General features: G+C 45.5%; 1 protein-coding gene and 1 long non-coding RNA gene across 2 annotated transcripts; both read left to right on the forward strand.

The window, feature by feature from the left end:
- Positions 1–142,144: 142,144 nt before the first annotated feature.
- LOC149393458 (S-adenosyl-L-methionine-dependent methyltransferases superfamily protein) lies at positions 142,145–146,374 on the forward strand. The gene is made up of 8 exons (XM_089616915.1): positions 142,145–142,297; positions 143,207–143,669; positions 143,764–143,928; positions 144,028–144,210; positions 144,370–144,964; positions 145,368–145,480; positions 145,597–145,817; positions 145,911–146,374. The coding sequence occupies exons 2-8, from the start codon at positions 143,397–143,399 to the stop codon at positions 146,209–146,211; spliced, it is 1,851 nt and encodes a 616-aa protein (XP_089473041.1). The 5' UTR covers positions 142,145–142,297; positions 143,207–143,396; the 3' UTR covers positions 146,212–146,374.
- Positions 146,375–173,412: 27,038 nt separating this feature from the next.
- Positions 173,413–174,598, forward strand: LOC149393459 (uncharacterized). Its single transcript, XR_016299817.1, has 2 exons — positions 173,413–173,829; positions 173,996–174,598. It is a non-coding gene; the product is annotated as an uncharacterized LOC149393459 (long non-coding RNA).
- Positions 174,599–288,358: the final 113,760 nt, after the last annotated feature.

Consider the following 288,358-nt stretch of genomic DNA (forward strand, 5'->3'; position numbering starts at 1 on the left):
AGGACAGTGATTTGACTCGAGGAGCGAAGCTCGACTTGAGGATGATGACTCGACTCGAGGAGCGGAGCTCGACTCGAGGAGAACGACTCGACTCAAGGAGCGAAGCTCGACTCGGGGAGAATGACTCGACTCAAGGAGCGAAGCTCCACTCGAGGAGAACGACTCGATTCGAGGAGCAAAGCTCGACTTGAGGAGAATAACTCGACTCAAGGAGTGAAGCTCGACTCGAGGAGAATGACTCATCTCGAGGAGCAAGGCTCGACTCGAGGACAGTGATTGGACTCGAGGAGCGAAGCTCGACTTGAGGAGTATGACTCGACTCAAAGAGCGGAGCTCGACTCGAGGAGAATGACTCGACTCAAGGAGCGAAGCTCGACTCGGGGAGAATGACTCGACTCAAGGAGCAAAGCTCCACTCGAGGAGAACGACTCGATTCGAGGAGCGAAGCTCGACTTGAGGAGAATGACTCGACTCAAGGAGTGAAGCTCGACTCGAGGAGAATGACTCATCTCGAGGAGCAAGGCTCGACTCGAGGACAGTGATTGGACTCGAGGAGCGGAGCTCGACTTGAGGAGTATAACTCGACTCGAAGAGCAAGGCTCGACTCGAGGAGGATGACTCGACTTGAAAAGCGAAGCTCGACTCGAGGAGGTTTAGGTGCGCCTTGTGGCGGCTTCAAGCGCATTGCGATTTAGTCATCACATGCAACACCTTGTGGCGACTCGGAGCGCATCGTTTAGCCGTCTAGGCAAGTCGCGAAGGATGGCCTAGATATGCCATGTAGGCTTCTTAAGCGTGCCATGTAGGCATCTTAGGTGCGTCGCGAGGGACGACTTGGTTGCCCCATGTGGGCATCTTAAGCGCGCCATGTAGGCGTCTTAGGTGCGCCATGTAGGCGCCTTAGGTGCGTCGCGAGTGACGACTTGGTTGCGCCATGTAGGCGTCTTACGTGTGCCATGTAGGCGTCCTAAGTACGCCATGTAGGTGTCCTAGGTTGCGCCATGTAGGCGTCTTATAGGTTGCGCCTTTACGCGTCTTACGTGCGCCATGTGGGCGTCTTAGGTTGCGCCATGTAGGCGTCTTAAGTGCGCCATGTAGGCGTCTTAGGTGCGCCATGTAGGCGTCTTAGGTTGCGCCATGTAGGCGTCTTACGGGTTGCGCCTTTACGCGTCTTACGTGCGCCATGTAGGCGTCTTAGGTTGCGCCATGTAGGCGTCTTACGTGCGCCATGTAGGCGTCTTAAGTGCGCCATGTAGGCATCTTAGGTGCGCCATGTAGGCGTTTTAGGTTGCGCCATGTAGGCGTCTTACGGGTGCGCCATGTAGGCGTCTTAGGTGCGTCGCGAGGGACGACTTGGGTGCGCCATGTAGGCGTCTTAAGTGCGCCATGTAGGCGTCTTAGCCTGCATCTCTGGGATAGCTTATGGCGCGCCGCGGAGGCGTCTTAGCCTGCATCTCTGGGATGGCTTGTGGCGCGCCGCGGAGGCGTCTTAGCCTGCACCTATGGGATGGCTTGTGGCGCACCGCGGAGGCGTCTTAGCTTGCATCTCTGGGATGGCTTGTGGCGCGCCGCGGAGGCGTCTTAGCCGGCATCTCTGGGATGGCTTATGGCGCGCCGCGGAGGCGTCTTAGCCTGCATCTCTGGGATGGCTTATGGCGCGCCGCGGAGGCGTCTTTAGCCTGCATCTCGGGGATGGCTTACGGTGCGCCGCGGAGGCGTCTTAGCCGGCATCTCTGGGATGGCTTATGGAGCGCCGCGGAGGCGTCTTAGCCTGCATCTCTGGGATGGCTTATGGCGCGCCGCGGAGGCGTCTTTAGCCTGCATCTCGGGGATGGCTTACGGCGCGCCGCGGAGGCGTCTTTAGCCTGCATCTCGGGGATGGCTTATGGCGCGCCGCGGAGGCGTCTTTGGCCTGCATCTCGGGGATGTCTTACGGCGCGCCACGGAGGCGTCTTACGTGCACGCTTGTTCCCATTTTATGTTCGGGTGTTTTGTTTGGATGGAGCGTGCTTTCTTTTTGTGGAGCGTACTTTCTTGAGGATTTTGAGCGTACTTACCATTGCCTATGGCACTAGCCCCCCGAGTTTTGGGTTTACAAGTGTAATCTTTGATGATTGAAAATCTTTGATAAAGCGGATTTTGAAAGAAAAACATCGAACTTTATTAATATTGCAAAAAATTTGAAATCTTAAAACGTTGGCTCGTATGCCTTATTGAATGTTTAGAAAGCAAAGAAATAAAATGGGGGGAGCGCTGGCTAGTGGTAGTACTCTCTTCAAGTGTTCCGCATTCCACAGGCGAAAGATCGGTGTCTCGTCCATGTATGACCTGGTAGTCTCCGTGGGGTCCCTAATGAGGACGTCGTTACCTTGCACTTGGGTGTCATGCAGGTGTCTTCATGGACTTCGCGGAGGACCTTGGTCGACTCGACGCTATCTCTGAGCTGGGAGATTGTGTTAACCGTCTTTCTAGCGGTTTTCCCATCGATTCCTTGGATGTAGCATATTCTGGCTTGGGATTGATCTCCAGCCATGGTGCCGATTCCATCCTCGGTGGGGAACTTCACCAGTAGGTGGTATGTTGAAGTAATGGCCCTTAGTCGGTTCAGCGTGGGTCGCCCAATGATTACATTGTAGGGCGACTCTTGATCGACCACTAGGAATAGGACCATGTGAACGACTTCAATGCCTCCGGGAGTTCCGAAGGTGACCGGCAAATCGATGATGCCTTCGGTCATGACTCTCTCCCCAGTGAGCGTTTGGGTCGGAGTTGGACGTAGCCCCCCGAGCTTCATGCGCTCTAAGGTGGACTTGAATATTATGTCGGCAGCACTGCCGTTGTCGATGAGAACTCTTTTCACCAAGTTATTAGCTACTTGGGCTTTGAGCACTATTGCTTCATTGTGCGGATACACAACTCGCTTGGCCTCTTCGTTCGTGAAGTACATCGTCTCGTGAGGCACGGACGGAGGTTCTTCATAGGTGAGGTTGACGTGCATAGCAGCGTCTTCTTGAGCCACGACCCTTAGGAATCTTTTCCGTTGTCGGGCTGAATCTCCATCTTGTGGGCCACCTAGTATGGTGGTTACAATGTGGAGTTGTGGATTGGCATTGGCAGTAGCCGTGGTTCGGTCGGCAGAAGCGGCTGTTCCTCCTCCCTTGCCAGACTGTGGTCTGTTCGAGGTGGGGCCCGCAGCGCTAATCATGCGTAACACGAACTCTTTTAGCTCACCCCGTTGGATCAATGCCTCGATCTGCCTTTTGAGACTGTGGCACTCGAAGGTCAGGTGACCGTATTCCTGATGGAACTCGCAATATCTAGACCGGTCGCGAGTCGCCGGGGTCTTTGCTCATTGGAGCCGGGGGAGTGAACTTGTCACGCACCAAAGCCAGGATTTGATCCGGCGTCGTGTTCAACGGTGTGAACGACGAGTAGCCCTTAAAGTCTTCTGCAAGTCGCGGCTTCTGGGGCATCGGAGGTCGGCTATTAAAAGTCTGACCTCCTCTGTTTCGCCTTTTACGGGAGCTGCCTTGCTCGTTGCTAGGCTCGTCTCGGTGGTGAGGGCTTTGATCATTGCCCTTGCGACCATCGAGGTAATCTTCGACTCCCATGAAGGTCTTGGCTCGAGTCATTAACTCGGCCATGGTAGAAGGGACACGGCCGACGATGGACTTAAGGAAGTCACTTGTGCGCAAGCCTTCAGTGATGGCAGTGATTGCGTCTTTGTCGTCAAAGCGGTCGACCTTGTTCGATTCTTCAGTGAATCGAGCGAGGTATCGTCTAAGAGACTCGCCATTCTCTTGCCTGATTGACCAAAAGTACAGCTTGGTCTTCTTTTGGACCATAGATGTGGCGAAGCGTGCTAGGAACATGTCATTCAGGTCTTTGAACGATCGGATGCTTCCCGGCCTTCCCTCTTGAGAAGCAGCCGGCGCATCGCCTGTCCGGGGTAGGGGATTCGATGGACCGGCTTCAAACACGGCGGGGAGTTCCCCGTCCTTTGTGAGAGAAGTCTCGATATCCTCCGACTCACCAGTACCCTCGTAATCAGGGTCGCGGTCGTGGCTTTCCTCGTTGAGGTTCTCAGGATCCCCGTTGGGGATTATCGTGTCACGCACAGGTTGCTTCGCAGCCAGTCGGTTGTGGTACCTTGCGTTCCTCGCCTTTAGTTGGCGAATACTCTCCTCTAACTCCATGATGCGGGTGTCCCTGCCATCAGGAGATGGAGATGGTGAGCGGGTCGAGCTCTCTTCGTGGAGCGACTCTTCGTCACCATGTGCTCGGGAGCGCAAGAAGTATTTCCTGGTCCCAGTGACGTTTTTAGGGTTGTTCACGCCCTACGAACGTATGGGTGGTTGGCTACTCATCGTTTCTCAAGTTCGAGAAAGTTGAGTTCGCAGAAGAAAAGAAGAAGATGAACAGAAGGGATTTCGGGCTGAATAGGTCGGGAAGTCCCCTCCTTCTAGTGCGAAAATGTTGTCGCACGAAAATGAACAACTATTTAAAACCTCGGGCGGTTCGATCCAAGGCCGGACCAAGTGATCGCACCCAGGCCAAGAGTGTGAACTCGATAGTCTCGAGCTAGGGCTTTCTCCGATCAACCCGCCTCTCGGAAGAGGTAGGGGGTGAGGAGGAGGAGTGACCGTGCCTTGGTTGTCGGCTGCCTACGTACCCGTGCGTGGGATCAGGTCAGAACGTAGTTCAAGCATATGTAACGCAGTGTGAGGCGCGGAGCCTTGGTGGAGAGGCGTGCTCAACGAAGGAGACGAGGCGCGGAGGAGTCCTCGGCGACGTCTCAGAACTTCGGAGATCGCGTATGGGAGAGAGAATGTGTGTTTTCTCTCTTTTGGAGACGTGGAAGACTCTAAGTCAAGAGTTCCTTGTTGTGGCGGAGATTCCGGACGCGTAGGCGATTCCTAGTTGGAAATGCCGGACGCGTAGGCGATTTCTTGTCAGAAATGGTGGACGCGTCTAGGGTGCTAGACGCGTAGGCGATTTTCAGTCGAAAACCGTTAGAGCGCTCGTGGGCTCAAGATTAATCGTTCGATCAAGAGAGGCGGCACTCGGGAGTCCCCGGAAAGCGCTTCAGAATCTCTGAGAACGAGAAATCGTGGAGAATCTGCTTCAGGCCAAGGATGGCATTCAGAGAAGTAGAGAGAAGTCTCAAGTCCCTTGAGAATGAATGGGATGGCTTTCCCCTCAATGAGAGGGGGTATGTATAGGTGTTTGGGGGCCTTAGAAGGCTTCTTTTTCGTCCATGTGGGACTAGGAACGCGCACGCCATCAAGTGGAGGCGCACGGCGCGCGCGGCGCACAAAGAGCGGCGCGCGGCGCAGGGGGCGCGGCGCGCGGGTCACTGGACGCGGCGCAGGATGCGCGGCGCATGGAGCGCGCGGCGCGGGCGCGTCTTGGCGCGGCGCGCGCCTGCCTGGCGCGGCGCGCTGCCTTGATGACGCAGCGCGCTGCTTGCTGCGCGGCTGGCCGGCGTAGCGTGTTGTGGGCGCGGCGAATGGCTCGTCTTGCCGGACTCTTGTGGGCCTTTAGGGGTCTTCGAATACCATTCTTGCCACGTGAAATATGATGGTTTCCACTTGAGGAGAACGACTCGACTCGACTCGAGGAGCGAAGCTCGACTCGAGGAGACTGACTCAAGGCTCGACTCGAGGAGCGAAGCTCGACTCGAGGAGACTGACTCAAGGCTAAACTCGAGGAGCGCAGCTCGACTCGAGGAGACTGAATGAAGTCTCAACTTGAGGAGCGAGGCTCAACTCGGGGAGCCGACTCAAGTCTCGACTCGAGGGGCTAGGCTCGACTCAAGGAGTCAAGAGTTTGGACGAGGGCTTGAAGACTTGCCGCTCTTCAGGACCTCTGGCCTGACCATCGGCCCTTTGAGCGACGTGCCTTCTTGGCGTCTCGGGTTTTCCAAAACGACCGACAGCACGCGGCTTCTCCTAGATCCTTCATATCGAATTGCTTTGCCAGCCAGACCTTAACCTCAAATAACTTACCAACATCATTACCTATGAGTAATATACCATCGAGATATAGTACCAGAAACACAACTTTACCTTCGTGTATTATCTTGTAAACACACGACTAATCTATTGACTGCTCAAAGTCGAAGCTCTTCACAGTTTCATCGAATCGAATATTCCATGACCTAGATGCTTGCTTTAATCCATAAATGGACTTATGCAACTCATAAACCTTGGTCTCTTGACCTTCTTCCACGAAACCGTCTGGTTGAGCCATATAAATGCGCTCGCCAAGATTGCCATTCAGGAACGCAGTCTTGACATCCATTTGCTAGATCCCATAGTCGATAGCTGCACCTATGGATAGAAGTATGCGGATGGATTTAAGCATTGCGACTGGCGAGAAGGTTTCTTCATAGTCAATCCCTTCTTGTTGGGTATAACCCTTAGCCACAAGTCGTGCTTTGAACGTCTCGACATTTCCATCTGGACCATTTTTCTTCTTGTATATCAACTTTCACAGTATGGGTTTAATCCCTTCAGGAAGGTCTACAAGTTTACAGACATTGTTGACATACATCGAGTGCATTTCAAATTTCATGGCGTCAAGCCAAAGGTTTGATTCAGAACAAGCCATCGCTTGGCTATAGGAAACAGGATCATCCATGTCAGAGATGGCTACGAGAGAGTCTCCATAAGACATGTACCTGTCAGGCTTTTGAGTAGCCCTCCCACTACGTCGAAGTACTACTTGACGAGATTCTGATGAGTTAAGTACCTGTTTCAGCTGGGGTAAGAACAGTTCTTACAGATGAGGAAAAAGCTTCATTTCCCAACTTTTCTTCAAACACAATTTTGCTTCTAGGTTTTAGATCTCTCATAAAGTCCTCCTCAAGGAAACGAGCATTCGTGATAACAAAAGTCTTATCGTCCTCGGGACTTTAGAATGTGAATTCTTTGGTTTCCTTTGGATATCCAATGAACAGACACAATTCTGACCTACTAGCCAACTTGCTAGTCTTTTGCCTCAGCACGTGTGCAGGGCAACCCCAAATTTTGATGCGGCCAAGATTTACTTTATGGCCACTCAATCTTTCATAAGGAGTACCAGGACCCATTTTAAACGGAACTTGGTTTAGAATGTAACCGACTGTTTCGAGGGCATATCCCCAAAAGGAAAGAGGGAGTGATGAGTAACTCTTCATTGATCTAACCATCTCCATAAGAGTTCGGTTTCTTATCTCTGACACTCCGTTTTGTTGAGGTGTGTCATGTGCGGTAAGATGAGAAGCGATACCTTCTTCTTTAAGAAAATCATCAAACTCTCCAGAAATATACTCACCTCCTCTATAAGATCGAAGGGTTTTGATCACTTTGCCAGTTTGCTTTTCCACTAAAGCCCTAAAGACCTTAAATACGTTAAAGGTCTCGGATTTGTGTTTGAGCAAATAGACAAAACCGTATCTTGAGTAATCATTATTGAAGGTAACGAAGTATTCGTATCCTCCACGTGCCTGCTGACTGAGTGGACCACATACATCAGAATATACTAGTTCCAGCAACTCAGTGGCTCTTCGACCATTATCGGAGTAAGGTCGCTTAGTCATTTTTTGTTCTATGCAAGATTGACAAGTAGGTAGTGAAACTATTGCAGAGGCTTGGAGTGGACCGTCCCTTACAAGTCTCTTAATCATGTCTAGGCTGATGTGACCAAGTCTGAAGTGCCATAGATATGTTGAGTTTGTTAGATCGAAAGGATCCGAAAGTTTTATCCTTTTTGGCTCCCTAACTAGATCTATATCTAATTCAGTGTCTGTTCTCGCTCGTTTTCAGACAACTATTTAGAAGCCCCAAATGGTTGGACCCAAGGCCGGACCAAGTGGTCGCGTTCGGGCTCGAGCGTGTCAGACTTGGTATCCCAAGTCGTCCCTTAGCTGTAGATGAAGCTCACCTCGTCTCGATACCTAAAAAACAGTAGAGAGGACGTGAACTACAAAGGGGAAACAGAGGGGTTGCCTCTGTTTACCTCTCCGACGCTCAACATCAGTAGGGTTGAGGTAGAACGTAGAGGGTTTAAGTATTTAGAGGCTGAGACTTGAGAGAAACGAGCGAGTTATGAGTTCGACAGCGTTTCAGTACACAAATTCGGATTACCTGGACCAGGGGAGGGACCCCGGTATATAAAGGCGACCAAAGGGCGTTTTGGGCAACCCCTTGGCGGAGTGGGTGCATTAGGCTCGGCCATTGGCCGAGGATGGCCTTTGGGCCGGCCAATGGCCGGAGATAACTTGGGCTCGGCCATTGGCCGAGGCTGGCCCTTGAGTCGGCCAATGGCCGAGGATAGCTTAGGCTCGGCCATTGGCCGAGGCTGGCCCTTGGGCCGGCCAATGGCCGAGGATAGCTTAGGCTCGGTCATTGGCCGAGGCTGGCCCTTGGGCCGGCCAATGGTCGAGGATAGCTTAGGCCCGGCCATTCGCCGAAGCTGGCCCTTGGGCAGGCCAACGTCCAAGGATAGCTTAAAATTGGCCATTGGCCGAGGCTGGCCCTTGGGCCGGCCAATGGCCGAGGATAGCTTAGACTCGGCCATTGGCCGAGGCTGGCCCTTGGGCCGGCCAATGGCAGAGGATATTGGGCCGGCCATTGGTCGAGGATGGCCTTAGGGCCGGTCAATGGCCGGAGCAAGCCGCCGGGGCGCGTTTTACCGTCGTTTCGCCTTTGATCGGCCGCGATCGGGGTCGGGCCGATAACATTAGCCCCCCGAGTTTATCGCCGAGTGAAACTCGTGCGGTAAACTCAAGATTCTTCCCGCCGTCGGCCCACCGGAGCAACCCATCGTGAAAAAGTTTGACTCGAACCTTTTAAATTATTGTTTTTCTTTAGGTCGCATCATTTTCTGTACGTCTCGTATCATTGCACGTGTCAATGGACCCTACCAACCATCTATCGGGGTGTGGGTCCATCGAAGATGACCTCTTCCCTTTGCTCGGGAATCAAGACGTGAACTTAGATGATTTTTGGGCGCAATTCTCATCCCCTTTGGTTACCCACAACGTGCCGCCTTTACGTTCTTCGAGCAACCAAGTGGCAGAGATGACCGGGGGCGATTTTCACTCGGTGGAAGCATGGCTGGCCGACGAGGAGGGAGACACACGCACCGGGGACGGCCCCTGCCGTCAGGGGGACGCCGGCCCAGGAGCCCCGGGCGCCGAGGAGAGCTGGGTCGGTCAGTGTGGAGGCGCGCTTGGTGAGGCGGGCTTAGGCGAAGGTGCGCCGGCCCTCGTCGGCTTCGTCTGAACCGAAGGTGTCGCCGGAGGGGACCCAGACGGCGCTGGGGATGCGCGCGGCCTGGGTGGAGGCGCGCTCGGCGAGGCGGGCTTGGGCGAAGGTGCGCCGGCCCTCATCGGCTTCGTCTGCGCCGGAGGCGTCGCCGGAGGAGACGCAGACGGCGCTGGGGACGCGCGCGGCCTGGGTGGAGGCGCGCTTGGCGAGCCGAGCCCGGGCGATAGTGCGCCGGCCCTCGTCGGTGCTGTCTGCGCTGGAGGTGTCGCCAGAGGAGATCCAAGCAGCGCTGGTGGGAGGTCGTTGGAGGCGGGCGGCGCCGCTGGGGGCGGCGCCTGCGCCGGAGACGAGGAAAGCCGGCCGGACAGCGCCGGCTGGGGGGCGGCGGCCGAGGCGCTGGTTGCCCTAGCCCTAGGGGCCGGTGGGCTAGGTCCGCACTAAAACACCCCACCTGGCGGGTCGGGCTGCGCTGCCGGGCCAGGTGTGAGCGTCAATGGGCCGGGCGAGAGCCCAAAGGGCCCGGGCGATCTGGGCACGCGAGGGGACTTCCCCCCTGGGCTGGGTGCTGGCGAGGCCGGCCCAATGGCTCTGGGTGCCCGGCACGGGGGACTGGACGCGCGAACGGGGTTCTTACCTGGGCCGGGAGCTGGCGAGGCCGGCCTATTGGTCTTGGGCGCCCATCGCGGGGGCCTGGATGGGACGGCCCTTGCCGAGGATTGCCCGCCGGGTTTAGGGCCAAGCGCCGACGATGGGCCCACTGCCGGGCCGACCACGGGGGAGACAAGGCCCGCCGAGCCGGGCACACGCGGCAGGGACCTGCCGGCCGGCTCGGGCGAATCGTCGAATCGTCGCGCCACATCGATCGCCACCGTCTCCCTAACTGTGCAAGAGGAATCGCGAGCCTTGGCTTTCCCGGTCGAGGGATCTGCAATCCGAGGCGACCTGGACTGCTCGAGCGTCGGTATCCCTAGCTCGCTCTCGCTTGCCAGTTTCTTGAGTTTGAGGAAGCGCTTCGACATCCCGTCATCCATATCGATCATGCGACCATTGCCCAGCGATCTCCCGACTCGCCCACGAAAGGGGTATGCCGCCATTCATGAGGCCAGCCTCCGCGGAGGGCTACGGTTACCCTTTCAGCCAGTGATCCAGGAGCTGTTGATCCGATTGGGAGTGCACGCGTCACAGATGTCTCCGTCCTTCTACCGGGTGGTTGCGGCGTGCCATATGATGCTCTATCGAGCAAAGAGGAGGGCGATCACTGCAGGTGACATTCAAGGCCTCGTGGTCGTCCGAGGGGTTCCGGGGAAATCGGGCTTCTACTATGCGTGCCCTCGAAAGCGCGTCTCCATCCTTACCAAGGTTACCACGAAGCATCGGTACCCTTGGGTGAGGGTGTCCGAATCGGCTTTCGGGGCAGCACCTCTAACGTTTGGGCCCGTGACCGACTTTCCCTCCGTCAGGGATGCCGAGGACTCCGAACTCGTAGTTGTAATCAAGGCGATCCCGGATTCGAGGCGGCAGGGGTCCTTGTTCGAGTCCCAGGACCTAATGGCGAGGACTGGGTGGTTCGTGCCTGGCGATGACGCTCCTCCATGCTTTGGTCTCGGTGCGGAGGTTGCATAGGATCCTGAATCCGAGGCGGGGGTTTCATCTGCCCCTTCCCCCGACGCGGGGGGTACTAGCCGTGCATATGCTTTCGCGTTATCGCACTTTTCGTTGTATTATGCTTATTGTTGTGTTCTAACCGACTAACGTCCTTTCTCTTTTGCAGATACCATGACCCGACATCGATCGCACGCACGGGTGCCGAGAGTGGCGCCTACCGTCGAAGCTACAACCGCGGCTCACCCCCGAGCTGAGGCTCGCCGCGGGGGGTCGCCATCACGGGCGAGGAATGAGGCGATCTCCTCCAACAAGCGACCATTGTCATCGACCTCCTTCGGGTCACCCTCCGGCCACAAGCGTGCCCACACATCGGCGGTGCGGGATAGCATGGACTCGATACTACTCGCGGAGGCGGCGGAGCTGAGGGACCAGTGCTCCCGAGGGATCCTTGAAACCTCTCTGCGGGATTTCAAGGGTCTGCTGACGACGAGCGACCTTGAGCATTTCCAAAATGGGATCGGCGACGCCCGAAAGGTATGATTCGTTTGCTCCTCTTATGCGTGATCATTATGCTCATTCCGATTATGCGTACATCACTTATTCCTGCAGATGCTCGCACGCCAAGAGCGAAGTGAATGCATTCTCCGGGACCTGCTGCGGCGCATGAAGATTATGGAGAAGGACAAGTAGAGCGCGACGGCCACCCACGCTGCTGCTCTAGCGGGGGTCCGTACCGCCCGAGAGTTTCAAGCGCTCGAGGAGGAGCTAGAGCGAGTTCGCGGAGAATCGGCGGCCGAGAAATCGCTTCGCATGGCCGAGCAGGTGTCCAGGGAGAAGGCGGAGCAGGCGGCCGACACCTTCTTGGGGGAGACGAAGAAACTCCAGGCGGCACTCTCGAACCGGGATGAGGAGCTGAGCATCGTCCATGCTCGACTATCGGCGAGTGAGATCGCCCGGGTCACGGCCGAGAGGGAGAGGGATACTTTGCGGGCGGAGGTTCAGACCCTCGTTGAGGAGAAAGAGGACGCCGTGCGGTCCAAGACGGACTTGGAGGAGAAAGTTGCAACGCTCGTCTCCCCTCGCAGCACGTCTCTCTTTCTTTCCTCGGCACCTCGAGCAACCACGAAAGTTTCTATCACTAAATCACTCGAAATAATGGAATTAGTGAGTGGGCACTTTTAAACACTACGACTTAAGAACGAGTCTTGAAGTCGCAGAGCTAAACACTAGGTCGAATGAGGACCTAGGTGCCAAAACAAAAAAATCGAAAATAAACTAGAGAGAGAGAGGAATGGGCGGCCAAAGTTCTAGAGAGAGAGTCTCTCAAATCTCTTAACCTTGGATGAATGAAATGTGAGGAAATGATGCTCCTATTTATAGGAGAGGTCTCACCTTCTGTAAGGTAGTTTCCTCTTCTATAGAATATCACATATTCATGAGCTAATTTCCCTTTTTCCTTTATTGAGTCACACGGCCAAACTAGGCTTCAATAAGCCTTGGATTTGTTTCCTATTTTGTTCCATGCCTTTGACTTTCTCTTGGCCGAAATTCCGAATGCATGCATATGCAAATTTGTTTCCTCTTTTTCTTTTGGCAAGTATCTTGATACATTTATGCACAAAATAATCTCTCCTATTTCTCTATAGGGTAGGCGCCCAAGTCTCTCTAGAAGGAGCTTCTAGAAGCTTCTTCATTTGTTCATGACAACATGAGAAAGGCCCATTAAGAATTTTCAATAAAACTCTTATGAAATGAAATTAACTCACAAGGCCCAATGATCAAGTCATGGCCGAGTGACATTAAGTCATCAAATGAACTTGTCAAAAAATTTATTGACATTCATTTCATCCTATGTCTCAAAAGACAAAAATACCATTTTGACAATTTTCGTTCTTGTTTTGACTTAGCTTCCAGTTTAACTATTCCTATCGATGTGATTCGTGACAGTGACCTCATGGACCCAAATGAACAAAGCTTGAGCTAAACACTTGGACTCAAAAGTTCACAAACCTTTTCCAAGTTTAGCTTAATGCCAACTGACTCCACTAAAGAGTTGACACTGAAAATCTCTCGGTTCAAATGAATTTCTTTTCTACACAAGAATTCGACCTAATTATGATGAGCGGATCCACTGAATATTATCTATGTTTACCCTTCATGAATGTCATCAGCTAGTCGGGATTTACTAAATTACCATTTTACCCTTCTAGCTGTTATTTCCTCAACTCCTTTGTCGCTTGTGAATAAGTTAGAAACAATGTATTGACGAGGAGCTTACAAGTCACATTGTTTTATCCAAAAGAGTCAGGACTCAATTTGGACACTGGCCAGTTCATTTATTCACACTCCAAGGAACAAAGCATTAGGTGACATACATTGCATTTCAGCAATCTTGTACATGAATTCCATATCTATGAGAACTTCACAAAGTTACTCATGACATTCTCACAACTTAGTACTTCACCAATAGGCCCTGTTCGGAATCACATAGTGAGTCCGAACTCTGACTTTCTCAAATGAGAATACTAAGCTGTGATATGGCATGTCTCATTTCAGGATTAAGGTAAGCATGATGCAATTCATACATAGTGACTTCGAGACATAAGAGGTTAAATGGTTTGTTCTTATCTTGTCTCTAGAAGTGCACTGGTCAATTCAGTACCTTCGGAAGATACCTAGAAGAACTATAGAGTCCCCAACTCTCAATGCCTCATAACCAGACATCATAGATTCTTCTAACAATCATACTGAGGTCAATAGTCCTTTGACCCTAAGATTGCGAATATATCGTTTTAAGCAAACTACGAAGAGTTTGTTCATGCAAATCTACATTTGTCTCTTCGTAAGTTGTTAAGTTTGTTTATGGACTAAAAGACTAAGGTTTTATCATAAAGCTTCAAACAAAGAAAGAATGAATGAACGTTTCAACTTTATATTAATGAATAAGCAATTACAAGCAAGAGTCTTCGTAAGACTATATGACATCAAATGTACATAAATAGACACTTCTACTCTTCTTGTGGGCACCATTGACAACACTTTCCTCCTCTCTTGGCTTCGAGACATAAGAGGTTAAATGGTTCGTTCTTATCTTGTGTCTAGAAGTGCACTGGTCAATTCAGTACCTTCGAAAGTGTTGGAATCGATCTAGGGTTTAAGAAAAAGTTTAACGCTTCGTTAAGCGGCGGAATTTTAAAAATTTTCTTTTTAAGTAAAACTAGTTTTTACTAACCTAGACAAGAGCATGTACATGTAAATAAAAACTAATATGAGCTATAAAAGTTACTAACCTTTCTTGAAGCTTGAACCTTGTAGAAGCTTTTGGAAAGTTGCAACGCTCGTCTCCCCTCGCAGCACGTCTCTCTTTCTTTCCTCGGCACCTCGACCAACCACGAAAGTTTCTATCACTAAATCACTCGAAAAGAAGGAATCAGTGAGTGGGCACTTTTAAACACTACGACTTGAGAACGAGTCTCGAAGTCGCAGAGCTAAAGACTAGGTCGAGTGAGGACCTAGGTGCCAAGACAAGAGAAAACCGAAAATAAACTAGAGAGAGAGAGAAGAGGACTTCGGCCAAAGTTCTAGAGAGAGAGTCTCTCAAATCTCTTAAACTTGGATGAATGAATTGTGAGGAAATGAGGCTCCTATTTATAGGAGAGGCTTTACCTTCAACAAGGTAGTTTCCTCTTCTATAGAATATCACATATTCATGAGCAAATATTGCCTCTTTCCCACTTGAGAAACTCGGCCAAACAAGGCTTCTAGAAGCCTTGATTTGTTTCCAATTTTGTTCAAGGCCTTGCCTTGTCTCTCACTTGGCCGATTACCCTAAGGCATCCTCATGCAAATTTGTTTCCTCTTTTTCTTTTGGCAAGTATCTTGATACATTTATGCACAAAATATTCTCTCTTGGTTGGGTATGTTGGGCGCCCAAGGCCTTCTAGAAAAGACTTCTAGAAGCTTTTCCATTTGTTCATGACAACATGAAAAAGGCCCAATAAGAATTTTCAATAAAATTCTTATGAAATGAAATTAATTCACAAGGCCCAATGATCAAGTCATGGCCGAGTGAAACATGTCACAAAATGACCTTGTCAAACAATTTATTGACATTCATTTCATCCTTTGTCTCAAAAGACAAAAATACCCTTTTAACTATTTTCGTTCTTGTTTTGGCTTAGCTTCCAGTTTAACTATTCCTATCGATGTGATTCGTGACAGTGACCTCATGGACCCAAATGAACAAAGCTTTAGCTAAACACTTGGACTCAAAAGTTCACAAACCTTTTCCAAGTTTAGCTTAATGCCAACTGACTCCACTAAAGAGCTGACACTGAAAATCTCTCGGTTCAAATGAATTTATTTTCTACTCAAGAATTCGACCTAATTATGATGAGCGGATCCACTGAATATTATCTATGTTTACCCTTCATGAATGTCATCAGCTAGTCGGGATTTACTAAATTACCATTTTACCCTTCTAGCTGTTATTTCCTCAACTCCTTTGTCGCTTGTGAATAAGTTAGAAACAATGTATTGACGAGGAGCTAACAAGTCACATTGTTTCATCCAAAAGAGTCAAGACTCAATTTGGACACTGGCCAGTTCATTTATTCACACTCCAAGGAACAAAGCATGAGGTGACATACATTGCATTTCAGCAATCTTGTACATGAATTCCATATCTATGAGAACTTCACAAAGTTACTCATGACAGACTCACAACTTAGTACTTCACCAATAGGCCTTGTTCGGAATCACATAGTGAGTCCGAACTTTGACTTTCTCAAATGAGAATACTAAGGTGTGAAATGGCATGTCTCATTTCAGGATTAAGGTAAGCATGATGCAATTCATACATAGTGACTTCGAGACATAAGAGGTTAAATGGTTTGTTCTTATCTTGTCTCTAGAAGTGCACTGGTCAATTCAGTATCTTCGGAAGATACCTAGAAGAACTATAGAGTCCCAAACTCTCAATGCCTCATAACCAGACATCATAGATTCTTCTAACAATCATACTGAGGTCAATAGTCCTTTGACCCTAAGATTGCGAATATATCGTTTTAAGCAAACTACGAAGAGTTTGTTCATGCAAATCTACATTTGTCTCTTCGTAAGTTGTTAAGTTTGTTTATGGACTAAAAGACTATGGTTTTATCATAAAGCTTCAGACAAGGAAGATTGAATGAACGTTTCAACTTTATTAATGAATGAATAAGCAATTACAAGCAAGAGTCTTCGTAAGACTATATGACATCAGATGTACATAAATAGACACTACTACTCTTCTTGTGGGCACCATTGACAACAAACTCCCACTTGACTCAAAGAAGATGTGAGTAGTCCTACATGCCTAATCCCTCTCGAAGTTGGTCGAAGACCTTGTTCGCTAGGGCCTTGGTGAATAGATCTGCCAGAGATCTACTTCACCTCCACGTCTCCGCGTTGCGCGATCTCTCGAATCAAATGGTATTTCCTCTCAATATGTGTAGAGCGCTTATGGCTTCGAGGTTCCTTTGAGTTAGCGACAGCCCCACTATTATCACAATAAAGGGTCATGGGCTCGTCGACGTTCGGAACAACTTCCAAATACTTAAGGAATTTTCTAAGCCATACAGCCTCCTTGGATGCTTCACAAGCAGCCACATATTCTGCTTCCATTGTGGAGTCAGCAATGCAAGATTGCTTAATACTTCTTCACACAACAGCTCCACCATTAAGGATGAACACAGATCCCGAAGTGGATTTCCTGGAATCCTTATCCGCTTGAAAATCGGAGTCGGTATATCCCGTCATAGTCAGGTCAGTACCTGAGTATGTAAGCATCAAGTTCCTAGTTCTTCGAAGATACTTAAGAACATGCTTAACAGCAATCCAGTGCTCGGGTCCAGGGTTGGATTGGAAACGGCTAACTACGCCAACAGCGAAACAGATGTCAGGTCTAGTGCAAAGCATGGCATACATGAGACTTCCCACGGCAGAGGCGTAAGGAATCTTTCTCATGTCTTCAATCTCTTGTGCAGTCTTGGGAGACTGGTCCTTAGAGAGTGAAACTCCATGCCTAAAGGGTGTTTGACCCCTCTTGCAGTCTTGCATCGAGAAGCGATCCATCACCTTATCAATATAAGATGCTTGAGAGAGCGACAGGGTCCGGTTTTTCCTATCTCGAAAGATTTGGATTCCCAGAATGTACGCGGCTTCTCCTAGATCCTTCATATCGAATTGCTTTGCTAGCCAGACCTTAACCTCAGATAACTTACCCACGTCATTACCAATGAGTAGTATATCATCGACATATAGTACCAGAAACACAACTTTGCCTTCGTGTATTAACTTGTAAACACAAGGCTCATCTATTGACTGTTCAAAGCCGAAGCTCTTTACAGTTTCATCGAATCTAATATTCCATGACCTAGATGCTTGCTTTAGTCCATAAATGGATTTAAGCAACTCACAAAACTTGGTCTCTTGATCTTTATCCACGAAACCGTCTGGTTGAGCCATGTAAATGCGCTCGTCAAGATTGCCATTCAGAAAGGCTGTCCTGACATCCATTTGCCAGATCTCATAGTCGAGAGCTGCAGCTATGGATAGGAGTATGCGGATGGATTTAAGCATCGCGACTGGCGAGAAGGTTTCTTCATAGTCAATCCCTTCTTGTTGGGTATAACCCTTCGCCACAAGTCGTGCTTTGAACGTCTCAACGTTCCCATCAGGACCCCTTTTCTTCTTGTATATCCACTTACACCCTACGGGTTTAATCCCTTCAGGAAGGTCTACAAGTTTCCAGACTTTGTTGACATACATCGAGTGCATCTCAACTTTCATGGCGTCAAGCCAAAGGTTTGATTCAGAACAAGCCATTGCTTGGCTATAGGAAACAGGGTCATCCATGTCGGAGACGGCTACAAGAGAGTCTCCATAAGACATGTACCTGTCAGGCTTTTGAGTAGCCCTCCCACTACGTCTAAGTACTACTTGACGAGATTCTGATGAGTTAGGTTGTGTTTCAGTTGGGGTAAGAACAGTTCTTACAGATGAGGTAGAAGCTTCCTCACCCAACTTTTCTTCAAGCACAATTTTGCTTCTAGGTTTCGCATCCTTCATAAAGTCCTCCTCAAGGAAACGAGCATTCGTGCTAACGAAAGTCTTATCGTCCTCGGGACTATAGAAAGTAAAACCTTTGGTTTCCTTCGGATATCCTACAAACAGGCACAATTCTGACCTACTAGCCAACTTGCTAGTCTTTTGCCTCAGCACGTGTGCAGGGCAACCCCAAATTCGGATGCGGCCAAGATTCACTTTACGGCCAGTCCATCGTTCATAAGGAGTACCAGGAACCGTTTTGGACGGAACTTGGTTCAGAATGTAGGCGGCTGTTTCGAGGGCATATCCCCAAAAGGAAAGCGGTAGTGATGAGTAACTCATCATTGATCTAACCATCTCCATAAGAGTTCGGTTTCTTCTCTCTGACACTCCGTTTTGTTGAGGTGTGCCAGGCGCGGTAAGCTGAGAAGCGATACCTTCTTCTTTAAGAAAGTCATCGAACTCTCCAGACATATACTCACCACCTCGATCAGATCGAAGGGTTTTGATCACTTTGCCAGTTTGCTTTTCCACTAAAGCCCTAAAGACCTTAAATACGTTAAAGGTCTCGGATTTGTGTTTAAGCAAATAGACAAACCCATATCTTGAGTAGTCATCAGTGAAGGTAACGAAGTATTCGTATCCTCCACGTGCCTGTTGGTTGAGCGGACCACATACATCAGAATGTATTAGTTCCAGCAACTCAGTGGCTCTTCGACCCTTATCGGAGAAAGGTCGCTTAGTCATTTTTCCTTCTATGCAGGATTCACAAGTAGGTAGTGAACCTATTGCAGAGGCTTGGAGTGGACCATCCCTCACAAGTCTCTTAATCCTATCTAGACTGATATGACCAAGTCTTAAGTGCCAGAGGTATGTTGATTTTGTTAGATCGGAGGATTCAGAAAGTTTGATCCTCTTTGGCTCCCTAATTAGATCGTTATCTATTTCGGTGTCTAAAAGAGAAGGTTGAGTGGGATAGATGTAAAAAAGACCATTCTTCATACATGCATCAGTGACGAAAGAATTAGAAAAAGAAATACGAATTCCATTCTTTATAAACTTTAAATAATAATCTTGCTCGAAAAGTTGAGCAACAGATACTAGGTTTTTCCCAAAGGAAGGAACATAATAAACATTATTCAAATTTAAAGTTCGATCTTCAAAAGATAGCGTCACGGATCCCACAGCCTTCGCAGACACCACGCTCTCATCACCCCACTTGAAGCAGAAGTCGCCATCCTCTAAGCTTTTGCTTTTCCTAAAACCAGTCAAGGAGCAGCAAATATGGTTAGTAGCAGCGGAGTCAATAATCCACGATGATACATTATCAGCTACTAAACAGGCTTCAGTAACAAGTACAATACCTTTAGCTTTGGTTTTGAGGTAGGCGGGACAGTTCCTACGCCAGTGACCAGGCTCATTGCAGTGGTGGCACTTGTCTTTAGACTTGTCCACCTTTGGAGCCTTTGGCGCCTTCTTCTTCGTTTGAACCTTAGGTTGGTTCTTCTTCTCGGCATTGCGAGGTCTCTTCTTAGATCCAGAGGTGGAGGCAGTAGCATGTACTTCTCCTTGAGCCCTCTTTTTCTTAGTGAGTGCCTCAGCGGTTTGAAGTTCCTTCATGAGCTTGGTAACAGTGTACTCCAGCTTGTTCATGGAATAGTTCAACTTGAAGGTATCAAAGGTTTCGGGGAGAGTTTCCAAGATCATATCTATTTTAGTCTCCCCATCAATCTCAGATCCAAGAATCTCCATTTCGTTTACATAGCTAATGATCAGCATCATATGATCTCTAACGGGAGTTCCAGCCTTCATACGACAGTTCATGAATTGTCGGACCGCTTGTTGCCTAGCTTGACGTCCTTGCCCTCCAAACATCTCATGGAGATTGTAGAGCATATCGGTGGCAGTTTCATAATCACGATGTTGTTGTTGCAACACATTGTTCATCGATGCCAAAATATAGCACCTCGCAATCTCATCGGATCGAAGCCAGGCCGCCAAGACGTCTTTCTCCTCTTGCGTCGAATCTTCATTCGTTTGAGGACAGGGGGTGGTGAGAACCCATTTGTGCTTGTCGACAGTAAGGACTATGTCGAGGTTACGTTTCCAGTCGACGTAATTGTCGCCTTCGAGTTTATTCGAGGAAAGAATTGTAGAGAGAGGGTTGAGAGACATATTGCCTATAAAAGTTGAAACAAGTTTATGATTAGTCTTTGGTTTAGGATTTAAGTTTCATTAAGACTTTTGTAAAACCCAAAGGTTTTATAAACCAAACGATAATTTACTCCCTCAAGAGAAGGCCGCCGCAAAAAATCTCCATTTATAAGTAAATGACACATCATTAATGCTAAGCCAAGATGTCAATACATCTATTTTGACTAGCCACCTTGTAAATTGGTTTGATCACTCACATCCTTTCGCAGAGCCTTAAGGAAGGATACTAGGGATTGAGCATAAGTGTGCAACCATACACTTAGTCCAAAAGATCAGCTTTGAAAAACAATCCCCCAAGGGGAGGCCTTGCCATCATTGCATCACTCTCGGACGTAGCTCATTGAGCAATGATCGAAGCAATAACGCCTTGGAGTACTCACATTTAAGTGAGGGTCGCAAGAGCGGCTCTTAGTCCCACGTTATTGCATCTTTCACTAGTGTTGGGGATCGCGGGTTACAAACAACGAATATAACCCTCCCACTTAGTTTTTGGAGTTGGTTCATCGACTCTTATAAGTTCGGAAACAAATTTCCTAGTTAGAGAGCGACAAAGCGGACAACTAGAAGAGAATCCTAGATCGACATGTTCAGAGCAGTATTAGTGCATAAAGGCACAAGGGACATACTCGATCTTTTCCTATTTTCTATTTCGGGAAAGTGCGTGAGGGAAGTGTGAACTTCAACTCACTCGAACACTTGAAAGTTTGAGATTACACATCTTTTTATTTTTCGGTTATGTCTACAAAGAGACCTCCCACTCAAAATTTCAAGAGCATATAGATTTTGAACATATGTGATATAGATATAGTTTTGAAAACATTTTGAAAACTTATTTGATTTGGATGACAAAATATTTTCAAGTTTGAAAGTGAAAACGGTTTTTCAAAATTCAAACTAGTTTTGTAAAAATTCAATTTCAATTAAACTTTCAAAAATCAAAACATTTTAATCTTACACATCATGTTTATAATCATATGAAAAACATTTTTGCTCAAGAAAGTTTTCTCATTAGAGTTCTATAACTCATGGTAGTGGGGTTTGAAAATCCGGATTTCTAAAAGACTGGAGTTTCAGACAGCCGCACACCTCGGAGTAAAATCGCCATAACTGGATGCTCCGATGTCCTTTTGATCCGAAACCGGTGGCATTGGACTGAGGACAGACAGATCTTTAATTTGATTCAAGAATCATTAAATTTCGATTTCTGAGCAGAGAGTTATGCCGCTTTTAATGCGGGTTTACATTCCAGCTCGAAGAAAAAGAAATAAATTAAAGCTTTGTCCTTTTAGGTGCGAAAAAGAATCGAGTGTAACGGAACGTTTTATGAAGTTGTTTAAAGCTTTTATTTGTGTTTTATTAGCAGGGTAATAACATAGAATAAAAGAAATAACAACATGCATAAAACGATTCAAGTAAATAAACGAAACTAGAAAGAAAATAAAACTAGTCACAAAATTTACTCGAAAAATCTCAAACCTTTAAAACACGTTTTTCAATATAAAAAATTAAAAACTTTTAGAACTGATTCTAATGTGTTTTAACATCATCCCAAACTCATAGAAAATCAACATGGTTTTTAATTTAAAGGCATGAGCAATAAATTAAAAAAAATCTAAGATTACAATTCTAACTTGTCACAAAATTAGTAAACTTTCGAAAACGATTTTCAAGCTCATAATTTAAAAAACATGCACATGCATTCCTTTGACCATAGCTCTGATACCATTTGTTGGAATCGATCTAGGGTTTAAGAAAAAGTTTAACGCTTCGTTAAGCGGCGGAATTTTAAAAATTTTCTTTTTAAGTAAAACTAGTTTTTACTAACCTAGACAAGAGCATGTACATGTAAATAAAAACTAATATGAGCTATAAAAGTTACTAACCTTTCTTGAAGCTTGAACCTTGTAGAAGCTTTTGGAAAGTTGCAACGCTCGTCTCCCCTCGCAGCACGTCTCTCTTTCTTTCCTCGGCACCTCGACCAACCACGAAAGTTTCTATCACTAAATCACTCGAAAAGAAGGAATCAGTGAGTGGGCACTTTTAAACACTACGACTTGAGAACGAGTCTCGAAGTCGCAGAGCTAAAGACTAGGTCGAGTGAGGACCTAGGTGCCAAGACAAGAGAAAACCGAAAATAAACTAGAGAGAGAGAGAAGAGGACTTCGGCCAAAGTTCTAGAGAGAGAGTCTCTCAAATCTCTTAAACTTGGATGAATGAATTGTGAGGAAATGAGGCTCCTATTTATAGGAGAGGCTTTACCTTCAACAAGGTAGTTTCCTCTTCTATAGAATATCACATATTCATGAGCAAATATTGCCTCTTTCCCACTTGAGAAACTCGGCCAAACAAGGCTTCTAGAAGCCTTGATTTGTTTCCAATTTTGTTCAAGGCCTTGCCTTGTCTCTCACTTGGCCGATTACCCTAAAGCATCCTCATGCAAATTTGTTTCCTCTTTTTCTTTTGGCAAGTATCTTGATACATTTATGCACAAAATATTCTCTCTTGGTTGGGTATGTTGGGCGCCCAAGGCCTTCTAGAAAAGACTTCTAGAAGCTTTTCCATTTGTTCATGACAACATGAAAAAGGCCCAATAAGAATTTTCAATAAAATTCTTATGAAATGAAATTAATTCACAAGGCCCAATGATCAAGTCATGGCCGAGTGAAACATGTCACAAAATGACCTTGTCAAAAAATTTATTGACATTCATTTCATCCTTTGTCTCAAAAGACAAAAATACCCTTTTAACTATTTTCGTTCTTGTTTTGGCTTAGCTTCCAGTTTAACTATTCCTATCGATGTGATTCGTGACAGTGACCTCATGGACCCAAATGAACAAAGCTTTAGCTAAACACTTGGACTCAAAAGTTCACAAACCTTTTCCAAGTTTAGCTTAATGCCAACTGACTCCACTAAAGAGCTGACACTGAAAATCTCTCGGTTCAAATGAATTTATTTTCTACTCAAGAATTCGACCTAATTATGATGAGCGGATCCACTGAATATTATCTATGTTTACCCTTCATGAATGTCATCAGCTAGTCGGGATTTACTAAATTACCATTTTACCCTTCTAGCTGTTATTTCCTCAACTCCTTTGTCGCTTGTGAATAAGTTAGAAACAATGTATTGACGAGGAGCTAACAAGTCACATTGTTTCATCCAAAAGAGTCAAGACTCAATTTGGACACTGGCCAGTTCATTTATTCACACTCCAAGGAACAAAGCATGAGGTGACATACATTGCATTTCAGCAATCTTGTACATGAATTCCATATCTATGAGAACTTCACAAAGTTACTCATGACAGACTCACAACTTAGTACTTCACCAATAGGCCTTGTTCGGAATCACATAGTGAGTCCGAACTTTGACTTTCTCAAATGAGAATACTAAGGTGTGAAATGGCATGTCTCATTTCAGGATTAAGGTAAGCATGATGCAATTCATACATAGTGACTTCGAGACATAAGAGGTTAAATGGTTTGTTCTTATCTTGTCTCTAGAAGTGCACTGGTCAATTCAGTATCTTCGGAAGATACCTAGAAGAACTATAGAGTCCCAAACTCTCAATGCCTCATAACCAGACATCATAGATTCTTCTAACAATCATACTGAGGTCAATAGTCCTTTGACCCTAAGATTGCGAATATATCGTTTTAAGCAAACTACGAAGAGTTTGTTCATGCAAATCTACATTTGTCTCTTCGTAAGTTGTTAAGTTTGTTTATGGACTAAAAGACTATGGTTTTATCATAAAGCTTCAGACAAGGAAGATTGAATGAACGTTTCAACTTTATTAATGAATGAATAAGCAATTACAAGCAAGAGTCTTCGTAAGACTATATGACATCAGATGTACATAAATAGACACTACTACTCTTCTTGTGGGCACCATTGACAACAGAAAGATACCTAGAAGAACTATAGAGTCTCCAACTCTCAATGCCTCATAACCAGACATCATAGATTCTTCTAACCATCGTACTGAGGTCAATAGTCCATTGACCCTAAGATTGTGAATATATCGTTTTAAGCAAACTACGAAGAGTTTGTTCATGCAAATCTACATTTGTCTCTTCGTAAGTTGTTAAGTTTGTTTATGGACTAAAAGGCTAAGGTTTTATCATAAAGCTTCAAACAAAGAAAGAATGAATGAATGTTTCAACTTTATTAATGAATGAATAGGCAATTACAAGCAAGAGTCTTCATGAGACTTTATTACATCAAATGTACAAAATAAAGCTTACAACTCTTCTTGTGGGCACCATTGACAACAAACTCCCACTTGACTCAAAGAAGATGTGTGTAGTCTTTCATGCCTAATCCGTCACGATGTTGGTCGAAGACCTTGTTCGCTAGGGCCTTGGTGAATGGATCTGCGAGATTGTCCAACTTTGAGATCTTCTTCACTTCCACGTCTCCGCGCTGCACGATCTCTCTAACCAAATGGTATTTCCTCTCAATATGCTTAGAGCGCTTATGGCTTCTAGGTTCCTTTGAGTTAGCGACAGCCCCACTATTATCACAATAAAGGGTCATGGGCTCGTCGACGTTTGGAACAACTTCCAAATACTTAAGGAATTTTCTAAGCCATACAGCCTCTTTGGATGCTTCACAAGCAGCCACATATTCTGCTTCCATTGTGGAGTCAGCAATGCAAGATTGCTTAATACTTCTCCACACAACAGCTCCACCATTAAGGATGAACACAGATCCCAAAGTGGATTTCCTGGAATCCTTATGCGCTTGAAAATCAGAGTCGGTATATCCCGTCATAGTCAGGTCAGTACCTGAGTCTGTAAGCATCAAGTTCCTAGTTCTTCGAAGATACTTAAGAACATGCTTAACAGCAATCCAGTGCTCGGGTCCAGGGTTCGATTGGAAACGGCTAACTACGCCAACGGCGAAACATATATCAGGTCTAGTGCAAAGCATAGCATACATGAGGCTTCCTACGGCAGAGGCGTAAGGAATTTTCCTCATGTCTTCAATCTCTTGTGCAGTCTTGGGAGACTGGTCCTTAGAGAGTGAAACTCCATGCCTAAAGGGTGTTCGGCCCTTCTTGGAGTCTTGCATCGAGAAGCGATCCATTATCTTATCAATATAAGATGCTTGAGAGAGCGACAGGGTCCGGTTTTTCCTATCTCGAAAGATTTGGATCCCCAGAATGTACGCGGCTTCTCCTAGATCCTTCATATCGAATTCCTTTGCCAGCCAGACCTTAACCTCAGATAACTTACCCACGTCATTACCAATGAGTAGTATATCATCGACATATAGTACCAGAAACACAACTTTACCTTCGTGTATTAACTTGTAAACACAAGGCTCATCTATTGACTGTTCAAAGCCAAAGCTCTTTACAGTTTCATCGAATCTAATATTCCATGACCTAGATGCTTGCTTTAATCCATAAATGGACTTAAGCAACTCACAAACCTTGGTATCTTGACCTTCTTCCACGAAACCGTCTGGTTGAGCCATGTAAATGCGCTCGTCAAGATTGCCATTCAGAAAGGCTGTCTTGACATCCATTTGCCAGATCTCATAGTCGAGAGCTGCAGCTATAGATAGGAGTATGCGGATGGATTTAAGCATCGCGACTGGCGAGAAGGTTTCTTCATAGTCAATCCCTTCTTGTTGGGTATAACCCTTCGCCACAAGTCCTGCTTTGAACGTCTCGACGTTCCCATCAGGACCCCTTTTCTTCTTGTATATCCACTTACACCCTACGGGTTTAATCCCTTCAGGAAGGTCTACAAGTTTCCAGACATTGTTGACATACATCGAGTGCATTTCAACTTTCATGGCGTCAAGCCAAAGGTTTGATTCAGAACAAGCCATCGCTTGGCTATAGGAAACAGGATCATCCATGTCAGAGACGGCTACAAGAGAGTCTCCATAAGACATGTACCTGTCAGGCTTTTGAGTAGCCCTCCCACTACGTCTAAGTACTACTTGACGAGATTCTGATGAGTTAGGTTGTGTTTCAGTTGGGGTAAGAACAGTTCTTACAGATGAGGTAGAAGCTTCCTCACCCAACTTTTCTTCAAGAACAATTTTGCTTCTAGGTTTTGCATCTTTCATAAAGTCCTCCTCAAGGAAACGAGCATTCGTGCTAACGGAAGTCTTATCGTCCTCGGGACTATAGAAAGTAAAACCTTTGGTTTCCTTTGGATATCCCACAACCAGGCACAATTCTGACCTACTAGCCAACTTGCTAGTCTTTTGCCTCAGCACGTGTGCAGGGCAACCCCAAATTCGGATGCGGCCAAGATTCACTTTACGGCCAGTCCATCGTTCATAAGGAGTACCAGGAACCGTTTTGGACGGAACTTGGTTCAGAATATAGGCGGCTGTTTCAAGGGCATATCCCCAAAAGGAAAGAGGGAGTGATGAGTAACTCATCATTGATCTAACCATCTCCATAAGAGTTCGGTTTCTTCTCTCTGACACTCCATTTTGTTGAGGCGTGCCAGGTGCGGTAAGCTGAGAAGCGATACCTTCTTCTTTAAGAAAGTCATCGAACTCTCCAGACATATACTCACCACCTCGATCAGATCGAAGGGTTTTGATCACTTTGCCAGTTTGCTTTTCCACTAAAGCCCTAAAGACCTTAAATACGTTAAAGGTCTCGGATTTGTGTTTGAGCAAATAGACAAAACCATATCGCGAGTAATCATCGGTGAAGGTAACGAAGTATTCGTATCCTCCACGTGCCTGTTCGTTTAGCGGACCATATACATCAGAATATACTAGTTCCAGCAACTCAGTGGCTCTTCGACCCTTATCGGAGAAAGGTCGCTTAGTCATTTTTCCTTCTATGAAGGATTCACATGTAGGCAGTGAACGTATTGCAGAGGCTTGGAGTGGACCGTCCCTCACAAGTGTCTTAATCCTAGAGGTATGTTGATTTTGTTAGATCGGAGGATTCAGAAAGTTTGATCCTCTTTGGCTCCCTAATTAGATCGTTATCTATTTCGGTGTCTAAAAGAGAAGGTTGAGTGGGATAGATGTAGAAAAGAGCATTCTTCATACATGCATCAGTGACAAAAGAATTATTAGGAAACAAAATACGAATTCCATTCTTAATGAACTTTAAACAATAATCTTGCTCACGAAGACGAGCAACGGATATTAAGTTCTTCCTAAAGGTAGGAACAAAATAAACATTATTCAAGTTTAAAGTGCGGTCTTCAAAAGACAGCGTCACGGATCCCACAGCCTTTGCAGACACCAGGCTCCCATCACCCTATTTGAAATAGAACTCGCCTTCCTCTAAGCTCTTGGTTTTCTTGAAACTATTCAAGGAACAACAAATATGGTTAGTAGCAGCGGAGTCAAGAGTCCACGTTGATACATTATCAGCTATTAAGCATGCTTCGGTAACTAGTACAATATTATGTTCCTTTGCTTTGAGATTGGCAGGACAGTTCTTTTTATCGGCCTTGTGAGGTCTTTTCACAGTTCCAGAGGCGGAGGCTTTTTGCTCAGTAGCATGTGCCTCTCCTTGATTCCTCTTTCTCTTAGTGAGACCTACAGCAGTGTGAACTTCCTTCATAAGCTTGGTAACAGTGTACTCTAGCTTGTTTATGAAGTAGTTCATCTTGGAGGTGTCAAGAGATGCGGGGAGAGTTTCTAAGATCATATCTATGACATTCTTCCCATCAGTCTCAGATCCTAGGATTTCCATTTTATTTAGAAAACTAATGATCAGTATCATAAAGTCTCTAACAGGAGTCCTAGCCTTCATATGACAGTTCATAAACTGTCGGACTGCTTTTTGCCTTGCTTGACGCCTTTGCCCTCCAAATATCTCAAGGAGATTGTAGAGCATTTTGGCGGCATTCTCGATGTCGCGATGTTTCTCTTTCAGCATATTGTTCATAGATGCCAAGATATAGCACCTCCCAATCTCATCGGATCGAAGCCAGGCCGTTAAGGCGTCATTGTCCTCTTGAGTCGAATCATCATTCGTCAGAGGAGGACACGGGGTGGTGAGTACCCATTTGTGCTTGGTAAGGATTATGTCGAGGTTATGTTTCGAATCTACGTAGTTTTCGTTTTCGAGTTTGTTCGAGGAAAGGATGAAAGAGAGAGAGTTGGGAGACATATTGCCTATAAAAGTTGAAACAAGTTTATGATTAGTCTTTGGTTTAGGATTTAAGTTTTATTAAGACTTTTATAAAATCCAAAGGTGTTATAAACCAAACGATAATTTACTCCCTCAAGAGAAGGCCGCAAAAAATCTCCTTTTATAAGTAAATGACACATCATTAATGCTAAGCCAAGATGTCAATACATCTATTTTGACTAGCCACCTATTAAATTGGTTTGATCACTCACATCCTTTCGCAGAGCCTCAAGGGATGATTACTAAGGATTGAGCCTAAGTGTGCAACCAACCACTTAGTCCAAAAGGTCAATTTTGAAAAACAATCCCCCAAGGGGAGGCCTTGCCATCATCGTCTCACTCTCGGACGTAGCTCATTGAGTAATGATCGAAGAAATAACGCCTTGGAGTACTCCCATTTAAGTGAGGGTCGCAAGAGCGGCTCTTAGTCCCACGTTAATTGCTTCTTTCATTAGTGTTGGGGATCGTGGGTTACAAACAACAAGTATAACCCTCCCACTTAGTTTTTAGAGTTGGTACATCGGCTCTTATCAGTTCGGAAACAGATTTCCTAGTTAGAGAGCGACAGAGCGGACAACTAGAAGAGAATCCTAGATCGTCATGTTCAGAGCAGTATTAGTGCATAAAGGCACAAGGTACATACTCGATCTTTTCCTATTTTCTATTTCGGGAAAGTGCATGAGGGAAGTGTGAACTTCAACTCACTCGACCACTTGAAAGTTTGAGAATACACATCTTTTTATTTTTCGGCTTGTCTACAAGGAGACCTCCCACTCAAATTTTTCAAGAGCATATAGATTTTGAACATATGTGATATAGATATAGTTTTGAAAACATTTTGAAAACATATTTGATTTGGATGACAAAATATTTTCAAGTTTGAAAGTGAAAACGGTTTTTCAAAATTCAAACTAGTTTTGTAAAAACTCAATTTCAATTAATCAAAACTTTTTAATCTTACACATCATGTTTATAATCTTATAAAAAACATTTTTGCTCAAGAAATTTATCTCATTAGAGTTCTATAACTCATGGTAGTGGGGCTGAAAATCCGGAATTCTAAAAAACTGGAGTTTCGGAACAGCCGCGCACCTCGGAGTAAAATCGCGATAACTGGCGGCTCCGATGTCCTTTTGACCTGAAACCGGTGGCATTGGACAGAAGACAGACAGAGCTTTAATTTGAGGCAAGAATAATTAAATTTCGATTTCTGAGCAGAGAGTTATGCCACTTTTAATGCGGGTTTACTCCAGCTCGAAGAAAAAGAAATAATTAAAGCTTGGTCCTTTTTAGGTGCGAAAAAGAATCGAGTGTAACGGAACGTTTTATGAAGGTTGTTAAAGCTTTTATTTTTGTTTTATTAGCAAGGTAATAACAAGGCATAAAAGAAATAACAACAAGCATAAAACGATTCAAGTAAAATAAGAAACTAGTAAGACAAGAAAACTAGTCACAAAATTTTACTCGAAATTTCTCAAACCTTTAAAACACGTTTTTCAATATAAAAAAAGTAAAAACTTTTAGAACTGATTCTAATGTATTTTAAAAACATCCCAAACTCATAGAAAATCAACATGATATTTAATTTAAAGGCAAGAGCAATAAATTAAAAAAAAATCTAAGATAACAATTCTAACTTGTCACAAAATTAGTAAACTTTCGAAAACGATTTTCAAGCTCATATTTTTAAATACATGTACATGCTAATCTTTGACCATAGCTCTGATACCATTTGTTGGAATTGATCTAGGGTTTAAGAAAAAGTTTAACGCTTCGCAAAGCGGCGGAATTTTAAAAAATTTTCTTTTCAAGTAAAAACAGTTTTTTACTAACCTAGACCAAGAGCAAGTACATGTAATTAAAAACTATTATGAGTATAGAAGTTTACAAACCTTTCTTGAAGCTTGAACTTTGAAGAAGCTTTTGGAAAGTTTGCAACGCTCGTCTCCCCTCGCAGCACGTCTCTCTTTCTTTCCTCGGCACCTCGAGCAACCACGAAAGTTTCTATCACTAAATCACTCGAAATAATGGAATTAGTGAGTGGGCACTTTTAAACACTATGACTTAAGAACGAGTCTTGAAGTCGCAGAGCTAAACACTAGGTCGAATGACGACCTAGGTGCCAAAACAAAAAAGTCGAAAATAAACTAGAGAGAGAGAGGAAGGGGCGGCCAAAGTTCTAGAGAGAGAGTCTCTCAAATCTCTTAAACTTGGATGAATGAAATGTGAGGAAATGATGCTCCTATTTATAGGAGAGGTCTCACCTTCTATAAGGTAGTTTCCTCTTCTATAGAATATCACATATTCATGAGCTAATTTCCCTATTTCCTTTATTGAGTCACACGGCCAAACTAGGCTTCAATAAGCCTTGGATTTGTTTCCTATTTTGTTCCATGCCTTTGACTCTCTCTTGGCCGATATTCCTAATGCATGCATATGCAAATTTGTTTCCTCTTTTTCTTTTGGCAAGTATCTTGATACATTTATGCACAAAATAATCTCTCCTATTTCTCTATAGGGTAGGCGCCCAAGTCTCTCTAGAAGGAGCTTCTAGAAGCTTCTTCATTTGTTCATGACAACATGAGAAAGGCCCATTAAGAATTTTCAATAAAACTCTTATGAAATGAAATTAACTCACAAGGCCCAATGATCAAGTCATGGCCGAGTGACATTAAGTCATCAAATGAACTGGTCAAAAAATTTATTGACATTCATTTCATCCTATGTCTCAAAAGACAAAAATACCCTTTTGAAAATTTTCGTTCTTGTTTTGACTTAGCTTCCAGTTTAACTATTCCTATCGATGTGATTCGTGACAGTGACCTCATGGACCCAAATGAACAAAGCTTGAGCTAAACACTTGGACTCAAAAGTTCACAAACCTTTTCCAAGTTTAGCTTAATGCCAACTGACTCCACTAAAGAGTTGACACTGAAAATCTATCGGTTCAAATGAATTTATTTTCTACTCAAGAATTCGACCTAATTATGATGAGCGGATCCACTGAATATTATCTATGTTTACCCTTCATGAATGTCATCAGCTAGTCGGGATTTACTAAATTACCATTTTACCCTTCTAGCTGTTATTTCCTCAACTCCTTTGTCGCTTGTGAATAAGTTAGAAACAATGTATTCACGAGGAGCTAACAAGTCACATTGTTTCATCCAAAAGAGTCAGGACTCAATTTGGACACTGGCCAGTTCATTTATTCACACTCCAAGGAACAAAGCATTAGGTGACATACATTGCATTTCAGCAATCTTGTACATGAATTCCATATCTATGAGAACTTCACAAAGTTACTCATGACATTCTCACAACTTAGTACTTCACCAATAGGCCCTGTTCAGAATCACATAGTGAGTCCGAACTCTGACTTTCTCAAATGAGAATACTAACCTGTGAAATGGCATGTCTCATTTCAGGATTAAGGTAAGCATGATGCAATTCATACATAGTGACTTCGAGACATAAGAGGTTAAATGGTTTGTTCTTATCTTGTCTCTAGAAGTGCACTGGTCAATTCAGTACCTTCGAAAGATACCTAGAAGAACTATAGAGTCTCCAACTCTCAATGCCTCATAACCAGACATCATAGATTCTTCTAACAATCGTACTGAGGTCAATAGTCCTTTGACCCTAAGATTGTGAATATATCGTTTTAAGCAAACTACGAATAGTTTGTTCATGCAAATCTACATTTGTCTCTTCGTAAGTTGTTAAGTTTGTTTATGGACTAAAAGACTAAGGTTTTATCATAAAGCTTCAAACAAAGAAAGAATGAATGAACGTTTCAACTTTATTAATGAATGAATAGGCAATTACAAGCAAGAGTCTTCATGAGACTTTATTACATCAAATGTACAAAATAAAGATTACAACTCTTCTTGTGGGCACCATTGACAACAGTTCCCTCCACTAGATTACGAGCCACCGGTGGACGACCCACGCTCCCATGTTCCCGTGGAGGCGGATCAATCGACGAACCATCTGATTGACGGAGAGGCGACCGACGGGTCAGGAGCCTCCCTCCCCGAGGACGATGAGGAGCAGATCGACTTCGGCTCAGAGTAGCCAATTTTTCCTTGGTTTTTTCGCGCACCTATTTAGCGCTTGCATTGTGTTTTCTTCCGGATATTTGTTCTGGTTTCTTTCTCTTGACATTCGGTGTGTTTCTCTCGTTGGGCTGTTTATGTGACATTGCTTGCTTTGGTTAAAGATTTTCTTATCTATTATGCGTCTTATTTTCTCGACTTGTTGTGCTTAGCGTAATCGATTTGCGCAATCCGTTTAGTGCGTGTCTTATGAACCCGGCTTACTGTATCTAGCGTAACCGGCTCGCACGGCTTACTGCCACACCTGGCGGTGAAGTTTCCTGCGGACGCTGGCTAGACCAGTTTCGCCCGGCGGGCGTGACTCTTTGCCATCCATTCGTGACTCGCTGCCTATCGGCGTGCGCGAGCTGGGTGGCCGTTGCGCCCATCTTTCGGTGAGTACGCTACCTATCGGTGTGCGCATTACGCGTCGGGACGAGCTTGTTGTAAACGCAGTTCCCAGTGAGCGTGGTACCTGTCGGTACGCGTGCCACGTTTTGGGTTTTGACTACCGGGATCGGCGGTCCGGTGCGCGGATGCGATCGGCCGACGGCCAACTACCTATCAGTACGTGGGGCATCGAATTGTGCGAGAGCGTCGCGCGATGGTCGGAGGTCCGGTGCGCGGATCCGATTTGTTGACGTTTCGCTACCCTTCGGCGCGTGAAACATGGAGTCGTGCGAGTGCGTTGCGCGAAAAATGTGCTTGTTATCCTTATTAGCCCCCCGAGTTTCTTGTGTACTCGTAGAGGAGACTAGAAATTATAATGCAATTGGGTAAAAGTTTCGAAGTGAAATGTAATTCAATTATTATGTCGAAATAGTTAAACATTACATTCCCAGGTAGTTGGCCGTACTTGAAATTTAAAATTGTCTTTTGCTAAAGTCGAAAATGAGATAAAAATAACAAAACATAGGGCAAGCGAGAACGGGCTTGTATTGGTAGTATTGCCGTAGGTGCTCCGCGTTCCACGGATGCGTAAATACGAGTCCCTCTAAGTTCTCGAGCTCGTACGTGCCGTTGTGGATGGCTCGGCGCACACGGTATGGGCCTTCCCAGGTGGGGCCCAGAACTCCCGCACCTTGCACCTTGGTGTTTTGGAACACCCTTCTAAGGACGAGGCTTCCGTCGGCGAACTTCCGCAGCTTGACCTTGGAGTTGTAGTACTTCTCCACCTTCCTCTTTTGTGCAGCGAGTCGGGAGAGTGCGTCCGCCCTCTTCTCATCTATGAGGTCCAATACGAGCCTGATTGCATCGTCGTTGGCGGCTTCTTCGTACTCCTCGATGCGCAAGGTTGGCAGCTTGGTCTCGACAAGTACCGCGGCCTCAACGCCGAACGCGAGAGCGAAAGGAGTTTCGCCGGTCGCATTTCGCGCGGTGGTTCGGTAGGCCCATAAGACCATGGGAAGCTCGTCGGCCCAAGCCCCATTTCTTTCTTCCAGCTTCTTCTTCAAGTTTTCTTTTATCATTTTGTTGATCGTCTCGACCTGGCCGTTGGCTTGTGGATGGCGGGGAGAAGAGAAAGTCTTGCTAATGCCCAATTGTTTGCATATGTCTCGGAGGCGCGCGTTGTCAAATTGCTTTCCGTTGTCGGTCACAATTTATGCGGGGATCCTGAAGCGGCAGACAATGTTCTTCCAGATGAAGCTCGTCGTGTTCGCCTCGGTGATCTTCGCTAGCGGTTCGGCCTCTACCCACTTTGTGAAGTAGTCGATTGCCACGATCGCATGCTTGTATTGCCTCGGGGCCATGGGTAGCTCACCGATGAGGTCGATTCCCCACTTCACGAAGGGTCGCGGCACGACGATCGGGCATAACGAGGCCGGCGCCTGGCGCGGGATGTGGGCGAACCTTTGACATTTGTCACATTTTTTGGCCCACTCGTGGGAGTCCTTTTTCAAGGTAGGCCAAAAATATCCGAGCCTCAGTAGCTTTAGTGCCAAAGATTGTCCGGCGGCATGGTTCCCGCACACCCCTTCGTGCACCTCCCAGAGCGCTTTCTTCGCCTTGACTTCGGTCAAGCAGCGGAGAAGGGGCATGGAGTAGCCTCTCTTGAACAGGTTGTCCTCCCTCCTTGTCTTCCACGTTCTTGTTGCCTTTGTCTCCCTCGTCAGTTGAGGGTGCACTCGTGAATTCGGCTATGAAGTCGGCGAGGGCTTGGCCCTTGATGGCGGTTCTCGGTTGCAACTCGACCCCGTACTCACCCAATTCCTGGGACCATATGGCCATTCGAGAGGAGGTTCCTTTTTGTAGGGCCTTCTCGATGGGATGTCCCGTGCGCACCACGATGGGGTGCGCTTGGAAGTAGGGTCGAAGCTTTCTCGCGCTCATGACAAGGGCGAGGGACAATCTCTCGATTTCCGGGTATCGGGTCTCGGCGTCGAGGAGCTCCTTGCTAACGTAATAGACCGGCCATTGTACCTTGTCTTCTTCGCGTACGAGAATCGCGCTCACGGCCCTATCGGACACCACGAGGTAAATGTACAAGGTCTCGCCATCCTTCGGCTTCGCGAGGAATGGAGGGGAGGTGAAATAGGCTTTCATTTCACGGAACGCTTCCTCGCACTCCTCCGTCCATACAAACCCGTCGGTCTTCTTCAGTGCCTTGAAAAACGGTTGGCACCTATCGGTGGCCTTGGAAACGAATCTCGTCAGGGCGGCGATCCTTCTCGTCAAACTCTGAACTTCTTTCACTTTTTGCGGCGACCTCATCTCTAAGATCGCCCTAATCTTCTCAGGGTTAGCCTCGATCCCGCGGCGGCTAACCATGTAGCCCAAAAAAATTTCGGACTCGACCCCAAAAGCACACTTGTTGGGGTTGAGCTTCATCCTGTAACGTTGTAGGATCATGAACATCTCTCTAAGGTCTCGAACGTGGTCGTGGGCCTTGAGGCTTTTGACAAGCATATCGTCCACGTAGACCTCCATAGTTTTGCCAATTTGATTGGCGAACATTCGGTTCACCAGCCTTTGATACGTTGCTCCCGCATTTTTGAGGCCAAAGGGCATGACCTTGTAGCAGTAGAGTCTGCGGTTTGTAACAAAGGTGGTCTTGATCTGATCCGGCTCGTGCATGCGGATCTGATTGTAGCCTGAGTAGGCGTCCATGAAGCTCAACAACTCGTGGCCCGCCGTGGCGTCCACAAGTTGCTCGATCCTCGGGAGAGGGAAGCTGTCTTTCGGGCAGGCTTTGTTGAGATCTTTGTAGTCGATATAGATCCGCCACTTCCCGTTTGGCTTCTTGACCATCACCACGTTGGACACCCACTTGGGGTGTTCCGCCTCCCTGATGAAGTCGGCGGCGAGAAGTTTGTCAACCTCTTCACCAATGGCCTGGTACCTCTCTCCGCTGAACGCCCGTCGCGATTGAACGCGCTCAGTCACCCTCTTATCGTCGTTGAGACGGTGAACCATTATCTCGGGGTCGATCCCCGGCATGTCGGCGCGTTTCCACGCAAAGACATCTTTGAACTCGCGGAGGAAGGTGGCGAGCTGGGTTCGGACCTCGAACGGGAGTTGGGCGCCCACCTTGACTACTTGGTCAGTCTTGGCGTCGTCCAACACGACGGGAACGAGGTCGTCCGGTGTCTCCACCTTTCGACGCTTGACATCATCCCTTTGGTCCAATTCTCCGAAGGTGCCTCCTTCCTCTATCTTGCATGGGAGCTTGTCCCCGAGCTGGAAGTTGGTGCTCACCATCTTTCCCTTTTCTTTCCCGTCCACGTCTTGAATGTAGCACATTTTTGCAATCGATTGGTCTCCCAACATCATGGCTATTCCCTTTTCAGTCGGGAATTTCATCATCAGGTGGTAAGTGGACGTAATGGCCTTCAATCGGTTGAGGGTCGGGCGGCCGATTATGATGTTGTAAGCCGAGGGCTGGTCCACGACCAGGAACGACACGATGTGGGTGACCTCGAGCCCCCCTGGTGTCCCGAAGGTTACCGGGAGGTCGATGGTTCCCTCTGTCATGACCCTCTCCCCGGAGAAGCCGAAGAGTGGAGTCGAGATCGGGGTCGGTCTCATTCCAGATAGCTTCATCCTGTCCAGCGCCGATTTGAAGATTATATCAGCGGAGCTTCCATTGTCGATTAGGATTCTCCGGACTAGGTTGTTGGCGACCGGGGCCGAGACGGCTATCGCGTCGTTGTGGGGGTGGAGGACTCGCGCCGCCTCTTGGCCAATGAAGAACATGGACTCGAATGGGGTCGGAGGAGGAGCCTCGTACGTGTGGTTGATGTAGTGCGCTATTTTCCCTTGGGAAACTTCACGCACGTACTTCTTCCTTTGTGTGGCCGAGTCTCCGAACTCCGGGCCGCCCATGATTGAGCCAACAACGTGCAGTTGCGAGCTCTCCGGCTCTTCGATTGCCGCTCGATCTGTGACGGTCACCGTCGCCGGGCCCTTCCTTTCTTGCCGCGGGCGTTCTCCGTGCGCCGCGGCCGTCCTTATCGTTCTCAGGACATATTCTTTCAATTTCCCATCTTGTATCAGGGCCTCGATCTGACGCATGAGTTGGTAACATTCGGACGTCAGATGCCCGTGATCTTGGTGGTACTCACAGAACTTGCTTCGATCTCTCTTCGCAGGATCTTTCGTGAGAGGAGTTGGACTTCCTAGCTTTTCACGGTGCAGAGCCAGGATCCGCTCTTGCGGAGTATTCAGGGGGTGAATGTCGAGAACTTTCGGAAGCTATCGACATGCGATGGTTTCGGCCCGGGGAGGGAGCGACCGTTAGGGGCCTGGCCTCCCTTGTTCCTCCTCTTTCGAGGGTCGGGGCGATCTCCATCTTGGTCGTCGCGGCGGCGACTACCCTCCCCCCCTGACTTCCGGTCATCTCGACCATCGAGATAGTCCTCGATCCCATATATGTGCGGGCTCTCGACATTAGCTCCGCCATGTTCCGTGGGACTTTTCCGACAATAGACTTGAGGAAGTCGCTCGTGCGAACTCCCTCGGTGATTGCCGTGATGGCATCCTTATCATCGAAACCTTCGACCTTGTGAGATTCCTCGGTGAAGCGAGCGAGGTATTGTATCAACGTCTCGTCTCTCCCTTGCCGGATGGAGAGGAGGTGGGTCTTTGATTTCTTTTGCGCCACGAGAGTGGCGAATCGCGCAAGGAAAGCCTCGTGTAGAGCTCGGAAGGACGAGATGCTCCCCAGTCTCAAGCTTCGGAACCACTCAAATCCCAACCCCGTAAGGGTCAGGCTGAAGGCTTGACAGAAGGTCGAGTCCGAGTGTCCTTGCATCGTCATCCATGTCTAGTAGTGTTGGATGCGGAAGTTTGGGTCCGTCCGCCCGTCGTAAGGGGGAATGGACGGCAGTTTGAAGTTCCCCACGCAAGGCTGCGCGAGGATTTGAGCGGTGAAGGGAGAGTATGACTCCTCGATCCCTCTGTAAGGCCTTTGCCTCCCTGATTCCCTCATCTCGATGATTTGGTTTTGGAGGCTTTGAATCATCGTGACCATGTCGAGCCCGTTAGTCACCTGTTGGGCTGGCCGCCGGGACCGCGTGAGTCACCTGTTGGCGCTCGGTAGACGCTTAGTCTCCGGCGTTGGCCTGAGGTCGGCCGAGAGTCACGGCGGGGAGAGCGTCCCTCCGAGAATTGAGCCTTTGGTGGAGATCCTCCCCTCGGGAGTTTCTCTGCGCCGTCAGGCGCTCTCTAAGGTCAACACTCGGCGCGTGGCGGGGCGAGGTCGCCGTTGCTCGAACCGTTCGGCGGGCGCTTCGGCTATCGGCCCCATCGTCCACCAGAGTCGCTCTCTCCTCGGCGAGGGGCCATGTCCGGCCGCCTCTTGGAACCGAAGGGGCGAGTCCCCGGGAATATGAGCGTGCCTGCTGCCGCGCCGGTCCGGCCAAGTCGCCGCTCGCCCTCTCGGACCGCGACGGGGCGAGGCTTGGCATTGCCTCATCGGTCCTTGACTCCCCCACATAGTCAGGGTCGGAGTCATGTCGGGCGGACCTATCCTCGACGTCATAGCCGAGGAGATTAGCGATGAGCGAGCCGTCGACGCCGGGATGGTCTAGAAGCTCCGCGAGCCGCCGGGCCGTGTCCTCTCGGAGCGCGGCCTCGGGGTCGTTCGCCGGGTCTAGGGGTTGGCTCTCGTTATCACGAGGTTGCCCTTCAAGACGGTGAGCGAGGCTTCGGAGACCGTACCTCAAGCTCGTCGCTCGAGTGCCAACGGAGGTCGTGGGAATGTGACTCATCTTTCGAGAGTCGTAGACGTAGTGAGAGTGAGGAATGGAAGGGAGAGCGTGCTAAGGTCGGTGGTCCCCTCCTTCTAGCCCCAAAATGTTGTCGCTCGTTTTCGGACAACTATTTAGAAGCCCCAAACGGTTCGACCCAAGGCCGGACCAAGTGGTCGCGTTCGGGCTCGAGCGTGTCGGACTTGGTATCCCAAGTCATCCCTTAGCTGGAGATGAAGCCCACCTCGTCTCGATATCTGAAAAGCAGTAGAGAGCACGTGGACTACAAAGGGGAAACAGAGGGGTTGCCTCTGTTTACCTCTCCGGCGCTCAACATTAGTAGGGTTGAGGTAGAATGTAGAGGGTTTAAGTGTTTAGAGGCCGAGACTTGAGAGAAATGAGCGAGTTACGAGTTTGACAGCGTTTCAGTACTCAAATTCAGATTACCTGGACCAGGGGAGGGACCCCGGTATTTAAATGCGACCAAGGGGCGTTTTGGGCAACCCCTTGGCGGAGTGGGTGCATTAGGCTCGGCCATTGGCCGAGGATGGCCTTTGGGCCGGCCAATGGCCGGAGATAACTTGGGCTCGGCCATTGGCCGAGGCTGGCCCTTGGGCCGGCCAATGGCCGAGGATAGCTTAGGCTCGGCCATTGGCCGAGGCTAGCCCTTGGGCCGACCAATGGCCGAGGATAGCTTAGGCTCGGTCATTGGCCGAGGCTAGCCCTTGGGCCGGCCAATGGCCAAGGATAGCTTAGGCCCGGCCATTGGCCGAGGCTGGCCCTTGGGCCGGCCATTGGCCGAGGCTGGCCCTTGGGCTGGCCAACGGCCGAGGATAGCTTAAACATGCCATTGGCCGAGGCTGGCCCTTGGGCCGGCCAATGGCCAAGGATAACTTAGACTTGGCCATTGGCTGAGGCTGGCCCTTGGGCCGGCCAATGGCCGAGGATATTGGGCCTGCCATTGGCCGAGGATGGCCTTAGGGCCGGCCAATGGCCGGAGCAAGCCGTCGGGGCGCGTTTTACCGTCTTTTCGCCTTTGATCGGCCGCGATGGGGGTCGGGCAGATAACAGTGTCTAAAAGAGAAGGATGAGTGGGATATATGTAAAAAAGAGCCTTCTCCATACATGCATCAGTGACAAAAGAAATATCAGGAAACGAAATACGAAGTCCATTCTTAATGAACACTAAACAATAATCTTATTCAACAAGACGAGCAACAGATATTAAGTTCTTTCCAAAGGAAGGAACGAAATAAACATTATTCAAGTTTAAAGTGCGGTCTTCAAAAGATAGTGTCACGGATCCCATAGCCTTCTTTGATATGAAATAATATGGTTAGTAGCAGCGGAGTCAAGAATCCACGTTGATACATTATCAGCTACTAAGCATGCTTCGATAATAAGTACAATACTATGTTCCTTTGCTTTGAGATAGCCTTCGCAGACACCAGGCTCCAATCACCCCATTTGAAACAGAAGTCGCCTTCCTCTAAGCTTTTGGTTTTCTTGAAACCAGTCAAGGAACAACAAATATGGAGAGTAGCAGCGGAGTCAAGAATCCACGTTGATACATTGTCAGCTACTAAGCTGTTGGAATTGATCTAGGATTAAGAAAAAGTTTAACGCTTCGAGCAAGCGGCGGAAATTAAAAATTTTCTTTTAAATAAGTAAAACAATTTTACTAACCTAGACAAAGAGCAAGTACATGGGATGAGAAGCTCTCAATCTCTAACTTATATGGGATGAGAAACAATGAGAATGAGGTGGGGTATTTATAGGAGGAAGATTACCTTCGAAACGTAGTTTCCTCTTTTCTATAGAATATCCCATATTCATGAGAAAATGTTTATTTCCTCTTTTCCCACTATGTTGCACGTCCAAGATGGTAGTCATGACACCTTGGATTTGTTTTCTCATTTGTTTGCTCCTTAATTGGCCGAAAATTAGCTTTCCTTCTAGAGGAAATTTATTTCCTCTTTTTCTTTTGGCAAGTATCTTTATACATTAATCACAAAATAATTTCCTCTTTCTCTCTATGGTATGCACGAAATTTTGAGTCTAGATATGCTTCTAGATGTTTCTTTATTTGTTCATGACAATATAAGAAAAGCCCATTAAGAATTTTCACATAAAATTCCACGAAATGAAATAAATCCTCAAGGCCCAAGTTCTTTAAGTTGGCCGTGTGATTTAAATTTCATTTGTCATCATATGACAATGTCAAAAAATTTATTGACATTCATTTCGTCCTATGTCGAAAAAGATAAAAACAAACCCCTTTAGACAATTTTCGTAAAACTTGTCTCGTTCTTGTTTTGACTTAGCTTCTAGTTTAACTATTCCTACTCGATATGATTTGTGACAGTGACCTCATGGATCCAAATGAACAAATCTTTAGCTAAAATACTTGGACTCAAAAGTTCAAAAACCTTTTTCAAGTTTAGCTTAATGTCAACTGACTCCAATAAAGAGTTGACACTGAGAATCTCTCGGTTCAAATGAATTTATTTTCTACTCAAGAATTCAACCTAATTGTGATTAGTGGATCCATTGAATATGATCTATGTTTACCCTTCATGAATATCATCAGCTAGTCGGGATTTACAAAGTTACCATTTTACCCTTCTAGCTGTTATTTCCCCATCTCCTTTGTCGCTTGTGAATAAGTTAGAAACAATCTATTGACGAGGAGCTAACAAGTCACATTGTTTCATCCAAAATTCCACGAAATGAAATAAATCCTCAAGACCCAAGTTCTTTAAGTTGGCCGTGTGATTTAAATTTCATTTGTCATCATATGACAATGTCAAAAAATTTATTGACATTCATTTCGTCCTATGTCTCAAAAGACAAAAAAAAATCCTTTAGACAATTTTCGTAAAACTTATCTCGTTCTTGTTTTGACTTAGCTTCTAGTTTAACTATTCCTACTCGATATGATTTGTGACAGTGACCTCATGGATCCAAATGAACAAAGCTTTAGCTAAAATACTTGGACTCAAAAGTTCACAAACCTTTTCCAAGTTTAGCTTAATGTCAACTGACTCCACTAAAGAGTTGACACTGAGAATCTCTCGGCAATGAATTTATTTTCTACTCTAGAATTCAACCTAATTGTGATTAATGGATCCATTGAATATTATCTATGTTTACCCTTCATGCATATCATCAGGTAGTCGGGATTTACAAAATTACCATTTTACCCTTCTAGCTGTTATTTCCTCAACTCATTTGTCGCTTGTGAATAAGTTAGAAACAATGTATTGACGAGTAGCTAACAAGTCACATTGTTTCATCCAAAAGAGTCAAGACTCAATTTGGACACTGGCCAGTTCATTTATTCACATTCCAAGGAACAAAGCATGAGGTGATATATGTTGCATTTCAGCAATCTTGTACATGAACTCCATATCTATGAGAACTTCACAAAGTTACTCATGACATCATCACAACTTAGTATTTCACCAATAGGTCCTGTTTAGAATCACATAGTGAGTCCGAAATCTGACTTTCTCAAATGATAATACGTACGCTGTAAAATGGCATGTCTCATTTTAGGATTAAGGTAAGCATGATGCAATTCATACGTAGTGACTTCGAGACATAAGAGGTTAAATGATTTGTTCTTATCTTGTCTCTAGAAGTGCACTGGTCAATTCAGTACCTCTGGAAGATACCTAGAAGAACTATAGAGTATCCAACTCTCAATGTCCCATAACCAGACATCATAGATTCTCCTAACAATCGTACTGAGGTCAATAGTCCTTTGACCCTTAGATTGCGAATATATCGTTTTAATCCAACCATGAAGAGTTGGTTCATGCAAATCTACATTTGTCTCTTCATGTGTTGTTAGGTTTGTTTATGGACTAAAGACTAAGATTTTATCATGAAGCTTCACACAAGGAATAATGAATGAACGTTTCAACTTTTTATTAATGAATAAGCATTACAAGCAAGAGCCTTTGTGAGACTTTATTACATCAAATGTACAAAAGTAAAGACTACAACTCTTCTTGTGGGCACCATTGACAACATAAGCATGCTTCGGTAATTAGTACAATACTATGTTCCTTTGCTTTGAGATAGGCAGGAAAGTTCTTCTTCTCGGCCTTGTGAGGTCTCTTCTTAGATCCAGACGCGGAGGCTTTGTGCTTAGTAGCCTATGCCTCTCCTTGGTTCCTCTTTCTCTTAGTGAGACCTTCAGCATTGTGAAGCTCCTTCATTAGCTCGGTAACACTGTACTATATCTTATTCATGGAGTAGTTCAGCTTGAAGGTATCGAAAGATTTGGGGAGAGTTTCCAAGATCATATATATATTGGTCTCCCCATCAATTTCGGATCCTAGGATTTCCATCTCACTAATGATCAAAATCATATGGTCCCTGACAGCAGTCCCAGCCTTCATGCGACAGTTCATAAACTGTCTGACTGCTTGTTGTCCGACCAGATGCCCTTGCCCTCCAAACATCTCATGGAGATTGTAGACCATGTCGGAGGTAGTCTCGATAACATGATGTTGTTGTTGTAACACATTGTTCATCGATGCTAAGATATAGCACCTCACAATCTCATCGGATCAGAGCCAGGCCGCCAAGGCGTCTTTTTCCTCTTGTGTTGAATCCTCATTCGTTTAAGGACAGGGGGTGGTGAGTACCCATTTTTTCTTGTTAACGGTAAGGACGATGTCGATGTTACGTTTCGAATCTATGTAGTTTTTGTTTTTGAGTTTGTTCGAGGAACGGATGGTTGAGAGATGGTTGAGAGACATTTTGCTGAAGTTGAAACAAGTTTATGATTAGTCTTTTGGTTTAGGATTTAAGTTGTTAACATTTGATAAAATCCAAAGGTGTTACATACAAAATGATAATCTACTCCCTCAAGAGAAGGCCGCAAAAAATCTCCATTTATAAGTAAATGACACATCATTAATGCTTAGCCAAGATGTCAATACACCAACTTTGACTAGCCACTTTTTAAATTGGTTTGATCACTCACATCCTTTCGCAGAGCCTCAAGGGAGGACTACTAGGGATTGAGTCTAAGTGTGCAACCTACCACTTAGTCCAAAAGGTCAACTTTGAAAAAACAATCCCCCAAGAGAAGGCCTTGTCTTCATCGTCTCACTCTCGAACGTAGCTCATTGAGCAATGATCGAAGCAAAAACGCCATAGAGTACTCTCATTAAAGGGAGGGCCATAAGAGTGACTCTTAGTCTCACGTTAATTGCTTCTTTCATTAGTGTTGGAGATCGTGGGTTACAAACAACAAGTATCACCCTCCTACATAGTTTTTGGAGTTGGCACATCGTCTCTTATAAGTTCGGAAACAAATTTCCTAGTTATAGAGCGATAGAGTGGACTTTTAGAAAGGAATCCTAGATCTTCATGTTCAAGGAAGAGCAGTGTTAGTGCATAAAGGCACAAGGTACATACTCCGACATTTTCCTATTTTCTATTCGAGGAAGTGCATGAAGGAAGTGTGAACTTCAACTCACTCGTGTTAGGAATATTGCCCACTTGAAGATAATGAATAAATGATTACTAAATTCGATAATAAGATTACTTTATTAGCATTATATGATTAGTGGGTTGAGTTCTAAATAATTAGAATCAATAACAAATATCTTCCATAGCCTCCGTATTAAACTGAGTCACGTGTTGGGCACCTGAGTTCGGGCGGTGTGCTAAAACATGGTCGATGACTGATATACGCCTGGAAAGCTATATCTAAAGTCATATATGTGGAACACATAGGTGAAGGCTGATCACTATGTGGGAGCATTCTACACTTGTGGTAAGTGTACGACTTGGACAAGTCTTGGTGTAGATGTGTCGTTTAAGGACCGTTACGACACACTAACCGAGGTCACTATGATGGTCACAGTGAGACTTGATCTAAATCCTGAAGTGATCATGGACACTGGGTTATGTTACTGGGCTCTTTGACTCATTCGCTAAAAGGCTATTCATGCTAATCACAGCTTATGTCTTGGGAGTTTTCTCAGAGCATGATTCGAGTGGGAAGTGATTTACAGATACGGAATCCAGCCTTCCTGAAAGAAGGTTAATGTTCACTCACCTAAGGGTTGATTCCAGAACCGATGGATTGCTAGCACTTTCGAAGTAAGTAGAGTTCGAAAGAATCTTTCGCTGGGGAAGCAACAATGCTTAGGGCTGATATGTATCAAGAGAAGTATAACGGATAAATTGACTTCTCTCGATACGGGTTGAACCTGGAGGATCTTGATCACGAACTGACTATATCAGTGGACACTCGTCACGATGAGTAAATATAATTCTAGTATAAAGGAGAGTTCAGTCTTGGCTTACAAGGTGGAGTATTTGACCAAGATTAGCCGAATCGATGGACAAAAGAGAAAGGACTATTTTGTCTTTTTCATCGGATTTGTTAAGCTCCTATTACTAGGTCCATAGTCCCCGATTCGGCTCTGATAAAGGCGGATAAGAACTTTCTTATAATAATGTTTATCATTATTAATCTCACTTGCTGTAATTGTGATTGACAGCATTAATTCTGGAAAACGGGTATTCGCAGAATTAAATAAATATTTATGGTAGAATTGTTTATTTATTGTTTGATCAAGTAAATAAACAATTGTTAATTATTTGTTTATTGTTGGACCAAGTAAATAAATAATTAATTGGGTTTTAAGCAATTGGGCCTTGCACAAATATGAAAGTCGGATTTAGGGTTTTGGCACTAGGGTTTGCGCAAATCCCCTTGGCCGTGTCCCTAAAAACCGATTTTTATAATATTGGTATTTACCAATATTTTCTCTTTAGTTGTTTAAATAAAGGAGAGAGAATAATATAAGATATTTTCCTATATTTTCTCCTTATTTAAAGGAGAGTATTTAGGAGAATATTTAGGAGAATATTTAGGAGAAAATTTAGGAGAATAATATATTCTCCTTTATTATCTCACTAAATAAATTATTCTCTATTTAAATATCCCATAGATATTGATCTGATGGATGAGAGAAAAAGTAGGATTCACTTGTTTAGATCCAAGGGCCTAGATTAAATCCATTAGTGTGAACACAATAAAAGGAAATAAAATATTCTGGAAGATTCCATGAATATCTCATTTTTACTACTATAAATAGGGGTTCATGAGAAGGCAAAAATTAAGGATTTTGACCTAGAAATTTCGTGGCCCTCCCTCTTGGCCGTGCGAAATTTGCTGCTTCTCCCCCTCGGAAATTTGTTTCCATTCTTAGTAAAATAAGAGAGAGATCTCGAAACACCTAGTTTCGTGATCTAGTGAGATAAAGACTGTGCCCACTCATCTTTCTTATTCGCCTCGAAGATTACGTTTCGGAAGACTAAGGTGTCATCCTCGAGTCCTTCATCAAGACGTTCAAGACGAAGACGGATTGTGAAAGCTTTCAGTACGTGAGCCAAAAACTGTAAGTATTCGTTTTCGCTCTATATCGGTTGCTTGACTTATATGCTCTCGTGAATTAAATTAATTAAACATAACTAGATCTTGTTAATTATAACCATAATTTAATTAGCTTATGATCAGCGTAATTAATTATTTTTCCGCATTAATATGGTTATATGGTGGAATCGTCTCAAAAGTGGCTCGTCGGAGCGATCGTTCGTGTCCGATGCGCGCTCGATCCACCAACAAGTGGTATCAGAGCGATTGTTCGTGTCTGATACCCACTTGATTCCCCAACAAGTGGTATCAGAGCTAGTTGTTATGATTAATTAATCGATTCGTTCTTGTAATTAATTTAAATATGGTTTGAATGAAATTATATGTGGATGTGAATTTCATGCAATTCAATATATGATATGTGAATTGTGATTCGTGGTTTGATCGTAGAATATTTGATTCTCGCTTTTCTAGATTTTTTGTAAACCCGAAATTCAAAGGGTATAGGTTTTATGTAATTATTATTATTATTGTTGTAATCCGATGGTGCGACGTTCTTGATCACGACGATCGGCGAGAGACGGACACAAAACGAAGAAGCATGACGGACGAAGAAAGCCTCCACGACTACGCCACAAGAAAACTTGTCACAAAATTTTGTGACAAGTTTCGGCCGTCCTTTTAGTGCCGGGCCGCGCCCTCGTGGCGGCGGCGGTCCGGTACAGCCTCAAGTCTAATCTTGACCTAGGTCAAGATTAGAGGATTCGTCCGGGCCTCAGCCCGGAAACCCTAGTGGGCCCACGGGCCCACTCATTTAAAAAAAAAAAATTACCGAAAAAAAAAAAAAATTTAAGTTTTTTAAATGTTTTATTTAAATAATTGTATGGGCTGAGCCCTAATGATTTTTTATTTAAAACATTACAAAATAAATGATTATGATATCGATTTATTTTAAATGGGACATTGGAATGTGCCCTTACTTAATTAATTTTTTCGATAAAAAAAAAAAATTAGAAAAATTAAATAATTTGATATTGATTTATTTTTCTAAGGGACATAAGAATGGGCCCAATTGAATCCATGGGACAATATGATTGGGCTCATCTTGATTTACTTTATAGAATCAAATAGGAAACGATCAATCCGAATCAAACCATTCTTGCATGCTCTTGCTTGTTTATTTAATTACTATGCCATGCTTGTATGCTATAACTTAGATCATGTATCGTATGTTAATGGTTGTCATGGGCTTTCATTCATTAAAATTGTCTAATTGGATTAGGATAGTTAATTAATGAATGAGTTGAACGGATCGGAGAGCTCTGTAACCAAGCCGATAAGAGGCTAAGCTGAGAGGTACTTAAGAAGACCTAGTGTCTCACCTTCTCTACTGGGAGCTTTTCCGTGATGGAATACTTTTAGGATAATCAAGACTAGATGTCCCGAATTCCTAATCACTAAGCTATATCGAAACATCTGTTTTTAATGGTAGCTTAGAAACACTCGAGTTTTTAATATGACTTAGTTAACTCGAGTGGATCACCTAGATTAAAGTTAATGCTAGGAAAATTAAAATACTGAAAGTATATTGAGTCGTAGGTCTCCAACATTGACACAACACCGTGAGGATGAAAGATCCCCTCGTGACCGGCGGTTTTCTAAACATGGTGGTCAGTTCCATTTGGAAGGGCTTTTCTGATTCCAATACCAAGGTTGTGTCTCTGACGATAGGTGGGAGGGTTGATCTCTGCGTGTACTAGTTACGCTAGTGCGTATGAGCTAGATTTCTTTCACTGAAATGTTGGGTTGACTCATGCATGAACCAACCGGTGGTTGCTCATGTGGCCAAAGATTCCTATAAAATTGGTAGTTAGTGAGCATAGTTATGAAGGTGAATGTACTATGATTGCTCACTAATCTGAGATGGTTCTCATTTTCACTAGGTGCACTCCGTTACGTCACCAGAGTGAAACGGACTGTGGCTATTAGTCGAATTACCTTGGAATATAAAAACTGGGTTCTTTTGTTTAGTATTTTATCCCGTGCATGTTTGCATTATAGTTTTTATTTCCTAAATTATATTGATGGTTGTTTCTTATCATATTGTTAATAAATGTACTTTTATGTTTTTAGTAATCATGTCGAACCCTATTATGGCCCTGTTGTCAAAAGAGTCCTGACTGGAGATAACTTCCCTAAGTGGAAGTCGAATCTCAACATTGTGCTTGTGAGTGAAAGCATTCGCTTTATCCTCACTGAAGATAGACCTCCTCTTCCTGCTCATGGTGCCTCCAAGAACTTGAGGGAGGACTATGACAAGTGGACTACTGCCAATAACAAGGCGGTGGCCTACATGCTCGCAAGCATATCTGATGCGTTGCGAACTAAGATGGAAGGGAAGGAGACCGCTGTGGAGATCCTTGACTCGTTGCAACAAATGTTTGGGATGCAAAGCGAGCGAGCCCGCATTGAGCTCACCCGTAAGTGCACTAGCACTAGGATGACTGCGGGAACTCCGGTGAGGGATCATGTCATGAAGATGACTAACTACTTCACCGAAGCTGAACTCCATGGGGCACAGATGGATGAGGTTACTCAGGTGGGAATAATCCTGAATTCCCTTTCGAGTGACTTTATACAGTTTACATCAAACTACATCATGAACAAGTTGACGTATGGACTGTCTCAGCTGTTGAATGAACTATAGACTTTCGAGTCTATCACTCGACATGGGAAGAACAAAGGGTCAGCTCTCTATGCTGACAAGAGTTTTTCGCCTAAAACCAAGAAGATGTTGACTTCTGGTGCTGAGTCATCTAAGGCACGTCCGAATACTTCAAAGGGGAAAGGTCCCGCTAAGAAGGAAAGGAAGAACTTCAAGAGAAGTGGAAAAGGAAAAGAAAAGAAGCGAGAAAGCATTGGTAAATGCAACCACTGCAACACTGAAGGCCATTGGAAGAGGCATTGTCCTTTGTACTTGGCCGAGCTTGAGAAAAATAAGAAGAATACTGGTATTGTACCTTAAAATTCATGAATAAAGATATCCTAAAAATGTTTTGAGGATAATTATTCATGAGCATACTTCTTTTCTTGTTGCAGAGCAGATCTGATGGAGCACACGTGTGTAGACGAGCTTGCTGAACAATGTCGGATTCAAGCCCGAATTGTAGAGAAGCTCATGCTCCGTTTGAAGATCTAATTTCCCGCTAGTTTTATTACTTTCATTTTTGGATTTATTTTTTGAACATGGGATGTGTCATTTAATAATCCGAGGTTTTCTGGACTGTAGCCTTTATGGTTATTCCAGAAAGGATGAATCTTTCTTTCTTTATGTTTTATTACATTATTTATGAACACATGGTTGTGTCCTTAAATATTTCCTTCTATAATTGAATGCCTTGATTGCTTTTATGATATTTGAATATGCATGAATGCTTATGTCCTTATGAAAAAGATATAGAATATGAAGGTCACGTTTTTTCCGTTCATATTCTATATAGAAGCACAATAAATAAATATAAATATTTTCTAAGTTATTATCTCTGTTAGAATTTAATTAGCTTTTATTGCTTCATTAAATTCTTATGTTGAATATGTTTTATTATTTAAGAACTATTTAGAGCTTTGAAAGCGTCTAAATAAATATTACCATTATTCGACAACGACTTATGCGAATAATAAGTAATAAAGGAGACACAACTAAAAGTTAGTGTTGATGATGAATTAAATTAGTGGGAGCTTCCTTAATTGGAACCTAGTCACTAATATTCGTATTGATTAAGTGGGAGCATCCTTGAATGGAACCTAGTCACTCTAGAGTGGGAGCATCCTTAGCTGGAACCTAGCTACTCTTATTCATTGACATAGTGGGAGCATCCATAAATGGAACCTAGCCACTAAATAACCAATATTATTGAGTGGGAGCATCCTTAATTGAATTCTAGTCACTATTGTTCAATAAAAGAGTTGGAGCTTTCTTTAATGAAATCTAGCTACTTGTTGTTCAATAAATAGCAACATCCTTCACAGGATTAAACCCATCATTGAAGATGGCATCCTTAACCGGAATGTACATGCTATTATTTAATAATTAAAGTGGAAGAGTAATCAATCATTACCTTGCCACATAAATCAATGAATTAAAAGGAAGGATAATTTTGAATTATCTTGTCGTTAAAATCAATAACCTAGTGGGAGCATCCTAGAATGGATCCTTGTCACTCTCATCAACAATAAGCTTTCCTTAAATGGAAAGACATGATCTTGAGATATCACTCTCGATCATACTAACTTGTCTGAAAGTTATTAGCCCATGTTTAATAGATCTACCTGTTAAGCTATTAGCTTAAAGGAATAGAGAGATCTATAAAAGGATTAATGAAATGGTTTAAGCTTTATAAGCTATAAGGTAAGGGATTGAGCCCTTAAGGAGAGACATTATCATCAATGATACTCTTCTTTCTGATACCACGAACCACTTCATTAGGGATCTTCAAAATTGAAGATGAACTGTCCTTTGAGGATGAAGTTCCAATAACATAAAGACATGGATCGAAGTAGTTATACTACTAAACCTTTTGAAATATGAAAGGTAGATCCTAAGTACTTAACAAACTAGTCATGATTGTACATGGATGTTTGTTATAATCGATATTTTGAGAATGATCGATAAGTATAGCTCCTAAACAAGTGTCATGAATAAAGTCATTACTATTTTAGTTCTAGACCTCATTATGACACAAGTAAATTGACTGAGCTAACTGTTTCTAAAATTAAATTTAGAAACGACATGCTCGTTCCATTATGTCTCAAACATACTTATTGATATAAGGTATGAGCTCAATGTTGAGGCTATTGACATTGTCTTTAAAAGGACTAATATTTAGACCTTAGACAATGTCGTATTTCCGAGAATAACTACATGTGTTGTAAACATTGTAATTTCTGGAAATAGTGAGATACTTAGTTATTTAAATATAGTAGATCCTTAAAGTCCTGTGTATATATTGAATATGAACACAACAAACAAGGATGAACTATAAATAACCAAGTAATGGAAATAGGTCAATAAAGTTCTTATTTAAACACGTTCAAATAAATCACACTATAGTAAGTGGTGATGAGATCAAACCATGCAATGGTGCAACCTGTTTTGGCACCAAAGGGATGTACACCTTGATAGGGAGACTTGTTATCTTTAGATTTAAAGTCTGGTGTATAATCTAAAGGTATGCGAAGTGTTAATTTGTTCTAAAGTAAATTTATTTACTGTGAACAATTTGACTTGACCTCAAATGGTAAGTCAAAGCTCACTTGCAAAAATGCATGAACTAGAATGATATGAAAATGGGACATATGTCAGATCGACATAAATGATAGAGTATAGATAAAAGTGGGAATCCATATGATGGGAATCTCAATCCTGGGTCAAGGTCTAAACCATCTATAATGATGGCAAAGAATTAAATTGGCTGAAGGAAACTTATCTTCTCTGGTCAAAGTCGGAGATTGTTAGGAATATTGCCCACTTGAAGATAATGAATAAATGATTACTAAATTCGATAATAAGATTACTTTATTAGCATTATATGGTTAGTGGGTTGAGTTCTAAATAATTAGAATCAATAACAACTATCTTCCATAGCCTCCGTATTAAACTGAGTCACGTGCTGGGCACCTGAGTTCGGGCGGTGTGCTAAAACATGGTCGATGACTGATATACGCTTGGAAAGCTATATCTAAAGTCATATATGTGGAACACATAGGTGAAGGCTGATCACTATGTGGGAGCATTCTACACTTGTGGTAAGTGTACGACTTGGACAAGTCTTGGTGTAGATGTGTCGTTTAAGGACCGTTACGACACAGTAACCGAGGTCACTATGATGGTCACAGTGAGACTTGATCTAAATCCTAAAGTGATCATGGACACTGGGTTATGTTACTGGGCTCTTTGACTCATTCGCTAAAAGGCTATTCATGCTAATCACAGCTTATGTCTTGGGAGTTTTCTCAGAGCATGATTCGAGTGGGAAGTGATTTACAGATACGGAATCCAGCCTTCCTGAAAGAAGGTTAATGTTCACTCACCTAAGGGTTGATTCCAGAACCGATGGATTGCTAGCACTTTCGAAGTAACGTTCGAAAGAATCTTTCGCTGGGGAAGCAACAATGCTTAGGGCTAATATGTATCAAGAGAAGTATAACGGATAAATTGACTTCTCTCGATACGGGTTGAACCTGGAGGATCTTGATCACGAACTGACTATATCAGTGGACACTCGTCACGATGAGTAAATATAATTCTAGTATAAAGGAGAGTTCAGTCTTGGCTTACAAGGTGGAGTATTTGACCAAGATTAGACGAATCGATGGACAAAAGAGAAAGGACTATTTCGTCTTTTTCATCGGATTTGTTAAGCTCCTATTACTAGGTCCATAGTCCCCGATTCGGCTCTGATAAGGGCGGATAAGAACTTTCTTATAATAATGTTTATCATTATTAATCTCACTTGCTGTAATTGTGATTGACAGCATTAATTCTGGAAAACGGATATTCGCAGAATTAAATAAATATTTATGGTAGAATTGTTTATTTATTGTTTGATCAAGTAAATAAACAATTGTTAATTATTTGTTTATTGTTGGACCAAGTAAATAAATAATTAATTGGGTTTTAAGCAATTGGGCCTTGCACAAATATGAAAGTCGGATTTAGGGTTTTGGCACTAGGGTTTGCGCAAATCCCCTTGGCCGTGTGCCTAAAAACCGATTTTTATAATATTGGTATTTACCAATATTTTCTCTTTAGTTGTTTAAATAAAGGAGAGAGAATAATATAAGATATTTTCCTATATTTTCTCCTTATTTAAAGGAGAGTATTTAGGAGAATATTTAGGAGAAAATTTAGGAGAATAATATATTCTCCTTTATTATCTCACTAAATAAATTATTCTCTATTTAAATATCCCATAGATATTGATCTGATGGATGAGAGAAAAAGTAGGATTCACTTGTTGAGATCCAAGGGCCTAGATTAAATCCATTAGTGTGAACACAATAAAAGGAAATAAAATATTCTGGAAGATTCCATGAATATCTCTTTTTTACTATTATAAATAGGGGTTCATGAGAAGGCAAAAATTAAGGATTTTGACCTAGAAATTTCGTGGCCCTCCCTCTTGGCCGTGCGAAATTTGCTGCTTCTCCCCCTCGGAAATTTGTTTCCATTCTTAGTAAAATAAGAGAGAGATCTCGAAACACCTAGTTTCGTGATCTAGTGAGATAAAGACTGTGCCCACTCATCTTTCTTATTCGCCTCGGAGATTACGTTTCGGAAGACTAAGGTGTCATCCTCGAGTCCTTCATCAAGACGTTCAAGACGAAGACGGATTGTGAAAGCTTTCAGTACGTGAGACAAAAACTGTAAGTATTCGTTTTCGCTCTATATCGGTTGCTTGACTTATATGCTCTCGTGAATTAAATTAATTAAACATAACTAGATCTTGTTAATTATAACCATAATTTAATTAGCTTATGATCAGCGTAATTAATTATTTTTCCGCATTAATATGGTTATATGGTGGAATCATCTCAAAAGAGGCGCGTCGGAGCGATCGTTCGTGTCCGATGCGCGCTCGATCCACCAACAAGTGGTATCAGAGCGATTGTTCGTGTCTGATACCCACTTGCTTCCCCAACAACTCGAACACTTGAAAGTTTGCGATTACAAATCTTTTATTTTTCGGCTTGTCTACGAGGAGACCTCCCACTCAAATTTTCAAGAGCATATAGATTTTGAACATATGTGATATAGATATAGTTTTGAAAACATTTTGAAAACTTATTTGATTTGGATGACAAAATATTTTCAAGTTTGAAAGCGAAAACGGTTTTTCAAAATTCAAACTAGTTTTGTAAAAATTCAATTTCAATTAAACTTTCAAAAATCAAAACATTTTAATCTTTCACATTATGTTTAGTATCTTATAAAAAAACAATTTTGCTCAAGGAAATTTTCTCATTAGAGTTCTATAACTCATGGAGTGGGGCTCCTAAATTCGGAATTCAATAATTCTAAAAACTGGACATTTGGAACAGCCGCGCATCTCGGAGTAAAATCGCCATAACTGGCGGCTCTGATGTCCTTTTGACCTAAAACATTGCATTGGAAAGAGGACAAATAAACCTTTAATTTGATTTAAGAATCATTAAATTTCGAATTCTAAGCTGAGAGTTATGCCACTTTTACTGCGGGTTTTCTCGAGCTCGAAGAAAACTGGAAATAATTAAAGTTCAGACTTTGAGTGTGAAAAATAATCGAGTGTAACGGAACATTTTAGGAAGTTGTTAAAGCTTTTATATGTGTTTTATGAACATGGTATAAAATAAAATAACAACAAACATAAAACGAAACGAGTAAATAAACGAAACTAGCAAGACAATATAACTAGTCACAAAATTACTCTAAATTTTCTCAAACTTGAAAACACGTTTTTCATTATAAAAAAAAAAAAAAAAATTAGAACTGATTCTAATGTGTTTTAATATCATCCCAAACTCATAGAATATAAACATGATTTTTAATTTAAAGGCATGAGCAATAAATTAAAAAAATCTATGAAAACAGTTCTAACTTGTCACAAAACTAGTAAACTTTTGAAAACGATTTTCAAGCTCATAGTTTTAATTACATGTACATTCATATCTTTGACCATAGCTCTGATACCATTTGTTGGAATTGATCTAGGGTTAATAAAATATTTAAAGCTTCGAGCAAGCGGAGGAATTTAAAAAATTTCTTCAAAACAAGTAAAACGATTTTACTAACCTAGTCAAAGAGAAAGTACATATAAATTAAAACTATTAAAGAGCATTATTTATATACAAACCTTTGTAAAGCTTGAACGTTGAGAAGCCTTTGGAAGGTTGAAACGTTTGTCTCCGACTGAGCTCGTCTTTCTTCTTTCCTCGGGAACTCGAGCAACCACGAAAGTTTATATCACAAGAATCACTCGAGAAAGAAAGGACTTAGTGTGTGGGCACTTTTACACACGACGACTCAAGAACAAATCTTAAAGTCGAAGGGCTAAAACACTAGGTCAAATGTGGACCTAGGTGCCAAAACAAAAACGAAAGAAAACTAGAGAGAGAGGGAGAGGGGGCGGCCACAATGTCTACAGAGAGAAACTCTCAATCTCTAACTTATGTGGAATGAATAAAATGAGACGAATGAGGGCTCTATTTATAGGAGAGGAATTATCTTCAACAAGGTAGTTTCCTCTTCTATAGAATATCACATAGTCATGAGCAAATATTTGCCTTCTCTTTCTCTATTATGGACGTCCAAGACATGTCACCCAAGTCCTTGGATTTGTTTCCTTATTTGTTCTCTCTTAGTTGGCCGCCCAAATATATGCTCCATGGAGCAAATTTGTTTCCTCTTTTTTTCTTTTGGAAAGTATCTTCATACATCTATGCACAAAATAATTTCCTCTTTCTCTCTATGGTATGCACGAAATTTTGAGTCTAGAACATGCTTCTAGATGTTTCTTTATTTGTTCATGACAATATAAGAAAAGCCCATTAAGAATTTTCACATAAAATTCCATGAAATAAAATTAATCCTCAAGGCCCTAATTCTTTAAGTTGGCCGTGTGATTTAAATTTCATTTGTCATCATATGACAATGTCAAAAAATTTATTAACATTCATTTCGTCCTATGTCCAAAAAGACAAAAATACCCTTTAGACAATTTTCGTAAAACTTGTCTCGTTCTTGTTTTAACTTAGCTTCTAATTTAACTATTCATACTCGATATGATTTGTGATATTGACCTCATGGATCCAAATGAACAAAGCTTGAGCTAAAATACTTGTACTCAAAATTTCACAAACCGTTTCCAAGTTTAGCTTAATGTCAAATGACTCCACTAAAGAGTTGACACTGAGAATCTCTCGATTCAAATGAATATATTTTCTACTCAATAATTCAACTAAATTGTGATGAGTGGATCCAATGAATATTATCTATGTTCGCCCTTCATGAATATCATCAGCTAGTCGGGATTTACAAAATTACCATTTTACCCTTCTAGTTGTTATTTCCTCAACTCCTTTGTCGCTTGTGAATAAGTCAGAAACAATGTATTGAAGAGGAGCTAACAAGTCACATTGTTTCATCCAAAAGAGTCATGACTCAATTTGGACACTGGTAAGTTAATTTACTCACATTCCAAGGAACAAAGCATGAGGTGATATACATTGCATTTCAGCAATCTTGTACATGAATTCCATATCTATGAGATCTTCACAAAGTTGTTCATGACATCTTCATAACTTAGTACTTCACCAATAGGTCTTGTCTATATCACATAGTGAATCTAGAACTCTGACTTTCTCAAATGAGAATACGTAAGCTATGAAATGACATGTCTCATTTCAGGAGTGAGGTTAGCATGATGCAATTCATACATAGTGACACTGAGACAGAAGAGGTTAAATGGTTTGTTCTTACAATGTCTCTAATAGTGTACCGGTCAATTCAATGTCTTTAGAAGATACCTAGGAAGAACTATCTATGCCTCATAACCAGGACATCATAGATTCTCTTAACAATCATATTGAGATCAATATCCCTTTGATCCTTAGATTGTGAATATACTGATTAAGAAAACCATGAAAAGTTTGTTCATACAAATCTATATTTGACTCTTCATTTGTTGTTAGGTTTGTTTAAGGACCATAGACTATAGTTTATCATAAAGCTTCAAACAGACAAGGAAGAATGAATAAACGTGTCAACTTTTAGTAATTATTTAGCTGGTACAAGCACGAGTCTTCGTGAGACTTTATTACATCAAATGTACATAAGTAATGACTACTACTCTTCTTGTGGGCACCATTGACAACAACAACGACAAACTATTCGACAACGCGCGTATTCGCGACATGTCCGAACAATTGAAGATCAGCAAGACGTTCTCCTCCCCTCTGCATCAATAAGCAAACGGGTAAGTAGAGGTGGTCAACGAGACTGTAAAGGAGAACTTGAAGAAGAAGTTAGAGGAGAGGAAGGGAGAAGGGACGACGAGCTTCCAATGGTTCTGTGGGCATACCGGACGACCATACGGAATGCGACTGGCGAAACCCCTTTCGCCCATCGAGGCCGTGGTCCCCGTCGAAAACAAGCTCCACTCCACGTCAAAGAATTCGAGGAGGTCGCCAATGACGAAGTAGTGAAGCTCGAGCTCGACCTTATAGACGAAAGAAGGACGAACGCACTCACTCGCTTCGTCTCACAAAAAAGAAAGGTCGAGAGGTTCTACAATTCAAAAGTCAAGTTCCGGAAGTTTGTTGACGGAAGTATCATCCTTAGAAGGGTGTTCCAAAACACCAAGGTGAAAGGAGCGGGAGTCTTGGGTCCCACCTGGGAAGATGCATATCGGGTACGCAGAGCATACACAGTGGCACCTACGAACTTGAGAACATGGAAGGACTCATGTTTACGCATCCATGGAATGCCGAGCATTTGATACAATACTATCAATGAAGCTCGCCACCGCTTTTTCATTTTAATGTCATTTCTAATTGTGTAACAAGCCCAACAGCCATGAAATATGTAACTTTGTTTCTCTTTTGAGCAATATAAAACTTTCGATTGCACTCCATTTTGTTTCGCCTCTCATGACTACAATTTCTAGGCCCTTCCACGAGTACCCAAGAAACTCGAGGGGCTAACAGGGAAAAGATATCCACGATGAAAAGTTTCCATCCACACGACACACTCGCATGGAATAAAGGCAGTCTAAATGACTCAAAAACAAAAGTGACTCGCACGCCGACTTGCGTCGCATCTGCACACCGGAGGCGAGTCCCAGCGATGACCAAAGGTTCGAGAACAAAAAACCAATAGAAGTCGCAAGTGCTAAACAATGGTGCTAAAACAAAAAAGATGTGACATAACTATCTAACAAACGACGTAGAATAAAGTCGGGAAAGTTGTTAGAAGCTACTGGGAGCCATAATCAATCTCCTCTGCCCCGTCACCAACTGCACGGTCGTCCGATTGGCCGGCTTCACTACCCCCGTGAGCGTGGCGAGTCGACTGAAGAACTTCACCGGCAAGCATTGTCGGAGAGACTTTGTCGGAACCCACAACCCCATCGAAAAAGTGAAAAGTGGTCTTTCCAATGATAGTTCTCCTTCGCAGTCGCATCCCGACATCGGACGGCGGCATTGTATTGTGACTCCTCAAGGGCGACCTGCCATTTGTCCTCCAAGTCCTTCTTCTCCCTCTGGATTTCAGCTTTTACCCTTATGGCGATGGCCAGTTCCTCAATAAGGGACTTGTTGTCATGGTCCGCTTGGACGCGCACAGTCTCGCTTTCCGATTACTGCCTCTGAATGATCTCCAGTTCCACACGGCTGTTGGAATTGATCTAGGGTTAAGAAAAGATTTAACGCTTCTAGCAAGCGACGGAAAATAAAAATTTTCTTTGTACAAGTAAACTGATTTTACTAGCCTAGACAAAGAGCAATCACATGTTATTATTAAAACTATCTAAAAGCGATTACACGTTTTCTAACATTTATGAAGCTTGATCGTTGAGAAGTTTGTGGAGGTTGAATCGCTCGTCTCCCTACACAGCTCGTGTTTCTTCGTTCTTCGGGAACTCCAGTAACAACGAAAGTTTCTATCACATAAATCACTCAAGGTACGAAAGAATTAGTGTGTTGGAACTTTTAAACACGACGAATCAAGAATAAGTCTTAGAATCTAAGAGCTAAAACAAACGCTAGGTCAAATGTGGACTAGGTGTCAAAACAAAAATGAAAGGAGTTAGAGCGAGAGAGAGAGAGAGAGAGAGAGATAGAGAGAATTGGGCGGCCAAGTGCTCTAGAGAGAGAAGCTCTCAATCTCTAAAACTTTGGGATGCGAAACAATGAGAATGAGGGCTCTATTTATAGGAGAAGGATTGCCTTCAAAAAGGTAGTTTCCTCTTCTATAGAATATCACATATTCATGAGCAAATATTCCCTCTTTCTCTCTTATGTCACATGGCCAAGGCTTGCTATGCAAGTCCTTGGATTTGTTTTCTTTTTTGTTTTTTTCTCTCTCTTTGCCTTGTGTTGCTGCCTATCCTCTTGCCTTTTAGAGGAGATTTGTTTCCTCTTTTTCTTTTCGCAAGTATCTTGATACATCAATGCACAAAATACTTCTAGCTGTCATTTCCTCAACTCTTTTGTCGCTTGCGAATAAGTTAGAAACAATGTATTGACGATGAGCTAACAAGTTACATTGATTCATCCAAAAGAGTCATGACTCAATTTGGACACTGGCCAGTTCATTTATTCACATTCTAAGGAACAAAGCATGAGGTGATATACATTGCATTTCAGCAATCCTGTACATGAATTCCTTATCTATGAGATCTTCACAAAGTTATTCATGTCATCTTCATAACTTAGTACTTCACCAATAGGTCATGTTAAGAATCACATAGTGAATCCGAACACTGACTTTCTCAAATGAGAATACGTAAGCTATGATATGATATGTGTCATTGCAGGATTGAGGTAAGCATGATGCAATTCATACGTAGTGACTTCGGAACATATGAGGTTAAATAGTTTGTTCTTTTTCTGTCTCTAGAAGTGCACTGGTCAATTCAGTACCTTGAGATGATACCTAGAAGAACTATAGAGTTTTCAACTCTGAATGTCCCATAACCAGAAATCATAGATTCTCCTAACAATCATATTGGGATCAATAGCCCTTTGACCCTTAGATTGCGAATATACTGTTTAAGAAAACCATGAAGAGTTTGTTCATGCAAATCTATATTTGACTCTTCATTTGTTGTTAGGTTTGTTTAAGGACTAAAGACTATAGTTTATCATGAAGCTTCAAACAGACAAGGAAGAATGAATGAACGTTTCAACTTTTATCAATGACTCAGCAGTTACAAGCAATAGTCTTCGTGAGACTATATTACATCAAATCTACATAAATAAAGAAAGACTACTACTCTTCTTGTGGGCACCATTGACAACGAACTCCCACTTGACTCAAAGAATACGTGATCAGTCCGTCATGCCTAATCCCTCCCAATGTTGGTCGAAGACCTTGTTCGCTAGGGCCTTAGTGAATGGATCTGCCAGGTTGTCCACCTATGAGATCTTCTTCACATCCACATCTCTGCGCTGCACGATCTCTCTAATCAAATGGTATTTTCTCTCAATATGTTTAGAGCGCTTATGGCTTCGAGGTTCCTTTGAGTTAGCGACAGCCCCACTATTATCACAATAAAGGGTCATGGGCTGGCCGACGTTTGGAATGACTTTCAAATACTTAAGGAATTTTCTAAGCCATACAGCATCTTTGGATGCTTCACAAGCAGCCACATATTTTGCTTCCATTGTGGAGTCAGCAATGCAAAATTGCTTAATACTCCTCCACACAACAGCTTCACCATTAAGGATGAACACATATCCCGAAGTGGATTTCCAGGAATCCTTATCCGCTTGAAAATCGGAGTCGGTATATCCCGTCATAGTCAGGTTAGTACGTGAATATGTAAGCATCAAGTTCCTAGTTCTCCGAAGATACTTAAGAACATGCTTAACAGCAATCCAGTGCTCGGGTCCAAGGTTGGATTGAGAATGGCTAACTATGCCAACTGCTAAGCGGGTATCTGGCCTAGTGCAAATCATAGCATACATTAGACTTCCTACGGTTGAGGCGTAAAGGATTTTTCTCATGTCCTCAATCTCTGTGCAGTTTTGGGAGACTGATCCTTAGAGAGTGAGACTCCATGTCTAAAGGGTGGTTAGCCCTTCTTGGAGTCTTGCACCGAGAAACGATCCATCACCTTATCAATATAAGATGCTTGAGAGAGCGACAAAGTCCAGTTCTTCCGATCTCGAAAGATTTGGATCCCCAGAATGTACGCGGCTTCTCCTAGATCCTTCATTTCGTATTGTTTTGCTAGCCAGATCTTAACCTCAGATAACTTACCTACATCATTACCTATGAGTAATATATCATCGACATATAGAACCGGAAACATAACTTTGCCTTCGTGTATTAACTTGTAAATACACGGCTCATCTATTGACTGCTCAAAATTGAAGCTCTTAACGGTTTCATCGAATCTAATATTTCATGACCTAGATGCTTGCTATAATCCATAAATGGACTTAAGCAACTCACAAACCTTGGTCTCTTGACCTTCTTCCACGAAACCGTCTGGTTGAGCCATATAAGTGAACACGTCAAGATTGCCATTCAGGAAGGCAGTCTTGACATCCATTTGTCAGATCTTGTTACCGGTCATTTTTGGGACACCGGAAATTCAAAAACAATTCAAGGCCGGCCGGAAGCCCAACGGGCCCCGGCCTAGCAGGCCCGAGCGCCCCGAAGCACCCGCGGCCCGGCACGGCCGGTGCGCGCGCACCTACGCCCCCGGCCCTGAGGCCCCCGGCCCAATGGGGCTCAGCGCGCCCTATCGCGCCTGGCTCGCATGCACTCTGCCCCCCGGCCTCCCGGCCCGCGCGCGCACTCCTGCGCCCCGACCTCCCGGCCCGCGCGCACCTCCGCACCCCGGCCGAGCGCCCCTGCTGCCTCAGCCGGGTGTCCCTGCCACCTCGGCCACCTCGGTCGAGCGCCTTCGCCAGCTCGGCCACCTCGGTCGAGCACCTTCGCCACATCGGCCAAGCGCCTTCGCCAACTCGGCCACCTCGGTCAAGCGCCTTCGCCAGCTCGGCCACCTCGGCCGAGCGTCTTCGTCAGCTCGGCCACCTCGGTCGAGCGTCTTCGTCAGCTCGGCCACCCCGGTCGAGTGTCTTTGCCACCTCGGCCGGGCACGCCCGCTGCCGGGCACGCCGCGCCCGGCCAAGTCCCGCGCCTGGCACGCCCTGCGCCCGTCCAGGCGACATGTCCCACGCGCCCTGCGCCCTCTTAAGCGTGAGGCCTCACGCACCTCGCTCCCGGCCACCCGGTGGGCCTCGAGGGGCCGGCCCAAGGCCTCCCCTCAAACACTATAAATACCCCCCCTCCCTAGGGAAGAAAAAAAAAGACGCTTATTCAGCCTAGGGAAATCGATACATTTCGAGAACAATACTTCCCTTCTCTGAAGAACTCTCTCGTGCTCTTGTGACATTCCAAGAACGCGCACTCCTCCTCCCTCGGCTCAAAAAGTCAAGGACCCCCCTCCACGAGAGGGAGCGCGCTCCTCTTCTGCGACCCGAGCCTCTGCAGTACATATTGCCCTACTGCTTCTTGGCCCTTGAGCTAGAACTCCAAGCTACGAGCACGCGGCCCCTCTAAAGCCTTCACTAGAAGCTACAAGCCGGGTCCTACTCTAAAGTCTTGGATTCACAAAGCCTCCGAGCCCAAGATAGCCTCCCCACACATATTGAACTACGTTCTGACCTGATCCCTACTAAAGGGTACGTAGGCAGCCAACCTTTGGCACGGTCACACCCCCCAAAACACACCTCAGGGTTTGGAGGGTGCAGCTCGGTCTACGAGCTCCCGTTTTTGGCCCGGGCGCGATCACTTGGTCCGGCCTTGGATCGAACCGCCCGAGGTATTTAATCGTTGTTCATTTTCGTGCGACAACATTTTGGCGCTAGAAGGAGGGGACTTCCCGACTTACATAGCCCGAAATCCCTTCTACAGCTCGACCCCATTCTTCTCGACTCAAGAAAGACATGAGTGGTCAACCACCCGTTCGTTCTGAGGGCGTGAACAACCCCGAAAACGCAACCGCGGTGAAGAAATACTTCCTGCGCTCCCGGGCGCAAGGCGACGAGGAGTCTCTCAACGACGAGAGCCACACTCCCTTGCCCCCTCCTCTTCAGGACAGTCGGGACGACCGCATCCTTGAAATGGAGGAGAAAATCCGCCAGCTAAAGATAGCCAATGCAAGGTACCATCGCCAACTGGCGGGCAAGGCTCCTGCACGCGGCGCCCCCCACGGGGAATCTGAGGACCTCATGGACGAGGGACATGATTATGACCCCGACTGTGAAGGCTTGGAAATTTCGGCGGACGTCGAGACTTCTCTCACTAAGGACGGGGAACTCCCTGCTAGGATCGAAGTCGGTCCATCGAAAACGAAAGCAATACCGGTCTCCTCTGAAGAAGAGACCTCCCGACGTTCAGCCCATGACCGACTCGGTCAAAGAGGCAATGTCAGGGAAGGTACAACGACTCGGCGAGTAAGGCGCGTGGCTCGAAGCTCACACCCCCATACCGCCGGGCCGGATCTTAGAGATCGACTTACCGCCCAACGGAACAACCGTGGCGAGGACCTCCGGGAGAGGTTGAGCGCTCGTAAGGGTCACAACCCTATGGCCCCAATCAATGGGGACCCTCGCACGGCTCAAGGGTCGAACGAAAGGCGACAGGTGACTCCTCCTGAACAAGGAGCGACCCCCAACACTGGCCTCGACGACGTCACCATGATTCATAATCTTCGTAACGAGGTGCGTGACCTGCGTGAAGGCGGCTTGGCCGGTGATACATACGGGGTCGTGGAAGAACATTCCTCTCCCTTCACCGCCCAAATCCTTGCTGAGGTGTGCACGGGAAACTTCAAACTCCCGAATCTCCCTCCATACAATGGGAAATCTGATCCAACGTATCACATCCAACATTACGAGACTTGGATGACGATGCAGGGCGTCTCACCTGGGGCTCTATGCCAAGCTTTTAGTCTTACCCTCACCGGACCCGGTTTCGAGTGGTTTAAGAATCTAAGACCAGGGAGCGTCCAATCGTTCAAAGACCTGAAGGACATGTCCCTGGCACGATTTGCTACATCCATGGTCCAAAAGAAGACCAAGATGTACTTATGGTCAATCAGGCAAGAGAATAACGAGTCCTTGAGACAGTATCTCACTCGATTCACCACAGAATCGAACAAGGTCGACCGCTTTGACGACAGTGACGCAATTACAGCCATCATCGAGGGCTTGCGCATTGGAGACTTCCTAAAGTCCGTCGTCGGCAGAGTCCCTTCTACGATGGCCGAGTTAATGAACCGAGCCAAAACCTTTATCGGGGTAGAAGATTACCTCGACGGCCGCAGGAGCAGCAGCCAAAGCTCCCGCCGTCGGGACGAGTCTGGCAACGAGCCTGGCAATCCCCGTAAGAGGATAAGCAAAGGAGGTCAAGCTTCCGATAGCCGACCCCCTACGTCTCAAAAGCCGCGTCTTGCGAGCAATTTTAGAGACTACTCGGGTTACACTCTCTTGAACGCCCCGGTAGAGCAAATCTACGCTGTGGCGTGTGACAAGTTCGTCGCTCCGGCTCCAATAAGAGGCAACCCCGCGTCTCGCGACCGGTCCCGCTATTGCGAGTTTCACCGGGATTACGGTCACACGACCGCTCAGTGCTTCCATCTTAGGAAACAAATTGAGACGTTAATCCAGAAGGGAGAACTCAAAGAGTTTGTTCTTCGCTTGGTAGGAGCGGCAGCCCCCACCGACAATAGGTCACAGCCTGAAAAAGGTGGAGGGACCAACCCAAACACCGACCGCACGGCGGTCACAGCTACGGCTAATGCGCAACTCCACGTCGTCACCACCATACTAGGTGGCTTGCAAGACAGGGACTCGGCCCGACAAAGGAAAAAGCTCCTCAGAGCTGCCTCCCATGAAGGTCTTGCCGGGCAGGCTAACCTCACCTACGAGGAACCTCCGTCCGTACCTTACGAGACGATACAATTCACCAATGAAGAGGCCAAGCGAGTTGTGCACCCGCACAATGACGCTATAGTCCTTAAGGCCCAGGTGGCCAACAACTTGGTAAAAAGAGTTCTTATTGATAACGGCAGCGCAGCCGATATAATCTTTAAAACCACCCTCGAGCGCATGAAGCTCGGGGGGCTCCGCCCTGTCCCGACTCAAACCCCTTTGTTTGGGTTCACGGGAGAAAAAGTCGTGACTGAAGGAATCATTGATTTACCGGTCACCTTCGGAACTACCGGAGGCATCGAAGTCGTTCACATGGTCCCCTTTCTTGTGGTCGACCAGGAGTCGCCCTACAATGTTATCATTGGGCGACCCACGTTGAACAGACTAAGGGCTATCACGTCCACTTATCACCTACTAGTGAAATTCCCCACCGAAGAGGGAATTGGAGTCATGGCCGGTGATCAGACCCAGGCGAGGATATGCTACGTCCAAGGCGTGGACGGCAAGCCCGCTGAAAAAAGGGTTAACACGATCTACCAACTGGAAGACGACTACCCGTGTGATCAAAAAGACGCACGGCAGCTCGGGGAATTAGACCCCCGCGACGATATCGAGAGGTTGAAGGTTGACACCCCCGATGATCTCACTTCGATCGTTGTCGACGAAGCTAAACCTGACTAGGTAGTAAAGATCGGTGCACAACTCCCTCTCGCCATCAAAACTCAACTCGCGTCCTTCCTTCGGGAGTTTAAGGATGTCTTTGCATGGACACATGCAGACATGCCCGGCATAGACCCCGATGTGATTGTGCACCGATTGAATGACGATAAAACCATCGCCGAAAAGGTACAAGCTAGACGTGCGTTCAACCCCGAACGGTACCTAGCAATAAACGAGGAAGTCGAAAAACTTCTCTCCGCTGGTTTCATCCGAGAAGCCAAGTACCCAAAGTTGGTGGCCAATGTGGTCATGGTCAAAAAGCCCAACGGGAAGTGGCGCATTTGCATAGATTACAAAGATTTTAACAAAGCTTGCTCGAAAGATTGCTTTCCACTCCCACCATCGAGCAACTGGTCGACGCCACGGCAGGACATCAGCTCCTAAGTTTCATGGATGCCTACTCGGGCTATAACCAGATACGAATGCACGAGCCCGATCAGATCAAGACAACCTTTGTCACTGATCGCGGCCTCTACTGCTACAAGGTCATGCCTTTCGGCCTTAAGAACGCAGGAGCTACTTACCAACGTTTGGTAAACCGGATCTTTGCCGACCTAATCGGCAAGACCATGGAAGTATACGTGGACGACATGCTCGTTAAAAGCCTGTTGGCTACCAACCACGTAGACAACCTGAGGGAGATGTTCTTAATCCTCCGCCGGTACAAAATGAAGCTCAACCCCAACAAATGTGTGCGGGGTCGAGTCCGGGAAGTTCCTAGGCTACATAGTTAGTCGTCGAGGTATCGAAGCGAACCCCGAGAAAATCAAGGCACTCCTTGACATGAAGTCCCCGCGACGTGTCAAGGAAGTCCAAAGTTTGATCGGTCGGATTGCCGCCCTAGCGCGTTTTGTGGCCAAAGCAACCGACAAGTGTCAACCGTTCTTCAAAGCAATTAAGAAGACGGACGGCTTTGAATGGACGGACGAGTGCGAAAAGGCCTTTCAAGAAATGAAGGCCTACTTCGGGAAACCTCCGTTCCTCTCCAAGCCAAAAGAAGGCGAGACGCTTTACATCTACCTCGCCGTCTCCGAACGAGCTGTGAGCGCTGTGCTGATCCGTGAAGAAGATAGGGCTCAATGGCCCATCTTCTACATAAGCAAAGCCCTACTTGACGCCGAAACGCGTTATACAGAGATAGAGAAGCTCTCTCTTGCTCTCCTCGTAGCCGCCAAAAAGCTACGCCCATACTTCCAGGCTCACCCAATCGTTGTCCGGACCGGACACCCAATCGGTAAGGCTCTTCAAAGGGGAACATCGACTCGCATGGCGATCTGGTCCCAAGAATTGAGCGAGTACGGGATTGAGTTTCATCCGCGGCCGGCAATAAAGGCTCAAGCCATAGCTGATTTCGTGGCAGAATTCTCCTACACTCTCGACATGGGAAGAGCAGAAGACGGCTCGACCATTGACTTGTCGGTTCGAAAGAGAAAGGTCGACCCTACGGGTCCCATCTGGGAACTACACGTAGACGGAGCATCCAATGCCCAAGGAGCAGGCGCCGGCGTGATTCTAACAAACCCCGACCGGGAAAAGTTACGCTACGCCCTCCACTACGGATTCCAGGCCTCCAACAATGAGGCCGAGTACGAAGCCCTCATCGTAGGTCTAGAGCTCGCTCAGAAGCTCGACGTACAGAATTTACGAATACACTATGACTCGCAGTTAATCGTAAATCAGGTTAAAGGTGACTACGTTGCCAAAGAACATAACATGATCGCCTACTTGGCAAAGGCAAATGCCAAGCTAGATGCCTTCTCCTGGTTCGAGATCGTCCAGATCCCACGAGAAGAGAACTCCGAGGCTGACGCCTTAGCTCGCCTCGGATCCGGTATCGCCGAAGACGGGTTAGGAACCATCCCAATCGAGTCTCTCTCGCGACCATCCATCTCACGTGACGAGGTGGGAACGATTGAGAGCGCTGCTCATCCAACTTGGATGACCCCGCTTACGGACTTCTTGCGAAGAGGGGTACTTCCCGAAGATCGCAAAGAAGCCGAAAGGCTAAAAGCCCTCGCATCCAAATACGTGTTGAGAGGCGAAGCCTTATACAAGCGCGGGTATTCAACCCCGCTGCTCCGATGTCTCAACAGCGTCGAGTCGACCAAGGTCCTCCTCGAGATCCACGAAGGCCTCTACGGAAACCACGCCGCTGGAAGGTCCCTCGCGCTCAAAGCGCTTAGACAAGGCTATTTCTGGCAAACGATGAAAAAAGACGCCTACGACTGGGCGAGGAAGTACGACAAGTGTCAACGTTTCTCCAACGTTCCACGACAGCTGCCATCTCCCCTAAGTAGCATCGTTGTTCCACGCCCCTTCGCAAAATGGGGCGTAGATATTATCGGCAAGCTTCCCAAAGCCCCTTCTCCCTACCTTTTGGGGTTGAAGCGGTGGTCCCCGTGGAATTAGAAGTCCCCACCTATCGGGTTGACACTTTCGACGAAAAAGAAAATGAGGAAGCCATGCGCCTCGAACTGGATCTAATCGACGAGAAAAGATCCGAGGCTCTCACCAGACTCGCTGCACAAAAACGAAAGGTCGAGAGATACTACAACGCCAAAGTCAAAAGGCGGATCTTCACCGTCGGCAGCCTTGTACTCAGACGCGTGTTCCAGAACACCCAAGTGCAAGGCGCCGGAGTCCTAGGCCCAAATTGGGAAGGACCGTATAGAGTCCGACAATTCATACACGACGGGACCTACTACATCGAGCACACGGACAGAACTCCAATCCGGTACCCGTGGAACGCCGAACACTTGAGGCAGTACCACCAATGATCAAGTCCCCCCATTATTGCTCTGATTTCCCTTATTCAATAAAGGCCTATGTGCCACTGTTCAAGGATGTTACCTGTTAGCAAAAATCAATAAAAAATAAAGTTTGCGGTCTCTTTTACCCACTTAAAAAAAAAAGTTTTTAGTCATCATGGCACGGCCTGTAAACTAAAAACTTGGGGTCTAAGGGGTCCTGCGACATACAAGAATTCACGGCCAAAAAAAAAAAAAAAAAAAAAAAAAGAGGTAAAAACCTTAAGTTCCCCACTTCCGGGATGAGGCTTAGGTCGACCTAACTCGGCGAGCTCGGTCGCTCACCAGAGCAAGCTCAACGAGGCCGGCATCGAGTCGAGCTCGATCCTCGAGCCCAGTTCGCTCCTCAAGTCGAGTTCGCTCCTAAGGTCGAGCTCAAGTTCGCTCCTCAAGTCGAGTTCGCTCTTTGGGTCGAGCTCAAGTTCGCTCTTCGAGTCGAGCTCGCTCTTCCAGTCGAGCTTGCTCCTCGAGCATAGTTCGCTCCTCAAGTCGAGCTAGCTCCTTGAGTTGAGCTCAAGTTCGCTCCTCAAGTCGAGTTCGCTCCTTGAGTCGAGCTCAAGTTCGCTCCTCAAGTCGAGTTCGCTCCTTGAGTCGAGCTCAAGTTCGCTCTTCGAGTCGAGCTCGCTCCTCCAGTCGAGCTCGCTCCTCGAGCCCAGTTCGCTCCTCAAGTCGAGTTCGCTCCTTGAGTCGAGCTCAATTTCGCTCTTCGAGTCGAGCTCGCTCCTCGAGCTGAAGTTCGCTCTTCGAGTCGAGCTCGCTCTTCCAGTCGAGCTCGCTCCTCGAGCATAGTTCGCTCCTCAAGTCGAGCTCGCTCCTTGAGTCGAACTCAAGTTCGCTCCTCAAGTCGAGTTCGCTCCTTGAGTCGAGCTCAAGTTCGCTCTTCGAGTCGAGCTCGCTCCTCCAGTCGAGCTCGCTCCTCAAGCGCAATTCGCTCCTCAAGTCGAGTTCGCTCCTTGAAGTCGAGCACAAGTTCGCTCTTCGAGTCGAGCTCGCTCCTCCAGTCGAGCTCGCTCCTCGAGCCCAGTTCGCTCCTCAAGTCGAGTTCGCTCCTTGGGTCGAGCTCAAGTTCGTTCTTCGAGTCGAGCTCGCTCCTCCAGTCGAGCTCGCTCCTCGAGCGCAGTTCGCTCCTCAAGTCGAGTTCGCTCCTTGAGTCGAGCTCAAGTTCGCTCTTCGAGTCGAGCTCGCTCCTCCAGTCGAGCTCGCTCCTCAAGCGCAATTCGCTCCTCAAGTCGAGTTCGCTCCTTGAAGTCGAGCACAAGTTCGCTCTTCGAGTCGAGCTCGCTCCTCCAGTCGAGCTCGCTCCTCGAGCCCAATTCGCTCCTCAAGTCGAGTTCGCTCCTTGGGTCGAGCTCAAGTTCGTTCTTCGAGTCGAGCTCGCTCCTCCAGTCGAGCTCGCTCCTCGAGCGCAGTTCGCTCCTCAAGTCGAGTTCGCTCCTTGAGTCGAGCTCAAGTTCGCTCCTCAAGTCGAGTTCGCTCCTTGAGTCGAGCTCAAGTTCGCTCCTCAAGTCGAGTTCGCTCCTTGAGTCGAGCTCAAGTTCGCTCTTCGAGTCGAGCTCGCTCCTCCAGTCGAGCTCGCTCCTCGAGCCCAGTTTGCTCCTCAAGTCGAGTTCGCTCCTTGAGTCGAGCTCAAGTTCGCTCATCGAGTCGAGCTCGCTCCTCGAGCTCAAGTTCGCTCTTTGAGACGAGCTCGATCCTCCAGTCGAGCTTGCTCCTCGAGCTCAAGTTCGCTCCTCAAGTCGAGTTCGCTCCTTGAGTCGAGCTCAAGTTCGCTCTTCGAGTCGAGCTCGCTCCTCCAGTCGAGCGCCCTCCTCGAGCCCAGTTCGCTCCTCAAGTCGAGTTCGCTCCTTGAGTCGAGCTCAAGTTCGCTCTTCGAGTCGAGCTCGCTCCTCCAGTCGAGCTCGCTCCTCGAGCTCAAGTTCGCTCTTCGAGACGAGCTCGCTCCTCCAGTCGAGCTCGCTCCTCGTGCTCAAGTTCGCTCCTCAAGTCGAGTTCGCTCCTTGAGTTGAGCTCAAGTTCGCTCTTCTAGTCGAGCTCGCTCCTCTAGTCGAGCTCGCTCCTCGAGCTCAAGTTTGGTCCTCAAGTCGAGTTCGCTCTTCGAGTTGAGCTCGCTCCTCCAGTCGAGCTCGCTCCTCGAGCTCAAGTTCGCTCCTCAAATCGAGTTCGCTCCTTGTGTTGAGCTCAAGTTCGCTCTTCGAGTCTCAAGTCGAGTTCGCTCCTTGAAGTCGAGCACAAGTTCGCTCTACGAGTCGAGCTCGCTCCTCCAGTCGAGCTCGCTCCTCGAGCCCAGTTCGCTCCTCAAGTCGAGTTCGCTCCTTGGGTCGAGCTCAAGTTCGTTCTTCGAGTCGAGCTCGCTCCTCCAGTCGAGCTCGCTCCTCGAGCGCAGTTCGCTCCTCAAGTCGAGTTCGCTCCTTGAGTCGAGCTCAAGTTCGCTCCTCAAGTCGAGTTCGCTCCTTGAGTCGAGCTCAAGTTCGCTCCTCAAGTCGAGTTCGCTCCTTGAGTCGAGCTCAAGTTCGCTCTTCGAGTCGAGCTCGCTCCTCCAGTCGAGCTCGCTCCTCGAGCCCAGTTTGCTCCTCAAGTCGAGTTCGCTCCTTGAGTCGAGCTCAAGTTCGCTCTTCGAGTCGAGCTCGCTCCTCGAGCTCAAGTTCGCTCTTTGAGACGAGCTCGATCCTCCAGTCGAGCTTGCTCCTCGAGCTCAAGTTCGCTCCTCAAGTCGAGTTCGCTCCTTGAGTCGAGCTCAAGTTCGCTCTTCGAGTCGAGCTCGCTCCTCCAGTCGAGCGCCCTCCTCGAGCCCAGTTCGCTCCTCAAGTCGAGTTCGCTCCTTGAGTCGAGCTCAAGTTCGCTCTTCGAGTCGAGCTCGCTCCTCCAGTCGAGCTCGCTCCTCGAGCTCAAGTTCGCTCTTCGAGACGAGCTCGCTCCTCCAGTCGAGCTCGCTCCTCGTGCTCAAGTTCGCTCCTCAAGTCGAGCTCAAGTTCGCTCTTCGAGTCGAGCTCAAGTTCGCTCTTCGAGTCGAGCTCGCTCCTCCAGTCGAGCGCCCTCCTCGAGCCCAGTTCGCTCCTCAAGTCGAGTTCGCTCCTTGAGTCGAGCTCAAGTTCGCTCTTCGAGTCGAGCTCGCTCCTCCAGTCGAGCTCGCTCCTCGAGCTCAAGTTCGCTCTTCGAGACGAGCTCGCTCCTCCAGTCGAGCTCGCTCCTCGTGCTCAAGTTCGCTCCTCAAGTCGAGTTCGCTCCTTGAGTTGAGCTCAAGTTCGCTCTTCTAGTCGAGCTCGCTCCTCTAGTCGAGCTCGCTCCTCGAGCTCAAGTTTGGTCCTCAAGTCGAGTTCGCTCTTCGAGTTGAGCTCGCTCCTCCAGTCGAGCTCGCTCCTCGAGCTCAAGTTCGCTCCTCAAATCGAGTTCGCTCCTTGTGTTGAGCTCAAGTTCGCTCTTCGAGTCTAGCTCGCTCCTCCAATCGAGCTCGCTCCTCGAGCTCGAGTTCGCTCCTCAAGTCGAGTTCGCTCCTTGAGTCGAGCTCAAATTAGCTCTTCGAGACGAGCTCGCTCCTCAAGTCGAGCTCGCCCCTCAAGTCGAGCTCGCTCCTCAGGACGAGCTCGCTCCTTAAGTCCAGTTCGCCCCTCGAATCGAGCTCGCTCCTCGGGATGGGCTCCGAGTCCGCAAAGTTGGCTGGCACTCCTCGCGCCAAACCTACGCATCTCCAGGAGTCGAGCTCGCTCCTCGAATCGAGCTCGCTCCTCGAGTTGAGCTCGCCCCTCAAATCGAGCTCGCTTCTTGAGTCTAGCTCTCTCCTCGAATCGAGCTCGCCCTTCGAGTCGAGCCCCGAGTCTATGAGTCGATTGATACTCCTCGTACTGACTCTTCAAAAAAAAACAAAAAGACGCCGGCCTAACCTGGCGCAACCGCGTTCGCTCACTCCAGGGTGAGCGGGCCGAAAAGACGTCGGCCTAACCCGACGCATAAGTCCTAAGTCCCCCACGGGGGCACAAACTTAGGAAGCTCGGATCCCGACGGCCCTTCGTGCATACGGGTTCGAGTAAAACGTCGGCCTTCCCGGCGTGCCGTAAGACGCGTAAAGGCGCAGGTGATAGACGTCTTCCGAGACGCATGTAAGTCGCGTAAAGGCGCTGCCTCAAACCCAAAAAAATGCCAAATTTGAGCCAAACTAGGGTTCGCTAGCCTCAGGGCACGAACACCAAAAGACGCCGGCCTAACCCGGCGCATGTGGTTTGAGTAAAAGACGCCGGCCTAACCCGGCGCAACCGCGTTCGCTCACCCTAGGGTGAGCGAGCCCAAAAGACGTCGGCCTAACCCGACACACCCGCGTTCGCTCACTCCGGGGTGAGCGAGCCCAAAAAGACGTCGGCCTAACCCGACGCAACCGCGTTCGCTCACTCCAGGGTGAGCGGGCCCAAAAAAGACGCCGGCCTAACCCGGCGCACCTATGTTCCGACGCTCAAGGGCGCGAACACCTAAAAAGACGCCGGCCTAACCCGGCGCACCTATGTTCCGACGCTCAAGGGTGCGAACACCTAAAAAGACGCCGGCCTAACCCGGCGCACCTATGTTCCGACGTTCAAGGGCGCGAACACCTAAAAAGACGCCGGCCTAACCCGACGCATCTATGTTCCGACGCTCAAGGGCGCGAACACTAAAAAGACGTCGGCCTAAACCCGACGCGAAGCGCGTTCGCTTGCTTCAGGGCACGAACCCAAAGACGCCGGCCTAACCCGGCGAGCTCGGTCGCTCAAACAGCGCGAGCTCAAAGACGCCGGCCTGACCCGACGAGCTCGGTCGCTCAAACAGCGCGAGCTCAAAGACGCCGGCCTAACCCGGCAAGCTCGGACGCTAAACAGCATGAGCTCAAAGACGCCAGCCTAACCCGGCGAGCTCGGTCGCTTAAAAGCACGGGCTCCAAAAGACGCCGGCCGAACCCGGCGCAACTTACACGTCCAGTCGCCAATGGCACGAATGCAAAGCCCCCGGGGACTACTCGGTACGACCTCTTCGATCGCCGAAAGGCGCGAAGCGAAGTCACTAGGCCACTATAAGCCCACAAAGAAGGCACATGCGAGTAAAAAAGGGCTCGAAAAATGAGATATGCATTCAACATGAAAGCAACCAAAATGTCTCATAAATAAAAAGAGCCACGGCTCTGATAAACACGTGCTGAACAAAAAGTGCGTGAAAAATAAATAAAATCCTAGAAATAGGAAGAAAAAGCAAAGCGCTAAACATGCGCGCTGTAAAAGAAAGCCACTCGGCTCAAGGAGCACCCTCGTCCAACGAAGGGAACAAGGTGTCGAAGAAGTCAAAAGTGACCCCCCGAGCCTCGTTCGCGGCCGCGGTCGCGTCTCGAAATTCCACTGCTCCGGCACGACGGGCTTCCTCGATCCCTATGTCGTAGTCATCCTGCAAGTCGGACGCTCTCCGCTCCGCTTCAGCAATCCGGGACGAGAGTCGAGCATTTTCCTCCGCCAGAGAGTCGCGCTCGCGCTCCACCCTAACTCGCGCCGCCTCGCTCGAAGTAAGCTGGCGGTGCGACGTCTCCAAGGCGTCGGATCGAGAGTCCAGCTGCCTCCGAAGGTCGGTAACCTCAGTGCGAAAAATCTCCGCTGATCGGGTCGCCACCTCGCAAGCTCGCCGCTCTTCGGTGAGCTCGCCCGCCATCTTGGCCACTGACAGTTGGGCTCCGTCGCGCTGGCCTTGTTCGATCTGGAGTTCCACCCTGGCCTCACGGAGCTGGTCTCGAAGCGTCTCGGTCTCCGCCCCCAGGTGCGAACCTCGCTCGACCTGAGCCAACCTAGCCTTCGTCCGGGCGAGCTCCTCCTGGGATGCCCCTAAGCGCCGGATGAAGTCATGCAAAATCCTGTCGCTTTGCACGGCCCTTGCATATGCCTGCGACGACAAAGAAGCAAAGGTTAAAACTAAAAACCTACGCTTACAATAAAAGCCGAAGTACTGACCCTCTGAGCGTCTATAACACCCGCCTGGAAGAAAGCGATGTCGCCCTTCGACACCACGCCCTTCCACCAGGCTAGTGGGGATCCCTCGAGGTGGCGAAAACAGTCCCCTCGGGCCTCTATCGCCTCCAGCTCCACCGCCGAGTTCGCCCTCTTGGGTTCAGAACACTCATCGGGAGGTGCCGATGTCGAAGCCCTCTTCAAAGAAGCCCGAGACTCCGGTTCGACTGGACCGGCGGTCTCGGCGGGCTCTCCCTTCGCCTTGCGGTCAGCGACCCTAGAGCGAATCTCCGCCATTGACTCGGGGTCCCGAGAAGCGAGGGCCTGCCTCCTAGCTCGCCTCCTTGCAGCTACACAAAACAAAGCGACAAAGGTCAGGTTCCTGTCAAAACAACAAGTTTTACAAAACCATAAAGATACCTTGGGCAGCAGGAGCGACTGATTAAGCCTCAGGACTCGGGGACCTGCTCGCCCGGAGTGCCTCCTCGATGCCCGGAGCAAAGGGCGGGAACCACCCGGTGAGCGCCATCAGCTCGGGGGAACGGAACCGCTCGCCAGCCTTGCGGGCTTCCGACATCCCCGATATTTCTCTTACAAAGGGGAGCTCCGCTGCCCCCTCGTCCGCTGGAAAATCGGCCATGCGACCGAAGTGGAGGGGCGCCTCGCCGAAAGTGTCCGAGGTGACCCACACCCACGCCCGGCGGCTAGGCGGGTCACAATCTTCGACCAGCCTCACGTTGCCCCGAGCACGGGCCATATGAAATCCCGGCTGCCCCGGCGCCGGGAAGACGGCGACCAGGTTACGGAAGTCGTCCACGGTCATGGCACGCCACGTCTGGCAGTGCCACTCCATGAAACATGTAGCCAACAGGCGATAGAACGCCGGGCTCATCTGACATGCATGGACCCCTAGCCGGGTCAGGATCTGCTGGACGATCGCGGGGAACGGGAGACGCAACCCGCAGACAAGACTCCCGATCGTCGCGGTCGCATACCCGTCCCTGGGGCGGGAGGGCCTGTCCTCGGGAGCAGGTCTAAGCAACCCCACCAAGGGAGGGATGTTATACGCCTCCCGAAGCGTGCTGAAGACTCGGGAAGTGAGCGTGCTCGCAGCATCGATTCCCTTGCAGTCTAAGTCGACGGGGGCAACAGAGTCGCCTACTCCGTACATACGAGTCCTCTCCAGCGATCGGGCATAAGTGTAGCCCGAAGCCTCCGCGGACTCGAGGGCCGGCCATGCCGTCGCCAACACCTCGCCATCATGTTTCTCCTCCCCCCTCGCGGGAGGAGCCTCCGAGCCAGACCCTTGGGGATCATCGGAGTAAATCTCGTCCAAGAAAGATTAGGACGGCACAATCGCGAGCTCGACACCCAAGGCGTCCAAGCTAGATGCCCGGGGGAGCTCTGCACTCACCGCCGCTTCACCCCGCTGCTTGAGCAGGGGGGCGTCAAAGGACGCCTCGCGGGAGACCAGGTTGATCACCGACCTTGACGAACGCCGGCCCTCGGACCCCTCGTCCTCCCCTTCGGGGCCGCACCTGGAAGGTGGGCCGCTCCCGGGCCCCGCCAGCTCGGCGATCGCCGCGGCATCGGCCTCCAACTCCGCGAGCCATTGGTCGGCCGCCCCAGAATCTTCCTCGACGAAGATGGGAATCCCGTCGAGTTCCTCAAAGGGACGCTTGGCCGCCCCCCCCAAAATTTGGGAGAGGGCAGGTAGGGTCAACCTCGGGATCATCAACACGGGAAACAAGCTCACTCCCCATCAAGAAAAAGAAAAAAGGTGAACTGCCCGGGGGAAATTTCAAAGTCAAAAGAATCTTCCGATTACCCGCAGGCCGCAAGTGTGAACAAGAGGGAGCGGGAACTCTCCTATTTATATAGAGGAAGGAGCAAACCCTGCTCCTTCCCCCTGCGCGCGCGAAACAAGGCCCGGCCCACGGGCCGGCCTCGCGCGCGCGCCAGTCCCCCAGCGCCAGGCCACGCGCGGGTCTTGCGGCCCGACCGGCCCGGTCCGGCCCCCAGGGGTCCGGCCACAAGAGATATGCGTGCGGACGATCACACGTGATCGAAGGTGAAAATACCTCAACGCCCTTCTCTTTTCTAAAGTTCACGACTTACGTCCCGTAAGCCGTAAACTTGGGGGGCTAATGTTACCGGTCCTTTTCGGGACACCGGAAATTCAAAAACAATTCAAGGCCGGCCATGCTTTGCCGGCCGGAAGCCCAACGGGCCCCAGCCCAGCAGGCCCGAGCGCCCCGACGCACCCGCGGCCCGGCACGGCCGGTGCGCGCGCACCTGCGCCCCCGGCCCTGAGGCCCCCGGCCCAATGGGCCTCAGCGTGCCCTATCGCGCCTGGCTCGCGCGCACTCTGCGCCCCGGCCTCCCGGCCCGCGCGTGCACTCCTGCGCCCCGACCTCCCGGCCCGCGCGCGCGCTCTCGCGCACCTCGGCCTCCCGGCCCGCGCGCACCTCGGCACCCCGGCCGAGCGCCCCTGCTGCCTCAGCCGGGTGTCCCTGCCACCTCGGCCACCTCGGTCGAGCGCCTTCGCCAGCTCGGCCACCTCGGCCGAGCGCCTTCGCCAGCTCGGCCACCTCGGTCAAGCACCTTCGCCAGCTCAGCCACCTCGGCCGAGCGTCTTCGTCAGCTCGGCCACCTCGGTCGAGCGCCTTCGCCAGCTCGGCCACCTCAGCCGAGCGTCTTCGTTAGCTCGGCCACCCCGGTCGAGCGTCTTTGCCACCTCGGCCGGGCACGCCGCGCCTGGCACGCCCTGCGCCCGTCCAGGCGACATGTCCTACGCGCCCTACGCCCTCTTAGGCGTGAGGCCTCGCGCGCCTCGCTCCCGACCACCCGGTGGGCCTCGAGGGGCCGGCCCAAGGCCTCCCCTCAAACACTATAAATACCCCCCCCCTAGGGGAGAAAAAAAAAAGACGCTGATTCAGCCTAGGGAAATCGATACATTTCGAGAACAATACTTCCCTTCTCTGAAGAACTCTCTCGTGCTCTTGTGACATTCCAAGAACGTGCACTCCTCCTCCCTCGGCTTAGAAAGTCAAGGACCCCCCTCCACGAGAGGGAGCGCGCTCCTCTTCTGCGACCCGAGCCTCTGCAGTGCATACTGCCCTCCTGCTTCTTGGCCCTTGAGCTAGAACTCCAAGCTACCAGCACGCGACCCCTCTAAAGCCTTCACTAGAAGCTACAAGCCGAGTCCTACTCTAAAGTCTTGGATTCACAAAGCCTCCGAGCCCAAGATAGCCTCCCCACACAAATTGAACTACGTTCTGACTTGATCCCTACTAAAGGGTACGTAGGCAGCCAACCTTTGGCACGGTCACACCCCCCAAAACACACCTCAGGGTTTGGAGGGTGACCTCGGTATACGAGCTCCCGTTTTTGGCCCGGGCGCGATCACTTGGTCCGGCCTTGGATCGAACCGCCCGAGGTATTTAATCGTTGTTCATTTTCGTGCGACAACAGATCTCATAATCGAGAGCTGCAACTATGGATAGAAGTATGCGGATGGATTTAAGCATCGCAACTATCGAGAAGGTTTCTTCATAGTCAATCCATTCTTTTTGGATACAACCCTTCGCCACTACTCGTGCTTTGCCATCGGGAAGACGTTCCCATTCGGACCCCTTTTCTTTTTGTATATCCATTTACATCCTACGTGTTTAATCCCATTGGGAAGGACTACAAGTTTCTAGACTTTTCTGACATACATCGAGTGCATTTCAACTTTCATGGCATCAAGCCAAAGGTTTGATTCAGAACCAGTCATTGCATGGCTGTAGGAAATAGGGTCATCCATGTTAGAGACGGCTACGAGAGTATCTTCGTAAGATATGTACTTGTCAGGCTTTTGAGTAGCCCTCCCACTACATTGAAGTACTACTTGACGTGGTTCTGATGAGTTAGGATGTGTTTCAGTTGGGGTAAGAACAGTTCTTACAGACGAGGTAGAAGCATCCTCGCCCAACTTTTCTTCAAGCACAATTTTGCTTCTAGGTTTTACATCATTCATAAAGTCCTCCTCAAGGAAACGAGCATTCGTGCTAACAAATTTCTTGTGATCCTCAGGACTATAGTTAGTGAAACCTTTGGTTTCCTTTGGATATCCCACAAACAGGCACAATTCTAACCTACTAGCCAACTTGCTAGTCTTTTGCCTTAGCACATGTGCAGGGCAACCCCAAATTCGGATGTGGCCTAGATTTACTTTACGGCCAGTCCATCGTTCATAAGGAGTACCAGGAACCCTTTTAGACGAAACTTGGTTCAGAATGTAGGCTGCTGTTTCGAGGGCATATCCCCAAAAGGAAAGAGTGAGTGATGAGTAACTCATCATTGATATAACCATATGCATTAGAGTTCGGTTCCTTCTCTCTGACACTTTGCTTTATTGAGGTATGCCAGGTGCTGTAAGCTGAGAAGTGATACCTTCTTCTTTAAGAAAGTCATCGAACTCTCCAGACATATACTCACCATCTCGATCGGATCGAAGGGTTTTGATATGTTTGCCAGTTTGCTTTTCCACTAAAACCCTGAAGACCTTAAATACGTTAAAGGTCTCGAATTTGTGTTTGAGCAAATAGACAAAACTGTATTTGAGTAATCATCGGTGAAGGTAACGAAGTATACGTATCCTCCCCATGCCTTTGTATTGAGCGGACCACATACATTAGAATGTACAAGTTCCAGCAACTCAGTGGCTCTTCGACCCTTAGCAGAGAAAGGTCGCTTAGTCATTTTTCCTTCTATACAAGATTCACAAGTAGGTAGTGAACCTATTACAGAGGCTTGGAGTGGACCGTTCCTCACAAGTCTCTTAATACTGTATAGACTGATATGACTAAGTCTTAAGTGCCAGAGATATGTTGATTTTATTAGATCGGAGGAATCAGAAAGTTTGATCCTCTTTGGCTCCCTGACTAGATCATTATCTATTTCAGTGTCTAAAAGAGAAGGTTTCGTGGGATAAATGTAGAAAAGAGCATTCTTTATACATGCATCAGTGACAAAAGATTTATTAGGAAATGAAATACGAATTCCATTCTTAATGAACTTTAAACAATAATCTTGCTCACGAAGACGAGCAACAGATATTAGGTGTTTCCCAAAGGAAGGAACATAACAAACATTATTCAAATTTAAAGTGCAGTCTTCAAAAGACAGCGTCACAGATCCCACAGCCTTCACAGACACTAAGCTCCCATCACCCCACTTGAAGCAGAAGTCGCCTTCCTCTAAGCTTTTGCTTTTCCTAAAATCAATCAAGGAGCAACAAACATGGTTATTAACAGCGAAGTCAAAAATCCACGTTGATACATTATCAGCTACTAAGCAAGCTTCGGTAATAAGTACAATACATTTTTCCTTAGTCTTGAGGTAGGCAGGACAGTTCCTACGCCAGTGACCAGGTTCATTGCAGTGGTGGCACTTGTCGTTAGACTTGTCCACCTTAGGAACCTTTGGCGTCTTCTTCTTCCTTTAAACCTTAGGTTGGTTCTTCTTCTCGGCTTTGCGAGGTCTCTTCTTAGATCCAGAGGTGGATGCAGTAGCATGTACCTCTCCTTGAGTCATCTTTTTCTTAGTGAGACGCTCAGCATTGTGAAGCTCCTTCATAAGCTCTGTAACAGTGTACTCTAGCTTGTTCATGGAGTAGTTCAGCTTAAAGGTATCAAAAGACTCGGGGAGAGTTTCCAAGATCATATCTATTTTAGTCTCTCCATCAATCTCAGATCCAAGAATCTCTATTTCGTTTAGATAACTAATGATCCGTATCATATGGTCTCTAACGAGAGTTCCAGCCTTCATGCGATAGTTCATAAACTGTCGGACCGCTTGTTGCCTTGCTTGACGCCCTTGCCCTCCAAACATCTCATGGATATTGTAGAGCATGTCTGCGGCAGTCTCGATGTCACGATGTTGTTGTCGTAACACATTGTCCATTAATGCTAAGATAGAGCCCCTCGCAATCTCATCGGATCGGAGCCAGGCCGTTAAGGCGTCTTTTTCCTCTTGTGTCGAATCATCATTCGTTTGAGGACAGGGGGTGGTGAGTACCCATTTGTGCTTGTCCACGATAAGGACTATGTTGAGGTTACGTTTCCAGTCGACGTAATTTTCGCCTTCGAGTTTATTCGAAGAAAGGATGGTCTAGAGAGGGTTGAGAGACATTATGCTGAAAAGGTTGAAACAAGTTTATGATTAGTCTTTTGGTTTAGGATTTTTAGTCTTTTTAAGTTTTTAGGATGAACAAGACAGGAAAAATTCAAAGATAATATGAACGAAATGACACTTTACTCCTTCGAGGGAAGGAAGCAACGAGTCTCCTGTCATAAGTAAATGACTCATCATTAATGCATAGCCAAGATGTCAATACATTATATTTGACTAGCCACCTTATAAAAAAAGTTTGATCACTCACATCCTTTCGCATGGCCTCGAAGGAGGATTACTAGGGATAGAGTCTAAGTGTGTAACCAACCACTTAGTCCAAAAGATCGACTTTGAAAAAACAATCCACCGAGGGGAGGCCTTGTCTCATTGTCTCACTCTCGGACGTAGCTCATTCAGCAATGATCAGAGCAAAGCACCGTTGAGTACTCTCATTTAAGAGATGGCCACGAGGATGACTCTTAGTCTGGCGACAATTAAAATTTTCATCAGTGTTGGGGATTGTGTGTTGTAAACAACAAGTATAACCCTCCTACTTAGTATTTAGAAATGGGACATCGTCTTTAATACATTTCGGAAACATGCTTTCCTAGTGCTTAGAGAGATAGAGTGGACTTCTAGAAATGAATCCTAGGTCTTCATGTTCAAGGAACAGCAGTGTTAGTGCATAAAGGCACAAGGTGCATACTCGGACATTTTCCTATTTTCTATTCGGGAAAGTGCATGAGGGAAGTGTGAACTTCAACTCACTTGAACACTTGAAAGTTTGAGATTATACATCTTTATTTTTCGGCTTGTCTTCAAGAAGACCTCCCACTCAAATTTTCAAGAGCATATCGATTATGCAGAAATGTGATATAGATATAGTTTTGAAAACATTTTGAAAAACATATATGATTTGGATGACAAAACATTTTTAAGTTTTGAAAGTCAAAACGATTTTCAACAATCAAACTAGTTTTTAAAGAAATTCAATTCAAATAAATTTTTCAAAAAAAAAACATTTTTATCTATCACGTTATGTTTATTATCTTATGAAAAACAATTTTTCTCAAGGAAATTTTCTTATTGGAGTTCTATAACTCATGGAGTGGGGTCCGAAATCCGAAATTCTAAAAACTTGGACTTTTGGAGCACCCGCGCACGTCGGAGTAAAATCGCCATAACTCGCGGCTCTGAATCCTTTTAACCTAAACGACGTTGGAAAGAGGACAAACAGACCTTTAATTTGATTCAAGAATCATTAAATTTTGAATTCTGAGCAGAGAGTTATACCACTTTTACCGTGGATTTTTCTCGAGCTAGAAGAAAATTGGAAATAATTAAAGTTCAGACTTGAGTGCAAAAGAATTGAGTGTAACAGAACATTTTTTAGAGTTGTTAAAGTTTTTATATGTGTTTTATCAACATGATATAAATAGTCATGAAATTTCCCGAAATTTCTCAAACTTAATAAAAACACGTTTTTCATTATGAAAAAATAAATAAAAAAATTAGAAGTGATTCTAATGTGTTTTAATAACATAACAACGTCATAGAAAATCAACATGATTCTTAATTTATAGACAAGAGCAACAAATTATAAAAAAAATCAAAGGTAACAATCCTAATTTGTCAAAAAACGAGTAATCTTCAAACACAATTTTCAAGCTCATAGTTTTAATCACATGTACATGCTGATCTTTGACCATAGACGTGATACCATTTCTTGGAATTGTTATAGGGTTAAGAAAAGATTTAACGCTTCTAGCCAGCGGAGGAAAATAAAAATTTTCTTTATATAAGTTAAACGATTTTACTAGCCTAGACAAATAGCAAGCACATGTTATTATTAAAACTATCTAAAAGCGATTACACGTTTACTAACCTTCATGAAGCTTGATCATTGAGAAGCTTGTGGAGGTTGAATCGCTCGTCTCCCCACGCAGTTCATCTTTCTTCGTTCTTCGGGAACTCGAGTAACCACGAAATTTTCTATCACATGAATCACTCGAGGTAAGAAGGAGTAAGTGTGTGGGCACTATTAAACACGACGACTCAAGAACAAGTCTTAGAGTCGAAGAGCTAAAACAAACGCTAGGTCAAATGTGGACCTATGTGCCAAAACAAAAACAAATGGAGTTAGAGAGAGAGAGAGAGAGAGAGAGAGAGAGAGAGAGAGAGAGAGAGAAAGAGAGAGAGAGAGAGAGAGAAGTGGGCGGCCAAGTGTTCAAGAGAGAGAAGCACTCAATCTCTAAAACTTTGGGATAGAAACAAAGAGAATGAGGGCTCTATTTATAGGAGAAGGATTACCTTCAAACAGGTAGTTTCCTCTTCTATAGAATATCACATATTCATGAGCAAATATTCCCTCTTTCTCTCTTATGTCACACGGCCAAGGCTTGCTATGCAAGTCCTTGGATTTGTTTCCTCTTTTGTTTTTCTCTCTCTTTGTCTTGTGTTGCCGCCCATCCTCTTGCCTTTTAGAGGAAATTTGTCCTATTTTTCTTTTGGCAAGTATCTTGATACATCAATGCAACAAATAATCTCTCCTTTACTCTCATATTTGGACGGTCAAGGCTTCTAGAAGGAGGTTCTAGATATTTCTTCATTTGTTCATGACAACATAAGAAAAGCCCATTAAGATTTTTGAAGTAAAATTCCATGAAATGAAATTAATCCTCAAGGCCCAAATTTCTTGTTATGGCCGAGTGACTTGATTCATTTGTCATCATATGACAATGTCAAAAAACTTAATTAATGACATCCATTTCATCACATGTCCAAAAAAAATACCCTTTAGGCAATTTTCGTAAAACTTGTCTGGTTCTTGTTTTGATTTAGCTTCTAGTTTAACTAATCCTATTCGAAATGACTTGTGACAGTGACCTCATGGATCCAAATGAACAAAGCTTGAGCTAATATACTTGGACTCAAAAGTTCACAAACCTTTTCAAAGTTTAGCTTAATGTCAACTGACTCCACTAAAGAGTTCACACTGGGAATCTCTTTATTCAAATGAATTCATTTTCTACTCAGGAATTCAACTTAATTGTGATAAGTGGATCCACCGAATATTATCTATGTTTACCCTTCATGAATATCATCAGCTGGATGGAATTTATAAAATTACCATTTTACCTTTCTAGCTGTTATTTCCTCAACTCATTTGTCGCTTGTGAATAAGTTAGAAACAATGTATTGACGAGGAGATAACAAGTCACATTGATTCATCCAAAAGAGTCATGACTCAATTTTGACACTGGCCAATTCATTTATTCACATTCCAAGGAACAAAGCATGAGGTGATATACATTGCATTTCAGCAATCTTGTACATGAATTCCATATCTATGAGATCTTCACAAAGTTACTCATGTCATCTTCATAACTCAGTACTTCACCAATAGGTCTTGTTCAGAATCACATAGTGAATTCGAACTCTGACTTTCTCAAATGAGAATACGTAAGTTATGAAATTGTTGTCAATGGTGCCCACAAAGAAGAGTAGTAGTGTCTATTTACATTTGATGTAATAAAGTCTAACGAAGACTCTTGCTTGTAATTGCTTATTCATTAATAAAAAGTTGAAACGTTCATTCATTCTTCCTTGTCTGACTGAAGCGTTATGATAAAACATTACTCTTTAGTCCATAAACAAATTTAACAACTTACGAAGAGACAAATGTAGATTTGCATGAACAAACTCTTCGTAGTTTGCTTCAAATGATATATTCGCAATCTAAGGGTCAAAGGACTATTGACCTCAGTACGATTGTTAGGAGAATCTATGATGTCTGGTTATGGGGCATTGAGAGTTGGAGACTCTATAGTTCTTCTAGGTATCTTCCGAAGGTACTGAATTGACCAGTGCACTTCTAGAGAAAAAATAAGAACAAACCATTTAACCTCTTATGTCTCGAAGTCACTACGTATGGATTGCATCGTGCTTACCTTAATCTTGAAATGAGACATGCCATTTCACAGCTTACGTATTCTCATTTGAGAAAGTCAGAGTTCGGACTCACTATGTGATTCTGAACAGGGCCTATTGGTGAAGTACTAAGTTGTGAAGATGTCATGAGTAACTTTGTGAAGTTCTCATAGATATGGAATTCATGTACAAGATTGCTGAAATGCAATGTATATCACCTCATGCTTTGTTCCTTGGAATGTGAATAAATGAACAGGCCAGTGTCCAAATTGAGTCCTGACTCTTTTGATTGAAACAATGTGACTTGTTAGCTCCTCGTCAATACATTGTTTCTAACTTATTCACAAGCGACAAAGGAGTTGAGGAAATAACAGCTAGAAGGGTAAAATGGTAATTTTGTAAATCCCGACTAGCTGATGATATTCATGAAGGGTAAACATAGATAATATTCAGTGATCCGCTCATCATAATTTGGTTGAATTCTTGAGTAGAAAATAAATTCATTTGAACCGAGAGATTTTCAGTGTCAACTCTTTAGTGGAGTCAGTTGACATTAAGCTAAACTTGGAAAAGGTTTGTGAACTTTTGAGTCCAAGTGTTTAGCTCAAGCTTTGTTCATTTGGATCCATGAGGTCACTGTCATAAATCACATCGAGTAGGAATAGTTAAACTAGAAGCTAAGTCAAAACAAGAACGAGACAAGTTTTACGAAAATTGTCAAAAGGGTATTTTTGTCTTTTTGGACATAGGATGAAAGGTGCGAGTTGTCGCACCAGATAGTTAAAAAAACTTTTAGGTGCGACATAGTCGCACCTGATTATTTAAAATTTTAAGCGGTCCAATTCTCCCCCTTCTTTTTTCATTCAGTTATGACGTGGCTTTCGTAATTAATTTTTTTTTTAATATTATCCGATGTGACTAGTCGCACCTGATAAGTTATCAGGTGCGACTAGTCGCACCGGAAAGATCCATCGGATGCGATAAAGTCGCACCTGTAATTTAGGTTTTTGTATAAAATCAAATCTTCTGCACTTCGTCTTCTCCAGTTGTTCAGCCGTTAAAAAAAAAAAAAAAAAAAAAAAAAAAAAAAAGCTCTCTCTTTTTCTTTCTCTGCCTCACTGAGACCACGACCTCCGCGCGCTTCTCCACCGGATTTTCTCCGCCATCGGCCCTACTACGACCTCCACCGGTATTTCTCTAGTTGGTCGGCCAGTTTTAAAAAAAAGCTCTCCCTCTCTCTCTCTCGTTCTCTGCCTAACTGAGACCACGACCTCCGCGCGCTTCGCCACCGGATTTTCTCCGCCGTCGGCCCTACTGCGACCTCCACCGGTATTTCTCTCTCTCTCTCTCTCACTCACTGAAATTGAAGCTCGGTTATTAAACTCCGAATCTCTCTCTCTCTCTCTCTCTCTCTCTCTCTCTCTCTCTCTCTCTCTCTCTCTCTCTCTCTCTGCCTCACAGCCACGTCTCGAGCCCCGCCAAACCTCGCCGGGCGCTCAGCCCCTTGACCTCGAGCCCCTCCGACCACAGCTCCGGCGCTGCCCTGTTTTGCCGAGCCCAGTTCCCGCGGCCTTCCAATAGTCGGAGCCCACTGCCCTGTTCGGCCGAGCCCCGTTCAGGTACTTCCTCTCTGACGCAGGGCCGCTATCCCGAGTTCCTGTCTCCGGCGTGACCTGCTCCCTCTCCGAGTCCCAGGTTAGTATTTTTTTTTCTGTTTAAGTATTAATTTATATATTGTATGTATATATATATATATTGTATAGATTTAATTGTATATTGTATATATGTGTAATTAGTATATTTAATGTTTAGTTTATATTTGTTAGGTATTAATTTGTATATGGTGTTAAGTAATTTTAATTAGATTAAGTTTATATGTGTTAGGAATTAATTTGTATATGTGTAACTTAATTAGTATTAATTTGATAATTTTACATGTTTAGTAATTTTGTTAAGTTTAATAATTCCATTACTTTAGGTTAAAAGTTTAAATTAATTGTAACTTAATTAATATTAAAATGATATCTTCAATTGTTTAATAATGTGATTAGTTTAGGTTAAAATTAAGTTTTCATTGTTTTTTGACATGTTTTGATATAGTTTGTGATATAGTATAGGTTAGTGTTTAGTTTAAATTTGTTTTGTTTTAATTAGTTTTGATTTATTGTAATTTATCAATTAGGCATTGTAATTAGTCTAATAATAACATTAATTGGTTGTTTAGTTTAAAATTATTTAATGAAATTAAAATTGTAATTGTAATATGCTACTTTGAAATTGATTAGTAATTGTAATTGATAATGTCACGTGTTTAATAATTTGATTAGTTTAGGTTAAAACTAAGTTTTATTTGTGTTTTGTGACATGTTTTGATAATTTGTGACATGTTTAGTATAAAATTAAGTTTAGGTTAAAATTAAGTTAATGAATTTGTGATTAGTTTTGTTTAGTTGATTTAACATGAAATGAAATTGTAACTTTAAATAAGAAAAATAGTTTGTGACATGTTTTGATAGTTTGTGATATTTTGCTTATTTCGGTTTTTCATTTATAAAATGTTCTGACCGAACCACGGAGGTTCGGTTTAGGGCTGAGCTAATTTGTAGGATAGTCCTGGATGGTTTGTATATGTTTTTAAATAACTTTGCACGTTTTTGGTTTGTCAGTATAATAGGGGAAACTCTGCCGAAATTTCGGTAGAGTTTCGAATCAATTAGTCTAAAAACTTCACACTTATTCAATCCGACTTCAAAATAGCATACAATTCATAATCTCTCTTTCATTTTTTTCTCCGTTCTTTATCAATAACTCTTCAAAACTTTCATTTTTCGCTCTCATTCAGCGAAATGTCCAATCCAAGTAGAGATTGGATCACGGAGAATAATCGGGTGACATTGCAGTACAAAACCGGGGTTAACGAGTTTATATGCGCTGCAAGAAGATTCCCTAACGAAAATGACAAATATCAGTGTCCTTGCAAGCCTTGCAACAACGTGAGATGGCACGACATTGGGGTTGTCAGGAATCATCTGCTGAACAAGGGGTTTACCCCAGGCTACACAAAATGGTATCATCACGGCGAGCTCGAGCGTGTCGTCCTTCTTCATGAAGAAGATTCCATCGGAGGATCAGATCAGAGACGAATAGGAGGATTCCACGGTGCTGTGGAGGATATCAGGGATCACAAGGATTTTGACGATGCTACGGAGCCGACTCAGAGCGAGGTGCGTGCAGATGAGTAAGTGGAAGACCTCTTCGCCGAGTTGGAAGCGGAATTGTACCCTGGATGCAAAGAGTTTTCTTCTTTGTCCTTCTTGGTTTCGTTGATGCACCTCAAAGTCACGGCGAGCTCGAGCGTGTCGTCCTTCTGTTGGAATCGATCTAGGGTTTGAGAAAATAATTAACGCTTCGGTAAGCGGCGGAATTTTAAAAATTTTCTTTTACAAGTAAAACAGTTTTTACTAACCTAGACAAGTGCAAGTACATGTAATTAAAAACCAATATGAGCTAAGAGTTTACTAACCTTTCTCGAAGCTTGAACTTTGAAGAAGCTTTTGGAAAGTTTGCAACGCTCGTCTCCCCTCGCAGCACGTCTCTCTTTCTTTCCTCGGCACCTCGAGCAACCACGAAAGTTTCTATCACTAAATCACTCGAAAAGAAGGAATCAGTGAGTGGGCACTTTTAAACGCTACGACTTGAGAACGAGTCTTGAAGTCGCAGAGCTAAACTCTAGGTCAAATGAGGACCTAGGTGCCAAAACAAAAATCGAAATTGAATAGAGAGAGAGAGGAGAGGGGCGGCCAAGCTAGAGAGAGAAGCTCTCAATCTCTAAAACTTGGAATGAATGAAATGCGAAGAATAAGGCTCCTATTTATAGGAGAGGTCTCACCTTCAATAAGGTAGTTTCCTCTTCTATAGAATATCACATATTCATGAGCCAATTTCCTTTTCTTCTCCTTATTTCACACGGCCAAAGAGGATCCAAGATATCCTCATATTTGTTTCCTCTGTTGACTCTACTTGGGCGCCCATCTTGATTCCTCTTAGAGGAAATTTGTTTCCTCTTTTTTCTTTTGGCAAGTATCTAAATACATTAATGCACAAAATAATCTCTCTTTCACACTAAGGCATGAATGAAATTCAGCCTTATTTTCCTTGGGTTGGACGAAATTTGAGCTTCTAGAAGGAGCTTCTAGTTGTTTCTTCATTTGTTCATGACAACATAAGAAAAGCCCATTAAGAATTTTCAAGTAAAATTCTATGAAATGAAATTAATCCTCAAGGCCCAATTACACTAATATGGCTGAGTAATATTTATTTCATTTGTCATCATATGACAATGTCAAAAAAATTTATTGACATTTTTTTCGTCCTATGTCCAAAAAGACAAAAATACCCTTTTGACAATTTTCGTAAAACTGTCTCGTTCTTGTTTTGACTTAGCTTCCAGTTTAACTATTCCTATCGATGTGATTCGTGACAGTGACCTCATGGACCCAAATGAACAAAGCTTGAGCTAAACACTTGGACTCAAAAGTTCACAAACCTTTTCCAAGTTTAGCTTAATGCCAACTGACTCCACTAAAGAGCTGACACTGAAAATCTCTCGGTTCAAATGAATTTATTTTCTACTCAAGAATTCGACCTAATTATGATGAGCGGATCCATTGAATATTATCTATGTTTACCCTTCATGAATGTCATCAGCTAGTCGGGATTTACTAAATTACCATTTTACCCTTCTAGCTGTTATTTCCTCAACTCCTTTGTCGCTTGTGAATAAGTTAGAAACAATGTATTGACGAGGAGCTAACAAGTCACATTGTTTCATCCAAAAGAGTCAGGACTCAATTTGGACACTGGCCAGTTCATTTATTCACACTCCAAGGAACAAAGCATGAGGTGACATACATTGCATTTCAGCAATCTTGTACATGAATTCCATATCTATGAGAACTTCACAAAGTTACTCATGACAGACTCACAACTTAGTACTTCACCAATAGGCCTTGTTCGGAATCACATAGTGAGTCCGAACTTTGACTTTCTCAAATGAGAATACTAAGGTGTGAAATGGCATGTCTCATTTCAGGATTAAGGTAAGCATGATGCAATTCATACATAGTGACTTCGAGACATAAGAGGTTAAATGGTTTGTTCTTATATTGTCTCTAGAAGTGCACTGGTCAATTCAGTACCTTCGGAAGATACCTAGAAGAACTATAGAGTCCCCAACTCTCAATGCCTCATAACCAGACATCATAGATTCTTCTAACAATCATACTGAGGTCAATAGTCCTTTGACCCTAAGATTGCGAATATATCGTTTTAAGCAAACAACGAAGAGTTTGTTCATGCAAATCTACATTTGTCTCTTCGTAAGTTGTTAAGTTTGTTTATGGACTAAAAGACTAAGGTTTTATCATAAAGCTTCAAACAAAGAAAGAATGAATGAACGTTTCAACTTTATTAATGAATAGATAGGCAATTACAAGCAAGAGTCTTCATGAGACTTTATTACATCAAATGTACAAAATAAAGACTACAACTCTTCTTGTGGGCACCATTGACAACAAACTCCCACTTGACTCAAAGAAGATGTGAGTAGTCCTACATGCCTAATCCCTCTCGAAGTTGGTCGAAGACCATGTTCGCTAGGGCCTTGGTGAATGGATCTGCCAGAGATCTACTTCACCTCCACGTCTCCGCGTTGCGCGATCTCTCGAATCAAATGGTATTTCCTCTCAATATGCTTAGAGCGCTTATGGCTTCTAGGTTCCTTTGAGTTAGCGATAGCCCCACTATTATCACAATAAAGGGTCATGGGCTCGTCGACGTTTGGAACAACTTCCAAATACTTAAGGAATCTTCTAAGCCATACAGCCTCTTTGGATGCTTCACAAGCAGCCACATATTCTGCTTCCATTGTGGAGTCAGCAATGCAAGATTGCTTAATACTTCTCCACACAACAGCTCCACCATTAAGGATGAACACAGATCCCGAAGTGGATTTGCTGGAATCCTTATCCGCTTGAAAATCGGAGTCGGTATATCCCGTCATAGTCAGGTCAGTACCTGAGTATGTAAGCATCAAGTTCTTAGTTCTTCGAAGATACTTAAGAACATGCTTAACAGCAATCCAGTGCTCGGGTCCAGGGTTGGATTGGAAACGGCTAACTACACCAACGGCGAAACAAATGTCAGGTCTAGTGCAAAGCATAGCATACATGAGGCTTCCTACGGCAGAGGCGTAAGGAATCTTCCTCATGTCTTCAATCTCTTGTGTAGTCTTGGAAGACTGGTCCTTAGAGAGTGAAACTCCATGCCTAAAGGGTGTTTGACCCTTCTTGGAGTCTTGCATCGAGAAGCGATCCATTACCTTATCAATATAAGATGCTTGAGAGAGCGACAGGGTCCGGTTTTTCCTATCTCGAAAGATTTGGATCCCCAGAATGTACGCGGCTTCTCCTAGATCCTTCATATCGAATTGCTTTGCCAGCCAAACCTTAACCTCAGATAACTTACCCACGTCATTACCAATGAGTAGTATATCATCGACATATAGTACCAGAAACACAACTTTGCCTTCGTGTATTAACTTGTAAACACAAGGCTCATCTATTGATTGTTCAAAGCCAAAGCTCTTTACAGTTTCATCGAATCTAATATTCCATGACCTAGATGCTTGCTTTAGTCCATAAATGGATTTAAGCAACTCACAAACCTTGGTCTCTTGACCTTTATCCACGAAACCGTCTGGTTGAGCCATGTAAATGCGCTCGTCAAGATTGCCATTCAGAAAGGCTGTCTTGACATCCATTTGCCAGATCTCATAGTCGAGAGCTGCAGCTATGGATAGGAGTATGCGGATGGATTTAAGCATTGCGACTGGCGAGAAGGTTTCTTCATAGTCAACCCCTTCTTTATGGGTATAACCCTTTGCCACAAGTCGTGCTTTGAACGTCTCGACGTTCCCATCAGGACCCATTTTCTTCTTGTATATCCACTTACACCCTACGGGTTTAATCCCTTCAGGAAGGTCTACAAGTTTCCAGACTTTGTTGACATACATCGAGTGCATTTCAACTTTCATGGCGTCAAGCCAAAGGTTTGATTCAGAACAAGCCATTGCTTGGCTATAGGAAACAGGGTCATCCATGTCGGAGACGGCTACAAGAGAGTCTCCATGAGAGATGTACCTGTCAGGCTTTTGAGTAGCCCTCCCACTACGTCGAAGTACTACTTGACGAGATTCTGATGAGTTAGGTTGTGTTTCAGTTGGGGTAAGAACAGTTCTTACAGATGAGGTAGAAGCTTCCTCACCCAACTTTTCTTCAAGCACAATTTTGCTTCTAGGTTTCGCATCCTTCATAAAGTCCTCCTCAAGGAAACGAGCATTCGTGCTAACGAAAGTCTTATCGTCCTCAGGACTATAGAAAGTAAAACCTTTGGTTTCCTTCGGATATCCTACAAACAGGCACAATTCTGACCTACTAGCCAACTTGCTAGTCTTTTGCCTCAGCACATGTGCAGGGCAACCCCAAATTCGGATGTGGCCCAAACTTACTTTACGGCCTGTCCATCTTTCATAAGGAGTACCAGGAACCGTTTTAGATGGAACTTGGTTCAGAATGTAGGCGGCTGTTTCAAGGGCATATCCCCAAAAGGAAAGCGGGAGTGATGAGTAACTCATCATCGATCTAACCATCTCCATAAGAGTTCGGTTTCTTCTCTCTGACACTCCGTTTTGTTGAGGTGTGCCAGGTGCGGTAAGCTGAGAAGCAATACCTTCTTCTTTAAGAAAGTCATCGAACTCTCCAGACATATACTCACCACCTCGATCAGATCGAAGGGTTTTGATCACTTTGCCAGTTTGCTTTTCCACTAAAGCCCTGAAGACCTTAAATACGTTAAAGGTCTCGGATTTGTGTTTGAGCAAATAGACAAACCCATATCGTGAGTAATCATCAGTGAAGGTAACGAAGTATTTGTATCATCCACGTGCCTGTTGGCTGAGCGAACCACATACATCAGAATGTATTAGTTCCAGCAACTCAGTGGCTCTTCGACCTTTATCAGAGAAAGGTCGCTTAGTCATTTTTCCTTCTATGCAGGATTCACAAGTAGGTAGTGAACCTATTGCAGAGGCTTGGAGTGGACCATCCCTCACAAGTCTCTTAATCCTTTCTAGACTGATATAACCAAGTCTTAAGTGCCATAGGTGTGTTGATTTTGTTAGATCGGAGGATTAAGAAAGTTTGATCCTCTTTGGCTCCCTAATTAGATCATTATCTATTTCGGTGTCTAAAAGAGAAGGTTGAGTGGGATAGATGTAGAAAAGAGCATTCTTCATACATGCATCAGCGACAAAAGAATTATCAGGAAACGAAATACGAATTCCATTCTTAATGAACTTTAAACAATAATCTTGCTCACGAAGACGAGCAACGGATATTAAGTTCTTCCCAAAGGTAGGAACAAAATAAACATTATTCAAGTTTAAAGTGCGGTCTTCAAAAGACAGCGTCACGGATCCCACAGCCTTTGCAGACACCAGGCTCCCATCACCCCATTTGAAACAGAACTCTCCTTCCTCTAAGCTTTTGGTTTTCTTGAAACCATTCAAGGAACAACAAATATGGTTAGTAGCAGTGGAGTCAAGAATCCACGTTGATACATGATCAGCTACTAAGCATGCTTCGGTAACTACTACAATACTATGTTCCTTTGCTTTGAGATTGGCAGGACAGTTCTTTTTATCGGCCTTGTAAGGTCTCTTCACAGTTCCAGAGGCGGAGGCTTTTTGCTCAGTAGCATGTGCCTCTCCTTGATTCCTCTTTCTCTTAGTGAAACCTACAGCAGTGTGAAGTTCCTCCATAAGCTTGGTAACAGTGTACTCTAGCTTGTTAATGGAGTAGTTCATCTTGAAGGTATCAAGAGATGCGGGGAGAGTTTCTAAGATCATATCTATGACATTCTTCCCATCAATCTCAGATCCTAGGATTTCCATTTTACTCAGATGACTAATGATCAATATCATAAAGTCTCCAATAGGAGTCCTAGCCTGCATATGACAGTTCATAACCTGTCGGACTGCTTGTTGCCTTGTTTGACGCCTTTGCCCTCCAAACATCTTAAGGAGATTGTAGAGCATGTCAGCGGCAGTCTCGATGTCACGATGTTGCTCTTTCAGCACATTGTTCATAGATGCCAAGATATAGCACCTCACAATCTCATCGGATCGAAGCCAGGCCGCTAAGGCGTCATTGTTCTCTTGAGTTGAATCATCATTCGTCAGAGGAGGACACGGGGTGGTGAGTACCCATTTGTGCTTGTTAACGGTAGGTATTATGTCGAGGTTACGTTTCGAATCTACGTAGTTTTCGTTTTCGAGTTTGTTTGAGGAAAGAAAGATAGAGAGATGGTTGAGAGACATATTGCCTATATAAGTTGAAACAAGTTTATGATTAGTCTTTGGTTTAGGATTTAAGTTTTATTAAGACTTTTATAAAATCCAAAGGTGTTATAAACCAAACAATAATTTACTCCCTCAAGAGAAGGCCGCAAAAAATCTCCTTTTATAAGTAAATGACACATCATTAATGCTTAGCCAAGATGTCAATACATCAGCTTTGACTAGCCACCTTGTAAATTGGTTTGATCACTCACATCCTTTCGCAGAGCCTCAAGGGAGGATTACTAGGGATTGAGCCTAAGTGTGTAACCAACCACTTAGTCCAAAAGATCAGCTTTGAAAAACAATCCCCCAAGGGGAGGCCTTGTCATCATTGCATCACTCTCGGACGTAGCTCATTGAGCAATGATCGAAGCAATAACGCCTTGGAGTACTCACATTTAAGTGAGGGTCGCAAGAGCCGCTCTTAGTCCCACGTTATTGCATCTTTCACTAGTGTTGGGGATCGCGGGTTACAAACAACGAATATAACCCTCCCACTTAGTTTTTGGAGTTGGTTCATCGACTCTTATAAGTTCGGAAACAAATTTCCTAGTTAGAGAGCGACAGAGCGGACAACTAGAAGAGAATCCTAGATCGACATGTTCAGAGCAGTATTAGTGCATAAAGGCACAAGGTACATACTCGATCTTTTCCTATTTTCTATTTCGGGAAAGTGCGTGAGGGAAGTGTGAACTTCAACTCACTCGAACACTTGAAAGTTTGAGATTACACATCTTTTTATTTTTCGGCTTGTCTACAAGGAGACCTCCCACTCAAATTTTCAAGAGCATATAGATTTTGAACATATGTGATATAGATATAGTTTTGAAAACATTTTGAAAATTTATTTGATTTGGATGACAAAATATTTTCAAGTTTGAAAGTGAAAACGGTTTTTCAAAATTCAAACTAGTTTTGTAAAAATTCAATTTCAATTAAACTTTCAAAAATCAAAACATTTTAATCTTACACATCATGTTTATAATCATATGAAAAACATTTTTGCTCAAGAAAATTTTCTCATTAGAGTTCTTTAACTCATGGTAGTGGGGTTTGAAAATCCGGATTTCTAAAAAACTGGAGTTTCAGACAGCCGCGCACCTCGGAGTAAAATCGCCATAGTTGGCGGCTCCGATGTCCTTTTCAGCCGAAACCGGTGGCATTGGACAGAGGACAGACAGAGCTTTAATTTGATTTGAGAATCATTAAATTTCGATTTCGGAGGAGAGAGTTATGCCACTTTTAATGCGGGTTTACTCCAGCTCGAAGAAAAAGAAATAAATTAAAGCTAGGTCCTACTTAGGTGCGAAAAAGAATCAAGTGTAACGGAACGTTTTAAGATGTTGTTTAAAGCTTTTATTTGTGTTTTATTAGCAGGGTAATAACATAGAATAAAAGAAATAACAACAAGCATAAAACGAATACGGTAAATAAAAGAAACTAGAAAGACAAAGTAACTAGTCACAAAATTTACCGAAATTTCTCAAACCTTTTAAAACACGTTTTTCAATATAAAAAAATAAAAACTTTTAGAACTGATTCTAATGTGTTTTAAAACCATCCCAAACTCATAGAAAATCAACATGCTTTTTAATTTAAAGACAAGAGCATTAAATTAAAAAAAATCTAAGATTACAAATCTAACTTGTCACAAAATTAGTAAACTTTCGAAAACGATTTTCAAGCTCATAATTTTAAAAACATGTACATGCTAATCTTTGACCATAGCTCTGATACCATTTGTTGGAATCGATCTAGGGTTTGAGAAAATAACTAACGCTTCGGTAAGCGGCGGAATTTTAAAAAATTTCTTTTACAAGTAAAACAGTTTTTACTAACCTAGACAAGTGCAAGTACATGTAATTAAAAACCAATATGAGCTAAGAGTTTACTAACCTTTCTCGAAGCTTGAACTTTGAAGAAGCTTTTGGAAAGTTTGCAACGCTCGTCTCCCCTCGCAGCACGTCTCTCTTTCTTTCCTCGGCACCTCGAGCAACCACGAAAGTTTCTATCACTAAATCACTCGAAAAGAAGGAATCAGTGAGTGGGCACTTTTAAACGCTACGACTTGAGAACGAGTCTTGAAGTCGCAGAGCTAAACTCTAGGTCAAATGATGACCTAGGTGCCAAAACAAAAATCGAAATTGAATAGAGAGAGAGAGGAGAGGGGCGGCCAAGCTAGAGAGAGAAGCTCTCAATCTCTAAAACTTGGAATGAATGAAATGTGAAGAATAAGGCTCCTATTTATAGGAGAGGTCTCACCTTCAATAAGGTAGTTTCCTCTTCTATAGAATATCACATATTCATGAGCCAATTTCCTTTTCTTCTCCTTATTTCACACGGCCAAAGAGGATCCAAGATATCCTCATATTTGTTTCCTCTTTTGACTCTACTTGGGCGCCCATCTTGATTCCTCTTAGAGGAAATTTGTTTCCTCTTTTTTCTTTTGGCAAGTATCTAAATACATTAATGCACAAAATAATCTCTCTTTCACTCAAAGGCATGAACGAAATTCAGCCTTATTTTCCTTGGGTTGGACGAAATTTGAGCTTCTAGAAGGAGCTTCTAGATGTTTCTTCATTTGTTCATGACAACATAAGAAAAGCCCATTAAGAATTTTCAAGTAAAATTCTATGAAATGAAATTAATCCTCAAGGCCCAATTACACTAATATGGCTGAGTAATATTTATTTCATTTGTCATCATATGACAATGTCAAAAAAATTTATTGACATTTTTTTCGTCCTATGTCCAAAAAGACAAAAATACCCTTTTGACAATTTTCGTAAAACTGTCTCGTTCTTGTTTTGACTTAGCTTCCAGTTTAACTATTCCTATCGATGTGATTCGTGACAGTGACCTCATGGACCCAAATGAACAAAGCTTGAGCTAAACACTTGGACTCAAAAGTTCACAAACCTTTTTCCAAGTTTAGCTTAATGCCAACTGACTCCACTAAAGAGCTGACACTGAAAATCTCTCAGTTCAAATGAATTTATTTTCTACTCAAGAATTCACCTAATTATAATGAGCGGATCCACTGAATATTATCTATGCTACCCTTCATGAATGTCATCAGCTAGTCGGGATTCACTAAATTACCATTTTACCCTTCTAGCTGTTATTTCCTCAACTCCTTTGTCGCTTGTGAATAAGTTAGAAACAATGTATTGACGAAGAGCTAACAAGTCACATTGTTTCATCCAAAAGAGTCAGGACTCAATTTGGACACTGGCCAGTTCATTTATTCACACTCCAAGGAACAAAGCATGAGGTGACATACATTGCATTTCAGCAATCTTGTACATGAATTCCTTATCTATGAGAACTTCACAAAGTTACTCATGACAGACTCACAACTTAGTACTTCACCAATAGGCCTTGTTCGGAATCACATAGTGAGTCCGAACTTTGACTTTCTCAAATGAGAATACTAAGGTGTAAAATGGCATGTCTCATTTCAGGATTAAGGTAAGCATGATGCAATTCATACATAGTGACTTCGAGACATAAGAGGTTAAATGGTTTGTTCTTATATTGTCTCTAGAAGTGCACTGGTCAATTCAGTACCTTCGGAAGATACCTAGAAGAACTATAGAGTCCCCAACTCTCAATGCCTCATAACCAGACATCATAGATTCTTCTAACAATCATACTGAGGTCAATAGTCCTTTGACCCTAAGATTGCGAATATATCGTTTTAAGCAAACTACGAAGAGTTTGTTCATGCAAATCTACATTTGTCTCTTCGTAAGTTGTTAAGTTTGTTTATGGACTAAAAGACTAAGGTTTTATCATAAAGCTTCAAACAAAGAAAGAATGAATGAACGTTTCAACTTTATTAATGAATAGATAGGCAATTACAAGCAAGAGTCTTCATGAGACTTTATTACATCAAATGTACAAAATAAAGACTACAACTCTTCTTGTGGGCACCATTGACAACACCTTCTTCATAAAGAAGATTCCATCGGAGGATCAGATCAGAGAGCAATAGGAGGATTGCACGGTGCTGTGGAGGATATCAGGGATCACAAGGATTTTGACGATGCTACGGAGCCGAATCAGAGCGAGGTGCGTGCAGATGAGCAAGTGGAAGACCTCTTCGCCGAATTGGAAGCGAAATTGTACCCTGCATGCAAAGAGTTTTCTTCTTTGTCCTTCTTGATTTGGTTGATGCACCTCAAAGTCACAAACCATCGGATGAACGAGTCGTTCACAGAACTCTTGCAGCTCTTGAGGAAGTCTCATCCAGCTGGTAATCGAATTCCAGAGAAGCATTACGAGGCAAAGGCGAAGCTGAAGCGTTTTGGCATGGGATATGAGATGATCGATGCGTGCATTAATGACTGTGTCCTATTTTGAAAAGATCTCGTGGAAACTGACGTGTGCCCAGTATGCAATGAGAGCAAATGGAAGCCATCTGGGAAAATGATACCGGAAAAGATTTTGCGATATTTTCCCCTGAAAGATCGTTTGAAGCGGTTGTACGCGTCTCGACATACGTCGCTTCTGATGCAGTGGCACGAAAGAGATCGCGTCAGGGAAGTTGGTGTTTTGCAACATCCTGCGGATGGTACGACGTGGAAAACCCTGGACGAGAGATACCCAGGCTTTGCTGCAAAGCCTAGAAACGTGCGGCTTGGACTAGCTGCAGATGGATTTAATCCGTTCGGAGAAATGAGTCTATCGTACATCATGTGGCATGTGGTACTAAATGCGTACAACTTGCCACCTTGGTTGTGCATGAAGAAAGAGTACCTGATGCTGACGCTTTTGATCCCGAGGCCTCACTCACCAGGAAAGGACATGGACGTGTTCTTGCAGCCAGCTGTTGAAGAGCTGAAAGAACTGTGGGAGACCGAATTCCGCGTTCGAGATGGCGCCAACGATGAAGTGTTTCGATTGCGTGCCGCGCTACTCTGGACGATAAATGATTTTCCGGCTCGATCGTATTGTTGTCGCACGAAACTGAACAACGATTAAATACCTCGGGCGGTTCGATCCAAGGCCGGACCAAGTGACCGCGCCCGGGCCAAAAACGGGAGCTCATAGACCGAGCTGCACCCTCCAAACCCTGAGGTGTATTTTGGGGGGTGTGACCGTGCCAAAGGTTGGCTGCCTACGTACCCTTTAGTAGGGATCAGGTCAGAACGTAGTTCAATTTGTGTATTGGTGGCTATCTTGGGCTCGGAGGCTTTGTGAATCCAAGGCTTTAGAGGGGGACCGGGCTCGTAGCTTCTAGTGAAGACTTTAGAGGGGTCGCGCGCTCGTAGCTCAGAGTTCTAGCTCAAGGGCCGAGAAGCTGGAGGGCAGTGTGTACTTCAGAAGCTCGGGTCGCAGAAGAGGAGCGCGCTCCCTCTCGTGGAGGGGGATCCTTGTTTCTGAGCCGAGGGAGGAGAAGTGCGTGTTCTTGGATGTCACAAGAGCACGAGAGAGGTACTGTTCTCGAAGAAGTATGTATTCTCCAAAAATGTATCAATTCTCAGGGCAGAATCAGCGTCGTTTCTCTTTCTCCCCTAGGGGGGGTATTTATAGTGTTTGAGGGGAGGCCTTGGGCCGGCCCCTTGAGGCCCACTGGGTGGCCGGGAGCGAGGCGCGCGAGGCCTCACGCCTAAGAGGGCGCAGGGCGCGTGGGACATGTCGCCTAGACGGGCGCGGGGCGTGCCAGGCGCGGGATTTGGCCGGGCGCGGCGTGCCCGGCAGCGGGCGTGCTCGGCCGAGGTGGCAAGAACGGTCGGCCGAGGTGGCGAAGGCGCTCGGCCGAGCTGGCCGAGCTGGCGAAGGCGTTCGACCGAGGTGGCCAAGCTGACGAAGGCGCTCGGCCAAGGTGACCGAGCTGGCGAAGGCGCTCGACCGGGGTGGCCGAGCTGACGAAGACGCTCGGCCGAGGTGGCCGAACTGGCGAAGGTGCTCGACCGAGGTGGCCGAGCTGGCGAAGGCGCTCGACCGAGGTGGCCGAGCTGGCGAACGCATTCGACCGAGGTGGCCGAGGCGGCGGGGACACCCGGCTGAGGCAGCAGGGGCGCTCGGCTGGGGTGCCGGGGCGCAGAGTGCGCGGGAGCCAGGCGCGATAGGGCGTGCTGAGACCCATTGGGCCGGGGGCCTCAGGGCCGGGGGCGCAGGTGCACGCACGCCGGCTGCGCCGGGCCGTGGGTGCATCGGGTCTGGTGGGCCGGGGCCCGTTGGGCTTCCGGCCGGCAAAGCCCGGCCGGCCTTGAATTTTTTTTGAATTTCCGGTGTTCCGAAAACGACCGGTAACACGTATTTATCGGGAAGGAGTGGCTAAAGGTATCTCGCTTGCCCTACGTGCAACCTTGACACGCCGTCTTTGAATGTTAGAAACGGGATCGTGTACTACGACCATCGTCGATTCTTGCGTATGCGTCACCGATTGAGGAAAAGCACCGATCACTACAAGGATCGCCACGAGAAACGTAGTAAACCCGAGAAGTTGACTCTGCAAGACATACTCGCTCAGTTGGCTAGTGTGTCTTGCACGAGAACTGGCAAACACGCTGGCTCCGTGGGCAGAAAACGAAAGCGAGCCGAGTGCGAACTAAATTGGGCCAAGAAAAGCATCTTTTACGAGTTGCCGTACTGGTCAGATTTGGAGTTGAAGCATAACATGGAATTCCTGAACATAGAGAAGAATGTGTGCGAGAATCTTCTCGGAACCATGCTCAGCTTAGAAAAGAAGAACTACGACACCGATAAGACGAGGTTTGATTTGATGGACTTGGACATCAAGACCGCTCTCCACTTGAAAAAACAATTGGGATTCTTGGTACAAACCGCGAGCATCGTACACCCGTGAAAGTCCATATCCCGGTCACAGTTCGTGATTGGAATGAAGTGACGCCCCAGATGTTGGGCAATATTCTGAGCGCACTTCATTCCGAGTACACTTTCATGTACAAGGATGATGAGACCGAGGAGCTACTTTCGGTGGATTGCTTTCGTCATCAGATTGACCAGACTATCATTCGCGATGCAAAGCGAATGAGGCGCAACCAAAAGTCTAGATTATCAGGGACTTTCTTAGGCAAATGTTGCGGGCAAATAAATGTCGCCAAGAAAGAAATCCCAAAAGGATATCAAAAAGACGATTGGGAAAAGGTGATAGAGGAGTTCGCAGCTGATGATTGATAGGTAATGTATAATTCAAAAAAATTATGTTATCTTCTATGAAATCGAATTATAACGCAATTTAATATTTGCAAAAAAAGTCTGAACGCAACAGGGACAATTCAAAGAACAAGAAAACGAAGTCCACACAAGGGTCGATTTCTTTCTTGGCTCATCGACATTTGAATGTAAGTTTATTCTAATTTTGTAATATTTATTTTGCAATAAATACATTACTCATATTTTGATAAAAACTGCAGAGTAGGGAAGATGGGACTTTGGTCTCGGCGTTAGACACGTGGGAGAAAAAACATCAAGATGATCAAGGCAACTAGACGACAGATTGGGCAAAACAGGCATTTGTAAGTTACTTGTGTTAATTACTTAATAATCAATATTCAATAATCTTAATAATTTTTTTAACATATGTTTGAAGGCGCGAATTAGGACTCAAGTCGAGGATATTCAGCGACAAGCAGCGGAGTCAAGCCAAATGTTTGACATAGACCAGGCGGAGCAGTACGCGATGGATACTGTTCTCGGGCAACGTCAAGAATGGTATGTCGGGATAGGTCTCTCGATCTCGAGATCCTCGTACCTCTTGGCTCAGGCTCAGGACGAGAGCTCATCATCAGGTTTGTCATCGAGGCTCGTTCCAGACCCAGTGGTTAGCGAGCTACAAGCAGCGTTGGTCGCACAACAAGTCACAATGGAAGAGATGAGGCATGAGCAATGAGCTCAGATGGAGGCATTTCAGCGACAGTTCTTTGCCTACACATAGCAGCATCCATCTCCCATGCAGACATCCCCCGCGATGCTGCACCCTGGGACGACGCCGCCATCAGCTTCAATGCCGAATGTTCAGACGCTACCATCCGCTTCAATGCCGAATGCTCAGACGCCGCCACCAGCTTCAATGCCGAATGCTCAGACGCCACATTCGGTAGAGTTTCAGCGGCATCGTCCGAGTGGAAGCGCACCAGGACGCCAAGGCACACGAGGAAGATCTGGCGAAAGAGGAGGTCGTGCATTGAAGAATTGGAACCCTCCGAGTGAAAAAGGGAAACAAAAAGAATAGGTTGTAATTTTTTCAATTTATTGAACGTAAATTATCAAATTTTATGTTGTTAATATTATAATTTCTATTAAATTATTTATATAATTATTATATGAATCAACATATATATAATTATTATTCTAATTAATATTATATAATTATTATTATTAAAATTATTTAATTAATTTAACAAAAAAATATTGATTCTAATATAATCGATTATATTATAATCAGCATTTAAAAAAAAGCTAAAGATAATGTCGCATCTGAAACCTTCGCGCGAAAAGTTTCAGATGTGACTAGTCGCATCTGATTGTATTGTATCCCGCTAAAATATTAGGCGGGAATGAGTAACAGATGCGACTACTCGCATCTGATACTTTTCGCGCGAAGGTTTCTGATGGGACTAGTCGCATCTGATAGGATATATCCCGCCTTAATATAATATTTTGGAGTAAATTTAGGTGCGACTTTTGGTGCGAGAAGTCGCACCTAAAATGTCGCACCTGATTTTGATGACTTTCAGGTGCGGAAAGTCGCACCTAAAATCATAAGGTGCGGACTTTCGGATGCGACTTTGTCTCATCTAAAGTCGCACCGGAAAGTGTCATCAGATGCGATATTTGCACTTTCAGGTGCGAAAAAAGTCGCACTTGATGCTATATTTTGTACTAGTGTACCTAGAAGTACTATAAAGTCTCCAACTCTCTATGCCCCATAACCAGACATCATAGATTCTCCTAACAATCGTACTGAGATTAATAGTCCTTTGATCCTTAGATTGCAAATATATTGTTTTAAGCAAACCATGAAGTGTTTGGTCATGCAAATCTACAATTGTGTCTTCATATGTTGTTAGGTTAGTTTGAGGACTAAAGAGTATAGATTATCATAAAGCTTCAAACAGACCAGGAAGAATGAATGAACGTTTCATCTTTTATTAATGATTCAGCAGTTACAAGCAAGAGTCTTCGTGCGACTTTATTACATCAAATGTACATAAAGACTACTACTCTTCTTGTGGGCACCAATGACAACAGCGGCGACCGTCGAGTTGGGATTGCGCCTCCTTGCAAAACGTATTGGAGGAACATCGGCGCCCTCTAGAGCTTCGGTCTTGGCTTTCAATGCCGAGCTCAGGCGAACGGTCTCTTCCTCGGAACGCACCAACTCCACTTCAAGTTTTGCAAACTCCTCGGCGGGACGCCTGTTGGCGTGGGCAGTAGCATGATGTAGGGAGACTCTCTTGGCATCCTCTTGCATTGCTTTCATACAGAGAAGAAGGTCGTGGAGAATGCGACTGCTTCACTCATGACGCCCGAGCACCTAAGAAGCACACATGTAGGCAATGAATAAAAGAAAAGCATATGTGCAACAAAAAATGGAAGAAAGAAAAAACTCACACGGTGGATGTCGCTCCGACCGTGCTCGAGAAGCTCGACGTCGCTGATTGTTAAGAAATCCTTGATGTCCTTCCAAGAGGGGTCCCAGAACCCCTAGACGCACTGCTCTTGCAGCTCGATCGCCTTCGCCCTAAGCATCGACCCGGGCAACCCCTGGTTGTTGGAAATGATCTAGGGTTTAAGATAAAGATTAAACGCTTCGGGAAGCGGCGGAATTTTAAAAAATTTATTTTCAAGTAAAAACAGTTTTTACTAACCTAGACAAAGAAGCAAGTACATGTAATTAAAAACAATATGAGCTAAGAGTTTACTAACCTTTCTTGAAGCTTGAACTTTGAAGAAGCTTTTGGAAAGTTTGCAACGCTCGTCTCCCCTCACAGCACGTCTCTCTTTCTTTCCTCGGCACCTCGAGCAACCACGAAAGTTTCTATCACTAAATCACTCGAAATAAAGGAATTAGTGAGTGGGCACTTTTAAACACTACGACTTAAGAACGAGTCTCGAAGTCGCAGAGCTAAACACTAGGTCGAATGAGGACCTAGGTGCCAAGACAAGAAAAAATCGAAAATAAACTAGAGAGAGAGAGAGAGAGGATTTTCGGCCAACAATGTCTAGAGAGAGAGTCTCTCAATCTCTAACTTATGTTGAATGAATAAATGAGAGGAATGAGGGTCCTATTTATAGGAGAAGGGTTGGCCTTGGAAAGAAGTAGTTTCCTATTATTTTCCAAGCCTTTATGAGCAATCTTTTATTACCCATTCCTATCAACATAGGCGCCCACCTCATGCACATCCACAAGGGATTAGTTTCCTCTTTTATTCCATGCCTTTGACTTTCTCTTGGCTTGTTTGGCCGAATTTCCTTATGGCAAGCATAGGAAATTTGTTTCCTCTTTTTCTTTTGGCAAGTATCTTGATACATTTATGCACAAAATATTTTCTCTTTCCTTGGGTATTATGGGCGCCTATTCTCATCTAGAAGGAGCTTCTAGAAGCTTCTTCATTTGTTCATGACAACATGAGAAAAGCCCATTAAGAATTTTCAATAAAATTCTTATGAAATGAAATTAATTCACCAGGCCCAATGATCAAGTCATGGCCGAGTGACATTAAGTCATCAAATGAACTTGTCAAAAAATTTCTTGACATTCATTTCATCCTATGTCTCAAAAGACAAAAATACCCTTTTGACTATTTTCGTTCTTGTTTTGACTTAGCTTCCAGTTTAACTATTGTTGTCGGTCGTTTTCGGAAAACCCGAGACGCCAAGAAGGCACGTCGCTCAAAGGGCCGATGGTCAGGCCGGAGGTCCTGAAGAGCGGCAAATCTTCAAGCCCTCGCCCAAACTCCTGACTCCTCGAGTCGAGCTTCGCTCCTCGAGTCGAGCCTTGAGTCAATCTCCTCGAGTCGAGCCTTGAATGGTTCCTCGAGTCGAGCCTTTAATTGTTCCTCGAGTCGAGCCTCGAGTCATTTTCGAGTCGAGCCTCGAGTCATCCTCGAGTCACTCCTCGAATCAAGTCGCTAGTCGCTCTCGCCGGGCCGAGCCTTGCTCCTCGAATCGAGTCACTCTCATCAAGTAGAAAGCTTCATATTTCACGTGAGAAGAATGACATTCGAAGCCCGCAAGAACCCGGCCAAGACGAGCCGTCCATCACGCACACAGCGCGCTACGCCGGCCGGCCGTGCAGCAGACGGCGCGCCGCGCCATTCAGGCGCGCGCCGCGCGCTTCATGCGCCGCGCGACCTGCGCCGCGCCTGGTGACCCCCGCGCCGCGCCCGGTGACACGCGCGCCGCGCCCCTTGCGCCGCGCGCCGCGCGTTGTGCGCCGCTCTTTGTGCGCCGCGCGCGCCGTGCGCCTCCACTTGATGGCATGCGCGATCCTAGTCCCACATGGATGAAAAAGGGACCTTCTAAGGCTCCCAAACACCTATAAATACCCTCTCCCATTGAGGGGAAATCCATCCCAAAATATCCAATAATTCTCTTCATCTCTTATCGACACGCTCGATTTCTCTGCTTCTCTGGATGCCACATTTGGCCTGAAGCAGGTTCTCTTCTCTCTCCCTCGTTCTCAAAGGTCCCGAAGCACTCACGGGAACTTCCCGGACGTCGCTCCCTTTGACCGAACGTTCTCCGGTGCTCAAGCACGCCCCTAGGGTTCTCAACTAGAGCTACCCTTGCGCGTCTAACATGCTAGACGCGTACGCGATCTCCGAAGTTCTGAGACGCTGCCGAGGACTCCTCGCGCCCCGTTTCCTTCGTCGAGCACGCCTCTTCGCCAAGGCTCCACGCCTCATACTGCGTCACACACGCTTGAACTACGTTCTGACCTGATCCCACGCACGGGTACGTAGGCAGCCGACAACCAAGGCACGGTCACTCATCCTCCTCACCCCCTACCTCTCCCGAGAGGCGGGTTGATCGGAGAGAACCCTAGCTCGAGACTATCGAGTTCACACTCTTAGCCCGGGTGCGATCACTTGGTCCGGCCTTGGATCGAACCGCCCGAGGTTTTAAATAGTTGTTCATTTTCGTGCGACAACATTTTGGCGCTAGAAGGAGGGGACTTCCCGACCTATTCAGCCCAAAATCCCTTCTATTCATCTTCTTCTTTTCTTCTGCGAACTCAACCTTCTCGAACTTGAGAAACGATGAGTAGCCAACCACCCGTACGTTCTGAGGGCGCAAACAACCCCGAAAACGTCGCTAAGACCAAGAAATACTTCTTGCGCTCCCGAGCGCATGGTGACGAAGAGTTGCTCCACGAAGAGAGCTCGACTCGCTCACCATCTACATCTCCTGATAGCAGGGACAACCGCATCACGGAGTTGGAGGAGAGTATCCGCCGACTGAAGGCGAGGAACGCAAGGTATCACCGCCAACTGGCTGCGAAGCAACCTATGCATGACACGACGATCCCCAACGGGGATCCTGAGAACCTCAACGAGGAAAGCCGCGACCCTGATTATGAGGATACTGGTGACTCAAAGGATGTCGAGACTTCTCTCACGAAGGACGGGGGACTCCCCGCCGTGTTTGAAGCCGGTTCGTCGAATCCCCTACCCCGAACAGGCAATGCGCTGGTAACTTCTCAAGAGGGGAATTCCCGACGTTCGGCCCTCGACCGACTAGGTCCGAGGGAGAATGTTGCGGAAAGTCAGGGCGCGCGGAGAGCGCACCGCCGCAAGCAGAGCCGGCACCTCCGTACGGCCAGCCCTGATCTAAGGGACCACCTCACTGCTCAACGCATTGGGCGTGGCAATGATCTGAGAGAGCGACTAAGCTCTAGACCCAACATCCTGCTGGCAGCCCCAACTAACGGGAACCGCCGCGCAGGACAGGGGTCTAACGAGAGGCTGCAGGTGACTCCCCCCGATCAAGGGGTTACTCCAACGACCGGTCTCGATGTGGTCACTATGATCCACAACCTTCGAAATGAGGTACGAGATCTCCGAGAATACGGGATAGGTGGAAGCGCCTATGGGGTCGTTGAGGAGAATTCATCACCTTTCACTACTCAGATACTGGCTGAGGTTTGTACGGGGAATTTCAAGCTCCCGAACCTCGCTCCCTATGATGGGAAATCAGATCCTGCTTACCACATCCAGCACTATGAAACCTGGATGACGATGCAGGGTGTTTCTCCTGGTGCCATGTGCCAAGCCTTTAGTTTGACCCTCGCCGGACCCGGCTTTGAGTGGTTCAAAAACTTAAGACCAGGAAGCATCCACTCGTTCAAAGACCTGAAGGACATGTTCCTGGCACGGTTCGCTACGTCTATGGTCCAAAAGAAGACCAAGATGTACCTGTGGTCAATCAGGCAAGAGAGTGGCGAGTCTCTTAGACGATACCTCGCCCGATTCACAGAAGAGTCAAACAAGGTCGACCGCTTTGACGACAGTGACGCGATTGCCGCTATCATAGAAGGCTTGCGCACGAGTGACTTCCTCAAGTCTGTCGTCGGCCGTGTCCCTTCCACCATGGCCGAGTTAATGACTCGAGCTAAGACCTTCATGGGAGTCGAAGACTACCTCGACGGCCGCAAGAGCACTAATCAAAGCTCTCGCCGTCGAGAAGAACCTATCCGCGAGCAGAACGAACCTCGTAAGAGACGAAACAAGGGGAACCAGGTTTCTAGCAACCAACCCCCTGTACCTCAGAAACCGCGACTTGCGGAAAACTTCAAAGGGTACTCGTCGTTCACGCCGCTGAACACGGCGCCGGAAAGGATCTTGGCTCTGGCACGTGACAAGTTCACGCCCCCGGCTCCAATGAAGAAGGATCCCGCAACTCGCGATCGGTCCAGGTATTGTGAGTTCCATCGGGAATATGGTCATTTGACCTCGGAATGCTACAACCTCAAAAGGCAAATCGAGGCTCTGATCCAACGGGGCGAGCTGAAGGAGTTCGTGTTGCGCATGATTGGCGCTGCGGGCCCCACCGCGAACAGACAACAGTCTGGTCAAGGAGGAGGAGCAGCCGCCTCTGCCAACCAAACCCCGGCTACTGCCAACGCCAACCCACAACTACACGTGGTAACCACCATACTGGGAGGTCCACAGGATGGGGATTCAGCCCGTCAACGGAAGAAATTCCTTAGGGCCGTGTCTCAGGAAGACGCTGCTATGCACGTCAACTTCACATATGAAGAACCTCCGTCCGTGCCTCACGAGACGATGTATTTCACCAATGAAGAGGCCAAGCGAGTTGTGCATCCGCACAATGACGCGATCGTGCTCAAAGCCCAAGTGGCCAATAACTTGGTGAAAAGGGTTCTCATCGATAACGGCAGCGCTGCCGACATAATTTTCAAATCCACCCTAGAGCGCATGAAGCTCGGGGGGCTGCGCCCGACTCCGACCCAAACGCCATTGTTTGGGTTCACTGGGGAAAAGGTTATGACCGAGGGCATCATCGACCTGCCGGTCACCTTTGGGACCCCTGGAGGAATCGAAGCCGTTCACATGGTCCCATTCCTAGTGGTCGATCAAGAGTCGCCCTACAACTTAATCATCGGGCGACCCACGTTGAACCGGCTAAGGGCAATCACTTCCACATATCACCTACTGGTGAAGTTCCCCACCGAAGGGGGAATTGGCATCATGGCTAGATACCAATCCCAAGCCAGAATATGCTATGTGCAAGGAGTTGATGGCAAGTCCGCGGGAAAAGCGGTCAACACAATCTTCCAACTGGAAGACGATTACCCGTGCAACCTAAGGGATGCAAGGAAGTTCGGAGAACTTGACCCCCGTGATGGAATCGAAAGACTTAAAGTGGAAACCTCCGATGATCTTGTGCCAATCGTCCTGGACGAGTCGAAGCCTGATCAAGTTGTAAAAATCGGCACCCGACTTCCACTCGCCATCAAAACTCAGCTTACCGCCTTCCTTAGGGAGTTCAAGGATGTTTTTGCATGGACTCATGCGGACATGCCCGGAATCGATCCCGAGGTAATAGTGCACCGACTGAACGATGACCCAAAGGTCGCCGAAAAAGTGCAGGCTAGACGAACGTTCAACCCAGAACGATACCTGGCCATAAATGAAGAGGTCGAGAAACTCCTCACCGCAAACTTCATTCGAGAGGCTAAGTACCCCAAGTGGGTCGCCAACGTGGTAATGGTAAAAAAGCCCAACGGGAAGTGGCGAATTTGTATAGACTACAAAGATCTTAACAAAGCCTGCCCTAAGGATTGCTTTCCACTCCCGCGCATCGAACAACTGGTGGACGCCACGGCCGGCCATGAACTCCTAAGCTTCATGGACGCCTATTCAGGCTACAACCAAATTCGAATGCACGAGCCCGATCAAATTAAGACAACCTTTGTCACTGATCGAGGTCTCTACTGTTACAAGGTCATGCCTTTCGGCCTTAAGAACGCGGGAGCAACATACCAACGCTTGGTAAATCGGATCTTCGCCGATCAAATCGGCAAGACGATGGAAGTGTACGTGGACGACATGCTCGTTAAAAGCCTACTGGCAACTAATCACGTACGCGACCTTAGGGAGATGTTCACAATCCTCCGCCGATATAAAATGAAGCTCAACCCCAACAAATGCGTATTCGGGGTTGAATCCGGAAAGTTCCTCGGTTATATCGTCAGCCGACGAGGCATAGAAGCGAACCCGGAAAAAATCAAGGCACTCCTTGAAATGAAGTCGCCAAGACGAGTCAAAGAAGTGCAAAGCCTGACCGGTCGGATTGCCGCTCTGACACGCTTCGTGTCTAAAGCCACCGACAAGTGTCAACCGTTCTTCAAAGCTCTTAAGAAGACGGACGGCTTTGAGTGGACGGACGAATGCGAAAGTGCCTTCCAAGAAATGAAGGCTTACTTTGGGTCCCCACCATTCCTCTCTAAACCGAAAGAGGGCGAGACGCTGTACGTGTATCTCGCCGTCTCTGAAAGAGCTGTAAGCGCCGTCCTTGTCCGCGAGGAGAACAAGGTCCAATGGCCAATCTACTACGTAAGCAAAGCCTTACTCGACGCGGAAACACGCTATACCGAGATTGAGAAACTTTCTCTGACTCTCGTAACGGCAGCTAAGAAGCTACGACCGTACTTCCAAGCTCACCCAATTGCGGTGCGAACTGAGCATCCGATCGGTAAAGCTCTTCAAAAGGGAACGTCGACTCGCATGGCGATCTGGTCCCAAGAATTGAGCGAGTACGGGATTGAGTTCCACCCAAGAACGGCTATAAAGGGGCAGGCCTTAGCCGACTTCGTGGCAGAATTCTCCTACGCTCCCGATATGGGAAGAGCGGAAACTGACTTAAACGATTGCGAGCTAACTCGGAAAAGGAAGGTAGACCCAACGGGTCCCATCTGGGAGTTATACGTAGACGGAGCATCTAATGCTCGGGGGGCTGGCGCCGGAATAATCCTAATTAACCCCGATGGGGAAAAGCTGCGATATGCCCTTCACTACGGCTTCCAAGCCTCCAACAATGAAGCTGAATACGAAGCGCTCATTGTAGGTATAGAGCTAGCACAGAAGCTCGGCTCCCATAACCTGCGAATATACTGCGACTCGCAGTTGATCGTAAACCAGGTTAGGGGAGATTACATCGCCAAGGAGCCCAACATGGTCGCATACCTGGCTAAGACGAACTCCAAACTCGATGCCTTCTCTTGGTTCGAGATTCACCAAATCCCGAGAGAACAAAATTCGGAGGCTGACGCGCTTGCTCGCCTCGGATCTGGCATCGACGAAGACGGATTGGGGACCGTGCCCATTGAATCTCTCCCACGACCATCCGTCTCCCGAGACGAAGTCGGGACCATAGAAGTGGCATCTCAGCCCACTTGGATGGACTCAATTGTCAAGTTTTTGCGAAGAGGGGAACTCCCCGAAGACCGCAAGGAAGCCGATAAACTGAAGGCCTTAGCATCCAAATACACGCTCCGAGAGGGCACGCTCTATAAGCGCGGTTACTCGACACCGCTGCTCCGATGCCTCGATAGCGTTGAGTCGACCAAGGTCCTCCGCGAAATCCATGAGGGCATCTGCGGAAACCACGCCGCTGGAACTTCCCTTGCGCTCAAAGCGCTTAAGCAAGGCTATTTCTGGCCTTCCATGAAGCGAGATGCTTGCGAATGGGCAAGGCGTTGCGATAAATGCCAGCGCTTCGCGGAAATTCCGCGACAGCCCCCGACCCCGTTAAGCAGCATCGTTGTCCCACGTCCCTTTGCTAAGTGGGGCGTGGACATCATTGGCAAGCTCCCTAGAGCGCCGAGGCAATACGAGTACGCCATTATCGCCATCGACTACTTCACTAAGTGGGTAGAGGCCGAGCCGCTTGCCAGAATAACTGAAGCAAACACGACGAACTTCATCTGGAAGAACATCATATGCAGGCACGGTATCCCCGCCTCGATTGTGACCGACAACGGGGCACAATTTGATAACGCGCGAGTAAGAGATATCTGCGATCAACTGAAGATCAGCAAGACCTTCTCCTCGCCGCGACATCCTCAGGCCAACGGCCAAGTCGAGGCAGTCAACAAGACTATCAAAAGCAACCTGAAAAAGAAGCTCGAAGACAAGAAAGGCGCCTGGGCCGATGAATTACCATTCGTCCTATGGGCGTATAGGACAACCGCGCGAAACGCCACCGGCGAGACGCCATTCTCCCTTGCATATGGGGTCGAGGCCGTGGTCCCAATTGAAACCGAGATACCCACGTTCCGAGTCGACACGTTCGACGAAGCGGAAAACAACGAGGCCATGCGCCTTGAGTTGGACCTGATCGACGAAAAGAGGGCGGAAGCATTCCGACGCCTCGCCGCACAGAAGCGCAAGGTCGAAAGATACTACAACTCCAAAATCAAAAGGCGAACCTTTGCCGTCGGAAGCCTTGTCCTCAGACGAGTGTTCCAAAACACACAAGTCCAAGGCGCCGGCGTCCTAGGCCCAAACTGGGAAGGCCCTTACAGAGTCCGCAAAGTCATTCACGACGGGACATATTACATCGAGCACACGGACGGGACTCCGATTCGCCACCCGTGGAACGCGGAGCACTTGAGGCAGTACTATCAGTAGCTAGCGTCCCCCGCTTTTTTATCGCTTTTATTTCCATTTTCAATAAGGCCTACGAGCCAATGTTTTAGGATTTAAATTTTCTCGCAAGTTTTTCACAAAAGTAATAAAACTTAAGTTCTCCGTTTCAATTTTGTTTACGCAAGTTTTCTGGTTATCGAACAATTAACTTATAACCCAAAAAACTTGGGGGGGCTAGCTATGGTAAGGAAACTCTCAAAAGAACACGCTCCACCAAAAAAAATCGTAAGACGCCTACATGGCGCACGTAAGTCGCGTAAAGGCGCAACCCGTAAGACGCCTACATGGCACAACCTAAGACGCCTACATGGCGCACGTAAGTCGCGTAAAGGCGCAACCCGTAAGACGCCTACATGGCGCAACCTAAGACGCCTACATGGCGCACGTAAGTCGCGTAAAGGCGCAACCCGTAAGACGCCTACATGGCGCAACCTAAGACGCCTACATGGCGCACGTAAGTCGCGTAAAGGCGCAGCCCGTAAGACGCCTACATGGCGCAACCTAAGACGCCTACATGGCGCACGTAAGTCGCGTAAAGGCGCAGCCCGTAAGACGCCTACATGGCGCAACCTAAGACGCCTACATGGCGCACGTAAGTCGCGTAAAGGCGCAGCCCGTAAGACGCCTACATGGCGCAACCTAAGACGCCTACATGGCGCAACCTAAGACGCCTACATGGCGCACGTAAGTCGCTTACATGGCGCAACCCAAGATGCCTACATGGCGCGATTTGAGACGCCCACGTGGCACAATCCGGCGCACGTAACACACCTACGTAGCATGGCTGACTCGCAGTTGAAAATACTTAAGAACGCAAACCATCCAAGTGACTGGCGTGTTTGAACAAGTATCCTGCTGAGATAAAAGGATGGACAAAATCATTGACACAAACAAGTGACCATCCATGCATGCCATAGAAGATAAATGTGCGAAAACGTTCATAAAAATAAATGAATAACTCCTCATAAAAGAAAGGGGCAATTGCCTCAAAACCGAGAAAGCATGCGCTAAGACAAGTGCGCTAAAGGGAAATATCCTAGTAAGCAAGCGCTAAGACAAGTGCGCTGAACGGAAAAACCTAAAAAGCACGCGCTAAAACATTTGCGCAGGAAAAATAAAGAAAGAAAACGGTCACTCGGCGGGATCGTCGCCCACAGGGTCGGCCCCGTCGAGTGGTGGGAAAAGCGAGTCGAAGAAGTCGAAGGTGACCCCCCGAGAAACATTCTCGGCAGCTGTGGCGTCCCGACACTCCACCGCCGCTGCATGCCTTGCCTCCTCGACTCCGACATCAAAGTCGTCCTGAAGGTCGGACGCAAGCTGCTCCGCCGCGGCTTTCTCCTCGGTGACCCGAACCACCTCCTCCGCCAAGGAATCGCGCTTACGCTCCGCACGAACACGGGCAGCCTCACTTGATGTAAGCTGGCCCTGAAGAATGCCAACTTCTTCCGTGCGCGATTCCAACTGACGTCGAAGGTCCCGCGCTTCGCTCCGGAAGACCTCCGTCGATCGAGTCGCCACTTCAAGGGCTCGACGTTCCGTCGTTAACTCCTCAGCCATCTTCGCCACCGCTGCCTGAGCACGGTCGCACTTGCCGCGGGTAACTCCCAATTCCACGCGAGCCTCCTGAAGCTGCTCGCGGAGACTCGCAAACTCCGCCTTTGAGTGAGAACCTCGCTCGGCGTGAGCCAGCTGAGACTTCGCTTGAGCAAGCTCCTCCTGGGCGCGACTCATCCGCCTGATGAGGTCGTGAAGGATCTTCTCGCCCCGGGTCGCTCGAGCAAGCACCTGAGAAGGCAAAAAGACAGTTTAGCAAAAGACAGATTCATCGCAAACGAGGCAAGGGAAACTCACTCTCTGTGCATCGGAAACGCCGTGACGAAAGAACTCCACGTCACTGCTGGCCACAACGCTCTTCCACATCTTCATCGAAGATTGAGCAAGGCCCAGGGAACATTCCCCCCTAACCTCCGCGGCCTCCACGTCGACCATCGAGTTCACGCGCTTAGAGTCCGAAGACGTGTCTGGCAAAGCCGAGGAGGAAGGTCGCTTCAAAGAAGCGCGAGGACCGCTCTCCGCCCGATGATCGGTATCGAGTTTCTCCCGACCATCCCGCGCAGCAATCCGACGACGAACCGCCGCCAACGACTTCGGGTCCCGGGAAGCCTTCGCTAGACGAGCCCGAGCTCTCGCCCTAGCCGAAGAGACTGCAAAAGCGACAAAGTCAAAGCCTTGAGCTAAAAACAAAAGCAAGAAGTACGAAACGTCAACATACCTTGAGGATCGCCGCTCAAGAGAGATGATGCGGCACTCGGGGCACCCTCGGTCCGCTGAGGAAACGGCGGGAACCACCCAGTGGAAGCCATCAGCTCAGGAGAACGAAATCGTTCAACGGCTTTCCGAGCCTCCGACATTCCCCGGATCTCCTTCACAAAGTCGAGATCGTCGGCCCCCTCGTTAGCGGGAAACTCGGACAAGGGGCCGAACCGGAGCGGCGCGTCACCAAAAGCCTCCGCCGAGACCCACACCCACGGTCGTCGATTGTACTTCTCTGAATCGATGATCAGCTTAGTATTCCGTCGATCGCGGGCCACAAAGAAACTGGGTTGCCCGTGCGCAGGGAAGACCGCGATGAGATTGCGAAAATCACTCACGGTCATCACCCGCTCGGTCTGGCAATGCCACTCCATATGGCACATCGCCACTATGCGGTAGAATGCCGGGCTCATCTGACATGCGTGCACCCCCAGACGGGCGAGAAGCTGCTGAACGATGGGTTGAAACGGCAGCCGCAACCCGCAGTTAAGACCCGCGAAGAGATCATCCTCTGCGTGTTCAGAACCCTGAAACAAGAGAGAGAAATCAATCTCGGGACTCTCAGCTGAGAAAAGGGGAGGGACACCCATAATGCAAGCGTAAAAAAAGAAAACAAGCGTAAGAAAAGAGAAAAAATAAAGTGAGGAGTAAAGGGAAGGGGGGAGGTCTATTTATAGACTTCTAGGGGGTAGGAGTCGAAATCCTACTCCCACAAGGAGCAAAATCGGAGTAGAAACTCCAAAAAGTCGGGGTTCTCCCGCGCGAAGCGAACCAGCCCCGCGCACGGGGCGCGCCGCGCGGGTCGGCAGCACAGACCGCGCGCCGCGCCGTCCAGGGAGCGCGCCGCGCGGCCATCCCCTAAAAAAAAAAAAAAAAAAAAAAAAAAAAGAAAAAAGAAAAAAGAAAAAAGAGAAGAGGAAAAAACTTTCCTCGGGGCCACGAGGCACGGGAAACATTTTCCCCAAACACCCAACTAGAAGTTCATCGCTGGGACGCCTCCCGAGCGACGAACTTGGGGGGCTAATGTTGTCGGTCGTTTTCGGAAAACCCGAGACGCCAAGAAGGCACGTCGCTCAAAGGGCCGATGGTCAGGCCGGAGGTCCTGAAGAGCGGCAAATCTTCAAGCCCTCGCCCAAACTCCTGACTCCTCGAGTCGAGCCTTGAGTCAATCTCCTCGAGTCGAGCCTTGAATGGTTCCTCGAGTCGAGCCTTTAATTGTTCCTCGAGTCGAGCCTCGAGTCATTTTCGAGTCGAGCCTCGAGTCATCCTCGAGTCACTCCTCGAATCAAGTCGCTAGTCGCTCTCGCCGGGCCGAGCCTTGCTCCTCGAATCGAGTCACTCTCATCAAGTAGAAAGCTTCATATTTCACATGAGAAGAATGACATTCGAAGGCCCGCAAGAACCCGGCCAAGACGAGCCGTCCATCACGCACACAGCGCGCTACGCCGGCCGGCCGTGCAGCAGACGGTGCGCCGCGCCATTCAGGCGCGCGCCGCGCGACCTGCGCCGCGCCTGGTGACCCCTGCGCCGCGCCCGGTGACACGCGCGCCGCGCCCCTTGCGCCGCGCGCCGCGCCCCTTGCGCCGCTCTTTGTGCGCCGCGCGCGCCGTGCGCCTCCACTTGATGGCATGCGCGATCCTAGTCCCACATGGACGAAAAAGGGACCTTCTAAGGCTCCCAAACACCTATAAATACCCTCTCCCATTGAGGGGAAATCCATCCCAAAATATCCAATAATTCTCTTCATCTCTTATCGACACGCTCGATTTCTCTGCTTCTCTGGATGCCACATTTGGCCTGAAGCAGGTTCTCTTCTCTCTCCCTCGTTCTCAAAGGTCCCGAAGCACTCACGGGAACTTCCTGGACGTCGCTCCCTTTGACCGAACGTTCTCCGGTGCTCAAGCACGCCCCTAGGGTTCTCAACTAGAGCTACCCTTGCGCGTCTAACACGCTAGACGCGTACGCGATCTCCGAAGTTCTGAGACGCTGCCGAGGACTCCTCGCGCCCCGTTTCCTTCGTCGAGCACGCCTCTTCGCCAAGGCTCCACGCCTCATACTGCGTCACACACGCTTGAACTACGTTCTGACCTGATCCCACGCACGGGTACGTAGGCAGCCGACAACCAAGGCACGGTCACTCATCCTCCTCACCCCCTACCTCTCCCGAGAGGCGGGTTGATCGGAGAGAACCCTAGCTCGAGACTATCGAGTTCACACTCTTAGCCCGGGTGCGATCACTTGGTCCGGCCTTGGATCGAACCGCCCGAGGTTTTAAATAGTTGTTCATTTTCGTGCGACAACAACTATTCCTATCGATGTGATTCGTGACAGTGACCTCATGGACCCAAATGAACAAAGCTTGAGCTAAACACTTGGACTCAAAAGTTCACAAACCTTTTCCAAGTTTAGCTTAATGCCAACTGACTCCACTAAAGAGCTGACACTGAAAATCTCTCGGTTCAAATGAATTTATTTTCTACTCAAGAATTCACCTAATTATAATGAGCGGATCCACTGAATATTATCTATGCTACCCTTCATGAATGTCATCAGCTAGTCGGGATTTACTAAATTACCATTTTACCCTTCTAGCTGTTATTTCCTCAACTCCTTTGTCGCTTGTGAATAAGTTAGAAACAATGTATTGACGAGGAGCTAACAAGTCACATTGTTTCATCCAAAAGAGTCAGGACTCAATTTGGACACTGGCCAGTTCATTTATTCACACTCCAAGGAACAAAGCATGAGGTGACGTACATTGCATTTCAGCAATCTTGTACATGAATTCCATATCTATGAGAACTTCACAAAGTTACTCATGACAGACTCACAACTTAGTACTTCACCAATAGGCCTTGTTCGGAATCACATAGTGAGTCCGAACTTTGACTTTCTCAAATGAGAATACTAAGGTGTGAAATGGCATGTCTCATTTCAGGATTAAGGTAAGCATGATGCAATTCATACATAGTGACTTCGAGACATAAGAGGTTAAATGGTTTGTTCTTATATTGTCTCTAGAAGTGCACTGGTCAATTCAGTACCTTCGGAAGATACCTAGAAGAACTATAGAGTCCCCAACTCTCAATGCCTCATAACCAGACGTCATAGATTCTTCTAACAATCATACTGAGGTCAATAGTCCTTTGACCCTAAGATTGCAAATATATCGTTTTAAGCAAACTACGAAGAGTTTGTTCATGCAAATCTACATTTGTCTCTTCGTAAGTTGTTTAGTTTGTTTATGGACTAAAAGACTAAGGTTTTATCATAAAGCTTCAAACAAAGAAAGAATGAATGAACGTTTCAACTTAATTATTAATGAATAAGCAATTACAAGCAAGAGTCTTCGTAAGACTATATTACATCAAATGTACATAAATAGACACTACTACTCTTCTTGTGGGCACCATTGACAACACTGGTCTCCTGGGCCTTGGACTCCGGCACTCGCACTCGCTTCGAGTGTGAGGGGCCCTCGCGAGTCGTAAGGGAGGCCACTCACTATGAGGAAGAACGAGCCCCATCCGACTCCGATAGGCGGGAAGAAGGCGCGACAACCCCTGTGGCCGGTGATTTGCTCGCACGAGCATCAATCCTAGTGCGGATCGCTTATGCGATCCCCTACGTGGGTGGCGCCCTCTGCGATCGATTGCCACTCGCGGCGCTTGAAATAAAATAAAATAAAATAAAAAACAGTTAGTCAACATAACATACAATATTAAAATATGCAAAATAGCATAAAGGTACGAGACAACATAGTAAGGAAGGTCAAGGGTCACTCGTATACCATCCAGAATCGAGTCACAAACTCGCGAGTCGCCCTCGTCGGACTCCGGATTCAAAAGCCCCTCATCGTAGGATCCTCGGCGAGTCATTTTCACCATGGACACGAACCAGCCAGTAGTCGCCATCAAATCAGGAGACTCAAAGATCTTAGTACGATGCCTTATGGCGGGCGTCCCGCTGATCACGCCATCCAATTCAGAGTCCTCAAGGGCTCAGCCAACCCAAGGGTTGTGGAGCGGCCGGAATTAGATCAGAGTCGTGCCAAATGCGGAGTTTGACACCCAAACCCAAGGAGAACAATACTTCGAGTCGAGCTTATGGTGGCAGGCCTTGTAACCACCTGGCTTGGTCCCGATGGGACTAATCGTAACAAGCGTCCCGAACTCATCTCCCATCATGTCACAGCCTTTCTCACGGTGAAGCATCATGTAACACCCCGCAACGAGCCAACAGAAGGTTGGTGATATCTTAGCGGCGTGGACACGGAGGCGGGATAACAAGTCTTGGATAACGGGCTTGAATGGAAACCGCAGTCCACCGCAAAAACTGGCCTCATGTATCGCCGAGAAGCCTTCTTTGGGGAGGGTCGGCACGTCCTTTGGAGCCAGCTGTAAGACGTCGGTATAACAAGGGATCCCATAGCACTCACGAAGGTTCTGGAAGGCCAAGGGAGAGATCGAATTAGGTACATCCAATCCAGAACAATCCAGTTCGTTGTCAACCGCCGACCCAATAACTGGAAACGAGAGCGTCCGTGAGATTTCCTTAGCGATGCACCCTCAATGGGACCCCGAAGATTCTCCTGATTCCTCGTTGTTGCACGAATTGATCGTATGAACGGCCTCTGGAGCAAGAAGAGTCGGATATGAAGTTCTGGAGGATCGATGACGTGCGGGAGGACCTGCGCCCGGGTGACCCGTGACTTGGCGGCCCCCAGTAGGTTGGTCCATGGCCGGGCAGTCCTCGACCGGTTGATCCATGATCGGGCAGTCCCCGGCCGGTTGGTTCATGGCCGGGCGGTCCCCGGCCGGTTGGTTCGGGACCAGACGGCCCCCCGCCAGATGGTTTCGGACCAAACGAATGGTCATCCCCCAACCAAAGAGAAGAGGGCATACCTGATTTGGGGTGCGGCGCGCTGGAGACCCCACATGTGCGCAGATCTGAACCGCCGCCGTCGCTGGAGTAGTCGCCACCACCTGGGAGAATGCCGCCGCCGCAGCCTGGGGAGTCGCCATCGCCACTGGGTTTCCTGGATGGTCCACCAACGTCGCTTGGGAGCATTCAGCCGCCGGCGCATCAAGGGGCGCGCGCGCGCCGCAGCCTGGGCCGCCTAGGGCACCAGCACCGCCAACTACTACAAAATTAATTCTCTAGTGCGGAAGGGTATTAGGTGCGACATGTCGCACCTAAATGGGCATTAGGTGCGACATGTCACACCGGATACCTTTTCGGAAAATTAAAATTTTCGCTTAATATAAGTGGTATCCGGTGCGACAAGTCCCACCTAATACTTTTCGGTGCGACGTTGTCGCACTTAATACTTTTCGAAAATTTTAAGCGGGCTTCAAAATCTTCTGAATATTTTTTACCGTGTTTTGGTGCGACACTATCGCAGAAAATACCTTCCAGTACGACATGTCGCACCAGATACGTGCTTCCGGTGCGACTTGTCGCACCTGATAATCTCAACAGGTGCGACACTGTCGCACCTGAAAATATTAGGGTATTTAAACCCACACGGCCTCCTTCTTCCTCCTCTGCATTTTTTGTAATATCTCCCTCTCTCTCACTCTCTCTCGCACGCTACCTAGCCGCCGCCCGCCCGCCCGTGACCCAGCCCGCCCTTCGCGTCGCTCGTCACTGCCCCTCGCGCCCCCCATTGCCGCCCCTCGTGCCCCCCGCTCATCGACCCAACCACATGCCCGCCCGCAACCCAACCAGCCCTTCGCGCTGCCTTCCAGTACGACATGTCGCACCTGATAATCTCAACTGGTGCGACAATGTGGCACCTGAAAATATTAGGGTATTTAAACCCACACGGCCTCCTTCTTCCTCCTCTGCATTTTTTGTAATATCTCCCTCTCTCTCACTCTCTCTCGCACGCTACCTAGCCGCCGCCCGCCCGCCCGTGACCCAGCCCGCCCTTCGCGTCGCTCGTCGCTGCCCCTCACGCCCCTTATTGCCGCCCTTCGTGCCCCCCGCTCATCGACCCAACCGCCTGCCCGTCCGCAACCCAGCCAGCCCTTTGCGCTGCCCGTCGCCCCCCACCCCCCCCCCCAGTCCCCCGGCCCCGACCAGCACCGCCCACCTGCGAGGCCCCCCTCCCCCAACCGCCCCTGTGCCCACAGCCAACGCCGCTCGCCCGTCACCGCCATTGTAAGTCTTTCTCTTTCTCACTCTCTCTCACTCTCTTTCTCACTCCAGCCCTCCGCCCTCGACCAGTGCGTCCTCCTCGCCGACTGCTACAGGACGAGACAGCCCGACGCTCAAGCCTATCGCCGCCGATGACCTCAGCCCCTCCTCGCACCGAATATAATAGAGGGAAGCTTATTGGGTGCGACATGTCGCACCCAATATGAAAACACACGCCAATTTCAAGAATTTTAGCTGTGAATAGGTGCAACGTTAGGTGCGAAATGTCGCACCGAAAAGTGTCACACCTAATAGTTGACACTTTTCGGTGCCACATGTCGCACCTAATGTTGTCGCACGAAAATGAACAACTATTGAAAACCTCAGGCGGTTCGATTCAAGGCCGGACCAAGAGATCGCACCCAGGCCAAGAGTGTGAACTCGAAAGTCTCGAGCTAGGTTTTCTCCGATCAACCCGCCTCTCGGGAGAGGTAGGGGTGAGGAGGAGGAGTGACCGTGCCTTGGGTGTCGACTGCCTACGTACCCGTGCGTGGGATCAGGTCAGAACGTAGTTCAGGCGTGTAAGACGCAGTATGAGGCGTAGAACCTCGGTGGAGAAGCGTGCTCAACGAAGGAGACGGGGCACGAGGAGTCCTCGGCGACGTCTCAGAACCTCGGAGATCGCGTGCGCGTCTAGCGTCCCCCTAAGCGAACTCTAGTCGAGAACCCTAGGGGCGTGCTTGAGCACCGGGGGGCGTTCGGTCAGAGGGAGCGACGTCCGGGAAGTTCCCGTGAGTGCTTCGGAACCTCTGAGAACGAGAGAGACTGGTGAGAATGCTTCAGGCCAAAAATGGCATCAAGAGAAGCAGATGAGAGTGAGAAATTGAGCGTATCGATAGGAGATGAAGGGATCGCTTCCCCCTCAGTGAGATGGGGTTTATATAGGTGTTTGGGGACCCTAAGGGGGTCCTTTGACGTCCATGTGGGACTAGGAATGTGCCCCTTTTCAAGAGGAGGCACGCAAAGGAGCAGCGGCGCACCATGCGAGGCGGGCGACCCGCGGTGCGCGGCGCGCGGTCTGCGCCGCTCAGCGCGCGGCACGGCCTTGTCCGGGCGCAGCGCGCGGGCTGCGCTGCCCAATGCGCGGTGCGGCGCAGTGGGCGCGGCGCGCGCGGGGCTTCGTCTTTGCGGGCTTTTCGCGATCGTCTCGCTTCCGAGCCCATTGAGCTATTGTGGGCTTGGTATTACGGGTTTATGACACGAATTTTTTGTCGACGGATAGGGCTCGAGCCGAGGCTCGATTCGAGGAACGATGCTCGAGTCGAGGAGACCGAGTCAAGGTTCGACTCGAGGAGCGAAGCTCGACTCGAGGAGATTGATTCAAGGCTCAACTCGAGGAACAAGGTCCGACTCGAGGAGACTGAACCAAGTCTCAACTCGAGGGGCGAGGCTCAACTCGAGGAGCCGACTCAAGTCTTAACTTGAGGGGTTCCGCTCGACTCAAGGAGTCGAGAGTTTGGGGCGAGGGTTTGAAGGCTTGCCACTCTTCAGGACCTTCGGCCTGACCATCGGCCCTTTGAGCGATGTGCCTTCTCGGCGTTTCGGGTTTTCCGAAAATGACCGACAACATTAGCCCCCCAAGTTCGTCGCTCGGGAGGTTCCCGGCGATGAACTTTTTTTTTCCCGTTGGGTGTTTGAGGAAAATATTTTAAAACTCCCGCCACCCGAGAAAAAATCTTCCTTTTTTATCTTTTCTTTCTTTTTTTGTGTAGCCGCGCGGCGCGCACCCTGGACGGCGCGGCGCGCGGTTTGTGCAGCGCGTCCCACGCAGCGTGCCCCGTGCGCGGGGCTGGTTCGCCTTGCGCGGGGGAAATCCGACTTTCCGGAGTTTTTCTCCGTTTTTTCTCTTTGTGGGAGTAGGATTTCGACTCCTACCCCCCATAGGAGTCTATAAATAGACAACCCCCCCCCCCCCCTCACTCTTATTCCACTTTATTTTTTCTCTTCTCTCTACGCTTTTTTTTTCTTTTCTACCGCTTGCACTATGGATGTTCCTTCCCTTTTCTCAACTGAGAGTCCCGAGATTGATTTCTCTCTCTTGTTTTAGGGTTCTGAACATGTAGAGGATGATCTCTTCGCGGGATTAGGGGAAGTTCCTCTGCACATGGAAGAGAATCCAAGCGGAGTAGAGCAGTGGTTTGAAGAAGGCGAGCTGGGCGTGACCGTGCCTGTTGCTCAACCTCAAGAAGAGTGCACGCCAACTGGGTGTGGAGCAGGCGAGGGGGTCGATCATCATGCGTCCGGGGGTCCCGTTCCTCGTCTCGTGATCAACTTGGTCGGCGAGGGGGCTCGTGACAAGGCCTGCCCTGACATGCCAAAGTCTGGCTTGGATTCTTGCGGCACGCCGGGAGACATTGCTGGCGTGGATGCAGCGACTCCGCTAGAGTCGGTCCTCGACGAGATTGACTTCGTGGATGACTTTGGTCCCGAGTCTGAAGATCCCGGAGGTGATTCGAAGACATGTCCGGGGGCCGAAGGCCTCGCATCGGAGTGTCCCGAGGCACCGTCGGCGGCTGCCACGGCCGTGCCGGAGGGCGATGGCCCTTCCGTGGAGCCAGGGGGTTCTCAGCCCGAGACCCCTGACGCAGAGGCGATAGTGTCGGCGAGGTCGCTTGCTAGGACGGAGTGGTATCCCGAGGAGGGCTTTGCTGCTCCCGAGGGCTTTGATTGTTCGGGGGTCGATGCTTCGAGCTCGCTCACCTACTGAACATTCATTGGTCTCAGGGAGGCATTCGCCATTCCATCGTCTGTGGCGCTTCTCCGTCCCTTACAGGGCGACCGTCCTTTTCGCCCTCGCCGTGGGTTTGCCGCAGTTTCAGTTGCGAGTCTCAGCTGCGGGTTGCGGTTTCCGTTTCAACCCATCGTTCAGCAGCTCCTCGCCCGTCTGGGGGTGCATGCATGTCAGATGAGTCCGGCGTTCTACCGCATCGTGGCGATGTGTCACATGGAGTGGCATTGCCAGACTGAGCGGGTGATGACCGTGAGCAACTTTCGTAATCTCATCGCGGTCTTCCCTGCGCCCGGGCAACCCAGTTTCTTCATGGCCCGCGATCACCGGAACACTAAGCTGATCATGGAGTCAGAGAAGTATAACCAATGACCATGGGTGTGGGTCTCGGCGGAGGCTTTTGGCGACACGCCGCTTCGGTTCGGTCCCTTGACCGAGTTTTCTGCTGACGCGGGGGCCGATGATCTCGACTTCGTGAAGGAGATTCAGGGAATGTCGGAGGCTCGGAAGGCCGTCGAACGATTTCGTTCCCCTGAGCTGATGGCTTCCACTGGGTGGTTCCCGCCGTTTCCACCTAGCCGTGGCGACAGTCAGCGGACCGAGAGTGCTCCCAGTGCCGCATCATCTCTCTCGAGCGGCGGTCTTCAAGGTATGTCGGCGTGTCACACTTCTTGTTTTTGTTCTTAGTTTAGGGTTTTGACTTTGTCGCTTTTGTAGTCTCTTCGGCTAGGGCGAGGGCTCGGGAGCTCTTGGCGAAGGCTTCCCGGGACCCGAAGTCGTTGGCGGCGGTCCGTTCTCGGATTGCTGCGCGGAACGGTCGGGAGAAACCTGATACCGATCATCGGACGGAGAGCGGTCCTCGCGCTTCTTTGAAGCGACCCTCCTCCTCGGCTCTACCAGACACGTCTTCCGACTCAAAGCGCGTGAACTCGATGGTCGACGTGGAGGCCGCGGAGGTTAGAGGGGAATGTTCCCTGGGTCTCGCTCAATCCTCGATGAAGATGTGGAAGAGCGTCGTGGCCAGCAGCGACGTGGAATTCTTCCGTCACGGCGTTTCTGATGCACAGAGAGTAAGTTTCTCTTGCTTTGTTCGTTAGGAACCTATCTTTTGCTAAATTATCTTTTTGCCTTCTCAGGTGCTTGCTCGAGCGACCCGGGGCGAGAAGATCCTTCACGACCTCATCAGGCGGATGAGCCGTGCCCCGGAGGAGCTTGCTCAAGCGAAGTCTCAGCTGGCCCACGCCGAGCGAGGTTCTCACTCAAAGGCAAAGTTTACGAGTCTCCGCGAGCAGCTTCAAGAAGCTCGCGTGGAACTAGGAGTTACCCGCGGCAAATGCGACCGTGCTCAGGCGGCGGTGGCGAAGATGGCCGAGGAGCTAACGATGGAACGTCAAGCTCTCGAGGTGGCGACTCGATCGACGGAGGTCTTCCGGAGCGAGGCATACCAAGGCCGGGAAGGGATTTCAGGCTAAACAGGTCGGGAAGCCCCCTCCTTCTAGCACCAAAATGTTGTCGCACGAAAATGAACAACTATTGAAAACCTCGGGCGATTCGATCCAAGGCCGGACCAAGTGATCGCACCCGGGCCAAGAGTGTGAACTCGAAATTCTCGAGCTAGGTTTTCTCCGATCAACCCGCCTCTCGGGAGAGGTAGGGGTGAGGAGGAGGAGTGACCGTGCCTTGGGTGTCGACTGCCTACGTACCCGTGCGTGGGATCAGGTCAGAACGTAGTTCAGGCGTGTAAGACGCAGTATGAGGCGTAGAACCTCGGTGGAGAAGCGTGCTCAACGAAGGAGACGGGGCACGAGGAGTCCTCGGCGACGTCTCAGAACCTCGGAGATCGCATGCGCGTCTAGCGTCCCCTTAAGGGAACTCTAGTCGAGAACCCTAGGGGCGTGCTTGAGCACCGAGGGGCGTTCGGTCAGAGAGAGCGATGTCCGGGAAGTTCCCGTGAGTGCTTCGGAACCTCTGAGAACGAGAGAGACTGGTGAGAATGCTTCAGGCCAAAAATGGCATCAAGAGAAGCAGAGGAGAGTGAGAAATCGAGCGTATCGATAGGAGATCAAGGGATCGCTTCCCCCTCAGTGAGAGGGGGTTTATATAGGTGTTTGGGGACCCTAAGGGGGTCCTTTGGCGTCCATGTGGGACTAGGAACGCGCCCCTTTTCAAGAGGAGGCACGCAAAGGAGCAGCGGCGCACCATGCGCGGCGCGCGGCGCACGACCAGCGGCGCACGACCCACGGCGCGCAGTCTGTGCCACTCAGCGCGCGGCGCGGCCTTGTCCGGGTGCGGCGCATGGGCTACGCTGCCCAATGCGCGGCGCGGCGTAGCGGGCGCGGCGCGCGCGGGGCTTCGTCTTTGTTGGCTTTTCGCGATCGTCTTGCTTCCGAGCCCGTTGAGCTATTGTGGGCTTGGTATTTCGGGTTTATGACACGAATGTTTTGTCGACGGATAGGGCTCGAGCCGAGGCTCGATTCGAGGAACGATGCTCGACTCGAGGAGACCGACTCAAGGCTCGACTCGAGGAGCGAAGCTTGACTCGAGGAGACTGATTCAAGGCTCAACTCGAGGAGAGAGGCCTGACTCGAGGAGACTGAACCAAGTCTCAACTCGAGGGGCGAGGCTCGACTCGAGGAGCCGACTCAAGTCTTGACTCGAGGGGTTCCGCTCGACTCAAGGAGTCGAGAGTTTGGGGCGAGGGTTTGAAGGCTTGCCACTCTTCAGGACCTCCGGCCTGACCATCGGCCCTTTGAGCGACGTGCCTTCTCGGCGTCTCGGGTTTTCCGAAAACGACCGACAACACCTAATACCTTTAGCGACGGACTTTTAGTTGTGATATTGTCGCACCTAAAGTCGTACCAAATAAACCATTAGATGCGACGTTTTAGGCATTTGTTGCAAAAATCGTCACACCGGATGCTTCTATTTGTTCTAGTGGTCAGGGGCCCAGTTGGATGGCCCGTCTGGTCGGCCGAGGGCGTCCCGGACGCCAGCGCGTCTAGTGGGCCGGTCGCGTCTGCCTCGGTCGGCTTGGAGGAGACCGGTCGGGAGCTAGAGTCAGCCGGACGGGCGGCTGTTTGGCTGCTCGTCCCCGCTCACGCGGCCAGGGCATCGTCGGCGCCGTCCAATAGCCAACCTTTAATGGCGTTCAAATCCTCTTCCCCAAATTCCATCACCGGAGATGGGCCAAGCGATGGGAGAACATTCTAAGAGGAGGTTTGGGTAATTGACGGATGATTCCAAACATCCTCCATATTTGTACAAGGCATGGTAAGGAGCGAAAAAATTCGTCAACGTGGTCACCACATGTTGACCCGTCAAAAGATGGACACATCATCCGAATCCATGGGCACGTGATTGTTGGAATCGATCTAGGGTTTAAGAAAATAATTAACGCTTCGGTAAGCGGCGGAATTTTAAAAAATTTCTTTTACAAGTAAAACAGTTTTTACTAACCTAGACAAGTGCAAGTACATGTAATTAAAAACCAATATGAGCTAGAAGTTTACTAACCTTTCTTGAAGCTTGAACTTTGAAGAAGCTTGTGGAAAGTTTGCAACGCTCGTCTCCCCTCGCAGCACGTCTCTCTTTCTTTCCTCGACACCTCGAGCAACCACGAAAGTTTCTATCACTAAATCACTCGAAAAGAAGGAATCAGTGAGTGGGCACTTTTAAACACTACGACTTAAGAACGAGTCTCGAAGTCGCAGAGCTAAACACTAGGTCGAGTGAGGACCTAGGTGACAAGACAAGAAAAAATAGAAAATAAACTAGAGAGAGAGAGGATTTCGGCCACAAGTTCTAGAGAGAGAGTCTCTCAAATCTCTTAAACTTGGATGAATGAAATGTGAGGAATGAGGCTCCTATTTATAGGAGGAGGATTACCTTCAAAAGGTAGTTTCCTCTTTTCCTATTGCCTTGCACGTCCAACATGCCTCATGAAGGCTTAGGATTTGTTTCCTCATTTGATTTCCTCTTAGTTGGCCGAAAATGCACTTTCCTTCTTAAGGAAATTTGTTTCCCCTTTTTCTTTTGGCAAGTATCTTCATACATCAATGCACAAAATAAACTCTCTTTCCCACTATGGCCTGAACGAAATTCAGCCTTATTTTCCTTGGGTTGGACGAAATTTGAGCTTCTAGAAGGAGCTTCTAGATGTTTCTTCATTTGTTCATGACAACATAAGAAAAGCCCATTAAGAATTTTCAAGTAAAATTCTATGAAATGAAATTAATCCTCAAGGCCCAATTACACTAATATGGCTGAGTAATATTTATTTCATTTGTCATCATATGACAATGTCAAAAAAATTTATTGACATTTTTTTCGTCCTATGTCCAAAAAGACAAAAATACCCTTTTGACAATTTTCGTAAAACTGTCTCGTTCTTGTTTTGACTTAGCTTTCAGTTTAACTATTCCTACTCGATGTGATTCGTGACAGTGACCTCATGGACCCAAATGAACAAATCTTTTGCTAAACACTTGGACTCAAAAGTTCACAAACCTTTTCCAAGTTTAGCTTAATGCCAACTGACTCCACTAAAGAGTTGACACTGAAAATCTCTCGGTTCAAATGAATTTATTTTCTACTCAAGAATTCACCTAATTATAATGAGCGGATCCACTGAATATTATCTATGTTTACCCTTCATGAATGTCATCAGCTAGTCGGGATTTACTAAATTACCATTTTACCCTTCTAGCTGTTATTTCCTCAACTCCTTTGTCGCTTGTGAATAAGTTAGAAACAATGTATTGACGAGGAGCTAACAAGTCACATTGTTTCATCCAAAAGAGTCAGGACTCAATTTGGACACTGGCCAGTTCATTTATTCACACTCCAAGGAACAAAGCATGAGGTGACATACATTGCATTTCAGCAATCTTGTACATGAATTCCATATCTATGAGAACTTCACAAAGTTACTCATGACAGACTCACAACTTAGTACTTCACCAATAGGCCTTGTTCGGAATCACATAGTGAGTCCGAACTTTGACTTTCTCAAATGAGAATACTAAGGTGTGAAATGACATGTCTCATTTCAGGATTAAGGTAAGCATGATGCAATTCATACATAGTGACTTCGAGACATAAGAGGTTAAATGGTTTGTTCTTATATTGTCTCTAGAAGTGCACTGGTCAATTCAGTACCTTCGGAAGATACCTAGAAGAACTATAGAGTCCCCAACTCTCAATGCCTCATAACCAGACATCATAGATTCTTCTAACAATCATACTGAGGTCAATAGTCCTTTGACCCTAAGATTGCGAATATATCGTTTTAAGCAAACTACGAAGAGTTTGTTCATGCAAATCTACATTTGTCTCTTCGTAAGTTGTTTAGTTTGTTTATGGACTAAAGGACTATGGTTTTATCATAAAGCTTCAGACAAGGAAGATTGAATGAACGTTTCAACTTTTTATTAATGAATAAGCAATTACAAGCAAGAGTCTTCGTAAGACTATATGACATCAAATGTACATAAATAGACACTACTACTCTTCTTGTGGGCACCATTGACAACAAACTCCCACTTGACTCAAAGAAGATGTGAGTAGTCCTACATGCCTAATCCCTCTCGAACTTGGTCGAAGACCATGTTCGCTAGGGCCTTGGTGAATGGATCTTCCAGAGATCTACTTCACCTCCACGTCTCCGCGTTGCGCGATCTCTCGAATCAAATGGTATTTCCTCTCAATATGTTTAGAGTGCTTATGGCTTCTAGGTTCCTTTGAGTTAGCGACAGCCCCACTATTATCACAATAAAGGGTCATGGGCTCCTCGACGTTTGGAACAACTTCCAAATACTTAAGGAACTTTCTAAGCCATACAGCCTCTTTGGATGCTTCACAAGCAGCCACATATTCTGCTTCCATTGTGGAGTCAGCAATGCAAGATTGCTTAATACTTCTCCACACAACAGCTCCACCATTAAGGATGAACACAGATCCCGAAGTGGATTTGCTGGAATCCTTATCCGCTTGAAAATCGGAGTCGGTATATCCCGTCATAGTCAGGTCAGTACCTGAGTATGTAAGCATCAAGTTCCTAGTTCTTCGAAGATACTTAAGAACATGCTTAATAGCAATCCAGTACTCGGGTCCAGGGTTGGATTGGAAACGACTAACTACGCCAACGGCGAAACATATATCAGGTCTTGTGCAAAGCATAGCATACATCAGGCTTCCTACGGCAGAGGCGTAAGGAATTTTCCTCATGTCTTCAATCTCTTGTGCAGTCTTGGGAGACTGGTCCTTAGAGAGTGAAACTCCATGCCTAAAGGGTGTTGACCCCTCTTGCAGTCTTGCATCGAGAAGCGATCCATCACCTTATCAATATAAGATGCTTGAGAGAGCGACAGGGTCCGGTTTTTCCTATCTCGAAGGATTTGGATTCCCAGAATGTACGCGGCTTCTCCTAGATCCTTCATATCGAATTGCTTTGCTAGCTAGACCTTAACCTCAGATAACTTACCCACGTCATTACCAATGAGAAGTATATCATCGACATATAGTACCAGAAACACAACTTTGCCTTCGTGTATTAACTTGTAAACACAAGGCTCATCTATTGAATGTTCAAAGCCGAAGCTCTTTACAGTTTCATCGAATCTAATATTCCATGACCTAGATGCTTGCTTTAGTCCATAAATGGATTTAAGCAACTCACAAACCTTGGTCTCTTGACCTTTATCCACGAAACCGTCTGGTTGAGCCATGTAAATGCGCTCGTCAAGATTGCCATTCAGAAAGGCTGTCTTGACATCCATTTGCCAGATCTCATAGTCGAGAGCTGCAGCTATGGATAGGAGTATGCGGATGGATTTAAGCATCGCGACTGGTGAGAAGGTTTCTTCATAGTCAATCCCTTCTTGTTGGGTATAACCCTTCGCCACAAGTCGTGCTTTGAACGTCTCGACGTTCTCATCAGGACCCCTTTTCTTCTTGTATATCCACTTACACCCTACGGGTTTAATCCCTTCAGGAAGGTCTACAAGTTTCCAGACTTTGTTGACATACATCGAGTGCATTTCAACTTTCATGGCGTCAAGCCAAAGGTTTGATTCAGAACAAGCCATCGCTTGGCTATAGGAAACAGGGTCATCCATGTCGGAGACGGCTACAAGAGAGTCTCCATAAGACATGTACCTGTCAGGCTTTTGAGTAGCCCTCCCACTACGTCTAAGTACTACTTGACGAGATTCTGATGAGTTAGGTTATGTTTCAGTTGGGGTAAGAACAGTTCTTACAGATGAGGTAGAAGCTTCCTCACCCAACTTTTCTTCAAGCACAATTTTGCTTCTAGGTTTCGCATCCTTCATGAAGTCCTCCTCAAGGAAACGAGCATTCGTGCTAACGAAAGTCTTATCGTCCTCGGGACTATAGAAAATGAAACCTTTGGTTTCCTTTGGATATCCCACAAACAGGCACAATTCTGACCTACTAGCCAACTTCCTAGTCTTTTGCCTTAGCACATGTGCAGGGCAACCCCAAATTCGGATGTGGCCCAAACTTACTTTACGGCCAGTCCATCTTTCATAAGGAGTACCAGGAACCGTTTTAGACGGAACTTGGTTCAGAATGTAAGCGGCTGTTTCGAGGGCATATCCCCAAAAGGAAAGCGGGAGTGATGAGTAACTCATCATCGATCTAACCATCTCCATAAGAGTTCGGTTTCTTCTCTCTGACACTCCGTTTTGTTGAGGTGTGCCAGGTGCGGTAAGCTGAGAAGCGATACCTTCTTCTTTAAGAAAGTCATCGAACTCTCCAGACATATACTCACCACCTCGATCAGATCGAAGGGTTTTGATCACTTTGCCAGTTTGCTTTTCCACTAAAGCCCTAAAGACCTTAAATACGTTAAAGGTCTCGGATTTGTGTTTGAGCAAATAGACAACCCCATATCGTGAGTAATCATCAGTGAAGGTAACGAAGTATTCGTATCCTCCACGTGCCTGTTGGATGAGTGGACCACATACATCAGAATGTATTAGTTCCAGCAACTCAGTGGCTCTTCGACCTTTATCAGAGAAAGGCCGCTTAGTCATTTTTCCTTCTATGCATGATTCACAAGTAGGTAGTGAACCTATTGCAGAGGCTTGGAGTGGACCATCCCTCACAAGTCTCTTAATCCTTTCTAGACTGATATGACCAAGTCTTAAGTGCCATAGGTGTGTTGATTTTGTTAGATCGGAGGATTCAGAAAGTTTGATCCTCTTTGGCTCCCTAATTAGATCATTATCTATTTCGGTGTCTAAAAGAGAAGGTTGGGTGGGATAGATGTAGAAAAGAGCATTCTCCATACATGCATCAGTGACAAAAGAATTATCAGGAAACGAAATACGAAGTCCATTCTTAATGAACTTTAAACAATAATCTTGCTCACGAAGACGAGCAACGGATATTAAGTTCTTCCCAAAGGTAGGAACAAAATATACATTATTCAAGTTTAAAGTGCGGTCTTCAAAAGACAGCGTCACGGATCCCACAGCCTTTGCAGACACCAGGCTCCCATCACCCCATTTGAAACAGAACTCGCCTTCCTCTAAGCTTTTGGTTTTCTTGAAACCATTCAAGGAACAACAAATATGGTTAGTAGCAGCGGAGTCAAGAATCCACGTTGATACATTATCAGCTACTAAGCATGCTTCGGTAACTAGTACAATACTATGTTCCTTTGCTTTGAGATTGGCAGGACAGTTCTTTTTATCGGCCTTGTGAGGTCTCTTCTTAGTTCCAGAGGCGGAGGCTCTTTGCTCAGTAGCATGTGCCTCTCCTTTATTCATCTTTCTCTTAGTGACACCTTCAGCAGTGTGAAACTCCTTCATAAGCTTGGTAACAGTGTACTCTAGCTTGTTTATGGAGTAGTTCATCTTGGCGGTATCAAGAGATGCGGGGAGAGTTTCTAAGATCATATCTATGATATTCTTCCCATCAATCTCAGATCCTAGGATTTCCATTTTATTCAGAAAACTAATGATCAGTATCATGAAGTCTCCAACAGGAGTCCTAGTCTGCATATGACAGTTCATAAACTGTCGGACTGCTTGTAGCCTTGTTTGACGCCTTTGCCCTCCAAACATCTCAAGGAGATTGTAGAGCATTTCGGCGGCAGTCTCGATGTCATGATGTTGCTCTTTCAGCATATTGTTCATAGATGCCAAGATATAGCACCTCACAATCTCATCGGATCGAAGCCAGGCCGCTAAGGCGTCATTGTCCTCTTGAGTTGAATCATCATTCGTCAGAGGAGGACACGGGATGGTGAGTACCCATTTGTGCTTGTTAATGGTAGGTATTATGTCGAGGTTACGTTTCGAGTCTATGTAGTTTTCGTTTTCGAGTTTGTTCGAGGAAAGAATGAAAGAGAGAGAGTTGGGAGACATATTGCCTATAAAAGTTGAAACAAGTTTATGATTAGTCTTTGGTTTAGGATTTAAGTTTGTTTAAGACTTTATAAAATCCAAAGGTGTTATGAACGAAATGACACTTTACTCCTTCGAGGGAAGGCCGCAACGAGTCTCCTTTCATAAGTAAATGACTCATCATTAATGCATAGCCAAGATGTCAATACATCAATTTTGACTAGCCACCTTGTAAATTGGTTTGATCACTCACATCCTTTCGCAGGGCCTCGAGGGAGGATTACTAGGGATTGAGTCTAAGTGTGTAACCAACCACTTAGTCCAAAAGATTGACTTTGAAAAACAATCCGCCGAGGGGAGGTCTTGTCATCATCGTCTCACTCTCGGACGTAGCTCATTGAGCAATGATCAGAGCAAAGCGCCCTTGAGTACTCTCATTTAAGAGAGGGCCACGATGGTGACTCTTAGTCCGGCGACACTTGCACTTTTCATTATTGTTGGGGATCGTGGGTTACAAACAACAAGTATAACCCTCCCACTTAGTTTTTGGAGTTGGTTCATCGACTCTTTTAACTTCGGAAACAAATTTCCTAGTTAGAGAGCGACAGAGCGGACAACTAGAAGAGAATCCTAGATCGACATGTTCAGAGCAGTATTAGTGCATAAAGGCACAAGGTACATACTCGATCTTTTCCTATTTTCTATTTCGGGAAAGTGCGTGAGGGAAGTGTGAACTTCAACTCACTCGAACACTTGAAAGTTTGAGATTACACATCCTTTTATTTTTTCGGCTTGTCTACAAGGAGACCTCCCACTCAAATTTTCAAGAGCATATAGATTTTGAACATATGTGATATAGATATAGTTTTGAAAACATTTTGAAAACTTATTTGATATGGGTGATAAAATATTTTTCAAGTTTGAAAGTGAAAACGGTTTTTCAAAATTCAAACTAGTTTTGTAAAAACTCAATTTCAATTAATCTTTCAAAAATCAAAACTTTTAATCTTTACACATCATGTTTATAATCATATGAAAAACATTTTTGCTCAAGAAAATTTTCTTATTAGAGTTCTATAACTCATGGTAGTGGGATTTGAAAATCCGGATTTCTAAAAAACTGGAGTTTCAGACAGCCGCACACCTCGGAGTAAAATCGCCATATCTGGCGGCTCCGATGTCCTTTTGAGCCGAAACCGGTGGCATTGGACAGAGGACAGACAGAGCTTTAATTTGATTCAAGAATCATTAAATTTCGATTTCTGAGCAGAGAGTTATGCCACTTTTAATGCGGGTTTACTCCAGCTCGAAGAAAAAGAAATAAATTAAAGCTTGGTCCTTTTTAGGTGCGAAAAAGAATCGAGTGTAACAGAACGTTTTATGAAGGTTGTTAAAGCTTTTATTTGTGTTTTATTAGCAAGGTAATAACAAGGCATAAAAGAAATAACAACAAGCATAAAACGATTCAAGTAAAAATAAGAAACTAGCAAGATAACAAAACTAGTCACAAAATTTTACTCGAAATTTCTCAAACCTTTAAAACACGTTTTTCACTATAAAAAATTAAAAACTTTTAGAACTGATTCTAATGTGTTTTAAAAACATCCCAAAATCATAGAAAAACAACATGGTTTTTAATTTAAAGGCATGAGCAATAAATTAAAAAAAAAATCTAAGATTACAATTATAACTTGTCACAAAATTAGTAAACTTTCGAAAACGATTTTCAAGCTCATAATTTTAAAAACATGTACATGCTAATCTTTGACCATAGCTCTGATACCATTTGTTGGAATCGATCTAGGGTTCAAGAAAATAATTAACGCTTCGGTAAGCGGCGGAATTTTAAAAAATTTCTTTTACAAGTAAAACAGTTTTTACTAACCTAGACAAGTGCAAGTACATGTAATTAAAAACCAATATGAGCTAGAAGTTTACTAACCTTTCTTGAAGCTTGAACTTTGAAGAAGCTTGTGGAAAGTTTGCAACGCTCGTCTCCCCTCGCAGCACGTCTCTCTTTCTTTCCTCGGCACCTCGAGCAACCACGAAAGTTTCTATCACTAAATCACTCGAAAAGAAGGAATCAGTGAGTGGGCACTTTTAAACACTACGACTTAAGAACGAGTCTCGAAGTCGCAGAGCTAAACACTAGGTCGAGTGAGGACCTAGGTGCCAAGACAAGAAAAAATAGAAAATAAACTAGAGAGAGAGAGAGGATTTCGGCCACAAGTTCTAGAGAGAGAGTCTCTCAAATCTCTTAAACTTGGATGAATGAAATGTGAGGAATGAGGCTCCTATTTATAGGAGGAGGATTACCTTCAAAAGGTAGTTTCCTCTTTTCCTATTGCCTTGCACGTCCAACATGCCTCATGAAGGCTTAGGATTTGTTTCCTCATTTGATTTCCTCTTAGTTGGCCGAAAATGCACTTTCCTTCTTAAGGAAATTTGTTTCCCCTTTTTCTTTTGGCAAGTATCTTCATACATCAATGCACAAAATAAACTCTTTTTCCCACTATGGCCTGAACGAAATTCAGCCTTATTTTCCTTGGGTTGGACGAAATTTGAGCTTCTAGAAGGAGCTTCTAGATGTTTCTTCATTTGTTCATGACAACATAAGAAAAGCCCATTAATAATTTTCAAGTAAAATTCTATGAAATGAAATTAATCCTCAAGGCCCAATTACACTAATATGGCTGAGTAATATTTATTTCATTTGTCATCATATGACAATGTCAAAAAAATTTATTGACATTTTTTCATCCTATGTCCAAAAAGACAAAAATACCCTTTTGACAATTTTCGTAAAACTGTCTCGTTCTTGTTTTGACTTAGCTTTCAGTTTAACTATTCCTACTCGATGTGATTCGTGACAGTGACCTCATGGACCCAAATGAACAAAGCTTGAGCTAAACACTTGGACTCAAAAGTTCACAAACCTTTTCCAAGTTTAGCTTAATGCCAACTGACTCCACTAAAGAGTTGACACTGAAAATCTCTCGGTTCAAATGAATTTATTTTCTACTCAAGAATTCACCTAATTATAATGAGCGGATCCACTGAATATTATCTATGTTTACCCTTCATGAATGTCATCAGCTAGTCGGGATTTACTAAATTACCATTTTACCCTTCTAGCTGTTATTTCCTCAACTCCTTTGTCGCTTGTGAATAAGTTAGAAACAATGTATTGACGAGGAGCTAACAAGTCACATTGTTTCATCCAAAAGAGTCAGGACTCAATTTGGACACTGGCCAGTTCATTTATTCACACTCCAAGGAACAAAGCATGAGGTGACATACATTGCATTTCAGCAATCTTGTACATGAATTCCATATCTATGAGAACTTCACAAAGTTACTCATGACAGACTCACAACTTAGTACTTCACCAATAGGCCTTGTTCGGAATCACATAGTGAGTCCGAACTTTGACTTTCTCAAATGAGAATACTAAGGTGTGAAATGACATGTCTCATTTCAGGATTAAGGTAAGCATGATGCAATTCATACATAGTGACTTCGAGACATAAGAGGTTAAATGGTTTGTTCTTATATTGTCTCTAGAAGTGCACTGGTCAATTCAGTACCTTCGGAAGATACCTAGAAGAACTATAGAGTCCCCAACTCTCAATGCCTCATAACCAGACATCATAGATTCTTCTAACAATCATACTGAGGTCAATAGTCCTTTGACCCTAAGATTGCGAATATATCGTTTTAAGCAAACTACGAAGAGTTTGTTCATGCAAATCTACATTTGTCTCTTCGTAAGTTGTTTAGTTTGTTTATGGACTAAAGGACTATGGTTTTATCATAAAGCTTCAGACAAGGAAGATTGAATGAACGTTTCAACTTTTTATTAATGAATAAGCAATTACAAGCAAGAGTCTTCGTAAGACTATATGACATCAAATGTACATAAATAGACACTACTACTCTTCTTGTGGGCACCATTGACAACAGTGATGAACACAATAAAACATGGGCAAAGCAACAAAAATAATAAAAAAATACTTGGTAGTGGGGACGCGCGCACGCCACTTTAAAAGTACCTTTTCCACGACGCCTCGGGCTTTTTGGAGAAGCTTGCATGTCATAGGGCCTCATCGTGGCCAGGCTTCTCGTCACACGGCGATTCGGGTCGTTGTAGTCCTGAGTTTCCACTCGACCTACGCTCGACAGAAAACTTGGGGGTCTAATGTTATCCGTCGATTCCGCATCTCTCCCGTGAAGAGACGGGTCCATCTAAGAGCAGGCTCACTCGTTAGACCCCTGGGCCGCTCGCCCGATCGGACGATGCGTCGCGGGCCGGCCGGCCACCAGCCGAGTGGCTAGTCCAAAAGCCAACCGGCCAATGGTCAGGAGGCTTGCCAAAGGTCCGACCGGCCATTGGCTGGTTGGTCTTCCCAGGCGCCAAGCGGCCACCGGTCGGGAGGCATACCAAGCGCCAAGCGGCCACCGACCGGGAGGCACACCAGACGCCAAGCAGCCACCGGCCGGGAGGCACGCCCGGGGACCAACCGGCCACAAGCACAAGCACCACCAACAGCTAGAGAGGATACCAAGTCTAGGACGCTCGAGCCCGAACGCGATCACATGGTCCGGCCTTGGGTCGAACCGTTCAGGGTTCCTAAATAGTTGTTCGAAAAACCGCGACAACAAAAATATTCGGCGTTTACTCCACTGAATACCCTCCCGGAACAAATCCTGGCCCTACACTGAGACATGCTGGACACCCCTGAAGAAAGATCCCGAGACACAAGATCGAAACAAGTTTTGCGAGTACCACCAAGACCATGAACGCCTAACATTAGAATGCTACCAACTAAAGCGACATATTGAGGCCCTCATTAGATGGGAAACTCAAAGAATATGTTCTCCGAACGATTGGGGTAGCCGTCGCGGCAGGAGAACGTCCGCGACAAGTTAAGAAAAGTGTACAGTATAAACTTTTGAATCACTCCCTTTATTAAAAAAAATTATAATTTGTTTTATAAATCTTTTTGTTCGAAAAATTCAGAAAGGTTAATATCATTATTACATATATAACCCGTTTCCTGGACTTCAAATTTATGTTCCCACCGCCATCAAACATTAACGTTTCTGTCGGTCCATTAATTATCAATTTATGATTCATAAAATATATATATATATATATATATATATATATATATATATATATCAATTTATAAAGCGAATCTGATACATCTCATCTACATTTACCATGATCCGTAGATAAATCTATAACATAGTTAATAAAGAGGAACTCACTCCTCTCTTTCATTCTGGGGCCGCCACGTGGCGTCGCCAGGAGGCGACACGTGGCGGCCTTTTTTTTTTTTTTTTTTTTTCTTTTTTGCTTTTCGCTTTATTTTTTTTTTTGCCTTTGCCTTTGCCTTTGCCTTTTCCGGTTTTTTTTTTTTTTTTTGCCCTGCCTTTTAGGGTTTTTTTTTTCTTTGCCTTTGCCTTTTCCGGTTATTTTTTTTTTGCCAATCTATTTTGTAAAAAAAAAATGTATGTATATTGTTTTTTTTCTCCCCCTCTCATCAATATATTTTGTATAAATTTTTATTTATTTTATAATCATAATTACTGATGCTATATTATAATATTACATTATTTTGAGTGTATATTAGTTTTATATTTTCTTTATTAGATTCTCTTTATTTTTCTCTTTGATATTTATTTCCCTTCACTTTATATGTGTCTCCATATTTCATTGGTTCGTTTTTTTTTTTTTTTTTTTTTTTTTTTTTTTTTTTCCAATCTATTTTGTAATTTTTTTTTATATATATATTTTTTTCCTCCCTCTCTCATCAATATATTTTGTGTAATTTTTTTATGTATTTTATAATCATAATTACTAATGCTATATTATACTATGGCCCCGTTAGACATAGCTTTGTTTTTAAAAAAATTGCTTTTATAAAAAACTGTTTTTTTTCAAAAAATGACAAAGTGTTTGGTAAACTGTTTATAAAACAGTTGTTGCTGGTAACAAAAACTGATTTAGCGTTTGGTAAAATAAATATATTATAGTAAAAAAATCTAAAATAGACATGTTCTTAATAATTAAATAATAATTATTGATATGCTTATTTATATACATATATATAAATAATATTTTGTACGATGATATCACTGTAATTTATATAGCAAACTTAAAAACATTTTTTCTAAAAGCTAAGAATCCTAACTTTTCTATCTCATGTACAAAATCTAAAAACGTTTTTGAAATTTTTTGTAAAAACAGTTTTGCCAATCACCGGATAAACAGTTTTGTTTTTTCTAAAAACCAAAACAAGGCTTTTTAATCTCAACCAAACGTAGCCTATATCAATATCATACATTATTTTGAGTGTATGTTAGTTTTATATTTTTCTTTATTAGTTTCTCTTTGATATTTATTTTCCTTCACCTTATATGTGTCTCCATATTTCATTGGAAAGCGAACGCAAGTCTTATTTACCCATGAAAGTCTAATCAATGTACAAAATAAATTTTTTTACATTTTATTATTCGTTTATGATTTTTAAGGGTTTTTTCTTAATTGCCGGTTTCTTTGGTGCCCATTGTTTACAAATCTTGATAACACAAATTAACCTCTACAAATTTTACTTGTTATTATCATTTATAATATGGCCGGCTAAACAACTAGCCAAAATAACACCCCTACTTTAAAATTATAGCCCAACTATTTACATATTTAGGAAAATAGCCAATTTATCGTGATAACATTCCAATATTCCAATAATAACCTTAGGTTAATATTATTAACTATCATAGTAAATAACATAATCCATAACAAAAAAAATAGTAAATCTAATTAACAATAACAAAAACTACAGTAAATCTTATTTGTCGTAACAAGAATAACAGTAAACTTTATTTACCGTAACAAGAACAATAGTAAATCTTATTTACCGTAACAAGAAAACAATAAATCTTATTTACCGTAACAAGAACAACAATAAATCTTATTTACCGTAACAGGAACAAAAGTAAGTCTTATTTACCGTAACAGGAACAAAAGTAAATCTTATTTACCGTAACAAGAACAATAGTAAATCTTATTTACCGTAACAAGAACAATAGTAAATCTTATTTACCGTAACAAGAACAATAGTAAATACGATTAACCATAACATTTTCTAGTTAATCTAACATGAAAAGTATCAAATATGAAGACTAGTTAATCTAACAGTAAATACGATTTACTAATTATTTTCGTGAACAATCGAAGACACTAAATCCGACAGTAAATCATATTAACCATTGAATAAATCACTCGTTTCTATGGTAAATATAACAGTAAATCCGATTTTATTTAGAACGAAATACCTACGATATACACAACATTACAATTCTATTTTTCACAAAAATTTCTAAATATTTTCTCATATCAAAAGAAAGATCCATACATTTAAAACAACTAAAAAATCCTCCGATTAAAGATAGAAAAAAAAAGCGACATTTTGCACAAATCGTCACCTAGAAACAAACAAACCAGCTCAATTCAATACAGCCACAAAACAATCAAATCTTTTTTTACCAGTCTCCTCGTCTGCTTGTTGAGGCGAAGAGCCCGAGGAGACCTTCCCAGTCGAGCCCGACCCGGGAACACGCGTTGATCATCGTGTTGTACGTGAGAATGCTCGGAGGAACTCGGTCTCTCTTCATCCGCTCCAGAAGGTCCAGAGCTTCCTGGTATTTCCCGTTCCTTCCGTAGGCGTTGATGAGGGAGGTGTAGGAGAAGACGCTGCGAGCCACGCTCTGGGCCGGCATTTCGTAGAACACCTCGCCTGCTTTCTCGAGGAGGCCTTCGCGGCCGAGGAGGCTGATCATGATCGTGTAGATGTGCTCGTTGGGCTTGCACCAGATCTGCCTCTGCATGTACTTGAACAGCCTCAGCGACCTCTGCCAATCGCCGCGCTGAGCGAACTCCTTGAAGACCAGAGCGAAGTCGTTGAGCGAGAGCTTGTTCTTGCACATGTCTAGGCACCGAGCGATGCTTCCTCTCGACCAATCCACGGCGGCGACGGCGTGTCTGTCCTGGGCGGTGTTCGTCGTCTTCACGATCGCCGTTCCGGCGGCCTCGCACTTCCTCCTCGCCTGCTCCGCCTGCGATTCCCACCACGATCGGCCGTTCGACGCCGTCGTTCAAATCTCTCTCTCCGCCGTCGCGGCTCTCTCATTCGTCTGCCTCTCCAATTTCGTCCGCCGGTACGGTCTCCGGCGATTCCTCTTCTTCAATAAGCTTTGGGAAATCGGCGGTACTGTTGGGAAATCGGCTCACCGAGCTTCCTCTCCGGGCCTTTCCAGATCTGTGCGACGAGAGTCGGCGCTCCCCAGATCCGGTGAGTTTTCGTCCTTCGCCGGAGCTCTTCGGCGACGATTTCGTCGTCACTGTCATCGGATCTCAGCGAGATCGGGCGGAGAAGAAATGGAGGCTGTTTACGGTGAAGTTAGAGAAAAGGGCATTTTTGGTACTACGTGTAATATTGGCTATTTAGCTAAATAAACTAATAGATTGTCTACTATTTTAATATCCCCTCTAACTATAGGCTAGTTATTAACAAATCTCTTTATAATATGTTAAAATCATTCGCACGTAGCACGATGCTAAAAAACTAGTAAATAAAATAAATCATAAATATAGAATAATTGTAGTCACTCAAATCATAACGGACTGTGTATATGCAGTCTTGGTTTTTTTTTTTTTTTTTTTTTTTATTTATTTATTTAGCAATGTATATGTAGTGTATATATATTATATATATATGTATATATATATATATATATATTTTTTGGTGCTTGAAAAATGTAGTATTGTTAATAGAACACACCAAGGATTTAAAAACCGGGGGAATCGGACGGAAACCGGTCCGGTTCCCCCTTTTTGGAGCTACCCGGCACCGGAACCACCAAAACCGAATTTTTCCGGTGGTTCCGGGGGAACCGGACCGGGATCCGGGTGGGAACCCGGTTCCCACTTCCCGGTCCGAGTCAGCGCGGCTCAGAGAAACCAGGTGAGAGGGAGAGAGGGAGCGGTGGCGGCGGCGGCTGGTCGCGCGAACCAGCGGAGGCGCGCGCGCGGGGTCTAGCGCTCGGCGCTCGGCCCAGGAGAGAGGAGCTCGCGCTCGCGGGGTCTCGGCGCTCGCGGGGTCTCGGCGCGGCTGGGCTCTCGGCGGGATCTGGATGAGGAGAGAGAGCGAGCAGAGGAGAGTGAGAGAGCAGAGGAGAGGGAGAGCGCAGAGGAAAGAGAGAGAGTAGGAAGCAACTAGGGTTTAGTTTTTGTTTTATGTCTTTGGCCCATGGGCCCAATTAATTTGGGTTGGTCATGAGCAAATTTGTGTTTTGCTAAATAACAAAGATTTTGTTAATTTTATAAAATAATCATTAACTTTTATTACAATTAAATCTTTTTTCACATAATTATATAATCTACGTACTTTGTATGTTATTTTGAATATTTCTTTTCTGAATTCCCCTCGGTAAATACGGTATTTGACGGTATTTTTCTACGGTAACGGTAAGTTCAACGGTACCGGTTTCCTTTTTTTTTCCTGCTTCCCCCGGTATTCCTTTACGGTACGGGGGGTTACCAGTAAATTCGAAAGCTCGGAACAGGAACGGTAACGGTATTTAAATACTTGGAACACACACACACAAAAAGCTATTTCGCTGTTACGCTTTCTCTCACCCAAATCCCGAATTTAGTAAAATCATTTCACATTCCTTTTTCTCAGATCTCTCTCTCTCTCTCTCTCTCTCTCTCTCCGAACAAGCAGAGCCACATTTCAGTTAGATTTCGGTGAGATTTTCTTTCGGCTGCATCGATATCTAAAGTTTCATCTTTCATGCTTTTATGTACGTTTCAGTGATTATCTGTTGGTTATTTCAATGGGTCTTTTTGATTTCTGTTCTTGGTTTCGCTCATTGAATTCGATTGTGAGTGGATTATATATGTATATTTCTGTTACAAAAATGGCATTTCATCGCGTAAAATTGTTAGTCGATTCGTGCTATTTTTGTCGGTGCAAATCGCTTTCGTTTCTCTGTTCGGCTATAAGTTAATGGTTAGTGATAGGTTTAGCTGGCTTAACAATACATATTGCTTTTTATCATAGTGCTTGAGTTTTGGATATTTCTTGAGTTTTGGATATTTCGAAATATGCCAAGCATAGCAATATCAACTATTAAGATGGATTGTTTTCCAATGGTATGTAACCAGTGTAATGAGCGAGAGTGAGTGTGTATCAAATTAATTTGGTATAACCGTGTTCCGATGATTTGTCAGATTGGTAAAAGTCTGTTTCATGTATATATTCTCTTGAGTATTGTACTGTTTGTCTATCCATGTTCAAGAGACTGTTACGAGTTAATGGCCCCATTTGTCACTAATTTCATAACATTTTTTCCACTTTTCACCAAAAGACTAATTTGAACTAAAATGATAGGCAAAAATAGATATCAACATTGTTGATATAGATGGTGGCATTTTGGGTCAAATTAGTCTTTTGGTGAAAAGTGGAAAAATGTTATGAAATTGGTGATGGGCAATTTCTCTTCTTTAATTTAGTTGGTAAGATTTGCAATCTGTCAGAAAATTGGGAACCAATTTACCATCAGTTGTTCTATTTTTATTTTTTTTTTATTTTTTTTTATGTGAGTTTGTTTGGTTCTTAATAATGACACTATTGTTTGCATGTAATTTTTACAGGTTGATTATTCCTAGATTGGGTGTTGTTTGTAGTAATAAGAGCTGTTAGGAGGCCTCGGATAATCACAACGTTTAAGGTTTTTCTTGAAAGGCATCTTTGTGAAATGAGAACCGTGTCATTGATTATTTAGATATCGAAAGAGGACTTAAAATTATCTTCTTTTGAGGAAAATCCTGGCAAACTACTCAAATGATGAGGGGAAGATCCGATGGTTCCCAAAAGAAACGTTTGATCACTGCTCTGTGTGTCATTGCGGTTTTTCTCGGTTTTCTGTACACGTACTATGGATCAATCTTTGGCTCTCAAAGCCATGGCACTTCTGCTTTAGAATATGGCAGCAGATCTCTGAGGAGGCTCGGGTACTTGGGTGGCGATGAAGATACCGAGGGGAAACAGGAATCATTTGCAAAACAGCTTGACCAAGAAGATGTACCGGATGATATCACCCCAAAGAGCTTCCCCGTGAGTCCTAAGCTACAGTATAATAATAATAAATTTTATTTTGCTTGACCTGCATATTCTAACAGTTTTTGTTATGCCTAATTTGGTTTAAAAGGTGTGCGATGACCGGCATTCGGAATTGATTCCATGCCTGGACAGACATCTTATCTACCAGCTAAGATTGAAGCTTGATCTATCGGTGATGGAGCACTATGAAAGACATTGCCCTCCTGCTGAAAGGCGGTACAATTGCTTGATCCCTCCTCCAGCTGGATACAAGGTGATGATTTGTTTCAAGATGAGACGAATTTGTTTTGAATATGTGCTATTTTTCATAAATTAAATTCTATCTTGTGTTCTTTTGTGGGATATATTTTAGGTCCCAATCAAATGGCCGGAGAGCAGAGATGAAGTCTGGAAAGCCAATATACCCCACACTCACCTTGCCCACGAGAAATCTGACCAAAACTGGATGGTTGTTAAAGGTGAAAGAATAGAGTTTCCCGGCGGAGGCACACATTTTCACTACGGAGCTGATAAGTACATTGCTTCGATTGCAAAAGTAAGGTTTCCAACATGATGAAAACCATGGAACGTTCTTGCAATTGAGTTAGGAAAACATCCCCCTTATATGCAGTTTTAACTTTATAAAGTTTTATGTATTCAATTAAAATTTAAATGGTGCAACTAGCAATGACAAATGTGTAATTTCAAATGGCAGATGCTCAACTTTTCAAAGAACAACATGAACAACGAAGGAAAGTTGCGAACTGTTCTTGATGTTGGCTGCGGAGTTGCAAGCTTTGGAGCCTATCTTCTGTCCTCTAACATCATAGCAGTGTCCTTAGCACCCAACGATGTGCATCAAAACCAAATCCAATTTGCTCTAGAAAGAGGAATTCCTGCGTATCTTGGTGTTTTGGGGACCAAGAGACTTCCTTACCCGAGCAGATCTTTTGAGCTTGCTCACTGTTCCCGTTGTAGAATCGATTGGCTCCAGAGAGATGGTATTCTTCTTCTTGAGCTGGATAGGGTACTGAGACCGGGAGGCTATTTTGCCTACTCTTCACCCGAAGCCTATGCACAGGACGAAGAGGATCTCAAGATATGGAAGCAGATGAGTGCCTTTGTTGAGAGAATGTGTTGGAGAATTGCTGCAAAGAGGGACCAAACCGTCGTTTGGCAAAAACCTTTAACAAATGAATGTTACCACTCAAGAGAACCTGACGTGTTGCCTCCTCTCTGCAAACCCGACGACGATCCTGATGCAGTTTGGGGTGTCCCCATGGAAGCTTGTATTACACCATACTCAGACCGTAAGTCATTTACTTGGCTTTCTCATTATTTATTTATTTTATCTTCTTTTATGCATGAGGTTGCATCTATTTTTTTTAGTTAAACATGTCTATGTGACTTGGTTAGTACGTGTTACTGCCTACTTTTAACACCTTATCGCCAGGTATTTCTAACTTGCCACCATGATGTCTTGAAGGATCACTCGGCGAATGTGAAGACAACTGCACAATGAGTTCTTGAATTTTGATTCAATAGTTATCCCCATACACATGCCACAAACTAAAAGCAATTTTTGTGTCCTGCCTTTATTCTCCTCTCAAATATAAAAATATATTAGAAGCCGTATAATGATTAGGTTAACCAAAATTTGGGTCAGTATTATGTAACTATCTTCTAACAAATGGGCTATTTCTTTTTTCTCAGATGACCACAGTACCAAGGGTAGTGGTCTGGCACCATGGCCAGCAAGATTGACATCCCCGCCTCCCCGCCTTGCCGACTTTGGCTATTCAAGCGATAGGTTCGAAAAGGACACGGTAATCAAATGACTACATACCATTAACATATCATTTATTTAAACCAAAGTTTTGCTTATTTTCAGTTCATTTCTTAGCCACAGCACAACAGTTTACCAATGATTCATGCTGTGCAGGAACTTTGGCGGCAAAGAGTCGACAACTATTGGAATCTGTTGAGTCCAAAGATTGAATCCAACACGCTGAGGAATATCATGGACATGAAAACAGAAATGGGTTCCTTCGCAACTGCTCTTAAGGACAAGCCAGTTTGGGTTATGAACGTCGTCCCCGAAGAGGGCCCCAATAATCTCAAGTTGGTGTACGACAGAGGCCTAATCGGCACCGTTCATAGCTGGTATGAATAATGTGTGATTGATTACTGCCTTTTACTTAGTCTCGGGTTAAATGACTAATTTACCGGCTGTTTTATTTTTTATATTTACGACAGGTGTGAAAGCTTTTCGACCTACCCTCGGACTTATGATCTACTCCACGCCTGGACCGTGTTCTCGGACGTGGAGAGGAAAGAATGCAGCCCCGAGGATCTCCTGATCGAGATGGATCGAATTTTAAGGCCCACCGGTTTCGTAATCATCAGAGACAAACAGTCGGTGATCGATCTTGTGAAAAATTATCTGGCCGCTTTGCACTGGGACCCCGTGGCCTCCGACCAAGGTGAAGAGGACGTTGTCTTGATCATCCAGAAGAAACTGTGGCTCACGAGTGAGAGTCTACGTGACACAGAATGAGAAATATTATTCATCAAGGGATTAGCGAAACAGAGTACAATCCCAGCAATTACATTTAGTAGCATTAAACGATTGTTTACTTTACATTGCAGTTAATTTTTCTACCCCGCCAATTGTATTGATTTTAGCTTCAAGCTATGAAGGGATTGATTACCTTCCGCTTCGTTATAGGGGCTATTCTTCATATTATTATGTAGATATGCGGTAGACTTCATGATATATGCCATTAAGAAATTTTTTTAATAAATAAAAAAAATGAATTCTATGCTAAAATGGATTTTTTTTTTTTTTTTTTTTTTTTTTTTTTTTTTTTTTTTTTTATCAAAAGCTAAAATGGAATTTAATTGATTCTGCGAAGTTAGTGCCAATTTCTGATTCCTGACTCAAAATTTCATTTTTTTAGACAATCTCAAAATATCCAATTTAGATCTACTAATTCAATAATGTCCAAAATTGGATTTTTATTCAATTTTTTGACGAAAATATCCATAATTTCAAATAAAGCATTTAACTATTGTTCCCGCCAACTTGTATTAAGAGACGATCATCTTGAATGACGCATCGAGCAAATCCAAGCAAGTCCGACGAGCTACCACCTCTATGTCCCGCGTTCAAGGTTCTTCAATGTCGAAATCCGGGTTCAAAGTTCCATAGATCAAAATGACGAAAAAATTTAGATTTTGATCTTATTTTTGTGTTTTTGGTGTTGTTGGATAGTTAGAATAGTGGATTAGAGTGATGATTTGTTAGTGTTTGATGATTTTAATCAAATTTAGAAGGTTTTTTTTAGGAGTTAGGGTTTTAAATTTTTTGGACAAAATCCGATGAATATCACCGGATTTTTCGGATGGATTTCGCCAAATCCGATGGGTCCGATGAGTCCGATGGTCTTCGATGGTTTCGGTCAAAATCCGATGACTTCGTCCAAGATCCGATGTGTTGTTACGATATATGTGGGCTTTATTTTTTAGTGTAAGTTGTTTGGAAAGATGTCGGTCGTTATGCTTCTACTTCTGGTGTGACATCTTTCCTCCTGCGTGCAGTCTTTTTCAGGCAAGTTTCCAGTTTTGACAGATTGCCTCGCTGGTGACTTGATTATGAGATATTGCCTCGCTGCTGTCTTCATTGTGAGATATTTGCCTCGCTGGTGACTTGATTATGAGATATTCGTTTGAGGCTAGGTAAGGAAACCCTAGATTCACTTCCAGGCTTGTGCAGCTGCTATAAAAGCCATGCGCTCTCCCTTAGCAGCCTTGACGCTTTTGATAAAACACTTAGAGCTCTTAGACGTGCAAGACCGGCGGACTGGGAGGCTTTGTTTTGTTGATAGCGGTGTATTCTCTCAAACACTATTCCACAAAGATTGAGTGTCTGTGAGAGTTGGGTTTTGTGTTCGCGTGATTGAAGGTTCACGAATAGCTGAAGACTGAAAGTCATCCGAGCCAGGCAGTTGCTCGAAGGGTGGAATTGAGACGGAGCTCAAATTCCGGGGGACTCCCTGACTAGGTATTCACTGGTGGTAATAATCTCTAGGTTTTATTGATTTGATGATTGTAATCATATATAAACCTTGCGTGTACTATTGACTACAAGATAGTGAAATCCTTTCCACTGGCAGAGTGCCCCCAAACGTAGGTGTGTTTCACTGAACTGGGTAACCATATCGTGTGTACTTTGTTTTTACACTGTTTGTTACTTATCCATAATCTGTGTTCAAGCAAGTTGTCGGACATATTGTCAACACGTTGTGTGCGACATCTTGTCTTCGCGACTAATCAGAATTTCAATTGGTATCAGAGCAGGCACCTAGATCTTTTGGTGGTTTCCTGGATTTTTTTTTTCTGATTACCAGATATGGATAGTTCCAAAGAGGGAGGTTCGGTCAATCGCCCTCCAGTACTTGATGGAACCAACTATGGTTACTGGAAAGTCCGCATGAGCGCCTTTATGAAATCCCTTGACAGCAGAACTTAGAAGGCTGTGATACACAGGTGGCAAGCCCCAGTTACTGTTGATGACAAGGGAGCCCCTACAGGCCCAAAACCCGAGAAGGACTGGACCCCTACTGAAGATGAGGCAGCTCTGGGTAACTCTCGTGCACTCAATGCCATTTTTAACGAGGTTGATAAAAATGTTTTCAGGCTTATAAATACATGCACAAGTGCCAAAGAAGCCTGGGAAATTCTTGCTGTTGCCTATGAGGGAACCACGAAAGTGCGTGAGCAGAAGCTGCAGTATCTCACAACAAACTTCGAAGCTCTCACTATGCTCGAAGATGAATCAGTTGCTGAGTTCAATGTTTGCATCCGAGACCTTGCTAACGAATCCTACTCTGTCGGGAAACCCATGACCGATGAAGATCTTGTTCCGGAAAACTCTGAGGGCTTTAAGTCCAAGATTCAAAATGAAGATCACTGCCATTGAAGAAGTCCATGACCTTAAAACTCTGAAGTTTGATGAACTCATGGGATCTCTTATGAAATTTGAGCTTTCTCTGCCCAAGATGGAGAAGAAACACAAAGGGATGGCCCTCAAAAGCTCTATTCATGAACAAAAGGAGCAGGTATATTCGGATGCTGAAATGACATTGACGATTCTATAGCTATGCTTGCAAAAAATTATAGCAGGGTTATGAGGAGACTCAATCAGATGAATGGGAAGAATGTCTCGCAAGATGTTAAGGACAATTTTCAACAAAGATTCCAGAAGAATGCTAACCCTCACAGGAACAGTAAAGGTTGTGAACGCTCCGGAAAGGGGAAAGGTATTCAATGTCATGAATGTGAAGGCTTCGGACATATTCAGAAGGAGTGTCCCAACTTCCTCAAGAAACAGAAAAAGGGGTACAACGCCACTCTATCGGATGAAGAAGATGAAGATAGCGACACATACCAGATAAGTAACTTTGTGGCATTTATTGCCTCTATCCATACTCATGAATCTACTAATGTGATCGGTGAATGCTCTCAGAAATATGGCCTAGATGAGGAACTATCTGACGATGCCATGAATGATGCATACAATACTTTGCACACCAAATGGATTGAGGAGTCCCAGATTCTCGACAAACAGAGTGCTCTTATTCTCACCCTGACTGAAGACAAGGCAAGGCTCCTAGAAACCATTGTGGATCTGAAAAGGGAAGTCAGTCGGCTAAATGGAGAGCTGGATCAAATGACTAAATCTGTCAGGATACTGAACTCCGGCACCGACAGCCTTGACAAAATCCTCACCATTGGTAAACCTGGAAAGAACATGAAGGGGCTTGGATATACTCATGGTGCTTCATCATCCCACACTACTTTTGTTCCCCAAAAGCATGCTAGCCAGATGTCGCGAAACATGTGTGAAACATGTCTTAACCATCTGGTAATGACAAGTTTCAAGATCTTCACCAGTGGCATCCTTCTGGACCAACGAGGTCTCTTGTCAACAGACCTCGTTGGGTCTGTCATTACTGTGGTAGAAGAGGCCATATTCGACCTTTTTGCTATCGGTTATACGGGAGAAATGTCCATCAGCAAAAGCTCGTTCACATAAATATCTTCCTCGCCGACAACCTTCTACTCGGTTGGAATGGAGAGTAAAAGACACGTCCTACCATGCCAATATTGCATACACATCTTTGAGTGCGTCCACCGGTAGTGACTGGTACTTCGATAGTGGTTGCTCTCGCCACATGACAGGTGATCATACCTTCCTGACCAACGTGAAACCTTACTCTAACTGTCATGTTACCTTCGGAGATGGAGTGAAAGCCAAAATTGTTGGTAAAGGTCAGCTAAACTATCCTGGTATGTCATGCTTGACTGAGGCTTTGTTGATAGAAGGTCTTACTTCTAATCTTATCAGTATTAGTCAGCTTTGTGATCTGAATTTACGTGTCAATTTTACTCGTGATAAGTGTGTGTTGGTAAATGAGGAACATGATGAACTTATGCGAGGAACCAGATCTCGTGACAACTGCTACATGTGGTCTCCCATTCCAAACACTCAGTCCAACAACTGTCTCATGACCAAGGTTGACGAAACCAAGCTGTGGCATCAAAAGCTTGGTCAGTTGAATCTCAGGAGCATGCACAAAATTGTCTCTGAGAAAGCCATTATCGGTGTCCCCGATCTAAAGATTGTTGAAGGAAGAATCTGTAGTGAATTCCAGATTGGGAAACAGGTGAAGAAGTCTCACAAGATGGTGCAACATCTTACCACATCTCGTGTTCTGGAACTTCTCCACATGGATCTGATGGGACCGATGCAGGTCGAGAGTCTTGGAGGGAAGAGATACGTGCTTATGTGTGTGGATGACTACTCCAGGTATACGTGGGTTGATTTTATCCGTGAGAAATCTGACACTTTTGCTGTTTTTGAAGCTTTATGTAAGAAGGTTCAGAGAGAAAAAGGAGAAAGCATCGGCAAAGTGGTCAGAATACGGAGTGATCATGGGAGGGAATTTGAGAATATGAGCTTTGCTAAATTTTGTACTGCAGAAGGGATAGCCCATGAATTCTCAGCTCCCATCACACCACAACAAAATGGAATTGTAGAAAGGAAAAATCGAACCCTTCAAGAAATGGCCAAAGTGATGATGTTGGCCAAAGACATTCCAGCACACTTTTGGGCTGAAGCTCTCAATACTGCTTGCCATATTCATAATAGAGTTACTATTCGTCTAGGTACTTCTATCACTCACTATGAAATATGGAGGGGGAGAAAGCCAAATGTGAAATACTTCCATGTCTTTGGTTCTGTCTGTTATATCCTTGCTGACAGGGATCCTCGACGTAAATTTGATCCTAAAAGTGATGAAGGTATTTTTCTTGGGTACTCTAGACATAGCCGAGCCTATCGTGTCTTTAACAAACGCACTAAGTCTATGATGGAATCCATAAATGTGGTGGTAAACGATGAGCATGATGTTACTAACAGTACTAATGATGAAGATGAAGTTTTTCCTAGTAACACAGATGTCAGGATAGATGCTGAGAACTCTTTGGACGACATCCCTTCTGGAAGCCCTAATGTCAGGACAGATGCCGATGACAAAGTGAGCGGCATTTTTCCGGATGAAGGGTCTTCTCCTGTGACTGAACAAAGAATTCCTTCCAGAAGAATTCAGAAAAATCATCCTGCTCATGAGGTGATTGGCGAAATTAGTGAAGGAGTGAGGACTCGCCCAAAACCTCCTGTAAACTATTGGGAGATGATTGGTAATCTCTGCTTTGTCTCTAAGATTGAACCTAAGAATGTAAATAAGGCTATTGATGATGAATACTGGGTTAATGCTATGCAAGAGGAACTTGTTCAGTTTGAAAGAAATGAAGTCTGGGAGCTAGTTCCTAAACCTAATAATGTTAATGTCATTGGAACTAAGTGGATTTTTAAAAATAAATCTGATGAGCATGGAAATATAACTCGAAACAAAGCTAGACTTGTGGCGCAGGGTTATACACAGGTGGAAGGCGTAGACTTTGATGAAACCTTTGTCCCTGTTGCGAGACTTGAAGCCATCAGACTCTTGCTCGGCATCTCATGTCACCTGCACTTCAAACTTTTCCAGATGGATGTTAAAAGTGCCTTTCTCAATGGTTACTTGAATTAGGAAGTCTATGCGGCCCAACCTAAAGGCTTTGTAGATCCCAGCTCACCACAACATGTCTACAAACTCAGAAAAGCTCTCTACGGCCTTAAGCAGGCTCCTCGGGCATGGTATGAAAGACTAACTCAGTTTCTTGTGCAGAATGGTTATACCAGGGGTGGCATTGATAAAACCTTGTTCTTAAAGAAGGAGGATGGCAACCTCATGATAGCTCAAATCTATGTTGATGATATCGTCTTTGGACGAATGTCGAACAAGATGGTGGATCTTTTTGTTCGACAAATGCAGTCTGAATTTGAAATGAGTATGGTTGGTGAGCTTAATTATTTTCTGGGCTTTCAGATCAGGCAAATGAATGATGTTATTTTTATCTCCCAAAGTAAGTATGCTAAAAACTTAGTGAAGAAGTTTGGCTTGGAAAAATCCTCTCACAAGCGGACCCCCGCCGCTACTCATATTAAACTTACTAAGGATGAGCATGGAGAATCTGTTGATCAAAGCCTCTACAGGAGTATCATTGGTAGTCTCATCTACCTCACTGCCAGCCGACCAGACATAGCCTACTCTGTAGGTGTGTGTGCTCGATATCAAGCTAATCCCAAAGCTAGCCATCTGGCTCAAGCCAAGCGAATCATAAGGTACATCTCAAGAACTGCGTATTTTGGCCTTTTGTATACTTATGATACCTCCTCTACGCTAGTGGGATACTGTGATGCTGACTGGGCAGGTAGCACGGTTGATAGAAGAAGTACCTCTGGTGGATGTTTCTACCTTGGAAACAATCTGATCTTCTGGTTCAGCAAGAAGCAGAACTACGTCTCCTTGTCCACAGCTGAGGCTGAATACATTTCTACAGGGAGCAATTGCACTCAGCTCCTCTGGATGAAACAGATGCTTGCTGAATATGATGTTAGACAAGATGTCATGACATTATTCTACGACAATATCAGTGCCATCAACATCTCAAAGAATCCAGTTCAACACAGTAAGACCAAGCATATTGAGATCAGACATCATTTCATTCGAGATCTTGAGGAAGATAAAAAGATCAAACTCGAATATATTCACACCGAAAAATAGCTCGCATACATTTTCACAAAGGCTTTGGATGCTACCCGGTTTGAAAATCTCAGATCCTCTCTAGGATTGTGTGTGATTGAACAATAGCATTTACTGTTTTTCGGAGGGAATTTTGGTTTTATCCTCTGTGTTGTCAAAGCTGGTATCTCCCTGATCTTTGTTCGCATATGTTTCGTGAAAGTTTTCTCATGGGCCCATTTTTCTGGTTGGCCCATTCGACTGTATTGCCGGGCTAAAATGCCACTTGTTCTTTGCCTGGGCCTGAGACGGACCATGGCCCATCCCTTGCAACGACATCGTTTTTCTCCTTGCCAAGCTCTCTTACATGCAGACGGTTACGTTTTCGAGAAAAACTGGGAAGTTACTTATTTCTTTTTTCTTAATTTCTCGCATTGTTCTTTGCCCCTCTTTCACACTCTCTCCTTTATTTGCGATTTCACCCCTCTCGACGGTTATCTATGTGACAGTTTTGTTCAAATTTCTTTCAAAATGGTTGAGACTAGAAGTGGGATCAGCACTACCATTCCTTCCAAGAAAGAGAAGACCGTGATGAAGGCGAAATATGTTAAAACAAAAGGGCCTGGGCTGGAGAGTAATAGACACGGTGTCCGGGTTCGGGGTTTGCGATCCAATAAACGCGCCAATGGTCAGGCCGGAGGTGCGATTACTGGGTCAATTCCTCCTGAGAATCCCTCACTCTCCGCCGCTAGAAGTGCAATGCTCAAGAAAGCCTCTCTCTCGATCACTGACATCACCAGAGAAGTAAGCTCCAACAGTTCTTTTGAAGAAGGAAGAAAAGATGACGCTGTTCCCGAAGAGGAAATTCGCACTGGTGGGTCTCCCATTGAGAGCCCTCACAAGGTTGTACAAGGTAACCCTGAAGCCTCTTTTACCCATGTTGAAAATCCTAGGGACAGCGAAATGTTGAATTCACTACTCAATGAATAAGAGCCTCCTCCAGTTGATGCCATTGGTGGCATTCTGGGTTTAAGTGGAGATGTCGTGAAAGATGTTCCAACATCTTCTTCTCTGAGGCAAGAGAGGAAGACTGATCTAGTCCAGGATGATGAAGAGGATATTCTTGCCTCTCTGAAGGAGAAGGTCCAGAAAGGTGATGACATCTGTATTGCCACTCTTCTATCGGAGAAGAGAAAGAAGAAAAGGAAGATGATGGAAGAGAGTATGTCTACAGATCATGAACCGGAGAAAAAGAAGAAGAAAAACGTAAAGATGGGATTGAACAAGAAGAAGGTGAAGGCAAACTCTGCTGAGGAGAATGTTCCTGATATTCTGAAGGACATGGAGGAGGAAGAGGAAGCTGCTCGTCCGGAGATCGTGTCCCTCACCTCCAGGAAATCTGTTGGGGGTCAAAAGCTTCCTAAAGATGTTCCCGCCGCTCCTTTGGATAATATCTCCTTTCGTGAGGAAGATCGCGTCAGAAAGTGGAGGTATGTCTATCACAGAACTGTTTTTCCGGAAAAGGAACTGTCTAAGGAAGCCCTGAAAATTGACGTGATCATGGAACTCCTGTACGATGCTCAACTCGTCAAAACTGTCTCTGGGATCGGGCCTTATTTCCCAAAACTGGTGAAAGGGTGTATTGTGAATTTTTCCTCTGAAATTGACCAGCCTCATCACCCTGAGTTTGGGAAAGTCTATGTTCGTGGCCATTGCTTTGATGTCTCCTCCACTACGATTAATGATTATCTGGGACGAGGGAAAATTGTAACTGCCGATCGACTTCCCTCCTTGGATGTGATTGCCAAAGAACTCACAAACGAAGAAGACTTGGCCCTCTAAGGGTTCCCTGCCCTCCTCAGATCTTTCATGGCTCCTTCCTCTCATGGCTCGAGCATCAAGTCCGACCCGGCATGCCTTATTTTTCAGATAGGTACTCGGGCGTCTTTCGACTTTGGGGAGTTTGTGTTCAACCACCTGGCCAAGCATGCTAAGTCCTATGCTGGGAAGCTTCTTATTGGTTCCCTTTTCTCCTGTCTGGTATGTTGGTAACTCAGAAGAGAGACTTACCAAGGGCCGATGACATTACCGGTAAACCTCCCAGTGAACTTTCCTTCAGTCCTAAGTTATTTGAGGGAAAACATGCCAGAGATCTTGCTATGCCTTCTGTCGCAACTTATGTTGCCCTTGGTCGAACCATCAAGGTTGCTCCCCTTTCGGAAAATGCTAAGAGTGATATTCTCAAAGGCCTGTTGGAAGAAGTTGTTGCGCTCAAGGAAATCATTGACATTTCTTCTCGAAGGAAGACCACTTGTGAACGTCTTATCTCTGTTATGACTCCCTCTTCTACCACTGATGGTGCTACTACTTCTCAGCCGCATCACACTGTAAGTCCTGATGACAACACAGATGATGAAGATACAGAGGATGATGTCATCAGCGAATCCAAGGACTCTGAAGGTCAAGCCAATGATGTTTCTAATCCCTCTAGTTGATGTTTTATTTGATCTGGTTTGTAACATCTAACTTCTTTTGAGACATCTTTCTGTTGGTTTTTCGCTAATGTTCTTTGTGTTTCAGACTGTTTTCTGGTTGGTTTGTAAGACATCTTTCTCATACTCTTGATGGTTTGTGTAATGCAGTTTGTTCAAGTTCTCATCCTTTTCAGGCTGTTTTTGTTCATCCCTCTGTGTTGGTCGATCCTTGTCTTTGGTATTATTTTGAGGCAATCAGGGGGAGAGGCGCCATGAGGTCATTTATTTTGACTCTCTTCTCTGGTCATGACGCTTGTATGAGAACTGTTCCTGGAAGTGCTTGCCTAAAAAATAGCCAAAGGGGGAGATTGTTGTTACGATATATGTTGGCTTTATTTTTTAGTGCAAGTTGTTTGGAAAGATGTCGGTCGTTATGCTTCTACTTCTGGTGTGACATCTTTCCTCCCGTGTGCTATCTTTTTCAGGCAAGTTTCCAGTTTTGACAGATTGCCACGCTTGTGACTTGATTATGAGATATTGCCTCGCTGCTATCTTCATTGTGAGATATTTGCCTCGCTGGTGACTTGATTATGAGATATTCGTGTGAGGCTGGGTAAGGAAACCCTAGATTCACTTCCAAGCTTGTGCAGCTGCTATAAAAGCCATGCGCTCTCCCTTAGCAGCCTTGACGCTTTTGATAAAACACTTAGAGCTCTTAGACGTGCAAGACCGACGGACTGGGAGGCTTTGTGTTTTGTTGATCGCGGTGTATTCTCTCAAACACTATTCCACAAAGATTGAGTGTCTGTGAGAGTTGGGTTTTGTGTTCGCGTGATTGAAGGTTCACGAACAGCTGAAGACTGAAAGTCATCCGATCCAGGCGGTTGCTCGAATGGTGGAATTGAGACGGAGCTCATATTCAGGGGGAGTCCCTGACTAGGTATTCATTGGTGGTAATAGTCTCTAGATTTTATTGATTTGATGATTGTAATCATATATAAACCTTGCGTGTACTATTGACTACAAGATAGTGAAATCCTTTCCACTGGCAGAGTGCCCCCAGACATAAGTGTGTTTCACCGAACTGGGTAACCATATCGTGTGTACTTTGTTTTTGCACTGTTTGTTGCTTATCCATAATCTGTGTTCAAGCAAGTTGTCGGACACATTGTCAACACATTGTGTGCGACATCTTGTCTTCGCAACTAATCAGAATTTCACGATGGTTTCGGAAATAATTGATTTTTTTTATTTTTATTTATATTTTAGGATAAATATACTAATAAAGTAGTTTTTAATGATAAATTTACTAGTAAATTGTTGATTTTGTTTATATATTTTAGTAACAATATACTAATAAATTGTTGTTATGTTTTTATTTTATATTTTAGGAAAAGTATATTATTAAGGTTGTTTTTATTTATTATATATAGATATACTAATATTTTAGGATAATTATATGTTATTGGTGTATTTTTTTTAGGACAAATTGACATTCCTATGCGAGCACTTTGCGGAACGAATCACATCGATCTTGGTGTAATTGATTTGCTCGTGGAGATTCTGTTCGAGCAATTTTTTGAGGGGACCGTACTCAACTTTTTCCCGATACTCATACATGGTCTTTTTCTCCGTAAGATTGACCCAACGAAATGGGGGGGGGGGGGGGGGGGGAGATACATTTCGCGTTGGGAAATAAACGCGTGAGATTTGGACGGCTCGAATATGCGTGTTAATAAGCGGCTTTACTGTGGAAGATGGTCCGTCGGCGGCTGAGCAAGATGAGCGAATGAGCGATAGGCTCGTAACTGATTGCTTGAATGACGTGTCAAATGGAAAGTTCGAGGTCTTGGTAAATGCTTTCAAGACTTGTCAAGATCCGAACGATGCTAACAATCTTGGTTTGTGTGTGTTTGTCATGGGGTACCTCCTCGGACTAGAAAATTTTAGTTAAAAACGGTAATTACTTTGAACTTAGTTAAAAACGCCCAAGGACGTCGAGAAGATTTTAGTTAAAAACAGTAATTACTTTGAACTTAAATACATTGACGTCTCTAACTTTTAAATATTTATAACTGTTAGTTGTCTTGTAGGTTAGTTGTTGTCGCTTGTTTTTGGACAACTATTTAGGAGCTCTAGGCGGTTCGACCCAAGGCCGGACCAAGTGGTCACGTAAGAGCTCGAGCGACCTGAACTCGTTGTCCCGACTTTTCCCTAGCTGTGAATGGTGTTTGTCTTGTCCGTTGTTGGTATCGCAATAGAAGGAAACGATGAACTACAAAGGGGAAACAGAGGGGTTGCCTCTGTTTACCTCTCCGACGCTCAACATTACTGTGATTGAGGTGGAAGAGCGGTGTTTAGGGTGAGAGGCCAAAGATGAGTTAAACGAGTGACTTAGATGTTCGACAACGTTTTAGGACTCAAAAATCGATTATCTTTGGAATAGAGTCGGGGTCTCTATTTATAGGGAGCGAGGAGTGCTCCGGAGAAGGAGATGGCCAACCGAGCGGATGGCCGAACAAGTGGATGGCCGGCCGAGTGGAAGGCCGAACGAGCGCATGGCCAAACGAGTGGATTGTCGGCTGAGTGGATGGCCGAATGAGTGGATGGCCGAGCGAGTGGACGGCCAGACGAGTCCATGGCTGGCCGAGTGGATGACCGAGCAAATGGATGCCCGAACGAGTGGATGGCCGGCCGAGTAGATGGCCGAGCGAGTGGACGGTCGGACGAGTCCATGGCCGACCGAGTGGATGGCAGAGAGAGTGGATGGTCGAACGAGTGGATGGCTGAGCAAGTGGATGGTCGAACGAGCCGATTGCCAACCGAGTGGATGGCCGGATGAGCCGATGGCCGGCTGAGTGGATGGCTGGCCGAGCTGAGGGCCGACCGAGCTGATGGCCGAAAAGGCCTTGGCCAGCCCGGAGATGGCCGAGCGGGCTTGCTGCCCCGGGACTGTCCGGCCGGGCCTTGACCGAGCGGGCCCGCTGCGTCACTGCATGGGCGGCCGGCCCATTGCTTGGTAGCCCGACCCTGTTCCTTGTGTGATTGTTCGGTCTGGTCACTCAGGCGGTGTACTCCCAAGTGGGGCCTCCTTAAGTAGATCTGGCCTCCACGTCGGAGGTTCAGAATTGAAAGATAATATTAGTGTTTTCAGATGTTGACGGATAACATTTGTGTTCTTCAGATGCAAAAATTGATAGATAACATTAGCCCCCCGAGTTTTTGGTCGATCGTAGATCAAGTGGAAACTCAAGACAAAACTGCATCGATGCGTCGTGTTGGACAACTTAGATTGCATCGTTAGGGATGGCTTTCGTGCTCTCGAGGGCGTCTTACGTGCGCCTTGTGGGCGTCTTTGGTGCGCCATTAGGGGAATCTTTGGTGCGCCTCGTGGGGCGTCTTTGGTGGGCCTCGTGGGCATCTTAGGTGCGCCTCGTGGGCATCTTTGTTTCCCGTGGACGGCTGGCCAAACCGATTATTCGCCCTACGGACGCAGGCCTTTAACCCAGCGTTGTCGATGGCCTTTTGGATTACGAGTCGCTTCATCGGGTGTCAAGCACGACCAGCCACCCTATGAACGTGGCACCCTTAGGTGCGCATGTCATGTGATAGGTGATGTAGCCTTGTGAGGGCTTGATTTCCCGTGGACGGCCGGCCAAACAGGTTATTCACCCTACGGACGCAGCCCATGAACCCGGTGTCGTCGATGACCTTTTGGCTTACGACTCGATTTATCGGGCGACGAGCAGGATATTCATTCCCATAGACTTGATCCCTCGGAGAGTGTGGCACCTTAGTACGCTGGTCGCGTTTCCGGGCTGAGGCATTTGGGTTGAGTCTTGTACCCTTGTGAGTGTGGCACCTTGGCGCGCGTGTCACATTTAGAGACTCAATTGAACGGTCTTGCCTTACGCGAGATCGTCGCGGAGCATGCTTCGGCGCACCGTTAGGGGCAACATTGGTACGTCGTTAGGGATGGTTTTTTGTTGCTCGTAGGAGAACATGAGAGTCAGCTTTTTGACTTGGATCCAGCTGCGAGGATTCGAAGATTTATTTGAGGAGAAAGGACTCGTCTTGAGGAATAAACTCCATTCGTTATATCGGGTTGACTCGAGGGATTGACAGTCGACTCGCGAACTCAAAACTGGACTTGAGGAGTAAACTCCACTTGAGGAGTCATGCAGATTCGAAACGAGGATTGGTAATTCGACTCGTGGACTCGAGACTCGACTCGAGGAGTACACTCCACTCGAAGAGTCATGTAGATTTGCCACGAGGACTTTCCAGTCGACTCGTGGACTCGAGACTCGACTCGAGGAGTCATGTAGATTTGACACGAGGACCTGTCAGTCGACTCGTGGACTAAGGACTCGACTCGAGGAGTAAATATCACTCGAAGACTAAACTCTACTCGAGGAGTCATGTTGATTTCCACTAGGACTTGCCAGTCGATTCGTGGACTCGGGACTTGACTCGAGGAGTAAACTCCACTTGAGGAGTCATGTAGATTCGACACGAGGACCTGTCAGTCGACTCGTGGACTCGAGACTCCACTCGAGGAGTCATGTAGATTCGACACGAGAACTTGTCAGTCGACTCGTGGAATCGAGACTCGACTTGAGGAGTAAATTCCACTCGAAGAGTAAACTCCACTCGAGGAGTCATGTTGATTTTCCACTAGGACTTGCCAGTCGACTTGTGGACTCGGAACTCGACTCGAGGAGTAAACTCCACTCGAGGAGTCATGTAGATTTGACACGAGGACTTGTCAGTCGACTCGTGGACGGAGATTATTTTTTCCTTGGGACCTCCGGCCTAACCATCGGTCCCTTTAGTGGCGTGTTTTCTTAGTGTCTCGATGTATTTTTGTTTTTCAAGATCGTCGTAGAGCATTGTTCCCATTAGCTCCAAAAGTTTATTGGGTTTGTGAGACAAAAACCAGGAAACTATTATGCAGCAGATGCACAATAATAGGTCGAAGGAGGAGAACAACTTTTCATTGCAATAAGAAGGTTGTAACAAATTGCCTTGCCACTTGGCCTTTTGGAAAAATGAACTTAACATGTTGGAAATAATGCGATTACAAAGTCAAGTAAGTTCTTAATGTTAGGCGGGGATTTCACGATGACAAACTGTGTTGGAGTTGGTCGTGGTTGCCATTGATGGGAGCTCGTCTTCGAGTTGGTGAATTGTGCTCACCATCTTGTCATCTTCATGTTGTCAATGGTGCCCACAAGAAGAGTAGTAGTTGTTGTCGGCCCGTCGACGATCGATAGGGGCAAAGGAGTCGATACACGTCGCGATTCGAAGAACCGTGACGAAGCGAGGTGTTGCTGGCCAATCCGGACCAACAAGGGCAGAACCGTCACGGTGCCTCCCGGCTGGTAAAAGCCTGTCCGGCTTTCTCCCGGCCGCCCAGTCCCGCCTGACCTTCTCCCGGCTGGCCATTCCTGCACGACCGTCTCGCGGCCGGCTAGTCCTGCTTGGCCGTCTCCCGGCCGGCGAGTTCCCGTCCGGCAGTCTCCTGTCCGACCATCTCCCATACGGCTAGTCCCGCCTGACCTTCTCCCGGCTAACCATTCTCGCCCAGCCGTCTCGCGGCCGGCCAGTCCTGCCCGGCCGTCTTCCGGCCGGCGAGTGCCTGTCTGGCAGTCTCCCGTTCGGCCGTCTCCCATCCTCCCAGTCCCGCCTGACCTTCTCCCGGCCGGCCATTCCCGCCAGGCCGTCTCCCGGCCGGCGAGTCCTACCCGGCCGTCTCCAGCCGTCTCCTGTCCGGCCGTCTCCTGTCCGTCCGGCCGTCTCCTGTCCGGCCGTCTCCCGGCCACTCAGCCAATGGCCGGCCCAGGGCCGTTACTCGACCGATGGTCGGCCCTGGGTGGTCACTCGGCCGGCCCTGGGCCGTCAATCGGCCAATTGCCGGCCCAGGGCCGTCACTCGGCCAATGGCCGGCCCTGGGTCGTCACTCGGCCAATGGCCGGCCGAGGGCCGTCACTCGGTCGATGGCCAGCCCTGGGCTATCACTCGGCCAATGGCCGGCCCTGGGTCGTCACTCGACCGGCCTTGGCCTTGGGTCTGACCGCTTTAGGCTCCTAAATAGTTGTCCGAAAACGAGCGACAACATTTTTCCGGGCCTCCGCCAAAGCGACGTCCCGATCTCCCTCCGAATTCTCCTTCGCCCGCACGGCGTCGTTCTTTCCGGTGATGACCTACATCTTCGCCGATAACAAGTCGAGCATGAGTGATCTGCAGCTCCTCGGTCGACCCACGAGCGTCATCTTCTCCCAAGATGCTTGCTCAACAACCCGCAATGCAGTCTCAGCCTCCAACTTCGCGCTCAAGCGAGTCGCCTCCTCACGAGCCCGCTTTATCCACAACAGCATGCTCAACCGTGGCGTCTCCATGTCGGCCTGCACATTGCATATTCAATGCAACATGAAAATCTAATCGCTCCGCTCCTGATGTGCGAGCATCTGCAACGATAGGCGACATGAGTACTACTAGGATAAACACGATAGTTTCCAACAATGAATCACCAACCTCAAAAAAAAATTAGAAGCATAGAGAAATCTCGAGGGGCCAATGGTTAGGCTGGAGGTCCCGAAGAAAAACAACTTGAATCCCCAAGTCGACTTACTAGTCCTCGCGTCGATTTTGCGCGTAGCTCCTCGAGTTGAGTTCGCTCCTCGAGACGAGTCCCGATCCACGAGTCGACTGACCAGTCCTCGTGTCGACTTTGCGCATAACTCCTCGAGTTGAGTTTGCTCCTCGAGTCGAGTCCCGATCCACGAGTCGACTGACTAGTCCTCGTGTCAACTTTGCACATAACTCCTCGAGTAGAGTTCGCTCCTCGAGTCGAGTCCCAATCCACGAGTCGACCGACTAGTCGTCGTGTCGACTTTGCGCATAACTCCTCGAGTTGAGTTCGTTCCTCGAGTTAAGTCCCGATCCACGAGTCGGCTGACTAGTCCTCGTGTTGACTTTGCGCATAACTCCTCGAGCTCAGTTCGCTCCTCGAGTCAAGTCTCGATCCACGATTCGATTGACTAGTCCTCGTGTTGACTTCCTGGACCCCACCTATAACATAGCATGCGCACCTGAGGATACCAAGCACACAGGATGGCTGGTCGGAATCACCGCCTGATATAGCGAGTCGATTCCCAGCTGGAATAGCCGGTCGTGCCGACCACTGTGCGACATCAAAGACGTCTTTAGAAGCGCACCAAAAGGCATCTCTACGACGCACTCGCGAACTCGAGAGTTTTCGTCTGAAGCCCACGCGTCAACGTGATTCTTGAGTTTCCACTCGACATACGCTCGACCAGAAACTCGGGGGGCTACTGCTATCGGCTCATCGACGATCGAAAGGGGCAAAGGAGTCGATACATGTCGCGATTCGAAGAACCGCGACGAAGCAAGGTGTTGCAGGCCAATCCAGACCAACAAGGGCAGAACCGTCACGACGCTTCCTGGCCGGCCAAACCTGTCTAGCTTTCTCTCGGCCGGTCAGTCCCGCCTGACCTTTTCCCGGTCGGCCATTCTCGCCCGACCATCTCGCGGCCGGCCAGTCCTGCCAGGCTGTCTCTCGGCCGGCGAGTGCCAGTCCGGCAGTCTCCGGTCCGGCCGTCTCCCAACCGGCCAGTCCCGCCTGACCTTCTCCCGGCCAGCCATTCCCGCCCGGCCGTCTCGCGGCCGGCCAGTCCTGCAAGGCCGCCTCCCGACCGGCGAGTGCCCGTCTGGCCGTCTCCCATCCGACAAGTCCTGCCTGACCTTCTCCCGGCCGGCCATTCCCACCCGACCGTCTTCGGCCGGCCAGTCATGCCCAGCCGTCACCCGGTCGGCGAGTGCCTGTCCGGCCGTCTCCCATCCGGCAAGTCTTTCCCGCCCTTCTCCCAGCCAGCCAGTGCCCGTCCTGGGCCGTCACTCGGCCAATGGCCGGCCCACAGTCGTCACTCAGCCAATGGCCGACCCAGGACCGTCACTCAACCAATGGGCGGCCTAGAGCCGTCACTCGGCCGATGGCTCGAAACTCGGACTTGCCAGTCGACTCGTGGACTCGGGACTCGACTCGAGGAGTAAACTCCACTTGAGGAGTCATGTAGATTCGACACGAGGACCTGTCAGTCGACTCGTGGACTCGAGACTCCACTCGAGGAGTCATGTAGATTCAACACGAGGACTTGTTAGTTGACTCGTGCAATCGGGACTCGACTTGAGGAATAAATTCCACTCGAAGAGTAAACTCCACTCGGGGAGTTATGTTGATTTTCCACTAGGACTTGCTAGTCGACTCAAGGAGTCATCTCCTCTCGAGGAGTCATGTAGATTCGACATGATGACTTGTCAGTCGACTCGTGGACGAAGATGGTTTCTCCTTGGGACCTCCGGCCTAACCATCACTCCCTTTAGTGGCGTGTTTTCGTAGTGTCTCGTTGTATTTTTGTTTTTCGAGATCGTCGTAGAACATTGTTCCCATTAGCCCCCCGAGTTTCTTGGGTGTGTGAGACAAAAACCAGGAAACTATTATGCAGGAGATGCACAATAATAAGTCCTAGGAGGAGAACAACTTTTCATTGCAATAAGAAGGTTGTAAGAAATTGCCTTGGCACTTGGCCTTTCGGGAAAATGAACTTAACATGTTGGAAATAAAGCGATTACAAAGTTAAGTAAGTTCTTAATGTCAGGCGCGGATTTCACAACGACAAACTGTGTTGGAGTTGGTCATGGTTGCCATTGGTGGGAGCTCATCTTCGAGTTCGTGGATTGTACTCACCATCTTGTCCTCTTCATGTTGTCAATGGTGCCCACAAGAAGAGTAGTAGTTGTTGTCGGCCCGTCGAATGCCGACTAGGGCAAAGGAGTCGATACACGTCGCGATTCGAAGAACCGCGACGAAGCGAGGTGTTGCTGGCCAATCCAGACAAACAAGTGCAGAACCGTCATGGCGCCTCCCGGTCGGCCAAAGCCTGTCCGGCTTTCTCCCGACCAGCCAGTCCCGCCTCACCTTCTCCCGGCCGACCATTCCCGCCCGACAGTCTCGCGGCCGGCCAATCCTGCCCGGCCGTCTCCCGGCCGGCGGTGCCCGTCCAGCCGTCTCCCATCCGGCCAGTCTCGCCTGACCTTCTCTCGGCCGGCCATTCCCACCCGGCGTCTCGCGGCCGGCCAGTCCTGCCCGGTCCTCTACCAGCCGGCGAGTGCCCGTCCGGTAGTCTCCTGTCTGACCGTCTCCCATCCGGCCAGTCCTGCATGACCTTCTCTAGGCCGTCTCCTGGTTGGCGAGTGCCCGTCCGACCGTCTCCCGTCCGACCACTATCACGTGGCCTTCTCCCGGCCGGCCAGTGCCCGTCCTGGGCCATCACTCGGCCGATGGCCGGCCCTGATTCGTCACTCGGCCGATGGCCGGCCTTGGGTCGTCACTTAGCTGGCCCTAGGCCGTCACTCGGCCAATGGCGGGCCCAGGGCCGTCACTCGGCCGATGCCTGGCCTTAGGCCGTCACTCGGCCGATGCCTGGCCTTGGGCCGTCACTCGGCTAATGGCTGGCCCAGGGCCATCACTCGGCCGATGGTCGGTCTTGGGTCGTCACTCGGCAGATGGCCGGCCCTGGGTCGTCACTCGGCCGGCCCTAGGCCGTCACTCGGCCAATGGCCAGCACTAGGTCGTCACTCGGCCAATGGCTTGACCAGGACCGTCACTCGGCCGATGGCCGGCCCTGGGTCGTCACGCAGCCAGCCCTAGGCCATCACTCGGATAATGGATGGCCCAGGGCCATCACTCAGCCAATGGTCTGTTGTCAATGGTGCCCACAAGAAGAGTTGTAGTCTTTATTTTGTACATTTGATGTAATAAAGTCTCACGAAGACTCTTGCTTGTAATTGCTTATTCATCAATAAAAAGTTGAAACGTTCATTCATTCCTCCTCGTCTGTTTGAAGCTTTATGATAAAACATTAGTTTTTAGTCCATAAACAAACGAAACAACTTACGAAGAGACAAATGTAGATTTGCATGAACAAACTCTTCGTAGTTTTCTTAAAACGATATATTCGCAATCAAAGGGTCAGAGGACTATTGACCTCAGTACGATTGTTAGGAGAATCTATGATGTCAGGTTATGGGGCATTGAGAGTTGGAGACTCTATAGTTCTTCTAGATATCTTTCGAAGGTACTAAATTGACCAGTGCACTTCTAGAGACAAAATAAGAACAAACCATTTAACCTCTTATGTCTCAAAGTCACTACGTATGAATTGCATCGTGCTTACCTTAATCCTGAAATGAGACATGCCATTTAACAACTTACGTATTCTCATTTGAGAAAGTCAGAGTTCGGACTCACTATGTGATTCCGAACAGGGACTATTGGTGAAGTACTAAGTTGTGAGAATGTCATGAGTACCTTTGTGAAGTTCTCATAGATATGGAATTCATGTACAAGATTGCTGAAATGCAATGTATATCACCTCATGCTTTGTTCCTTGAAATGTGAATAAATGAACTGGCCAGTGTCCAAATTGAGTCCTGACTCTTTTGGATGAAACAATGTGACTTGTTAGCTCCTCGTCAATACATTGTTTCTTACTTATTCACAAGCGACAAAGGAGTTGAGGAAATAACAGCTAGAAGGGTAAAATGGTAATATTGTAAATCCCGACTAGATGATGATATTCATGTAGGGTAAACATAGATAATATTCAGTGGATCCACTCATCATATTTTGATTGAATTCTTGAGTAGAAAATAAATTCATTTGAACCGAGAGATTTTAAGTGTCAACTCTTTAGTGGAGTCAGTTGACATTAAGCTAAACTTGGAAAATGTTTGTGAACTTTTGAGTCCAAGTGTTTAGCTCAAGCTTTGTTCATTTGGATCCATGAGGTCATTGTCACGAATCACATCGAATAGGAATAGTTAAACTAGAAGCTAATGTTACCGGTCATTTTCGGGATACCGGAAATTCAAAAACAATTCAAGACCGGCCGGGCTTCACCGGTCGGAGGCCCAACGGGCCCCGGCCCACCAGGCCCGAGCGCTCTGACGCACCCACAGCCCGACAGGGCCTGCGCGCGCGCACCTGCGCCCCCGGCCCAGAGGCCCTGCGCACGCGCACCCGCGCCCCCGGCCCAGTTGGCCTGAGCGCGCGCCCTAGCGCCCGCAGGCGTCCCGGCCCGCGCGCGCTCCAGCAACCCGGCCGAGCACGTCTGCTGCCTCGGCCGGACGTCCCTGCTGCCCCGGACGAGCGCCCCTGCTGCCTCGGCCGGGCGCTCCAGCTTCCCGGCCGAGCTCTCCTGCTGCCTCGGCCGGGTGCCCCTGCTTCCCCGGCCGAGCGCTCCTGCTGCCTCGGTCGAGTGCCCCTGCTGCCCCGGCCGAGCACCCCTGCTATCTCGGCCGGAAGATCCTGCCGCCCCGGCCGAGCGCCCCTGCCGCCTCGGCCGGAGGCTCTTGCTGCCTCGGCCGGGCACACCTACTACCGGGCACCTTGCGCCCGGTCAGGCCACACATCACGCGCGCTCTGCGCCCATCCGGACAGCGCGCCCCGCGCCTGCCAAGGCATCAGGCCTCGCGCACCCCGCTCTCGGCCAAACGGTGGGCCTTGAGGGGGCCTACCCAAGGCCTCCTCCAAATGCTATAAATACCCCCCCCCCCCCCCCCCCCCCCCCCCTAGGGGGAGGGAAAGGCACGCTGATTCAGCCCCACAATTCTCATCCCACAACTTCTCTCTCTTCTGTGACCCGAGCTTCAGTAGTACACACTGCTCTCCTGCTTCTTGGCCCTTGAGCTAGAACTCCGAGCTACGAGGCAAGAGACCCCTCTAAAGTCTTCACTAGAAGCTACGAGCCGGGTCCTACTCTAAGCCTTGGATTCTCAAGCCTCCGAGCCCAAGATAGGCCCCGACACTCAAATTCAACTACGTTCTGACCTGATCCCGACCAAAGGGTACGTAGGCAGCTAACCTTTGGCACGGTCACACCCCCCCAAGACACACCTCAGGGTCTGGAGGTTGCAGCTCGGTCTACGAGCTCCCATTTTTGGCCCGGGCGCGGTCACTTGGTCCGGCCTTGGATCGAACCGCCCGAGGTATTTAATCATTGTTCATTTTCATGCGACAACATTTTGGCGCTAGAAGGAGGGGACTTCCCGACTTACACAGCCCAAAATCCCTTCTATAGCTCGACCCCTTTCTTCTCAACTTGAGAAAGACATGAGTGGTCAACCACCCGTTCGTTCTGAGGGCGTGAATAACCCCGAAAACGCAACTAGAGTGAAGAAATACTTCCTGCGCTCCCGAGCGCAAGTCTCTGAACGACGAGAGCCACACTCCCTCGCCCCCTCCACCTCAGGACTGTCGGGACGACCGCATCCTTGAGATGGAAGAGAAAATCCGCCAACTAAAGATAGCCAATGCAAGGTACCACCGCCAACTGGCGGGCAAGGCGCCTGCACAGGGCACCCCCCACGGGGAATCCGAGGACCTCATGGACGAGGGGCATGACTATGAACCCAACTATGAAGGCTTGGAAATTTCAGCGGACATCGAGACTTCTCTCACCAAAGACGGGGAACTCGCTGTTGAGATCGAAGCTGGTCCGTCAAGAAGAGACCTCCCGACGTTCAGCCCATGACCGACTCGGTCAAAGAGGCAATGTCAGGGAAGGTCCAACGACTCGGCGAGTGAGGCGTGTGGCTCGAAGCTCGCGCCCCCATACCACCGGGCCGGACCTTAGAGATCGGCTTACCGCCCAACGGGACGACTGTTGGAATTGATCTAGGGTTTAAGAAAAAGTTTAACGCTTCGGTAAGCGGCGGAATTTTAAAAATTTTCTTTTTCAAGTAAAACAGTTTTTACTAACCTAGACAAAGGGCAAGCACATGTAAATAAAAACTAATATGAGCATAAAAGATTACTAACCTTTTTAGAAGCTTGAACGTTGAGAAGCTTTTGGAAAAGGTTTCAACGTTCGTCTCCCTCGCAGCACGTCTCTCTTCCTTTCCTCGTTAACTCGAGCAACCACGAAAGTTTCTATCACTAAATCACTCAAGATAAAAGGAATTAGTGTGTGGGCACTTTTAAACACTACGACTTAAGAACGAGTCTTGAAGTCGCAGAGCTAAACACTAGGTCAAATGAGGACCTAGGTGCCAAAACAATAAAAACGAAATTGAATAGAGAGAGAGAGGAGAGGGGCGGCCAAGTCTAGAGAGAGAAGCTCTCAATCTCTAAAACATTTGAATGAATGAAATGTGTGGAATGAGGCTCCTATTTATAGGAGAGGTCTCATAATCAATAAGATAGTTTCCTCTTCTATAGAATATCACATATTCATGAGCAAATATTGCCTCCTTCCCACTTATGTCACACGGCCAAGGCATCCTTCTAGAAGGCTTTGATTTGTTTCCTTTTTTGTTCCTTGCCTTGCCTTGACTCTACTTTCGCCGATTCTCTTTATTTCTCTTAGAGGAAATTTGTTTTCTCTTTTTCTTTTGGCAAGTATCTTGATACATTCATGCACAAAATATTCTCTCTCTCTTTGGGTGGTGGGCGCCTATAATACTCTAGAAAGGCCTTCTAGAAGCTTTTCCATTTGTTCATGACAACATGAAAAATGCCCATTAAGAATTTTCAATAAAATTCTTATGAAATGAAATTAATCCACAAGGCCCAATTAATCTTATTATGGCCTAGTGTTACTTGTCATCAAATGACCATGTCAAAAAAATTTATTGGCATTCATTTCATCCTATGTTTCAAAAGACAAAAATACCCTTTTGACAATTTTCGTTCTTGTTTTGACTTAGCTTCCAGTTTAACTATTCCTACTCGATGTGATTCGTGATAGTGACCTCATGGATCCAAATGAACAAAGCTTGAGCTAAATACTTGGACTCAAAAGTTCACAAACCTTTTCCAAGTTTAGCTTAATGTCAACTGACTCCACTAAAGAGTTGACACTGAAAATCTCTCGGTTCAAATGAATTTATTTTCTACTCAAGAATTCAACCTAATTGTAATGAGTGGATCCACAGAATATTATCAGTGTTTACCCTTCATGAATATCATCAGCTAGTCGGGATTTACAAAATTACCATTTTACCCTTCTAGCTGTTATTTCCTCAACTCCTTTGTCGCTTGTGAATAAGTTAGAAACAATGTATTGACGAGGAGCTAACAAGTCACATTGTTTCATTCAAAAGAGTCAAGACTCAATTTGGACACTGGCCAGTTCTTTTATTCACACTCCAAGGAACAAAGCATGATGTGATATACATTGCATTTCAGCAATCTTGTACATGAATTCCATATCTATGAGAACTTCACGAAGTTACTCATGACATTCTCACAACTTAGTACTTCACCAATAGGCCCTGTTTGGAATCACATAGTGTGTCCGACCTCTGACTTACTCAAATGAGAATACGTAAGCTGTGAAATGGCATGTCTCATTTCAGGATTAAGGTAAGCACGATGCAATTCATACGTATTGACTTCGAGACATAAGAGGTTAAATGGTTTGTTCTTATTTTGTCTCTAGAAGTGCACTGGTCAATTCAGTACCTTTGGAAGATACCTAGAAGAACTATAGAGTCTCCAACTCTCAATGCATCATAACAAGACGTCATAGATTCTTCTAACAATCATACTGAGGTCAATAGTCCTTTGACCCTTAGATTGCGAATATATCGTTTTAATCAAACTACGAAGAGTTTGTTCATGCAAATCTACATTTGTCTCTTCGTAAGTTGTTTTGTTTGTTTATGGACTAAAGACTAATGTTTTATCATAAAGCTTCAAAAGTCAAGGAGGAATGAATGAACGTTTCAACTTCTTATTAATGAATAAGCAATTACAAGCAAGAGTCTTCATGAGACTTTATTACATCAAATGTACAATATAAAGATTACAACTCTTCTTGTGGGCACCATTGACAACAAACTCCCACTTGACTCAAAGAAGATGTGTGTAGTTCTTCATGCCTAATCCCTCTCGATGTTGGTCGAAGACCTTGTTCGCTAGGGCCTTGGTGAATGGATCTGCTAGAGATCTACTTCACCTCCACGTCTCCGCGATGCACGATCTCTCAGATCAAATGGTATTTCCTCTCAATATGCTTAGAGCGCTTATGGCTTCGATGTTCCTTTGAGTTAGCAACAGCCCCACTATTATCACAATAAAGGGTCATGAGCTCGTCGACGTTTGGAACAACTTCCAAACACTTAAGGAATTTTCTAAGCCATACAGCCTCTTTGGATGTTTAACAAGCAGCCACATATTCTGCTTCCATTGTGGAGTCAGCAATGCAAGATTGCTTAATACTCCTCCACACAACAGCTCCACCATTAAGGATGAACACAGATCCCGAAGTGGATTTCCTGGAATCCTTATCCGCTTGAAAATCGGAGTCGGTATATCCCGTCATAGTCAGGTCACTACAGGATCATCCATGTCAGAGACGGCTACGAGAGAGTAGCCCTCCCACTACATCGAAGTACTACTTGACGAGATTCTGAAGAGTTAGGTTGTGTTTCAGTTGGGGTAAGAACAGTTCTTACAGATGAGGTAGAAGCTTCCTCACCCAACTTTTCTTCAAGCACAATTTTGCTTCTAGGTTTTGCATCTTTCATAAAGTCCTCCTCAAGGAAACGAGCATTCGTGCTAATGAAAGTCTTATCGTCCTCGGGACTATAGAAGACGAAACCCTTGGTTTCCTTTGGATATCCCACAAACAAGCACAATTCTGACCTACTAGCCAACTTGCTAGTCTTTTGCCTTAGCACGTGTGCAGGGCAACCCCAAATTAGGATGTGGCCCAGATTTACTTTACGGCCAGTCCATCATTCATAAGGAGTACCAGGAACCGTTTTGGATGGAACTTGGTTCAGAATGTAAGCGGCTGTTTCGAGGGCATATCCCAAAAAGGAAAGAGGGAGTTATGAGTAACTCATCATTGATCTAACCATCTCCATAAGAGTTCGATATCTTCTCTCTGACACTCCGTTTTGTTGAGGTGTGCCAGGTGCGGTAAGCTGAGAAGCGATACCTTCTTCTTTAAGAAAGTCATTGAACTCTCCAGACATATACTCACCACCTCGATCAGATCGAAGGGTTTTGATCACTTTGCTAGTTTTCTTTTCCACTAAAGCTCTAAAGACCTTAAATACGTTAAAGGTCTCTGATTTGTGTTTGAGCAAACAGACAAAACCATATCGCGAGTAATCATCGGTGAAGGTAACGAAGTATTCGTATCCTCCACGTGCCTGTTGGCTGAGCGGACCACATACATCAGAATGTACTAGTTCCAACAACTCAGTGGCTCTTCGACCCTTATCGGAGAAAGGTCGCTTAGTAATTTTTCCTTCTATGCAGGATTCACAAGTAGGTAGTGAACCTATTGCAGAGGCCTGGAGTGGACAGTCCCTCACAAGTCTCTTAATCCTATCTAGACTGATATGACAAAGTCTTAAGTGCCATAGGTATGTTGATTTTGTTAGATTGGAGGATTTAGAAAGTTTGATCCTCTTTGGCTCCCTAATTAGATCATTATCTATTTCGGTGTCTAAAAGAGAAGATTGAGTGGGATAGATGTAGAAAAGAGCATTCTTCATACATGCATTAGTGACAAAAGAATTATCAGGAAACGAAATACGAATTCCATTCTTAATGAACTTTAAACAATAATCTTGCTCAAGAAGATGAGCGACGGATATTAAGTTCTTCCCAAAGGTAGGAACAAAATAAACATTATTCAAGTTTAAAGTGCGGTCTTCAAAAGACAGCGTCACGGATCCCACAGCCTTCGCAGACACCAGGCTCCCATCACCCCATTTGAAACAAAACTCGCCTTCCTCTAAGCTTTTGGTTTTCTTGAAACCATTCAAGGAACAACAAGTATGATTAGTAGCAGCGGAGTCAAGAATCCACTATGATACATTATCAGCTACTAAGCATGCTTCGGTAAATGGTACAATACTATGTTCCTTTGCTTTGAGATAGGCAAGACAGTTCTTTTTATTGGCATTGTGAGGTCTCCTCTCAGTTCCAGAGGCGGAGGCTTTTTGCTCAGTAGCATGTGCCTCTCCTTTATTCCACTTTCTCTTAGTGAGACCTACAGCAGTGTGAAGTTCCATCATAAGCTTGGTAACAGTGTACTCTAGCTTGTTTATGGAGTAGTTCATCTCGGAGGTATCAAGAGATGCGGGGAGAGTTTCTAAGATCATATCTATGACATTCTTCCCATCAATCTCAGATCCTAGGATTTCCATTTTATTTAGATAACTAATGATCAGTATCATAAAGTCTCTAACAGGAGTCCTAGCCTTCATGCGACAGTTCATAAACTGTCGGACAGCTTGTTTCCTTGTTTGACGCCTTTGCCCTCTAAACATCTCATGGAGATTGTAGAGCATGTTGGCGGAAGTCTCGATGTCACGATGTTATTTTTGCAACACATTATTCATTGATGCTAAGATATAGCACCTCACAATATCATCGGAGCAGAGCCAGGCCGCTAAGGGGTCTTTGTCCTCTTGAGTCGAATCATCATTCATTTGAGGAGGACACGGGGTGGTGAATACCCATTTGTTCTTGTTAATGGTAAGGATGATATCGAAGTTATGTTTTGAATCTACGTGTTTTCGTTTTCGAGTTTGTTCGAGGAAAGGATGAACGAGAGAAGGTTGAGAGACATATTGCCTATAAAAGTTGAAACAAGTTTATGATTAGTCTTTGGTTTAGGATTTAAGTTTTATTTAAGACTTGATAAAATCCAAAGGTGTTATAAACCAAACGATAATTTACTCCCTCAAGAGAAGGCCGCAAAAAATCTCCATTTATAAGTAAATGACACATCATTAATCACTACAACAAATACAGTTTTTCGGTGCGGATGACTTTTGGGTGCGACTTTTCGCACCTAAAAGTCGCACCAAAATTACTTTCGGGTGCGACTTTTCGCACCCAAATGTCAATAAAGTCGCACAAAAGCTTTCGCTGATTTTTTTAAATTTGGGTGCGAAAAGTCGCACCCAAAAGTTTATCATACCTTTGGGTGCGACAAAGTTTCACCCAAAAGTCCAAAACATACTTTTGGGTGCGACTTTGTCGCACCCAAAAGTCCAAAACATTTGGTCTAAAAATTTAGCGGGATTTTGTTCCCTCTTATTTGTTTGTTTTTTTTAGGGATTCCCTCTTATTTGTTTTCACCAAAGAATCGGGAAAGGAAAAAAGAAAGAAGAAAAGAAAAGAAGAGAGAAAGGGAAAGAGAGAGACCGAGAGAATGAGAGAGAGAGAGAGAGAGAGAGAGAGCCGAGAGAAGAGCCGAGAGACCGAGAGAGAGGAAGAGAGCGAGGGAGTGAGCCCGCGGAGGAAGAGCGAGGCCGACAGCCACCGAGACCGGGCCACTGGACGCGCGCGCGGGCTGAGAAGAAGCGAGCGCCGCCGCGAGCCGCTGAGCGCGCCGCCCACGAGGAGACGCCGGAGAGCGAGAGAAGTAACGTCCGGGAGTTGATTTCGCGAGCAAGGTAAGGAGATTTCATTCTCAGCCAAGAATTTCGAAAGTTAGGGTTGAGGGTTTGATTTGGGGGTTTTGATTTCCGAGTGAAATCTGAGGTTTTGGCTTGGTTTAGATGTTCATTGAGCTCGATTTTGATGGTTATGACATGATCTCTAAAGATATTTCAACTATAGGTAGTCTCGCTGGGTCTTCAAGTGATTGGAGTGAGCTCTTTTGCATCAGGATCTGGGGCTCTGTACTTGTCTGTTGGTGGCATGCTTCTGTAAGTGATAGCTTTGTTAAAACAAGTCAAATCCTGAGCGTAGAAAATAGACTTCAATGATGAAAAGAAAAAAAAAAATTAAAGAACTTTCTTGGTTCATGATCCGCTAAGAATGTCCATATGAACACGTGATTCTGAAATTTCTAGGGATATGACTACGTATCTATAAGTCTTAGAAATTTCCATGCAGTTTATCAATATAAAAACTGTAAGTTTCTTTTTGAAGTGGAAATAAAAAGTTTATTCCCACACATCTCATTCAAGTTATGCTTGAAACGTTTAATCTCAGCAGTTTCTGCTGTATCTTATTTATGGTTCATAACAAGGAATGTGCAATGCAGGTTTGTTTTCACGTTTTCTCCTTTATTGCCCTTTTGCTTCGACTTTTAATAATTCTCCTTTTCTCCACTCTCTCATTTCATGCGCTATACCCTAAATTGTTCCCTACCTCTATTATACTTCAACGTTTTTCTTTTCTTTTCCTTTCCTTTTAAATTGATTTTTGTTTGTTTTACTGTTGCTTCATTTTAATCATGTTACATTGTTACCGGTGTCCCTTGTGGTGAAGAGAGAGGGAGAGAGAGGAGTGTCCAATTCAGTAGGACACCGGTAAAAGTAGATTCAGATCGAGTACTATGATATATGGATCGTTTTGTTTTATTATTATAAATGAAAGAAAAAAAAATTGTTTGAATTATGTTATGTTGATCTTCTTGTTTCCGACGTGCCCTACGACTTACTCGTTGAAATGGCTGTTCTTAGGTATACATTCTTTTTTTGTGAAATCTGATTCCCATTCCACTGTGTATATAAAGGCTGCCAGGACAACATGGAACCAGTATTTGGAAGAAGAAAAAAATAATGATGGCCTTAAATTGAATTCGTGATTAAAGTGCTTATTCTTTTTCTTATTTTATCACTTTCTCATAGCTTTTGTGATTTCTCTTGTTTTGACGAGGTGTATGGAGTGAAAAGTCATGAACGTCGAAGAACTTTGCCAAGACCGCGGTCAACCAGGCTTTCTCGCACAATCTCAGAAGCAGTACGTCTTTTTTTTTATGTGAAATATCTGGTAGTTTCGTGTGTTTGGGATAATTACTCCATGTTTAATAATCGCGACTCACTCGTTCGTTTCAAGATGTTGAATTATTGGACTAGGACTTTTAATTAGATCTGAAACTGCGTATCGTGCTCTTTGAAACTAGAACCGTTTAGGCTTAGTATGATAATTTCTTCAAGTTTTTTGTGGGTTAGTTACAATATTCTCGTCACTACTCGATTATATTCCTGACAAGATTGTTCTTGTTTTTTCAGTCGCAACTATGTGGTTGTGTGCTTTGAGTCGCAAAAAGGTTTCTGTTTAAGAAATAAAAAGTTTATGGTGGGTGACTTGGACAGACCATGTTTTTTCTTGTTTCATATTCAGCAACATTTGGTGGCGAGCTTCATGTTGCTATTTATTTGCAGGGCCGTCATTGAGGCGAAGAAGAAGTTCTCGCCGCCGATCAGGACCCAGCCTTGCTCGCTCTGTGTGAGCACAATCTCAAACTGACATACAATCTCAAAGGTAATTTGTTCTATGTGAAATACATGATTCGGTCTCTTTAAACTGTTGATGGCATAACATTTATTGGGTTATGAGCAGTCATGTAGTTTTTGTGTTTGTGTGAGTGTATTTGTGTTTGTGTTTGTGAGTGTATGATTTGAGATACGAAATAGGAATTGAAGTCACTTTTAAATCAACTGACATCTAACATATTGTCAATAAATATGTTTTTTAATAGATTTAACGTCACTTTATAAACAAGCGTCGTCTAAAGTACTTTTTTTTTACTCAACAATGACTTTTGGGTGCGACTTTTCTCACCCAAAATTTGGCGGGTAGAGCTTTGGTGCGAAAATTTTTAATAGTCTTGACTTTCGGGTGCGACATTTAGGTGCGACTTTTTTCGCACCCAAAAGTCAATAATACCCGCCTATAGGGTGTTATTGGGTGCGATTTTGGGTGCGGAAAGTCGCACCTAAATGTCGCACCCGAAAGTCAAGACTTTTGGGTGCGACTTTTCGCACCCAAGACTTTTAGGTGCGAACTTTTGGGTGCGGCAAAGTCGCACCCAAAGTCGCACCTAAAGGTATCATTGGGTGCGACTTTTGACTTTTAGGTGCGAAAAAAGTCGCACCCAATGCTATTTTTTGTACTAGTGAATGCTTAGCCAAGATGTCAATACATCAATTTTGACTAGCCAGCTTTTAAATTGGTTTGATCACTCACATCCTTTCGAAGAGCCTCAAGGGAGGATTACTAGGGATTGAGCCTAAGTGTGCAACCAACCACTTAGTCCAAAAGGTCAACTTTGAAAAACAATCCCCCAAGGGGAGGCCTTGTCATCATCGTCTCACTCTCGGACGTAGCTCATTGAGCAATGATCGAAGCAAAAACGCCTTGGAGTACTCCCATTTAAGAGAGGGTCGCAAGAGCGGCTCTTAGTCCCATGTTAATTGCTTCTTTCATTAGTGTTGGGGTTCGTGGGTTACAAACAACAAATATAACCCTCCCACTTAGTTTTTGGAGTTGGTACATCGACTCTTATAAGTTCGGAAACAGTTTTCCTAGTTATAGAGCGATAGAGCGGACAACTAGAAAAGAATCCTAGATATTCATGCTCAGAGTAGTGTTAGTGCATAAAGGCACAAAGGACATACTCGGATCTTTTCCTATTTTCTATTTCGGGAAAGTGCATGAGAGAAGTGTGAACTTCAACTCACTCGAACACTTGAAAGTTTGAGATTCCACATCTTTTTATTTTTCGGCTTGTCTACAAGGAGACCTCCCACTTAAATTTTCAAGAGCATACAGATTTTGAACATATGTGATATAGATATAGTTTTGAAAACATTTTGAAAACTTATTTGATTTGGATGACAAAATATTTTTCAAGTTTGAAAGCGAAAACGGTTTTTCAAAATTCAAACTAGTTTTGTAAAAATTCAATTTCAATTAAACTTTCAAAAATCAAAACATTTTAATCTTACACATCATGTTTATAATCTTATGAAAAACATTTTTTCTCAAGAAATTTTTCTCATTAGAGTTCTATAATTCATGGTAGTGGGGTTGAAAATCCGGAATTCTAAAAAACTGGAGTTTCAGCACAGCCGCGCACCTCGGAGTAAAATCGCCATAACTGGCGGGTCCAATGTCGTTTTGACCCAAAACTGGTGGAATTGGTAAGAGGACAGACATACCTTTCATTTGATTCAAGAATCATTAAATTTCGATTTCTGAGAAGAGAGTTATGCCACTTTTACTGCAGATTTTACTCCAGCTCAAAGAAAAAGAAATAATTAAAGTTCGGTCTTTTAAGGTGCGAAAAAGAATCGAGTGTAACGGAACGTTTTATGAAGTTGTTAAAGCTTTTATTTGTGTTTTACTAGCAAGGTAATAACATGGTATAAACGAAATAACAACAACCATAAAACGATTCAAGTAAATAAAAGAAACTAGTAAGACAAGAAAACTAGTCACAAAATTTACTCGAAATTTTCTCAAACTTAAAAACACGTTTATTAATATAAAAAATTAAAAATTTTTAGAACTGATTCCAATGTGTTTTAGTATCATCCCAAACTCATAGAAAATCAACATGATTTTTAATTTAAAGGCATGAGCAATAAATTAAAAAAAAAATCTAAGATAACAAATCTAACTTGTCACAAAATTAGTAAACTTTCGAAAACGATTTTCAAGCTCATATTTTTAAATACATGTACATGCATATCTTTGACCATAGCTCTGATACCGTTTGTTGGAATTGATCTAGGGTTTAAGAAAAAGTTTAACGCTTCGGTAAGCGTCGGAATTTTAAAAATTTTCTTTTTCAAGTAAAACAGTTTTTACTAACCTAGACAAAGAGCAAGCACATGTAAATTAAAACAAATATGAGCATAAAAGATTACTAACCTTTTTAGAAGCTTGAACGTTGAGAAGCTTTTGGAAAAGGTTGCAATGTTCGTCTCCCTCGCAGCACGTCTCTCTTCCTTTCCTCGTTAACTCGAGCAACCACGAAAGTTTCTATCACTAAATCACTCAAGATAAAAGGAATTAGTGTGTGGGCACTTTTAAACACTACGACTTAAGAACGAGTCTTGAAGTCGCAGAGCTAAACACTAGGTCAAATGAGGACCTAGGTGCCAAAACAATAAAAACGAAATTGAATAGAGAGAGAGAGGAGAGGGGCGGCCAAGTCTAGAGAGAGAAGCTCTCAATCTCTAAAACTTTTGAATGAATGAAATGTGTGGAATGAGGCTCCTATTTATAGGAGAGGTCTCACCTTCAATAAGGTAGTTTCCTCTTCTATAGAATATCACATATTCATGAGCAAATATTGTCTCCTTCCCACTTATGTCACACGGCCAAGGCATCCTTCTAGAAGGCTTTGATTTGTTTCCTTTTTTTTCCTTGCCTTGCCTTGATTCTACTTGGCCGATTCTCTTTATATCTCTTAGAGAAAATTTGTTTCCTCTTTTTATTTTGGCAAGTATCTTGATACATTCATGCACAAAATATTCTCTCACTCTTTGGGTGGTGGGCGCCTATAATACTCTAGAAAGGCCTTCTAGAAGCTTTTCCATTTGTTCATGACAACATGAGAACGGCCCATTAAGAATTTTCAATAAAATTCTCATGAATTGAAATTAATCCACAAGGCCCAATAAATCTAATTTTGGCCGAGTGATGTATGTCATTAAATGACCATGTCAAAAAATTTATTGACATTTATTTCATCCTATGTCTCAAAAGATAAAAATACCCTTTTGACAATTTTCGTTCTTGTTTTGACTTAGCTTCCAGTTTAACTATTCCTACTCGATGTGATTCGTGATAGTGACCTCATAGATCCAAATGAACAAAGCTTGAGCTAAATACTTGGACTCAAAAGTTCACAAACCTTTTCCAAGTTTAGCTTAATGTCAACTTACTCCACTAAAGAGTTGACACTGAAAATCTCTCGGTTCAAATGAATTTATTTTCTACTCAAGAATTCAACCTAATTGTAATGAGTGGATCCACAGAATATTATCAGTGTTTACCCTTCATGAATATCATCAGCTAGTCGGAATTTACAAAATTACCATTTTACCCTTCTAGCTGTTATTTCCTCAACTCCTTTGTCGCTTGTGAATAAGTTAGAAACAATGTATTGACGAGGAGCTAACAAGTCACATTGTTTCATTCAAAAGAGTCAAGACTCAATTTGGACACTGGCCAGTTCATTTATTCACACTCCAAGGAACAAAGCATGAGGTGATATACATTGCATTTCAGCAATCTTGTACATGAATTCCTTATTTATGAGAACTTTACAAAGTTACTCATGACATTCTCACAACTTAGTACTTCACCAATAGGCCCTGTTCGGAATCACATAGTGAGTCCGAACTCTGACTTTCTCAAATGAGAATACGTAAGCTGTGAAATGGCATGTCTCATTTCAGGATTAAGGTAAGCACGATGCAATTCATACGTATTGACTTCGAGACATAAGAGGTTAAATGGTTTGTTCTTATCTTGTCTCTAGAAATGCACTGGTCAGTTCAGTACCTTCGGAAGATACCTGGAAGAACTATAGAGTCTCCAACTCTCAATGCCTCATAACCAGACATCATAGATTCTTCTAACAATCATACTGAGGTCAATAGTCCTTTAACCCTTATATTGCGAATATATCGTTTTAAGCAAACTACGAAGAGTTTGTTCATGCAAATCTACATTTGTCTCTTCGTAAGTTGTTTAGTTTGTTGATGGACTAAAGACTAATGTTTTATCATAAAGCTTCAAACAAACAAGGAGGAATGAATGAACGTTTCAACTTTTTATTAATGAATAAGCAATTACAAGCAAGAGTCTTCATGAGACTTTATTACATCAAATGTACGATATAAAGACTACAACTCTTCTTGTGGGCACCATTGACAACAACGACCGTGGCGAAGACCTCCGGGAATTGCTAAGTGCTCGCAAGGGTCACAACCCTGCGGCCCCAATCAACGGGGACCCTCGCACGGCTCAAGGGTCGAATGAAAGGCACCAGGTGACTCCTCTTGAACAAGGAGTGACCCCCAACACTGGCCTCGATGTCGTCACCATGATTCACAATCTTCGTAACGAAGTGCGTGATCTGCGTGAAGGAGGCTTGGCCGGTGATACATACGGGGTCGTAGAAGAACATTCCTCGCCCTTCACTGCCCAAATCCTTGCTGAGGTGTACACGGGAAAGTTCAAACTCCCGAATCTCCCTCCATACAATGGGAAAACTGATCCCACGTATCACATCCAACATTACGAAACATGGATGACGATGCAGGGCGTTTCACCTGGGGCTCTATGCTAGGCTTTTAGTCTTACCCTCACCGGACACAGTTTTGAGTGGTTTAAGAATTTAAGACCAGGGAGCGTCCAATCGTTCAAAGACCTGAAGGACATGTTCCTAGCACGATTTGCTACATCGATGGTCCAAAAGAAGACCATGATGTATTTATGGTCAATCAGGCAAGAGAATAACGAGTCCTTGAGACAATATCTCACCCGATTCACCGCAGAATCAAATAAGGTTGACCGCTTTGATGACAGTGACGCAATTACAGCCATCATCTAGGGCTTGCGCACTGGAGACTTCTTAAAGTCCGTCGTCGGCAGAGTCCCTTCTACGATGGCCGAGTTAATGAACCGAGCCAATGTTGGAATTGATCTAGGGTTTAAGAAAAAGATTAAACGCTTCGGGAAGCGGCGGAATTTTAAAAAATTTCTTTACAAGTAAAAACAGTTTTTACTAACCTAGACAAAGAGCAAGTACATGTAATTAAAAACTAATATGAGCTAGAAGTTTACTAACCTTTCTTGAAGCTTGAACTTTGTAGAAGCTTTTGGAAAGTTTGCAACGCTCGTCTCCCCTCGCAGCACGTCTCTCTTTCTTTCCTCGCCACCTCGAGCAACCACGAAAGTTTCTATCACTAAATCACTCGAAATAAAGGAATTAGTGAGTGGGCACTTTTAAACACTACGACTAAAGAACAAGTCTTGAAGTCGCAGAGCTAAACACTAGGTCGAGTGAGGACCTAGGTGCCAAAACAAGAATAATCGAAAATGAACTAGAGAGAGAGAGAGAGGAGTTTCGGCCACCACAAGGTCTAGAGAGAGAAGCTCTCAATCTCTAACTTATGTGGAATGAGAAAAATGAGAAGAATGAAGCTCTTATTTATAGGAGAGGTCTCACCTTCAATAAGGTAGTTTCCTCTTCTATAGAATATCACATATTCATGAGCCAATTTCCGTTTTTCCTTCATGAGGTGCACGGCCAAGACATATCAAGTAAGTCCTTGGATTTGTTTCCTCTTTTGTTTGCTTCTCCCTTGACCATATTTGGGCGCCCACCTTGTGCATCCATATGCAAATTTGTTTCCTCTTTTTCTTTTGGCAAGTATCTTGATACATTTATGCACAAAATATTCTGTCTTCCTATGGGTATGTTGGGCGCCTATCTCATTCAAGAAAGGCCTTCTAGAAGCTTTTCCACTTGTTCATGACAACATGAAAAAGGCCCATTAAGAATTTTCAATAAAATTCTTATGAAATGAAATTAATTCACAAGGCCCAATTAATCTTATTATGGCTGAGTGTTACTTGTCATCAAATGACCATGTCAAAAAATTTATTGACATTCATTTCATCCTATGTCTCAAAAGACAAAAATACCCTTTTGACAATTTTCGTTCTTGTTTTGACTTAGCTTCCAGTTTAACTATTCCTACTCGATGTGATTCGTGACAGTGACCTCATGGACCCAAATGAACAAAGCTTGAGCTAAACACTTGGACTCAAAAGTTCACAAACCTTTTCCAAGTTTAGCTTAATGCCAACTGACTCCACTAAAGAGCTGACACTGAAAATCTCTCGGTTCAAATGAATTTATTTTCTACTCAAGAATTCACCTAATTATAATGAGCGGATCCACTGAATATTATCTATGCTACCCTTCATGAATGTCATCAGCTAGTCGGGGTTTACTAAATTACCATTTTACCCTTCTAGCTGTTATTTCCTCAACTCTTTTGTCGCTTGTGAATAAGTTAGAAACAATGTATTGACGAGGAGCTAACAAGTCACATTGTTTCATCCAAAAGATTCAGGACTCAATTTGGACACTGGCCAGTTCATTTATTCACACTCCAAGGAACAAAGCATGAGGTGACATACATTGCATTTCAGCAATCTTGTACATGAATTCCATATCTATGAGAACTTCACAAAGTTACTCATGACATTCTCACAACCTAGTACTTCACCAATAGGCCCTGTTCTGAATCACATAGTGAGCCCGAACTCTGACTTTCTCAAATGAGAATACGTAAGCTGTGAAATGGCATGTCTCATTTCAGGATTAAGGTAAGCATGATGCAATTCATACATAGTGACTTCGAGACATAAGAGGTTAAATGGTTTGTTCTTATCTTGTCTCTAGAAGTGCACTGGTCAATTCAGTACCTTCGGAAGATACCTAGAAGAACTATAGAGTCTCCAACTCTCAATGCCTCATAACCAGACATCATAGATTCTTCTAACAATCGTACTGAGGTCAATAGTCCTTTGACCCTAAGATTGCGAATATATCGTTTTAAGCAAACTACGAAGAGTTTGTTCATGCAAATCTACATTTGTCTCTTCGTAAGTTGTTAAGTTTGTTTATGGACTAAAAGACTAAGGTTTTATCATAAAGTTTCAAACAAAGAAAGAATGAATGAACGTTTCAACTTTATTATTAAATGAATAAGCAATTACAAGCAAGAGTCTTCGTAAGACTATATGACATCAAATGTACATAAATAGACACTACGACTCTTCTTGTGGGCACCATTGACAACAACCAAAACCTTCATGGGGATGGAAGATTACCTCGACGGCCGCAGGAGCGGCAACCAAAGCTCCCGTCGTCGGGATGAGTCCGGCAACGAGCCAGGCAACCCCCGCAAAAGGGTTAACAAAGGAGGTCAGGCTTCCGATAGCCGACCCCCTATGTCTCAAAAGCCGCGTCTTGCGAGCAATTTTAGAGACTACTCAAGTTACACCCCTTTGAACTCCCCGGTAGAGCAAATCAACGCTGTGGCACGTGACAAGTTCACCGCTCCAACTCCGATGAAAGGCGGCCTCGCATCTCGCGACTAGTCCCGTTATTGTGAGTTCCACAGGGAATACGGTCACACGACCGCTCAATGCTTCCATCTCAGGAGGCAAATTGAGACACTAATCCAAAAAGGAGAGCTCAAAGAGTTTGTCCTTCGCATGGTAGGAGCTGCAACCCCCACCGACAACAGGCCACAGCCTGAGAAAGGTGGAGGGGCCAACGCCAACACCGACCGCACCGCGGTCGCGGCTACGGCCGATGCGCAACTCCACGTCGTAACCACCATCCTAGGTGGCTTGCAAGACGGGGACTCAGCCCGGCAAAGGAAAAAGCTCCTCAGAGCTGCCTCTCAAGAAGGCCTTGCCGGGCAAGTTAACCTCACATATAAGGAACCTCCGTCTGTACCTCACGAAACGATACAATTCACCAATGAAGAGGCCAAGCGAGTTGTGCACCCGCATAATGACGCTATAGTCCTTAAGGCCCAGGTGGCCAACAACTTGGTAAAAAGAGTTCTGATTGATAATGGCAGCGCAGCCGATATAATCTGTAAGACCACCCTAGAGCACATGAAGCTCGGGGGGCTCCGCCCTGTCCCAACTCAGACATCTCCGTTTGGGTTCACAGGAGAAAAGGTCATGACTGAAGGAATCATTGATTTACCAGTCACCTTCAGAACTACCGGAGGTATCGAAGTCGTTCACATGGTCCCTTTCCTTGTGGTTGACCAGGAGTCGCCCTACAATGATATCATTGGGCGACCCACATTGAACAGACTAAGGGCCATGACATCCACATATCACCTACTGGGGAAATTCCCCACAGAGGAGGGGATTGGCGTCATGGCTGGCGATCAGACCCAAGCGAGGATATGCTACGTCCAGGGCGTGGACGGCAAGCCCGCTGAAAAAAGGGTCAACACGATCTACCAGCTAGAAGACGACTACCCGTGTGACCAAAAGGCGCACGGCAATTCGGGGAACTAGACCCCCGCAATGATATCGAGAGGTTGAAAGTTGACACCCCCGATGATCTCACTTCGATCGTCCTCGACGAAGCTAAACCTGAACAGGTAGTAAAGATCGGTGCACTACTCCCTCTCGCCATCAAAACTCAACTCGCGTCCTTCCTTCGGGAGTTTAAGGATGTCTTTGCGTGGACACATGCAGACATGCCTGGTATAGACCCCGATGTGATTGTGCACTTATTGAATGACGATAAAACTATCTCCGAAAAGGTACAAGCTAGATGCGCGTTCAACCCTGAACGATACCTAGCAATAAATGAGGAAGTCAAAAAGCTTCTCTCCGCTGGTTTCATCCGAGAAGCCAAGTACCCCAAGTGGGTGGCCAATGTGGTCATGGTCAAAAAGCCTAATGGGAAGTGGCGCACTTATATAGATTACAAAGATCTTAACAAAGCCTGCCCAAAAGATTGCTTTCCACTCCCACGCATCGAACAACTGGTCGACGCCACGGCAGGACATGAACTGCTAAGTTTCATGGACGCCTAATCGGGCTATAACCAGATACGAATGCATGAGCCCGATCAGATCAAGACGACCTTCGTCACTGATCGCGGCCTCTACTGCTACAAGGTCATGACTTTTGGCCTTAAAAATGCAGGAGCTACTTACCAACGATTGGTAAACCGGATCTTCGCCGACCTAATCGGCAAGACTATGGAAGTTTACGTGGACGACATGCTCGTTAAAAGCCTATTGGCTACCAATCACGTAGACAACCTAAGGGAGATGTTCTTAATCCTCCGCCGGTACAAAATGAAGCTCAACCCCAACAAATGCGTGTTCGGGGTCGAATCCGGGAAGTTCCTAGGCTACATAGTTAGCCGACCAGGTATCGAGGCAAACCCCGAGAAAATCAAGGCACTCCTTGACATGAAATCTCCACGACGTGTCAAGGAAGTCCAAAGTCTGACCGGTCGGATTGCCGCCCTCTCACGTTTTGTGGCCAAGGCAACCGACAAGTGTCAACCGTTCTTCAAAGCAATAAAGAAGACGGACGGCTTTGAATGGACGGACGAGTGCGAGAAGGCCTTTCAAGAAATGAAGGCCTACTTCGGGACACCTCCGTTCCTCTCCAAGCAAAAAGATGGCGAGACGCTCTACGTCTACCTCGCCGTCTCCGAACGAGCTGTAAGCGCTGTACTGATCCGTGAAGAGGATAAGGCTTAATGGCCTATCTTCTACAAGAGCAAAGACTTACTTGACGCCGAAAAGCGTTACACAGAGATAGCGAAACTCTCTCTCGCTCTCCTCGTAGCCGCCAAAAAGCTACGTCCCTACTTCCAGGCTCACCCAATTGCTGTCCGAACCGGACACCCCATCTAGTCTCTCTCGCGACCATCCGTCTCACGCGACGAGGTTGGAACGATTCAGAGCGCCGCTCATCCAACTTGGATGACTCAGCTTACGGACTTCTTGCGAAGAGGGGCACTTCTCGAAGACCGCAAAGAAGCTGACAGGCTGAAAGCCCTCGCATCTAAATACGTGTTGAGAGGTGAAGTCTTATACAAGCGCGGGTACTCAACCCCGCTGCTCCGATGCCTCAATAGCGTCGAGTCGACCAAGGTCCTCCACGAAATTCACGAAGGCATCTGCGGGAACCACTCCGCTAGGAGGTCCCTTGCGCTCAAAGCACTCCGACAAGGCTATTTCTGGCCGACGATGAAAAGAGACGCCTACGACTAGGCGAGAAAGTGCGACAAGTGTCAATGTTTCTCTAACGTTCCACGACAGCCGCCATCTCCCTTGGGTAGCATCGTCGTTCCACGCCCCTTTGCGAAATGGGGCGTAGACATTATCGGCAAGCTTCCTAAAGCTCCAAGACAATACGAATACGCCATCGTCGCTATCGACTACTTCACTAAGTGGGTCGAAGCCGAGCCTCTGGCCAGGATCACCGAGGCCAACACTACGAACTTCATCTGGAAGTCCATAATATGCCGCCACGGCATCCCCGCGTCAATTATGACCGACAATGGCGCGTAATTCGACAATGTTAGGGTTAGAGAAATCTGCGCCCAACTACGGATAAGCAAGACGTTCTCATCCCCGCGACACCCACAGGCTAATGGCCAAGTGGAAGCCGTCAAGAAGACAATTAAAAGCAACCTCAAGAAAAAGCTCGAAGCCAAAAAAGGCGCCTGGGCTGAGGAATTACCTTTCATCTTGTGGGCCTACCGAATGACCGTTCGAAGCGCCACTGGAGAGACCCCCTTCTCCCTAGCTTTTGGGATTGAAGCTGTGGTCCCCGTGGAAACAGAGGTCCCCACCTACCGGGTCGACACTTTCGACGAAAAAGAAAATGACGAAGCCATACGCCTCGAATTGGATCTAATCGACGAGAAAAGATCCGAGGCCCTCACCAGACTCGCTGCACAAAAGCGAAAGGTTAAGAGATACTACAACGCCAAAGTCAAAAGGCGGATCTTCGCCATCGGCAGCCTCGTACTCAGGCGCGTGTTCCAGAACACCCAAGTACAAGGCGCCAGGGTCCTGGGCCCGAATTGGGAAGGACCGTATAGAGTTCGACAAGTCATACACGACGGAACCTACTACAACGAACACACGGACGGAACTCCGATCCGGCACCCGTGGAATGCCGAACACTTGAGGTAGTACCACAAGTTATTGAGTCCCCCCTTATTGCTCTGATTTCCCTTATTCAATAAGGCCCATGTGCCACTGTTTGAGGATGTTCCCTGTTAGCAAAAAGAATTAATAAAAATAAAGCTTGCGGTCTTTTTACCCACTTTATTAAAGTTTTTAGTCATCACGGCATGACCTGTAAACTAAAAACTTGGGGGGCTATGGGTCCTGTGACATACACTCAAGACTTCACAGCCAAAATAAAATAAAACCTTTAAGCCCCCCACTCATGGGATACAGAGGCTTAAGAAGCTCGAACCCCGACAGCTCATCAAGCATACGGGTTTGAGAAAAGACGTCGGCCTAACCCGGCGCAACACATATGCTCGGTCGCTCAACAGCACGAGCACAAAGACGCCGGCTCAGCCCAGCGCAACACATAAGTTCGGTCGCTCAACAGCACGAACGCTTTTACCCAGGCCTAAGTCCCCCACGAAGATACAGACTTAGGAAGCTCGGACCCCGACGGCCCTTCGCGCATACTGGTTCGAGTAAAACGTCGGCCTTTCTGACGTGCCGTAAGACGCGTAAAGGCGCAGGTGAAAGACGTCTCCCTGGACGCATGTAAGTCGCGTAAAGGCGCTGCCTCAAAGCCTAAAAAAGGCCAAATTTGAGCCGTACGAATGTTCGCTAGCCCCAGGGCATGAGCACCAAAGACGCCGGCCTAACCCGGCGCAACAGGATTTGAGTAAAAGATGTCGGCCTAACCCGACGCACCCGCGTTCGCTTACTCCAGGGCAAGCGAGCCGAAAAGACGCCGGCCTAACCCGGGGCAACCCGCGTTCGCTTGCTCCAGGGCAAGCGAGCCCAAAATACGCCGGCCTAACCCGGTGCAACCCGCGTTCGCTTGCTCCAGGGCAAGCGAGCCCAAAAGATGCCGGCCTAACCCGGCGCAACCCGCGTTCGCTTGTTCAACAGCACAAGCCCAAAAGACGCCGGTCTAACCCGGCGCAATCTACGCTCGGTCGCTCAACAGCACGAGCCCAAAAGACGCCGGCCTAACCCGGCGCAATCCACGCTCGGTCCCTCAACAGCACGAGCTAAAAAGACGCCGGCCTAACCCGGCGTACCCTATGTTCAGACGCTCCAGGGCGCGAACACAAAAAAGACGACAGCCTAACCCGGCGCAATCTACGTTCAGACGCTCCAGGGTGCGAACGCCAAAAAGACGTCGGCACAGTCGACGCACCATATACGCTCGGTCGCTCAACAGCACGAGCTCCTAAGACGCTTGCCTAACCGGGCGCAATCTACGTTCGCTTGCTCCAGGGCACGAACTCAAAAGACACCGGCCCAACCCGACGCAACATGCACGTCCAGTCGCCGAAGACACGGACGCAGAGCCCCCGAGAACTACCCGGTGCGACCTCTTCGATCGCCGAATGGCACGAAGCGAAGTCGCTAGGCCACAACCACATGAAGCACACTTAATCGTCGGCCTAACCCAACAGGCCGATATCACCGTTCGAAACGGGTCGGCCCATCGCCTAACTGGGCACAAACACCCCCTCGCCTCGAACGTTTAAACGACGAGGAGTCGTAACGATGAAATGAGCGGAGAACGAACCCCAGTTAAGGACGCAAAACCTGCCAAAACTATTGGTAAGGATACAAGCCCTTCGAGCCACGTTAGCCCACAAAGAAGGCCATGCGAGCGAAAATGCTCAAAAACTGAGATAAGCATTCAACAAGGAAGCGACAAAGTATCTCATAAATAAAAAGAGCCACTGCTCTGAATCCAATGAACACGTGCTGAATAAAAAAGTGCGTGGAAAATAAAGAAAATCCTGAAAAAAGGAAAAGAAAGCAAAGCGCTAAACATATGCGCTATAAAGAAGCCACATGGCTCACACAGCACCCTCATCTAGTAGGGGAAACAAGGTGTCGAAGAAGTTAAAAGTGACCCCCCGGGCCTCGTTCTCGGTCGCGGTCGCATCTCAACATTCCACCGCTCCGGCACGACGGGCCTCCTCGGTCCCTATGTCGTAGTCATCCTGTAAGTCGGACGCTCTTCGCTCCGCTTCAGCAAGCTGGGACGTGAGACGAGCGTTCTCCTCCGTCAGATAGTCGCGCTCGCTCTCCGCACGAATGCGCGCCGCTTCGCTCGAAGTGAGTTGGCAGTGCGACGTCTCCAAAGCATCAGAACGGGCGTCCAGCTGCCTCCGGAGGTTGGTAACCTCAGTGCAAAAAATTTCCGCTGATCGGGACGCCACCTCGCAAGCTAGCCGTTCTTTGGTCAGCTCCCCCGCCATCTTGGCCACGGACATTTGGGCTCCGTCGCGCTGATCCCGTGCGATTTGGAGTTCCACCTTGGCCTCACGAAGCTGGTCTCGAAGTGTCTCGGTCTCCGCCCCCGGGCGCGAACCTCGCTCGACCTGAGCCAGCCTAGCCTTCGTCCGAGCAAGCTCCTCATGGGCTGCCCCCAAGCGCCGGATGAAGTCGTGCAAAATCCTGTCGCTCCGCACGGCCCTCACGTACGCCTGTGACGACAAAAAGTGAGGGTTAAGACTAAACCTACGCTTACGACAGAATAAATAGAAATACTGACCCTCTGAGCGTCGATAACCCCCGCCTGGAAGAAGGCAATGTCGTTCTTCGACACCACGCCCTTCCACTAAGCCAGTGGAGACTCTTCGAGATGACGGAAGCAGTCCCCTCGAGCCTCTATCGCCTCCAGCTCCACCACCGAATTCACCCTCTTGGGTTCTGAGAGCTCGTCAGGAGGCGCCGATGTCGAAGCCCTCTTCAAAGAGGCACGAGGCTCTGGTTCGGCTGGACCAGCAGTCTCGACACGCTCTGCCCTCGCCTTGCGGTCAGTGACCCTAGCGGGAATCTCCACCATCGACTCAGGGTCCTGAGAAGCAGAAGCCAGTCTCCTAGCTCGCCTCTTTGCAGCTACACAAGGCAAAGCAGCAAAGGTCAGGTTCCTGTCAAACAAAAAATTTATAAAACCGTAAAATTACCTCGAGAAGCAAGAGCGACTGGCTGAGCCACGGGACTCAGAGGCCTGCTCGCCCGGCGCGCCTCCTCGGTGCCCGGAGCAAAGGGCGGGAACCACCCGGTAAGCGCCATCAGCTCGGGAGAACGGAACCGCTCGCCAGCCTTGCGGGCATCCGACATCCTTGATATCTCTCTCACAAAGGGGAGCTCCGCTGCCCCCTCATCCACTGGGAAGTCGGCCAAACGACCAAAGCGAAGGGGCACCTCACCAAAGGTGTCCGATGAGACCCACACCCACGCCCGGCGGCTAGGCGGGTCACTATCCTCGACCAACCTCACGTTTCCCCGGGCACGGGCCATGTGAAACCCCGGCTGCCCTGGCGCCGGGATGACAGCAACCAGATTGCAAAAGTCATCCACGGTCATGGCACGCTGCATCTGGCAATGCCACTCCATGAAGCATGTACCAACATACGATAGAACGCCGGGCTCATTTGACATGCATGGACCCCTAGTTAGGTCAGAATCTACTGGACGATCGTCGGGAACGGGAGGCGCAACCCGCAGATAAGACTCCTGATCGTCACGGCCGCGTACCCATCCCTTGGATGAGAGGGCATGTCCTCGGGGGCAGGCCGCAGCAGCCCCACCGAGGGAGGGATGTTATACGTCTCCTAGAGCGTGCTAAAGACTCGGGAAGAGAGCGTGCTCGCAGCATCGATCCCCCTACAGTCTAAGCCGACGGGGGCAACAAAGTCGCCTACTCCGTACATGCGAGTCCATTCCAGAGACCTGGCATAGGTGTAGCCCGAGGCCTCCGCAGACTCGAAAGCCGACCAGGCCGTCTCCAGCACTTTTCCGTTACGTTTCTCCATCCCCCTCGCGGGAGGAGCCTCCAAATCCTCTTCGGGGCCTTCTCAGCTCGACCCTAGGGGGTCGTCAGAGTAAATTGTTGGAATCGATCTAGGGTTTGAGAAAATAATTAACGCTTCGGTAAGCGGCGGAATTTTAAAAATGTTCTTTTACAAGTAAAACAGTTTTTACTAACCTAGACAAGTGCAAGTACATGTAATTAAAAACCAATATGAGCTAGAAGTTTACTAACCTTTCTTGAAGCTTGAACTTTGAGGAAGCTTGTGGAAAGTTTGCAACGCTCGTCTCCCCTCGCAGCACGTCTCTCTTTCTTTCCTCGGCACCTCGAGCAACCACGAAAGTTTTTATCACTAAATCACTCGAAAAGAAGGAATTAGTGAGTGGGCACTTTTAAACACTACGACTTAAGAACGAGTCTCGAAGTCGCAGAGCTAAACACTAGGTCGAGTGAGGACCTAAGTTGTGAGTCTGTCATGAGTAACTTTGTGAAGTTCTCATAGATATGGAATTCATGTACAAGATTGCTGAAGTACTCTCTCTCTCTTTCTAGTTTATTTTCAATTTTTTCTTGTCTTGGCACCTAGGTCCTCACTCGACCTAGTGTTTAGCTCTGCGACTTCGAGACTCGTTCTTAAGTCGTAGTGTTTAAAAGTGCCCACTCACTGATTCCTTCTTTTCGAGTGATTTAGTGATAGAAACTTTCGTGGTTGCTCGAGGTGCCGAGGAAAGAAAGAGAGACGTGCTGCGAGGGGAGACGAGCGTTGCAAACTTTCCACAAGCTTCTTCAAAGTTCAAGCTTCAAGAAAGGTTAGTAAACTTCTAGCTCATATTGGGTTTTAATTACATGTACTTGCACTTGTCTAGGTTAGTAAAAACTGTTTTTACTTGTAAAAGAAATTTTTTAAAATTCCGCCGCTTACCGAAGCGTTAATTATTTTCTCAAACCCTAGATCGATTCCAACAAATGGTATCAGAGCTATGGTCAAAGATTAGCATGTACATGTTTTTAAAATTATGAGCTTGAAAATCGTTTTCGAAAGTTTACTAATTTTGTGACAAGTTAGAATTGTTATCTTAGATTTTTTTTTAATTTATTGCTCATGTCTTTAAATTAAAAAGCATGTTGATTTTCTATGAGTTTGGGATGTTTTTAAAACACATTAGAATCAGTTCTAAAAGTTTTTAATTTTTTATATTGAAAAACGTGTTTTAAAGGTTTGAGAAATTTCGGTAAATTTTGTGACTAGTTACTTTGTCTTTCTAGTTTCTTTCATTTACCGTATTCGTTTTATGCTTGTTGTTATTTCTTTTATTCTATGTTATTACCCTGCTAATAAAACACAAATAAAAGCTTTAAACAACATCTTAAAACGTTCCGTTACACTTGATTCTTTTTCGCACCTAAGTAGGACCAAGCTTTAATTTATTTCTTTTTCTTCGAGCTGGAGTAAACCCGCATTAAAAGTGGCATAACTCTCTGTTCCGAAATCGAAATTTAATGATTCTTGAATCAAATTAAAGCTCTGTCTGTCCTCTGTCCAATGCCACCGGTTTCGGCTGAAAAGGACATCGGAGCCGCCAGATATGGCGATTTTACTCCGAGGTGCGCGGCTGTCTGAAACTCCAGTTTTTTAGAAATCCGGATTTTCAAACCCCACTACCATGAGTTATAGAACTCTAATGAGAAAACTTTCTTGAGCAAAAAATGTTTTTCATATGATTATAAACATGATGTGTAAGATTAAAATGTTTTGATTTTTGAAAGTTTAATTGAAATTGAATTTTTACAAAACTAGTTTGAATTTTGAAAAACCGTTTTCACTTTCAAACTTGAAAATATTTTGTCATCCAAATCAAATAAGTTTTCAAAATGTTTTCAAAACTATATCTATATCACATATGTTCAAAATATATATGCTCTTGAAATTTTGAGTGGGAGGTCTCCTTGTAGACAAGCCGAAAAATAAAAAGATGTGTAATCTCAAACTTTCAAGTGTTCGAGTGAGTTGAAGTTCACACTTCCCTCACGCACTTTCCCGAAATAGAAAATAGGAAAAGATCGAGTATGTCCCTTGTGCCTTTATGCACTAATACTGCTCTGAACATGTCGATCTAGGATTCTCTTCTAGTTGTCCGCTCTGTCGCTCTCTAACTAGGAAATTTGTTTCCGAACTTATAAGAGTCGATGAACCAACTCCAAAAACTAAGTTGGAGGGTTATATTCGTTGTTTGTAACCCACGATCCCCAACACTAATGAAAGATGCAATAACGTGGGACTAAGAGCCGCTCTTGCGACCCTCACTTAAATGTGAGTACTCCAAGGCGTTATTGCTTCGATCATTGCTCAATGAGCTACGTCCGAGAGTGATGCAATGATGGCAAGGCCTCCCCTTGGGGGATTGTTTTTCAAAGCTGATCTTTTGGACTAAGTGGTTGGTTGCACACTTAGGCTCAATCCCTAGTATCCTCCCTTGAGGCTCTGCGAAAGGATGTGAGTGATCAAACCAATTTAAAAGGTGGCTAGTCAAAATAGATGTATTGACATCTTGGCTTAGCATTAATGATGTGTCATTTACTTATAAATGGAGATTTTTTGCGGCCTTCTCTTGAGGGAGTAAATTATCGTTTGGTTTATAACACCTTTGGATTTTACAAAAGTCTTAATAAAACTTAAATCCTAAACCAAAGACTAATCATAAACTTGTTTCAACTTTTATAGGCAATATGTCTCCAAACTCTCTCTCTTTCATTCTTTCCTCGAACAAACTCGAAAACGAAAACTACATAGACTCGAAACGTAACCTCGACATAATACCTACCGTTAACAAGCACAAATGGGTACTCACCACCCCGTGTCCTCCTCTGACGAATGATGATTCAACTCAAGAGGACAATGACACCTTAGCGGCCTGGCTTCGATCCGATGAGATTGTGAGGTGCTATATCTTGGCATCTATGAACAATATGCTGAAAGAGCAACATCGTGAATTCGAGACTGTCGCTGACATGCTCTACAATCTCCTTGAGATGTTTGGAGGGCAAAGGCGTCAAACAAGGCTACAAGCAGTCTGACAGTTTATGAACTGTCATATGCAGGCTAGGACTCCTGTTGGAGACTTCATGATACTGATCATTAGTTTTCTGAATAAAATGGAAATCCTAGGATCTGAGATTGATGGGAAGAATATCATAGATATGATCTTAGAAACTCTCCCCGCATCTCTTGATACCGCCATGATGAACTACTCCATAAACAAGCTAGAGTACACTGTTACCAAGCTTATGAAGGAGTTTCACACTGCTGAAGGTCTCACTAAGAGAAAGAGGAATCAAGGAGAGGCACATGCTACTGAGCAAAGAGCCTCCGCCTCTGGAACTAAGAAGAGACCTCACAAGGCCGATAAAAAGAACTGTCCTGCCAATCTCAAAGCAAAGGAACATAGTATTGTACTAGTTACCGAAGCATGCTTAGTAGCTGATAATGTATCATCGTGGATTATTGACTCCGCTGCTACTAACCATATTTGTTGTTCCTTGAATGGTTTCGAGAAAACCAAAAGCTTAGAGGAAGGCGAGTTCTGTTTCAAATGGGGTGATGGGAGCCTGGTGTCTGCAAAGGCTGTGGGATCCGTGACGCTGTCTTTTGAAGACCGCACTTTAAACTTGAATAATGTATATTTTGTTCCTACCTTTGGGAAGAACTTAATATCCGTTGCTCGTCTTCGTGAGCAAGATTATTGTTTAAAGTTCATTAAGAATGGAATTCGTATTTCGTTTCCTGATAATTCTTTTGTCACTGATGCATGTATGAAGAATGCTCTTTTCTACATCTATCCCACCCAACCTTCTCTTTTAGACACCGAAATAGATAATGATCTAATTAGGGAGCCAAAGAGGATCAAACTTTCTGAATCCTCCGATCTAACAAAATCAACACACCTATGGCACTTAAGACTTGGTCATATCAGTCTAGAAAGGATTAAGAGACTTGTGAGGGATGGTCCACTCCAAGCCTCTGCAATAGGTTCACTACCTACTTGTGAATCCTGCATAGAAGGAAAAATGACTAAGCGACCTTTCTCTGATAAAGGTCGAAGAGCCACTGAGTTGCTGGAACTAATACATTCTGATGTATGTGGTCCGCTCATCCAACAGGCACGTGGAGGATACAAATACTTCGTTACCTTCACTGATGATTACTCACGATATGGGTTTGTCTATTTGCTCAAACACAAATCCGAGACCTTTAACGTATTTAAGGTCTTTAGGGCTTTAGTGGAAAAGCAAACTGGCAAAGTGATCAAAACCCTTCGATCTGATCGAGGTGGTGAGTATATGTCTGGAGAGTTCGATGACTTTCTTAAAGAAGAAGGTATCGCTTCTCAGCTTACCGCACCTGGCACACCTCAACAAAACAGAGTGTCAGAGAGAAGAAACCGAACTCTTATGGAGATGGTTAGATCGATGATGAGTTACTCATCACTCCCGCTTTCCTTTTGGGGATATGCCCTCGAAACAACCGCTTACATTCTGAACCAAGTTCCGTCTAAAAACGGTTCCTGGTACTCCTTATGAAAGATGGACTGGCCGTAAAGTAAGTTTGGGCCACATCCGAATTTGGGGTTGCCCTGCCCCATGTGCTAAGGCAAAAGACTAGCAAGTTGGCTAGTAGGTCAGAATTGTGCCTGTTTGTGGGATATCCAAAGGAAACCAAAGGTTTCATTTTCTACAGTCCCGAGGACGATAAGACTTTCGTTAGCACGAATGCTCGTTTCCTTGAGGAGGACTTCATGAAGGATGCGAAACCTAGAAGCAAAATTGTGCTTGAAGAAAAGTTGGGTGAGGAAGCTTCTACCTCATCTGTAAGAACTGTTCTTACCCCAACTGAAACACAACCTAACTCATCAGAATCTCGTCAAGTAGTACTTAGACGTAGTGGGAGGGCTACTCAAAAGCCTGACAGGTACATGTCTTATGGAGACTCTCTTGTAGCCGTCTCCGACATGGATGACCCTGTTTCCTATAGCCAAGCGATGGCTTGTTCTGAATCAAACCTTTGGCTTGACGCCATGAAAGTTGAAATGCACTCGATGTATGTCAACAAAGACTGGAAACTTGTAGACCTTCCTGAAGGGATTAAACCCGTAGGGTGTAAGTGGATATACAAGAAGAAAAGGGGTCCTGATGGGAACGTCGAGACGTTCAAAGCACGACTTGTGGCGAAGGGTTATACCCAACAAGAAGGGATTGACTATGAAGAAACCTTCTCGCCAGTCGCGATGCTTAAATCCATCCGCATACTCCTATCCATAGCTGCAGCTCTTGACTATGAGATCTGGCAAATGGATGTCAAGACAGCCTTTCTGAATGGCAATCTTGACGAGCGCATTTACATGGCTCAACCAGACGGTTTCGTGGATAAAGGTCAAGAGACCAAGGTTTGTGAGTTGCTTAAATCCATTTATTGACTAAAGCAAGCATCTAGGTCATGGAATATTAGATTCGATGAAACTGTAAAGAGCTTTGGCTTTGAACAGTCAATAGATGAGCCTTGTGTTTACAAGTTAATACACGAAGGTAAAGTTGTGTTTCTGGTACTATATGTCGATGATATACTACTCATTGGTAATGACGTGAGTAAGTTATCTGAGGTTAAGGTCTGGCTAGCAAAGCAATTCGATATGAAGGATCTAGGAGAAGCCGCGTACATTCTGGGGATCCAAATCTTTCGAGATAGGAAAAACCGGACACTGTCGCTCTCTCAAGCATCTTATATTGATAAGGTAATGGATAGCTTCTCGATGCAAGACTCTAAGAAGGGCCAAACACCCTTTAGGCATGGAGTTTCACGCTCTAAGGACCAGTCTCCCGAGACTGCACAAGAGATTGAAGACATGAGGAAAATTCCTTACGCCTCTACCGTAGGAAGCCTCATGTATGCTATGCTTTGCACTAGACCTGATATATGTTTCGCCGTTGGCGTAGTTAGCCGTTTCCAATCCAACCCTGGACCCGAGAACTAGATTGCTGTTAAGCATGTTCTTAAGTATCTTCGAAGAACTAGGAACTTGATGCTTACATACTCAGGTACTGACCTGACTATGACGGGATATACCGACTCCGATTTTCAAGCGGATAAGGATTCCAGGAAATCCACTTCGGGATCTGTGTTCATCCTTAATGGTGGAGCTGTTGTGTGGAGAAGTATTAAGCAATCTTGCATTGCTGACTCCACAATGGAAGCAGAATATGTGGCTGCTTGTGAAGCATCCAAAGAGGCTGTATGGCTTAAAAAGTTCCTTAAGTATTTGGAAGTTGTTCCAAACGTCGACGAGCCCATGACCCTTTATTGTGATAATAGTGGGGCTGTCGCTAACTCAAAGGAACCTAGAAGCCATAAGCGCTCTAAGCATATTGAGAGGAAATACCATTTGATTCGAGAGATCGTGCAGCGCGGAGACGTGGAAGTGAAGAAGATCTCAACGGTGGACAACCTCGCAGATCCATTCACCAAGGCCCTAGCGAACAAGGTCTTCGACCAACATCGTGAGGGATTAGGCATGAAGGACTACACACACCTTCTTTGAGTCAAGTGGGAGTTTGTTGTCAATGGTGCCCACAAGAAGAGTTGTAGTCTTTATTTTGTACATTTGATGTAATAAAGTCTCATGAAGACTCTTGCTTGTAATTGCCTATCTATTCATTAATAAAGTTGAAACGTTCATTCATTCTTTCTTTGTTTGAAGCTTTATGATAAAACCTTAGTCTTTTAGTCCATAAACAAACTTAACAACTTACGAAGAGACAAATGTAGATTTGCATGAACAAACTCTTCGTAGTTTGCTTAAAACGATATATTCGCAATCTTAGGGTCAAAGGACTATTGACCTCAGTATGATTGTTAGAAGAATCTATGATGTCTGGTTATGAGGCATTGAGAGTTGGAGACTCTATAGTTCTTCTAGGTATCTTCCGAAGGTACTGAATTGACCAGTGCACTTCTAGAGACAATATAAGAACAAACCATTTAACCTCTTATGTCTCGAAGTCACTATGTATGAATTGCATCATGCTTACCTTAATCCTGAAATGAGACATGCCATTTCACACCTTAGTATTCTCATTTGAGAAATTTAAAGTTCGGACTCACTATGTTATTCCGAACAAGGCCTATTGGTGAAGTACTAAGTTGTGAGTCTGTCATGAGTAACTTTGTGAAGTTCTCATAGATATGGAATTCATGTACAAGATTGCTGAAATGCAATGTATGTCACCTCATGCTTTGTTCCTTGGAGTGTGAATAAATGAACTGGCCAGTGTCCAAATTGAGTCGTGACTCTTTTGGATGAAACAATGTGACTTGTTAGCTCCTCGTCAATACATTGTTTCTAACTTATTCACAAGCGACAAAGGAGTTGAGGAAATAACAGCTAGAAGGGTAAAATGGTAATTTAGTAAATCCCGACTAGCTGATGACATTCATGAAGGGTAGCATAGATAATATTCAGTGGATCCGCTCATCATAATTAGGTCGAATTCTTGAGTAGAAAATAAATTCATTTGAACCGAGAGATTTTCAGTGTCAGCTCTTTAGTGGAGTCAGTTGGCATTAAGCTAAACTTGGAAAAGGTTTGTGAACTTTTGAGTCCAAGTGTTTAGCTCAAGCTTTGTTCATTTGGGTCCATGAGGTCACTATCACGAATCACATCGATAGGAATAGTTAAACTGGAAGCTAAGTCAAAACAAGAACGAAAATAGTTAAAAGGGTATTTTTGTCTTTTGAGACAAAGGATGAAATGAATGTCAATAAATTTTTTGACAAGTTCATTTGATGACTTAATGTCACTCGGCCATGACTTGATCATTGGGCCTTGTGAATTAATTTCATTTCATAAGAATTTTATTGAAAATTCTTAATGGGCCTTTTTCATGTTGTCATGAACAAATGGAAAAGCTTCTAGAAGGCCTTTCTAAAGCATAATAGGCGCCCACTACCCAAAGAGAAAGAGAGTTCCTTTTGTGCATTAATGTATGAAGATACTTGCCAAAAGAAAAAGAGGAAACAAATTTCCTATTCAAGGCAATGGGAATTTCGACCAAGACAAGTCAAGGGAGAAGAAAAATAAAAGAGGAAACAAATCCAAGGTGTCATGAAGGCTTATGTGGCCGTGTGACTTGGATAGGAATGGGAAATAAAGGGTTGCTCATAAAGGCTTGGAAAATAAGAGAAACTACTTCTTTCCAAGGCCAACCCTTCTCCTATAAATAGGACCCTCATTCCCCTCATTTTATTCATTCCACAGAAGTTAGAGATTGAGAGCTTCTCTCTCTAGACCTTGTGGTGGCCGAAAATCCTCTCTCTCTCTTTCTAGCTTATTTTCAATTTTTTCTTGTCTTGGCACCTAGGTCCTCACTCGACCTAGTGTTTAGCTCTGCGACTTCGAGACTCGTTCTTAAGTCGTAGTGTTTAAAAGTGCCCACTCACTGATTCCTTCTTTTCGAGTGATTTAGTGATAGAAACTTTCGTGGTTGCTCGAGGTGCCGAGGAAAGAAAGAGAGACGTGCTGCGAGGGGAGACGAGCGTTGCAAACTTTCCACAAGCTTCTTCAAAGTTCAAGCTTCAAGAAAGGTTAGTAAACTTCTAGCTCATATTGGGTTTTAATTACATGTACTTGCACTTGTCTAGGTTAGTAAAAACTGTTTTTACTTGTAAAAGAAAATTTTTAAAATTCCGCCGCTTACCGAAGCGTTAATTATTTTCTCAAACCCTAGATCGATTCCAACACAGACATCATAGATTCTTCTAACAATCATACTGAGGTCAATAGTCCTTTGACCCTAAGATTGCGAATATATCGTTTTAAGCAAACTACGAAGAGTTTGTACATGCAAATCTACATTTCTCTCTTCGTAAGTTGTTTAGTTTGTTTATGGACTAAAAGACTATGGTTTTATCATAAAGCTTCAGACAAGGAAGATTGAATGAATGTTTCAACTTTTTATTAATGAATAAGCAATTACAAGCAAGAGTCTTCGTAAGACTATATGACATCAAATGTACATAAATAGACACTACTACTCTTCTTGTGGGCACCATTGACAACAAACTCCCACTTGACTCAAAGAAGATGTGAGTAGTCCTACATGTCTAATCCCTCTCGAAGTTGGTCGAAGACCATGTTCGCTAGGGCCTTGGTGAAGGATCTTCCAGAGATCTACTTCACCTCCACGTCTCCGCGTTGCGCGATCTCTCGAATCAAATGGTATTTCCTCTCAATATGTTTAGAGTGCTTATGGCTTCTAGGTTCCTTTGAGTTAGCGACAGCCCCACTATTATCATAATAAAGGGTCATGGGCTCGTCGATGTTTGGAACAACTTCCAAATACTTAAGGAACTTTCTAAGCCATACAGCCTCTTTGGATGCTTCACAAGCAGCCACATATTCTGCTTCCATTGTAGAGTCAGCAATGCAAGATTGCTTAATACTTCTCCACACAACAACTCCACCATTAAGGATGAACACAGATCCCGAAGTGGATTTCCTGGAATCCTTATCCGCTTGAAAATCGGAGTCGGTATATCCCGTCATAGTCAGGTCAGTACCTGAGTATGTAAGCATCAAGTTCCTAGTTCTTCGAAGATACTTAAGAACATGCTTAATAGCAATCCAGTGCTCGGGTCCAGGGTTGGATTGGAAACGACTAACTACGCCAACGGCGAAACATATATCAGGTCTTGTGCAAAGTATAGCATACATGAGGCTTCCTACGGCAGAGGCGTAAGGAATTTTCCTCATGTCTTCAATCTCTTGTGCAGTCTTGGGAGACTGGTCCTTAGAGAGTGAAACTCCATGCCTAAAGGGTGTTGACCCCTCTTGCAGTCTTGCATCGAGAAGCGATCCATCACCTTATCAATATAAGATGCTTGAGAGAGCGACAGGGTCCGGTTTTTCCTATCTCGAAGGATTTGGATTCCCAGAATGTACGCGGCTTCTCCTAGATCCTTCATATCGAATTGCTTTGCTAGCTAGACCTTAACCTCAGATAACTTACCCACGTCATTACCAATGAGAAGTATATCATCGACATATAGTACCAGAAACACAACTTTACCTTCGTGTATTAACTTGTAAACACAAGGCTCATCTATTGACTGTTCAAAGCCAAAGCTCTTTACAGTTTCATCGAATCTAATATTCCATGACCTAGATGCTTGCTTTAGTCAATAAATGGATTTAAGCAACTCACAAACCTTGGTCTCTTGACCTTTATCCACGAAACCGTCTGGTTGAGCCATGTAAATGCGCTCGTCAAGATTGCCATTCAGAAAGGCTGTCTTGACATCCATTTGCCAGATCTCATAGTCGAGAGCTGCAGCTATGGATAGGAGTATGCGGATGGATTTAAGCATCGCGACTGGCAAGAAGGTTTCCTCATAGTCAATCCCTTCTTGTTGGGTATAACCCTTCGCCACAAGTCGTGCTTTGAACGTCTCAACGTTCCCATCAGGACCCCTTTTCTTCTTGTATATCCACTTACACCCTACGGGTTTAATCCCTTCAGGAATGTTACCGGTCCGTCTCGGTCCGGTAGATCGACGACGGCCACGCTGGCGGCCGTCCTGAGCCCGGCACTCGTCCGGGGCCGGCACTCGTCCGTGGCCGGCTCTCCACGGCCGGCTCTCCAAGGCCGGCCCTCCAGGACCGGCGCTCCAAGGCCGGCCCTCCACGGCCGGCGCTCCAAGGCCGGCCCTCCTCGGCCGGCGCTCCAAGACCGGCCCTCCACGGCCGGCGTTCCAAGGCCGGCCCTCCACGGCCGGCGCTCCAAGGCCGGCCCTCCACGGCCGGCGCTCCAAGGACGGCCCTCCTCGGCCGGCGCTCCAGGACCGGCCCTCCACGGCCGGCGCTCCAAGGCCGGCCCTCCACGGCCGGTGCTCCAAGGCCGGCCCTCCACGGCCGGCGCTCCAAGGCCGGCCCTCCTCGGCCGGCGCTCCAAGACCGGCCCTCCTCGGCCGGCGCTCCAAGGCCGGCCCTCCACGGCCGGCGCTCCAAGGCCGGCCCTCCACGGCCGGCGCTCCAAGGCCGGCCCTCCAAGGCCGGCCCTCGGCCAAGGGGTTCCTCAAACACCTCTTGGCCGCCTATAAATATGAGGGTCTCTCCCTCGACCCAGGTAATCCGAATTTGAGTGCTGAAACGCTGTCGAACTCGTACCTCGCTCGTTTCTCTCAAGTCTCGACCTCTAAACACTAAACCCTCTACAAACCACCTCAATCCTACTAATGTTGAGCGTCGGAGAGGTAAACAGAGGCAACCCCTCTGTTTCCCCTTTGTAGTTCACACCTTTCTGTTCACGTTTCAGGTGCTTGGACGAGATAGAGATCATCTACAGCTAAGGGACGGCTTGGGATACCAAGCCCGACACGCTCGAGTCGAGACGAGACCACTTGGTCCGGCCTTGGGTCTAACCGTCTACGACTCCTAAATCGTTGTCCGAAAAACTGCAACAACATTTTGGCGCTAGAAGGAGGGGATCTCTCGACCTTGGCGACGCATTCCCTCTACCAGTTTTCTCCCTTTGTTCTCACGACTCTCGAGAGATGAGTCACATTCCCACTACCTCCGCGGGTACCCGAGCGACGAGCTCGAGGTACGGTCTTCGACGCCTCGCACATCGTCTTGAAGGGCAACCTCGCGATAGCGAGAGCCAGCCCCAAGACCCGATGATTGACCCCGAGGCCGTGCTCCGAGAGGACACGGCCCGGCGGCTTGCGGAGCTCCTTGACCGCCCCGGCGTCGACGGTTCACTCATAGCCGACCTCCTCGGCTATGACGTTGAAGATAGGTCCGCCAGAGACTACTCCGACTCCGAATATGTGGGGGAGTCGAGGACCAACGAGGCAACGCCTAGCCTCGCCCCTTCGCGGCCCGAGAGGCCCAACGACGCTTTGGCCGGGCCGTCGCACCTAGCACGGCAGCAGGCACGGTCACATTCCCGGGGACTCGCCCCCTCGGTTTCAAGAGGTGGCCGGACACGGCCCCTCGCCGAGGAGAGAGCGACTCTGGTAGACGATGGGGCCGACAGCCGAAGCGCCCGCCGGACGGCCCGACCAAGGGCGACCTCACCTCGCCCCGCACCGAGTGCGGACCTTAGAGAGCGCTTGACGGCGCAGAGAAACTCCCGAGGGGAGGATCTCCGCCAAAGGCTAAACTCTCGAAGGGACGCGCTCCCCGCCGCAACTCTCGGCCGGCCACAGGCCAATGTCGTGGACCAAGCGTCCAACGAACGCCAACTGGTGACTCCCGTGGCCCCGACGGTCGGCCCCGCTAACGGGCTCGACATAGTCACGATGATTCAAAGCCTCCAGAATCAAATCATCGAAATGAGGGAGTCGGGGAGGCAAAGGCCATACGGAGGGATCGAGGAATTGTACTCTCCCTTCGCCGCGCAAATCCTCGCGCAACCATGCGTGGGGAACTTCAAGTTACCGTCCATTCCCTCCTACGATGGACGTACGGACCCCCACTTCCACGTCCAACACTATGAGACGTGGATGACTATGCAGGGGCAGGCGGACGCCACCCTCTGCCAAGCCTTCAGCCTGACCCTCACAGGCTCGGGGTTTGAATGGTTCCGAAGCTTGAGGCCGGGAAGCATCCCGTCTTTCCGGGCCTTGCGAGAGGCTTTCCTCGCCCGATTCGCCACCCTCGTGGCGCAAAAGAAGCCGAAGACCCACCTCCTCTCTATCCGACAAGGAAGAGACGAGACGTTGAGACAATACCTCGCTCGCTTCACCGAGGAGTCTCACAAGGTCGAAGGGTTCGACGACAGGGACGCCATCACGGCGATCACCGAGGGAGTGCGCACGAGCGACTTCCTCAAGTCTATTGTTGGCCAAGTCCCGCGTGACATGGCGGAGCTGATGACAAGAGCCCGCACATACATGGGAGTCGAGGACTATCTCGATGGCCGAGATGGCCGAAAGGCAGGAGGACAGGGGAGTCGCCGCCGCGACGATCGAGATGAAGATCGTCCCGACCCTCGAAAGAGGAGGAATAAGGGAAGCCAGGCCCCTAACGGCCGTTCACTCCCCGGGGCGAAGCCGTCGCATGTCGACAGCTTCCGGAGGTTCTCGCCATTCACTCCTCTGAACACTCCGCCGGAGCAAATCCTAGCTCTGCACCGTGACAAGTTGGGGAGCCCGACCCCGCTCACGAAGGATCCCGCCAAGAGGGATCAAAGCAAGTACTGTGACTACCATCAAGATCACGGGCACCTGACATCCGAATGCTATCAACTCAAGCGTCAGATTGAGGCCCTGATTCAAGATGGGAAGCTGAAAGAGTACGTCCTGAGAACTATCGGGACGGCCGCGGCGCACGGAGGTCGCCCGCGGCAAGGGAAGAAAGGCCCGGCGACGGTGACTGTCACGGACCACGCGACAACCGAAGAGCCGGAGAGCTCGCAACTTCACGTCGTGGGTGCAATCTTGGGTGGCCCGGAGTTCGGAGACTCGGCTACGCAAAGGAAGAAGTATGTGCGCGAAGTTTCCCAAGGGAAAATAGCGCACTACATCAACCACACGTACGAGGTCCCTCCTCCGGCCCCCTTCGAGTCCATGTTCTTCACCGGGCAAGAAGCAACGCGAGTTCTCCATCCACACAATGACGCGATAGTCGTCTCTGCCCCGGTCGCCAACAACCTCGTCCGGAGAATCCTGATCGACAATGGGAGCTCCGCCGACATAATCTTCAAATCTGCGTTGGACAGGATGAAGCTATCCGGGGTAAGACCGACCCCGATCTCAACCCCGCTCTTCGGCTTCTCTGGGGAGAGGGTTATGACGGAGGGAACTATCGACCTCCCGGTTACCTTCGGTACGCCGGGGGGGCTCGAGGTTACCCACATCGTGTCGTTCCTGGTGGTGGATCAGCCCTCGGCTTACAACATCATCGTCGGCCGCCCGACTCTCAATCGGTTGAAGGCCATAACGTCCACGTACCACCTGATGATGAAGTTCCCGACCGATAAAGGGATCGCCGTGATGTTGGGAGACCAATCCATGGCGAGGATGTGCTACATCCAGGGCGTGGACGGAAAAGGGAAAGCGAAGGTGGTGAGCACCGTCTTCCAACTCGGAGACAAATTCCCGTGCAAGTTAGAGGAAGGAGGCACCTTCGGAGAGCTAGACCAAAGGGACGAAGTCGAGCGTCGAAAGGTGGAGACACCGGACGACCTCGTTCCCGTCGTGTTGGACGACGCCAAACCTGACCAAGTGGTCAAGGTAGGCGCCCAACTCCCGTCTGAGACCCGAATCGAGCTCGCCGCTTTCCTCCGAGAGCACAAAGATGTCTTTGCGTGGACACACGCCGACATGCCGGGGATCGACCCCGAGATCATGGTTCATCGTCTCAACGATGACAAGAGGGTGGCCGAGCGCGTTCAGCCGCGACGGGCGTTCAGTGGGGAGAGGTACCAAGCCATTGGTGAAGAAGTTGACAAACTTCTCGCCGCCGACTTCATCAGGGAGGCGGAACACCCCAAGTGGGTGTCCAACGTGGTGATGGTCAAGAAGCCAAACGGGAAGTGGCGGATCTGTATCGATTACAAAGATCTCAACAAAGCCTGCCCGAAAGACAGCTTCCCTCTCCCGAGGATCGAGCAGCTCGTGGACGCCGCGGCGGGCCACGAGTTGCTGAGCTTCATGGACGCCTATTCAGGCTACAACCACATCCGCATGCATGAGCCGGATCAGATCAAGACCACCTTTGTTACGAACCGCGGACTCTACTGTTACAAGGTCATGCCCTTTGGCCTCAAAAACGCGGGAGCAACGTATCAAAGATTGGTGAACCGCATGTTCGCCAATCAAATTGGCAAGACTATGGAGGTCTACGTGGATGACATGCTTGTCAAAAGCCTCAAAGCCCGCGACCACGTTCGAGACCTTAGGGAAATGTTCACGATTCTGCGGCGCTACAAGATGAAGCTTAACCCCAACAAGTGCGCTTTCGGGGTCGAGTCTGGAAAGTTTATGGGCTACATGGTGAGCCGCCGCGGGATCGAGGCCAATCCTGAGAAGATTAAGGCGATCTTAGAGATGAGGTCGCCACAAAAGGTCAAAGAAGTTCAAAGCTTGACGGGAAGGATCGCCGCCCTGACGCGATTCGTTTCCAAAGCCACTGATAGGTGCCAACCGTTCTTCAAGGCACTGAAAAAGACCGACGGGTTCGTATGGACGGAGGAGTGCGAGGAAGCATTCCGAGATATGAAAGCCTATTTCACCTCCCCCCCGTTCCTCGCAAAGCCAAAGAATGGCGAAACCCTATACCTCTACCTCGCGGTTTCCGATAGGGCCGTGAGCGTGGTCCTCATACGCGAAGAGGACAAAGTACAATGGCCGGTCTACTACGTTAGCAAGGCGCTCCTCGACGCCGAAACCCGATACCCCGAGATCGAGAGACTGTCCCTCGCCCTCGTCATGAGCGCGAGAAAGCTCCGGCCCTACTTCCAGGCGCACCCCATCGTGGTCCGCTCGGGGCATCCCATCGAGAAGGCCCTGCAAAAAGGGACCTCCTCTCGAATGGCGATATGGTCCCAAGAGCTGGGCGAGTACGGGGTCGAGTTCCAACCGAGAACCGCCATTAAGGGTCAGGACCTCGCCGACTTCATCGCCGAGTTCACAAGCGCGCCCCCAACCAATGAGGGCGACGAAAGAAGTAAGACCACGGAAGACAAGGAGGACGACCATAGCGAGTCGTCAAGGAAGAGAACCAACGACCCGATAGGGCCGGTCTGGGACTTACACGTGGATGGCGCGTCAAACGCCCGGGGGGCTGGCGCCGGCGTTGTGCTCACAAATCCCGATAGGGAAAAGCTGAGGTACGCCCTGCGGTTCGAGTTCAAGGCTTCCAACAACGAGGCAGAGTACGAGGCTCTGATTGTTGGCTTGGAGCTAGCGAACAAGTTGGGCGCCCAAAACCTGCGCATCCATTGCGACTCGCAATTGATCGTGAATCAGGTTAAGGGCGACTACGCCGCAAAGGAGCCACACATGATCGCCTACGTGTCCAAGGCCCAAAAGAACTTGGAGGCCCTGTCGTGGTTCGAGATCGTCCAGGTCCCCCGAGAGGCGAACGTTGACGCCGACGCCCTAGCTCGCCTCGCGTCTGGGATAGACGAGGAAGGTGAAGGCAGCGTCCCAATCGAAGTGTTGACCCGACCCTACGTCTCGAGAGGCGACGTAGGGGTCATTGACGAGACTCCGCCTCCCTCATGGATGACCCCGCTCGTGGAATTCCTTAAACGAGGAGTCGTCCCCGAGGATAAAGAAGAAGCTAGAAAGCTGAGAAGCCTAGCCTCGAAATACACGATGAGGGAGGACAGTTTGTTCAAGAGAGGTTACTCCATGCCCCTTCTCCGTTGCCTGACCGAGGTGGAGGCGAGGAAAGCACTCCACGAGGTGCACGAGGGGGTGTGCGGTAACCACGCCGCCGGGCAATCTTTGGCATTGAAGTTGCTAAGACTTGGATATTTCTGGCCAACCTTGAAAAAGGACTCCCACGAGTGGGCCAAGAAGTGTGACAAGTGCCAAAGGTTCGCCCACATTCCGCGCCAAGCGCCGGCCCCTTTGTGTCCGATTATCGTGCCGCGACCTTTCGCGAAGTGGGGAGTCGACCTCATCGGCGAGCTACCTACGGCCCCGAGACAATACAAGCACGCGATCGTGGCTATCGATTACTTCACGAAATGGGTAGAGGCTGAACCGCTAGCAAAGATCACCGAGGCGAACACGACAAGCTTCATTTGGAGAAACATCATCTGCCGCTTCGGGATCCCTGCGTCGATTGTAACCGACAACGGAAAACAATTCGACAATGCGCGCCTCCGAGAAATGTGCGAACAGCTTGGCATTAGCAAGACTTTCTCCTCTCCCCGCCATCCCCAAGCCAACGGTCAGGTCGAGGCGGTGAATAAGACGATCAAGGAGAACCTGAAGAAGAAGCTGGAGGCAAGAAATGGGGCTTGGGCTGACGAGCTCCCCATGGTCTTATGGGCATACCGCACCACCGCCCGAAACGCGACCGGAGAAACCCCTTTCGCTCTCGCGTTCGGCGTCGAGGCTGTGGTACCCGTCGAGATCAAGTTGCCAACCTTGCGCATCGAGGAGTACGACGAAGCCGCCAACGATGACGCGATCAGGCTCGAGCTAGACCTCATAGACGAAAAGAGGGCGGACGCACTTACCCGGCTTGCTGCGCAAAAGAGGAAGGTCGAGAAGTACTACAACTCGAAGATCAAGCTGCGGAAGTTCGCCGACGGAAGCCTCGTCCTTCGAAGGGTGTTCCAAAACACCAAAGTGCAAGGTGCGGGAGTTCTAGGCCCCACCTGGGAAGGCCCGTACCGTGTGCGCCGAGCCATCCACAATGGCACATACAAGCTCGAGAACATGGAGGGACTCGTGTTCACGCACCCGTGGAATGCGGAGCATCTCCGACAATATTACCAGTAGACGTTCATTCGTCCTTTTTCCGCTTTTTGTCTTCATGTAATTTTCAATTCTAGCAAAGGCAATTTACAATTTCAAGTTTGGCCAACGGCCTGGGATGTAATTTTTGAACCATTTCGATAATTTAATAAATTACATTTCACTTCAAAACACTTGGTATCTTAGTTTCTAGCCTCCTCTACGAGCACCCAAGAAACTCGGGGGGCTAAGGAGGATATTTCCACGCCCCAAACGGCAACAAAACACCCATAAATCGGATCCGCGCTCCGGACCTCCGACTTCGTATCCTCCTCGTGCGACGTTCTCGCACGGGTTGAGGCCGTATGCCGAGAGATAGCGAAACATCGATGAGTTGGATCCGCGCACCGGACCTCCGGCCTCGCACGTCTTTTGCTGCGACCCTCTCGTGCACCGATGCACCTTGCGCACCAATAGGCGGCAAGTCATCGATGGATCACGTCCGCGCACCACATTGTCGATCTCGGCAGTCAAAACCCAAAACGTGACACGCGTACCAACGAGTACCACGCTCACTGGGAGCTGCAAACCAGCCGATAGGTAGCGCACTCGCCGGAGGATGAGCGCGACGGCCACCCAGCTCGCGCGCGCCGATAGGCAGCGAGTCACAAATGGATGGCCGGAAATCGCACCCGCCGGATGAAACTGGTCTAGCCTGCGTCCGTGGGAAACTTCGCCGCCAAATGCGGCAGTAAGCCGTGCCAACCGGTTACGCTAAGCATAGTAAGCCGGGCTCGTAAGACACGTACTATTCAAATTGCGCAAATCGATTACACTAAGCGTAGCAAGTCGAGAAAATAAGACGCACGATGAAAAGAAAGCTTCAATCAAGGCAAAACAATATTGCGTAAACAACCCAATAAGAAAAATACGAAAGTACGACGCAAACATAGCAAGAATCCGAAAGAAAGCATAAAGCAAGCGCTAAACAAGTGCGCGAAAAAACCAAAGAGAACTCGATCACTCCGAGCCATAATCGACCTGCTCTTCGTCGTCCTCAAGGTGAGGGGCGCCCGACCCGCCAACGGCTCCTCCACCGGACCGACAGTTTGACGACTGGGCGGCCTCCGCAGGGACTTCGGGAGGCAGGTCGTCCTCCGGTAGCTCGTCCTCCAAGGGAGGAAACATGGCGTCGAAGAAGGAAAATGTGATCCCTCGAGACGCGTTCTCCTCCGCAGTCGCATCTTTGACCCGCATGGCCACCTCGTAACGGGCCACCTCTAGCGAGAGATCCCAGTCCTCCTCCAACTCCGTCTTCGATCGCACGTCGTCATCCTTCTCCTCGATGAGGGTCTGCACCTCCGCTCGTAGGGTTTCCCTCTCCCTCTCGGCCCTGACTCGGGAGATCTCGCTTGCCGACAATCGGGCGTGGACAATGTTCAGCTCTTCGTCCCGGCTCGAGAGGGCCGCCTGGAGTTTCTTGGTCTCCCCTAGGAAAGTGTCGGCCGCCTGCTCAGCCTTCTCCCGAGACGCCTTCTCGGCCGTCGCCTTCTCACGAGCCCGCTTTAGTTCCTCCTCAAGCACTTGGAACTCTTGGACGGTGCGGACCCCCGCCAAAGCGGCGGCATGGGCGGCCGCTGTATCCTCCTTATCTTTTTCCATGATCTGCATACGACGCAACAAGTCCCGGAGAATGCGGTCGCTCCGTTCTTGGCGCGCGAGCATCTGTGGAAGCGAACAACGTACATGCAATCGAAATAAGCACAACAAATCACAAATGAGGTAAACAAGCAAGTCATACCTTTCGGGCGTCGCCGATCCCGCTCTGGAAATGCTTGAGGTCGCTCACCGTCAGGAGACTCTTGAAATCCCGTAGAGAGGTTTCAAGGATCCCCCGAGAGCATCGGTCCCTCAGCTCCGCCGCCTCCGCCAGGAGCATCGACTCCATGCCATCTGACGTCGCCGACGTGTGAGCGCGCTTGTGGCCGGAGGACGAGCCGGGGAGGATCGTCGACGACGGTCGCTTATTCGAGGAGTTCGCCTCGGCCCTCGCCCGCGTTGGAAGCCCCCCATGGCGGGCCTCGGCTTGTGGTTGAGCCGCGATCACGGCCTCGACGTCGGGCGCCACCCTCGGTGCCTGAGTGCGTGGTCGGTGTCGTCGTGTCATCGTATCTGAAAAAGATGAAGAGGTGACAGGTTAGAGTGCAATACAATGGAATATACATTAACTAGAAGCTTGTGTGCGGTTGGTACCCCCCACGTCAGGGGGAGGAGCAGACGAGCCCCCCACCTCTGATTCGGGGTCCTCCGTAGCCTCCGCGGCGAGGCCCGAGCTCGGAAGGGCGTCGTCTCCAGGCGGGAACCACCCAGTCCTTGCCATTAGGTCTGGGGACTCGAAGTGCGGTCCTTGTCGCCTCGATTCCGGGAGCGCCCTGATCACCGCGTGAAGCTCAGAGCTTTCGATATCGCCCATAGGTGGAAAATCAGCCGCAAGACCAAAGAAGAGAGGCGCGACCCCGAAGGCTGATTCGGATACCCATATCCAAGGATATCGGTGCTTCCAATTAACGTTGCTGACGATGACGAAGCACTTGCGATGTAGCACTTGGTAGAAGCCCGGCTTCCCCGGCACCCCTCGTATCGTCATAAGGTCCTGGATGTCGTCGGTGGTGACAGCCCTCTTCTTCGCCCGGTAAAGCATCATGTGGCACGCTGCGACCACCCGATAGAAGGCCGGAGACATCTGTAAGGCGTGCACCCCCAGTCGAACTAGCAACTCCTGGATAACCGGCTGGAAGGGCAACCTTAGCCCACCGCGGAGGCTCGCCTCGTGGACCGCGGCGTACCCCCTTCGAGGGCGGGACGGAAGATCGTCAGGCAACGGTCTGAGGATTGACACAGAGTCCGGGATGCTGTAGCGCTTCCTGAGGCTCTTGAAGCTGACGATGGAGATCAGGCTCGGGACATCGACGCCCGAGCAGTCAAAGTTGCCCCGCACGGCTGACTCTCCTACCGGGAAGGACGAGGTCCGCGTTTCCTCCTGCGCTGTAGAGGAAAGTCCCCTCGCCGCGGGTGTTGCACGACGGCTCGACGAGTCGCCGGAGTGCCCGGAGTCCGGGGCGGTGCCCGGGCGCTCGACCGGCTGCCGGCCGGCCGGGTCACTGTCGTCGGGCCGGCTCGTCCTGTGGCCGGCGACGTCCTCTCCTGCGTGCGCGTCAAGCCCGAGGACCCAGCCCGCCTCCTGGCTAGGTGGCTCCTCCACGCGCGGCCCCGGCGACCTCCGGCCTTCGGTGCACGCGCCAGGCCCGTCGGCCCGGCCCGGCTCTCGGCCGGTCGAGTCTCCGGCGTTTGTGGCTTGCCCGGGCGTCCCGGCGTTCGGGCCAGGCGCGTCCTGCCCGCCGGCCCGGCCCAGCTCGCGGGCTGCTGGGTCCTCCTCGCGCGCCTGTCGCCCAGCGGCCCTGTCCGGCCTTCGGCCGGTTGGGCCCTCCTCGCGCACGTCAGCCCGGCCCGACTCCCGGCCGGCTGCAGTCTCATCACCTAGGCCCGGCCCATTGGGCCCTAGGGTTTGCAGGGCCACCAGGATGGCCGCCTCTTCCTCTCCGGCGTTGGGCGGCCGGCACTCCTCCTGTCCGGCCAACAATGTCTAGAGAGAGAGTCTCTCAAATCTCTTAAACTTGGATGAATGAATTGTGAGGAAATGAGGCTCCTATTTATAGGAGAGGTCTCACCTTCAATAAGGTAGTTTCCTCTTCTATAGAATATCACATATTCATGAGCAATTTCCTCTTTTTTCACTTTGAGATACTCGGCCAAGCTAGGGCTTCTAGAAGCCTTGATTTGTTTCCTATTTTGTTCAAGGCTTGCCTTGTCTCTCAATGTGGCCGATTCCCTTGTGCATCCTTATGCAAATTTGTTTCCTCTTTTTCTTTTGGCAAGTATCTAAATACATTTATGCACAAAATAAACTCTCCTATTTCTCTATTAGGGTAGGCGCCCAAGTCTCTCTAGAAGGAGCTTCTAGAAGCTTCTTCATTTGTTCATGACAACATGAGAAAGGCCCATTAAGAATTTTCAATAAAATTCTCATGAAACGAAATTAATTCACAAGGCCTAATGATCAAGTCATGGCCGAGTGAAACATGTCACAAAATGACCTTGTCAAAAAATTTATTGACATTTATTTTATCCTTTGTCTCAAAAGACAAAAATACCCTTTTAACTATTTTCGTTCTTGTTTTGGCTTAGCTTCCAGTTTAACTATTCCTATCGATGTGATTCGTGACAGTGACCTCATGGACCCAAATGAACAAAGCTTTAGCTAAACACTTGGACTCTAAAGTGTTGGAATCGATCTAGGGTTTAAGAAAAAGTTTAACGCTTCGTTAAGCGGCGGAATTTTAAAAATTTTCTTTTTAAGTAAAACTAGTTTTTACTAACCTAGACAAGAGCATGTACATGTAAATAAAAACTAATATGAGCTATTAAAGTTACTAACCTTTCTTGAAGCTTGAACCTTGTAGAAGCTTTTGGAAAGTTGCAACGCTCGTCTCCCCTCGCAGCACGTCTCTCTTTCTTTCCTCGGCACCTCGAGCAACCACGAAAGTTTCTATCACTAAATCACTCGAAAAGAAGGAATCAGTGAGTGGGCACTTTTAAACACTACGACTTGAGAACGAGTCTCGAAGTCGCAGAGCTAAACACTAGGTCGAGTGAGGACCTAGGTGCCAAGACAAGAAAAATCGAAAATATAAACTAGAGAGAGAGAGGAAGGGGCGGCCAAGTCTAGAGAGAGAAGCTCTCAATCTCTAAAACTTTGCATGAATGAAAAGTGTGGAATGAGGCTCCTATTTATAGGAGAGGTCTCACCTTCAATAAGGTAGTTTCCTCTTCTATAGAATATCACATATTCATGAGCCAATTTCCCTTTTCCTTCAAAGAGTCACACGGCCAAGACTAAGCAAGTAAGTCCTTGGATTTGTTTCCTCTTTTATTTGCTTCTCTCTTGATCCTTTTGGGCGCCTACCATGCTTTCCCCTTAGGGGAAATTTGTTTCCTCTTTTTCTTTTGGCAAGTATCTTAATACATTTATGCACAAAATAAACTCTCTTTCCTCTTGGGTAATATGGGCGCCTACACCATCTAGAAAGGGCTTCTAGAAGCTTTTCCATTTTGTTCATGACAACATGAAAAAGGCCCATTAAGAATTTTCAATAAAATTCTTATCAAATGAAATTAATTCACAAGGCCCAATTAATCATATTATGGCCGAGTGACATTAAGTCATCAAATGAACTTGTCAAAAAATTTATTGACATTCATTTCATCCTTTGTCTCAAAAGACAAAAATACCCTTTTGACTATTTTCGTTCTTGTTTTGACTTAGCTTCCAGTTTAACTATTCCTATCGATGTGATTCGTGACAGTGACCTCATGGACCCAAATGAACAAAGCTTTAGCTAAACACTTGGACTCAAAAGTTCACAAACCTTTTCCAAGTTTAGCTTAATGCCAGCTGACTCCACTAAAGAGCTGACACTGAAAATCTCTCGGTTCAAATGAATTTGTTTTCTACTCAAGAATTCGACCTAATTATAATGAGCGGATCCACTGAATATTATCTATGCTACCCTTCATGAATGTCATCAGCTAGTCGGGATTTACTAAATTACCATTTTACCCTTCTAGCTGTTATTTCCTCAACTCCTTTGTCGCTTGTGAATAAGTTAGAAACAATGTATTGACGAGGAGCTAACAAGTCACATTGTTTCATCCAAAAGAGTCAGGACTCAATTTGGACACTGGCCAGTTCATTTATTCACACTCCAAGGAACAAAGCATGAGGTGACATACATTGCATTTCAGCAATCTTGTACATGAATTCCATATCTATGAGAACTTCACAAAGTTACTCATGACATACTCACAACTTAGTATTTCACCAATAGGCCCTGTTCGGAATGACATAGTGAGTCCGAACTCTGACTTTCTCAAATGAGAATACTAAGGTGTGAAATGGCATGTCTCATTTCAGGATTAAGGTAAGCATGATGCAATTCATACATAGTGACTTCGAGACATAAGAGGTTAAATGGTTTGTTCTTATATTGTCTCTAGAAGTGCACTGGTCAATTCAGTACCTTCGGAAGATACCTAGAAGAACTATAGAGTCTCCAACTCTCAATGCCTCATAACCAGACATCATAGATTCTTCTAACAATCATACTGAGGTCAATAGTCCTTTGACCCTAAGATTGCGAATATATCGTTTTAAGCAAACTACGAAGAGTTTGTTCATGCAAATCTACATTTGTCTCTTCGTAAGTTGTTAAGTTTGTTTATGGACTAAAAGACTAAGGTTTTATCATAAAGCTTCAAACAAAGAAAGAATGAATGAACGTTTCAACCTTTTATTAATGAATAAGCAATTACAAGCAAGAGTCTTCGTAAGACTATATGACATCAAATGTACATAAATAGACACTACTACTCTTCTTGTGGGCACCATTGACAACAAACTCCCACTTGACTCAAAGAAGATGTGAGTAGTCCTACATGCCTAATCCCTCTAGAAGTTGGTCGAAGACCATGTTCGCTAGGGCCTTGGCGAATAGATCTACCAGAGATCTACTTCACCTCCACGTCTCCGCGTTGCGCGATCTCTCGAATCAAATGGTATTTCCTCTCAATATGCTTAAAGTGCTTATGGCTTCTAGGTTCCTTTGAGTTAGCGACAGCCCCACTATTATCACAATAAAGGGTCATGGGCTCGTCGACGTTTGGAACAACTTCCAAATACTTAAGGAATTTTCTAAGCCATACAGCCTCTTTGGATGCTTCACAAGCAGCCACATATTCTGCTTCCATTGTGGAGTCAGCAATGCAAGATTGCTTAATACTTCTCCACACAACAACTCCACCATTAAGGATGAACACAGATCCCGAAGTGGATTTCCTGGAATCCTTATCCGCTTGAAAATCGGAGTCGGTATATCCCATCATAGTCAGGTCAGTACCTGAGTATGTAAGCATCAAGTTCCTAGTTCTTCGAAGATACTTAAGAACATGCTTAACAGCAATCCAGTGCTCGGGTCCAGGGTTGGATTGGAAACGGCTAACTACGCTAACGGCGAAACATATATCAGGTCGGGTGCAAAGCATAGCATACATGAGGCTTCCTACGGCAGAGGCGTAAGGAATTTTCCTCATGTCTTCAATCTCTTGTGCAGTCTTGGGAGACTGGTCCTTAGAGAGTGAAACTCCATGCCTAAAGGGTGTTTGACCCCTCTTGCAGTCTTGCATCGAGAAGCGATCCATCACCTTATCAATATAAGATGCTTGAGAGAGCGACAGGGTCCGGTTTTTCCTATCTCGAAAGATTTGGATTCCCAGAATGTATGCAGCTTCTCCTAGATCCTTCATATCGAATTGCTTTGCCAGCCAGACCTTAACCTCAGATAACTTACCCACGTCATTACCAATGAGTAGTATATCATCGACATATAGTACCAGAAACACAACTTTGCCTTCGTGTATTAACTTGTAAACATAAGGCTCATCTATTGACTGTTCAAAGCCGAAGCTCTTTACAGTTTCATCGAATCTAATATTCCATGACCTAGATGCTTGCTTTAGTCCATAAATGGATTTAAGCAACTCACAAACCTTGGTCTCTTGACCTTCATCCACGAAACCGTCTGGTTGAGCCATGTAAATGCGCTCGTCAAGATTGCCATTCAGAAAGGCTGTCTTGACATCCATTTGCCAGATCTCATAGTCGAGAGCTGCAGCTATGGATAGGAGTATGCGGATGGATTTAAGCATCGCGACTGGCGAGAAGGTTTCTTCATAGTCAATCCCTTCTTGTTGGGTATAACCCTTCGCCACAAGTCGTGCTTTGAACGTCTCAACGTTCCCATCAGGACCCCTTTTCTTCTTGTATATCCACTTACACCCTACGGGTTTAATCCCTTCAGGAAGGTCTACAAGTTTCCAGACATTGTTGACATACATCGAGTGCATTTCAACTTTCATGGCGTCAAGCCAAAGGTTTGATTCAGAACAAGCCATCGCTTGGCTATAGGAAACAGGGTCATCCATGTCGGAGACGGCTACAAGAGAGTCTCCATAAGACATGTACCTGTCAGGCTTTTGAGTAGCCCTCCCACTACGTCGAAGTACTACTTGACGAGATTCTGATGAGTTAGGTTGTGTTTCAGTTGGGGTAAGAACAGTTCTTACAGATGAGGTAGAAGCTTCCTCACCCAACTTTTCTTCAAGCACAATTTTGCTTCTAGGTTTCGCATCCTTCATGAAGTCCTCCTCAAGGAAACGAGCATTCGTGCTAACGAAAGTCTTATCGTCCTCGGGACTATAGAAAATGAAACCTTTGGTTTCCTTTGGATATCCCACAAACAGGCACAATTCTGACCTACTAGCCAACTTGCTAGTCTTTTGCCTTAGCACATGTGCAGGGCAACCCCAAATTCGGATGTGGCCCAAACTTACTTTACGGCCAGTCCATCTTTCATAAGGAGTACCAGGAACCGTTTTAGACGGAACTTGGTTCAGAATGTAAGCGGCTGTTTCGAGGGCATATCCCCAAAAGGAAAGCGGGAGTGATGAGTAACTCATCATCGATCTAACCATCTCCATAAGAGTTCGGTTTCTTCTCTCTGACACTCCGTTTTGTTGAGGTGTGCCAGGTGCGGTAAGCTGAGAAGCAATACCTTCTTCTTTAAGAAAGTCGTCGAACTCTCCAGACATATACTCACCACCTCGATCAGATCGAAGGGTTTTGATCACTTTGCCAGTTTGCTTTTCCACTAAAGCCCTAAAGACCTTAAATACGTTAAAGGTCTCGGATTTGTGTTTGAGCAAATAGACAAACCCATATCGTGAGTAATCATCAGTGAAGGTAACGAAGTATTCGTATCCTCCACGTGCCTGTTGGCTGAGCGGACCACATACATCAGAATGTATTAGTTCCAGCAACTCAGTGGCTCTTCGACCTTTATCAGAGAAAGGTCGCTTAGTCATTTTTCCTTCTATGCAGGATTCACAAGTAGGTAGTGAACCTATTGCAGAGGCTTGGAGTGGACCATCCCTCACAAGTCTCTTAATCCTTTCTAGACTGATATGACCAAGTCTTAAGTGCCATAGGTGTGTTGATTTTGTTAGATCGGAGGATTCAGAAAGTTTGATCCTCTTTGGCTCCCTAATTAGATCATTATCTATTTCGGTGTCTAAAAGAGAAGGTTGAGTGGGATAGATGTAGAAAAGAGCATTCTTCATACATGCATCAGTGACAAAAGAATTATCAGGAAACGAAATACGAATTCCATTCTTAATGAACTTTAAACAATAATCTTGCTCACGAAGACGAGCAACGGATATTAAGTTCTTCCCAAAGGTAGGAACAAAATATACATTATTCAAGTTTAAAGTGCGGTCTTCAAAAGACAGCGTCACAGATCCCACAGCCTTTGCAGACACCAGGCTCCCATCACCCCATTTGAAACAGAACTCGCCTTCCTCTAAGCTTTTGGTTTTCTTGAAACCATTCAAGGAACAGCAAATATGGTTAGTAGCAGCGGAGTCAAGAATCCACGTTGATACATTATCAGCTACTAAGCATGCTTCGGTAACTAGTACAATACTATGTTCCTTTACTTTGAGATAGGCGGGACAGTTCTTTTTGTCGGCCTTGTAAGGTCTCTTCACAGTTTCAGAGGCGGAGGCTTTTTGCTCAGTAGCATGTGCCTCTCCTTGATTCCTCTTTCTCTTAGTGAAACCTACAGCAGTGTGAAGTTCCTCCATAAGCTTGGTAGCAGTGTACTCTAGCTTGTTTATGGAGTAGTTCATCTTGGAGGTATCAAGAGACGCGGGGAGAGTTTCTAAGATCATATCTATGAGATTCTTCCCATCAGTCTCAGATCCTAGGATTTCCATTTTATTTAGAAAACTAATGATCAGTATCATAAAGTCTCTAACAGGAGTCCTAGCCTTCATATGACAGTTCATAAACTGTCGGACTGCTTTTTGCCTTGCTTGACGCCTTTGCCCTCCAAAACTCTCAAGGAGATTGTAGAGCATGTCAGCGGCAGTCTCGATGTCACGATGTTGCTTGTTCAGCATATTGTTCATAGATGCTAAGATATAGCACCTCACAATCTCATCGGATCGAAGCCAGGCCGCTAAGGCGTCATTGTCCTCTTGAGTTGAATCATCATTCGTCAGAGGAGGACACGGGGTGGTGAGTACCCATTTGTGCTTGTTAACGGTAGGTATTATGTCGAGGTTATGTTTCGAATCTATGTAGTTTTCGTTTTCGAGTTGGTTCGAGGAAAGAAAGATAGAGAGAGGGTTGAGAGACATATTGCCTATATAAGTTGAAACAAGTTTATGATTAGTCTTTGGTTTAGAATTTAAGTTTCATTAAGACTTTTGTAAAATCCAAAGGTGTTATGAACGAAATGACACTTTACTCCTTCGAGGGAAGGCCGCAACGAGTCTCCTTTCATAAGTAAATGACTCATCATTAATGCATAGCCAAGATGTCAATACATCAATTTTGACTAGCCACCTTGTAAATTGGTTTGATCACTCACATCCTTTCGCAGGGCCTCGAGGGAGGATTACTAGGGATTGAGTCTAAGTGTGTAACCAACCACTTAGTCCAAAAGATTGACTTTGAAAAACAATCCGCCGAGGGGAGGTCTTGTCATCATCGTCTCACTCTCGAACGTAGCTCATTGAGCAATGATCAGAGCAAAGCGCCCTTGAGTACTCTCATTTAAGAGAGGGCCACGAGGGTGACTCTTAGTCCGGCGACACTTGCACTTTTCATTAGTGTTGGGGATCGTGGGTTACAAACAACAAGTATAACCCTCCCACTTAGTTTTTGGAGTTGGTTCATCGACTCCTATAAGTTCGGAAACAAATTTCCTAGTTAGAGAGCGACAGAGCGGACAACTAGAAGAGAATCCTAGATCGACATGTTCAGAGCAGTATTAGTGCATAAAGGCACAAGGGACATACTCGATCTTTTCCTATTTTCTATTTCGGGAAAGTGCGTGAGGGAAGTGTGAACTTCAACTCACTCGAACACTTGAAAGTTTGAGATTACACATCTTTTTATTTTTCGGCTTTGTCTACAAAGAGACCTCCCACTCAAAATTTCAAGAGCATATAGATTTTGAACATATGTGATATAGATATAGTTTTGAAAACATTTTGAAAACTTATTTGATTTGGATGACAAAATATTTTCAAGTTTGAAAGTGAAAACGGTTTTTCAAAATTCAAACTAGTTTTGTAAAAATTCAATTTCAATTAATCTTTCAAAAATCAAAACTTTTAATCTTTACACATCATGTTTATAATCATATGAAAAACATTTTTGCTCAAGAAAATTTTCTCATTAGAGTTCTATAACTCATGGTAGTGGGGTTTGAAAATCCGGATTTCTAAAAAACTGGAGTTTCAGACAGCCGCGCACCTCGGAGTAAAATCGCCATATCTGGCGGCTCCGATGTCCTTTTGAGCCGAAACCGGTGGCATTGGACAGAGAACAGACAGAGCTTTAATTTGATTCCAGAATCATTAAATTTCGATTTCTGAGCAGAGAGTTATGCCGCTTTTAATGCGGGTTTACATTCCAGCTCGAAGAAAAAGAAATAAATTAAAGCTTCGTCCTTTTAGGTGCGAAAAAGAATCGAGTGTAACGGAACGTTTTAAGATGTTGTTTAAAGCTTTTATTTGTGTTTTATTAGCAGGGTAATAACATAGAATAAAAGAAATAACAACATGCATAAAACGATTCAAGTAAATAAACGAAACTAGCAAGAAAATAAAACTAGTCACAAAATTTACTCGAAAATTCTCAAACCTTTAAAACACGTTTTTCAATATAAAAAATTAAAAAATTTTAGAACTGATTCTAATGTGTTTTAACATCATCCCAAACTCATAGAAAAACAACATGGTTTTTAATTTAAAGGCATGAGCAATAAATTAAAAAAAAAACTAAGATTACAATTCTAACTTGTCACAAAATTAGTAAACTTTCGAAAACGATTTTCAAGCTCATAATTTAAAAAACATGCACATGCATTCCTTTGACCATAGCTCTGATACCATTTGTTGGAATCGATCTAGGGTTTAAGAAAAAGTTTAACGCTTCGTTAAGCGGCGGAATTTTAAAAATTTTCTTTTTAAGTAAAACTAGTTTTTACTAACCTAGACAAGAGCATGTACATGTAAATAAAAACTAATATGAGCTATTAAAGTTACTAACCTTTCTTGAAGCTTGAACCTTGTAGAAGCTTTTGGAAAGTTGCAACGCTCGTCTCCCCTCGCAGCACGTCTCTCTTTCTTTCCTCGGCACCTCGAGCAACCACGAAAGTTTCTATCACTAAATCACTCGAAAAGAAGGAATCAGTGAGTGGGCACTTTTAAACACTACGACTTGAGAACGAGTCTCGAAGTCGCAGAGCTAAACACTAGGTCGAGTGAGGACCTAGGTGCCAAGACAAGAAAAATCGAAAATATAAACTAGAGAGAGAGAGGAAGGGGCGGCCAAGTCTAGAGAGAGAAGCTCTCAATCTCTAAAACTTTGCATGAATGAAAAGTGTGGAATGAGGCTCCTATTTATAGGAGAGGTCTCACCTTCAATAAGGTAGTTTCCTCTTCTATAGAATATCACATATTCATGAGCCAATTTCCCTTTTCCTTCAAAGAGTCACACGGCCAAGACTAAGCAAGTAAGTCCTTGGATTTGTTTCCTCTTTTATTTGCTTCTCTCTTGATCCTTTTGGGCGCCTACCATGCTTTCCCCTTAGGGGAAATTTGTTTCCTCTTTTTCTTTTGGCAAGTATCTTAATACATTTATGCACAAAATAAACTCTCTTTCCTCTTGGGTAATATGGGCGCCTACACCATCTAGAAAGGGCTTCTAGAAGCTTTTCCATTTTGTTCATGACAACATGAAAAAGGCCCATTAAGAATTTTCAATAAAATTCTTATCAAATGAAATTAATTCACAAGGCCCAATTAATCATATTATGGCCGAGTGACATTAAGTCATCAAATGAACTTGTCAAAAAATTTATTGACATTCATTTCATCCTTTGTCTCAAAAGACAAAAATACCCTTTTGACTATTTTCGTTCTTGTTTTGACTTAGCTTCCAGTTTAACTATTCCTATCGATGTGATTCGTGACAGTGACCTCATGGACCCAAATGAACAAAGCTTTAGCTAAACACTTGGACTCAAAAGTTCACAAACCTTTTCCAAGTTTAGCTTAATGCCAGCTGACTCCACTAAAGAGCTGACACTGAAAATCTCTCGGTTCAAATGAATTTGTTTTCTACTCAAGAATTCGACCTAATTATAATGAGCGGATCCACTGAATATTATCTATGCTACCCTTCATGAATGTCATCAGCTAGTCGGGATTTACTAAATTACCATTTTACCCTTCTAGCTGTTATTTCCTCAACTCCTTTGTCGCTTGTGAATAAGTTAGAAACAATGTATTGACGAGGAGCTAACAAGTCACATTGTTTCATCCAAAAGAGTCAGGACTCAATTTGGACACTGGCCAGTTCATTTATTCACACTCCAAGGAACAAAGCATGAGGTGACATACATTGCATTTCAGCAATCTTGTACATGAATTCCATATCTATGAGAACTTCACAAAGTTACTCATGACATACTCACAACTTAGTATTTCACCAATAGGCCCTGTTCGGAATGACATAGTGAGTCCGAACTCTGACTTTCTCAAATGAGAATACTAAGGTGTGAAATGGCATGTCTCATTTCAGGATTAAGGTAAGCATGATGCAATTCATACATAGTGACTTCGAGACATAAGAGGTTAAATGGTTTGTTCTTATATTGTCTCTAGAAGTGCACTGGTCAATTCAGTACCTTCGGAAGATACCTAGAAGAACTATAGAGTCTCCAACTCTCAATGCCTCATAACCAGACATCATAGATTCTTCTAACAATCATACTGAGGTCAATAGTCCTTTGACCCTAAGATTGCGAATATATCGTTTTAAGCAAACTACGAAGAGTTTGTTCATGCAAATCTACATTTGTCTCTTCGTAAGTTGTTAAGTTTGTTTATGGACTAAAAGACTAAGGTTTTATCATAAAGCTTCAAACAAAGAAAGAATGAATGAACGTTTCAACCTTTTATTAATGAATAAGCAATTACAAGCAAGAGTCTTCGTAAGACTATATGACATCAAATGTACATAAATAGACACTACTACTCTTCTTGTGGGCACCATTGACAACATAAAGTTCACAAACCTTTTCCAAGTTTAGCTTAATGCCAACTGACTCCACTAAAGAGCTGACACTGAAAATCTCTCGGTTCAAATGAATTTATTTTCTACTCAAGAATTCGACCTAATTATGATGAGCGGATCCACTGAATATTATCTATGTTTACCCTTCATGAATGTCATCAGCTAGTCGGGATTTACTAAATTACCATTTTACCCTTCTAGCTGTTATTTCCTCAACTCCTTTGTCGCTTGTGAATAAGTTAGAAACAATGTATTGACGAGGAGCTAACAAGTCACATTGTTTCATCCAAAAAAGTCAAGACTCAATTTGGACACTGGCCAGTTCATTTATTCACACTCCAAGGAACAAAGCATGAGGTGACATACATTGCATTTCAGCAATCTTGTACATGAATTCCATATCTATGAGAACTTCACAAAGTTACTCATGACAGACTCACAACTTAGTACTTCACCAATAGGCCTTGTTCGGAATCACATAGTGAGTCCGAACTTTGACTTTCTCAAATGAGAGTACTAAGGTGTGAAATGGCATGTCTCATTTCAGGATTAAGGTAAGCATGATGCAATTCATACATAGTGACTTCGAGACATAAGAGGTTAAATGGTTTGTTCTTATCTTGTCTCTAGAAGTGCACTGGTCAATTCAGTACCTTCGGAAGATACCTAGAAGAACTATAGAGTTCCTAACTCTCAATGCCTCATAACCAGACATCATAGATTCTTCTAACAATCATACTGAGGTCAATAGTCCTTTGACCCTAAGATTGCGAATATATCGTTTTATGCAAACTACGAAGAGTTTGTTAATGCAAATCTACATTTGTCTCTTCGTAAGTTGTTAAGTTTGTTTATGGACTAAAAGACTATGGTTTTATCATAAAGCTTCAGACAAGGAGGATTGAATGAACGTTTCAACTTTATTAATGAATGAATAGGCAATTACAAGCAAGAGTCTTCATGAGACTTTATTACATCAAATGTTCAAAATAAAGACTACAACTCTTCTTGTGGGCACCATTGACAACAAACTCCCACTTGACTCAAAGAAGGTGTGTGTAGTCCTTCATGCCTAATCCCTCACGATGTTGGTCGAAGACCTTGTTCGCTAGGGCCTTGGTGAATGGATCTGCGAGGTTGTCCACCGTTGAGATCTTCTTCACTTCCACGTCTCCGCGCTGCACGATCTCTCGAATCAAATGGTATTTCCTCTCAATATGCTTAGAGCGCTTATGGCTTCTAGGTTCCTTTGAGTTAGCGACAGCCCCACTATTATCACAATAAAGGGTCATGGGCTCGTCGACGTTTGGAACAACTTCCAAATACTTAAGGAATTTCTTAAGCCATACAGCCTCTTTGGATGCTTCACAAGCAGCCACATATTCTGCCTCCATTGTGGAGTCAGCAATGCAAGATTTCTTAATACTCCTCCACACTACAGCTCCACCATTAAGGATGAACACAGATCCCGAAGTGGATTTCCTGGAATCCTTATCCGCTTGAAAATCGGAGTCGGTATATCCCGTCATAGTCAGGTCAGTACCTGAGTATGTAAGCATCAAGTTCCTAGTTCTTCGAAGATACTTAAGAACATGCTTAACAGCAATCCAGTGCTCGGGTCCAGGGTTGGATTGGAAACGACTAACTACGCCAACGGCGAAACATATATCAGGTCGGGTGCAAAGCATAGCATACATGAGGCTTCCTACGGCAGAGGCGTAAGGAATTTTCCTCATGTCTTCAATCTCTTGTGCAGTCTTGGGAGACTGGTCCTTAGAGAGTGAAACTCCATGCCTAAAGGGTGTTTGACCCCTCTTGCAGTCTTGCATCGAGAAGCGATCCATCACCTTATCAATATAAGATGCTTGAGAGAGCGACAGGGTCCGGTTTTTCCTATCTCGAAAGATTTGGATTCCCAGAATGTATGCAGCTTCTCCTAGATCCTTCATATCGAATTGCTTTGCCAGCCAGACCTTAACCTCAGATAACTTACCCACGTCATTACCAATGAGTAGTATATCATCGACATATAGTACCAGAAACACAACTTTGCCTTCGTGTATTAACTTGTAAACACAAGGCTCATCTATTGACTGTTCAAAGCCGAAGCTCTTTACAGTTTCATCGAATCTAATATTCCATGACCTAGATGCTTGCTTTAGTCCATAAATGGATTTAAGCAACTCACAAACCTTGGTCTCTTGACCTTTATCCACGAAACCGTCTGGTTGAGCCATGTAAATGCGCTCGTCAAGATTGCCATTCAGAAAGGCTGTCTTGACATCCATTTGCCAGATCTCATAGTCGAGAGATGCAGCTATGGATAGGAGTATGCGGATGGATTTAAGCATCGCGACTGGCGAGAAGGTTTCTTCATAGTCAATCCCTTCTTGTTGGGTATAACCCTTTGCCACAAGTCGTGCTTTGAACGTCTCGACGTTCCCATCAGGACCCCTTTTCTTCTTGTATATCCACTTACACCCTACGGGTTTAATCCCTTCAGGAAGGTCTACAAGTTTCCAGACTTTGTTGACATACATCGAGTGCATTTCAACTTTCATGGCGTCAAGCCAAAGGTTTGATTCAGAACAAGCCATCGCTTGGCTCTAGGAAACAGGGTCATCCATGTCGGAGACGGCTACAAGAGAGTCTCCATAAGACATGTACCTGTCAGGCTTTTGAGTAGCCCTCCCACTACGTCGAAGTACTACTTGACGAGATTCTGATGAGTTAGGTTGTGTTTCAGTTGGGGTAAGAACAGTTCTTACAGACGAGGTAGAAGCTTCCTCACCCAACTTTTCTTCAAGAACAATTTTGCTTCTAGGTTTTGCATCCTTCATAAAGTCCTCCTCAAGGAAACGAGCATTCGTGCTAACGAAAGTCTTATCGTCCTCGGGACTATAGAAAGTAAAACCTTTGGTTTCCTTCGGATATCCTACAAACAGGCACAATTCTGACCTACTAGCCAACTTGCTAGTCTTTTGCCTCAGCACGTGTGCAGGGCAACCCCAAATTCGGATGCGGCCAAGATTCACCTTACGGCCAGTCCATCGTTCATAAGGAGTACTAGGAACCGTCTTGGACGGAACTTGGTTCAGAATGTAGGCGGCTGTTTCGAGGGCATATCCCCAAAAGGAAAGCGGGAGTGATGAGTAACTCATCATTGATCTAACCATCTCTATAAGAGTTCGGTTTCTTCTCTCTGACACTCCGTTTTGTTAAGGTGTGCCAGGCGCGGTAAGCTGGGAAGCGATACCTTCTTCTTTAAGAAAGTCATCGAACTCTCCAGACATATACTCACCACCTCGATCAGATCGAAGGGTTTTGATCACTTTGCCAGTTTGCTTTTCGACTAAAGCCCTAAAGACCTTAAATACGTTAAAGGTCTCGGATTTGTGTTTTAGCAAATAGACAAACCCATATCTTGAGTAGTCATCAGTGAAGGTAACGAAGTATTCGTATCCTCCACGTGCCTGTTGGTTGAGCGGACCACATACATCAGAATGTATTAGTTCCAGCAACTCAGTGGCTCTTCGACCCTTATCGGAGAAAGGTCGCTTAGTCATTTTTCCTTCTATGCAGGATTCACAAGTAGGTAGTGAACCTATTGCAGAGGCTTGGAGTGGACCATCCCTCACAAGTCTCTTAATCCTATCTAGACTGATATGACCAAGTCTTAAGTGCCAGAGGTACGTTGATTTTGTTAGATCAGAGGATTCAGAAAGTTTGATCCTCTTTGGCTCCCTAATTAGATCGTTATCTATTTCGGTGTCTAAGAGAGAAGGTTGAGTGGGATAGATGTAAAAATGACCATTCTTCATACATGCATCAGTGACAAAAGAATTAGAAAAAGAAATACGAATTCTATTCTTTATAAACTTTAAATAATAATATTGCTCGAAAAGTTGAGCAACAGATACTAGGTTTTTCCCAAAGGAAGGAACATAATAAACATTATTCAAATTTAAAGTTCGATCTTCAAAAGATTGCGTCACAGATCCCACAGCCTTCGCAGACACCACGCTCTCATCACCCCACTTGAAGCAGAAGTCGCCATCCTCTAAGCTTTTGCTTTTCCTAAAACCAGTCAAGGAGCAGCAAATATGGTTAGTAGCAGCGAAGTCAATAATCCACGATGATACATTATCAGCTACTAAACAGGCTTCAGTAACAAGTACAATACCTTTAGCTTTGGTTTTGAGGTAGGCGGGACAGTTCCTACGCCAGTGACCAGGCTCATTGCAGTGGTGGCACTTGTCTTTAGACTTGTCCACCTTTGGAGCCTTTGGCGCCTTCTTCTTCGTTTGAACCTTAGGTTGGTTCTTCTTCTCGGCATTGCGAGGTCTCTTCTTAGATCCAGAGGTGGAGGCAGTAGCATGTACTTCTCCTTGAGCCCTCTTTTTCTTAGTGAGTGCCTCAGCGGTTTGAAGTTCCTTCATGAGCTCGGTAACAGTGTACTCCAGCTTGTTCATGGAATAGTTCAACTTGAAGGTATCAAAGGTTTCGGGGAGAGTTTCCAAGATCATATCTATTTTGGTCTCCCCATCAATCTCAGATCCAAGAATCTCCATTTCGTTTAGATAGCTAATGATCAGCATCATATGATCTCTAACGGGAGTTCCAGCCTTCATACGACAGTTCATGAATTGTCGGACCGCTTGTTGCCTAGCTTGACGTCCTTGCCCTCCAAACATCTCATGGAGATTGTAGAGCATATCGGTGGCAGTTTCATAATCACGATGTTGTTGTTGCAACACATTGTTCATCGATGCCAAAATATAGCACCTCGCAATCTCATCGGATCGAAGCCAGGCCGCCAGGGCGTCTTTCTCCTCTTGCGTCGAATCTTCATTCGTTTGAGGACAGGGGGTGGTGAGAACCCATTTGTGCTTGTCGACAGTAAGGACTATGTCGAGGTTACGTTTCCAGTCGACGTAATTGTCGCCTTCGAGTTTATTTGAGGAAAGAATTGTTGAGAGAGGGTTGAGAGACATATTGCCTATAACAGTTGAAACAAGTTTATGATTAGTCTTTGGTTTAGGATTTAAGTTTTATTAAGACTTTTTATAAAATCCAAAGGTGTTATAAACTAAACGATAATTTACTCCCTCAAGAGAAGGCCGCAAAAAATCTCCATTTATAAGTAAATGACACATCATTAATGCTAAGCCAAGATGTCAGTACATCATTTTGACTAGCCACCTTGTAAATTGGTTTGATCACTCATATCCTTTCGCAGAGCCTTAAGGAAGGATACTAGGGATTGAGCCTAAGTGTGCAACCAACCACTTAGTCCAAAAGATCAGCTTTGAAAAACAATCCCCCAAGGGGAGGCCTTGCCATCATTGCATCACTCTCGGACGTAGCTCATTGAGCAATGATCGAAGCAATAACGCCTTGGAGTACTCACATTTAAGTGAGGGTCGCAAGAGCGGCTCTTAGTCCCACGTTATTGCATCTTTCATTAGTGTTGGGGATCGCGGGTTACAAACAACGAGTATAACCCTCCCACTTAGTTTTTGGAGTTGGTTCATCGACTCTTTTAAGTTCGGAAACAGATTTCCTAGTTAGAGAGCGACAGAGCGGACAACTAGAAGAGAATCCTAGATCAACATGTTCAGAGCAGTATTAGTGCATAAAGGCACAAGGTACATACTCGATCTTTTCCTATTTTCTATTTCGGGAAAGTGCGTGAGGGAAGTGTGAACTTCAACTCACTCGAACACTTGAAAGTTTGAGATTACACATCTTTTTATTTTTCGGCTTTGTCTACAAAGAGACCTCCCACTCAAATTTTCAAGAGCATATAGATTTTGAACATATGTCATATAGATATAGTTTTGAAAACATTTTGAAAACTTATTTGATTTGGATGACAAAATATTTTTCAAGTTTGAAAGTGAAAACAATTTTTCAAAATTCAAACTAGTTTTGTAAAAATTCAATTTCAATTAAACTTTCAAAAATCAAAACATTTTTATCTTACACATCATGTTTATAATCTTATAAAAAACAATTTTGCTCAAGAAAATTTTCTCATTAGAGTTCTATAACTCATGGTAGTGGGGTTGAAAATCCGGAATTCTAAAAAACTGGAGTTTCAGCACAGCCGCGCACCTTGGAGTAAAATCGCCATAACTGGCGGCTCCGATGTCCTTTTGAGCCAAAACCGGTGGCATTGGACAGAGGACAGACAGAGCTTTAATTTGATTCAAGAATCATTAAATTTCAATTTCTGAACAGAGAGTTATGCCGCTTTTAATGCGGGTTTACATTCCAGCTCGAAGAAAAAGAAATAAATTAAAGCTTCGTCCTTTTAGGTGCGAAAAAGAATCGAGTGTAACGGAACGTTTTAAGATGTTGTTTAAAGCTTTTATATGTGTTTTATTAGCAAGGTAATAACATAGAATAAAAGAAATAACAACATGCATAAAACGATTCAAGTAAAAATAAGAAACTAGCAAGATATCAAAACTAGTCACAAAATTTTACTCGAAATTTCTCAAACCTTTAAAACACGTTTTTCAATATAAAAAATTAAAAACTTTTAGAACTGATTCTAATGTGTTTTAACATCATCCCAAACTCATAGAAAATCAACATGGTTTTTAATTTAGAGACAAGAGCAATAAATTAAAAAAAAATCTAAGATTACAATTCTAACTTGTCACAAAATTAGTAAACTTTCGAAAACGATTTTCAAGCTCATAATTTAAAAAACATGCACATGCATTCCTTTGACCATAGCTCTGATACCATTTGTTGGAATCGATCTAGGGTTTGAGAAAAAGTTTAACGCTTCGTTAAGCGGCGGAATTTTAAAAATTTTCTTTTTAAGTAAAACTAGTTTTTACTAACCTAGACAAGAGCATGTGCATGTAAATAAAAACTAATATGAGCTATTAAAGTTACTAACCTTTCTTGAAGCTTGAACCTTGTAGAAGCTTTTGGAAAGTTGCAACGCTCGTCTCCCCTCGCAGCACGTCTCTCTTTCTTTCCTCGGCACCTCGAGCAACCACGAAAGTTTCTATCACTAAATCACTCGAAAAGAAGGAATCAGTGAGTGGGCACTTTTAAACACTACGACTTGAGAACGAGTCTCGAAGTCGCAGAGCTAAACACTAGGTCGAGTGAGGACCTAGGTGCCAAGACAAGAAAAAATCGAAAATAAACTAGAGAGAGAGAGAGAGGAGTTCGGCCAACAATGTCTAGAGAGAGAGTCTCTCAAATCTCTTAAACTTGGATGAATGAATTGTGAGGAAATGAGGCTCCTATTTATAGGAGAGGTCTCACCTTCAATAAGGTAGTTTCCTCTTGTATAGAATATCACATATTCATGAGCAATTTCCTCTTTTTTCCCTTTGAGATACTCGGCCAAGCTAGGGCTTCTAGAAGCCTTGATTTGTTTCCTATTTTGTTCAAGGCTTGCCTTGTCTCTCAATGTGGCCGATTCCCTTGTGCATCCTTATGCAAATTTGTTTCCTCTTTTTCTTTTGGCAAGTATCTAAATACATTTATGCACAAAATAAACTCTCCTATTTCTCTATTAGGGTAGGCGCCCAAGTCTCTCTAGAAGGAGCTTCTAGAAGCTTCTTCATTTGTTCATGACAACATGAGAAAGGCCCATTAAGAATTTTCAATAAAATTCTCATGAAACGAAATTAATTCACAAGGCCCAATGATCAAGTCATGGCCGAGTGAAACATGTCACAAAATGACCTTGTCAAAAATTTATTGACATTCATTTCATCCTTTGTCTCAAAAGACAAAAATACCCTTTTAACTATTTTCGTTCTTGTTTTGGCTTAGCTTCCAGTTTAACTATTCCTATCGATGTGATTCGTGACAGTGACCTCATGGACCCAAATGAACAAAGCTTTAGCTAAACACTTGGACTCAAAAGTTCACAAACCTTTTCCAAGTTTAGCTTAATGCCAACTGACTCCACTAAAGAGCTGACACTGAAAATCTCTCGGTTCAAATGAATTTATTTTCTACTCAAGAATTCGACCTAATTATGATGAGCGGATCCACTGAATATTATCTATGTTTACCCTTCATGAATGTCATCAGCTAGTCGGGATTTACTAAATTACCATTTTACCCTTCTAGCTGTTATTTCCTCAACTCCTTTGTCGCTTGTGAATAAGTTAGAAACAATGTATTGACGAGGAGCTAACAAGTCACATTGTTTCATCCAAAAAAGTCAAGACTCAATTTGGACACTGGCCAGTTCATTTATTCACACTCCAAGGAACAAAGCATGAGGTGACATACATTGCATTTCAGCAATCTTGTACATGAATTCCATATCTATGAGAACTTCACAAAGTTACTCATGACAGACTCACAACTTAGTGCTTCACCAATAGGCCTTGTTCGGAATCACATAGTGAGTCCGAACTTTGACTTTCTCAAATGAGAGTACTAAGGTGTGAAATGGCATGTCTCATTTCAGGATTAAGGTAAGCATGATGCAATTCATACATAGTGACTTCGAGACATAAGAGGTTAAATGGTTTGTTCTTATCTTGTCTCTAGAAGTGCACTGGTCAATTCAGTACCTTCGGAAGATACCTAGAAGAACTATAGAGTTCCTAACTCTCAATGCCTCATAACCAGACATCATAGATTCTTCTAACAATCATACTGAGGTCAATAGTCCTTTGACCCTAAGATTGCGAATATATCGTTTTAAGCAAACTACGAAGAGTTTGTTCATGCAAATCTACATTTATCTCTTTGTAAGTTGTTAAGTTTGTTTATGGACTAAAAGACTATGGTTTTATCATAAAGCTTCAGACAAGGAGGATTGAATGAACGTTTCAACTTTATTAATGAATGAATAGGCAATTACAAGCAAGAGTCTTCATGAGACTTTATTACATCAAATGTTCAAAATAAAGACTACAACTCTTCTTGTGGGCACCATTGACAACAGTGAACCTATTGCAGAGGCTTGGAGTGGACCATCCCTCACAAATCTCTTAATCCTTTCTAGACTGATATGACCAAGTCTTAAGTGCCATAGGTGTGTTGATTTTGTTAGATCGGAGGATTCAGAATGTTTGATCCTCTTTGGCTCCATAATTAGATCATTATCTATTTCGGTGTCTAAAAGAGAAGGTTGAGTGGGATAGATGTAGAAAAGAGCATTCTTCATACATGCATCAGTGACAAAAGAATTATCAGGAAGCGAAATACGAATTCCATTCTTAATGAACTTTAAACAATAATCTTGCTCACGAAGACGAGCAACGGATATTAAGTTCTTCCCAAAGGTAGGAACAAAATAAACATTATTCAAGTTTAAAGTGCGGTCTTCAAAAGACAGCGTCACGGATCCCACAGCCTTTGCAGACACCAGGCTCCCATCACCCCATTTGAAACAGAACTCGCCTTCCTCTAAGCTTTTGGTTTTCTTGAAACCATTCAAGGAACAACAAATATGGTTAGTAGCAGCGGAGTCAATAATCCACGATGATACATTATCAGCTACTAAGCATGCTTCGGTAACTAGTACAATACTATGTTCCTTTGCTTTGAGATAGGCCGGACAGTTCTTTTTATTGGCCTTGTAAGGTCTCTTCACAGTTCCAGAGGCGGAGGCTTTTTGCTCAGTAGCATGTGCCTCTCCTTGATTCCTCTTTCTCTTAGTGAGACCTACAGCAGTATGAAGTTCCATCATAAGCTTGGTAACAGTGTACTCTAGCTTGTTTATGGAGTGGTTCATCTTGGAGGTATCAAGAGATGCGGGGAGAGTTTCCAAGATCATATCTATGACATTCTTCCCATCAGTCTCAGATCCTAGGATTTCCATTTCATTTAGGTAACTAATGATCAGCATCATATGGTCCCTAACAGGAGTCCTAGCCTTCATGCGACAGTTCATAAACTGTCGGACTGCTTGTAGCCTTGTTTGACGCCTTTGCCGTCCAAACTTCTCAAGTAGATTGTAGAGCATGTTAGCGGCAGTCTCGATGTCACGATGTTGCTCTTTCAGCACATTGTTCATAGATGCCAAGATATAGCACCTCACAATCTCATCGGATCGAAGCCAGGCCGCTAAGGCGTCATTGTCCTCTTGAGTTGAATCATCATTCGTCAGAGGAGGACACGGGGTGGTGAGTACCCATTTGTGCTTGTTAACGGTAGGTATTATGTCGAGGTTACGTTTCGAATCTACGTAGTTTTCATTTTCGAGTTTGATCGAGGAAAGAAAGATAGAGAGATGGTTGAGAGACATATTGCCTATATAAGTTGAAACAAGTTTATGATTAGTCTTTGGTTTAGGATTTAAGTTTTATTAAGACTTTTATAAAATCCAAAGGTGTTATAAACCAAACGATAATTTACTCCCTCAAGAGAAGGCCGCAAAAAATCTCCTTTTATAAGTAAATGACACATCATTAATGCTAAGCCAAGATGTCAATACATCTATTTTGACTAGCCACCTTGTAAATTGGTTTGATCACTCACATCCTTTCGCAGGGCCTCGAGGGAGGATTACTAGGGATTGAGCCTAAGTGTGCAACCAACCACTTAGTCCAAAAGATCAACTTTGAAAAACAATCCCCCAAGGGGAGGCCTTGCCATCATCGTCTCACTCTCGGACGTAGCTCATTGAGCAATGATCAGAGCAAAGCGCCCTTGAGTACTCTCATTTAAGAGAGGGCCACGAGGGTGACTCTTAGTCCGGCGACACTTGCACTTTTCATTAGTGTTGGGGATCGTGGGTTACAAACAACAAGTATAACCCTCCCACTTAGTTTTTGGAGTTGGTTCATCTACTCTTATAATTTCGGAAACAGATTTCCTAGTTAGAGAGCGACAGAGCGGACAACTAGAAGAGAATCCTAGATCGACATGTTCAGAGCAGTATTAGTGCATAAAGGCACAAGGTACATACTCGATCTTTTCCTATTTTCTATTTCGGGAAAGTGCGTGAGGGAAGTGTGAACTTCAACTCACTCGAACACTTGAAAGTTTGAGATTACACATCTTTTTATTTTTCGGCTTGTCTACAAGGAGACCTCCCACTCAAATTTTCAAGAGCATATAGATTTTGAACATATGTGATATAGATATAGTTTTGAAAACATTTTGAAAATTTATTTGATTTGGATGACAAAATATTTTCAAGTTTGAAAGTGAAAACGGTTTTTCAAAATTCAAAGTAGTTTTGTAAAAATTCAATTTCAATTAAACTTTCAAAAATCAAAAACATTTTAATCTTACACATCATGTTTATAATCATATGAAAACATTTTTGCTCAAGAAAATTTTCTCATTAGAGTTCTATAACTCATGGTAGTGGGGTTTGAAAATCCGGATTTCTAAAAAACTGGAGTTTCAGACAGCCGCGTACCTCGGAATAAAATCGCCATATCTGGCGGCTCCGATGTCCTTTTGAGCCGAAACCGATGGCATTGGACAGAGGACAGACAAAGCTTTAATTTGATTCTAGAATCATTAAATTTCGATTTCTGAGCAGAGAGTTATGCCGCTTTTAATGCTGGTTTACATTCCAGCTCGAAGAAAAAGAAATAAATTAAAGCTTGGTCCTACTCAGGTGCGAAAAAGAATCAAGTGTAACGGAACGTTTTAAGATGTTGTTTAAAGCTTTTATTTGTGTTTTATTAGCAGGGTAATAACATAGAATAAAAGAAATAACAACATGCATAAAACGATTCAAGTAAAAATAAGAAACTAGCAAGATAATATAACTAGTCACAAAATTTTACTCGAAATTTCTCAAACCTTTAAAACACGTTTTTTAATATAAAAAATTAAAAACTTTTAGAACTGATTCTAATGTGTTTTAAAAACATCCCAAACTCATAGAAAATCAACATGCTTTTTAATTTAAAGGCAAGAGCAATAAATTAAAAAAAATTCTAAGATTACAATTCTAACTTGTCACAAAATTAGTAAACTTTCGAAAACGATTTTCAAGCTCATAATTTTAAAAACATGTACATGCTAATCTTTGACCATAGCTCTGATACCATTTGTTGGAATCGATCAAGGGTTTGAGAAAATAATTAACGCTTCGGTAAGCGGCGGAATTTTAAAAATTTTCTTTTACAAGTAAAACAGTTTTTACTAACCTAGACAAGTGCAAGTACATGTAATTAAAAACCAATATGAGCTAGAAGTTTACTAACCTTTCTTGAAGCTTGAACTTTGAGGAAGCTTGTGGAAAGTTTGCAACGCTCGTCTCCCCTCGCAGCACGTCTCTCTTTCTTTCCTCGGCACCTCGAGCAACCACGAAAGTTTCTATCACTAAATCACTCGAAAAGAAGGAATTAGTGAGTGGGCACTTTTAAACACTACGACTTAAGAACGAGTCTCGAAGTCGCAGAGCTAAACACTAGATCGAGTGAGGACCTAGGTGCCAAAGCAAGAAAAATCGAAAATATAAACTAGAGAGAGAGAGAGGAAGGGGCGGCCAAGTCTAGAGAGAGAAGCTCTCAATCTCTAAAACTTTGGATGAATGAAATGTGTGGAATGAGGCTCCTATTTATAGGAGAGGTCTCACCTTCAATAAGGTAGTTTCCTCTTCTATAGAATATCACATATTCATCAGCAAATATTGCCCATTTCCCTCTTATTCCACACGGCCAAGGCAGCCTTCTAGAAGGCTTGGATTTGTTTCCTTTTATGTGCCTTGCCTTGCCTTTTTCTTACTTGGCCGAAATTCTTAAGCATCCTTATGCAAATTTGTTTCCTCTTTTTCTTTTGGAAAGTATCTATATACATTTATGCACAAAATAAACTCTCTTTCTTTGGGTATTATGGGCGCCCAACATGTCTCTAGAAGGAGCTTCTAGAAGCTTCTTCATTTGTTCATAACAACATGAGAAAAGCCCATTAAGAATTTTCAATAAAATTCTTATGAAACGAAATTAATTCACAAGGCCCAATTAATCATATTATGGCCGAGTGACATTAAGTCATCAAATGAACTTGTCAAAATTTATTGACATCCATTTCATCCTTATGTCTCAAAAGACAAAAATACCCTTTCGACAATTTTCGTTCTTGTTTTGACTTAGCTTCCAATTTAACTATTCCTATCGATGTGATTCGTGACAGTGACCTCATGGACCCAAATGAACAAAGCTTGAGCTAAACACTTGGACTCAAAAGTTCACAAACCTTTTCCAAGTTTAGCTTAATGCCAACTGACTCCACTAAAGAGCTGACACTGAAAATCTCTCGGTTCAAATGAATTTATTTTCTACTCAAGAATTCACCTAATTATAATGAGCGGATCCACTGAATATTATCTATGCTACCCTTCATGAATGTCATCAGCTAGTCGGGATTTACTAAATTACCATTTTACCCTTCTAGCTGTTATTTCCTCAACTCCTTTGTCGCTTGTGAATAAGTTAGAAACAATGTATTGACGAGGAGCTAACAAGTCACATTGTTTCATCCAAAAGAGTCAGGACTCAATTTGGACACTGGCCAGTTCATTTATTCACACTCCAAGGAACAAAGCATGAGGTGACATACATTGCATTTCAGCAATCTTGTACATGAACTCCATATCTATGAGAACTTCACAAAGTTACTCATGACAGACTCACAACTTAGTACCTCACCAATAGGCCTTGTTCGGAATCACATAGTGAGTCCGAAATTTGACTTTCTCAAATGAGAATACTAAGGTGTGAAATGGCATGTCTCATTTCAGGATTAAGGTAAGCATGATGCAATTCATACATAGTGACTTCGAGACATAAGAGGTTAAATGGTTTGTTCTTATATTGTCTCTAGAAGTGCACTGGTCAATTCAGTACCTTCGGAAGATACCTAGAAGAACTATAGAGTCTCCAACTCTCAATGCCTCATAACCAGACATCATAGATTCTTCTAACAATCATACTGAGGTCAATAGTCCTTTGACCCTAAGATTGCGAATATATCGTTTTAAGCAAACTACGAAGAGTTTGTACATGCAAATCTACATTTGTCTCTTCGTAAGTTGTTTAGTTTGTTTATGGACTAAAAGACTATGGTTTTATCATAAAGCTTCAGACAAGGAAGATTGAATGAACGTTTCAACTTTTTATTAATGAATAAGCAATTACAAGCAAGAGTCTTCGTACGACTATATGACATCAAATGTACATAAATAGACACTACTACTCTTCTTGTGGGCACCATTGACAACAAACTCCCACTTGACTCAAAGAAGATGTGAGTAGTCCTACATGTCTAATCCCTCTCGAAGTTGGTCGAAGACCATGTTCGCTAGGGCCTTGGTGAATGGATCTTCCAGAGATCTACTTCACCTCCTGCGCCCCGGCCGTCCCGGCCCTCGCGCGATCCCGTGCCCCCGCCGTCCAGGCCCGCGCGCTCCCCCGCACCCTCGCCGTCCCGGCCCGCGCCCCCGCCGTCGTGGCCCGCACGTGCTCCCGCGCCCCGGCCGTCCCGGCCCACGCGCACTCCAGCAACCCGGCCGAGCACGCCTGCTGCCTCGACCGGGCGCTCCTGCTGCCCCGGCCGAGCGCTCCTGCTGCCTCGGCCGGGTGCCCCTGCTGCCCCGGCCGAGCGCTCCTGCTGCCTCGGCCGGGTGCCCCTGCTGCCCCGGCCGAGCACCCCTATTGCCTCGGCCGGAGGATCCTGATGCCCCGGCCGAGCGCCCCTGCCGCCTCGGCCGAAGGCTCTTGGTCCCCTAGCCGAGAGCCCTGCTGCCTCGGCCGGGCACCCCGCGCCCGGTCAGGCTACACACCACGCGCGCCCCGCGCCCATCCGGATAGCGCGCCCCGCGCCTGCCAAGGCGTTAGGCCTCGCGCACCCCGTTCCCGGCCACCCGGTGGGCCTTGAGGGGGCCGGCCCAAGGCCTCCTCCAAATGCTATAAATACCTCCCCTAGGGGGAGGGAAAGGCACGTTGATTCAGCCCCACAATTCTCAGCCCACAACTTCTCTCTCTCGAGAATTCTCTCGTCCCTCATGCTCTTGTGACATTCCAAGAGCGCGCGCTCCTCCTTCCTCGGCTCAGAAAGACAATGACCCCCCTCCACGAGAGGGAGCGCGCTCCTCTTCTGCGACCCAAGCTTCAGCAGTACACACTGCTCTCCTGCTTCTTGGCCCTTGAGCTAGAACTCCGAGCTACGAGGCAAGCGACCCCTCTAAAGTCTTCACTAGAAGCTACGAGTCGGGTCCTACCCTAAAGCCTTGAATTCTCAAGCCTCCTAGCCCAAGATAGCCCCCGACACTCAAATTGAACTACATTATGACCTGATCCCGACCAAAGGGTACGTAGGCAGCAAACCTTTGGCATGGTCACACCCCCCCAAAACACACCTCAGCGTCTGGAGGGTGGAGCTCGGTCTACGAACTCCAATTTTTGGCCTGGGCGCGGTCACTTGGTCCAGCCTTGGATCGAACCGCCCGAAGTATTTAATCGTTGTTCATTTTCGTGTGGCAACAGCTAAGTCAAAACAGAAACGAGACAAGTTTTACGAAAATTGTCAAAAGGGTATTTTTGTCTTTTGAGACATAGGATGAAATGAATGTCAATAAATTTTTTGACAAGGTCATTTGATGACTTAAACCCACTCGGCCAAAATTAGTTTTATTGGGCCTTGTGGATTAATTTCATTTCATAAGAATTTTATTGAAAATTCTTAATGGGCCTATTTCATGTTGTCATGAACAAATGAAGAAGCTTCTAGAAGCCCCTTCTAGAAAGCCACTTGGGCGCCCACTACCCTAAACAAAGAGAGAATATTTTGTGCATAAATGTATCAAGATACTTGCCAAAAGAAAAATAGGAAACAAATTTCCCATGCATGCATAGGGAATTTCGGCCAAGGCAACCGAGAGAGAAACAAAAGAGGAAACTAATCCCTTGGGGATTTGCATGAGGTGGGCGCCTATTTTGGAGGAATGGGTAATAAGGGATTGCTCATAAAGGCTTGGAAAATAAGAGGAAACTACTTCTTTCCAAGGCCAACCCTTCTCCTATAAATACCGCAACTCATTCCTCTCATTTCATTCATTCCACATAAGTTAGAGATTGAGAGACTCTCTTTCAAGACCTTGTGGCCGACTCCTCTCTCTCTCTCTCTCTAGTCAATTTCGTTTTGTTTTGGCACCTAGGTCCACATTTGACCTAGTGTTTTAGCTCTTCGACTCTAAGACTTGTTCTTGAGTCATCGTGTTTAAAAGTACCCACACACTAATTCCTTTTTCTCTCGAGTGATTTAGTGATAGAAACTTTCGTGGTTGCTCGAGTTGCCGAGGAAGGAAGACAGACACGCTGCGAGGGGAGACGAACGTTGCAACCTATTCCAAAAGCTTCTCAACGTTCAAGCTTCTAAAAAGGTTAGTAATCTTTAATGCTCATATTAGTTTTTATTTACATGTTCTTGCTCTTTGTCTAGGTTAGTAAAAACGTTTGACTTGTTAAAAGAAATTTTTTGAAATTCCGCCGCTTACCGAAGCGTTAAACTTTTTCTTAAACCCTAGATCGATTCAAACATAGTCGGCCCTGGGTCGTCACTCGGCCGGCCCAGGGCAGTCACTCGACCAATGGTTGGCCCAGGACCGTCACTCGGCCAATGGTCTGTTGGAATCGATCTAGGGTTTAAGAAAAAGTTTAACGCTTCGTTAAGCGGCGGAATTTTAAAAATTTTATTTTTAAGTAAAACTAGTTTTTACTAACCTAGACAAGAGCATGTACATGTAAATAAAAACTAATATGAGCTATTAAAGTTACTAACCTTTCTTGAAGCTTGAACCTTGTAGAAGCTTTTGGAAAGTTGCAACGCTCGTCTCCCCTCGCAGCACGTCTCTCTTTCTTTCCTCGGCACCTCGAGCAACCACGAAAGTTTCTATCACTAAATCACTCGAAAAGAAGGAATCAGTGAGTGGGCACTTTTAAACACTACGACTTGAGAACGAGTCTCAAAGTCGCAGAGCTAAAGACTAGGTCGAGTGAGGACCTAGGTGCCAAGACAAGAAAAATCGAAAATAGACTAGAGAGAGAGAGAGAGAATTTCGGCCAAAGTTCTAGAGAGAGAGTCTCTCAAATCTCTTAAACTTGGATGAATGAATTGTGAGGAAATGAGGCTCCTATTTATAGGAGAGGTCTCACCTTCAATAAGGTAGTTTCCTCTTCTATAGAATATCACATATTCATGAGCAAAATAACCCTTATTTCCCATTCCTCTTAGGCGCCCAAGGCAGCCTTCTAGAAGGCTAGGATTTGTTTCCTTTTTTGTTCCTTGGCTTGCCTTTTACTCTTATGGCCGAAATTCTATATGCATCCTTATGCAATTTGTTTCCTCTTTTTCTTTTGGCAAGTATCTAAATACATTTATGCACAAAATAAATTCTCTCTCATTGGGTATTTGGGCGCCTATGACTTCTAGAAAGCCTTCTAGATTTTTCTTCATTTGTTCATAACAACATAAGAAAAGCCCATTAAGAATTTTCCATAAAATTCTAATGAAATGAAATTAATTCACAAGGCCCAATGATCAAGTCATGGCCGAGTGAAACATGTCATAAAATGACCTTGTCAAAAATTTATTGACATTCATTTCATCGTTTGTCTCAAAAGACAAAAATACCCTTTTCACTATTTTCGTTCTTGTTTTGACTTAGCTTCCAGTTTAACTATTCCTATCGATGTGATTCGTGACAGTGACCTCATGGACCCAAATGAACAAAGCTTTAGCTAAACACTTGGACTCAAAAGTTCACAAACCTTTTCCAAGTTTAGCTTAATGCCAACTGACTCCACTAAAGAGCTGACACTGAAAATCTCTCGGTTCAAATGAATTTATTTTCTACTCAAGAATTCGACCTAATTATGATGAGCGGATCCACTGAATATTATCTATGTTTACCCTTCATGAATGTCATCAGCTAGTCGGGATTTACTAAATTACCATTTTACCCTTCTAGCTGTTATTTCCTCAACTCCTTTGTCGCTTGTGAATAAGTTAGAAACAATGTATTGACGAGGAGCTAACAAGTCACATTGTTTCATCCAAAAGAGTCAGGACTCAATTTGGACACTGGCCAGTTCATTTATTCACACTCCAAGGAACAAAGCATGAGGAGACATACATTGCATTTCAGCAATCTTGTACATGAATTCCATATCTATGAGAACTTCACAAAGTTACTCATGACAGACTCACAACTTAGTACTTCACCAATAGGCCTTGTTCGGAATCACATAGTGAGTCCGAACTTTGACTTTCTCAAATGAGAATACTAAGGTGTGAAATGGCATGTCTCATTTCAGGATTAAGGTAAGCATGATGCAATTCATACATAGTGACTTCGAGACATAAGAGGTTAAATGGTTTGTTCTTATATTGTCTCTAGAAGTGCACTGGTCAATTCAGTATCTTCGGAAGATACCTAGAAGAACTATAGAGTCCCAAACTCTCAATGCCTCATAACCAGACATCATAGATTCTTCTAACAATCATACTGAGGTCAATAGTCCTTTGACCCTAAGATTGCGAATATATCGTTTTAAGCAAACTACGAAGAGTTTGTTCATGCAAATCTACATTTGTCTCTTCGTAAGTTGTTAAGTTTGTTTATGGACTAAAAGACTATGGTTTTATCATAAAGCTTCAGACAAGGAAGATTGAATGAACGTTTCAACTTTATTATTAATGAATAAGCAATTTCAAGCAAGAGTCTTCGTAAGACAATATGACATCAAATGTACATAAATAGACACTACTACTCTCCTTGTGGGCACCATTGACAACAAACTCCCACTTGACTCAAAGAAGATGTGAGTAGTCCTACATGCTTAATCCCTCTCGAAGTTGGTCGAAGACCATTTTCGCCAGGGCCTTGGTGAATGGATCTGCCAGCGCTCTACTTCACTTCCACGTCTCCGCGTTGCGCGATCTCTCGAATCAAATGGTATTTCCTCTCAATATGCTTAGAGCGCTTATGGCTTCGAGGTTCCTTTGAGTAAGCGACAGCCCCACTATTATCACATAAAGGGTCATGGGCTCGTCGACGTTTGGAACAACTTCCAAATACTTAAGGAATTTTCTAAGCCATACAGTCTCTTTGGATGCTTCACAAGCAGCCACATATTCTGCTTCCATTGTGGAGTCAGCAATGCAAGATTGCTTAATACTTCTCCACACAACAGCTCCACCATTAAGGATGAACACAGATCCCGAAGTGGATTTCCTGGAATCCTTATCCGCTTGAAAATCGGAGTCGGTATATCCCGTCATAGTCAGGTCAGTACCTGAGTATGTAAGCATCAAGTTCCTAGTTCTTCGAAGATACTTAAGAACATGCTTAACAACAATCCAGTGCTCGGGTCCAGGGTTGGATTGGAAACGACTAACTACGCCAACGGCGAAACATATATCAGGTCGGGTGCAAAGCATAGCATACATGAGGCTTCCTACGGCAGAGGCGTAAGGAATTTTCCTCATGTCTTCAATCTCTTGTGCAGTCTTGGGAGACTGGTCCTTAGAGAGTGAAACTCCATGCCTAAAGGGTGTTTGACCCCTCTTGCAGTCTTGCATCGAGAAGCGATCCATCACCTTATCAATATAAGATGCTTGAGAGAGCGACAGGGTCCGGTTTTTCCTATCTCGAAAGATTTGGATTCCCAGAATGTATGCAGCTTCTCCTAGATCCTTCATATCGAATTGCTTTGCTAGCCAGACCTTAACCTCAGATAACTTACCCACGTCATTACCAATGAGTAGTATATCATCGACATATAGTACCAGAAACACAACTTTGCCTTCGTGTATTAACTTGTAAACACAAGGATCATCTATTGACTGTTCAAAGCCGAAGCTCTTTACAGTTTCATCGAATCTAATATTCCATGACCTAGATGCTTGCTTTAGTCCATAAATGGATTTAAGCAACTCACAAACCTTGGTCTCTTGACCTTTATCCACGAAACCGTCTGGTTGAGCCATGTAAATGCGCTCGTCAAGATTGCCATTCAGAAAGGCTGTCTTGACATCCATTTGCCAGATCTCATAGTCGAGAGCTGCAGCTATGGATAGGAGTATGCGGATGGATTTAAGCATCGCGACTGGCGAGAAGGTTTCTTCATAGTCAATCCCTTCTTGTTGGGTATAACCCTTCGCCACAAGTCGTGCTTTGAACGTCTCAACGTTCCCATCAGGACCCCTTTTCTTCTTGTATATCCACTTACACCCTACGGGTTTAATCCCTTCAGGAAGGTCTACAAGTTTCCAGACATTGTTGACATACATCGAGTGCATTTCAACTTTCATGGCGTCAAGCCAAAGGTTTGATTCAGAACAAGCCATCGCTTGGCTATAGGAAACAGGGTCATCCATGTCGGAGACGGCTACAAGAGAGTCTCCATAAGACATGTACCTGTCAGGCTTTTGAGTAGCCCTCCCACTACGTCGAAGTACTACTTGACGAGATTCTGATGAGTTAGGTTGTGCTTCAGTTGGGGTAAGAACAGTTCTTACAGATGAGGTAGAAGCTTCCTCACCCAACTTTTCTTCAAGCACAATTTTGCTTCTAGGTTTTGCATCTTTCATAAAGTCCTCCTCGAGGAAACGAGCATTCGTGCTAACGAAAGTCTTATCGTCCTCGGGACTATAGAAAGTAAAACCTTTGGTTTCCTTCGGATATCCTACAAACAGGCACAATTCTGACCTACTAGCCAACTTGCTAGTCTTTTGCCTCAGCACGTGTGCAGGGCAACCCCAAATTCGGATGCGGCCAAGATTCACTTTACGGCCAGTCCATCGTTCATAAGGAGTACCAGGAACCGTTTTGGACGGAACTTGGTTCAGAATGTAGGCGGCTGTTTCGAGGGCATATCCCCAAAAGGAAAGCGGGAGTGATGAGTAACTCATCATTGATCTAACCATCTCCATAAGAGTTCGGTTTCTTCTCTCTGACACTCCGTTTTGTTGAGGTGTGCCAGGCGCGGTAAGCTGAGAAGCGATACCTTCTTCTTTAAGAAAGTCATCGAACTCTCCAGACATATACTCACCACCTCGATCAGATCGAAGGGTTTTGATCACTTTGCCAGTTTGCTTTTCCACTAAAGCCCTAAAGACCTTAAATACGTTAAAGGTCTCGGATTTGTGTTTAAGCAAATAGACAAACCCATATCTTGAGTAGTCATCAGTGAAGGTAACGAAGTATTCGTATCCTCCACGTGCCTGTTGGTTGAGCGGACCACATACATCAGAATGTATTAGTTCCAGCAACTCAGTGGCTCTTCGACCCTTATCGGAGAAAGGTCGCTTAGTCATTTTTCCTTCTATGCAGGATTCACAAGTAGGTAGTGAACCTATTGCAGAGGCTTGGAGTGGACCATCCCTCACAAGTCTCTTAATCCTATCTAGACTGATATGACCAAGTCTTAAGTGCCAGAGGTATGTTGATTTTGTTAGATCGGAGGATTCAGAAAGTTTGATCCTCTTTGGCTCCCTAATTAGATCGTTATCTATTTCTGTGTCTAAAAGAGAAGGTTGAGTGGGATAGATGTAAAAAAGACCATTCTTCATACATGCATCAGTGACGAAAGAATTAGAAAAAGAAATACGAATTCCATTCTTTATCAACTTTAAATAATAATCTTGCTCGAAAAGTTGAGCAACAGATACTAGGTTTTTCCCAAAGGAAGGAACATAATAAACATTATTCAAATTTAAAGTTCGATCTTCAAAAGATTGCGTCACAGATCCCACAGCCTTCGCAGACACCACGCTCTCATCACCCCACTTGAAGCAGAAGTCGCCATCCTCTAAGCTTTTGCTTTTCCTAAAACCAGTCAAGGAGCAGCAAATATGGTTAGTAGCAGCGGAGTCAATAATCCACGATGATACATTATCAGCTACTAAACAGGCTTCAGTAACAAGTACAATACCTTTAGCTTTGGTTTTGAGGTAGGCGGGACAGTTCCTACGCCAGTGACCAGGCTCATTGCAGTGGTGGCACTTGTCTTTAGACTTGTCCACCTTTGGAGCCTTTGGCGCCTTCTTCTTCGTTTGAACCTTAGGTTGGTTCTTCTTCTCGGCATTGCGAGGTCTCTTCTTAGATCCAGAGGTGGAGGCAGTAGCATGTACTTCTCCTTGAGCCCTCTTTTTCTTAGTGAGTGCCTCAGCGGTTTGAAGTTCCTTCATGAGCTCGGTAACAGTGTACTCCAGCTTGTTCATGGAATAGTTCAACTTGAAGGTATCAAAGGTTTCGGGGAGAGTTTCCAAGATCATATCTATTTTAGTCTCCCCATCAATCTCAGATCCAAGAATCTCCATTTCGTTTAGATAGCTAATGATCAGCATCATATGATCTCTAACGGGAGTTCCAGCCTTCATACGACAGTTCATGAATTGTCGGACCGCTTGTTGCCTAGCTTGACGTCCTTGCCCTCCAAACATCTCATGGAGATTGTAGAGCATATCGGTGGCAGTTTCATAATCACGATGTTGTTGTTGCAACACATTGTTCATCGATGCCAAAATATAGCACCTCGCAATCTCATCGGATCGAAGCCAGGCCGCCAAGACGTCTTTCTCCTCTTGCGTCGAATCTTCATTCGTTTGAGGACAGGGGGTGGTGAGAACCCATTTGTGCTTGTCGACAGTAAGGACTATGTCGAGGTTACGTTTCCAGTCGACGTAATTGTCGCCTTCGAGTTTATTCGAGGAAAGAATTGTAGAGAGAGGGTTGAGAGACATATTGCCTATAAAAGTTGAAACAAGTTTATGATTAGTCTTTGGTTTAGGATTTAAGTTTCATTAAGACTTTTGTAAAACCCAAAGGTGTTATAAACCAAACGATAATTTACTCCCTCAAGAGAAGGCCGCAAAAAATCTCCATTTATAAGTAAATGACACATCATTAATGCTAAGCCAAGATGTCAATACATCTATTTTGACTAGCCACCTTGTAAATAGGTTTGATCACTCACATCCTTTCGCAGAGCCTTAAGGAAGGATACTAGGGATTGAGCCTAAGTGTGCAACCAACCACTTAGTCCAAAAGATCAGCTTTGAAAAACAATCCCCCAAGGGGAGGCCTTGCCATCATTGCATCACTCTCGGACGTAGCTCATTGAGCAATGATCGAAGCAATAACGCCTTGGAGTACTCACATTTAAGTGAGGGTCGCAAGAGCGGCTCTTAGTCCCACGTTATTGCATCTTTCACTAGTGTTGGGGATCGCGGGTTACAAACAACGAATATAAGCCTCCCACTTAGTTTTTGGAGTTGGTTCATCGACTCTTATAAGTTCGGAAACAAATTTCCTAGTTAGAGAGCGACAAAGCGGACAACTAGAAGAGAATCCTAGATCGACATGTTCAGAGCAGTATTAGTGCATAAAGGCACAAGGGACATACTCGATCTTTTCCTATTTTCTATTTCGGGAAAGTGCGTGAGGGAAGTGTGAACTTCAACTCACTCGAACACTTGAAAGTTTGAGATTACACATCTTTTTATTTTTCGGTTTTGTCTACAAAGAGACCTCCCACTCAAAATTTCAAGAGCATATAGATTTTGAACATATGTGATATAGATATAGTTTTGAAAACATTTTGAAAACTTATTTGATTTGGATGACAAAATATTTTCAAGTTTGAAAGTGAAAACGGTTTTTCAAAATTCAAACTAGTTTTGTAAAAATTCAATTTCCATTAAACTTTCAAAAATCAAAACATTTTAATCTTACACATCATGTTTATAATCATATGAAAAACATTTTTGCTCAAGAAAGTTTTCTCATTAGAGTTCTATAACTCATGGTAGTGGGGTTTGAAAATCCGGATTTCTAAAAAACTGGAGTTTCAGACAGCCGCGCACCTCGGAGTAAAATCGCCATAACTGGCGGCTACGATGTCCTTTTGAGCCGAAACTGGTGGCATTGGACAGAGGACAGACAGAGCTTTTATTTGATTCAAGAATCATTAAATTTCGATTTCTGAGCAGAGAGTTATGCCTCTTTTAATGCGGGTTTACATTCCAGCTCGAAGAAAAAGAAATAAATTAAAGCTTTGTCCTTTTAGGTGCGAAAAAGAATCGAGTGTAACGGAACGTTTTATGAAGTTGTTTAAAGCTTTTATTTGTGTTTTATTAGCAGGGTAATAACATAGAATAAAAGAAATAACAACATGCATAAAATGATTCAAGTAAATAAACGAAACTAGCAAGAAAATAAAACAAGTCACAAAATTTACTCGAAAAAACTCAAACCTTTAAAACACGTTTTTCAATATAAAAAATTAAAAACTTTTAGAACTGATTCTAATGTGTTTTAACATCATCCCAAACTCATAGAAAATCAACATGGTTTTTAATTTAAAGGCATGAGCAATAAATTAAAAAAAAATCTAAGATTACAATTCTAACTTGTCACAAAATTAGTAAACTTTCGAAAACGATTTTCAAGCTCATAATTTAAAAACATGCACATGCATTCCTTTGACCATAGCTCTGATACCATTTGTTGGAATCGATCTAGGGTTTAAGAAAAAGTTTAACGCTTCGTTAAGCGGCGGAATTTTAAAAATTTTATTTTTAAGTAAAACTAGTTTTTACTAACCTAGACAAGAGCATGTACATGTAAATAAAAACTAATATGAGCTATTAAAGTTACTAACCTTTCTTGAAGCTTGAACCTTGTAGAAGCTTTTGGAAAGTTGCAACGCTCGTCTCCCCTCGCAGCACGTCTCTCTTTCTTTCCTCGGCACCTCGAGCAACCACGAAAGTTTCTATCACTAAATCACTCGAAAAGAAGGAATCAGTGAGTGGGCACTTTTAAACACTACGACTTGAGAACGAGTCTCAAAGTCGCAGAGCTAAAGACTAGGTCGAGTGAGGACCTAGGTGCCAAGACAAGAAAAATCGAAAATAGACTAGAGAGAGAGAGAGAGAATTTCGGCCAAAGTTCTAGAGAGAGAGTCTCTCAAATCTCTTAAACTTGGATGAATGAATTGTGAGGAAATGAGGCTCCTATTTATAGGAGAGGTCTCCCCTTCAATAAGGTAGTTTCCTCTTCTATAGAATATCACATATTCATGAGCAAAATAACCCTTATTTCCCATTCCTCTTAGGCGCCCAAGGCAGCCTTCTAGAAGGCTAGGATTTGTTTCCTTTTTAGTTCCTTGGCTTGCCTTTTACTCTTATGGCCGAAATTCTATATGCATCCTTATGCAATTTGTTTCCTCTTTTTCTTTTGGCAAGTATCTAAATACATTTATGCACAAAATAAATTCTCTCTCATTGGGTATTTGGGCGCCTATGACTTCTAGAAAGCCTTCTAGATTTTTCTTCATTTGTTCATAACAACATAAGAATAGCCCATTAAGAATTTTCCATAAAATTCTCATGAAATGAAATTAATTCACAAGGCCCAATGATCAAGTCATGGCCGAGTGAAACATGTCATAAAATGACCTTGTCAAAAATTTATTGACATTCATTTCATCGTTTGTCTCAAAAGACAAAAATACCCTTTTCACTATTTTCGTTCTTGTTTTGACTTAGCTTCCAGTTTAACTACTCCTATCGATGTGATTCGTGACAGTGACCTCATGGACCCAAATGAACAAAACTTTAGCTAAACACTTGGACTCAAAAGTTCACAAACCTTTTCCAAGTTTAGCTTAATGCCAACTGACTCCACTAAAGAGCTGACACTGAAAATCTCTCGGTTCAAATGAATTTATTTTCTACTCAAGAATTCGACCTAATTATGATGAGCGGATCCACTGAATATTATCTATGTTTACCCTTCATGAATGTCATCAGCTAGTCGGGATTTACTAAATTACCATTTTACCCTTCTAGCTGTTATTTCCTCAACTCCTTTGTCGCTTGTGAATAAGTTAGAAACAATGTATTGACGAGGAGCTAACAAGTCACATTGTTTCATCCAAAAGAGTCAGGACTCAATTTGGACACTGGCCAGTTCATTTATTCACACTCCAAGGAACAAAGCATGAGGTGACATACATTGCATTTCAGCAATCTTGTACATGAATTCCATATCTATGAGAACTTCACAAAGTTACTCATGACAGACTCACAACTTAGTACTTCACCAATAGGCCTTGTTCGGAATCACATAGTGAGTCCGAACTTTGACTTTCTCAAATGAGAATACTAAGGTGTGAAATGGCATGTCTCATTTCAGGATTAAGGTAAGCATGATGCAATTCATACATAGTGACTTCGAGACATAAGAGGTTAAATGGTTTGTTCTTATATTGTCTCTAGAAGTGCACTGGTCAATTCAGTATCTTCGGAAGATACCTAGAAGAACTATAGAGTCCCAAACTCTCAATGCCTCATAACCAGACATCATAGATTCTTCTAACAATCATACTGAGGTCAATAGTCCTTTGACCCTAAGATTGCGAATATATCGTTTTAAGCAAACTACGAAGAGTTTGTTCATGCAAATCTACATTTGTCTCTTCGTAAGTTGTTAAGTTTGTTTATGGACTAAAAGACTATGGTTTTATCATAAAGCTTCAGACAAGGAAGATTGAATGAACGTTTCAACTTTATTATTAATGAATAAGCAATTTCAAGCAAGAGTCTTCGTAAGACAATATGACATCAAATGTACATAAATAGACACTACTACTCTCCTTGTGGGCACCATTGACAACATGGTCGGCCATGGGTCGTCACTCGGCCGGCCTTGGGCCGTCACTCGGCCAATGACCAGCCCTGAGTTGTCACTCGGCCAATGGCTTGACCAGGGCCGTCACCTGGCCAATGGCCGGCCCTGGGTTGTCACTCTGCCGGCCCTAGGCCGTCACTCGGCTAATGGCTGGCCCAGGGCCGTCACTCGGCTGATGGTCGGCCCTAGGTCGTCACTCGGCCATCCCAGGGCCGTCACTCGGCCAATGGCCGACCCAGGGCCGTCAATCGGCCGATGGCCGGCCCTGGGTCGTCACTCGATCGGCCCTGGGCCGTCACTCGACCAATGGACGGCCCAAGGCCGTCCCTCGGCCAATGGCCAGCCCTGGGTCATCACTCAGCCAATGGCCAGCCCTGGGTCGTCACTCGGCCAATGGCTTGACCAGGGCCGTCACTCGGCCGATGGCCGGCCCTGGGTCGTCACTCGGCCAATGGCCGGCCGTAGTTCTCAAAACGGTCCCTTGGTCATCTATAAATACGAGGCTCAAACCCTCGAGTTAGGTAATCCGAAATTAAGTACTGAAACGCTGTTGAACTCGTACTTCACTCGTTTTTCTCATGCTTCGGCCGTCTAAACACTAAACCGTCTATACTCCACCTTAATCCTACTAATGTTGAGCGTCGGAGAGGTAAATAGGGGTACCCCCTCTGTTTCCCCTTTGTAGATCATCGTTTCCTTCTCTCGCAGGACTAGGCAAACACCACCGACAGCTAAGGGACGCCATGGGATACCAAGTTCGACACGCTCGAGCCGAAGCGAGACCACTTGGTCTGGTCTTGGGTCTGACGGCTTTAGTCTTCTAAATAGTTGTCCGAAAACGAGCGACAAGAGTAATCTTTTTTTATTTATGTACATTTAATGTAATATAGTCTCACGAAGACTCTTGCTTGTAACTGCTGAATAATTAATAAAAGTTGAAACGTTCATTCATTCTTCCTTGTCTGTTTAAAGCTTTATGATAAACTATAGTATTTAGTCCTTAAACAAAGCTAACAACAAATGAAGAGTCTAATATAGATTTGCATGAACAAACTCTTCATGGTTTGCTTAAAACAGTATATTCGCAATCTAAGGGTCAAAGGGCTATTGATCTCAGTATGATTGTTAGGAGAGTCTTAGATGTCTGGTTATGGGACATTGAGAGTTGGAGACTCTATAGTTCTTCTAGGTATCTTCTTAAGGTACTGAATTGACCAGTCCACTTCTAGAGACAGAATAAGAACAAACCATTTAACCTCTTATGTCTCGAAGTCACTACGTATGAATTGCATCGTGCTTACCTCAATCCTGAAATGAGACATGTCATTTCATAGCTTACGTATTCTCATTTAAGAAATTCAGAGTTCTGTGATATAGACAAGACCTACTGGTGAAGCACTAAGTTCTGAAGATGTCATGAGGAACTTTGTGAAGATCTCAAAGATATGGAATTTATGTACAAGATTGCTGAAATGCAATGTATATCACCTCATTCTTTGTTCCTTGGAATGTGAATAAATGAACTGTCCATTGTCCAAATTGAGTAATGACTCTTTTGGATGAATCAATGTGACTTGTTAGCTCCTCATCAATACATTGTTTCCAACTTATTCACAAGTGACAAAGGAGTTGAGGAATTAACAGCTAGAAGGGTAAAATGATAATTTTGTAAATCCCATCTAGCTGATGATATTAATGACGGGTAAACATAGATAATATTCAATAGATCAACTCATCACAATTAAGTTGAATTGTTGAGTTGAAAATAAATTCATTTGAACTGAGAGATTCTCAGTGTCAACTCTTTAGTGGAGTCAATTGACATTAATCTAAACTTGGAAAGGGTTTGTGAACTTTTGAGTCCAAGTATGTTAGCTCAAGCTCTGTTCATTTGGATCCATGAGGTCACTGTCACAAGTCATTTCGAGTAGGATTAGTTAAACTAGAAGCTAAGTCAAAACAAGAATTAGACATGTTTTACAAAAATTATCTAAAGTGTATTTTTGTCTTTTTGGACATAGGACGAAATGAATGTCAATAAATTTATTTGTCATTGTCATATGATGACAAATGAAACTATATCACACGACCAAGTTAAAGTTAATTGGGCCTTGTAGATTAATTTTATTTCATGGAATTTTATTTGAAAATTCTTAATGGGCTTTTCTTATGTTGTCATGATCAAATGAAGAAAAATCTAGAAACCCCTTCTAGAAGGTGGTGCACGTCCAACCCAAGAGAAAGAGAGCCAATTTTTTCATTGATGTATGAAGATAGTTGCCAAAAGAAAAAGAGGAAACAAATTTCCTCTAAGAGGAAATGAATATGGGCGGCCAAGCAAGAGAGAGAACAAAAGAGTAAACAAATCCAAAGCCTTCTAGAAGGCATTATGGCCGTGTGAATGAGGAAGGAAGGAGCAAAATTTTGTTCATGAATATGTGATATTCTATAGAAGAGGAAACTACCTTGTCGAAGGAAATTCCTCTCCTATAAATAGGGCTCTCATTCTCATTGTTTTCTCATTCCACATAAGTTAGAGATTGAGAGCTTCTCTCTCTCTAGACATTGTGGCCGCCCCCTCTCCCTCTCTCTCTCTAATTCTTTTCGTTTTTGTTTTGGCACCTAGGTCCACAATTGACCTAGTGTTTTAGCTCTTCGACTCTTAGACCTGTTCTTGAGTCGTCGTGTTTAAAAGTGCCCACACACTAATTCCTTCTTTTCTCGAGTGATTCATGTGATAGAAACTTTCGTAGTTACTCGAGTTCCCAAAGAACGACGAAAGAAGAGCTGCATGGGGAGACGAACGTTTCAATCTTCCTAAGGCTTTTTAACGTCAAACTTCACAAAGGTTAGTAAGCGAGTAATGCTCTTTATCCGCCGCTTGCTCGAATTGTTAAATCTTTTCTTAGCCCTATATATATTCCAACAAATGGTATCAGAGCTATGGTCAAAGATAAGCATGTACATGTGATTAAAATTATGAGCTTGAAATCGTTTTCGAAAAATTACTCGTTTTTTGACATGTTAGGATTATTACCTTATATTTTTTTTTTAATTTATTGCTCATGACTTTAAATTAAAAATCATGTTGATTTTCTATGACTTTGGGATAGAAATTTCGGGTAATTTTGTGATTAGTTATATTGTCCTGCTAGTTTCGTTTATTTACTCGATTCGTTTTATGTTTGTTGTTATTTACTTTTATGCAGTTTTATTACATTGTTAATAAAACACATATAAAAGTTTTAACAAGTCTCTAAAATGTTCCATTACACTCGATTCTTTTGGACTCAAGTCTGAACTTTAATTATTTTCAGTTTTCTTCGAGCTCGAGAAAACCCGCACTAAAAGTGGCATAACTCTCTGCTCAGAATTCGAAATTTAATGATTCTTGAATCAAATTCGAGGTCTCCTTGTCCTCTTTCCAATGCAATTGGTTTTAGGTCAGACGTCAGAGCCGTTAGTTATGACAATTTTACTCTGAGGTGCGCGGCTGTTCCAAAAGTCCAGTTTTTTAGAATTATTGAATTCCGGATTTAGGATCCCACTCCATGAGTTATAGAAGACTAATGAGAAAATTTCCTTGAGCAAAATTTTTTTTATAAGATAATAAACATGATGTGAAAGATTAAAATGTTTTAATTTTTGAAAGTATAATTGAAATTGAATTTTTACAAAACTAGTTTGAATTTTGAAAAATCGTTTTCGCTTTCAAACTTGAAAATATTTTGTCATCTAAATCAAATAAGTTTTCAAAATGTTTTCAAAACTATATCTATATAACATATGTTAAAAATATATATGCTCTTGAAATTTTGAGTGGGAGGTCTCCTCGTAGACGACCCGAAAAATAAAGATGTGTAATCTCAAAAGTTTTCGCGTGAGTTGAAGTTCACACTTCCCTCATGCACTTTCCCGAATAGAAAATAGAAAAATATCCGAGTATGTATCTTGTGCATTGTTGTTGGCCCGTCTAGGGCCAACGGGAACAAGGGCATCTCTTCGACCCACATGGCTAGTACGAGGTCTTGGGCGGCGGAACCCTGACTCAACCAGGAGCCGGCCCAAACCAATGGCCAAGTCAAAGCCCAGCCATGGGCCGAGTCAATGGCTCACTCGGCCATTGGCTGGGTCAAATGGCTCACTCGGCCGTGGGACAGTCCACTCGGCCAATGGCCGAGTGAACCCTTCAGCCACCAAGGCAGTTCACTCGGCCATTGGCCGAGTGAACCTTCCAGCAGTTCACTCGGCCAATGGCCGGGTGAACCCTTCAGCCACCAAGGCAGTTCACTCGGCCATTGGCCGAGTGAACCTTCCAGCAGTTCACTCGGCCAATGGCCGAGTGAACCCTCCAGCCGCCAAGGCAGTTCACTCGGCCATTGGCCGAGTGAACCTTCCAGCAGTTCACTCGGCCAATGGCCGAGTGAACCTCCCAGCTGCCTCAGCAGTTCACTCGGCCATTGGCCGAGTGAACCTTCCAGCAGTTCACTCGGCCAATGGCCGAGTGAACCTCCCAGCTGCCTCAGCAGTTCACTCGGCCATTGGCCGAGTGAACCTTCCAGCAGTTCACTCGGCCAATGGCCGAGTGAACCTCAGCCGGCCCAAGGCCTTCACTCGGCCAATGGCCGAGTGAACCTCACCACCATGTTCACTCGGCCATTGGCCGACCCAGCCTCCTCCAAGGCCGACCCAAATATGCTCACTCGGCCAAGGGGTCTTCAAACCACCCCTTGGCCGCCTATAAATACCAAGGCACCCCCTTTGGTCCAGGTAATCCATTCTTGAGTACTGAAACGCTGCCGAACTCGTACCTCGCTCGTTTCTCTCAAGCTTTGGCCTCTAAACACCCCTAAAACCTCTATACTCCACCTCAATCACACTAATGTTGAGCGTCGGAGAGGTAAACAGGGGCACCCCCCCTGTTTCCCCTTTGTAGTTCACATGTTCTCTACTCCTTTTCAGGTACTCTGATGAACTCAAGGGACATCCACAGCTAAGGGACGACTCGGGATACCGGGTCCGACACGCTCGAGTCAAGACGAGACCACTTGGTCCGGCCTTGGGTCTAACCGTCTTTGGCTCCTAAATAGTTGTCCGAAAAACAACGACAACATTTTGGCGCTAGAAGGAGGGGATCTCTCGACCTTGACGACGCATTCCCTCTACCAGTTTTCTCCCTTTGTTCTCACGACTCTCGAGAGATGAGTCACATTCCCACTACCTCTGCGGGTACCCGAGCGACGAGCTCGAGGTACGGTCTCCGACTCCTCGCACACCGTCTTGAAGGGCAACCTCGCGATAGCGAGAGCCAGCCCCAAGACCCGGTGAACGACCCCGAGGCCGAGCTCCGAGAGGACACGGCCCGGCGGCTCGCGGAGCTCCTTGACCGTTCCGGCGTTGACGGCTCCCTCATCGCTGGTCTCCTCGGCTACGACATCGAGGGTCGATCTGCTCAGGATTACTCCGACCCCGAATACGTGGAGGAGTCGAGGACCGACGAGGCCAGCCCTAGCCTCGCTCAAGCGCGACCCGAGAGGGCCAACGGTGCGTTGGCCGATCCTTTGTACCCGGCGCGACAACAAGCACGGTCACAGTCCCGGGGACTCGCCCCCTCGGTTTAAAGAGGTGGCCGGACACGGCCCCTCGCCGAGGAGAGAGCGACTCTGGTCGACGATGGAGCCGATAGCCGAAGCGCTCGCCGGACGACCCGACCGACCTCGCCTCGTCACGCACCAAGCGTGAACCTTAGAGAACGCTTGACGGCGCAGAGAAACTCCCGAGGGGAGGATCTCCGCCAAAGGCTAAATTCTCGAAGGGACGCGCTCCCCGCCGCAACTCTTGGCCGACCTCAGGCCAATGTCATGGACCAAGCATCCAACGAACGCCAACCGGTGACTCCCGTGGCCCCGACGGTCGGCCCTGCTAACGGGCTTGACGTGGTCACGATGATTCAGAGCCTCCAGAATCAAATCATCGAGATGAGGGAGTCTGGGAGGCAAAGGCCGTACGGAGGGATCGAGGAATCATACTCTCCCTTCGCCGCACAGGTCCTCGCGCAGCCATGCGCGGGAAACTTTAAGTTACCGTCCATTCCCCCCTATGATGGACGTACGGACCCCCACTTCCACATCCAACACTATGAGACGTGGATGACGATGCAAGGGCAGACGGACGCCACCCTCTGCCAAGCCTTCAGCCTGACCCTCACAGGGTCGGGCTTTGAGTGGTTCCAAAGTTTGAGGCCTGGAAGCATCCCGTCCTTCCGGGCCTTGCGAGAGGCTTTCCTCGCTCGCTTTGCCACGCTTGTGGCACAAAAGAAATCGAAGACCCACCTCCTCTCCATTCGACAGGGGAGAGATGAGACATTGAGACAATACCTCGCTCGCTTCACCGAGGAGTCTCACAAAGTCGAGGGCTTCGACGACAAGGACGCCATCACGGCGATCACCGAGGGAGTTCGCACGAGCGACTTCCTCAAGTCCATTGTCGGGCAAGTCCCGCGAGACATGGCGGAGCTGATGACGAGAGCCCGCACACATATGGGAATCGAGGACTATCTCGATGGCCGCGATGGCCGAAAGTCAGGAGGACAAGGTAGTCGCCACCGCGAAGAACAGGACGAAGATCGTCCCGACCCTCGGAGGAAGAGGAGCAGGGGAGGCCGGGCCCCTAACGGTCGCCCCCTCTCCGATCCAAGATCGTCGCACGTTGATAGCTTCCGAGCGTTATCAACGTACACCCCACTGAACACTCCGCAAGAGCGGATCCTAGCTTTACACCGCGACAAGCTAGGAAGTCCGGCTCCCCTTGCGAAGGACCCCGCGAAGAGGGATCGAAATAAGTTCTGTGAGTACCACCAGGATCACGGGCATCTGACGTCCGAGTGCTACCATCTTAGGTGTCAGATCGAGGCCCTGATTCAAGATGGGAAATTAAAAGAGTATGTCCTGAGAACGGTCGGGGCGGCCACGGTGCACGAAGGCCATCCATGGCAGGGAAGGAAGGGTCCGGCGACGGTGACTGTCATGGACCAGGCAGCGATTGAAGAACCGGAGAGCTCACAGCTGCATGTCGTGGGCTAAGCCCGTCCCCTTTTCTCATTATGTCATTTTATTTCCGGTTTTAAGACAATCTCGAATTTCAATAAGGCCAATGGCCCAGGGATGTAATTTTTGACTATTTCTACATGGTAATCAGATTACATTTCACCTTGTTGCATTATAATTTCTAGTCTCCTCTACGAGTACACACGAAACTCGGGGGGCTAATGGGAAACAATGCTCAACGAAACTAGAGCTCACTCGCTCACCAAAAAAAAAAAAAAAAAACAAAAAAGACGCGCAAATCGATTATGCCTTCGTTGGCAAATCGAGAAAACAAGACGCGCACAATACAAAAAAGACGCGCAAATCGATTATGCCTTCGTGGGCAAATCGAGAAAACAAGACGCGCACAAAACAAAAAAGACGCGCAAATCGATTATGCCTTCGTTGGCAAATCGAGAAAACAAGACGCGCACAATACAAAAAAGACGCGCAAATCGATTATGCCTTCGTTGGCAAATCGAGAAAACAAGACGCGCACAATACAAAAAAGACGCGCAAATCGATTATGCGTTCGTTGGCAAATCGAGAAAACAAGACGCGCACAATACAAAAAAGACGTGCAAATCGATTATGCCTTCGTTGGCAAATCGAGAAAACAAGACGCGCAAAAAACAAAAAAGACGTGCAAATCGATTATGCCTTCGTTGGCAAATCGAGAAAACAAGACGCGCACAAAACAAAAAAGACGTGCAAATCGATTATGCCTTCGTTGGCAAATCGAGAAAACAAGACGCGCACAATACAACAAAGACGTGCTAATCGATTATGCCTTCGTTGGCAGGTCGAGAAAACAAGACGCGCACAAAACAACAAAGACGCGCAAATCGATTATGCCTTCGTGGGCAAATCGAGAAAACAAGACGCGCACAAGACAACAAAGACGTGCAAATCGATTATGCCTTCGTTGGCGAGTCGAGAAAATAAGACGCGCACAACACAATAAAGCCGTGCTAATCGATCACGCCCTCATTGGTAGATCGAGAAAATGAGCCACGCACGATCAACCCGAAACAAAAAGTCGTCCCTCGCGACGCGCGAAAGCCAATCCTCATGGTGCAAACCCGAGAGCATTCATCCCGCATCCGCATAAAAGCGTAGATTTTGAGTTTCCACTCGACCTACGCTCGACCGGAAACTCGGGGGGCTAATGTTGTTGGCCCGTCTAGGGCCAACGGGAACAAGGGCATCTCTTCGACCCACATGGCTAGTACGAGGTCTTGGGCGGCGGAACCCTGACTCAACCAGGAGCCGGCCCAAACCAATGGCCAAGTCAAAGCCCAGCCATGGGCCGAGTCAATGGCTCACTCGGCCATTGGCTGGGTCAAATGGCTCACTTGGCCGTGGGACAGTCCACTCGGCCAATGGCCGAGTGAACCCTTCAGCCACCAAGGCAGTTCACTCGGCCATTGGCCGAGTGAACCTTCCAGCAGTTCACTCGGCCAATGGCCGAGTGAACCCTTCAGCCACCAAAGCAGTTCACTCGGCCATTGGCCGAGTGAACCTTCCAGCAGTTCACTCGGCCAATGGCCGAGTGAACCCTCCAGCCGCCAAGGCAGTTCACTCGGCCATTGGCCGAGTGAACCTTCCAGCAGTTCACTCGGCCAATGGCCGAGTGAACCTCCCAGCTGCCTCACCAGTTCACTCAGCCATTGGCCGAGTGAACCTTCCAGCAGTTCACTCGGCCAATGGCCGAGTGAACCTCCCAGCTGCCTCAGCAATTCACTCGGCCATTGGCCGAGTGAACCTTCCAGCAGTTCACTCGGCCAATGGCCGAGTGAACCTCAGCCGGCCCAAGGCCTTCACTCGGCCAATGGCCGAGTGAACCTCACCACCATGTTCACTCGGCCATTGGCCGACCCAGCCTCCTCCAAGGCCGACCCAAACATGCTTACTCGGCCAAGGGGTCTTCAAACCACCCCTTGGCCGCCTATAAATACGAAGGCACCCCCTTTGGTCCAGGTAATCCATTCTTGAGTACTGAAACGCTGCCGAACTCGTACCTCGCTCGTTTCTCTCAAGCTTTGGCCTCTAAACACCCCTAAAACCTCTATACTCCACCTCAATCACACTAATGTTGAGCGTCGGAGAGGTAAACAGGGGCACCCCCACTGTTTCCCCTTTGTAGTTCACGTGTTCTCTACTCCTTTTCAGGTACTCTGATGAACTCAAGGGACATCCACAGCTAAGGGACGACTCGGGATACCGGGTCCGACACGCTCGAGTCAAGACGAGACCACTTGGTCCGGCCTTGGGTCTAACCGTCTTTGGCTCCTAAATAGTTGTCCGAAAAACAGCGACAACATGCATTTATGCACTAACACTGCTCTTCCTTGAACATGAAGATCTAGGATGCCTTTCTGGAAGTCCACTCTATCGCTCTATAACTAGGAAATTTGTTTCCGAACTTATAAGAGACGATGTGCCAACTCTAAAAAAATAAGTGGGAGAGTTATACTTGTTGTTTGTAACCCACGATCTTCAACACTAATGAAAGAAGCAATTAAACGTGTGACTAAGAGTCAATCTTGTGGCCCTCTCTTCAATGAGAGTATATGGCATTTTGCTTCGGTCATTGCTAAATGAGCTACGTCCGAGAGTGAGACGATGAAGGCAAGGCCTCTTGGGGGATTGTTTTTTAAAGTTGACATTTCGGAATAAGTGGTTGGTTGCATACTTAGACTCAATCCCTAGTAATCCTCTCTTGAGGCACTGCGAAAGGATGTGAGTGATCAAACCAATTTAAAAAGTGGCTAGTCAAAATTGTTGTATTGACATCTTGGCTAAGCATTAATGATGTGTCATTTACTTATAAAAGGAGATTTTTTTGGTGCCTTCTCTTGAGGGAGTAGATTGTCATTTTGTTTATAACACCTTTGGATTTTATCAAATCTTAAAAATTTAAATCATAAACAAAAGACTAATCATAAACTTCTTTCAACCTCTTCAGCATAATCTCTCTCAATCCCCTCTCAATCATCATTTCTTCAAACAAAATCGAAAACTACGTTAATTAGAAATGTAACCTCAACATAATTCTTACCGTTAACAAGCACAAATGGGTACTCACCACCGAGTGTCCTTCTCTGACGAATGATGACTCGACTCAAGAGGACAAAGACGCCTTAGTGGCCTGGCTTCGATCCGATGAGATTGCGAGATGCTATATCTGAGCATCAATGAACAATGTGTTGCAACAACAACATCGTTACATTGAGACTTCCGCCGACATGCTCTACAATCTCCATGAGATGTTTGGAGGGCAAAGGCGTCAAGCAAGGCAACAAGTAGTCTGACAGTTTATGAACTGTCTCTTGACGGCTGGGACTCCTGTAAGAGACCTTATGATACTGATCATTAGTTATCTGAATGAAATGGAAATCCTAGGATCTGAGATTGATGGGAAGAAACTCTTCCCGATTCTCTTGATACCTTCAAGCTGAACTACTCCATGAACAAGCTAGAGTACACTGTTACCGAGCTTATAAACAAACTTCACACTGCTGAAGGTCTCACTAAGAGAAAGAGGAATTATGAAGACGCACATGCTATTGAGCACAAAGCCTCCACCTCTGGATCTAAGAAGAAACCTCACAAGGCCAAGAAGAAGAACTGTCATGTATATCTCAAAGCAAGGGAACATAGTATTTTACTAATTACCAAAGCATGCTTAGTAGCTTATAATGTATCAATGTGGATTCTTGACTCCACTGTTACTAACCATAGTTGTTGTTCCTTGACTGGTTTCAAGAAAACCAAAAGCTTAGAGGAAGGCGCGTTCTGCTTCAAATTGGGTGATGGGAGCTTGGTGTCTGCGAAGGCTGTGGGATCTATGATGCTGTCTTTTGAAGACCGCACTTTAAACTTGAATAACGTTTATTTCGTTCCTTCCTTTCGGAAGAACTTAATATCTGTTGCTCGTCTTCGTGAGAAAGATTATTGTTTAAAGTTCATTAAGAATGGAATTCGTATTTCGTTTCCTGATAATTCTTTTGTCACTGATGCATGTATAAAGAATGCTCTTTTCTAAATCTATCCCACTTGACCTTCTCTATTAGACACCGAAATAGATATTGATACGGATAATGAGTCAAAGAGGATCAAACTTTCTGATTCCTCCGATATAATAAAATCAACATATCTCTGGCACTTAAGAGTTAGTCATATCAGTCTAGACAAGATTAAGAGACCTGTGAGGGATGGTCCACTCCAAGCCCCTGCAGTAGGTTCACTACCTACTTGTGAATCTTGTATAGAAGAAAAAATGACTAAGCGACCTTTCACTGCTAAGGGTCTAAGAGCCACTGAGTTGATGGAACTTGTACATTCTGATGTATGTGGTCCGCTCATTACACAGGCACGGGGAGGATACGAATACTTCGTTACCTTCACTGATGATTACTCAAATACAGTTTTTTCTATTTGCTCAAACACAAATCCGAGACCTTTAACGTATTTAAGGTCTTTAGGGCTTTAGTGGAAAAGCAAACTGACAAATAGATCAAATCCCTTCTATCCGATCGAGGTGAAGAGTATATGTCTGGAGAGTTTGATGACTTTGTTAAAGAAGAAGGTATCGCTTATCAGTTTACAGCACCTGGCACACCTCAACAAAATGGAGTATCAGAGAGAAGGAACCGAACTCTGATTGAGATGGTTAGATCAACGATGAGTTACTCATCACTCCCTCTTTCCTTTTGGGGATATGCCCTCGAAACAGCAGCTTACATTCTGAACCAAGTTCCATCTAGAACGGTTTTCTGTCCTCGTTTTTGGACAACTATTTAGGAGCCCCAAACGGTTCGACCCAAGGCCGGACCAAGTGGTCGCGTTCGGGCTCGAGCATCTTGAACTCGGTATCCCGAGTTCACCCTAGCTGTGAATGGTGTTTCCCTCGTCCGTCGTTGGTCCTGTAAGAGAAGGAAACAATGAACTACAAAGGGGAAATAGAGGGGGTGCCTCTGTTTACCTCTCCGACGCTCAAAATTAGTGGGATTGAGGTGGAGTATAGAGGTTTTATAGGGTGAGAGGCAAAAGGTGAGTGAAACGACTAACCCAGAGGAACGGCTTTCGTTTTTCGCGTCTTACGTTCTCGACTTACTATCGTAATCGATTTGCGTGATTTTGTTGATGCATGTATCATCTTCTTGATTTACCAACGAAGGCGTAATTGATTCACACATCTTGTCGATGCGCATCTTATTTTCTCGATTTACCAGTGAAGGCGTACTTGATTTGCACGTCTTATTGATGCGTGTCTTATTTTCTCGTTTTACCGATGAAGGAGTAATCGATTTGCATGTGTTGTTAATGCGTGTCCTATTTTCTCGATTTACCAATGTGGGCGTCATCGATTCTCACGTCTTGCTGATGCGCGTCTTATTTTCTCGATTTACCAATGAGGGTGAACTTATCTCTTTGATATAAAGCTCACCTAGCTTATCAACAATATGGGTTGTCTTAATAGGAAGAAAGTGAGCGGTTAATCTGTCCACGATTATCCATATCGAGTCATGACCTGTTGCCGTTTTTGGTAGACCGGATACAAAATTCATCGTTATCTGATCTCATTTCCATTTCGGAATTTCAAGGGGTTGCAACATTCCAGCTGGTCTTTGGTGTTCAGCCTTGACTTGTTGACAAGTCAAGCACTTTTGAACAAATTCAACTACTTTGAGATCATTGTATATCTTCGTTACGCTTGAGTGTACTGAATATGGGATTCCATGGGCCTCTTGTAGTAGTTGTTTCCTGATTTCTTCATTGGATGGAATGCACACTCTACCATTGCATCGTAGAACATCACTTTCGTCCAGCTTAAATTCACCTTCTTTGCCATTCTGAATGTCAATAATCGTCCCAAGCAGATACTCATCAGCATATTGTCCATCTTTAATCTGCTCAAACAACAATGGCCACATGCTGAGAGCAGCTAATCTTCCCGTGATTAGCTGGAGTTCCAACTGCTCGACGTCATTCTTTAGTTGGGGTGATGATTCAATAAAACTAGAAAGTGATGAAACTGACTTACGACTCAAAGCGTCCGCTACTTTGTTAGCTTTACCAGGGTGATAGTGAAGATCAAAGTCGTAATCGTTTAATAATTCCATCCAGGGTCCTTGATGCATGTTTAGCTCCTTCTGTCTAAACAGATGCTTTAGCGTCTTATGGTCAGTGTAGATGTCACAATGAACTCCGTACAAGTAGTGTCTCTAGATCTTGAGTGCAAAAACAACAGCTGCTAACTCTAAATCATGTGTGGGATATCTGGTTTCGTAGTCCTTCAGCTGACAGGAAGCATAAGCGATAACTTTACCATTTTGCATCAAAACTACGCCTAATCCTTGTTTTGACGCATCACAATAGATTGTGAATCCCTCGGTTCCTTGAGGAATACTTGTTGTCGCACGAAAATGAACAACTATTGAAAACCTCGGGCGGTTCGATCCAAGGCCGGACCAAGTGATCGCACCTGGGCCAAGAATGTGAACTCGAAAGTCTCGAGCTAGGTTTTCTCCGATCAACCCGCCTCTCGGGAGAGGTAGGGGGTGAGAGGAGGAGTGACCGTGCCTTGGGTGTTGGCTGCCTACGTACCCGTGTGTGGGATCAGGTCATAACATGGTTCAAGGTGTATGTAACGCAGTGTGAGGCGCAGAGCCTTAATGGAGAAGCATACTCGACGAAGGAGACGCTGCGCGGAGGAGTCCTCGGCGACGTCTCAGAACTTCGGAGATTGCGAGCGCGAGAGAGAATGTGTGTTTTCTCTATTTTGGAGGCGTGGAAGACTCTAAGTCAAGAGTTCCTTGTTGTGGCGGAGATTCTGGACGCGTAGGCGATTTCTAGTCGAAAATGACGGACGCGTTTAGTGTGCTAGACGCATAGGCGATTTTCAGTCGAAAACCGTTAGAGCACTTGTGGGCTCGAGATTAATCGTTCGATCAAGAGAGGCGGCACTCGGGAGTCCCCGGAAAGCGCTTCAGAATCTCCGAGAACAAGAAATCGAGGAGAATCCGCTTCAGGCCAAGGATGGCATCCAGAGAAGCAGAGAGAAGTCTCAAGTTCCTTGAGAATGAATGAGATGGCTTTCCCCTCAATGAGAGGGGTATTTATAGGTGCTTGAGGGCCTTAGAAGGTCCCTTTTTTGTCCATGTGGGACTAGGGGCGCGCGCGCCGTCAAGTGGAGGCGCACGGCGCGCGCGGCGCAAAACGCGCGGCACGCGGCGCAGGGGGCACGGCGCACAGGTCATCAATTGCGGCGCGGGATGCACGGCGCATGGGCGCGCGGCGCGGGCGTGTCTTCGCGCGGCACGCGGTCTGCCTGGCGCGGCGCACGGCTTGCTGTGTGGCTGGCCGGCTCGGCATGTTACGCGTGCGGTGCATGGCCCGTCTTGTCGGACTCTTGTGTAGGCCGTAGAGGTCTTCGGTTATCATGCTTTTTATGCGAAATGTGAAGGTATCTACTTGACGAGAGTGACTCGATTCGATGAGCTAGGCTCAACTCTACGAGAACAACTCGAGGAGGATGACTCGAGGCTCGACTCGAGGAGGACGACTCGAGGCTCGACTCGAGGAGGATGACTCGAGGCTCGACTCGAGGAGGACTACTCGAGGCTCGACTCGAGGAGGATGACTCGAGGCTCGACTCGAGGAGGACGACTCGAGGAGGACGACTCGAGGCTCGACTCGAGGAGGACGACTCGAGGCTCGACTCGAGGAGGAGGACTCGAGGCTCGACTCGAGGAGGACGACTCGAGGCTCGACTCAAGGAGAACGACTCGAGGCTCGACTCAAGGAGCGTGAGAGTTTGGCACGAGGACCTGCCAGTCGACTCGTGACAGAAGGCTTGCCGCTCTTCAGGACCTCCGGCCTGACCATCGGCCCTTTGAACGGCGTGTCTTCTTGGCGTCTCGGGTTTTCCGAAAACGACTGACAACATTAGCCCCCCAAGTTCATCGCTCTGTAGGCCCCGGGCGGTGAACTTTTTGTTGTTTCCGCCGGGTGTTTGAGGAAAATTTATGTCCCAGGGGTTTCGCCGTCACGAAGCTTTTGTGATTATAGAGAGTGTTCTCACAATTGCAAGTGCTCTCTCTCCCTTTTCCGTCTCTCTCAACACGATTGTGTGATAAACACGTGGAAGAGGATCCGAGCGGATGAGAGGCGTAACTCAACGTGGGCGAGGCGGACACGATTGCATCCATCGCTCTAGCCCCGAAGCGTCGGGGACATGCATGCGCAAGTAGGGCGTGCATTCTTGCAGAGGCGTGTCGGCGTGTCACGACTTGTTGATCTTTTGGTGAAGTCATGCCCAAGTCTTTCTTCGATGGCGTTTTGTTTTGATGATATCATCAACCCGGAGTCCATGGGACTAGACGGTGACTAGCAGGGCGACGATTATGTAATCGTGACCTATTAGGGGAAGATCATAGCTTCCGTCTCGGCCAGCTTGGAAGGCGACTACACTTTTGCATTTTGCAAAGGTGTGCTCATTCTGAGGTCTCAAAGACGGAGGTTGATACTACGGGCTGATGCTACGAGAAGATGGAGTGGCACCTGGTGGAAGGCTCTGCCGCACCGGAGGGCTTCGACTGCTCGGGGATCAATGCTCAAAGTTCGATCACGCATCAAGCATAAGTCGGTCTCACGGGGCATCCGCCATTCCAACTTTGGTGACGCTTCTCCGTCTGCATTCGGAAGATCGGCCCTTATTCCCCAGTCGTGAGTGCGGGTCTCCGTTACAGCCGCAAAGGGACATCGTAACGAGTAGTGACGTGGACTTCTCCTGTCATGGCGTTTTTGACGCTCAGAGGGCAAGTTTTCCTCTGTTTGTCTTTTTGCTTTGTTTTAGCCTCGCTTTGGCTAGCCTGTTCTTCAAATTGTTTCAGGCGTTTGCTCGAGGAGCGGGACTTGACTCGAGGAGAATGACTCGACTCGAGGAGAAGGCTTGACTCAAGGAGAGTGACTCGACTCGAGGAGCGAGGCTCAACACAAGGAGAGTGACTTGACTCGAGGAGCAAGGCTCGATACGAGGAGAATGACTCGACTCGAGGAGCGAGGCTCGACTCGAGGACAATGACTCGACTCGGGGAACGAAGCTCGACTCCAGGAAAATGACTCAACTCGGGGAGCGACGCTCGACTCGGGGAGAATGACTCGACTCGAGGAGCGAGGCTCGACTCGAGGATAATGACTTGACTCGAGGAGCGAGACTCGACACGAGGAGAGTGACTTGACTCGAGGAGCAAGGCTCGACTCGTGGAGAATGACTCGACTCGAGGAGCAAGGCTCGACTCGTGGAAAATGACTCGACTAGAGGAGAATGACTCGACTCGGGGAGCGAAGCTCGACTCGAGGAGAATGACTCAACTCGGGGAGCGAAGCTCGACTCGGGGAGAATGACTCGACTCGAGGAGCGAGGCTCGACTCGAGGAGGGTGATTAGACTCGAGGAGCAAGGCTTGACTCGAGGAGAATGACTCGACTCGAGGAGCAGGGCTTGACTCGAGGAGAATGACTCGACTCAAGGAGCAAAGCTCGACTCGAGGAGGATGACTCGACCCGAAGAGCAAGGCTTGACTCGAGGAGAATGACTCGACCCGAGGAGCAAGGCTTGACTCGAGGAGAATGACTCGACCCGAGGAGCGATGCTCGACTCGAGGAGAATGACTCGACTCGAGGGGCAAGACTCGACTCGGGGAGAGTGACTTGACTCGAGGAGCAAGGTTCGACTCGAGAAGCTTCTACATGACCTCACTCGTTGCCTGGGACTCTTCCAGGAGGAGCTTTCTCGAGCGAAGTCTCAGCTAGCTCAGGCCGAGCAAAGTTGTTACTCAGAGGCGGAGTTCGCGAGTCTTTGCGAGCAGCTTCAATTAGCTCGCGTGGAATGGGGAGTCTCCCAAGGTGAGTGTGATCGTGCTCAGTTGGCGGTGGCGAAGACGGCAGGACCTACGCCTTGTATGGCGGTTTAGGTACGCCTTGTGGCGGCTTCAGGTGTATTGCGATTAGTCATCACATACAACGCCTTGTGGCGACTCAGAGGGCGTCGTGAGAGATGGTTATGTGCGTCGTTTAGGCGTCATAGGCATGTCGCGAGGGACGGCCTAGATGCGCCATGTAGGCATCTTAAGCACGCCATGTAGGTGGCTTAGGTGCGTCGCGAGGGACGACTTGGTTGCGCCATGTAGGCGTCTCACGTGCGCCATGTAGGCATCTTAGGTACGCCATGTAGGCATCTTAAGTGCGCCATGTAGGCGTCTTGGGTATGCCATGTGGGCGGCTTTGGTGCGCCATGTAGGCGTCTTAAGCGCGTCACTAGGGACGACTTTAGCCTGCATCTCTGGGATGTCTTGTGGCGCGCCACTGAGGCGTCTTGAGCCTGCATCTCTGGGATGTCTTATTGCGCTCTGCGGAGGCGTCTTCAGCCTGCATCTCTGGGATGTCTTATGGCGCGCCGTAGAGGCGTCTTGAGACTACATCTCTGGGATGTCTTATGGCGCGCCGCGGAGGCGTCTTCAGCCTGCATCTCTAGGATGTCTTACGGCGCGCCGCAGAGGCATCTTCAGCCTGCGTCTCTGGGACGTCTTATGGCGCGCCGCGGAGGCGTCTTCAGCCTGCGTCTCTGGGACGTCTTATGGCGCGCCTGCGGAGGCGTCTTCAGCCTGCGTCTCTGGGACATCTTATGGCGCGTCTGCGGAGGCGTCTTCAGCCTGCATCTCTGGGATGTCTTACGACGCGCCGCGGAGGCGTCTTTAGCCTGCATCTCTTGGATGTCTTATGGCGGGCCGCAGAGGCGTCTTTAGCCTGCGTCTCTGGAACGTCTTATGGCGCGCCGCAGAGGCGTCTTCAGCCTCCGTCTCTGGGACGTCTTATGGCGCGCCGCGGAGGCGTCTTCAGCCTGCGTCTCTGGGACGTCTTATGGCGCGCCGCGGAGGCGTCTTCAGCATGCGTCTCTGGGAAGTCTTATGGCGCGCCTGCGGAGGCATCTTCAGCCTGCGTCTCTGGGACGTCTTATGGCGCGCCGCGGAGGCGTCTTCAACCTGTGTCTCTGGGACGTCTTATGGCGCGCTGCGGAAGCGTCTTAGTTGAATGCTCGTTCCCGTTTATGTTCGGGTGTTTTGTTTTGGTGGAGCGCACTTTCTTCGGGTGGAGCGTACTTTCTTGAGGATTTTGAGTGTACTTACCGTTGCCTATGTCACTATCCCCCCATGTTTTTTGGTTTACAAACGTTACCGAAAAACTTTGATAAAGCGGATTTTGAAAGAAAAACCTCAAACTTTATTAATATTGAAAAAATTTGAAATCCTAAAACATTGGTGTTGTCAATGGTGCCCACAAGAAGAGTTGTAATCATTACATTGTACATTTGATGTCATATAGTCTCATGAAGACTCTTGCTTGTAATTGCTTATTCATTAATAAAAAGTTGAAACGTTCATTCAATCTTCCGTGTCTGAAGCTTTATGATAAAACCTTAGTCTTTTAGTCCATAAGCAAACTAAACAACTTACGAAGAGACAAATGTAGATTTGCATGAACAAACTCTTCGTAGTTTGCTTAAAACGATATATTCGCAATCTAAGGGTCAAAGGACTATTGACCTCAGTACGATTGTTAGGAGAATCTATGATGTCTGGTTATGGGGCATTGAGAGTTGGAGACTCTATAGTTCTTCTAGATATCTTCCGAAGGTACTGAATTGACCAGTGCACTTCTAGAGACAATATAAGCACAAACCATTTAACCTCTTATGTCTCGAAGTCACTACGTATGAATTGCATCGTGCTTACCTTAATCCTGAAATGAGACATGCCATTTCACAGCTTAGTATTCTCATTTGAGAAAGTCAGAGTTCGGACTCACTATGTGATTCCGAACAGGGCCTATTGGTGAAGTACTAAGTTGTGAGAATGTCATGAGTAACTTTGTGAAGGTCTCATAGATATGGAATTCATGTACAAGATTGCTGAAATGCAATGTATATCACCTCATGCTTTGTTCCTTGGAATGTGAATAAATAAACTGGCCAGTGTCCAAATGGAGTATTGACTCTTTTGGATGAAACAATGTGACTTGTTAGCTCCTCGTCAATACATTGTTTCTAACTTATTCACAAGCGACAAAGGAGTTGAGGAAATAACAGCTAGAAGGGTAAAATGGTAATTTTTGTAAATCCCGACTAGCTGATGATATTCATGAAGGTAAACATAGATAATATTCAGTGGATCCGCTCATCATAATTTGGTTGAATTCTTGAGTAGAAAATAAATTCATTTGAACCGAGAGATTTGCAGTGTCAACTCTTTGGTGGAGTCAGTTGACATTAAGCTAAACTTGGATAAGGTTTGTGAACTTTTGAGTCCAAGTGTTTAGCTCAAGCTTTGTTCATTTCGATCCATGAGGTCACTGTCACAAATCATATCGAGTAGGAATAGTTAAACTAGAAGCTAAGCCAAAACAAGAACGAGACAAGTTTTACGAAAATTGTCAAAAGGGTATTTATGTCCTTTTGGACATAGGACGAAATGAATGTCAATAATTTTTTTTGACAAGGTCATTTGATGACAAATGAAACTTAAAACACTCATCCATTAATAGTTTATTGGGCCTTGAGGATTAATTTCATTTCATAGAATTTTACTTGAAAATTCTTAATGGGCTTTTCTTATGTTGTCATGAACAAATGAAGAAACATCTAGAAGCTCCTTCTAGAAGCTCAAATTTCGTCCAACCCAAGGAAAATAAGGCTGAATTTCGTTCATGCCATAGTGGGAAAGAGAGTTTATTTTGTGCATTAATGTATGAAGATACTTGCCAAAAGAAAAAAGAAGAAACAAATTTCCTCTAGAAGGAAAGTGCAATTTCGGCCAACTAAGAGAGAAAGTAAATGAGGAAACAAATCCAAAGGCTTCTAGAAGCTCATTTGGACGTGCAAGGGGTATGAGGAAACTACCTTTTGAAGGTAATCCTCCTCCTATAAATACCCCACCTCATTTCTCTCATTTCATTCATTCCACATAAGTTAGAGATTGAGAGCTTCTCTCTCTAGACCTTGTGGCCGATCCTCTCTCTCTCTCTCTAGTTATTTTAGGTTTTTGGTTTGTTACCTAGGTCCACATTTGACCTAGTGTTTTAGCTCTTCGACTCTAAGACTTGTTCTTGAGTCGTCGTGTTTAAAAGTGCCCACACACTAATTCCTTTATTTCTCGAGTGATTCTTGTGATAGAAACTTTCATGGTTGCTCGATTTCCCGAGGAAAGAAGAGAGACGTGCTGCGAGGGGAGACGAATGTTTGAACCTTCCAAAGGCTTCTCAACTTTCAAGCTTCTAAAAAGGTTAGTAAACATTTATGCTCATAATAGTTTTTATTTACATGTGCTTGGTCTTTGTCTAGGTTAGTAAAATCGTTTTACTTGTCAAAAGAAATTTTTTAAAATTCCGCCGCTTACCGAAGCGTTAAACTTTTTTCTTAAACCCTAGATCAATTCCAACAATTGGCTTGTAGGCGTTATTGAATGTTTGAAAGCAAATAAATAAAATGGGGGGAAGCGCTGGCTACTGGTAGTACTGTCTCAAGTGTTCCGCATTCCACAGGCGATGGATCGGTGTCTCGTCCGTGTATTTGATGTAATGTGTCCCGCCATGTATGACTCGGCAGACTTTGTGGGGTCCCTCCCTGTTTGGGATGAGGAGGTAGGCACCTTGCACTTGGGTCTCATGCAGATGTCTTCGTAGACTTCGCGGAGGACCTTCGTCGACTCGACGCTATCTCTTATTTTGGAGATCGTGTTAACCGTCTTTCTAGCAGTTTTTCCATCGATTCTTTTGATGTAGCATATTCTGGCTTGGGATTGATCTCCAGCCATGAAGCCGCTTCCATCCTTGGTAGGAAACTTCACCAGTAGGTGGTATGTAGAAGTAATAGCCCTTAGTTGGTTCAGCGCGGGTCGCCCAATGATGACATTATATGGCGACTCCTGATCAACCACTAGGAATGGGACCATGTGAACAACTTCAATGCCTCCGGGAGTTCCGAAGGTGACCGGAAGATCGATGATGCCTTCGGTCATGACTCTCTCCCCAGTGAACCCGAATAGAGGCGTTTGGGTCGGAGTTGGGCGTAGCCCCCCGAGCTTCGTGCGCTCTACGGTGGACTTGAAAACTATGTCGGTAGCACTGCCATTGTCGATGAGAACTCTTTTCACCAAGTTATTGGCCACTTGGGCTTTGAGCACTATCGCGTCATTCTGCGGATGCACAACTCGCTTGGCCTCTTCGTTGGTGAAGTACATCGTCTCGTGTGGCACGGACGGAGGTTCTTCATAGGTGAGGTTGACGTGCATAGCAGCGTCTTCTTGAGCTACGGCCCTTAGGAATCTTTTCCATTGTCGGGCTGAATCTTCATCTTGTTGGCCACCCAGTATGGTGGTTACAACGTGGAGCTGTGGATTGGCATCAACAGTAGTCGTGGTTCGGTCAGTAGAAGCGGCTATTCCTCCTCCCTTACGAGACTATGGTCTGTTTGTGGTGGAGCCCACAGCGCTGATCATGCGCAACACGAACTCTTTCAACTCACCCCGTTGGATCAATGCCTTGATCTGCCTTTTAAGACTATAGCATTCGGAGGTCAAGTGACCGTATTCCTGATGGAACTCGCAATATCTAGATCGATCGCGAGTCGCGGGATCTTTGCTCATTAGAGCCGGGGTAGTGAATTTGTCACGTGCCAAAGCTAGGATTTGATCCGGTGTCGTGTTCAATGGTGTGAACGACGAGTAGCCCTAAAAGTCTTCCGCAAGTCGCGGATTTTGGGGCATCGGAGGTCGGCTATTAGAAGTCTGACCCCCTCTGTTTCGTCTTTTACGAGAGTTGCCTTGCTCGTTGCTAGGCTCATCTCGGCGGTTAGGGCTTTGATTATTGCCCTTGCGGCCATCGAGATAATCTTCGACTCCCATGAAGGTCTTGGCTCGAGTCATTAACTCGGCCATAGTAGAAGGGACACGGCCGACAATGGACTTAAGGAAGTCACTTGTGCGCAAGCCTTCAATGATGGTAGTGATTGCGTCTTTGTCGTCAAAGCGGTTGACCTTATTCGATTATTAAGTGAATCGGGCGAGGTATCGTCTAAGAGACTCGCCATTCTCTTGCCTGATTGACCACAGGTACATCTTGGTCTTCTTTTGGACCATAGATGTAGCGCAGCGTACAAGGAACATGTCATTCAGATATTTGAACGATTGGATGCTTCCCGGCCTTAAGTTCTTGAACCACTCGAAGCCGGGTCTAGCGAGGGTAAGACTAAAAGCTTGGCACATGGCACCGGGAGCGACACCCTGCATCGTCATCCAGGTTTCATAGTGCTGGATATGGTAAGCAGGATCTGCTTTTCCATCATAGGGAGCGAGGTTTGGGAGTTTGAAATTTCCCGTGCATACCTCGGCCAATATCTGAGCCGTGAAAGGCGAGGAATTCTCCTCAACGACCCCATAGGCACTTCCGCCTATTCCATGTTCTCGGAGATCTCGTACTTCATTTCAAAGATTGTGGATCATAGTGATCACATCGAGACCGGTAGTTGGAGTAACCCTCTGTTCGGGAGGAGTTACCTGCCGCCTTTCATTAGACCATTGACCCGTACGACGGTTCCCGTTAGTTGGGGCTGCTACGGGGATGTTTGGCCGAAAGCTTAGTCGCTCTCTTAAGTCATCGTCACGCTCAATGCGTTGGGCCGTGAGGTGATCCCTAAGATCAGGGCTGGTCGTACGGAGGCGCAGGCTTCGTCTGCGACGGCGCGCTCTCCGCGTGCCCTGACTCTCCGCAACATTCTCCCTTTGACCTAGTCGGTCGAGGGCCGAACGTCAGGAATTTCCCTCTTGAGAAGCAGCCGGCGCGTCGCCTGTCCGGGGTAGGGGATTCGAAGGACCGGCTTCAAACACGGCGGGGTGTTCCCCGTCCTTCGTGAGAGAAGTCTCGATATCCTCCGAATCGCCAGTACCCTCGTAATCAGGGTCGCGGTCACGCCTTTCCTCGTTGAGGTTCTCAGGATCCGCGTTGGGGGTCATTGTGTTATGCGCGGGTTGCTTCGCAGCTAGTTGGCTGTGGTACCTCGCGTTCTTCGCCTTCAGTTGGCAGACATTCTCCTCCAACTCCATGATGCGGTCGTCCTTGCTATCTGGAGATGGAGATGGTGAGCGGGTCGAGCTCTTTTCGTGGAGCGACTCTTCGTCACCACGCGCTCGGGAGCGCAAGAAGTACTTTTTGGTCCTTGTGACGTTATCGGGGTTGTTAACGCCCTCAGAACGTACGGGTGGTAGACTACTCATCTTTTCTCAAGTTCGAGAAAGTTGAGTTTGTAGAAGAAAAGAAGTAGATGAACAGGAGGGATTTCGGGCTGAACAGGTCGGGAAGTCCCCTCCTTCTAGCGCCAAAATTTTGTTGTCGAGAAGTTCCTTGAGGAATAGTTGTTGTCGCATGAAAATGAACAACTATTGAAAACCTCGGGCGGTTCGATCCAAGGCCGGACCAAGTGATCGCAACCGGGCCAAGAATGTGAACTCGAAAGTCTCGAGCTAGGTTTTCTCCGATCTACCCGCCTCTCGGGAGAGGTAGGGGGTGAGGAGGAGGAGTGACCGTGCCTTGGGTGTCGGCTGCCTACATACCCGTGTGTGGGATGAGGTCATAACGTAGTTCAAGGTGTATGTAACGCAGTGTGAGGCGCGGAGCCTTAATGGAGAAGTGTAATCGACGAAAGAGACGGTGCGCAGAGGAGTCCTCGGCGACGTCTCAGAACTTCGGAGATTGCGAGCGCGAGAGAGAATGTGTGTTTTCTCTATTTTGGAGACGTGGAAGACTCTAAGTCAAGAGTTCCTTGTTGTGGCGGAGATTCAGGACGCGTAGGCGATTTCTAGTCGGAAATGGCGGACGCGTCTAGTGTGCTAGACGCGTAGGCGATTTTCAGTCGAAAACCGTTAGAGCACTAGTGGGCTCAAGATTAATCGTTCGATCAAGAGAGGCGGCACTCAGGAGTCCCCGGAAAGCGCTTCAGAATCTCCGAGAATGAGAAATCGAGGAGAATCCGCTTCAGGCTAAGGATGGCATCTAGAGAAGCAGAGAGAAGTCTCAAGTTCCTTGAGAATGAATGGGATGGCTTTCCCCTCAATGAGAGGGGTATTTATAGGTGCTTGAGGGCCTTAGAAGGTCCCTTTTTCGTCCTTGTGGGACTAGGGGCGCGCGCGCGCGGCGCGCGGCGCAGGGGGCGCGGCGCGCGGGTCATCAAGCGCAGCGTGGGATGCGCGGCGCATGGGCGCGCGGCGCGGGCTTGTCTTCGCGCGGCGCACGGCCTGCCGGCGCGGTGTGTTACGCGCGCGGTGCATGGCCCGTCTTGCCGGACTCTTGTGTTAGCCTTAGCGGTCTTCGGTTATCATGCTTTTTATGCGAAATGTGAAGGTCTCTACTTGACGAGAGTGACTTGATACGATGAGCAAGGCTCAACTCTACGAGAACAACTCGAGGAGAATGACTCGAGGAGAACGACTCGAGGCTCGAATCGAGGAGCGTGAGAGTTTGGCACGAGGACCTGCCAGTCGACTCGTGACAGAAGGCTTGCAGCTATTCAGGACCTCCGGCCTGACCATCGGCCCTTTAAACGGCGTGTCTTCATGGCGTCTCGGGTTTTCCGAAAACGACCGACAACAATAGTGAGCATCGGAGCTGTTGTCAAACGTTTCTTTAGTTCTTGGAAGCTCTTCTCACAAGTTTCAGACCATACAAACTTGTGTCCTTTGCGAGTTAAATGCGTTAATGGCATAGCTAATTTATTTATCATAAAGCTATAAATAAATAAAAAAACAATGAATGAAAGTTTCAACTCTTTATTAATTACTCAGCAGTTAGAAGCAAGAGTCTTCGTGAGACTTTATTACATCAAATGTATGTAAGTGATAACTACTACTCTTCTTGTGGGCACCTCTTTCCAATGGTGCCCACAAGAAGAGTTGTAGTATTTATTTTGTACATTTGATGTAATAAAGTCTCACGAAGACTCTTGCTTGTAATTTCTTATTCATTTATAAAAAGTTGAAAAGTTCATTCATTCTTCATTGTCTGTTTGAAGCTTTATGATAAAACATTAGTCTTTAGTCCATAAATGAACTGGCCAGTGTCCAAATTGAGTCTTGACTCTTTTGGATGACACAATGTGACTTGTTAGCTCCTCGTCAATACATTGTTTCTAACTTATTCACAAGCGACAAAGGAGTTGAGGAAATAACAGCTAGAAGGGTAAAATGGTAATTTCGTAAATCCCGCCTAGCTGATGATATTCATGAAGGGCAAACATAGATAATATTCAGTGGATCCGCTTATCATAATTTGGTTGAATTCTTAAGTAGAAAATAAATTTATTTGAACCGAGAGATTTTCAGTGTTAACTCTTTAGTGGAGTCAGTTGACATTAAGCTAAACTTGGAAAAGGTTTGTGAACGTTTGAGTCCAAGTGTTTCGCTCAAGCTTTGTTCATTTGGGTCCATGAGGTCACTGTCACGAATCACGTCTAGTGGGAATAGTTAAACTAGAAGCTAATTTAAAACAAGAACGAGACAAGTTTTACGAAAATTGTCAAAAGGGTATTTTTGTCTTTTGAGACATAGCATGAAATGAATGTCAATAAATTTTTTGACAAGGTCATTTGATGACTTGATAATACTCGGCCATGACTTGATCATTGGGCCTTGTGGATTAATTTCATTTCATAAGAGTTTTATTGAAAATTCTTAATGGGCTTTTTTCATGTTGTCATGAACAAATGAAGAAGCTTCTAGAAGCTCCTTCTAGAGACAATATGGGCGCCCAACATATCCAAGGAAAGAGAGAATATTTTGTGCATAAATGTATCAAGATACTTGCCAAAAGAAAAAGAGGAAACAAATTTCCTATACAAGGCATGGGAAATTTCGGCCAAGTAGAGAAAAAGGGAAGCCAAATAAAAGAGGAAACAAATCCAAGGACTTGCATGACAAGTCTTGGCCGCCCAAATGAAGGAGAAGAAAAGGAAATTGGCTCATGAATATGTGATATTCTATAGAAGAGGAAACTACCTTATTGAAGGTGAGACCTCTCCTATAAATAGGAGCCTCATTCTTCTCATTTTTCTCATCCCAAGTTTTAGAGATTGAGAGCTTCTCTCTCTAGACTTGGCCGATCCTCTCTCTCCCTCTCTCTTCAATTTCGTTTTATTGTTTTGGCACCTAGGTCTTCATTTGACCTAAGGTTTAGGTCTGCGACTTCAAGACTCGTTCTTAAGTCGTAGTGTTTAAAAGTGCCCACTCACTGATTCCTTTTATTTCGAGTGATTTAGTGATATAAACTTTCGTGGTTGCTCGAGTCGCCGAGGAAAGAAAGAGAGACATGATGCGAGGGAGACGAGCGTTGCAAACTTTCCAAAAGCTTCTCAAAGATCAAGCTTCAAGAAAGGTTAGTAAACTTCTATGCTCATAATAGTTTTTATTTATATGTACTTGCTCTTTGTCTAGGTTAGTAAAAAACTGTTTTTACTTGAAAAGAAAATTTTTAAAATTCCGCCGCTTTGCGAAGCATTAAACTTTTTCTTAAACCCTAGATCAATTCCAACAAGGGATTACCTTCAATAAGGTAGTTTCCTCTTCTATAGAATATCACATATTCATGAGCTAAATTTTACAATTAGCCCGTAGAGTCACACGGCCAAGGAGCTTCTAGAAAGCCCTTGGATTTGTTTCCTTTTATGTTTTCTTCTCCTTTGACTTGTCTTGGCCGAATTTCCCTTATGCCATGCATAGGAAATTTGTTTCCTCTTTTTCTTTTGGCAAGTATCTTGATACATTTATGCACAAAATATTATCTCTTTCTCTTGGGTAGTGGGTGCCTAAACCATCTAGAAAAGGCTTCTAGAAGCTTTTCCATTTGTTCATGACAACATGAAGAAGGCCCATTAAGAATTTTCAATAAAATTCTTATGAAATGAAATTAATCCACAAGGCCCAATAAATCTAATTTTGGCCGAGTGATACATGTCATCAAATGACCATGTCAAAAAATTTATTGACATTCATTTCATCCTATGTCTCAAAAGACAAAAATACCCTTTTGACAATTTTCGTAAAACTTGTCTCGTTCTTGTTTTAAATTAGCTTCTAGTTTAACTATTCCCACTAGACGTGATTCGTGACAGTGACCTCATGGACCCAAATGAACAAAGCTTGAGCAAAACACTTGGACTCAAAAGGTCACAAACCTTTTCCAAGTTTAGCTTAATGTCAACTGACTCCACTGAAGAGTTAACACTGAAAATCTCTCGGTTCAAATAAATTTATTTTCTACTTAAGAATTCAACCAAATTATGATAAGCGGATCCACTGAATATTATCTATGTTTACCCTTCATGAATATCATCAGCTAGTCGGGATTTACGAAATTACCATTTTACCCTTCTAGCTGTTATTTCCTCAACTCCTTTGTCGCTTGTGAATAAGTTAGAAACAATGTATTGACGAGGAGCTAACAAGTCACATTGTTTCATCCAAAAGAGTCAAGACTCAATTCGGACACTGGCCAGTTCATTTATGGACTAAAGACTAATGTTTTATCATAAAGCTTCAAACAGACAAGGAAGAATGAATGAACGTTTCAACTTTTTATAAATGAATAAGAAATTACAAGCAAGAGTCTTCGTGAGACTTTATTACATCAAATGTACAAAATAAAGACTACAACTCTTCTTGTGGGCACCATTGGCAAGAGGTGCCCACAAGAAGAGTAGTAGTTATAACTTACATACATTTGATGTAATAAAGTCTCACGAAGACTCTTGCTTCTGACTGCTGAGTAATTAATAAAGAGTTGAAACTTTCATTCATTCTTTTTTTATAGCTTTATGATAAACATTAATCTTTATTCCTTAAACAAACCTAACAACAAATGAAGAGTCAAATACAGATTTGCATGAACAAACTCTTCATGGTTTGATTAAAACAATATATTCACAATCTAAGGATCAAAGGGTTATTGATCTTAGTATGATTGTTAGGAGAATATGTGATGTCTGGTTATAAGACATAGAGAGTTGGAGATTCTATAGTTTTTCCTAGGTATCTTCTGAAGATACGGAATTGACCAATGCACTTCTAGAGACATTGTAAGAACAAACCATTTAACCTCTTCTGTCTCAAAGTCACTATGTATGAATTGCATCATGCTTACCTTAATCTTGAAATGAGACATGCCATTTCATAGCTTACGTACTCTCATTTGAGAAAGTCGGAGTTCTAGATTCACTATGTGATATAGACAAGACCTACTGGTGAAGTACTAAGTTATGAAGTTGTCATAAACAACTTTGTGAAGATCTCGTAGATATGGAATATATGTACAAGATTGCTGAAATGCAATGTATATAATGTCATGCTTTGTTCCTTGGAATGTGAGTAAATGAACTGACCAGTGTCCAAATTTAGTCATGACTCTTTTGGATGAATCAATTTGACTTGTTATCTCCTCGTCAATACATTGTTTCTAACTTATTCACAAGTGACAAAGGAGTTGAGGAAATAACAGCTAGAAGGGTAAAATGGTAATTTTAGAAATCCCATCGAGGTGATGATATTCATGAAGGGTAACCATAGATAATATTAAATGGATCCACTCGTCACAATTAAGTAGAATTTTGAGTAGAAAACATATTCATTTTAACCGAGAGATTTTCATTGTCAATTCTTTAGTTAGAACTTGGAAAAGGTTTGTGAACTTTTGAGTCCAAGCATGCTGGCTCAAACTTTTTCATTTGGATCCATGAGGTCACTGTTTCAAGTAATTAGAGTAGGATTTGTTAAACTAGTAGCTAAGTCAAAACAAGTTCAAGTGTTTAACAAGACAAGTTTTACGAAAATTGTCTAAAGGGTAATTCTGTCCTTTAGGACATAAGATGGTTTGAATGTCAATAAATAAGTTTTTTTGACATTGTCTTATGATGACAATGGATTTAGTCACATGGCCAACATATTGTATTGGGCCTTGAGGATTGAATTTCATTTCATGGAATTTTATATGAAAATTCTACATGGGCTTTTCTTATATTGTGAACAAATAAAGAAACATCTAGAAGCGTGTTCTAGAAGCTCATTTTTGTGCACCATCAAGAGAGAAAGAGAAATTAATTTGTGCAATTATGTATGAAGATACTTGTCAAAGGGAAAAGAGGAAACAAATTTGCTCCATGAAGCATCAAGGTGGGCGGCAAGCAAGGAGGGAAACAAATCCAAGGGCTTGAGGCAATGTGTTGCACGCCCAAGTGGAGAAAAGGAAACAAGGGATTTGCTCATGAATATGTGATATTCATTAGAAAAGTGGAAACTACTTTTTTAAGGCAATCCCTCCTCCTATAAATACCACACCTCATTCACAATATGCAATACACAAGTTTTTTAGATCGAGAGCTTCTCTCTCTAGACTTGCTGCCTACCCATCTCCCTCTCTCTCTCTTCTTTCTCTTTTGTTTTGGCACCTAGGTCCTCATTAGACCTACCGTTTTGTTTTAGCTATTTCGCTCAAAGATAAGTTCTTGAGTCATAGTGTTTAAAAGTGCCCACACACTAAATCCTAACCAAACTCGAAAGACTCTAGTGGTAGAAACGTTCGTGGTCACTCACAGGTTCAAGAAGACTCGAGGGAGGCAAGTTTAATGGGGGACGAGCGATTCAACCTTTCCGAAAGCTTCTCAACGCTCAAGCTTCAATCAAGGTTGTTACGGAGTGCACTTTGTCTAGGTAGTAAACTTGTTTTACTTGATTCTAAAGAATTTTTTATATGCCGCTGCTTGATAGAAGCGATAATTATTCTTACTCCTAGATCTTTTCCACAGTTCAAGAATGGAAGGAGCGACATTGAGTGCCCTCTCTTGAATAGGGTGTCCCCTCTCATGGTGTATTTCAGTACCAACCTTCTCAGCTTTCTCGCTTCCTCTTTATTGTCAAAAACGACCCCTCGCATGAGGTATTCCAGGAGCGGTGTCATCCATGATGGGGGCGGCACGTCGTCGATAACTCCTATGTTGCCTCTCGAGACGTAGGGTCTGGTTAGCACTTATATCGAGACGTTGCCTTCGCCTTCTTTGTCTATCCCTGACGCGAGATGCTCTAAGGCATCGGCCTCGATGTTTGCCTCGTGACGGACTTGGATTATCTCAAACCACGAGAGAGCCTTGAGTCTCTTATGCATCTTGGACAAGTATGCGATCATGTTTCGGCTCTTTGGCTGCGTAGTCGCCCTTCACGTGGTTCACAATGAGTTGTGAGTCGCAATGGATGCGTAGATTCTGGACTTCCAATCTATTTGCCAGCTCCAAGCCAACAATCAGAGCTTCGTACTCTGCCTCGTTGTTGGAGGCCTTGAACTTAAACCGCAGGGCATATATCAATTTTTCCCTCTCGGGATTTGTGAGTATGACTCTAGCGCCAGCCCCTGGGCGTTTGACGCACCGTCCATATGCAGGTCCCAAATCAGCCCTATCGGGCCGTTGGTCCTCTTCTTTGTCGTCCCATTGCGTTCGTTCTCCTCGTCTTCCTAGTCCTCCCTATCTCCTTCTTTCTCCTTGCCCTCGCCCAACTGAGGTGTACATGAAAACTCTGCCATGAAGTCTTGTCCTTTGATGGCAGTTCTTGATTGAAACTCGATGTCGTACTCGCCCAATTCTTGTGACCAGATGGCCATCCGTGAAGTTGTCCCGTTTTGCAGAGCTTTTTCTATCTGATGTCATGTACGCACCATGATAGGATGCGCTTGAAAATAAGGGCGCAATTTTCTCGCACTCATGACAAGAGCGAGAGACAATCTCTCGATTTTTGGGTATCGGGTTTTGGTGTCAAGGAGCGCTTTGCTCACATAGTACAGCGGCCATTGGACCATGTCTTCTTCACGTATATTACCATACTCGCGGCCCCATCGGAAACCGCATGATAAATGTATAAGGTATCACCATCCTTAGGCTTTGAAAGGAACAGAGGGGAGAGAAAATAGGCCTTCATTTTGCGGAACGCTTTCTCGCACTCTTCCGTCCATACGAACCCGTCGGTCTTCTTCAATGCCTTGAAGAACGGTTGGCACTTGTTTGTGGCTTTGGACACGAACCGCGTAAGGTTGGTGATCCTGCCTGTCAAGCTTTGTACTTCTGTAACTTTCTAAGGCGATATCATTTCCAAGATGGCCTTGATCTTTTCGGGAATGGCTTCGATCCCACGGCGGATTACCATGTAGCCCAAGAATGTCCTGGACTCAACCCCGAAGACATAGTTACCGCCGCAAGATCATAAACATCTCCCTAAGGTCTCGGACGTGGTCATGGGCTTTGAGGCTCTTGACTAGCATGTCGTCCACGTAGACCTCAATTGTCTTGCCAATCTAGTCGGCAAACATCATGTTCACCAGCCTTTGACACTCCCGCGTTTTTTAGGCCAAAAGTCATGAGATTGTAACAGTAGAGTCCGCGGTCTGTGACAAAGGTGGTCTTAATTTGATCCAGCTCATGCATGCGGATCTGATTTTACCCTGAATAGGCATCCAAGAAGCTTAGCAGCTCATGACCTACCATGGCATCGACGAGTTGATCGATTCTCGAGAGAGGGAAGCTATCCTTTGGACAAGCGTTGTTGAGATCCTTGTAGGAGATGGAGATCTGCCACTTCCCGTTGGGCTTCTACACCATCACAACATTGGATACCCACTTGGGGTGCTCCGCCTCCCTTATGAAGTTGGCGGCGATAAGTTTATCAACTTCCTCTCTAATGGCCTGCTACCTCTCTTCGCTAAATGTTCGTCTCGATTAGACGCGTTTCGGTTATCCTCTTGTCGTGGTTGAGGCGGTGGACCATTATCTCGTGGTTGATCCCCGGCATATCGGCCTGTGTCTACGCGAAGACATCATTGAACTCGCGGAGGAAGGCTGTGAGTTGGAGTCGGACCTCGGTCGAGAGCTGGGCGCCAATCTTAACTACCTGGTCTGGCTTGGTGTCGTCCACCACGACAAAAACGAGGTCATCCGGTGTGTCCACCTTCCGCTGCTTGACTTCGTCCCTGTGGTCTAGCTCCCCAAAGGTGCCTTCTTCCTCGATCATGCACGGGAATTTGTCTCCGAACTGATAGATGGTACTCACCATCTTTCCGTCCACCCCTTGTATGTAGCACATTCTCGCCATCGATTGGTCTCCCAACATTATGGTGATTCCCTTCTCGGTCGGGAACTTCATCATCAGGTGGTAGGTAGAGGTTATGGCCTTTAGCCGATTAAGAGTGGGGCGACCCATGATGATGTTGTAGGTGGATGGTTGATCCAACACCAGGAATGACATGATGTGGGTGACCGCGATCCCTCCAGGAGTCCCGATGCACACCGGAAGGTCGATGGTACCCTCCAGCATCACCCTCTCCTCAGAAAAGCCGAAGAGCGAGGTTGAGATTGGGGACGGTCTTAGCCCCGTCAGCTTCATCCTGTCCAAAGCTGATTTGAAAATGATGTCGGCCGAGCTGCTGTTGTCAATCAGGATTCTTCGGACGAGGTTGTTACCAACCAGCGTCGAGATGACAATCACGTTGTTGTGTGGGTGCAACACTCGCACCCCCTCCTGGTTGATGAAGAACATGGACTCGATGGGGGTCGGAGGTGGAACCTCGTACGTGTGGTTGATATGGTGGGCTATCTTCCCCAGAGAGACTTCCCGTACATACTTCTTCCTTTTAGTACTTGAGTCCCCGAGATTGGGTCTTCCCATAATCGAGCCTACAACGTGCATTTGTGACCTCTCTAGTTCTTTGTTTGATGTGCGGTCTATAACGGTGACCGTTGTCTGACCCTTCTTTTATTGCCACGGGTACTCCCCGCCTGCTGCGGGTGTCCCGATTGTTCTGAGGATGTATTCTTTCAGTTTCCCATCCTAGATGAGCACCTCAATTTGACGCTTGAGTTGGTAGCAATCAAACGTCAGATGCCCGTGATCTTGGTGGTACTCACAGAACTTGCTCCAATCCTGCTTCGTGAGATCCTTTCTAAGAGGAGCGGGGCTCTCTAGCTTTTCGCGATGCAAATCCATGATCCGCTCCTACGGGGTGTTGTGAAGGGTTAATGATGAGAACTTTCGAAAGCTGTTGACATGCGATGGCATCGGTCCGAGAAGGAAGTGACCGTTTGGGGTCTTGCCTCATTTGTTCCTCCTCTTTTGAGGGTTGGGGCGATCTCTGTCTTGGTCGTCACGACGACGACTACCTTGTCCACCAGCTTTTCGGCCATCTCGACCATCGAGGTAGTCCTCGATCCCAATATAAGTGCTGGCTCTTGCCATGAGCTCCGCCATGTCCCTCGGGACCTTCCCAACTATGGACTTGAGGAAATCGCTAGTGCGAGCTCCCTCAGTGATTGTCGTGATAGCGTCCTTGTCATCGAACCCCTCCACTTTGTGGGATCCCTCGCTACTACCTCAAGGTCTCGTCTCTCTCTTGCCCGATGGACAAGAGGTATGTCTTTGACTTCTTCTGCGCCACCAGCGTGGCGAACCAAGCGAACAATGCCTCTCGGACGGCTCGGAAGGACTGGATGCTTCCCGCCCTCAAACTTCTAAACCATTCAAACCCAGACCCGGTGAGAGTCAGGCTGAATGCCTGGCACAGGGTGGCGTCAGACTGCCCCTGCATGGCCATCCATGTTTCAAAATGCTGGATTTGGAAGTTCGGGTCCGTTCGTCCATCATACGTAGGAATCGAGGGCAGCTTGTGTTGTTAGTGGTGCCTACAAGAAGCGTAGTAGTCTCTTTTTATATACATTTGATGTAATAAAGTCTCACGACTACTCTTTCTTGTAACTGCTGAATAATTAATAAAAGTTGAAACATTCATTCATTCCTCATTGTCTGTTTGAATCTTTATGATAAACTATAGTCCTTAATCCTTACACAAACCTAACAACAAATGAAGAGTCAAATATAGATTTGCAGGAACAAACTCTTCATGGTTTGCTTAAAACAGTATATTCACAATTTAACGATCAAAGGGTTATTGATCTTAGTATGATTGTTAGGAGAATCTATGACGTGTGGTTATGGGACATTGAGAGTTAGAGACTCTATAGTTCTTCCTAGGTATCTTCTGAAGGTACTGAATTGACCAGTGCAACTATAGAGACAAAATAAGAACAAACCAGTTAATCTCTTATGTCTCGAAGTCACTACGTATGAATTGCATCATGCTTACCTGAATCCTGAAATGAGACATGTCATTTCATAGCTTACGCACTCTCATTTGAGAAAATCAGAGTTCTAGATTCACTATGTGATATAGACAAGACCTATTGATGAAGTACTAAGTTATGAAGATCTCATCAACAACTTTGTGAAGATCTTATGAACAACTGTGTGAAGATCTCATAGATCTACTGAAATACAATGTATATCATCTCAGCTTTGTTTCTTGGAATGTGAATAAATGAACTGGCTAGTGTCCAAAATGAGTCATGACTCTTTTGGATGAATCAATGTGACTTGTTAGCTCCTCTTCAATACATTGTTTCTAACTTCTTCACAAGCGACAAAGGAGTTGAGGAAATAACAGCTAGAAAGGTAAAATGGTAATTTTGTAAATCCCATCTAATTGATGATATTCATGAAAGGTAAACATAGATAATATTCAATGGATCCACTCATTAGAATTAAGTAGAATTCTTGAGTAGAAACTATATTCATTTGAACCGAGAGATTTCAGTGCCAACTCTTTAGTGGAGTCAATTGATATTAAGCTAGAACTTGGAAAAGGTTTGTGAAGTTTTGAGTCCAAGTATGCTAGCTCAAGCTTTGTTCATTTGGATCCATGAGATCACTACCACAAGTCTTTAGACTAGGGCTGGTTAAACTAGAAGCTAAGTCAAAACAAGAACTAGACAAGTTTTACGAAAATTGTCTAAAGGGTACTTTTGTCCTTTTGGACACAAGATGGTATCAATGTCAATAAATAAGTTTTTTGACATTGTCATATGATGACACTGAATTTCAATTCAGACGGCCATATTGATGAATTGGGCCTTAACAATTGAATTTCATTTCATGGAATTTTATGTGATAATTCTTAATGGGCTTTTCTTATGCTGTTATGAACAAATGAACAAACATCTAGAAGCACCTTCAAGAAGCCATAGAAACCGTCCAAGAGAAGAGAAGGAAAGAGAGATTATTTTAATCATTGTTGTATGTAGATACTTGCCATAAGAAAAAGAAGAAACAAATTTCCTCTTGAAGGAAATCAAAGAGGACGGCCAAGACTAAGAGAGAACAAGCAAAAGAGGAAACAAATTTGCTTCTATAAGCATAGAGTTGGACGTATGACATGAGGAAAAGAGGAAATGAAGATTTGCTAATGAATATGCGATATTCAATAGAAAAGAGGAAACTACCTTTTGAAGGTAATCCTCCTCCTATAAATACCCCACCTCATTCACAATTCACAACACACAATTTTAGAGATTGAGAGTCTCTCTCTCTAGCATTGTAACCGCCCCGCTCTCTCTCTATCTCTAGAATCCCTTCTTTTTCTTTATTTTGAAACCTAGGTCCTCATTAGACCTAGCATTTGTTTTAGCTCTTTGGCTCAAAGACTTGTTCTTGAGTCATAGTGTTTAAAAGTGCCCACACACTAAATCTTAACCACACTCAAAGACTCTAGTGGTAGAAACTTTCATGGTTGCTCACAGGTTCAAGAACTGGTGCGAGAGGCAGGCTCTATGGGAGACGAACGTTTTAACCTTCCTAAGGCTTCTCAACGTTCAATCTCCATTCAAGGTTGGTACTGAGTAAAAACTAAATGTAGTTTTAAAATTTTAAATTATATGTTCATGCTCTTTGTCTAGGTTGTAAAAACGTTTTATGTGATTTAAAGAAATTTTTTATATTCCTCCATTTTTTCGTTGCAGGTGAAACTCGCGCAAGAAGGGGGAGAAGAAGAGAAGAACATGAAGAAGAAAGAAGAAGATTAGGAGAAGAGAGAGAAAAAAAAACTATTTATGTGAATAACAATCCAGTAATTGCTCATTTAAATCCTTCTCTTCTCGCTAGAAGCGATAAATCTTTTCTAAACCCTATATCTATTCCAACAAATGGTATCATAGCTATAGTCAAAGTATAAGCATGTTCATACAATTTGAAATATGGGTTTGAAAATCGTTTTCATAATTATACTCGAGTAATGGTTTTGCTAGAATTGTTATTTTAGATTTTTTTTTAATTTATTGCTCCTGCCTTTAAATTAAAAAGCATGTTGATTTCATACACCTTTGGGATGATATTAAAACATATTAGAATCAGTTTTAAAAGTTTTTAATTTTTTCATAATCAAAATCATGTTTTGATAAGTTTGAGAAATTTCGGGTAATTTTGTGATAAGTAATATGGTTTTGCTTGCTTTGCTTATTTACTCGCTCATTTTATTTTAGTTGTTATTATCTTTTGTGCTATACTATTACCATGTCAATAAGACACATCTTAAAGACTTAACAACTCAATAAAACGTTCTGTTGCACTTAAATCTTTTGCATTTAAGTACCGACCGAATTTCTGTCCAGATTTCCTTAAGCTTAAGAATACCTACTGCCAAAGGGACATATCTCTCTTCTCGGACTTGAATTTGAATGGTTCTTGAACCAAATTAAAGGTCTGTGAGTCTGCTTTCCAAAACAGTTGGAATTAGCTCAATTGGACATTGGATTCCCTGTTTACAGCATTTTTACTCCAAGGTGTTCACTGTCTAGGATTCCAGGATTTCTTGAAAATTTATTTTTTTAATTCCGAATCGCGGCTCCCACTCTAAGAGTTCTAGAACTCAAATGGAAAAATTTTCTTGAGCACAAATGTTTTTCTAAACTTTATAAACATAATGTGTAAGATTGAAAAGTTTTGATTTTTGAATATTTACTTGATATTGAGTTTTACAAAAACTAGTTTGAATTTTGAAAAACCGTTTTCACTTTCAAACTTGAAAATGTGTTGTCATCTAAATCAAATAAGTTTTCAAAATGTTTTCAAAACTTTATCTATATCACTTATATTCAAAATCTATTTGCTCTTGAAAATTTAAGTGGGAGGTCTCCTCGTAGACTAGTCGAAAAACTGTTAGAAGATGTGTAATCTCAAACATCAAGTGTTCAAATAAGTTATAAGTTCACACTTCCCTCATACACTTTCCCTAGTAGAAATTATAGGAAAATGTCTGAGTATGTACTTTGTGCCTTTATGCCCTAAAACTGCTCTCCTAGAAACATAACGATCTAAGGTTCAATTTCTAGAATTTTACTCTATCACTCTATACGCTAGGAAATGTGTTTCCGAAACTGATACGAGACGATGTTCCAACTCTAAAAACTAAGTGGGAGGGTGATACTTGTTGTTTGCAACCCATGATCCCCAACACTAATTGTTGTCGCACGAAATTGAACAATGATTAAAAGCTTCGGGCGGTTCGACCAAAGGCCGGACCAAGTGGCCGCACCCGAGCCCATGGTGTGAACTCAAAAGTCTCGAGCTGGGTTTTCTCCAATCAACCCACTTCTCAGAGGAGAGAAGAGGTGAAGAGGAGGAGTGACCGTGCCTTTTTGGTGTAGGTTGCCTACATACCCGTGTGTGGGATCAGGTCAGAATGTAGTTAAAGGCATATGTAACGCAGAGTGAGGCGTGGAGTCCGAGGGGCATTCTCGACGAAGGAGACGGAGCACGGAGGAGTCTTCGGCGACGTCTCAGAACTTCGCGGGACGCGTAGGATGCGTAAGCGATTTTCTGTCGGAAATTGCAAACGCATCTAGTGTGCTAGACGCGTAGGGGATTTTCAGTGGAAAACCCTAGAGTGCTTTGGAACCTCTGAGAATGGGCACTAGTCTCGGTGTTCGATCAAAGAGAGCGACGTCCGGGAGTCCCCGAGAGTTCTTCGGAACCTCTGAGAATGAGAGAAACTCGTAGAAAGCACTTCAGGCCAGAGATGGCATCAAAAGAAGCAAAGGAGAATGAGAATTCAAGCAAATGAATAGGAATGAATAGGATGGCTTCCCCCTCAATGAGAGGGGGTATTTATAGTAGTTGGAAGGCCTTAAGAGGCTCATTTCTTGTCCATGTGGGCGCCCCGCCAAGAGGAGGAGCGCAAGGAGAATGACTCGACTCGAGGAGAACGACTCAACTTGAGGAGCGAGGCTCAACTCGAGGAGAACGACTCGACTCGAGGAGTTAGGCTCGATTCAGGGAGAGTGGCTCGACTCGAGGGGCGAGGCTCGACTCAAGGAGAGTGACTCGACTCGGGGAGCTGAAAGTTTCATCATAAGGGCTTGCTAGCAACTCGTAATGTAAGGCTTGCCACTCTTTAGGACCTCCGGCCTGACCATCGGTCCTTTGAGCGGCGCATCTTCTCGGCGTTCTGGGTTTTTCTAAAATGACCGACAACATTAGCCCCCCCCAACTTCATCGCTCGGGAGGCTCCTAGTGATGGACTTTAAGTCCTTTCAGCCGGGTGTTTGACGAAACTTCATTTTCAAAGTCCTCACCATCACCCATTTTCTTCTTCTTCTTCTTTTTTTGGTCGGACGGCGTGCCCCCCAGACGGTTTGGCGCGTACTGCGCAGCGCGTAGAATTTACGCATGTCGCGTACCTCGCGCATGGGGGTGACGCATTTGCACGGGAGAATTCGACTTTTGGGTGTTTTTTCCTCTTTTTTCCATCTTGTGGGAGTAGGATTTGGACTCCTACCTCCCCCCAAGGGTCTATAAATAGTGGCCTCCCTCTTATTCTCCCACTTTATTTTTCTCTCTTTCTCTACACTTTTTCTCTCTCTCTCTACACTTTTGCATTATGGATATTGCCTTCCCCTTCTCAACTGAGGATCCCGAGATTGATTTCTCTCTCTTGCTTTAGGGCTTTGAGCATGTAGAGGATGAGCTCTTCTCGGGATGAGGGGAGGTTCCCTTGCACGTGGAGGAGGATCCAAGTGGAGTGGAGCAGTGGTTTGAAGAAGGCGAGCTGGGGGCGAG

The sequence above is a fragment of the Urtica dioica genome, chromosome 6 (assembly GCF_054948205.1).
Source record: "Urtica dioica subsp. dioica isolate 48M chromosome 6, U.dioica_male_clone48M_v1_H2, whole genome shotgun sequence".
Lineage (NCBI taxonomy): Eukaryota > Viridiplantae > Streptophyta > Magnoliopsida > Rosales > Urticaceae > Urtica > Urtica dioica.

Excerpts from the sequence above, each read along its gene's own strand:
- LOC149393458 (XM_089616915.1), top strand. The coding sequence starts at position 143,397 with ATGATGAGGGGAAGATCCGATGGTTCCCAAAAGAAACGTTTGATCACT. Across the intron at positions 143,670-143,763 it reads TCACCCCAAAGAGCTTCCCC|GTGTGCGATGACCGGCATTC; the intron begins GTGAGTCCTAAG and ends TTGGTTTAAAAG. Across the intron at positions 143,929-144,027 it reads CTCCTCCAGCTGGATACAAG|GTCCCAATCAAATGGCCGGA; the intron begins GTGATGATTTGT and ends GATATATTTTAG.